The sequence below is a fragment of the Lucilia cuprina genome, chromosome 3 (assembly GCF_022045245.1).
Source record: "Lucilia cuprina isolate Lc7/37 chromosome 3, ASM2204524v1, whole genome shotgun sequence".
In the NCBI taxonomy this organism is placed as follows: Eukaryota; Metazoa; Arthropoda; class Insecta; order Diptera; family Calliphoridae; genus Lucilia; species Lucilia cuprina.
Window position 1 is genome coordinate 52,415,553 of NC_060951.1, and position 288,358 is coordinate 52,703,910.

General features: G+C 27.6%; 26 protein-coding genes and 1 non-coding gene across 51 annotated transcripts in view; 15 read left to right on the top strand and 12 right to left on the bottom strand.

The window, feature by feature from the left end:
- Positions 1–20,696: 20,696 nt before the first annotated feature.
- Positions 20,697–21,522, bottom strand: LOC124419008. Its single transcript, XM_046947106.1, has 3 exons — positions 21,499–21,522; positions 21,002–21,172; positions 20,697–20,837 (listed from the first exon to the last, which is right to left on the bottom strand). Exons 1-3 carry the CDS (start codon positions 21,520–21,522, stop codon positions 20,697–20,699), a joined length of 336 nt encoding a protein of 111 aa, XP_046803062.1.
- A 528-nt stretch (positions 21,523–22,050) lies between these two features.
- LOC111678181 lies at positions 22,051–44,671 on the bottom strand. Of its 3 annotated transcripts, none has more exons than XM_046946536.1 (4): positions 32,152–32,301; positions 31,615–32,018; positions 22,395–22,562; positions 22,051–22,332 (listed from the first exon to the last, which is right to left on the bottom strand). In XM_046946536.1, exons 2-4 carry the CDS (start codon positions 31,774–31,776, stop codon positions 22,066–22,068), a joined length of 597 nt encoding a protein of 198 aa, XP_046802492.1. In that variant the 5' UTR covers positions 31,777–32,018; positions 32,152–32,301; the 3' UTR covers positions 22,051–22,065. The 3 variants fall into 3 exon arrangements, with proteins under 3 accessions (XP_046802492.1, XP_046802491.1, XP_046802490.1); XM_046946535.1 differs by lacking the exons at positions 22,051–22,332; positions 22,395–22,562; positions 32,152–32,301 and adding exons at positions 24,060–24,984; positions 25,093–25,185; positions 44,470–44,671; XM_046946534.1 differs by lacking the exons at positions 22,051–22,332; positions 22,395–22,562 and adding exons at positions 24,060–24,984; positions 25,093–25,185 and having other exon boundaries at positions 32,152–32,300.
- A 5,927-nt stretch (positions 44,672–50,598) lies between these two features.
- On the top strand, positions 50,599–54,170 carry LOC111678211. Its single transcript, XM_023439481.2, has 8 exons — positions 50,599–51,401; positions 52,511–52,606; positions 52,776–52,979; positions 53,057–53,125; positions 53,195–53,260; positions 53,325–53,402; positions 53,473–53,532; positions 53,720–54,170. The coding sequence occupies exons 1-8, from the start codon at positions 50,688–50,690 to the stop codon at positions 54,044–54,046; spliced, it is 1,614 nt and encodes a 537-aa protein (XP_023295249.2). The 5' UTR covers positions 50,599–50,687; the 3' UTR covers positions 54,047–54,170.
- Positions 54,171–67,011: 12,841 nt separating this feature from the next.
- On the top strand, positions 67,012–95,971 carry LOC111678210. 3 transcript variants are annotated; one of them, XM_023439479.2, is made up of 7 exons: positions 67,029–67,240; positions 75,134–75,407; positions 86,747–86,854; positions 92,971–93,305; positions 93,441–93,576; positions 94,401–94,595; positions 94,669–95,971. In XM_023439479.2, the coding sequence occupies exons 2-7, from the start codon at positions 75,285–75,287 to the stop codon at positions 94,732–94,734; spliced, it is 963 nt and encodes a 320-aa protein (XP_023295247.2). In that variant the 5' UTR covers positions 67,029–67,240; positions 75,134–75,284; the 3' UTR covers positions 94,735–95,971. The 3 variants fall into 3 exon arrangements, 2 of the variants coding, with proteins under 2 accessions (XP_023295247.2, XP_023295248.2); XM_023439480.2 differs by having other exon boundaries at positions 67,030–67,240; positions 93,456–93,576; XR_002762585.2 differs by lacking the exons at positions 93,441–93,576; positions 94,401–94,595; positions 94,669–95,971 and adding an exon at positions 89,055–90,043 and having other exon boundaries at positions 67,012–67,240; positions 92,971–93,011.
- A 3,774-nt stretch (positions 95,972–99,745) lies between these two features.
- On the top strand, positions 99,746–102,122 carry LOC111678221 (transcription factor 15). 2 transcript variants are annotated; one of them, XM_046946538.1, is made up of 3 exons: positions 99,746–100,488; positions 100,546–100,685; positions 101,712–102,122. In XM_046946538.1, exons 1-3 carry the CDS (start codon positions 100,349–100,351, stop codon positions 101,834–101,836), a joined length of 405 nt encoding a protein of 134 aa, XP_046802494.1. In that variant the 5' UTR covers positions 99,746–100,348; the 3' UTR covers positions 101,837–102,122. The 2 variants fall into 2 exon arrangements, with proteins under 2 accessions (XP_046802494.1, XP_023295260.2); XM_023439492.2 differs by having other exon boundaries at positions 100,555–100,685.
- An 887-nt stretch (positions 102,123–103,009) lies between these two features.
- On the top strand, positions 103,010–106,143 carry LOC111678169 (T-complex protein 1 subunit beta). Its single transcript, XM_023439430.2, has 4 exons — positions 103,010–103,141; positions 103,864–104,553; positions 104,880–105,507; positions 105,577–106,143. Exons 1-4 carry the CDS (start codon positions 103,139–103,141, stop codon positions 105,861–105,863), a joined length of 1,608 nt encoding a protein of 535 aa, XP_023295198.1. The 5' UTR covers positions 103,010–103,138; the 3' UTR covers positions 105,864–106,143.
- A 4,801-nt stretch (positions 106,144–110,944) lies between these two features.
- Positions 110,945–123,292, bottom strand: LOC111678229 (probable phosphorylase b kinase regulatory subunit alpha). 9 transcript variants are annotated; one of them, XM_023439509.2, is made up of 13 exons: positions 123,115–123,291; positions 121,913–123,019; positions 121,391–121,567; positions 121,006–121,329; positions 119,794–119,941; positions 117,869–118,198; positions 117,539–117,790; positions 116,277–116,444; positions 115,830–115,880; positions 112,249–112,676; positions 111,912–112,179; positions 111,247–111,844; positions 110,945–111,180 (listed from the first exon to the last, which is right to left on the bottom strand). In XM_023439509.2, exons 2-13 carry the CDS (start codon positions 122,978–122,980, stop codon positions 111,075–111,077), a joined length of 3,918 nt encoding a protein of 1,305 aa, XP_023295277.1. In that variant the 5' UTR covers positions 122,981–123,019; positions 123,115–123,291; the 3' UTR covers positions 110,945–111,074. The 9 variants fall into 9 exon arrangements, with proteins under 9 accessions (XP_023295277.1, XP_046801727.1, XP_046801730.1 ...); XM_046945771.1 differs by having other exon boundaries at positions 121,913–123,042; XM_046945774.1 differs by having other exon boundaries at positions 116,277–116,381; positions 117,563–117,790; positions 121,913–123,292.
- A 286-nt stretch (positions 123,293–123,578) lies between these two features.
- Positions 123,579–126,755, bottom strand: LOC111678185 (mitosis initiation protein fs(1)Ya). 2 transcript variants are annotated; one of them, XM_023439451.2, is made up of 4 exons: positions 126,634–126,755; positions 125,760–126,571; positions 124,416–125,644; positions 123,579–123,865 (listed from the first exon to the last, which is right to left on the bottom strand). In XM_023439451.2, the coding sequence occupies exons 1-4, from the start codon at positions 126,649–126,651 to the stop codon at positions 123,648–123,650; spliced, it is 2,277 nt and encodes a 758-aa protein (XP_023295219.2). In that variant the 5' UTR covers positions 126,652–126,755; the 3' UTR covers positions 123,579–123,647. The 2 variants fall into 2 exon arrangements, with proteins under 2 accessions (XP_023295219.2, XP_046803459.1); XM_046947503.1 differs by having other exon boundaries at positions 123,708–123,865; positions 124,390–125,644.
- Positions 126,756–127,054: 299 nt separating this feature from the next.
- On the top strand, positions 127,055–129,714 carry LOC111678191 (zinc finger protein 184-like). Its single transcript, XM_023439456.2, has 3 exons — positions 127,055–128,523; positions 128,768–129,215; positions 129,288–129,714. The coding sequence occupies exons 1-3, from the start codon at positions 127,533–127,535 to the stop codon at positions 129,409–129,411; spliced, it is 1,563 nt and encodes a 520-aa protein (XP_023295224.2). The 5' UTR covers positions 127,055–127,532; the 3' UTR covers positions 129,412–129,714.
- Positions 129,715–129,804: 90 nt separating this feature from the next.
- Positions 129,805–141,318, bottom strand: LOC111678168 (putative ATP-dependent RNA helicase SoYb). Of its 2 annotated transcripts, XM_046945347.1 has the most exons (10): positions 141,158–141,318; positions 139,744–141,097; positions 137,072–137,197; positions 136,847–137,005; positions 136,766–136,781; positions 136,623–136,699; positions 136,137–136,534; positions 134,217–135,621; positions 132,220–133,662; positions 129,805–131,651 (listed from the first exon to the last, which is right to left on the bottom strand). In XM_046945347.1, exons 2-10 carry the CDS (start codon positions 141,082–141,084, stop codon positions 129,915–129,917), a joined length of 6,702 nt encoding a protein of 2,233 aa, XP_046801303.1. In that variant the 5' UTR covers positions 141,085–141,097; positions 141,158–141,318; the 3' UTR covers positions 129,805–129,914. The 2 variants fall into 2 exon arrangements, with proteins under 2 accessions (XP_046801303.1, XP_023295197.2); XM_023439429.2 differs by having other exon boundaries at positions 136,623–136,781.
- A 5,782-nt stretch (positions 141,319–147,100) lies between these two features.
- Positions 147,101–148,005, top strand: LOC111678195. Its single transcript, XM_023439460.2, has one exon. It carries the CDS (start codon positions 147,311–147,313, stop codon positions 147,914–147,916), a length of 606 nt encoding a protein of 201 aa, XP_023295228.2. The 5' UTR covers positions 147,101–147,310; the 3' UTR covers positions 147,917–148,005.
- Positions 147,953–148,474, bottom strand: LOC111678196. Its single transcript, XM_023439461.2, has 2 exons — positions 148,329–148,474; positions 147,953–148,261 (listed from the first exon to the last, which is right to left on the bottom strand). The coding sequence occupies exons 1-2, from the start codon at positions 148,434–148,436 to the stop codon at positions 148,031–148,033; spliced, it is 339 nt and encodes a 112-aa protein (XP_023295229.2). The 5' UTR covers positions 148,437–148,474; the 3' UTR covers positions 147,953–148,030.
- A 790-nt stretch (positions 148,475–149,264) lies between these two features.
- LOC111678207 (nuclear pore complex protein Nup153) lies at positions 149,265–161,225 on the top strand. 4 transcript variants are annotated; one of them, XM_023439476.2, is made up of 8 exons: positions 149,265–150,143; positions 151,006–151,425; positions 151,486–151,793; positions 151,875–156,549; positions 156,636–156,743; positions 157,103–157,183; positions 158,944–159,008; positions 159,359–159,533. In XM_023439476.2, the coding sequence occupies exons 1-8, from the start codon at positions 150,045–150,047 to the stop codon at positions 159,441–159,443; spliced, it is 5,841 nt and encodes a 1,946-aa protein (XP_023295244.2). In that variant the 5' UTR covers positions 149,265–150,044; the 3' UTR covers positions 159,444–159,533. The 4 variants fall into 4 exon arrangements, with proteins under 4 accessions (XP_023295244.2, XP_023295245.2, XP_046803567.1 ...); XM_023439477.2 differs by lacking the exon at positions 157,103–157,183; XM_046947611.1 differs by lacking the exon at positions 158,944–159,008 and having other exon boundaries at positions 149,266–150,143; positions 159,359–161,225.
- A 513-nt stretch (positions 161,226–161,738) lies between these two features.
- LOC111678212 (zinc finger protein 560-like) lies at positions 161,739–165,638 on the bottom strand. Its single transcript, XM_023439483.2, has 7 exons — positions 165,147–165,638; positions 165,024–165,084; positions 164,802–164,948; positions 164,459–164,741; positions 164,260–164,312; positions 163,226–163,778; positions 161,739–162,159 (listed from the first exon to the last, which is right to left on the bottom strand). The coding sequence occupies exons 1-7, from the start codon at positions 165,498–165,500 to the stop codon at positions 162,033–162,035; spliced, it is 1,578 nt and encodes a 525-aa protein (XP_023295251.2). The 5' UTR covers positions 165,501–165,638; the 3' UTR covers positions 161,739–162,032.
- A 933-nt stretch (positions 165,639–166,571) lies between these two features.
- On the top strand, positions 166,572–168,541 carry LOC111678183 (puff-specific protein Bx42). Its single transcript, XM_023439449.2, has one exon. It carries the CDS (start codon positions 166,707–166,709, stop codon positions 168,339–168,341), a length of 1,635 nt encoding a protein of 544 aa, XP_023295217.1. The 5' UTR covers positions 166,572–166,706; the 3' UTR covers positions 168,342–168,541.
- A 797-nt stretch (positions 168,542–169,338) lies between these two features.
- Positions 169,339–172,461, top strand: LOC111678175 (integrator complex subunit 4). Its single transcript, XM_023439437.2, has 2 exons — positions 169,339–171,398; positions 171,459–172,461. Exons 1-2 carry the CDS (start codon positions 169,446–169,448, stop codon positions 172,356–172,358), a joined length of 2,853 nt encoding a protein of 950 aa, XP_023295205.2. The 5' UTR covers positions 169,339–169,445; the 3' UTR covers positions 172,359–172,461.
- LOC111678193 (zinc finger protein 510-like) lies at positions 172,417–178,395 on the bottom strand. The gene is made up of 3 exons (XM_023439457.2): positions 177,390–178,395; positions 176,800–177,331; positions 172,417–172,573 (listed from the first exon to the last, which is right to left on the bottom strand). The coding sequence occupies exons 1-3, from the start codon at positions 178,312–178,314 to the stop codon at positions 172,519–172,521; spliced, it is 1,512 nt and encodes a 503-aa protein (XP_023295225.2). The 5' UTR covers positions 178,315–178,395; the 3' UTR covers positions 172,417–172,518.
- On the top strand, positions 172,820–172,891 carry Trnat-cgu. Its single transcript has one exon. It is a non-coding gene; the product is annotated as a tRNA-Thr (tRNA).
- A 1,862-nt stretch (positions 178,396–180,257) lies between the features above and the next one.
- Positions 180,258–195,267, bottom strand: LOC111678170. Its single transcript, XM_023439431.2, has 8 exons — positions 195,118–195,267; positions 194,743–194,833; positions 189,347–189,440; positions 189,125–189,228; positions 181,125–181,473; positions 180,945–181,065; positions 180,749–180,865; positions 180,258–180,680 (listed from the first exon to the last, which is right to left on the bottom strand). Exons 2-8 carry the CDS (start codon positions 194,824–194,826, stop codon positions 180,386–180,388), a joined length of 1,164 nt encoding a protein of 387 aa, XP_023295199.2. The 5' UTR covers positions 194,827–194,833; positions 195,118–195,267; the 3' UTR covers positions 180,258–180,385.
- Positions 195,268–200,305: 5,038 nt separating this feature from the next.
- On the top strand, positions 200,306–202,095 carry LOC111678213 (histidine-rich glycoprotein). The gene is made up of 2 exons (XM_023439484.2): positions 200,306–200,591; positions 200,661–202,095. Exons 1-2 carry the CDS (start codon positions 200,568–200,570, stop codon positions 202,089–202,091), a joined length of 1,455 nt encoding a protein of 484 aa, XP_023295252.2. The 5' UTR covers positions 200,306–200,567; the 3' UTR covers positions 202,092–202,095.
- A 1,455-nt stretch (positions 202,096–203,550) lies between these two features.
- Positions 203,551–204,901, bottom strand: LOC111678214 (gustatory receptor 8a-like; the record flags this gene model as incomplete). Its single annotated transcript, XM_023439485.2, has 5 exons — positions 203,551–203,619; positions 203,688–203,777; positions 203,860–203,928; positions 204,013–204,095; positions 204,505–204,901. Coding segments are annotated over 5 exons (708 nt in total), but the record flags the coding sequence as incomplete, so codon positions are not given.
- Positions 204,902–217,535: 12,634 nt separating this feature from the next.
- LOC111678215 (gustatory receptor 8a-like) lies at positions 217,536–219,293 on the top strand. The gene is given in 6 exon segments (XM_023439486.2): positions 217,536–218,557; positions 218,617–218,652; positions 218,655–218,689; positions 218,754–218,828; positions 218,976–219,065; positions 219,126–219,293. Coding segments are annotated over 6 exon segments (1,170 nt in total). The 5' UTR covers positions 217,536–217,710; the 3' UTR covers positions 219,213–219,293.
- An 878-nt stretch (positions 219,294–220,171) lies between these two features.
- LOC111678174 (protein GPR107) lies at positions 220,172–223,995 on the bottom strand. Its single transcript, XM_023439436.2, has 9 exons — positions 223,689–223,995; positions 223,506–223,616; positions 223,292–223,437; positions 222,061–222,580; positions 221,896–221,997; positions 221,637–221,770; positions 221,423–221,572; positions 221,060–221,177; positions 220,172–220,986 (listed from the first exon to the last, which is right to left on the bottom strand). Exons 1-9 carry the CDS (start codon positions 223,833–223,835, stop codon positions 220,408–220,410), a joined length of 2,007 nt encoding a protein of 668 aa, XP_023295204.2. The 5' UTR covers positions 223,836–223,995; the 3' UTR covers positions 220,172–220,407.
- Positions 223,996–226,129: 2,134 nt separating this feature from the next.
- LOC124419155 lies at positions 226,130–229,407 on the bottom strand. 3 transcript variants are annotated; one of them, XM_046947650.1, is made up of 2 exons: positions 229,236–229,389; positions 226,130–226,477 (listed from the first exon to the last, which is right to left on the bottom strand). In XM_046947650.1, exons 1-2 carry the CDS (start codon positions 229,297–229,299, stop codon positions 226,287–226,289), a joined length of 255 nt encoding a protein of 84 aa, XP_046803606.1. In that variant the 5' UTR covers positions 229,300–229,389; the 3' UTR covers positions 226,130–226,286. The 3 variants fall into 3 exon arrangements, with proteins under 3 accessions (XP_046803606.1, XP_046803607.1, XP_046803608.1); XM_046947651.1 differs by lacking the exon at positions 226,130–226,477 and adding an exon at positions 227,082–227,353 and having other exon boundaries at positions 229,236–229,407; XM_046947652.1 differs by lacking the exon at positions 226,130–226,477 and adding an exon at positions 227,417–227,911 and having other exon boundaries at positions 229,236–229,407.
- Positions 229,408–229,490: 83 nt separating this feature from the next.
- Positions 229,491–230,075, top strand: LOC111678222 (venom peptide CtAPI-like). 2 transcript variants are annotated; one of them, XM_023439493.2, is made up of 2 exons: positions 229,491–229,672; positions 229,727–230,075. In XM_023439493.2, the coding sequence occupies exons 1-2, from the start codon at positions 229,612–229,614 to the stop codon at positions 229,945–229,947; spliced, it is 282 nt and encodes a 93-aa protein (XP_023295261.2). In that variant the 5' UTR covers positions 229,491–229,611; the 3' UTR covers positions 229,948–230,075. The 2 variants fall into 2 exon arrangements, with proteins under 2 accessions (XP_023295261.2, XP_046803603.1); XM_046947647.1 differs by having other exon boundaries at positions 229,736–230,075.
- A 682-nt stretch (positions 230,076–230,757) lies between these two features.
- Positions 230,758–232,667, top strand: LOC124419154 (allergen Api m 6.03 / Api m 6.04-like). 2 transcript variants are annotated; one of them, XM_046947649.1, is made up of 3 exons: positions 230,758–231,648; positions 231,767–231,959; positions 232,035–232,667. In XM_046947649.1, exons 1-3 carry the CDS (start codon positions 231,573–231,575, stop codon positions 232,036–232,038), a joined length of 273 nt encoding a protein of 90 aa, XP_046803605.1. In that variant the 5' UTR covers positions 230,758–231,572; the 3' UTR covers positions 232,039–232,667. The 2 variants fall into 2 exon arrangements, with proteins under 2 accessions (XP_046803605.1, XP_046803604.1); XM_046947648.1 differs by having other exon boundaries at positions 231,767–232,667.
- Positions 232,668–265,576: 32,909 nt separating this feature from the next.
- Positions 265,577–288,358, top strand: part of LOC111678186 (frequenin-1) — a 79,092-nt gene continuing 56,310 nt past the window's right edge. The window contains exon 1 of one of the 3 annotated variants that reach the window (XM_046947644.1): positions 265,577–265,831. The gene's annotated coding sequence lies outside the window, so the exon portion shown is untranslated. Of the gene's footprint in view, positions 265,832–267,285; positions 267,500–270,622; positions 270,731–288,358 lie in introns of those variants that run through there. The other 2 variants (XM_046947645.1, XM_046947646.1) reach the window with 2 other exon arrangements.

Below are 288,358 nucleotides of genomic sequence, written 5' to 3' on the forward strand. Positions count from 1 at the left end.
ACTGGTTTTTATTTATAAACATATATGGAATTTTTTTATGTTGCGACAACTAAGAAACAAGACACCGCAGAACTCGACTTTATTGTTCAAAAGATATAAATAATCAACTTGATTAATTTGTATTCTTTAATAAACTAAAAAAAAACAAATTAAATATTAAACATTTGAAATCAAAACGTGAGACGTAAACATTAATTAATTTAATACACCTCTCACAAATAAATAAATTAATAAATATACATATTTGTATATATATTAATACTAGGCTCATCACATCAATTAAGTATGTCAAATGAATTTTTATTGAATTACAGTTGGTTATAGCCGATTGTAATATAACCCTGCATAAATGATTTTCAGAACATACACCTACAGAAATATGGGCAATTTTGTGTTAAGTGATTAAACTCAATTTTTTTCCTAAATTCCGAAATATTTTAAAAATTTGTTGACAAAAAATCGATTTTCTAGATTTCCTCATAAAGGATTTATGTCTACCTTAATTTAATTAATGCAGAATTTTATATTGTATTGTTGAGAAGTGTATAATTAATTGTGTTACAAAAATCTGCACAAACGAATAACACCCTCCACACTGTAGAAGGTTAGGATGTAAATATTCAAATAAATTTATAAAGCATGAATAAGGGAAATTTTGTGTCAAGTGACTCAACTTTAAAAATTGATGTCTTCCGATTTGAAGGTAAACTTGACAAAACACTCAAATGTTTAACTTACTTTTTTGGCCACTTTTGAGAATCGTACGTGAAATTGCAGTTATCCACACAAAAGCTCCAATTTTTTAAAATAGTTTTTGATTTAGAATTTTGTTTAATTTTCAAGAACTGGAAGAAATTTTTATTTAATTATTGACATTTTATTTTTGTTGTTGAATTTTATTTTACAGAGTTTCAATTTTTGGTATTGAAAATTCAAAAAAAATGTAAATTGTAATTTTTTTATAAAACTCTGTGTGTTCAGAATGCACCAACATATATACATTTTTGTTACCAACGCATATTTAGAGTTAGGTACTTTTTCACTAACACATGCTTAGAGTTATATACTGCTGTCAAAGAGTTGGACTACTTGGTATACTTTGATTTTTGGTAAAATATTGGAAAAATAAGTGACAAATATTAAAAAAAGTTGTATTCTTAACTTAAAAAATATTTTTTGACAGATATTTAACTCGCATTATGGGACTAAAAATCCTTTCAAAAAAATTGTTTAAGCTTTATTTTAAGCCAAAAATTGGCCCAATATGATTTGTTTTAATTAATTAATTAAAAACTGCTATCAAAACTCCTTTGGACCATTTTTGTTAGGACCAATAGGAGAAACGTTACACTCATTTGAATTAAACTTCGTATGTCCAACTTTGATCCCCTCTAAGTTCGACAGTTCTAACCGATAGTGCTGAAAATTTATGTCTGGCCTACTATTCAATAGTACTAATCTTAGTGCAAGCTTTGTAAAAATTGAATTTTTGAGTTAGTTCACTTGTCATGGAATTCCCCATATATATTTCTTTAAATTATAATAATATTGCATATTAAATTCATTTACATTATGCAAAATTAAATATTAATAATAAATTCCATTTTAAACAACAAAAGAATTCAGTGAATGATTGTAGATTATGACGTAAAACTAATATAGTAAAAAGGTATAACCCAGCAAAAACGTATATTAACAACTAGAGATGAAGCTAACATAAAAATGTTTGGTATCTATTAGGGTTATTAATTATTCGAAAACAAACTTACAATATTTTTCCCGATGATTCGATCGAATGACCAAAGTAATATGACGAGAATAATATAATTAAAATACACTAATGTATTGTTTCCAGCTAATTATTCCTTGTAACATAAATAAAATACAAGTACCATTTTTAATCAAAGTACTCGCATGTTATCTGGATACAACAAATTAATCAATCATCAATATTATTTTTTATTACATCCTTTACATTCGTGAGAAGGGATATGTATATAAGTTTGTCATTCAGTTTGAAATTCCCACAATACATATATCCTGGATTCTTATAGATAGCGGAGTTGATTCATTTTAGCCTGTTAAAATCATTTTTTTGAATACCCCAGATTCTGTTAGACATGCTTAAAAATAGAAAAATACTATAAAGAGGGCATTAAATCCAAAGGGGAAAGCTGTTATTTTTTGTCATCGCCGAAGAAAAAAAGTAGATATTGACCAAATTTTCTCCATTATTACTTGCCTACTTATACTGTAAGTAAGGATTTCGCTGGGATGCTTTGACTGAAAAATACGACAACATTATGACCTGTGTTGACGACGCCATCGGCGCCATCTAGTGGAAAACATAAAACTAATTAGAACAACTTTTATGGGCTCCTGATACTTATATTAAAAAATTCGCCTTCCTAGATGTTGTGGTTTTAGTATGTCCGTCATTCCGTCCGTCTGTCTGCATGTATGTCAATGTAAACGGTGTACGAACGCTACAGGAAGCATTTTTCAAGATAATTTTACAAAAGAAGATTTAATAGAGGGTAAATCCTCACATACATTTCGGCAGAAGACACTTTAAGATGTCATAGAGAAATTTATAAATTTAATGACACGATATCTTGGAAACTTCATTAGATCAAGTTTTTGAAGAATTAAATTGTTGGCCTGTGTAATTTAATTAAGATAAATTTATAACAAATCGTATTTATTGCATTGGTTTAAAATATAAGCAATTTAAAACTCAGTCAACATACTTTCTCTTGCTTTTAATTTTTTTCTAATCAGTAAAAATTTCGTAATCAAACGTAAACTTAATCATAGTAACAAATATTATGAAATTTTAATAAATTTCGCAGAGTACTTAAAAAATTTAAAAAAAATAATAAATAAATAAATAAATAAATAGAATAATACAGTAAATTAAATACATAATATGTATATATATCTTATATATAATTTCTGATGGTATTGTTAATTACAAAGATTCACTACAGCTTTGATAAAATAATCTCTTTTATATGGGGTAATCTTATTTCTGTTGTAATCTTTTCCTATTGAAGTTTTTAGTTTTTTAGATAGACAATTCTTTCGCTTTGAACATCTTTCGAATATTTTGCAAGGGCACTGTAGATTGTTGTCGAATATAGATCTTGCTCTGGTAAAGAAAACAATATTTTATTTAAATTACTTCAAAATCGATACCAAAAAAGCTCTCTAAGTAGTTAGTTTTGTTTTTAATACATTATCAGCGATGTCGACTTTAAAATATCAAAAAGCATCAAATAAAATATAAGTTTTGAGGATTACACTGCGGATTTGGAAAAACACCTGTATTTTACGGACAATACAAAATTTAATTTTGCTTCGATCGGACCTAACAAATTGGTAAATTTTTTTAAGGAAAAACATTACAAAAAAATTGTTTTATATTAAGTAAATCTAGAACTGATGAGATATAGATGCAGTTTAGATTAAAGCAAACCTTGGAACAAATAATGTTTACATTACATCAATTGCACAAAAACTGATTAATTTAAGGTCATGGAACAGACAATATATTAATATTTTGGGTAAAAATTTAAAAATAAAAAACACTAAAACGATGTACTAAAATCACTAAGTTGACAACACTGCATTTAATACAAAGCATTAGGGAGATAGAGAGCTCTTTTTTACTACTTTAACACTTACTCTCTAATATTCTCCAGCTTTTTGATATCTTTGGCGAGATCAACACTTTCCACTTGTTCTATTACCACAGATTCATATTTTTCCAATAAATTAAATGTAATCGGTAATTGTTGACTCTTACAAATAAATAGAAATAAACAAAATATAAAATATATGATTGACATTTTTTAAGTATTTCTTTTTTTGTTTTATTATTATCAGATGCCGCTAAATTATTCGTCTGCACCGATCAAGCTTTTTAAAAACACTACACATTATATAGTTTTGAGATATATAATTATGAGATATAAATAATAAGTACTCCACTATATGTATGTATATGTAGTGGTGACTCATTACTTCTTGCCATCAAAAATAGGTAGTTATCCGTTTTTTTTCTCAAACTAAAAATTTAAATGTAACAAATTATTGTAAACTATTTGTATTTCATATTTAAAACAATCCGTACACATTACTATATATACTATATACCCTACACCACTATAGTAGGGAGAGTATTATGCTTTTGTAACTTCCAGATATATTGGTTTGATACCGACTTTTATGCATGCTAATCGGCAAGGAATTACTCTTTGAGTCAATGTAAAGTCTATGTAAAGCTTATGCAACATCCTATTAAGCTATGCCCGTCCGTCTGTCTGTCAGTGTGTCCCTGTAAATATTGTACGCACACTACAAGTCGCAATTTTGAAGATAATTTGGCACATACTTTTTTTGGTTTAAGACATTGGAAATGGTCGAAATCGGTTCATTATTGTTTTATTATGTCAAAAAGTAAATAAAATAAAATTTTTAGAACCCTAAATGATACAACCGACTTTTCACAAAACGACTATAAGTTCAAAATTCACTTATAAACATTTATAACACGATTAAATTCAACAAAAATAACTTTAAAGTAGACATTAATTCCTCTACCAAAATTAATAAGGATATGGCCATATTTACTTTTAATCTCCTATTAGCCCTCTTGTAATAGTTATCTTTTTTGTCAACAATAAGTAAAACAAGTAAGAAATTATAGTCGGGCGATGCCGGCCATATAATACCCTACACCTTTTACTAAAATTAAATGTGATTCAGTTGTCATAATAAAGCATTTAATTTGAATTGTACCTTGACTCAGATTTACTTAGGAAGTTTATTGTTAAATAAAATTGTGGACATTTAAGTGAAATTTTGATGGGGTCTTTTCAAAGAGGCTAGTGTTATATGAGGCTTTATAATTATCGAATTCGTGAGAGTCATCAAGTCTAGTATAGAACTTGGTTTGGCAGCTTTTTGTCGAAATACCAGTATATTAAACATAATTATGAACTTAAAAGCCATATTCGGCGAGCTCAGTTGTATAGGGGCTAGGCAAAATAATAGACCGATGTTAAACATTTGCAATAGGTTTCGTCTACGGTACCATAGAAAATCATGTGCCATTGAATTATCTCCTAAATTGAGACCTGTAGATTGATTACAAGGTTTACAAGCCCTATTCGGGGGTTCAATTTTATGTGGGCTAGGTGAAATAATGGACCGATCTTAACCCTTTTCAATAGGCTTTGTCCATGGGACAATAGAAGATCATATACCAAATTTCCTGGAATTATCTTAAAAATTGCTACCTGGTTTTACATGGCGGGCGGACGGAAAGACAGACAGACAGACAGACGGACGGACATAACTAAATCTACTAAGAAAATTATTCTAAGCCAATTGGTACACTTTAAGGTAGGTAAAGGAGCAATATTATTGTGCGTTACAAACATCAGCACAAATCCAATATTCCGAAATTAAGGTAAAAAATAATTAAATACTTTATTATATAAAAAATAATCCACATTTTTAATATACTCACTGGTTTAGGGTATCATGGCAGACCATGCCTGATTTTTTAAGAAATTTATATTAAACTTGGTCATATGTATCCAGATGCCAAAAATTTCAAATCCAAATTTGAAGAATGTAAAAAGTACCAAGGAGTCCCCACTTACAGATTATTGTTCATTCTCAGTGAAATATAAAATGTTTTATTACAAAAACATTTCAGTATCAGTCAGTAATTAAATATGTATGTATACGCCAATAAACAGAAGAAGGACGTAATTAAAAAAAAGTGTGTCCAATATTTGTACAAATTTATTAATACGAATTTCAAAAAAGTACCAGATCCCCTTTTTAAGAGTATATAGAAATGCATTTAAAATTTTTCTATAACACTAACATTTATAAGATAATTAAAAAACTGTATTACCCGTTTTGCCCTTTTTACTCCCAAATTTTAAAATTTCCAAAAATCTCATCTTAGTGGATCTGCATCACCAATCGATGATGCGATGATGAATCAGTAATCTATCTATATAGATATCGATAGATTACAACAAATTGTGATGTAATCTGATGAGAAAAAATCGTGGTAATATTTTCTATTATATAACAGTTTTTTTGAGATTTGAGTTCATAAGAGAAACCATGTTAAATGATTCACACCCTCAGTTTTAGTTTATTTTTTAATAGGACATAGTAAAAGTCACTCATGAATGAATATAATAAAATTAGATTTACGAGAACTAGTTAGAGTAGCTAAAGCTTAACAAACTGGCTGATTGTTGATGAATGAGTTGATGTAAAAACGTCCTTTGTGGTTAATACTCAAGCGTGGGTATTTTCTTTCTTAAGAAAATGTTGTATTTTTAGTTCCACCAAAGTGTGATTTTATCCAAAAACTAAGAAACAGCTGCGTGAAGGGCTTGTTGTTATGTCGACTTACATATTACTTTCGATTACAACATTTCTTTTATATTTTTAGACAATCTTGTCACACAGATTTATAAGTGACATGAGTAATATATAGTGCACATTTCATAATTTCATAATATATCGTAACAATATTTCATCACATTTTTTATATAATTATATCGCTATTCTATCACTATTGTGAGGAGTATATTATGCGTTTGTGTTGATGTAACACCAAAAAAATATTTGTCCATCCACATTAAAGTAATTAATTAAGTTATGAGCCAATTGGCATAGAATCAATTTCTGAGTCGATTTAGCTATGTCCGTCCGTCTGTTCATCTGTCTATGCGCACTCTACAGGTCGCAATTTTCAATTTGTAATTTGATGAAATTTTAACAGGATTCATCCTTGACTCAAAAGGACGAATCCATTATTTCGTAATGATAAAGCCCCATACAAAGTTAGAAAATAACTTGATGGTCAAAATTCACATAAAAACACTAATATTATGATGATATTTTGTCAAAATTTATAAGGATATAACCATATTAAGCCCCTGCCCCCATTCATTTCTGAATTAAGGTAAAAATTAAATAAAATTTTTATTAATAAGAAATATTCTATTAATAATGAAAAAGTTTTTTTTAATTTTTGTCATTTGGGTCTAAAGAAGAAACTTCCGGTCATATGGAACAGAAAGAAACAGAAATTTAAATCAAAAACATTATGGGTGGAACCCTCATCATAAGGAATAGCATGAAGACATGATTGTTTTTAATTAACTAAATTATATATCAACAGATTCATCACAAAACGGAACATCAAAACTAATACTTGCTTAAGCTGAATTTTGTTTTTCAATACAATTTATAGTAAAATACCATTAAACTTTTGTTTTCACCTTTTCGGGTTTTTATATTTGTATGTTTTTTTATAAATCAGTCTTTTTTTAAATGTATATTTTATAAATAGAAAAATTAGTTAATTGTTGTTAAATATTTAAAAATGAAAAAATAGGTTACGAGTACATAGCACTCAAATGAAATAGTTAGTTTTTAAAATAAAATAATAATGATAAGTATGTTAGAAAAACTAAAAATTTAGTTTTCAAAAGCTGGATTACTTTAATGCTGTAAGCTGCATAAAGTAGTTTGCATTTTTTTTTTAATCCACATGTTGTACGGTCATGAACAGGTTGTTCTCTTTGAACAGCGTCCATTGATCAAACAAGGACAGTTTTTACGTACTTCCAGTGTATCTCGACCACTGTAATTATTAAACAAATTTTAATTTATAAAAACACAACTTAAACAAGTGTCCAATTTGTAAACGTTGTTATATTGTTGTAACAATATATTTTAGAAAAAATACTTGTATCATACAACAATACAACATTGGACAAATATTAATTAATTTTTATAAAGAACTTCACTTACATCCGTACTATCTCTTCGTGTAAATGGCTTATAGCCATGTTAAAACTGGAGGTTTTTTCTTCCACAGTTACAGATATTTGAGTATCCACATCCAATCTATTAATAATATGACGAGCTGCCAAGTTTGATATTTCACCCAATAGTAAAGTAACAATAACAATGATGTAAAACTTGAACATTTTATAGTTTTTTAATTATTTTTGTATTAATTTTTTAAGTTAAATGATTATTTAAATTGGATTTATTTGTATTTAATACCACACTTGATTACAGATACTGAGTGAAAGTGATCAGAACAATTAATTTTTATATTCATTACAAAAAAAATATCTTCTTATATATGTATGTTATTTCCTAGATCTGTAGTCTTTCCGTTTGTAGGTTTGTGGTTAATCTTTTTATTTTTATATCTAATAGATACACTACTATTCTTATTTTTTATAAATGAATAATAAAATGGCGCGCGTCGAATGATTTAGTTGGAATAATTGTTACATGTCTAAAATACCTTTAATAAATCTAAAATATGACTAACTAATAATAAAAATAATTACTTTTTTATGTATATCTCAAGACGTACATACTATTGACCAATTAACTGGTTTAGTAAGATCTTTAATGAATGAGTTAATAAAATTAGAATTACAATAAATTGTTCGACTGCATGATCAATATCCTTCGTGGTTAATACTCACGCGTAGGTGTTTTCGTTCTTAAAGAAAATTACACCACAACTAAGCATTAATTGCATGGAGGTCTTGTCACCTTTTCCACATATCGCTTTCGTTTAATTGTGGCTAGACATGGCGTCTATATGAGTAATAAGGGTCTCGCAATACTTCTAATTGATTCAAACTTTCTAATAATATTTTAGATTGTTTTATATTAAAAGATTTGTAATAAGAATATATTTCAGGTATTATTAATTATAAATTTAATAAAATTTAAATATATAACATTTTTTATCAATAAATATATTTATATACTAAAACAATATTGTTATCATGTATAATAAAAAAGTAATAAATATATTATCTTTACAACGATCAGAAAAACGAGCATAGACTAGATCATCTAGAACTACTATTATAAGGACTCCCGTTCCAGAAATCAATATAATTTTATTGACAGATAGTTTTTTATTTCTCTTAATTATTTCAAACAATCTTATTAAATATTTTCTTTACGGATCATATTGATCTGCAAATAATATATTTCTTGGGACATTATAAACACCTAAGACGATCCGTCTGTTTGACACATAAATCTTAATAGGCTGTCACTACTTTAATTATTTGCCTTATTTATTGCTTTGCAATTTCAATTACTTTGATAATTTTTTTTTTCTTTGGACCAACATTTACTAATGACCCTACTTGTGCGAAATTTTGTGTTGAAACTAGAGAAATAAGTTGTGGGAGGAAGGATATTTTCAAATTTTCTCTAATATTAAATCTGAATCAATAAATTAAACAATTGATTAAATAAGAACATATATAAAAACATAGAAAAATGTTAAATATACATATTCCATAAAGTATATGCTATTACAATATCTCCACTATAGTGAAGAGGTTATTATGAGTTTCTGATGATGTTTGTAACACTCAAACATATTGGTCCCATATCCACCTTAAAGTATACCAATCGGCTCAATATCACTTTCTGAGTTGATTTAGCTATGGCCGTCCGCCCTTCTGTTTGTGTGTCAGTAAAAATTATTTGTAACGAAGCACCCAGGATTAGTTAGCCTATTATAAATCTGTTTATGTGTTTTTTTTTACATAAACAGTAAACAAGAATCAAACTACCGATTTTGTTACCGGAAACATTACTCAAATCTTTGTTGCTACAATCTCGCTAGCAATATCGACCTTAGCTTAAGTCGTAATTTTCAAGATATTTGTCAGATATTCTTCTCTACGACTAAGGACGAACGATATTGCTAATGGTCCATTATTTCGCTTAGCGGCCATATAACCGTACCCCTCGAATAGCGCTTTTGGACTCATAATTGTGTTAAATGTTCTATTATGTTAACAGAAATTTTCAATACTTAGCTTAAGTCGTAATTTTCAAGATATTTGTCAGATATTCTTCTCTACGACTAAGGACGAACGATATTGCTAATGGTCCATTATTTCGCTTAGCGGCCATATAACTGTACCCCTCGAATAGCGCTTTTGGACTCATAATTGTGTTAAATGTTCTATTATGTTAACAGAAATTTTCAATACTTCATTTTAAAGAAGTTTAAATAACACAGCCGATTTTTGTAATGATCGGGCCTAATTTGACCCTAATATGGGGATTAAATTCCTTTCAGAAAATTACTTAAAGGTAAAAATTCACCAAATAACCCAAAATTTAATTTTAAACTGTTTATGTGTTTTTTAGATATACTGCGAGCAAGAATCAAACTACCGATTTGTTCTTGGAAACATTAATCAAATCTTTGTTGCTACAATCTCGCTAGTGTGTGATTGCAGTCCTTAGCTTAGAGACGTTAATGTATATAAAGAAGTACCGTAGCAGTAACATAGTTTGTTTTCACCATTTCTGGCTTTTATTTTTTTAGTATTGTTTTTTATAAATCAGTCTTTTTTTAATACATATATATTTTTATAATAAATTAATAATTAAATAAATAATGGTAATTTTTTTTTCCAAATATGTTACAATAAAAATTAGGTTACGAGTACACAGTACTCAAATAAAAAATTAGTTTTTTTAAATATATGTAAATTTTAAGTATGTAAAATAAACTATATATAATTTTATAAAAGGCTGCATTACTTAAATGCTGGAGCTGCATATAGTAATTTGCATTTTATGCGTATTCCTCTTCTCACGCATTATTATGACAAACAAGTTTTTCTCTTAGAACATCTTCCGTTAATCAAACAAGGACAGTTTGGTGGTACATTCATTATATCTCGATCACTGTAATAAATATATAAATTATTTATTATATTTACTTAAATCCAATATGTAATTCGTAGTCTGTGTTGTATTTGTTTCTAACAATGTTTTGCGTTTTTGACCATAATTTTGATGCTCTTATGCATTTTACTTACATTCTAACTATCTCTTGGTGTGATTGTCCAATTGTCAAATCAAAACTTGGTGTTTTTTCTAGCATAGTTACAGATGCTTTAGTATCCACTTCCAATGAATTTATAATATGACGAGCGGCCAACTGCTGAATCAGCAAAGTTGCAATGAAAATGATGCAGATTTTGAACATTTTTAAGATTTTGTTTTAAATATTCTTCACTTATATTATTTTATTGATTAATAATTTTCACGATTTTTTTTCGCGCAGACTTAATTTGTATTCACTATTAAAGATGGTTTAAGATAATGAGTAAAAGTGTGTTTTTTTCTATGCATTATATATACGATATATCTATATCTTAAAGTTCTTAGATCTGGGTTTATTTTTATATCCTCTAGACGTGAATTATTCTTCATGGATATGATTAATAAAATAAAGAGCACGTCAAATGATTAAAATTATTACAATTTTATGACACACTTTATTATAAGATTATTTAATGTTTAATACACCTTTAATAATAATTGTTGCAGTATTTATGTTGTTATTTATGTAAGTTTAGTTAAACGAAAAAAAATATTTGGAAGTAAAAAGAAAAACCCCCACTTTTTATGAATGAAACAAGTAAAAGACGAGAACCGCTTTTCTGTGGTTGCTAAACGACTGATAGTAAAAATTTACACAAAACCGACAGACATATTGTAGTCTTTGAAAATCTACACGTAAATATATAAAATGTATACAAATATTATTTTATAACTAAAATATTGCAAACATATCTTATCTTTTAGCAAATACAATAAATACGTTTATTTATTTTTAATTGGGGGGGAAATTAATTTAACATTATAATAACAAAACAAAAGGCTAATTTTGTTTAACAAAATAATTTATGAACTTGAATATTTTAATATAAGTATTTCTAATATTCCACATATGTTCATAATTTATGAAAATACACAAATAAGAAAAAATAAAAACAATTGACTTTTGACATTTACGGATGGGACCTTTCGGTTTTATATTAGTGAATAAATTAGCAAAAACTTGGTAACAACTTTCAATTGTAACCAATTACCTATTAATATATTCTGAAGTAGTCTAATAACGAGTTATTAATAACGAGTTATATAAATGCTTTCTATTTCATTAATAATCTTCTTCGTGATAGATATGTATAAAAGCTGTATATGTTTTTTCTTACAGTTTTCATTAAAGAATTTTGTGATCTAACTTGTAAACGATTGCGGTAAGCAGTTGTTAGTAAAGCATTTTCGAACGGCTGTGTGATATTGCTATTATGTTTTTAAATAAAACTATTAATAAGATCGAATGCATATAGCAAAATAATTAAATAACATTTATGTCGAAAAAAATACAATTTAAACAAATATAAATTGTAAAGTTCTTCGAAAAAGTGTTATGGGTATTTTTTTATTCGCTTGTGGGGTATTAAAGTTTAATTTCACTCTGTTGTGTTATATTTTATTTATTATGTAGATAACAAAAAAACCTAATAGTTTTGCTAAAGAAATTTAAATTTTACAAAGTACAGAACTGATTTATTACTTAGACAAACTAAAATCTCGGGGAACAGTCGTTTTAAGAATTTCATGAAGAAATGCCACACAATCCATACGTGTTAAAGTACTAAACACGAGAAAAATTAAAAATATTTTTTTCGAATGGTCCTCAGTTTCCTACCAGCAATTGAAAATCAGTATATTTTTTGAAAAATATTTATTTTAGATTTTTTGAAATGGATCTTAAAAATACCGTAAATTTAAGCTGAATACGGCAAAAATATTTTTAAAGTTTTTTTTAGAATATTTTTGGTCTATAATATGATTTTTTGAGAGTTGGAAAGGATTCGTCGTAATTTTAAAAAAAAACAAGTAAGAAGTTATGGTCGGCGAGGCCGACCATTTAATACCATAATATTATTTATTTTTAATAATAAAGTATTTAAGTTGAATTGTACCTTGCCTCAGATATACTAAAGCTATTTACTGTTTAATAAAACTGTGGATATTTAAGTAAAATGTTTATGGGGGCTTTTTAGAGGGGCTAGGGTCAAATGAGGCCCTATAATTATAAAGTTCATCAGGGATGAATATACCCTAGATACGAGTATATTAAACACAATTATGAACTTAAAAGCTCCATTTGGCGGGTCCAGTTCTATGGGTCCTAGGTCAAATAATGGACCGATGTTATCAATTTTCAATAGGCTTCATCTATAGTACCATAAAAGATCATGTGCCAAATTTCATTGAATTATCTCCAAAATTGCGACCTGTCGTTTGATTATAAGATTTATAAGCTCTATTCGGGGGTTCAGTTGTATGGGGGCTAGGTGAAATAATGAACCGATGTTAATCATTTTCAATAGGCTTCGTCTACGGTATAATAGAAGATCATTTGCCAAATTTCATTAAATTATCTCTAAAATTACGACCTGTAGTTTGAATACAAGGTTTACATGGACGGACGAACAGACAGAAGGGCATAGCTAAATCGACTCAGAAAATGATTCTGAGCCGATTGGTGGGTATAGGTCCAATATTATTGTGCGTTACAAACATCAGCACAAACCCAATATACCCTCCCCACTAAAGTGGTGTAGGGTATAATAAATTGGTTTAGTCCATTTCAGAATTTTTTGTTTTGTAAATGATTTCAGGAAAAAAATTTTGAACATATTTATGTTTTTTAGTTTTCTTGTGTTTAGTACATTAAAACGCATCGCATTAGAGAGGTGTATTTATATTTCTTTAGTAGATTTTCTGGACAATATATCCATTAAAAAATGTTCGTATTCATATACATATATAATGGCTTGTATTTACATAAGCACTTGCTTTTCACTAACAGCTACTATAAATAAGCGGTGGTATTATAATTAACACAGAGAACTAACGAACAAGAAGTCCTGGTTCGTAATTTTTGGGAGCATCTTTTGTTTTTTTTTTTTTGTTTTAATCAAAATAACTTGTTAAAAATGTGGATTACGTTTCAATAATAAAGCATTGTTTTTTACTGTAATTCCAAAATATTTTAACACTTTATTGACGAAAAAAAGAAAAAGTCAAGGGCATATTTTTATAAATTTTAGTACAAGATTTTAAAATAGTTTCTTGGGACAAAAGAAAAGTGCTTAATTTCATTAACCGACACATAAAGTGATTCTAAGCGGATTGGTATACGTAATGATGGGTGTAGTTACAATTTTGGATGTAACAAACATAAGCACAAACACATAGTACACTCCCCATTATAGTGGCTTCAAATAAGTTTTTTCGAATAAATTTTTATTTTGAACAACCATACAGTCCTGGGTTTCATATATGGTATTGAGTAAACACATTCATTCATAAAAAGAAACACTTTTACTTCTACTATTACGGCAATGTGGCAAAAGTGTGATCGTAATCGGAATATTGCAGTTTGTTAGTGTGAGTAATAGTATTTAGTCTAATTTCTACATTGACATTTATATTCTCTTGCCAGTTGATATGCAAGTGACAAGAGTACGATTGTGTTAGAGAAAATGTGTAAATGTATTTCTTTAACTTTCCCCTCAATTAAAAAATTTTAATAATGTTGATTTTGTTAACGATGTTTCATTTGATACCACCTAATCTCCATACAGAATGACTAAATTAATTTTCAGTTAATCCTAAAAATCTACCTGTTGGCGGGCAAATGTCACGTATGGTGGTACGAAATTGGAAAATTCTAGGAAATTTCCGGGAAAAAAGTTAAATTTCAGAAATGTTAAAAATTTTACTTTCTATTCGAATTGAGATTGAATTCCATCCCAATACCTAAAAGTTGCAAATAGAATATTTTGAAAAATGTTTTGTAGCATGTCATACAGTCGTGCTTAGTTATTTGTAATTGCGTACATATTTTAAATTACTTTGAATTTAAAAAAAAAATTATCAACTTTTTTTCTAAAATAATAATACACTTATCCCTCGTTTAAGAAAAATATCTTTTTTTCTTTTAAGGGAAAATCGTAGAAAGCTGAAAACTATAAAATTTATATTTCCCTTTCAACACGTGAAATGAGAAAATCGTGTAAAACAAGTAGTCTACAAAATGAGGGATAAGTGTAATTTGTTTATAGATACAAAACAAGTTCATACAGCTCGACTAGTTTAAGAGCTTTTTGTTATTAAATACAACTTCATTCTATAGACACGTCTTATTGAAAACACTATCGAAACGCTGTAGAAAACTGCTACTAAGTTTTTAAATAAAACAATTAAAAATATTTTAATACAAAAAAACAGTAGTTGAATTATTGAAAAACATTTAAGAAATATTTAAAAAAAAATGTAAATTAAAAAGTTCTCAAAAAAAGTGTTTGCGTTTTTTTTTTGCGTGTGAAAAATTAAATTTCACAAAAATGTTGTTATATTATATTTTTGTAATACTTTTAATAAATTATAATATTTTTGCTGAAGTTATTTCGGAAGTAAAATTATTAGAATATAAAGCAGAAATATTAGACAATTCAAAATTGTTTAATACAACTTATGTATCAAATCTAATGAGGAGGTTTGTTATATGGATTTCATTAGTTAAGAGTGCAAACGTGTTAATTTCAAATACAATTTTGCATAAAGAAAACCTTTTTATTTTACAAGTCCAATTGTGTAAAAATGGCTAAAAATAAAAAAATGGAAATAATATGTTTGCATACAAATTAATATGTATTGCTATTGAACTTAAACAAATGATCTAATATTTACTTGTAGTAAAAGAAGTATACCAAAAACACGATGTAATTGTCCCTATACATTTCTTAGAAGGTGTCCAAAAAAATGTCCCACTGATGAAACGACTCCATCAAATAGTTCTTAGTTCTTGCAAAAATTTATAGAAATATTTATTTATATTTATAAAAATAATTATTTAGTGATAAAACAAAAATTTATAAAAAAGATAAATGTGTATGATGATGATGAAGATTATGATGCACTTGTATAATTTCATAAATATGTATATATTAAAAGAGGTTCATGTACTGAACTCATTAAAACTTCTTACATATTTTAATTCGTTTCATTAGCGTAATGTTAACAAATTGTTTTATAAAACATATAATCTACTTATCATTCCAAAAACTTGTAAATAAGTGCAGCATACTTTTAGGAGGCAAATATAAATAACTTCATAACAATAAGGATATTAAAACTCATAAAAGAAATAGTCTAACATAGTAAAGGTCAAATGACATTTTAATAACTTTTAAGAAGATTAAAACTATATTTTAAACATTAAAGTAATTAGTAATTTTTATTGATTTAATTAAATTAAGTCAATAATTCTCTAAATGTATATAAAAAATAAAAAAATGTGATATTTAATAATAAATTAATTAAATATTTAACAACTACCAAAATATCTTTAAGTATTTTTTTCAAAGAAGAAATTAAATTGTTTTTCATTTACTATTTGTGTGTTATGTCCCAGCAAAAATCTTATTCAACAACAGTGACAACAACTACTTCTTTATAAGAGAAATTGGAAGTACTTCTTTAATTCCTTATTTGCAATGGAGTATGTCAACAACGTTTTAAAATAATAAAAGTTAAATTACTTATGAAGAAGTAGTGAAAATTCGAAAAATTCAGAAGAAGACAGAAATTGTATTATATTCTTAATTAAGATTATATTCGTATTATTTAAAGTGTTATTGGTCAAACTACGAGAATTAAAAGGGGAAATGATATTATAGTGTTTCAACCAAAAATTTAAATAATTTATTAATAAATCATATTCTTTTAATTTATAGCGAATAAAAATTCTCATAAAAGAATATAGTGTTGGTTGTAACAATGTTTAAGTACTTTATTACTCATTATTAACTAATTTAAAGAATTTTTTGCAAAAACAACATTTGATTAATAATTATTTACAGATTTTACACAAGTTTACGGATTACTTATCACTATAATAAATTTTAGACTTTTGCGCAACCGATTAATTTATAAAAACAAGATGTGTTTCCATCTGAAGCTCAAAATAGTGTTGAATAAAAATTTACACATTCTCCGGTCATATATAGAAATATGTAAAATATGTAACTCACTTTTGTTTTTTATCGAAATAGGTGACAAAATTGTAGTAGAAAAGAATTATTTAAAAAAGTTGTTTTGCATTTGGTTTAGTTCATTTTAGATATTTTTATATTATTTTTGGAGTTTATATGCTCCTTACAATAAACTTAATGTCGGGTCGGAAATTTAATACAAAATTTTTGATTATTTTTTCATCAATAAACTCAAAATTTCATACTTTAGCAGAAAATTTGTTTGAACATATTGCACATGTTATAGGGAACTATTTTCAAAGCTTCCTACCACCGACTGAAATTTCTGACTTCAGTATAATTTGTTAAAAAAAAATCATTTTTTTAAATGGGCGGGAAAATAATTAAATTTTTTTGAGTATTTTGGGTACACAAAGCTCAAATTTTCATTGGATTTGAGAGGTCTATTACTCTCGCTTTTTATAGAAATAGGTGGAAAAATTGTAGTAGAAAAAAGTATTTAAAAAAGTTAGTTTGGCATTTAGTTTAGTTCATTTTAGATTTTTTATATTATATTTGGAGTTTTAAACTCAAAATTTCGGAATTTAGCAGATCATTTTTTTGAACATATTGTACATGTTATAAGGAACTATTTTTAAAGAAAAATATATTTAATGTTATTCCTATATTTAGGGGACACCCTAAGAACATCATAATATAGAACCTATTCTGAGTATACCATATAGAATGAATCAAATTTAGTAGAGTGTCATAATAAATTTAGATCTAAATAATTCATCAAAGTTGAATAGACAACTAGGAAAGATCGTACGCAGAGATGATGGAAATCAAATGAAAAGGATTTTTTTTTAATTTTGCAATTTGATACGCAATTAGTATTGCAAATTCTATTGACGTCATTATATGTCACAATGATAAATTTTTTTATTGTAAAATCATTAAAAATTCTTGGAAAAAAATTAAATCCCAGTTTTGAAGAATTCAAAAGTGTGTATGAACTTATATGGACTAAGGCTTGAAATTGGAAAGAGATATTTAATAATGTTGCAAATTAGCTGTTTGAAAAACTCTACACTATTTAGTGGTTTTTGTTTGTGCAACATTTAATAAATGTTTTAATTAAAAATTTACTGTAATAATTTAATAACACGTGAAATAGTACACCCTACAAAAGTACACAGAAAAAATTAAACAAAAACTAATATTAGAATTTTTATATGCGAAAATTGATGACACAAAGTATATAGGGATTTTGAAATTTAAAATTTTACATAAAAGAGCCAAGAGCATAATAAACAATAATAACATTATATAATTATCATAAATTTAACTAAAAAAAACAAAATGGGGACTTTCCCTTTAATTTTTTTTTTACTAAAAATGGGAATTACCTTTATTATATTTAGGGTAGCTTATATTATAGTCGAACTTACTTGCATATACTTGCTTACACGTTCTTAATTGCTTTGAATTTATAATATAAATTATTTACTTTTTCACTAAAAACGGCTAACTTGTTTATTCATATCTATAAAATCAACACAACATGTTTAAAAACATTTAATTTTAAACAATAAACATCATTCTAATCGAGCGCTTATTGAGTCAGTATCAGAAATACTGTAAAATATTGCTACTAAATTGTTAAATAATATAATTACTATAATCTCAATATTAAGAAAAACAATAAAGAAGAAAATCTAATTCAATATAATCAATAATAAAAACATTTATAAAGAAAAAATTTAAAAAAATTAAAAACGTTAATTGTGTTTATAAATATTCAAAAGTTCGTAAAATTAAGTTTTCTTGTCGGTATTTTGTATTCGTGTGTGAGAGAATTAAAAATTTTGTTTGAGACAAAATGTTGTCATATCAAATTTATATTTTGCTTTTATTAAGTTGTATAATTTTTGCTGAAGAATTTCTGGAATATGCAGACAATGGATCAGATATACTGGACGACACAATAATTGTACCCATAACTTATACATCAAGGCTCATAAGGAGGTATGTAGATATGTATTTCTAGTGCGTAAATGTAATGAGTCCATTTTTGTAAATAACACAAAATAAGTAATAAACTAAAAATACCCTGAAGTCTTTTCAAATGTCTTTAAAACCAAAAGTAAAAAATAAAAATCAAAACACACATTGTGCCTCACTAAGAATGACAACCGATAAAATGTCTATAAGTGGATGATGACTCATATTTGAAAGAAATTTCAATTATAATTAAAGATTTCATTGAAAAATTTAAAATATTTTAATTAGTACTTTACTGGAATATGGTGTTTTTTATACCCTCATAAACTTTTAGAGGGTATACTAAAAGTTTATGAGTAAAAATGGAATTCGCACACAAAATATGTATTGATATTAAAAAAAACTCTTTATTTTTACTTGTAGTAAACGATACATAGGAAAATATGTACGTCCTAATTGTGCTTGTATGTTTCGAAGAAGATGTTCTGACAAATGTCCCAAATGACAATACACTAAACTGGGCAACTGATTTTTAAAGAAACGAAATGTGTTAAGCTATTTTGCATTTGTGTATTATTAATAACAATTAAGTGAAACATAAATGGATTTAACACATTTGCACAATATACTAACGAATTTGGAAAAAGGCAATTGTTGTCATAGATCTATATATTCCCCTACAGTAAACGATTTTTGAGAGCGGATAAAAATTGCTGTTGTATTTTTAAAGGGAAATGTTATGAAAATAGAAAATTGGATAACTAAATGTCTATTTTCATCAATATATGTAAAAGATATGAAATAGCAAAAAACTAAAGTCAAAAAATTAAATATTTTGCATTTAGTTTAAGTCTTTTTTTTAAGTCTGACTATTATGATAAAAAAAAACAATATAAGTTGTAATAATCCTACAATATTAGCTTTGTAAAGTATTATTTTTTAGATTGTAATTTTCTTATAATTAGACTTTATATATTTTTTATTTATAAAATTAAAGTTTATTATATAAAATTAAGATAAGCTAAGAATCTATACATCCACAAAGCTGTATGTACTTGCTTTAGTTAACTCCATTTTCTCAAATACAATTTAACTTGACATTTTATACTATAATTATTTAAAATTCTTCATTCATACATCAAGTCCATTATGAATAATTAAAAAAAAAATAAAAAAAACTAATTCATAGTATAGCGACTTTTTAACAAATGATTGCATAAAACATACAACCTACTAAGCACTATAAACCTAAACATATTATTGCAGCATACTCTGAGGATGTAAATATAAATACAAAATGACTGCATACCAACAAGGATTTTAAATCCCATAAAAGGAATTTTGTAATACAACGCTTATTAGTTAGTTAGTTACCCAACGCATGACATAATAATGATTAAACAACATTAAATAACTTTTAAGCAGATTAAATCATTACAAAACTAAATTACAGATTTAATATTAAAATAATTAGGAAAACAACCATAAAATCATCAAAACAATTATTTATTTATTTATTTATTTAAAATAAGTGTAAAGTATAACAAAAAACCCAATAAATATAAAAATGTATAAAAAATGAAAATTGTGCTATATATACGCAATTAAAAGTTTTAACTTTCAACCGTTAAATAATAAATTCATATGATAAATGTACATAAAAGTAAAGTAATGAAGAAAAATAAATAAATATTACTAAAAAAATAATCTCTTTTTTCCACGAAATAAAAATTAAATTTCATTTAAACTATCATTGGGTGCAATTGTAGTTGTGGTGGTAGTGGTGGGATTTTCAAAACCTTGCACCACCAAAGCATCACCAAAGACTGGCTTGAAGAATAAAACAAAACGGGCATAACGTCTGGCAGAATTCTGTTAAAATTTCAAATAAAAAGAAAGCAGTTAAATGTATGTTATATTAATTTAAAAATCATAACATAAACAAAAAAGTTTTCATTTAAAGCTTTCTGTTAATTTATAGCAAAAGCTTAGATTAGTCATACAAATAAAAGCTTTTTTGTTACACTGTTACTTGCCATAATAAGTCGTGATATAGATTTAGACACATTTGTTAGGGTAGCAAACGATTTGTTGAAAAGTTCATCGGGGAAATCTAATGAAACATTACCACGGTCAAATTCAGGTGTGTCTTCGGGATAGGGTTTTCCTCCTTTACCACCAGCGCGTTTTACACGTTTGTGTTCAAACTAAAAATAGAAATTTTGAGCGTTCATGTTAGGTTTTAGCTTTTTATTAAAATTATTTAAATAAACCAATAACCAGTTACCAATGTTAGTAATTCTTGTAGTTTTAGAAATTTTTGTTAATCACTCCTTAGATCAATTACGGTTTGTTATATTATTTTAAGCTTTTTGAATTAATTCAAATTATCAAAGTTTTTCACTAATCCATACTACATACAAACGTACAGAATATATAAACCAAACAAGAGACAATACTATAGTCCAAACTTTAGACTGGACTATATGCTAGACTATAGAGTAGACAATAGGCTATAAACTGTAGACTAGACATGGAATAGACATAGATAATACATAGATTAGACATAGGCTAGACAAAAACTAGACTATAGACTAGACTATAGACTAGACTATAGACTGGACTATAGACTAGACTATATACTATACTATAGACTAGACTATAGACTAGACTATAGACTAGACTATAGACTAGACTATAGACTAGACTATAGACTAGACTATAGACTAGACTATAGACTAGACTATAGACTAGACTATAGACTAGACTATAGACTAGACTATAGACATGGCTATACACTAGACTATATAAATATAAAGTAGAAATAGATCATCATTAAAAATTCCTAGCATTAAATGTTTTCTTAAATGTTGTTATAACATTCTTTCCATGAAGAAACCACCCTATTAAAAAATCTATATAAAACAAAGTTTTAATACAAAATTTGATTTACACATCGTTTATAAAAAAAATTATGAATAAGGCCTCAAATAAACAGTGTTATTAATTTTAAACTAGCTTTATTTTTTAACAAAAAAAGTCTTAATAACTAATTTAACAAAAAAAAAACAACAAATCAAAAAAAATCTTAAGTCTTCTTCTAAACTTCATTTGTGCCTTCATTCATATTAGAAACTAAAGGATTAATAGTTGTTTCATCCAATTCATCCATCAAAGTAGTTATTTCTGGACTTAATGTGGTCACCATGAAAGAACTATCTGTCTCACTTGAAGTTTCTGGCATCACAGTAGTTGTAGTTGTGGTCGAGTTAAGCAAAGCAAGTTCAGCGGTATCCTTTATAATTAATGCATCACCAAAAATTGGTTTGAGGAAATAAGCAAAGTAGGAAAAACGTCTACTGGAATTCTAAAAAATTATACTTATTATAATTTTGATGATCTAGAATTATTTTAATATTAATAACTTACTTTTATAAATTTACCCAAAATTTTCGAAGCATTTGAAGCCGTAGTAAAAGTATTAGTGAAAAGTCTGTCGGGTAATTCCAGCGATACACTAGTACGATCAAATATGGGTGTATCTGCAGGATACATTTTTAGCGTAGTGTTGGCAGGCTTGAAACTTTTCACTGCAATCTTTAAGGGAAAATTTTCACATAAGTATTTATTTCAAAATTCATGATAATATTAAGGATTACCAATTTTTCTTATTTACTTATAATTGATGGTGATTTTTTGATGATTTTTTTTTAGTTTAAAGCACAAGTCACTACTTCATTTTTTGCTTTATGAACTAAATGGAAATATTTTACACAAAATTATTTAAAACTAATTTGACAAAAGCACAAAAAAGCATGATCATTATGATGTTTTTTTATTTAAAAAAGCCACATATATTAAGCTCATGCAAATGATTTATATTTTAAATTGAGTTTTACAATTTAAAAAAATTATTTTTTTCGAGAATATTCGAGATATTCATATTTGAATTTGTAATAATAATTGCAACATTTAACATAAAATAATTTTAAAACTAGTTCAGAATGTATGATCATATGTTGGAAAAAAGACCACGAATATGAAGCTCATGCAAATGATGTTATTTTATAATTTTTTATTTTTGTTTCATTTTATTTATTTAAGTTTGCAAATCAAAGAACATGTTCCTTTTAATTTTATTCATGAATATTCCGAGATTTTGTTTTAAAAGTGTAGCATACAGTAAGGCATTTAAATGTAATAATAATTATATCGCAACTTATATAATGCTGAAAGGAAATTGACATGTTTTAGACCTTGTTTTTCTTTACTGTTTTAAGTTGTAGGAATGGCGCACAAAAGAGTTTTTTATTTAAACCGATTTTCAGAAATATTCCTAGAATTGCTTTTAACATATTATGAAGAAGTTTTAGACACTTAAAAGTGTTTACAATATTTAGGTTTTGGGTGGACGGACAACCAAATTAAAATATATATTTTTTATTAAAAAGCCAAATACGTAATTTATTTTATAGTAAAACTTTACTTAAAAATGATACTGACAATTTATTTTTAAGTTTGTCGAGAATAGAGTTTACTTTAAAATTGAATTCAAAAATTCATGTGACTTAAGACTAATCTTCGATAGGTGTGAATGAAGCTTTATATTGAAAGTATTCCAAAGACTTGCACAAAAATAATCATACTCTCAAAAAGCAGACAAACAAGTCAGAGATTTTATTACAATTTTTTACATCTTTCAGTAAGCAGTATATTTAAAATTTCAAAATCACTTAATATATTTAAAATTTATAAACTTTTTTTTTAAAAAAGTGATTTTTTTTTTAAATCTGATTTAAATTCCTCAGGAAATAGTTCTAATAAAGATATAGAATACAAATCTGAACTTATTTCACACATAACTACGTCACGTCAAAACATTGAACGATATGGACATTTGAGGCCATTTTTCATTTAACGTATGTAATTTCTAAATTGTTTAATAGAATTTTTAAATCTATCCCTTATATATAAAAAAAGAAAATTTATTTTTTTTTATAAAAAACAATTTCTTTCCAAAAATTGTCATCTTTATATTTTTGTTTTATTTATCAATTTACAAAACGAAAAATATTAAATTATAAGTATTACAATAAAAAAAAGAAATAGGACAAAGATTTTCGTGTTGAGATTTTTTAAAATAATGCAAATATTTACAATTGTATGCGAAGGAGTATAAAATTATTTATAATAGATATAGAAACATGTACAATAAAGTACGAAAATGTATGAAAACAATTTCAAAGAAAATCAACAATTTAACTAAAAAATAAACAATTCTATTTAACTCATAAACTAAAACACTTAGCATACTTTAAGGCAGCAATAAAAATAATATTTAAAGCATAACTTTAAGTAGCAAAGCTATTCAAGCTAAATCGAATTGTTTAAAAGTAGCAAGAAGGACATATATATTTCAAATATAAAATTTATGAATAATGTCAATATTTAAACAATATCTTTTATAAACATTAGTAGGTATAAAATATTAATGATTTTTTTGTGTATATGAAAAAATTTCTAAACTAAAACTATGAAAATCAACAAAAAATTTACAATGAATTTTGTAGTATTTCAATAGGTAGCTAACACCTGTTTACACCTGTGTTTAATTAATTTCTTAATAAAATTTTGTTAATAATGCTTAATAGCCAGCCTCATCAGAATCAGGAGCAGGTGTTGTACTGCCACCAGCACCAGCCGAAGAACCTTGTAAAATGGGTCCAGAGAAGCCCAAGAATTTCGATACTACATTGCCCAAACCAGCATTGGGATTATTACTATTGCCACCCGAAGAACTGCCACTGAAGGCGGTGATGGTAGTCAAAACACCAGTGGTCAAGTCGTTGGCAATATTACCAATAGAACGGATTTTGGGTGAAACAATGGCAGTGATTAAAGATTGGAAATCATTGATTGGTACTGGTTTTGGAATGTCCCATTGCTTGTTTTTCTCTACATTAGCACGATCCAATTGCTCGATCACTCTAGTTTTAGTATCTAAGAAATTGTCGATTTTCTAAAAGATACAAAGAGAGAAGAGATAGATAAAGAGAGAAAAACATACAAATTAGTTTGTTAAATTCGCAACGAATTTGAAAATGTTTAAAAAAGGATCTATACTCACGCCAAAGACGAAACCCAAGACAGCGTTTTTAGCCTCAAAGGTGGCATCGGGAAGTTTTCTTTTGTTACGTTCTAACTCATCACTAGGTACGGCCTAGAAAATATTCATTTTTTTTTTGTTAAGGGGATAAAGAAATATTATAATTTTTATTAATACATACTGATAAGAAAATTTCTTTTGTTTTATCATTTTAATGATATTCTAAAGAAACATAGATATTCCTTTCAAAATTAACATAACAAAAGTTGAAGAAAACTTTAGCATAAATAATTATATATTCCAGTACCAATAGAATACTATTTATCAAAATAAGAAAGCTAATTATGTGTGAGAATGCTTTCGATTTCTGGGGCCTTTCGGAATAAAGTTTTATATCATTTTTATATTGAAACCTCCATTTCCGAAAATTTCAATTAATTTTTTTAGACTTCGATTACTCACAAATTTATATATCTTAAAATAATTTAATTTAACATGTTTTTTTTAACACCAATTAAAAAAATTAGACAATTTTTGATGACGGGCAATTTTTTATATAAAATGTATTTATAAAAAAATTTCGATGATCGTTAATTTTTTATAGAATATTTTATGATCGTTACATTTTTAAAAGAAAATGTGGAATGATCAATAATGTTTATTAATCGATAAATTTGTATGGAAATGATCGATAAATTTGTATAAAAATTTTCAATTATCAATAAATTTTCATAGAAAATGTTCAATGATCGATACATTTTTTAAACAATACTAAGTGATCGATTAATGTTTATTGAAAATGTTGAATGAATATTGATCAATCAATTTTTATATAAAATTTTCAATGATGCATTTTTAAGGAAAATGTTCAATGATCCAAAAAAATTAAATAATATATTAGTAGAAACCATATTCTGTAGAAAATTATAGAAAAATTTCATTGATCGTTAAATATTTATAGAAAATTTTTCTACGATCCTCGTAATGTTTTTTATGAAATGTTCGTTATCGTTACATTTTTATTAAAAACTTTAATAGAGAATGTTTAACGTTCGATAAATTTGTATTTAAATGATCGATGAGTTTTATAGAAAATATTTAATAATCGATAATTTTTATAAGTTAAGTTATTAATTATATATTTTAGAAAATGTTCAAAGATCAATCAATTTTTATAGAAAATTGTCAATGATTGATCATTTAATATAAAAAATGCTCTATGATAATTTTCGATCAATGATCAATAAATTGTTATAAATTTCATTAATGATTTTTATAGAAAATATTCAAATATCTATAAATTTTTATAATTTTCGATACAAATTTTTAATCCATAACTTTTTATAGAAAATATTTGAAGATCGATAAATTTTTATAGCAAAATTTCAAATAAATGTTTAAATATAAGCTACTTGTAATCTAAAAAAGTCATGCTTGTTATACATTTAATTAACATTTTAATGTGAAAAAAAACTAAACTGAGGCAAACGCAATGATTTATACTGATTTTCATACATATTAAATATTAAATTGTATTTATCAATGGCTGTTAAACTTGACCTAATATCGCTGCAAGAATGTAATCTTAGTAAAACCAGTATTAAAAATGAAAAACAAAAATGTTTCAGATTAGATTAAAATACAAACAAATCAAGGCTTTTTTTGTTAAATGGTTTTTCAACAAGCAATATAGAACAGCAATTAAAGCAATTAACTTAAATATAAATATTTCATAAATAAATTAATTAAAAAGGTAAAAACTCATTCACAGCAAGCATGAATAATTCCCTCAGCAAAAAAAAAGACGTTGACATCATTCACTTTTACATCAACGACCTTGAGATAAAAACACACTAACACTCTCTCGTATTAAACAACCTAATAAATATAAGAAATTAATTTTATTAACAACAACAATTTCTTAGTAAACAAACTCCAAAATCTAGCGAAAGACAAAGTAAATACAACATAATGGGCCAAAAATTTTTTTGGAAAAAACACCATAACAAAAAAGCGATGAGTAAAATGTGATAACAAAACACAATAAATTATAAAACATAAACTCGAGTAGTGCGCTATACAAGCCGCACTTCAACGAAAACTAAAACAGACCTACGACAATACGTTTACGATTTAAAGTCATACACATATTGAGTATGATCAGTTTTTATTATTTTTATTAATTATATTATTTATAAAAAACAGGTGTATTAATTTATAATTAGGTTATAATTTATATATTTTTGTACTTTAGGGAATTTTTATTTAAAATTTTCGATGTTCGTTTTTTTATAAAATGTTTCGTTAAATGCTTATAAACATTTTTTGATAATCGTTAAATTTTAATAGAATATTTTCTATGTTCGATATATATATAAAATTTTTGGTGATCGGTAAATTTTTATATAAAAATTTCGGTGATGGTTAAATTTTTATAGAAAATTTTTCATGATCATTAAATTTTTATAAAAATTTTCAATATTCGTTCAATGTTTTAAAAAAATTTTCCAATAATCATAAAATTTTAACAGAATATTTTCGATGATCGATAATATGATTTTAGAATATTTTCGATGATCACTAAATATTAATGCAGAATTTTCGACGATCGTTAAATGTTCATAAACAATTTTTTGATGATCATGAAAATTTTGTAGAAAATTTTTATTTATCGTTAAATTTTTCAAAAGGATTATCAATTAACGTTTTATAAAAAAATTTTTGATAATCGTTACAATTTTATATAAAAATTGATCGCCAATTTTTTTATAGAAATTGATCGCCAATTTTTTTATAGAAATTATTCGATTATCGTTAAGTTTTAATAAAAAAAAATTCGATAATCGTTTAAATTTTATAGAAAAACTTTCATGATCGTTGAATTTTTACAGAAAATTGTAAATCAAAATTTGTTTATAGAATTTATTCGATGATTGTTCAATTTTACATAATATATTCGATGATCGTTATATTTTTATAGAAAAATTTGAATGATCGTAAAAGTTTTTTAAAAATTATTCGATAATCGTAAAATTTTAACAGGTATTATTCAATGTTCTTTTAATTTTCAAGAAAAATGTCGATGATCGTTAAATTTTTATAAAACATTTTAGATTGCCATTTTTATTTAAAAAATTTTGGTTATCATTAAATTTTAGTAAAAAAAAGTTAGATTTAAAGAAAAGTTTAGATGACCGTCAAATTTTCAAAGAAAATGTTAGATGATCGTTTAATATGTATAAAAAATTATCGATGATCGTTAAATGTTTGTAGAAAATATTAGTGACCCTTTAATTTATATAGAAACTTTTCGATGATCACTATTTTTTAAGAGACAATTATCGATGATCGTTAATGTTGTATCGATGATCCTCAAATTTTTATATACAATTTTTTAATTTTTTTTTTAGTTTTTATGCAATAATTTTAGAGGATTTTGCTGAATTAAGTATATATATATTAATCTATGGTAATCTTATTAGGTATCGGTTTCACGATCAATGGCTTTGTAGAATGAGTTCTTATTTAATTTATTTACAAAATGTTATTTAAATGAGACTATATTACAATGATAATTTAATTAAATGATTATTTACAGTGTTAAATGATGTATAAACAATGAACATATTAAGTATTTTACAAATTATACAAAGATAATAAATAATTAATTCCTAAAACATAATAACATTTTTGATGGTTTAAAAAATGTATGTCTTAAAAAATTTTAATGAAATATATACAAATGCATATCAATTATAATGAAATGACATTTACAAATTGACAGTTTAAAGTCAGCATGTCAAACAACTTGTTAGTGGTAATGACAATGTGGAGATAATATATTAATAATTGATTTTAAAATATTTCAAATATTTTAAAAACTAATCAAAAACTATTTAAAATTATTTAATGAATAGAAGTTATAATAAAAAATTAACTATTTATTTGACTACCCTTTTTCAAATCTCCTGCAGTGTGTCTACAACTGAAACTCATCTTAAAATTGAAATTTTACTTCTTTCTTCAGTTAAACAATTAATATGTTAACAAGTTTAAATAAATTATTAACACAAACTTATAAATATTTTATGCTTAATGTATTAAATACAAATAGTGTGGGGAGAAATATAAGTTATGCAATTTATAAAAGATTTTTATAACACAATTGTATAAAAAAAAACTATTCATAGCTAATAATACTTGAAAGAAAGCAAGTAATAATTTTAGACAGATGAGTAATTGATGTGTGAATTTGAAGTGATATTAATTCATGTATTTTTTTATTTTTACAACTATAATTTAAAATTCATGTCACATTTTCAAAAATGTTTAATGGTCGTTCTTTATAATAGTCTATTCGTTATAATATAAAAATCTATTGTTTAATTAGTATTCTGGTTTTTATATATATATGTATATTTTTTTTAATACCAAATAACATTGATATTGAAGGCGAATCAATAAATTTTTGAAGTATTTTTGTTTTTTTTTTTCAATTTAACTTGTTCTCTTGAAGTTTTTGTTTTTTATTTAGTTTTTATTATTTTAAGACTAGATTTCTAATATTAGTCTGAAGCAAAAAAAACGTGTTTGATTTCGTAATATTATTTTTTTAAGAATTCTTGAAAAAGATTTATTAAGCTGAAGTTAGTAAAGTTGGCTAGAATTACATTAAATTTTTTATATATAATAGAACATTTTGAATGATAATTATTTTTTTTATAATCAATAAGTTTCTTAAAAACAATCGATAAATTTTTAGAAAATTTTCGATTATGGACAAATAATTATAAATTATTATCGATCGCTACATTTTTACGGAAAATTTTCGAAGATCGGTAAGTTTTTACACAAAATTTTCGAGAATCGGTAAATACTTTAATACAAATTTCGATGAACGCAAAATTTTTATAGAAAAATTTCAAAGATTGTTTTATTTTTGTATAAATTATTCGAAGATCGGTAAATTTTAATAGAAAATTTTCAATGATTGATAAGTTTTTTTTTTATAAAAATTTCAAAGATCGATATACTTGTATATAAAATTTCGAACATCAATAAATTTGATGAAATATTGATGATCGTCAAAGTTTTCGATTATCGTAAAATTTTTATAGAAAATAGTCGATGATCGTTAAATTTTTGTTTGAATATATTCGATGATCGTTACTTGAATGATCAGTAAATTTATATAGAAAATTTTTAATTGTCGTTAAAATTTCGATGATTGTTAAATGTTTAAAGAAAATTTTCGTTAAATTTTAGTTAAATTTTTATATATTTGATGATCGGTAAAATTTATTTAATGATCGTTATATTTTTATAAACAATTTTGGATGATTAGTAAATTTTTACATAAAATTTTTAATTACCATTAAAAAAAGTTTTCGATGATGATCATTAAATTGTTATAAAAATTTTTAGTTGATCGTTAAATTTTTATAGAAAATTTTTGTAATCGGTAAATTTTTATTGAATATATTTGTCGATCTTTATATTTTTAAAACTTTTGCATGATCGGTAAATTTTTATTATATATATTTTATGATCGTTAAATTTTTAGTCAAAATTTTGAATGATTAGTAAATTTTTAAAAAACTTTCGATGATCGTTAAATATCTATAGAAAATATTCGATAAACGCTTAATATTTACAGAAAATTTTGTTGATGATCGTTAATTTTTTATCAAAAATAAAATTCGATAATCATTTTGTTAAACATTTGTGATAAAAAATTTTTAACAATCGATAAATTTTTTTAAATAAAATTTTTGGAAAACATTTTTTTTATAAAAAAATTTCCGTAATCAAAAATTAAAAAAAACTATACATTTTTGTAGAAGAAATTGCGCCATTTATAATCTTTTATATATATTTGATATTTAAAATGACCCAAATACCATGTCGGTTGTATTTATGCCGGTAGGTGAAATTGTTATAACAAATTTCCTTCTTTAATTAAGCTTAACATAATATAGGTTATGTTTTTTTATCAATATTTTGGCCTACTTCTTTTTTCACAGATTTTTAAATTTTAATTTAAGCTTTTCCTCTTTTTTCAAGTAAAATTTATAAAAACTTGAATTTTACACAGTAACCTAAAACTAAATATATATTAAATAATATACATTACTGATAAATTTGTTTTGTACTTTATAAAATTAGTCACATTTAAGCTGTTAAATTTAAAAGAGAAGTTTTTAAATAAAATGTTCCCATAAATTGACAAACATAAAAACCCAAAAAATTACAATAGTGTTAATTAAATTTTTTACAATTAAATTAACAAAGTGAAGGCAAACAAAAAAAATAAATTTAAATTAATCCATTAATCGAAATTGCAGGCTACAAAACATTCACTTTTTTATGATTTTAATTTAACCAACAAACAATAGCAAAGAAAAACGAAATTTTGCAAAAAGCAAAAAAATTAAGAAAAAACACAAAAAGTCACTGGCAAAGTTGCCAAACATGAAATTAAGACAACATACAATAGAAACAATGAAAAATTTAAAAATAAATAACGAAAATTTTTGTACATACCTCAGCATTAAGGGGATTCAAATCACTTTCATTGTCATCGAATTGTAGTGTTACTAGAGAATCATCATCGGCGGCGCGTATGTAGCGTCCTGGCATGGCCATGCACATGTGACATAAGCCCAATGCTACAACTAAACTTAAACTGCACTTGAGTGATTGCATTTTGATGGCTGTTACTGTTTTTTATTTTTGTTATTGTATTGTTATAGATATTTTCTGTACGTTACGTTTTGTTAGCGTACTTATTGTAAATAATAGTTAGATAGGCTCTTTGGTTGGCTCTTAAATTGTCGGTTTGTAAAAAAAAATATTTTACACACGAACACAAACAATTAAATATATATTTTGCAATTGCCTATAAATTTCACTTGAGGTAAAACTTTTTCTTCTTACTTAAGGAAAAACTGCAAAGAAATAAGAAAAATAATTGTTTTATTAATTCTGTTAAGAAAAATTTAAAATTTTTTAAGATATTTTTTTAAACCTCTAAAATCTTAAAGTTTAAAAATTTTTTTCTACGTTAAAAATGTAATTTACCAAATTTACAAACACGACACGCTAAAATTTGGCAGGAGCTACTTAGATGAGCGGTGGTAGCAAAAATTTACGTTATTACTACGTTCAGTAACTTTAAGCAAATGACTGCAGACATAAGTTTTGTCTGTGATTTAGCAGTGGCCAAAAATTGCGCTTACAACAACCCACTGCCAGGCGCACTACCACTACAATTACAAAACAATAACAACAATACACACACCTCTACCATTACAATAAATGGCAACAACAATAACAAACAACAGGCCATAAACGAAGCTCACCCCTTTGGGGGAGAGGGACTTATCACAGCTAAGAGTTTGTTAAACTTCCAGAAGCTCCCCTTATTTGATAGATATCAATGACAATAACAACAACAACAACCAAACATACAAAACCAACAACAAAATTATATTGGTCATATGCGCTTGCGCTTTTACACCATCAACACAAAGAGTGCTAAAGTAGTTTTTTGCTCATTGGTGCAAAAGAAATACAGCTTTTTAGACCACAACGAACTCTGTTCTTGAGTACAAAGAGCTAAACAAAAACAAAGCGACGAAGCATACAAAAAGCTCTCACTCTAAATTATTGTCATTGAAAGATCGATTGTTAAGCTGCAAAAGTGTTGGTATTAACACCACTCTCTTACCCAACACTAATACATTTACAATTATTAAAAAACACTCATTTTAAGCTTAAAGTGTTATTTATTTTCTTAACCATCAAAAAAACACTCAATAATTTAACAAAAACCATTAAGTTTTAAAACACAAACAAAAGCTTAATATTAAAAAAATTGCAATGTGAATGTGCAAATATTTATAAAACTCTTTGTAAAATTCAAAAAGACTTGATTTTTTGTGTTAACACAAAAACAAAATGAAAAGTCATAAAAAATTAATTTGCATAAATTTCAGACCTTTATGACCCCTTAGTCATAAAGTTCAGTTTTTTTTTTAATTTAATTAAAATAAATACAAAATACAATTTTAAACTCAAATATCTATAAATTTTCTTTTGAAATTTGTTAATTATTTACTTTATTTATGTTGTTTTTTTATTTTTTTTGCTAAACTAATTAAATTTAATTAAATAATTGTGTTCTCATTCAGATTTTTCAAATCGACTTTGTATTTTGCAATTTCATTTTAAACCAGTTTAGTAAAAAAAACAAACCTTCCATTAATAATGTATTGCACTTTAGTCATAAGAAATGTTAATTAATTAGTTTTTTTCTAAATAAATGTTTTAGCATATATTTGCAGTTCAGTTTTTGGATCATTTAAAGATCAAGGATTAATTAATATTTAAATAAATTAATATGCATATGTTACAAATAATAAAATTTCACATAAATGTAAAAGTGCAAAACAAAAGACTTAAGAAACAAACTTTATTTAAATTATTCAGTTTGAATGAAGTCAGTTAAGCAAATGAATTTGTATGAACTATAAGTTCAATTATTTTAAGGATGGCGTATCTAATATAGAAAAAACCTGTCCAAAACACCTATCCAATCGAAATCTCTGATCGATGACATAGGCAGTGGGTTGTAGGAGTCATTGAAATGCCCATTGCACACTCGTTTCCCACCTGGTATATTGCGTACCATATTTGAACCTATATTGGGAGAAATATGGGCTAATACAAAGAAAGTAACTCCGATCGGGATGATATATTTTTTGTAAATTTAGACAGGACCAATTTCCGTACATCAAACAATATTTGGCACATCGATGCTGGACGATGTTTAGGAAAAAGTTAGTTATGAAATGGATTTGTAAAAGTGTAGTTATATCAATTTTAGCTTATGCATCAATAATCCGGTGGACTTCATTAGACAAAAAGCGTAAAATCGAACTACTAAAGGGTGTTTAGCGAACACGCTTCTAAAATAGCAATTGGACATATTGGAAGGCTACACACAATCATCAGAAGTGTACAATCGCAAACCAAACACAAGTGGAACAAAGGAGCAAACACGCGTAGGAATCTATTACTACCCAGATAGAGAGATCTTCCAGGCAAAAGTCTCAGAAAAAACGGAGTGCTTAAATTGCAATAGTATAAATTCCCACATGACGAAACATTGCTAGGACGATATCAAGTGACACAGATGTTGAAGTGCATTACGTGAACACTTGCTGTGTTGGCCTTATTTTACGGTGGTACTTTTTCAACCACTGGTTGAATTATTGTGTATCTAAAATGTTAATGCCAATTTTTGTACAGGGGCATGTACAAACTTTTTCAGTTGATCATTGCTGATCCATTGCCTAACTTCATTGCTGATCCATTGCCTAACTATGCAGATTGGTTATTCTCTGTTCAGTCGTCTGTTCTGAAGAACGAATTCAACAAATTAGCCGAGGATTTTGTTCTTTTTCACAGAGAACACACTATGGTTATTCTGGCATGAACTGAATTTTCCTGGAACATAAGCGGATAAGAAAGAAAAATTCAATAGTATCACAAGTATAAGATACCTTTCATCCATGACCATTCAATCACATTTCTCAATAATTCGATACACAAAATCTTCCGACACACTCACTCTAGGTGTACGAGCAGGTAAGTTCCGTATTCCCCGTGTACCCCTAAGGGACCACTACAATAAACGGGTCTAGAGAAAATCCTACGCTCTGCCCGGTTCCCGTGAAATCAAAATATTTGCTTATCGGGTTTGACCCATATAAAATCATTACAATAAAAATACCGTTAATACATACGATCATAATCGGGCAGACAAGTTCTACTGATATCACTTTTTTCTGGGATTAAAATCACAATAGGATAGACTGTTTTTTTATTTTTGCCAAAATGCATTTTCATGAAAAAGAACTGACTTAACCTAACATTATTATTTCCAATTGAACTCTATCGTGCTTTCAACAAATAGACTAAATCGTCTTGGACCCAGAATATATGTACATACTTTTGTGAGTCAACCATCAATATTTCGATGTGTTGTTATTGACGGTGTTAATAAAAATACTGCAGTCATATTAAATACTTCTTCTAATTCAATAGGAAAGTTCATAGATCAAGTAAACTAGTTCATAGAGTAGTTAATATAATGGTCAATAGACTAGTTCAAAATTTAATATGTGTCACCTTTAGTTTTGATCTGAAGAAACATAGATTACTTCAGGGTCGAGAGATATAACACAGTAATAGTTAAGAATTTTTAATTTCAACATTAAGCTTTATTTATATTAATTCATTCCCTAACTTTTGGAATTTCATAGTTTTATTTCAATATCAAGTCGTTTGGATTTTTTATAGCTTGTTTTATATATACCGACGTTTATTTACAGTTCATTTTGATGAAGAGAAACAAAATAATTTTGTTTTATATTCTGTAAAACACACAATTTAACATAAAATTCTATCATATCACCATTATATATAAATTTAAATTGAAACATAACAATTTGCATAACAGTTAAATTAATATTTCAAATTCATATCAACCTAACATTAAACAGGCCTAAGGAATATTTTTATTTCAAAGAAAAAAATCTAAAAAATATATTTGCCTGTAAGGGGAAAAACAAAAGACTTAAGCAACAAACTCTTTATAAATACCTCAAAATCATTGATGAAAATTTGAGATTATTATAGCAAATTTAATATTTTAAGCAATAATGTAGCAAATAATTACCAAACTTTTTCTTGCAAATTAAAAAAAATATGAATATTAAGTAATATGTGTGAAATAATGAAAACTTTAATCTTTCATTAAACTGTTACTTTCCAATTATTGCATTATTTATTTTAATATTAAAAAAAGATTACAAATATTAAAAATTACTATATTTTATGCATTTATGGGTGTTTATATTTTTTTATAAACTATATAAAATTTTTTCTCGCAAAATAATACAATAAAAATCTTACAGCATCATCATGATGAACATTATTGTTATGAATATAAAGACCAAAATATTTAATAAAAAAGTATAAAATGGCCAAAAAACAAAAACAAAATTTAGGTTATGGATACTAAATTGATTAACATGGCATTAATAATGAACTTAAAACTTCAATACAACCACATCCAGAAATGCGAGTATATGCGTGTGTGTGTGTGAACTAAAAAACCCCTTTTTATTTACAAAAAACTAAAATCGAATTCGAAAGAAAAAAAGATGCGAAGACAACTAAAAGAAAAAAAACTAAAGCAAAAATACAAACATTCGAAAATTAAAACCTATAGACGACGTTCGAGTGAGTTAGTTTATGTTTGTTTTACTTTATTAATAAACCGGTAATAGTCTCAAGGTCGTTTGTTAAGCAAATGAGTTAATTCGACAGAGTGCGGCAATGAAATTGTAACAAACATGACGATAATGCTGATAATGTTGTGTTGACGATCATGATGTTGATGATGATGACGATGACAACGACAACGTTGAAAACTTTAATGATAAATATTAATGGATCAAACTTAAAGTATAGTAACAAATATGTAGTCAACACATTACATGATTTGCTGGGAATTATTTGGTTCAAATAAAGTAAATATCATACAGTGGCAACTAATGGCACAAGAATTTAATAATGGAGTTTTTTATTTTCTGTCATGCAGGGTCCATTCAATAGACAATAGACCAGACTAGACCAGACCAGACCAGACCAGACTAGACCAGACCAGACCAGACCAGACCAGACCAGACCAGACCAGACTAGACTAGACTAGACCAGACTAGCCCAGACTAGACCAGACTAGACCAGACTAGACCAGACTAGACCAGACTAGACCAGACTAGACCAGACTAGACCAGACTAGACCAGACTAGACCAGACTAGACCAGACTAGACCAGACTAGATCAGACTAGACCAGACTAGACCAGACTAGACCAGACTAGACCAGACTAGACCAGACTAGACCAGACTAGACCGGACTGGACAAGAATAGACTTGACTTGGGCTAGACTAGACTATATACTAAGCTATAGACTAAGGTATAGAATAAGCTATAGACAAGACTACAGACTAGGCAATAGACACGACTATAGACTAGACTATATACTAGATTATAGATCAGACTACAGACTAGATTATGATTAGACTATAGAAAAGACTATAGACTAGGCTATAGACTAGGCTATAAACTAGGCTATAGACTAGACTGTAGAATAGACTATAGACTAGACTATAGACCAGACTATTGACTAGACTGTATACTAGACTTTTTATTTATTATTGATTGATACCAATAAGTTCAATGGATTTCTCAAAAGTTCAGCTTTTAGTTTGAACTATATCTTTAAAATGATCACAAAAGTAATATTTCATCAAATTCGATATTATTTAATGTTTATAAATATTTTTAAGTGGCTACACTGCTATTCATGGAAAATAACCAAATAAAAATCAATATCATCATCATAATAATACAATATTCGGTAAATTTGTCCTAAAATTCAAAAGTTGTTAATAGATTTAAACATTCAAAATTAAAACTTTTGTAAATTTTAAAATCAATTAAACTACAAAACTACCTACACACCCTTCTAAGGCCTCATTATCAGCAACATCATAAATAACTAACATTTATAAACCAAAACTAAGATGAACTTTAAACATTTAAATATTATAAAAAAATAAATATTTTATGAGGCGAAGGCGTATATAAAAAACAAATCTTTGTAATATAAATACAGGTTGAGTGACCGATTACAAATAATTTGCTAGACATTCACTCAAACAAAATGATGCCAATTTCATTGATCAAAACTCCATTTCAAAATAATCAAATTTTATTTTATATAAAAATGATTTTGTGTAGATGATTGTATTGATTACAAAATTATTGCAAAAAAGCAATGCATTTATTTTGTTAAAACTAAAAATTTGGAAATTTTACTTATTCTTATAAATTGGTTAAATTTATTCCTTTAAAAAACTAAATCACTTTGCATACATGAATATTTTTCATATTTAACGTTTATTTATTGTTTATCTCAATTCATTCATTCATAAGGTCATTTCGTGGTCGAAAATGTTTTGTTTTGTATAGAGATGGGTCATTTATTAGAGGAATCTTACTACAAATTTCATCTATGATGATGACTTGACATTTGGGGAATTTTGAAGTTTAAAGTTATGGCTGTTTGCTAATTAATATTGTGGTTTGTGGGATTGGTAAATCGTTAGCAAAAAATCGTTTTGTTTGCTAGCGTTTTTTTTTTTTTGTCAGTAATGGGACATTTTTGGGTTAATATTTCAAAACGATTAATTAGTTGATTTTAAAAATTAAATATCAATTCTTTGGTAAAAAGGCTAAAGTACAAAAGTTGTTTTGAGGAGAACGCTTAAATGTTTTAAAATCCAATACACTATAATTAAAACATTAAAAAATGTCGATATTTTCAAAAGTTATGATCCAATAAATTTACACAATATAGACTAGAGTACGGAGATTTCAAAAATGCGAAAACATAATTGTTTCATATCTTGAGATCTGTACTTTTCTACAGAATTCTTTAAGCACTTTTGTGTTGAAACGTTTCTATGAGACACTGTTTTAAATACAAAAAAAAATGTGCTCAGTTTTCCATAAAGCAACTAAACTATCTTATATCTTCCATAAGCAATTTTTAGTGCAATTTGGCACCCAGTTGTTAAAGTAAGTAACTTTTCAAAGGAGTTAATTTTAGAAAACTGTGTCTCTGAAGCTATTTTTTTAAGTATAGTTAGTCAAATTCTTATAAAAATCTCTTTCTTAGTCGGTTTCTTTTACAAAAGTTTCTTTACAGTTTTTACAGAAATTTAATGTTAGGCGTATAAAAAAAATTTCTCTTAAAATAGTAGAAATTGGTTTAATGGTTTTGTATAGAAAATTATCTTTATACACTACACTTTTTTAGTGTGGAGGGTATATTGGGTTTGTGCTGGTTGCAACGTACAATAATATTGGTCCTTTGCTCATCTTAAAGTACACCATTTTCTGAGCCGATTTAGCTGTGTTCGTCTGTCCGTATGTCTGTCCGTCCGCCCATATAAACCTACAGGTCTCTATTTTGAAAAAAACAATAAAAACCAGAATAGGGCTTGTAAACCTTGTAATCAAACTACAGGTCGCACTCAATCTTCTATGGTACCATAGACAAAGCTTATTGAAAATGGTAAATATCGGTCCATTTCGCCTAGCCCCCATACAACTGAATCCACCAAATATGGCTTAAGTTCATAAATATGTTTAATATACTCGACAAAAAGATGCAAAACAAAGTTTTATACTAGTTTTGGAGACCCTCATGAATTTTATATTTTTTTGACCCTAGCCCCCAATAAAAACTCCCCTTCAAATTTGACTTAAATGTCCAAAATATTATAACATTTTACTTTTGTAACAGATGTAGAGTATTATATAGTCCGCCTTACCCTACTATAGTTTGTTTCAATATGTTTTTTTTTTTTAAGAAAAATATGTTTTATTGACAGTTTTCTATATAAAATAATTCTAGAAATTTCTACAAAAAATTAAACTCTTTTTAGGCCATCAAATACAAACATATTAAATATTAATCTAAACTTTAAATATTAATTAAAACAAATTATTTAATAAAAACAACATATCACGCAGCGAAATCGACGGGAGAACGAAAGACAAACATTGTTTATTATAATTTTAGTTTTTAATAATTATTACATATTAAAGCATCTTTTTTAATGACTAAATGGCCTTTAGGCTTTAAATGTTATTGAATTTGAAAAAAAAAGAATAATTTTATCATTATTCTAATTTACAATACTTTGGATGCGTGCGTTCGTTTGTGCATCATTGGCAACAGGTTAAAAGCCAAGTACGTTGCTTAAGTCTTTTGATTTAATAAAAAAAATGTTTGTTCTAAGACCATAAAACTTGTTTCAAAACGAACTAGTATATAAATTAAAAATAACTATTTGTAAATAATTTGTATTTTATCTAAATTAACATTGAATTATAAGAAGTTTTTATTGAAAATTAGCAACATTGTTGTGTTACACTGGAAATAATTGTTATAAAAAAATTAAAATAATATTATGATAAATTATAATTTTTTTCTGTAAAGTTTTTTCTCAGTTTACCTTTTCTTTTAACATTTAGCATTTATTAAACGAAAATTATTTTAGACAAGTCTTTAAAGAAAAAAATTGAAAATGTTTAATAAACATGTTGTTCTTTGAATGGTTTTAATTAAAAAAAATCAATTTAATAACACGCCTAGTTAATGTTTAAATAAAAATGTATTATGCTTCTTAGCTGGAACAAAAAGCTACAACAACAACGAATTCATAAAGTATTCACTTCACACGCTCCTGTGCACTTTAAAAATTTGTTTTAAAAATTCCATAAATTGTATTATTTATCTATTAACCTTAAGGTTTAGCACTTCTAATTGCAAAAACAAACATTGGACTTTAAAATCAGTTCGTTGTATTTTTAATGTTTCATTTTTATGATTTGTAACAATTAAAATACATTTAACTTAATTATAATTTTAACAAATTCTTATTAAATACAAAAATTTTTTTTATGCACTCAATAAATCTACATTTAGAACATAATTGTTTTGCTAGACATTTTCTGTTTGTAAAACATACTGAAAAAAAACGCAACAACTGAGATCTTACAAGTTCAGAGTTATAAAAAACATTTATTGTCTAAAGTTCTGTTTGTTTTTGCAGCTCTAAAATTTATTATCATTTTGGCATATCAATTGTTTACGACCTCATATTATTTTAATGGCATGAATGGTGCAATTAAATCAAATCGTGTTGAAGCTGTTTGTACGTGAGTTTAATGTAACAATTGTCGGTTTTTGAGAAAAATCATATACATAAATAGCAAACACAAAAACAATTAATTATAAAAATAATTTGTAAAAATAATATTAGCTTAAATTCAAGCGGTTTTAACAAACCATTTCATTTATTATATTCATTATATAGAAAACTGCTATAGAATGATTGTTTTTATAGAAAATTACTTTCACAAAAATCTAATTTATAAAAAATATATTTACAGAAAAAATTATCAGTAATTTATTTTCAATTAACGTGTTTTCCTATTTCTTTAATTTTTATTTAAACAAATTTTTATTAGTCTTAATTATCTCGTTGTTTGAAAACTAAGTGTAAAATTTTGATTAAGTTTTAATTTAATTCAATAAATTTTTTAATTGATTGAAAAATTTTTCTGGCCTTCTTTTCTATTTCAGTTTTTATTTTGAATTTTTGTGCTAGGAATTTATAATTCTTAAATAGTCAATAAAATTTTAGGCATATAATATTCAAGTTTCTTGACGATTTATGAAACACTTTATATTTTCAATAGTTACAATAACGTGATATATTTTGTAAATGCTAAACGCATTGCTAAAGCTCGGATATTCCTCCTTAATTGATTTTTAAAAATTCTCTACCAAACAATTTAATTCACTTGATTAATAAATTAATAAAAAATCAATTTTATATTTATTAAATATTTAATTCATACAATTAATGAATTAATCAATGTTAAATCTTTTCTCAATTATTGACATTAATTGTTGTAATTAATATGTTTTTCGAAAAAAAAATATTTTTTTTTACAATTTTGGTAAGGGATATCATCATTTTTGTTATAGGTGCAAAACATGCTTGATAAAATTATTTTGATAATTGAAACTTATTTTTATTTTTTTCTTTATTTATTTCATTTAAAATTTTAAATATTATTCTTTCTAAATTTCTATAGCAAAATGTCCTAATAAGTTACTTTTTTATAAAAAAAAGCATTGATCAGAGCTGTCTTCAAAAGACACTTTTTTATATGAAACTATCTGTAAGTCTTCTTCTATAAAAAATTGCCTTCATAAGACACAATTCTTTAGCAAACTGTCCTGATAAGTTAAATTAAAAAAAACTGCCCTACTAAAACACTTATTTGTAGAAAACTGTCTTGTCATACGAACGGCCTTCATATGATACAGAAAAATAAATTTCTTCAGAAAACTGCTAAAACTGCTCAAAAGTTCACATATTTATAATATACAGTGTTCAAAAGTAAAGTATCCAAAGTTAGACTATTGTAAAAAACTGACCTGATAACGCATATTTCGATAGAAAACTATACTATTCAGTAAAAAAATGCCTTATTAGATATATCCTTTAAAAAAAAACTTCTCTCTTAGGACATATTTCTATAAAAAAAATAGTCTTTTTATTTCTTTAGAAACTGCCAAGCTGAAACACATTTCTATAGATAACTGTTCAAAAAAATATATTTATATAAAACTAAGCTCATTACAAATCTTTTATAGGAAACTGGACTGAATTTTATTTACTGCACATAGGCCTCATTAAATATGATTCTTTAGAAAGCACATCTGATAAGAAACATTCTATAGAAAATAAAGTGCATCACATAAAAACTGCACATTCCTGAAAAGACTGCGATATAAAAACGCATTTCTATAAAAAAAAACTGTCTTAATAAGACCAAAATATCTAAAACTGCTCACATATGACAATTTCATAAAGAAAAATACAATAAATGTAGAAATTTGCCTATCGAAAGTAAAACATGAATGAAGTCATTCGGGCGTGAAACACTCCATATCGGTTTCAATAGTACGGTAAGCCGGGTTTGACTGGAATCAAGTGCAAAATGTTTGAATCAATCTCAGGCAATCAGCAAAGCACGTAAGTGTTGGTTTTAGTGCGTTTTAAGCCCCTTATGGGATCAAACGAAACTTAGAACTTGATTTAATCTTAAAATGAGTTTTAAATGATCCAAAATATGCCTGTTTTTTAGCATTTCAATTTAATAAATTTAATCCGTAAAATCTATTAAATTGAGCATTTAAAGCCTTAAATAGAAAGAAACTATTTCTTGAGGACATCCTTATTATGTATGTATCTCATTAAAAACATACATGAAACTTATTTTTTTTATAATTAACTGGAGATAATTTTTTTAATGCATTAATCCAATTAAAAAATTGACTTTTGTAACAATTTCACATACAAAACAATGGAACTTTAAAGTCATTTTAAAATGTGCTGTTGTCATGTCAAGGACATTACATTGCATTGCTTTTTAAAAGCAGTTTTTGTGCCCATAATAAACTGGTCACAAAACTGTCGACTTTTTTTTTTTTTTTTGATGCAAAACATATGCAATTATGCAAATGTAATTATTGTTAATTAAATTTAATAATTTTTATAGAATGTTTTTTATAGAATGTTTTTTAAATTTTTTTATTCAAAAGTAGAAGTTTTTATATTTTTATATAGAAAAGTGTCGTTTTGAAACAGTGAGTTTTCTATACTAATTTTCTATAGAATACTGTCTGATTTATAGAGTTTTTCTTATAAAATAGTTTCTTATTGAAACAATATTCAAGTATTTTTTTAAACAGTTTACTATAAGAAAGAGTTTTCTTCAAATAGTTTTCTATAGAAAATGTATTCATAAAACATTATACTTGAAACAGCTTTTGATAAAAAAAGAGTTTTCATGAGCTTCCTATATAAAAGTGTGTACTTTAAACAATTTCCTATAGAAAAGCCTCTTTTTGAAACAGTTATTCATAGAAAACTGTCTTCCTGAAATAATTTTCTATAAAAAAGTATATTTTTGAAATATATATATTCTATAGAAAAGTGTCTTCTAGAAACAGTTTTCTATAGAAAAGTGACTTTTTAAACGATTTATATAGGAAACAGTATTCATTTTTTCATATAGAATAGTGTTTTCCTGAAACTATAGATAAGTGTTTCCTAGAAATACTTATCTATAGAAAAGTGTATTCTTGAAAAAGTTTTCAATAGAAAAGTGTGTTCTTAAGTTCTGTTTTCTAAAGGAAATTCTTTTTTTTTTGAAACATTTTCCATATAGTATTTTCTTGAAACAGTTAACTATGGAATTATTTTATAAATATATTTCTATATAAAATTGTCTTATTGAAATAGTTTTCTATCTAAAAGTATCTTCTTGAAACAGTTTTCTATAGAAAAGAATCTTAATTAAACCATTTTGTATATAGAAAAGAGTATTCTCAAAAATATATATATTTTTTTGTTGCATTTGTGTGTCTCTGTTAGTAAAACTTATGTATAATTTTTTTTAAAATTATTCAATGTATAAGAATCTTTTAAAAATTCTGTGTGTTTGCTTGCATCAAATTATTTCTTAAAACCAAAGACTTAAGACACAAACGTGACATAATTAAAAGGAATATTTTTGATTTTGTGATTAATATTTCTAACAAACAAAAATAAATATGTAAATATTAAATTGTAATTAATAAAACACATTAAAATTAAGAAAAAAAATTTACCTTTTTTAATTTGTTAATTAAAAATGTCGGATAAAAATCATTTCATCGAAAAACAACACATAAAATTTATTGCAAAATTTCTTCATTAACAAATACACATTTGCACTTATAAAAAAAATTTGGTTTACGAAATTTATTTTTTTTAATAAAAACACTAAGTAATACTCAAATAAACACAAAGAGCAGAGCGTATTATAATCTTTTAACAAACTTTTTCGAGAACACCTTTTAAACAAATTAATGACGTATGAAGCACCAAATTTTATTTATTTTATATTTGTTTTTTTTTCGATTGCTTATAAGCTTTAAAAAAAGTGCGGGAAATAATTTACAACACTTTTTTTAATTAAAATTTTGTTAAGATTTATTTGTTTTTTTTTCTTAGATTTGTTATAGGTTTTTGTATGTTTTTATTTATTTACTTTACTTTCCAACTATTTCAAGTACATAACTTATGAAAGATCCACGCGTAACTGAAACTTTTAATATGTGAAATTATTTTTTACTCTTTTTTTTCTTCCCTCCGCACTCACAAAGTAATTTCAACACAAATATTTTAGGCAGAGTATTCATTTTTTAACAAACAAATGAAAATAAAAAAGAGTGTCATCGTAAAAAAAAAGAAAACAAAAATAATAATATGTATTAATTTTAAAAAAGAAAAAATACGCATTATTGTAACCAGTAGAAGTAAAACACATGCATGTTATTGAAAATGTAAAAGAAGAAATGTGGAACGAGTATTCAAAAGTGAATTGAATGCGTTCGTTATAAAATCGAGTTTTATTTATTGTTGTTGCAGTATTGAGTTGAGAGAGTGATAATAAGAAAACTTAAATTTCACTTTAACCCATTAGGGGGAAGTGAAGTATAATAAAAGTGTGTTGAGATAACAACTTTTTAACAGAAAGCGACATTTTTCTATGGAATTTACTCTTTTATAACCAACTGTTGGAATAATGACATATTCTCTTCACAAGACTGCTGTTGGAATTGTAAAATTTTGAAATTATAGTCAAATTTTAAAATTTTTTGTTCATTTTTGTTCAAATTCTAAAAAGAATTTTCGAATTTTTGACAAAAATTCTCATGAAATTTCAAATTTTATACAGAATTTTAATTTCTAATGAAATTTAAATTTTTTTATAAAATTGTAATTTTTTTATAAAATTTTAATTTTTTTATAAAATTTTAATTTCTAATGAAATTTCACATTTTAAACTAAATTATTTATTTTTAATAAAATTTTGAATTTCTAATCCAAGTTAGAATTTCTTATAAAATTTATAACATTATCTCAAGAAAATCAACAATAAAATTTTTTCTACAGAAAACTTTTTTTTTCTGTAGAAAGTTTAACATTTAACATTTTTCAATAGAAGCCCGCATAAAGAAAACATTTTCTATTGAAAACTTTTTAAAGAAATACTTCCCAGTGGAAAACATTTTGATGAAAACAGTTTTCTAATAAAAAATTTTTAAGAAAAATACACTTTTTTTAAGAAAACTTACAAAAACGCTTAAAGAAGATCTTTTGCGACAGAAAACTTTTTGAAAAAAATATTTTTTATAAAAAATTCTATAAAAAACTTTTTTAAAAACCCTTTTTTTAAAAATGAAGAACATTTTTTTTATAGAAAATTTGTTTAATTTTGTTAAAGAAGATTTTTCTAGAGAAAACTTTTTAATAATGACATTATTCTATAGAAAAAGTTTTAAAAAAGACACTATGATGTAGAAATTTCTTTAAAGATAATTCTTTTCAATAGAACTTTTTTTAAAGAAGACTTTGATTTAAAAATATGGACACTATTATATTTTTCTATAGAATTTGTTTTGAAACATACACATTTGTTTAAAAATACACTTTTGTATGGAAAATGTTTAAATGGGACACATTTCTATTTAAATTGTTAAAAAAAAATATTTTATTATAGAAAATTATTTCAAAATACACTTTTCCATATAAAACTTTTCTTTAAGAAATTGTTTAAAGAAAACGCTTTGCTATAGAAAACTTTTTTAAAAATAAACTTTTTATAGAAAAGTTTTGTAAACCACATTTCTATAAAAACTTTTTCCTAAAGAATTTTTTTCAAAAAAATTTTCAAAGAAATTTTTAGAGAATATTTTTAAAAAATACTCTTCATATAGTAACCGCTTATGGAAGCTATTTTCTTTACTATAGAAAACTCTATAATAAAAACTACTAGACATTTTTTTAAAAGGGGGTTTTTAGAAAACTTTAGAATATAGAATAATGTTTTTAAGAATAAAACAAATTCTTTATTAGAAAACTTTTTAAAGAACTTATTTTCTATAGAAAATTGTTTAAAAAAGTACTATTTTCTATAAAAAAGTGTTAAAAAACCATATGTATCTACAAGAAATTGAATACACTTGTCTATTGAAAATAAAGAAAAGATTCTATAGAATTTGTTTTGAAACAGAAATATTTCTATAGAAAACTGTTTTGACAATATATTTTTCTATAGAAAACTGTTTAAAAACACATACTCTTCTATAGAAACATTTTTTGAGAAGACACTTTAAGAAATCTTGTTCTATAGGACGCTTTTCTAAAGAAATATTTAAAAAATTTCTGCTATAAAAGGTTAATCCCAAGAATTTTCGCAACAAATTCCAATTACATTTTAATAAATTTCATATTTAAGAGTAAATTTTAAAATCAAAACTCTCTTAAAATAATTTTTAATAATCAAAAGAAAAACTAACCAAGAGTGAAAACATTAAACAAAAAAAAAGCTTTTCTTAAATAATTGTCAACCATGTATAGTAACTTCCGCCTTAAAAAACTACTGCTTACAAACATCTATATATATTTTTATGGTTTTTGATTTTTTCTTTAAGCATAAAGTTTAAGACAAAGCAAAATAAAAATAATTGAAAAAACAATTTGTTTAGTTTATTTTTCTTTTCTTTTACTATTTACAATTTTTTAGTTTTATTTTACTTTCGCTTTCATTGTTGCGGTTCGTGCTAACGATTACCACATACATACAATCTACCTCCCTACAAACAAACACTTAGTACTCATTTAACAGGCTTATTGAAATTTACAAAACATGAACATGTTGGTTAGATGAAAAAAACAGGCTTAAGTGTTTTATGTTTATGTTTTCTTATGATGAATTTGTTTTTTCTTTTGTTGTGAATCTTACGTGATTTAAGTTTAATTTGAGTTTTTTTAGTTATTTTTTGTTTAAGTGCTTGCAATTGGGATTGTTAAGATTTTTAGTGGTTTTCGTTTTATTTTGTTATTTTTTTATGTAGACTTTCGTCATAAAAAAAATCAGCAAATCATTTTGTTATATATTTTTTATGTAGAGTATGACACAAATACCTTCAAAAAAGTATTATCGTATCCATTTAAAAGTATTGTTTATATTTACAATATGTTTTTATTTTGTATTTAAATTAAAAGTTTAAAAGTTGTACACCGAGTTTTGACCTTCATTAAATATTGTGCTGCTTTTTTATTAAGGAAGTACTTAATAAACCCTTTGAGATTTTTATTTTTTAGAATAAAATGTACTTTTGAACTATTTGTGGTTTTAAAGTTTAATTAAATAATTTATTAACAACTTGCGATATCTTTGTTCAATAAAACATGAACATTAAAACAAAATGTGATAATAAAAATGCTTTTATACAAAAAATGTTCACTGTTTTCAAAACTTCCTGTCCAGTAGGTAGTTTAACTTTTTTTGCAACATTCCCATTTTTTAAGAAACTTTATGTGCTTTTTTAATTGAAATTAAATTGTTATATTTTTATTGAAAACTATAACATTTAAGAAAAAATCGAATACGCAAATATTTCAGCTACAGTTAAAATTTTAGCTAATATTCAAAATTTTTAAAAATTTTGAAATTTTTGATTAAATTTCAAAGGGAATTATATATTTATATTGATAGCCAAACAAATCTCTGAAAAAATGTTACAAATTCCAGTAAAATTCCAAATTTCATACATCGTTCTTATTTCGAAAACGCAACGTTCTGTTTAACAAACTAGTGTTGTCAATTTGTCACTCCGAAAGGATAACCCGCCAGTTGTAGATCGAAACTTCGTTCATGATTTGACTACGTCATGTATTATCTATTAATTTTTTTGTTTAATTAATAACGTCGTGTATTTTTACATTTTTATTATTGATTTGTGAAAGGATAAATACATACATACATAACGGATATTATTGAAAAATTATCAATCTTTGGTGTCTATTTGATACCAAGCGTGTACAATTTTTAAACGAGTTTTTCTCTCTGTGTATTAAAGTTCTAATTTAGTTCTTGTTCAGTTCTAGTTCAGTTTTAGTTCAGTTCTAGTTCAGTTCTAGTTCAGTTCTAGTTCAGTTCTAGTTCAGTTCTAGTTCAGTTCTAGTTCAGTTCTAGTTCAGTTCTAGTTCAGTTCTAGTTCAGTTCTAGTTCAGTTCTAGTTCAGTTCTAGTTCAGTTCTAGTTCAGTTCTAGTTCAGTTCTAGTTCAGTTCTAGTTCAGTTCTAGTTCAGTTCTAGTTCAGTTCTAGTTCAAATTGAGTTTTATTTTAGAAATGTTTTAATACATATAGTATAAGTTTTAGCATAGTTATACTCTACAAACCATGTTACGATAAGCTTTAAATTCACCTAACTATCACCTAATACTCATTTCATACTAAAATTACATTGTTTTCACATTATGAAGTTTAATAAAAACGGTTTCTTAAGTTTTAATAGTAAAAATTTTTAATTTCGACTCGTTACGCTTATGTAAGTTTTCAAGTGCATTTGTAATGGTTAAATCTCCCATAACATACGAGCCATTATGTTGATAACGATCGTGGTGAAGATGATCATAATACATATTGATGACATAACTTTATACATGATGGTAGGTAGATAGTGGTGCCTTTGTCTCAAATATGAATTACGAAGTAATAATTTACTTACTCACCTGTATTATGAGATGGTATTTAAAATAGTTTATGTTTGTGTTTTTTTACAACTCTAATTAAACACAGAAAACAATTAATTTAAACTTAAAAGAGCAGAAATAAGTAGCAACAAAATTAATTGTTTTACCATAAAAACTTTTGTCATCAAGATTTAAAAGGGCTTTTAAATTTTTTAATTAACACACGCAATAAAGGGCAATTTTATTTAGTTGCCATTACCATGGTTAATGTGGGCTTTTTACTACCTCACTGGATCTATATAAAATAAACAAAGAATTTTTAAAAAATTATTTCCGTTTAGTCTGATCTAAAATCTACTTTTCTGTAATTACTCTTGAAGCTTACAAAAAGGTTTCAATTTTAAGGCCGCATTGAAATAAATGACATTAGCATTGTTTATGATGTAGTTTTAGGAAATTAGTCTGCTGGTTTTAATTTAGTAATTGACAATATTTTATTTAATAGTACAAGCGTGAGAAATTACTTCTTTTTTAAGGGTTGGTTTATTGAAATATTTGGACCATAAATTGACAAAGTGTTTATTTGAGAAACGTGCAAAGATTATAAAGTTGATTACAAATTTTTATTAAAAATGAATTTTTACTGGAATACATAATACATAAATCAAATTTTTAATTTAGAACTAGAATATTGGAAATTTTTAATAAAAATTTTACAATATTTGTTCTTGATAATTGTTCGATTAAAAAATTCATAAACATTCAATTTTTATTTTTATTAAATGCAATTTTAACAAAATATTTAATTACTATATTAAATAACGGAAACAAACATTTAGATAAATATTTTTATTGTATATTTCCGCACTAAATAAAATTATATATATGAACAACTCTAAAAGACCAGACAATATCTTACATACATGTTTTTCTTTTACCAAGAAAATCAATCACCCTTAAAAAATATATAATACCAAAAGTAAAGCCAATGTTTTAAAAAACAATGTAATAGAAAAATACAATAACGTATTGCAATCAATAAAATGTATATCACTTAATATGTCATAAATGAGGTAATTGAACGCCAAATTAAACATAGAAAATCAAAACCCATAAAGTCTAAGCGACACGCCCACTACGCCCATAATCTAATGATGGAAAACAAACAATATACCATATATAAATGCAAAGGAAAATCCCAAAATGGAAATAGTAATAAACAGAAAACTCTTGCGGACGGTTTAAAAACAAATTGTTAAGTTCAATAAATTAAAAAGAAAAAAATAAAAACATATATAAAATGCGTAAACCTTGTATATCCTTAATATGGATATCTTTGTTAATAAGTGCTCATTTATGTCGTTCAGTGCCAGTGCAAAAAAACTCTAATCTAAGGGCTCAAATAAATCCGTATTATCTTAAGGCTATGGCGGCCTATAAAAAATTGGAACCGAAATTACCACGCGAAGAATTAAGAGCTATAACCACTATTGGTATTTTAAATGGTGCCAAACAGGCTGAACAACAAATGGAAAAAAATCTTATAGATGTGGTCAAAGATCTCTTGCTCAATACCAATATTAGTGATAAAAATGTAGTTTTACCTAAAATTGAAAAAATCGAAGACCAATTGAACAGAGATCAAAAGGCTTTAGATATTTTAACAAAATCTTTAGATATGGCTACCAAATCTAAGGATGCCAAAACTTTTAAACAAGAAATGTTGGATATTTTGAAAACTCTAAAAGATCCCACACTAGCAGATGATGTGTTAGGAAGTGGTGAAAGTGATGTGGGCAAAAGGGTGGCTCAGTTGAGGAAACAAATTCTAAAACAAGTTAATTTAATGAAAAATATTGTGGATGATAAAATCGACTTTACTTTGGAATACCTGATAGAGCATGCTGAGGACAATGGTCCTTTGGCTAAGGCCAGTAATAGAGTGTTGAAAAAGAGACAAACGGAAAAAGAGGAACCGGCACGTATAAGACAAATTAAGTCTTTGCTGACAGAGGTGATTATAATATAATGATTTAAAGTTAATAATAACGATATGCGTATACTATTAATGCATAATTGATCCTTTGATATCAACAACCACTAAGAAAGCTATCGAACTTTAATTCCAAAGGATCCACATTAATGGACTGAGAGTAAAATTGAAAGATATAAGTATTTTATTCTTCAAGAGTCAAATAAAAAATTATTTATATAAATATATTTATTTATATAAATAAATTTCTTCTTTGGCAATATTTCTTAAACATTTTTTTGGTGGAGGATTTTTCAATATTCCACTATATTTGAAAATATTATCCTTTCTGATAATAAAATAAAATATACCAAAAATTTTCAATCAATGCACTTGCAATAAAAAATGTTCAATATTTTTTTATATAACATTTTTTGCTTTACTGGAAAACAATAAAAATATCAAATATTTCTCTTTTATATACAGTTTAAACAAATTCTGTTTAAATATTTTCCATTTAAATTTTTCTAACGAATCAAACTTGAACTAAACTAGATCTAACTGAACTAGTACTGAACTAGAACTGAACTAGAACTGAACTAGAACTGAACTAGAACTGAACTAGAACTGAACTAGAACTGAACTAGAACTGAACTAGAACTGAACTAGAACTGAACTAGAACTGAACTAGAACTGAACTAGAACTGAACTAGAACTGAACTAGAACTGAACTAGAACTGAACTAGAACTGAACTAGAACTGAACTAGAACTGAACCAGAACTGAACTAGAACTGAACTAGAACTGAACTAGAATTGAACTAGAATTGAACTAGAACTGAACTAGAACTGAACTAGAACTGAACTAGAACTGAACAAGAACTGAACTAGAACTCAACTAGAACAAACAGTTTTATGGAAAGTGATAACAGAAAAAAAAGTAATAACTTACATCTAGTTATTTCAATATAATTCAAACATTTCAAAAACAAAAGACTTAAGCAACAAACAAAGTTTTATCCCATATTTATAATCATAACTTTATCTTTATATATTGGTTAACAAAAACAACTTAAGTAACAAATTTTACTTTTCTTTTCCTTGTATATTGGCATTTAAGTAACCAACTTTTTTTTGTATTGCTTTACCTTAGGATGATTTTCGCAACAATTTGGTTGAGGAACATAAATCAGACAACGAAGATGACTCCCTTGAAGATGACAATCTATTGCTGGAAGCAGCAGCCAATGTGAGTGTTAAAAAGGATTACAAAACTAAACGTGATTTATGTTGTAGCAATAGAAAGGACGGGGGTATACTAACTTAACTCTAATATAAAATTTACATTTTATTTTTTTTATTTTAACTTTTCATAAAATGAAACTTATATTTGAAATGCAATTTTTTGTCTAAGAAAGAATGTTATTGAAAGAAATACCAGCAAATCATCACAACAACAGGCAACCATTACTGTGATGGTGAACACAACAAATGCAGTAAATGGCAATGACATGAAGCCTGCCAAACAGGAAGATGGTTCACCTGAATTTTTAGATAATGATGATCAGCCGCCACCAACTGGTGGCGGCGGTCTGGTTGGCATTATAACCAGTTTAAGTGGAGTAAGTATGAGTGATGGGAGCAGAAAACAAATTAATTATTTTAAAGATGTAAACTTTTACATTCACTTTGACAATAGGGTGAAGGTGGTTCGGATATTGGTGCATTAATAGGTGCTCTAACAGGTGTTATATCGCAGATTTTTGGGGTGAGTTTATAAAAATAAAATACTAAATAATTTAATCTTAATATATATTTTTTTTGTTTTTGTTTTCAGCCTGGTGGTTTAGATATAGAAACTTTAATTAGTTCTGCTACTGCCTTGATATCAGGATTATTAGCAGTAAGTTTAATTTACTTTACTTTTAAAACTTGTCTTAGAAATATTAAAGTATTTATCTTCTCAGGGCGATAAAAACTTTGGCACTGTTTTGGGCATTTATGTGGGCACTGCCTTTGATGGTCTTTCGGGAGGAGGAGGTGCTGTAAGTTTTTTACATATAAATATTAAAGCACTAATATAATTTGTAATTGATTTCTTTTTTCTTTTTCCAGATCAATAATGGACAATTTATAGGCAACTTTTTGGGAACTGTTGTGGCTTCTTTGAGCGCAGTACTTATTAATTTTAGTTTTTTTTTTTCTTTTTAGTCTATTTGTTTCTTTCTTTACTAACCTGTGACAGTAAACTAATATTTTAATTGCAGTAAATTATTTTATACCCCCACCTTTCTTTCTTTTCAATTCAAAATTTTTGAATAAAAAAATTAAATTGTTAACATTTTCTATTTTTTTATTTAAGGATCCCGAAGAAGATGATGAACCACCCAAACCCTTCATATTTTTACAAAATCTTATAAGTAGTTTCGTGGAAGCAAAAAATCGTCCTCTTACTGAAGAAGAATCCTCCTCAGAACGTAAAGACAAAACCCCCACCTATAATAAAGGTGGCGGCTCTGATTCTTCGGCCTTTATAAAACAAATTGTTTCACATGTTGTGGGCAGTTTAGTAAGTGTAATATTAAATGCTTCTTTGGGAGCTTCGGGAGGTGCATCACATGCTTCTCATTCTTTGTTTGCTGGCAGTTCGGCGGGCCATAATCCAGCTCCAGCGGGTCTTAAAGGATAATGGTAGTATTAGTGAACTAAGTAGTAATTATTTAAATCTTAAAATATAAGTTTTTATACGTAAAATTTTTTAAACTCTTTTACTCTATGTTAAATAAATTGAAATTAATAAATTTATTTGTTTAAAAAAAGTTTTTCTTTGTTAATAGTTTTTAAAATATGACTTGGAGTTTAAGGATAAAACTAATTCCAATATTCAAATTATATATGTTATTTAAAAGACATTAGAGTGGAATTTAAATGAAAATTAAAAAACTTGTATAATAAATCTTTTTTCTTATATACAATTTGAGATGCATTATGAAAATGTTTAAACGAGTTTTTCATGAAATTAATTAATAATATAAAATTTAGCCTATTTCACCCAAACATTATAATACCCTACACTGCCAACTTAAAATTTTTTACTTGTTATGTTATAGTACTACGCAGCAACTTACATTTTAATGATCATTACATACCTGCCCTACAATGGAAAAGTATAACAATGACTTGATATATAGCATTTATTTTTTAGCCTTGACATATTGATTTCGAACTTTGTTTTCAACAGAATTGAAAATTATTTAGACACAAAGCTAATTACATAACTCCCTATTTATAAGCGATCATGTTAAGTACTTGGTTTTAGAACTGAACTAGAACTGAAGTAGAACTGAACTAGAACTGAACTAGAACTGAACTAGAACTAGAACTGAACTAGAACTGAACTAGAACTGAACTAGAACTGAACTAGAACTGAACTAGAACTGAACTAGAACTGAACTAGAACTGAACTAGAACTGAACTAGAACTGAACTAGAACTGAACTAGAACTGAACTAGGTCTAATCTGAAATAAACTGATTACAGTACACCTTTAAAATGCAGTAGTGTTTTGGATTCTCTACTGCCGATATTAGTAATATTTAAAGTTTCGAACAAATATAAATGCAAATCGTTAAGTTTAACTTACCAATAAACCACAAACCTATTCATATTCAAGTACATACCTGAAAATGAAAAGACAAATGTTAATTAAAAAAATGGAAATCATTTAAAATATAAAACTTTTAACAAAAACTCATATTATTTCCCAGCAACATATTATGAAAAAAATATATCCAATTATTCAATTGAATCTTAATGTAGTCAATAGGCGTGATTACAATTACATTTAATGTAATTGAAGCTTGACCAATTACAACTACAATTACTTGAATTATAATTGAAATTATTTTTAATTAACAGAACTTCAACTACAAATATTTTTAAAGGGGTGTTGCTGAATAACACATTACAGGTAATTTATTTTCTGAATAACTCTGTGTAATTGTTAACTCCCGAGTCTGATAGCCATCTTTAACTTTAGAAAAATTAAGATTTTATTGGGATATATTAAGAGCGGATAAATCTATTAACTCTTGAGAGATTTTTACTCTTTACAAAAAAAACTCATTTAAATTTTACAAGTGAACGACAGTAAATACGGGTTAAACATATGTAATTATTATTCATTATGAAACAGGGTTTTTGGAACATAGTAAAATTCACAAAAAAGCGTCGATACAAATACATTTTAATAAATATAAACATATTATTTAAAAACTAAAATAAAAAATTTTACAACTTAAAAAATTTAATCTTTTCAAAAACTGATTGAAAACTTAAAATCATTTTTTGCAAAATCAACCTACAAAGCAACACCTCTTGACCTGACACATACATTTAATATACAAAATGCACATCATCAAAATTTAAAAAATTATTATTAAAAACTACAACAATACACATTTCAAACTAAACTTTTAATACATAAAAACACCTGATAGACTTTGTTGCTTAATATTTTAAAAAACACAAAAAAATCTAGAGCAAAATCATAAAAGTTGAATGAACCCTAAAACTAAGAGCTCCGAAGTTTATATCCAACTGCAGACAATCACTTTGAAAGACTATGTATTTGGAATAAAATTAACAAAAATATGTATATGGCAAAATTAAAACTATTGTTGTTATAAAAACTTAAGTTAGTTACCAACTAATACTTGAGTATTAAAAACAAATTGTATGCAAATAATCAAATTATATATAAAATTTAAATAAAACTTAACTTTTATTTTGCAATTCATTCCTTTGGCACTCCTTGATATGACAATTTATTTAAGATGCTGCATTTAAGATCAAAATTTTGTTAATGGCTTTCGTGTTAATATTTATTTATTTAATTCAATGAGATCAATTTAAAAACACAAGTCATTAACTAGATCATTTAGGTGTTAACTAGATCATCTAGTTTTAAGATTTCAATACACTATTGATTAGACTTAAAAAGAGTCAATAGATTAGACTACAGACCACATCAAAGAAAAGATTAGATTAGACTATAGACTAGACTATAGACTAGACTATAGACTAGACTATAGACTAGACTATAGACTAGACTATAGACTAGACTATAGACTAGACTATAGACTAGACTATAGACTAGACTATAGACTAGACTATAGACTAGACTATAGACTAGACTATAGACTAGACTATAGACTAGACTATAGACTAGACTATAGACTAGACTATAGACTAGACTATAGACTAGACTATAGACTAGACTATAGACTAGACTATAGACTAGACTATAGACTAGACTATAGACTAGACTATAGACTAGAATATAGACCATAAAATGCGCAAGTCTGAGATAAGTATGATAATAGGTATTCTGAATGTTCACACAGTATTAGGGCACAGCTATATTAAATTGGACGTGAGAATTCTGACAAATGTAAAGCCTGTGTAGAGCATATATCACATGTTTGTCAAAGTTAGATTTAAATTTCTGGGAAGTTATATTATTCCAGATATAACATTCCTTATGAACATTGATTGGAAAATTCTTAGGAATTACGTCCAGTAAACTAAGTTTCTGAATATTAAAAGATAATACATTCAGTAAACACTATATATTTTACAAATAATATAACCAAGGTTTATTTCTTCAGATTTGATGCATTAGACATCCTACTATTAACCTTACCTATTGTTAAACTTATGATAATGTTTTCACATTTCTTTACGTGATATGATGTATGTGGTCAATAGATAATAGCCAAAATTGTTGTATCTAACCACACAATAATGATTAACCGAAAAAAAATTCAAAAAGATAGCAACGAAGAAACAAATACATAATAATAAAATATCAATGTTGAAATATTGACATATAAAATAAATGATGAAATAATAATTTGCAAAAATTTCACATGAATATAAAACAAAACTCCTAACAAAATGTTGGACTTTAAAATTAATTAGATTTGTTCAGGGTTTGATGTTTTTAAGCTTTCCTTTGAAAGTAGCAAGTCATGATAATAAAAAGTTAATTAAATACATATGTATTTATTTGAAAACCATGAAAGTCATAAAATCCTTGGTTAAAATGTCCAATATAGTCGTGGGAAAGTATAGTAAGCTGTTTGAAGTCAAATTAACAAACATGTTTCAAAATGTTGATAAATTTGTTTACTTAATAGAAATAACAGACGAATATCCTTGGGATTAAAATTATAAACAATTCTTCATAAATGAAAACAATAAAAGGAATTATAATTTAATTAAAATAATATTTAAACATAAATTTAGTTTAAGAAAAAAATATCGAAACAACACACGTATCTAACATGCTCTAATAATTTTCTAATAATTGTTTTAACCCATAATTGTTGTATAAATTTAAATTATTTTATTTAACTAAACTACTTACATAGTTATTAATAAAATATATTTTCATGATTAAACCTCTTGTGAAAAAAACCAACATAAGCTTTGCCTTTACATCATTAACATAGATCAAATGTTCATGTTTTTCTTAAATGAAAAACATGCAAAAAACAAGGTCTTTTTTAAGAGGGGGAGACAACAAGCCAGTAATTGTTAATATTGGAAAAGTTAATTTGACATATTAAATACCGGATTTAAGTAAGAGGTTTGATTTGTTCTTTATTTAAAAAATTAAAAACCTGTAGGCTTTTATTATATGTATATTGGAAAAACAATTCGTTCAAATAAGAATTAGTCATTGAACTAAAGACTTAAGACACGAACTGGAAAATTGTGCAAAACAAAAAAAAACGTAATAATCCAAAGACTTAAGACTTAAACTTGTTGCATGTATTAAACAAGAACTTGTCTTGAAAACAAGAAATAACTAAAAGAAACCAGTTAAATAGTAAACCTTTTTAACATTTTTGTAATTTAGTTAATTTTATTAAGCGCATTAGTCATGATCATCAAAATCAATCAAATCTCATCAAGCATAACATTTAAATTATTTGTAAAAATCATAATTTTAGCAATTTTCTAGAAAATATATCATCATATACTTATAAAAAGCAATTCTTAAGAAGTTATAAACTTCTTTAAAAGTTTAAAACTAAATGCAAAATAATTTTAAAATAATAATTATAGTCAAATGATCTATAATTAAATGTATGTAACTGTAAAATTATATATGATTTTGTGCTATTAAATAGGTGTAAGCGCCAACATATTGAACTTTTAACCACTTTAATAATAAGTTTACATAATTGTGTCTATTTTTTGCAATAAAATCAATAATAAAACTAGTTTTTTTAATAATAATCGTTGAGAAAAAATAAATAAACTCAGCTCAGTGGAGCCATTTAAAAGCATAATATTAAAATGAACCGAATTAATTGACTCAAGCAAACAATCGCTAAATTTTTATTTTTTTATTGAAAACTAAAAAACAACAATTACTTGCCCTGAAAGATTTCATAGATTTTTATTTTTTTAGTTTTATTTTAAATGATGAATAAATTTTCTAAATCAATTATTTTATTAATTGAATTGATAAAAATATTTAATAATATTATAATTATGTAGGTAAATTTAACAATTTTTGTTTAAAATTGTTATGTTTATAGAAAATCCCATAAAAATGATTCTATAAAAACGTTTTATATAGAAAATGTTCTTTCCAAAAGGTTTTTATTTTGAAAGTGTTTTTTATCAAACCTCTGCTTGGGAGTTTTAAATCAAAAACATTTTTATGAAAAGTTTATCATGGAATTTTTTTATGCTTTTTTCTTATAGAAAACTTTTTTAATGAAAAGTTTTCCACTAAAAATACTTTCCATAAAAAAGTAATCTTATAGAAATCTTTAAACATTTATATTTTTATATAAAGTGTTTGTATTGAAATTTTCTGGAATTGAATATGTATGAAATATGTTAATTATAACTCCCCTTGATTTATAAATTAAATAAATTTCTACTAAATCTGATATTCAACTTAAACAGCCGAACGTACTAAGACATGACCGTATTAGTAACGACATTATCCTATAAAATATAGACAGGACAATCATGGGCAGAATATGAAATACGTAGTACCTATTCTGAATTTATAAGGTCTTTAAGGACCACATAAGGTCGCGGACCTATAAGGAATGATTGGTCCGCGAACACTGTTCTAATGGACGTGATCACAAACTAAACTGATGGTTCAAAACTGGACCTTGTGATGTCGTTTCGACTTCCCAATACCTGCACGAAATTTCAGACAGATATATGTGTCACCGATACAGCCGCAAGAAGAATCCGGGAACTGGATCTCGAAAATTTCTTTTCTCTAGTTTTAACACTTACGCAAAGGGATATTCTCTCTCCCCTGGTGACCTTATCGGAATTGATAAATGAAGGAGCTTTGAGTGAGTCAGGTGGTCAAACTTGTAGAATATCCAAACTTACGTTAAATTGAATTAGGACACTCTCATCATTTAGTAATATATTATTACTGCTTTAAATACCGGGCTCTAAATGATTGGACACATGTCGGAACGTATGGACTCTTTGGTATTGTATAAGTTATTTGGTTGATAAAGTGAAATAGAATCCGTACAACACCTTCTATGTGTCTAATAAATATGATTAGATTTATTAGATGTACATCCTGGTTCTAACGAGGACCACAGAAACTACATAGTCAACGAAATTAGGGACTATTTCTCTTTATATATTATAAAAAAGAGATTTCTCACATAGAAAAGTTGATGATGCGAAACTAGAGTCCTTTTAAATGTCCTTAAAAAGGTCTTCATAGTTTAAAATTTCAAACGAATATTCATATGTTTCAATTAAATTCGTAATCAATTTTGGTTTTCATTATAATTATTGAACTTGAAATATAAAAAATTAGAATTTTCACATACAAACTTTCACCTTTTAAAACTGCAACCAAAATCCATGACCGCAAAATAATAACCCACTATTCATTAATTTTATAGCTATATTAAAGTCAATCATATCTAAAATAAATATTTAAATTTTTATCATTCATTTTCCTTAAAAATATGTAAATTTAAAAACATCTTTATAATTTAATTTATTTTAAATTTCCACATCAATGTGCAGTTTTTGGCCAAAAAAAAATTAAATGCAAACAAGTTTTTGACACCAACATTAATTACTACCACTAGTTTTAACTATAAAAACAAATCAATATTGCAAAATTACCAACTAAAACTGCATTTTATAGATCCCAAATAAAAAAAATTAATATTAAAAAATTCATTGATTAATATCAAAAATCCATTAGGCAACTTTTAAGTTAAAAACATACGCTGCATTTAACCAAAAAACACAAACGTTTAATACAGGTAGAAAACCAATAAAATTAAAAAAAAACTACTATGTCTTAAGGTGAAGGTTATTGTGACCAAAAACAAAAACTATGCAACTTTTTTATTTTGTTTTTATTTATATCTAAACTAAATTTATTTAACTAATCACAAAAAAACAAAATACTTAGTGTATTGAAGCTTGAATAAGCAAACAGTTTTTGAAGATTTAACAATTTCCTTTTGTCGTATGCATTTTGTTATTTGGATTATGCAGATTTCTTAGTCTTTTGCTTCTATTACATTTTGTCGTTTTTGCACAATTTGTCATAATTTATGCCACTTAAATCAAGTCATTTAAATAATCACACGAACAATCAAATCAAAACTTTTATATATGGTTTTTTGTCTGTGATGACTATTTTTACTATTATTATTTTTTATAAATTGATGTCTTTTTTACCATGATTGGTTGACTGTCTAAAGACTGTTGTCGTTGCTCATGGCGTATTTTTTTTACGTTTTGCAGCTTTTTGTACTTATTTTGCTTCTGTTTATGATTCCATTGGAAAAAAACAAAACAAAAGCGCAAAAAAATCTCAATCACCTTAAACTATTATTTTATATGCTCGTGTTATTATCATACATTCGAGTTTAATATAAAACATAAATTTTCGAATGTTTGACACATGTATAGCAGATGTTCTTAAACGTTTTAATTGAGATTTTTTAAAAGTCTTCAAAAGTATGCAAAATTATACAACTTTATGTGATGCATTAAATTTTGGCAAATTTTTATTTAATATGTTAATTTTGATAAAACCTTTAACCTTAATCATATTATCTGATAAATTTTAATAGTTTAAAAGTGTTTTAGTATCATAAACTGAAATTCAATAATATATGTATTTTAAATGAATGCTGCATCATTGAAAATTAAAAAAAAAAACAAACATTCGTTCAAAATTAAATTTTTAGAAAATATTCCATTAAAAGGGAATTTCTAGGAAAATTCCCAAAAAATAGAATTTTTAAAATTTTCCAAAAATTTCCAACAAAGAAAATTTGCTGTAAAACGAAATTTTTTAAAAAAATTCTTTAAATGAGGAATTTTGTAGATTTATAGTTCAAAAAATAGTTTTTCAAAATTTTTCTTATAAAAAGTAAATTGAATTTTATTACCGCCAAAATTTTGAAATATTTGAAAAATATTTTGACAAAAAAGTAAATTTCTGAAGAAGAGGTTATAGGAGTGCAAATATGTATACATTTAATAGAGGCACTTACGTCTACATTAAAGTTATTTACTCAGAATTTCATTGTGATATTAGAGTTTATAAGTGATTTTCGTCCTTCAGGTCATATATTTAAAAGAGACCTTTTATGGATTCCCAATCATTACGAAAATCGGTAGTATTATTTATCTTAAAAATAGCAACCTGTAGCATCCATACATGGTTTACATGGACACTTAAACGGGTCTTATAAACATAAGCACAAATCGCTAACCCTTTCACTATAAAACACTTAAAAACTGACTTTTTTGAATATTTATTGAAAATTTCCTTAAAAATTAATTTTTCTGTATGTCTAAAAGGAACTACTTTTAATGTCGAAACTTCAAGAATATCTATAAAAAGTCATATATCTCGGAAACTAGTAAAAGAAAGATTCTATTAGAGTTAGAATCTTTAAATTTAGCAGGAAAAATTTAACATCAATGTTAACATTGAATCGTTATGGGACCAATTGAGAATCCCTTTTTGTCAATTTTAAAGCATTTTTGCAATATTAAACTCCATCTAAACTTTAAACTAACAGATAGATACTAAAATCCAAACTTTAAACTAACAGACAGATACTAAAATCCATGGTTATTAAGGTAGCTGCAGTATTATTTTCTAAATAGTTGCAACCGGCTTAAAAGATAAATTGTATTAACAAAAAAAAAACTCAACTAAATCTATTGAGTAATAATATTACATACAAATTATTATGATTATAATGATGATAAACATACTTGCAAGTTACATGTTAAAAATGTTGGCTTGTGTTCAACCTGGCGTATACTTGATTTTATAAAAATATTAAAATCATAAGAACAGAGGAGGAACAAGTAAATACAAACACTGACAGCTTAAGAAAAGTCAAAAGATCATGACAAGAGGAGGAGAGCTTTTAAATTAACAAATATATTTTGTATATATTGTTTATTATTCCAAATCTTACATAGATAAGAACACAAACATGTAATAGCAACAAACAAAATCTAGTTTAAATTATGAGATTTTTTTTAAATATTAATAATAACAGGTTGGGTTTTGAAGTTTGATTCTAGTCAGTTTTTTGTAAGTATTTAAGAGTTTGGTTAATGTATGTGTATCCGTGTAATTGTGGCCTTAAAGCCAATAACCGTAAGACTGACGGAGTCTACAGCTGCTGCAAGCGAATGGATTTTTTTTTGTGTTTATTGCCAAAGTTGTAGTCCTTCAAAACAAATCTACAATTGATAGTTGTTTTGTGAAAATATATTCAAGATTTGTCTCAACTGCTCTACAAAAAAATATTTGAAGGTAAAACAAAATCAAACCAAAACGAAATTTGTTTTAAATAAATAACAACTAAGAAGAGAATACTGCATAAAATAAGTCTAAAAACTATAAACAAGACAAATTAAAGAAAAAACCTAAGTGGAAATAACAATTGTCATGATGATATTTAACTTCCGGTTATAAAATCATTTATTATTTGGTAGTTAAATTGTTTGGAGTTTCAAATCAGTTGTAATTAACAAATAATTATTTAAAATTTTTTTTATTGATATGATGTTTTTTATGATTTTAATTGTTTAATTTATTTGTAACTAATTATTATATTTAGCTGGTTTTTTTAAAAGGTTAACTTCATTTAGTTTATATTTTGTGCTTTTTTATTCTTCATAATTAAATCTATTTTAGTTTGATAAGTTGTTCTGTAAGGTTTTTCGTTTCGTTTTTTTTTTTTTTTTTATTTAATTAAAAGTGGTTCTTAAATATTTCGAAATTTATTTGTCTAGTTATTTTTGGTTTTACTTGAAATTTTTATTTTATGATTTCTGTTCAAACTTCCAGTTTGGCCATAAATTTCGTGTGTTTTTTTGGACAAACATAATTGTTTTCAAAATGTATTTCTTTTTTTAAAGATTATTTAAATCTTTAATAAACCGGAATTAAATCTAGTTGACGTTTAGAATTAATGGACAATTGATTGGTTTTTAATTATTATAATAACAGTTTCGTTAATTGTGTGACTACTTTTCTTTTTCTTAAACAATTTTTTAAAAAATGACAAAAAAACATTTAAAATTGTTTAACTTAGGGATAAAGCACTTAATTTAGATAATGTTGTTTTAGCAGTTATTATAACTGGAATGATTTATTATTTTTTAATTCTTACATTCTGAAATTTGTGGGTAAATAATTAAATATTGGCATATTACTTGATATTTGCAAGTTTTTCCACTTTTTCAGAAATTTTCCGTTAATGATGCTTCTCTTGTATATTTCGATCTTAAAATTCACTCATTTTAATAATTGGAAAATAATTATATCCAATTTTTTTTGATACAGATCTTTGTGAGCATTTAAACCAAAAATAGCAATCATAGAAAAGTACTCACACTCCTTGTTAAATTTCATGATAGGGTATATAAGATGTCAGTACAAATATTATTACAAGAAATCAAAAGTGTTCCCATTTTTAAATTTTCGTTCAATGAGAGTGATGTGTGTGTGCATAAAACCGAAAAATAGTAGTCATACTACGGAAAACTACCAAAAATCCTTTGTAGATTCTCATTTACTCCGGCCTTTACATGATTAATTTCACGTTTTCAAATTAAATATTACACAAAAAACAAGTAAGAAGCTATAGTCGGGCGATGCGGACCATATAATACCCTACACCTGTATGCGAATAAAATGTGATTTAGTTTTCATAATATAGCATTTAAATTGAATTGTACCTTGTCGCATTAAATTAAACGATGAAAATTTAAGTAAAATTTTAATGGAGGCTATAATTAAAAAGTTCATGAGGGGTCATCAAGGCTTTTTGTCGAAATACGAGTATATTAAAGCCCTATTTGGCGGGTTCAGTTTTATGGGGCTAGGTGAAATAATGAATATATGTTAACTATTTTCAATAGGCTTCATCTATGAAACAATAGAAAATCATGTGCCAAATATCATTGAATTATCTTCGAAATTGCGACCTATAATTTGATTACAAGGTAATCTCGAAGGTATATGGAGTCTTCAGAAAATTGATTTCAAAAAACATACAGACAGAGACAAACATACGGACATAGCTTAATAGACTCCGCTATCTATGTTATTCATCGGTGAAAATATTAAAATGACTAAGAAATGTCATTAGAGTTTAGTTCTTACAAATATCGTGGTAAACCGTGTGAAAAGCGGTATAAGTATTTATATAACACATTATTTGTATGACATTATTAAAGTACTTCTATGTAATCAGAATGATATGCAGTAGTCATTGAAAAGTATGCTAATAGGTAAGTAATAACAATTAAAAGTCATTACTAAATTTTTGCTGAGAATTTATCGAAGAGCTATAGAACAACCTTTTTTTATAAAAATTGTCTTATTTATAAAGAAAGACCCCTTTAAACTATAATTTTTAATTTTCGATTTAAAATAATTGATATCACAAGAAAAAAATATATAATAAGTAAAATCAGTTTTTACTAATAATTTATTATTCAAAGCATTAGAAATTGCATTCGAACCGATTTCAATAGAGAATTTTCACACTATTTAGTTTAATATAAAAAATATTTACTTACAAGAATTAAAAAAATATGTTATTGAAAACTTTATTACACAAGTTTTTGTCTTAAGTCTTTTGTTTTGTTTATTTACTTCTATAAAAAGTTAGTGTCTTAAATATTCTGCTGTCACTATTACATTTTTAACAAAATAAATTCATGTTTCTTAAGTCTTTTGTTTTTCTTTTCTTTGGCAAAACAAATTCTTTACTAAAATTTTTTATTTAACTTCTTTTGGCATAAAAATAACTTTAGTTGCAAAACTTGTAAAAACATATTTTAAGTCAGTAATTAATAACAAAGAATATGCATGTGGGATGAGTTTACAAAACAAAAATTTTTTTTAACAACTTTGTTTTGCAATCATCTTTATTTTTTCTTTTGTATGTTACTAAGTAAACTATAAAAATATTGAAATTATGTAAGAAATATTTAAATAGATTTTTTTGTTATTAAGAAAGCAAAAGATTTATTTTTTTTTAACCACAACATATGTTTTAAATTAAAGGCAATGAGTTGTATATAACAAATATATGGTTTGGTTTAAAGGAAAAACTTATTGCTAAAAGTAACAATGAAAATCCATGAAAAAAGGCGGAAAATATTGTAGTTGTAATTTTTTCTAAGCAACCGTTAGACAGTATTTAGACAACTTAGCAACAGGTCTTTTTAGCTACAATTTGGGGAATTATATTTTCTTGAAAGTTATTGTTGCTGGTGACTGACTTTACATTACTTAATACAATATGACGGTTAAGATATTGATGTTGATGAGGATGATGATGAGTTGGTGGCTGCTGCTACTGTTGTTGTGTGGTTTATTCAGTGAGTGTAATACAAATCAAGTTTTTTGTTTGTTTTTGTAATCTTCTTCGAATTTTGGTTATCAAAAAAAAAAAAATTAAACAAAAATCCAGTTTATTTATATTATGGGTGAGTTGGTTAGTTAGAGTGTTGTTTTTGTTGTGTGTATGTTTTATAGTATTTTGCGTAAAAACGGTGTCAGCAGTGTCAGTTAAACCAGAGTTGAAACTTGTGCTGTTGTTGTTTTTGTTTTCTGTGTTCGTGTGTTAAGTGCTGTTAATACTTTTTTTTTGTGGCTTGTGTGTGTTTGAGTGAATACCTTCAATAGTTTTGAGTGTAAGTGTTTTACTTTCAATTTCATTTTGAGTTTATTTTCAAAGCTTTGTAACTACAACACAAAAGAGTAAAGCTTAGCTAACAACACTCTGAGCTAGCTAGAGAGCTGTATTTAAAAATTAACATGTGTATTGTGTTAAAGCCTCCTTTTTATTACACTTACCCTCTACAAATATAAACATTAAAAAAAACCATACAAAAATGTACTATTTTTTTCATGTATTTTAGCAAACTCATACTCAGACACTTATCTGTATATACATATACATATTTATATTATTTTATTTCTATTTTTTGTAAGTATTTGTGAAATTTTAGTGTTTTTTAGACTCTTGTTGTTTTAAATCAAAAATTTATCTGCTTAAGCTTTAGTCTGTTGTGGTGTGATAAAAATACGTTAGTAATCAATTGCAACTCCAACAGCATAGACATTTCTCGTCTTTAAAGCGCGTCTAGTCGTTGTGTTTTTCTTAAATCCATAAACGTGTATATTTTTTTTAACCCCCCAAAAATTCAAACACCATAAAACGGAGGATACTCTATAAAGTGTATTAAATAAAAAACATTAACACCAACAACAAGTTTCTACGTTTCTACTAAAAAATGTATGTGTTTAATAGATTTGTATTGAAAATAAAAAACAAACATTATTTTAAAATATTTCTGAAAAATCTAACAGCAAGAAAACTTATGTTAAGAAAGAAAAAAATAAAGAAAAACTATAATAAAACTGCTAAATCATTAACCATTACGTTTAATGTGTTAAAAGATAAATCATAAAAAGCAACAACAAATAAAAAGCTTTAAAACATTTTGCAAAATTTAATGGAATAAAATATTGCATTTACTATTATATTATTATGAAAAATTATTAAAATTAAAAAAAAACAGTGTTGTGCGGTTTTTTGTTTAAAAAAAATAATAGGCATTGTGTAATTTTTTATATAAAAATCGGCCTAAAATTTAGGATTTTCTTACTAAGAAAATCTATAGCAGACAATTCAAATTTATACCGAGAAATTAGAGTTTAAGTTTCTTCAAGATATAAATTTTTTGTTTCTTCAATGAAAATCTTCTAAAGTTTTAAAACGATATTTGTAAATGTTAATATATTTTTAGCAAAAGCTTATTCAAGGGCTTAAGGCCTTACAAGACAAAATTAAAATATTCCTTTGTCCAGTTTTTCTAGAACAATTCGCAATAATTCAAAAATTTAATCATTTTAATTTAATTAGAAATGCTGTTTTTACTTCAATAAATCAAAACAAAAGTTTTACTAACTATATAATCTAATACGATTATGAAAAAAACTAACTTAATAAAATATGTATTTAGTTGCAACTAAATTCTTTCAGAACAGGTGAACAAAAGGAAATTCTAAATTTTTCAAGAATATTCCTGGAATTTGTTTACTTAATTCTTAACAAAATACTTAAACTTTTTGTATTTATAGAGGAATGACAAAATTCGTGATTTTCAAACACTTTAGTTATAGTTTTAAAGTTGAATATTTAAGATAATTTATATTCAAATATTTTCGCGAATATTCTAAATTTCTTAAGAATATTCCAGGAACTTGTTTACTTAATTCTTAATAAAATATTTGAACTTTTTGCATTTCTGGAGGAAAGACAAAATTTGCAATTTTTAAACACTTTAGTTCTAGTTTTTAAAGTTGACTTTTTAAGAAATTTTATAGTCAAAAATTTTCGCGATTATTTCAAGAACTAAATATTTGAACATTTAAATTCCTACTTTTACAATAACTTTTTAAAGAAATTTATCTTGAATTTATCGAGAATAATATTTATATGTCTTTAATATTCTGGAGAAAATGAAATTTTAATTTTCTCAAGAATATTCTTAGAACCTGTTTATTAATTCTTAATAAAACATTTAAACTTTTTTATCCTAATTCATAAACAGCATTTTATTTTATAAAAGGTTTATATAACAAATTTCCATACAAAACTTGATTTATAAACCGTTTATAAAATAAAAATTTGTTTATGATTATGGGGGTTTGTATTTAAAGAGGAATAACAAAAATTGGTAATTTGTAAATAGTTTAATTATTTTTTTAACTAAACAATCAGCTTTTAAAGAAATGTTTCTTCATTATATCAAGAATATTCCAAGAACTTTAATTACAGCATTATTGCGCGTTTATTATGTAATGATAAACTTGTAAAATTCTCACTTTTAGTAATAACATTTAAGGAAGTTCAAATTTCAATTACTTTAAGATCATTCTAAGAAATTAAATACAAATTTTTTATATTTTTCTATAGAGTAATGATCGATTTAAAATTTTATGAACCATTTATTTCCTGACCCCATTAACATTTCAAAGAAGTTTAAATTCTAAGTTTATCACGAATATTCCTAGAACTTATTCAGAAAAGTTGCCAGTTTCTATAAATCTATAGACTTATGAGAAATTTATAGAAGAGAATTTTTTAAGCTATTATTTTTGCAAAAGGAAAAAATTTTAATATTTTCATGAATATTCTTAGAACTTGATTTCAAAATTTGTAAACAAATTAACTAGTTGTCGAACTCTTAATTTTCACTTTTGATACGTACTTACGCACTATTTTCTTGAAGATTTCAAAATTCAAAATTTTTCGTGAATATTCAAAAAGACTTTTAAAAAAGTTTAAATTCTTAAATGTTCGGGAATATTTCAAGAACTTAACTCAAGCTTTTTTTCCAATTATAGCTTAAACATACACAGCACTTAATTTCGAATTCATGTAAAAAGTCAGCTTAGCACCTACTATTTTTATTTACATTTTTAGAAAGTCAACAAATCGCCTGATATTTTTAACTAGAAACAGCTAAACTTATATCAACAGAAAAATATTACAGTTTCAACTTTACAACTTTTGTTTTAATTTTTTTATTTTACATTAATTAACTTATTAACATTCTAATATTTAAATTGTTGCTAAAATCCGATTTACGTTTTTGTACCCATAAAAAATCTTACTAATTAGTATTTAAATGCAATTAAAAAAACTTCCATTAACACAAACATTGCCCTTTTGACAAAATGTTTCTCACTAAAACAATATTTATTGTAAAATCATTTAGAAAAATAAAAAAATAGTTGCAAATAAATATTGATTTAAACGAAGTTAAATAATTAGCATTTATAAATAATAGCAACCGCAAAAGTTAGTGGTCAATAACAAGATAACAAAAAATAGAAAGAAAACACGTGTCTGTAGCGGAGGTTATAGAGGAAATCGTTGATATTAGAATTACAATTTCAACGTTGGATGTTTTAAAAAAGAACAAGTTGACAAATACTGAATTTCATACTTTAGTGTTTTAAAGAAAATATATCAGATATCTTATAAATATTTGGAAAATTGAACAAATAAGAAATTTTAGTTAATTCGAGAATATTCCAAGAACTTATTTTGGCGCAAAAATATAGCATACTTTAAGGAACTTATAACAGTTATAATATTTAATATTACAAAAACTTAAAGGATTGTTTTCTAAATTATATATTTATCTTAATCAAAAATGATCACTTAATTGTCATTTGAAAGCATCTACATCGTAATTATTCGCATTCAAAATTAGAAAGCAAATTCTTAGAGATTTAGTACCTATTACATAGTACATAATTCCTAAAAATGTTTACAAAATGTTTGTTTAATTTTTCTAACGAAAACAAAAGATTTAAGAAATAAACTTGAAATATTTAGCAAATTTAAAGATTTTCACCAAAACTGCAATTTGAATAGATATTTTTAATAATAACTTAATTTTTTAGGAAAAAAAATATAATTTGCAAAAAAAGTTTGTCTTAAATCTTTTGTTTTCGAAAACCCCAAAATTCACCTATACGCTTAAAATTAAAATGCTCTATAATTTCCCACACCCAAAATTAAAATAAAAGTTATGAATATGTTAACATATGCCCAACATATTACGTGATTTATATTTTGTATTCACAACACAAAAACACCAAAAAAAACATGTTAAACCTCAAGTTAAAGGTGACTGCTTTACTTGCCATTTCATCTGTGCCAGAAGAGGTAATTTCTACTTCAGACCTATAAACCTAAAGCAAAACAAAAATATTAAGTAAAAGTAAACCAAACAAAAGCATAAAATAAGTAATTAAAACAAATAAATTAAAAGTACTTTTCTACACCAAACAAATAAAAAGAAACAAAAACGCAAAAACAAAACAATCACACACCACCCAACCAACTCGTTTAAAATGTAAGAAATACTCGTGATAAATGCAGAAAAAAAGCGCAAACACTACTACCACACTTTACCATTTACAGATGACATAATATCTCTTTCTATTTGTATTAAAAGAAATTCAAAAGATATAATAATATACTGAAAACAAAAAACTCCAAGAAACCACAACCAACCACACATTTAAAGCTTACAAACCAAATGATATATTGGCAAATCTAAAGAAATGAATTTATGTCTGCAAGTCATATGTTGACTGTTGGCTGGAACTATCTGTCTGTCTGTCCGTCCAACCATGCGTGTGTTTGTCTTTACGTCCGTTTTGTGATGCCGGTAACAAAGAAAATAAACAAAAACTACAAATATGTTTTTGTACATGAGTTTTTAGACGCATGGTCGACAGCAAGACGTTTAAATACACCTTTTTTTCTTCTCAATATTCCTCAACATTGTTTCTTGGGGTTTTTTTTTTTTTGTTTAATATTTTATTTTGGTAATTCATGCTTGCATTATAACCGCCAGCTTTAACCACTTTGCAATGTTTTGTTATTGAAGTGTTACCACATATTTATTGTTGCTGTTTTTGTTGTTTTTTGGAGTTAAAATTTACACTTGTTGTCTTTCACACAGTTTTTATTTTTTTTCTTAAATTTTATTACCGTATTTTATACCCAATTGGAAATTTGTTGATAGAAGATGTTAGGAATATAGTCAAGATTGTAATTCCTGTTATAGTTACAGATGTAATTCGATTTATATTCTATATTAAACAGAAGATTATAGAGCACTTTTTTGCAAACTATGGTCCAGAACTAGAGTCCAAACTACTGTCAAGTCTGTAGTCCTGTATAAAGTCTGTACTACAGTAAAAACTATACTTAACTATAACCCAGATAACAGTTTTGACTATAGTCTATACTACAGGTTTGAATTTAGTCTGGACAACAGTCTTTACTATTATCTGGACTCTTTAGTCTTGACTGTACTTAATAGTCTTGGCTATAGTCTGGACTCCATTGTCATGACTATAGTCTGGACTAAGGGTCTTGACTATTGTCTGTACTATATAGTCTTGACTATAGGCTTAACTACATTATCTTGATTATTGGCTGGACTACATAGTCTTGAATATAGTCTGGACTCTATAGTCTGAACTAGAGTCTTTATTATAGTCTGGACTATTCTGAACTACAGTATTGGTTTTAGTATCGACTATGTTACTGACAATATTCTGGACAACATTTTTGATCATAGTTTGGACAACATTTTGGACTATAGTCTGAACTACAGTATTGACTATAAACTGAACTAAAGTCTAGACAATAATCTCAATTATAGTGTAAACTATAGTCTCGATTATAGTCTTGACAATTGTCTAGATCAAGTCTTGAATATTGTCTAAACTAAAGTCTTGACTATAGTATGGATCACATTCTTGAGCATATTCCAAACTTTAGTTTTGACTATACACAACACTATAGTTATGATTATAGTCAGGACTGTTTCAGGATATAATGTTCACTATATTATTTACTATAGTCTGGAGTATAATCTTAACTTTTTTCTTAACTATAATTAAGATTGTAGTTTGGATTATAATCAAATCTAAGCTAATAGATAAACAAAGAACTGAAATATTATAAACTTTATTTTCTTTTCTTTTTTAATTTTTCCCACTGGGTTTATTTTATTCGAAGATTAACAAAAAACACGATTGCATTATTTAAAAACACAAAATCCCTCTGCTATTGAAGAAATCTATATAATAATAATAAAAAACATGATTATTTGTTTATTAACAAATTATTGCTAATAATCGAAAACAACAACCAACCACTACCATAAATAGACATAAAAGAAATAAAAAAGAATATAATAAGGTTAATAGATTTTATTGATTGTAATCAAATGATTTGTTCAAATTCATGTACAAAAGTTAAACGTAATATACAAAATTATCAAACAAAGACAACGGTAGACATCAGCAGATTTGCTGCAATCACAGCAAATCGATTGCAATAATAATAAGAAGAAACAACATGCATTTGAATAGAAATGTGTTTAGATAGAGAAACAATTATATTGTTTCGCATGTATTTTTATTTTCTGTTATTGACGTGCAGTTAAATTAAGAATTTTGTAATTTGTTCGAAAATATGTTTATTTTTTCAACAATATATAGAAATAATAAATTATTTAAATTTTTATATTGCTACTGATGCTGTTGTAAAGTTAACAATGTCAGAATTTAATAGCCAAATTATTATAGAAAAACTTAACTGACCTTTAAAGGCAGCCAATAAAAACGATTGTAATTCAATAGGCACAATTTAGATTTAAAAAGTATTCAACAGTTTTTGCAATATACAAATGTTTATAAAATTTATTTGTTAAATCTTTTTTAACAGGTACTATTAGATAGAATTTGTCTATAGCAAATTGTGCCTTTTAGTTCATGGTACATTTCTAGTTAAGATGTATAAATTAAAAATTATTTGAAAAAAAATTTACTGAAAAAGTACCAAATATTTTAAAAGTACCAACAGCCTTCTAGAACTTTGAGAGATTTAGAATAAATACTTTTTTTGTAAAAAAGTACTAAATTAGTTTAAAATAATCAGTTACCATTTATTAAATATGAATATTCGTTTAATAAATTGTACCAAAAAAGTACCAACATATTTATTTAAAAGAAGAGTTAGTTTTAACAATTTGGTACTTTTCATAAAATAGTTTTTCGCAAGCAAATTGTCGTTATGAAATATTTGCAAAATTAGCGGATTAAGTCTTCAAGGGGTTTATTTGGTATGTGGTACTTTTTTATTTTAAAGGTACCTTTTTGCATGTTTAAAATAAATGAACAAAACCCTTTGTAAATGTTACTTTAAGGGAATTAAATTGAATGCAAATATGTCGTAATGTTTTTTTTTAAGTCCTAAAAATGGGGACTTACGGGTCTTTTTGTTCACAATTATAGGACATAAAAGTACTTTGTTTATTATATTGGTACCTTTTCTTTTCCTACTATTAAAGAAGCTAATAATATAATAAAACTAGTAACCGAAAGAAGTACAAATCAAATCTTTTTTGGTTCTTTTTTTTCAAAATGGTAGACTTCGTAGTGCTTTTTAACGATTATTTAATTAAAAGCTAGAAATTGCTTAGAAGGATTGAAAGAGAGTAAAAAAGTACTTTAATTTATTTCTCAGTACTTTTCAATACTTTTCATTGAAAAACTTAAAAGAAAATGTCGTTTACAACATAAAATCAAACATACAGCGATAACAATAAAAATGTTTAAAAAATGTTAAAGCTATTAAAAGATTAAAAAAACGGCACATACGGACAATTGCCAAAAACCACAAATATGCATAATGAATCATTAGACCCCACACCATTTCCAATAGCAAAACAAAAAAAAACTGATTCATGCTTTAACTAAAAAAATGTTAAAGCAAAAAGACCTTAATAATAGCACGTACGAAACATTTAAATAATAAAAATATACAATAAATGAAAAAACATAAATATATGCATAAAAAATTAATTGTATTAAATATTACAAGTAAATACCCATACTCAAACAAACGTCTCAAATACATGCACATTCTTAGAATAATTGTTGCTGTTTCCAATAAATGTATTTATGCATATATTATGCGTCTATTGACTTTAAATATTAACATAATTTGGTGATTGCCATGAAATTTTGGTAAAACATAAAGAAAATACATTAATGATGTACAACTTAAGAGACGACCTTGGCCGATAATTTGTTGTTAAAGATAAATTATATATTTAAATGACGATTAATATATACATACATATGCAAGAGATTAAAGTAATAAAGAGGTACAAAAATCATCTTAAACAAATTGAATAATATTTAAATATTTAAAAAAAATACCAAAAAATAATAATGAAAATAAAAATAAAATGACAAACAGAAAAATATCTAAGAGCAAGGTCATTTGAAATGTTTTTATTGAATTAAACATGTATAGAAAGACCACTGAAAAAATGTCAAGTATTTTGTTTATGGTTAAAAAAATGAATACTAATAACTTTAAAATTCTTTAAAATATCGGTATTTGATGTTAAGTCTAAAGGTCCATAAGCAAATTTTTTTAATGTTAATGATTTAAAGGTTTTCTTGCTTGTTTTTATTTTTATAGATATTTAAATAAACGGAAGCGTTTCTATTTATTTAGTATTTTAAAAAACAAATGTTAATGAATATTTTTTATTTGTTTTTATTTTATTTACAGTTTAGTTTAGTCAACGTTTTGGTTTATTGTAAAAAACCTCATAAAAGTTGTTGGTTTATAAAACAGTTTTGTATAAAACAGTTTTATTTTGTTTTAAAGCAATACCCCTCTCCAAATACCCATAACACACATACACACTAACACAGCCAAAATGAGGCCATATTTAATAACATTTGCCTGTCTCTGCTCTGCCCTCGCTTTTGTAACAGCCGTACCAGTGCCTGCCTCCAATCAGGAACTAGATGTGCTACAGATTCCACTATCAAATGGAAAGGTAAGTTTTTCTTGAACAAACTATTAATTAATAATAAAAAAGAAAATTTGTCTATCAAAACCTAAAATTCAAACTTTAAACTTGTAGTTAAATTATATTTATACTTTGAAAATATTTTAAATATTTACAACAAACTATAATTCGACATGAGGATGTTATTGAAGTTAATGAGTTATATAAATATTTAGTCAAAACAAATAATAATGAAAAAATATATATTTTGCATAAAGTTGTTGCAAAACAACAACAACAATATGAATTAATGTTTAAACTTTCATGTGGTAAATAAACTAAAACAAAAGTTTATTTTTTCCAAAATGACCTCGGCAAGGTTAGTAAACTTTTAAATTTATTGCAACCAAAGAAAAACTGAAAAGTCCTTCAACTGTTACAACACGTTTCTAAAACTCAAACACACACATACATACTCTTCTACTTTACAAAAAATATCGTATGAATCATTTAAATTTCAACTTCCTTTTACAAAATGCAACTGGAAATATTTATTCAACGGTATTCAGGTCTTTGGGTTTGCATGGTTAATCAAAAAAAAAAAACACAGTTAAACCAGCAACAATAATAACAACTAAATATAATAATAAACAAACCAGTTCCTGGCTCAAAACACTCTTACACATACCAAGGAAGTTTTTTTTCGAAAAATAACATAACTTTTTTTATAAAAAATTTTTAAGAAAAAACTTTAAAAAAGCTAAAAAATTAAAAGAGAGAAAAATTGAAAGTAATTTTCCATTAATAAATAAGTATTACTGCACACAACAAAGGAAAAATAACAATAACAACAATATCTATAACAAAAAGCTTTTTTAAAGATATTAATAACTCTAGTAGTATTTGTTCGCAGCTTGTAGGTTTTTTCCACTATTTTTTTTTTGTTTTTTTTTTGTTTTAAATAAAAATACACTAAATTTTAGGCAGTTCAATTTACAGCAAAAAAATTGTTACAAATACTATTGAATTTTGTATTTATTTGCATTTAAATCGACCAAAAAAAAAACTAAAATCAAAACCGGCTTTTAGACTTAATTTATAAATGTACAAAGTAGTGATCGGTTTTTATAATCAACAGGTGACGAGAAGGATCTTTTGCTAATGTGAGCTAAATGCGAAAGTCTACAACATTTGTAAATACAAAAAAATATAAACAACTAGATCTCTTTATGTTGATCACTGATTTAAGGACTGGTATTGATAAATTTCATAAAAAAAAACACATCTAGTAATAGTTGTTTTACAGTTTTGTACCAACAAAATCCATTCGCTGGCACGTCCTGAAACCTATAAAATTCCAACAAATGACTCAAAGAGACGATGCAATTGAGAAGACATTTCGATCTCTATAAATAGAAGTTTTAAGCCTCCATCAAAGATAATTTTCAAGAGAAAATTAGAAAAAATCAAAAACAAAGTTAAGGAGCCGATGCAATTGAACATTTCGATTATGTAATATAGCCTTTACCTTTAGATATGAAAGATTGAGATAGTGAGATAGTATTTACTTTCTTTACTAACTACCGCTTAAATAAATGCCTAAATGTATACTACTTTTTAGGGAAACAAGAAAATAAATTCTTGGAAGATTCTAGAAAATACTAACACAAATATATTTAAGTATTTTTAAACCATTAATTTCTTCATTGTATTTCAATTAAAAGAAATAATATTTAGATATAATCCATTGTCAAAGAACATTTCTTTAATTTTTCTTTAATGAATGCCTAAATGTATACTACTTTTTAGGGGAACAAGAAAATAAATTCTTGGAATATTCTAGAAAATACTAACACAGATACATTTTAGTATTTTTAAACTCTCAATTTCTTCATTGCATTTCAATTAAAAGAAATAATATTTAGATAAAATCCATTGTCGAAGAAAAATTCTTTAAAATTCCTTTAGAATCGGGTACACAAAAAATGAAAATCTTATTAAGGACAAGTCGGTGTTAAATACTTATTTGAAAGAGAATTTTTTAGTTCAAATCTAGTAGTCTTAAAAATATTTTTAATAAAATTTAAGTGATATCAGTGCTAAGACAAACATTAATAGTATATTTTCATTATTTTTTCCCAAAAAAAAAAAAATTTAACGTCTTAGTTGCTGATTTTTTTATCTACGGTTTTTAAACTGAAAATCGTGTCTCTAATATTTTTCTAGCTAAAATTTTATCTACTAGTTTGCCATAGTATTTTTAACATTAATATATCTGTTTGTTGCTAACACGTTCCGCTGTCATTATTTAATTACAACATAGATATACATTGTGTTATTAGTTTCTGTGCGCCGGTATTCACTGGAGCCCCAAAAACCACCAGTGGAGACGCCAATCTGTCAGTTGTTTAATTGCTACTCATGTTGTTTTCATATTCTTAAAACAATTGCTGTCTTCAATGCAGTAGTATTAGTATTTGTATTAAAACCTTACTAATCTCTTTATTGTTTAACATTATTAGTTATTTGTTAAACAATTTATTAAAGTGTCTAACTAAAAAATGAAAAGTGGTTTAATAGAAAACTTGTTTAAAATTTTAAAATTATACTGAGAGACTTTATTTCAAGAATTTTTGTTTCTAATGATGATAGAAAATAGATTTCGATACTTTCATCAATATATCAAAAATGTTTCTTAAATTGTTAACAAAAGTAAAGCATACTTTTGGGTATTTAAAAAACAGCAGAAAGTTTGAAATAAGAATTCTTTAGTTCAAAATTCAAGGTGTAGAGAAATATATAAAGTCTTAGACTGTTCGTTCTTTTATCTTGTGCCTTAAATTATTCTTCAATTTAAAGAACTTTTGTTGTTAAATATAACTACCAAAAAGTATGCTTTCCTTTCTATTTATAATTTAAAGGACAATAAAACAGATTCATGAATATTCCTAGAATCTTTATTTTTGATCTTTGAATTAAGAACAAAATTAATTAACTTTCTGCAGTTTCTTTAAATACCCAAAAGTATGCTTCTCTTTTTTCATAATTTTCGCGAAGGAAATAGATTCTTAGAATATTCTTGAAAATATTAACATGATGAATTTTTAATGATTTTTTTCAAGGTTTTCTATTTTTAATCATTAAAAACGTTAGCTTAACTCTTCTTACCAATTTTATTATTTCTATAATCGAAATTACAGCACATTAAAAGGAAGTTAAGCTAACACCAAATAGTATTATCAAAACAGACCAATATTAATGTATCTCTCAAACGAGTTTCCAATCGCTTAAACAACAATTTAATATTTCTTCATTGCCTTTATTACACAAAATATTACTTTTTATTTGACTTCTAGTGACATATCCATCAAAATTTATTAACCCATTACACAAGTTGCCTTCCTAACCTATATTTATGAATAGCTTTCCGGTATTTATGAGACATTTTATTTAAACTAAAATCAACTACATTGTTACCATGGCAAACAATTAAAAAAAAAAAAAGATAAAAATTGCTTACATTGATTACAACTAGTTTAAAAAAAAAAACACAAATCACTTTTGACCAATTCACACAATAACTTAAAGACCCATATACATATTTCTGTAAAACCATCTGAAAACTGCAACCAACATTCACTGCAACAAGAAAAACTAGTCATTTGTTGTTAAGCTGCAGTTGTTGTATGAATGGATGAAGCAAACATCTAGAGTTAATAATCCTAGACACATAATTTCAGTTTTAACAAGTAATAATAATAATTTCATTACAAACACACTCATTTGGCAAAAAAAAAAAAAGATTACAAAATACCTGAGACCAAGCTTAAAATCTTTAAACTTTTTAATGAAATAGGCATAAATTTGCAATATTTAATGTATTACATTAATAAAAAAAGTCAATTGTCATTTTTAATTATTATTTGTTTTTTCGTGAAAAATGTGTATTTCGTTTTAATTATTTCAAAACCATGGGAATTTCCTATAGTAGAGCAAAAACAGAATTTCAATCTATAACAAATCTTGGAATATTAAAGAAAACCTAAACAAAACCTGAGAATTTTAAATGATTAAGTTATTAACAACAGCCTCCGCCCTCTCTTTTATTAAAAAAAAAAATAATATATTTATTTATACAAAAATACTATACAACGAGCCTAGTTCAATTACCACCAAAAGAAATAAATTGTTTTTCTTTTTTAACAGATATTAGATTGATTTTAGAACTTGAGTCGTAAAAAGGCTTTTTATAAACTTTATTTTAGTTTTTTTGAACTGGTTTGGTTTTTTAAATAAAAAAAAGTTATGTAAAGATTGAAATCTACTTGTAATATACGAAAACCCAACAAACATTTTACAGTACAAATTGAAAACGATTTCGTATCTAAGTTTTAAATACACTCTTAATTTCAATAACACTTTTTAGAAATTTAGTTTGTGTTAACTCCTAAAAATGTACTAGATTTATGAACTAGTTTTTTATTAAGAATTTGTTTAGTTTTCCTTAAAATATTAATATTTTCATTGCATAAATGCCCGAAATTATACTACAGTTTTCTTCATATTATGAGGTCTTTATAAAAGATTCTTGGAATATTCTTAAACAAACCAACTTAGAAAGTTTTAGAACAATTGTTTTATTAATAAATTATTAAAGTTCAAAAGAGATTTTAGAACAATTTTTGAACTTATCAATAGACTACTGGATTTTTTATAAATATCTAAAAGTATGCTATTATTAAACTTATATATAAAATATAAAGAAATAAATTCTTGGAATATTCTTGAAAATTATTAAATGCAAATTAAATGATACTGAACTTTTGGTTTTTTGGTTATTAATTGGGCGGTATAGAGATTATACAGTGCAGGTAGAGATTCATCATATGCTTCACAAGGTTTCACTCGACTGATGGAGTCTATTGCGATTTTTAATAATTCTTGCAATAGTAAAGGGGTTCTTGTCTATTCTGTTGTATCCCGATAAACTGATATTATCTGAGTTCTGGTAAATGATAGGCCCTATAATGTTGCCTAGTAGTATTTATTCGCATTAACATGGCATGCACTCTTTATTAAAAAATATAAACCAGTGAAAAAGTTAAGAATATAAATTTTAACTTCATTCCAGAATATTCCAGGAATTCGTTCTCATATTCTTTTAATTCTCGTGTAAAATGTAGCATACTTTTAGGCTTACATTAAAATTTCCTACAACAAATTTCTTTCAAAATATATCCATACATACACAGTATTATAAAGTTAAGAAGTTTAAAGCAACATATGAATATTTTTAGTACTTTGGAAACAAAGAAAATTAGATTTTTTCCAATTTACTGCCGATATCAGCCTCTGTCGATATCTGATTTAAAAACCCTCGTCGATTCATTTGTAATTATTAAAAAATGTATCTTATTTTTTTTTAATTGTTACATATGTTGATTTTTACTCATTTATTCTTATTAAACACGTGAAACTTGAATTTTTTATAATTGTAATAAATTTTCAAATAATTACAATAAAAAAAACACTCATCTCTATAAATTAACCATTAATAACTACTAATTATCAATAAAAAAATGCATAAAAATTAAAAATAAATAATATCTTATAATTAACTTAAAATCCGATAATTACTCCGTGAAATTAAACTAGACAAATAATCGTTTAATTGAGTAACCGATTAAGCAAATTAACATCACTAAAGTAGTAAGTATTTAATGCTTTATGTGGTTGAAATATCACTTTGACTACTTTAGCTTTAAAAACTTAAAGATATAAGTGTACATGCATGTCTTTACATACATATATATTCTGTTTAAAAAAAAGCAAGACTTATGTAATGCAATATACAACAGACACTCAAACAAACAGATATAGTATGGCATTCTACAAAACTTAAAAATTTTATACGCATTCATTTGTAGTTTAGTTTGCTGGTTTAACCATAATAAAAAAAATAAAAAAACACATTCATAAATTATTTTTGTTTGCAACAATTTTCATAGCCACATTTAATCATTTACTATATGTGAAGTCTAGCAAATTCGTTTGTATCTTAAAATTTTTTTTATTGTTGCAGTTTCGTTTAATTGTAATTGTTAAATTTTAGTTTTTCTTTTTATTTTCGACTGAATAATATTATAATTCTTGGTATGATGTGTTAATTATTGAATTATTAAAATTTTTGATTTGCATGTGAATAATTATGGAGATTGTTTTTTGGGTCGTTGTTAAATGCAGTTGACCGAAAAAATTATATGTTTTTGACTTTTTTGTTTGTTTAAATAAGAAAAAACACAATATTTGTTTAATATTTTTCTGAGAAAAATGTTTAAAATAATTTCGCTGATATTATGGTTTTAAGAAAAATCATTGAAATTCATTTTTGTTATATTTTAAGATATAAAACGGATGTATTCGTTTAAATTTAATTACAGCATATTAACCTCACGTCCAAAAAAAAAATGTAAAGTTTCTTATCCTCTATGGGCCTTATTCATAACAATTTATCAAAGGTTTATAAAACAATTTTTCATACAAATTCTGTTCTACAAACCAAGCACATAAGTCTAAAAGTATGCTATAGTTTACATGAATTAAAGAATGTGAGAACGAACTCTTGGAATATTCCTGAACGAAATAATAATGTAAACATATATTAGTATTCTATAGATATTATTATGAAACTCTCAACTCTTCATAATATTTTACACCCTACTTTATTCAGTAATCAATAGCAAAAAGTTTGCTGAAATAAATTTCATTTTTATTATATCAAATATTTGTTTAATTCAAATTAGACTTTTAGATGTCATTTCAATCAAAATAATTTTTTAATTCACCGCAAATATAATTGTATTTGATGTCTTGACATTTAAATTGTCAAGAAAGAAGTGTGTCACATTTCATAAACCATATAACCAGACATTTTAAACATTCATATGTTGCGTGTCACTTACACATTCAATTAAAATCAAATTATGACAATGTTGTGAAATATTAACACTTCACCTCTATAAATCATAATCATACAAAAAGATGTAGAAAATTATAGTTACATATAAAGAGGGTGGTTGAAAATTTATGAAAAAATTCAACAATCAATAGATTTTGTTGAATGATTTCAAATGCTCGAGGAAGTGTTGTTCGTGGATCCTCTGTACCTCAACAAAATCATGTATGAAAAATCTGACTTTCTAAGCAATTTCTCTACCAAATTAAGTGTAAATTATTATGGGCAAACTTCCATTATGCTTCATTTTTAAACGACTCTCAAACTGTTGCTGAGATTAAAATTTAAGAATAACCATAAATTTTGAAGCACCCTTTTAAATACATATAAAAAAATGAACAAACACAAAGCAAAAAAATGCACATCTATTAATTTAAATCATGTCATAATTACTTTACATGAACAACAAAATACAGCACGCGTCATTTGTCACGAAACTCCCACGATTCTAATGACAACAACAAAAAATCCAACACCAACACACAATAATAAACTATTGTTTAAATTTGGTAGTTAAACATGATTAACAACATAATTATCATTTAAATGTTAAATATTTACAGACAATGATAAACCGAAACGAAAATAAATATTTAAAAAAATTAAATAAAACTGACAGACAGCATCATAATGAATCTCTTTACAGAAGAGTTTTAACTTTTAGAAAAAAAAATAATTTAAATATTTAAAATTAAAAACAGTGAACATTAAACAACTTTAAAGAAGATTTTGAAAAGTTGTTGAATTTTAAAACAAGATGGATTGACTGGTTTAAAGTAATTTATTCGAAGAAAAAACTATTGTATAATAATAAAAACAAACTTTTAGAACGCAACAATATTATGGTCACAGTAAACGTAATTTACAATCATGTTATGTTTAATAAATTATATTACAAGCTTATGTTTTCTTTAAGTGTAGTTTTAAAAGTTTAGTAACATTTTGCTAAAACAAATTTTTTTCTGCAAATTTAATTTACTTATCTTATAAATTATATAATTTTCCTTTACAACTTAAATTATAGTAATAGAAATTTAACAACAAAAGTGAAAATGGCTAATATTGTTGCCAACTTTAAAACGTTTTTGTTTGAGCATAAAGAGCACCAGGAAGGAAATTGTATTTAAGTAACAAATTAACGTTTATTTTAAACAATATGGCACTCTTGTTTAACATAGCTTTTTAAACAAATTTTCTACAGTTTCTGCCACAAAACAAATACATAAATTCGCATTTAAATACAAATAAATAAGGAAACAGATCGAATTTACAAAAAAAAAAACCCAAACTGTCATGGATAAATTTTAAAACAACTTGATGGGCTGGCGTTTGCTTTCAGTAAATTTGAAATTAAAATTACTTTGTTTTATAATTTTTATTAAACCAATTTTGTTATTGTCTTTACTTAGGAGCGCGTAAGTTATTGTTTTATAATGACGTCAATGTTTAATTTAAATTAAGAATTTTGAAAAAAAAGTTACTTGTCAATTGCGTGTGTGAAACTGTTTTAGAATTTTTAATGTCAAAAATTAAGATATTTGCCTGAAATTTATTGTATTGTTTTAAATCGTTTTTAACTTTATTAACAATAGGGAATCATTATTTTAAATTATTTTTTTTAACATTATAATTTCTCATAATTTATTTATTCAAATCAGGTGTTAAGTCTAGGAAATATCAAGGAATTTTTTTGTTTTAATAATTGAAATATTTTTTAGCATAATTGCGCTACACCATTGGTAGAATATGTAGTTAAATAGAATTGTTCAAAATTTTCCATTTTGAGATTAAAGACTAGATCTCAGTTTGAATTATAGTCTTAACTATTCTCTAACTATAAACCATATTATAGTCTGATCTACTTAATTATGGACTATAGACTACACTATAGTCTGAACAAAATACCAGCGTCTGTTGAGTGGACTAGAATCTGGACTATAAACTAGAATAAAGTATAAACTATAGTCTAAAATCTGAAATTTAGTGTAGATTAGACTAGAGTCTAGATTAAAGTCTAGACTACATTTTGAATGTCTAGTGTGTTGACTGGACTATAGACCAGACTAAAGTCTAAACTATAGACTATGTTATAGTCTGGACTACATACTAATCGACAGTAGACTAGACGAAATTCTGATATATACACAATATTAAACTAGAGTTTGGATTAAAGACCAGACTAAAGTCTGAACTGTAGACAGGACTATGTTCTATAAAACAATCTATACAATAGACAAGACTAAAGTCTAGACTAGACTACAGTGTGAACTGTAGACTGTATTATTGAACTAGACTGTAGAGGCGTGACTAGACTATGGACTGGACTACAGTCTGAACTATTGGACATTGTCTAGGCTCAAGTATAGACTCTAATCTAGAATCTTGTCTAGTCTCTAGTCTGAACTCTGATTATATAGCATAGTAGCCTTTGCTATATAATCTGGATTATAGATTATACTGTAGAGACTTGACTATAGTCTGAACTACTGATTATTATCTAGACTCTGTTCTAGACTATAGACTGGGCCCATTAGTCTAGACTATAGTCCAGGCTATATAATCTGTATTGTAGATTATATTGTAGAGACATAATTATAGTCTAACAATAGACCCTAGTTTAAACTTTAGTCTATATTAGATTATAATCTGAACTATGACTAGACTATAGGCTGGGTCATAAAAAAGACTATAGTATGGCTCAGACTATAGTCAATTCTATAGACTAGTTCCGAATAAATCTATTTGACTGTGATAATGGCTGTTGCCTTAACTGCACCTCTGGACTGCAGACTAGACTCTAGACTAGTGACATTCTTTTAATTGTCAATTAATTTTGATGAAAATTCTACGCCATTTGGATAACCAATTAAACAAATTGAACAATTTTAAATAAGATGACTTCAGTTTATTTAGATTAAGGCCATTTAAAAAAAATAAATTGTATTCAATCTCTACTAAAACAAATGTCTTAAAAACAATTAAACATTATTATTACTTATTACAGAAATTAACATGAACTACTATTAATTACTTAAGTACCACAAATAACATTGTAAGCTAAACAATAACAACTAAAACAAATTAAAAAACAATTGGCCAATAATTTAAAACATTTACGAGTAAAAGCAAATTATATTTGTATAAATAAACGTGTATCAATCGATTAATTATTCGTATTTTTCTTGTATAGTGTTTTTTTATTGCTGTACAAAAAATTATTTATTTGTACAAACCACAGATACTTGATTTAATATGTGTATGACCTTAACCGACATAAGTAGCCATAAGTACTTTGGAATATACACGAAAATAATAATAATAATAATAATAAAAAATAATAATAAAGAAAAAAATATAATTGAATGGCATTTGATTTAAAATAACCAATTTATTTATTAATATACGTTGGACGCTCTCTCGTTGCTTAAACAAATGAAACATAAAATATTTTATTTATTTTACTTGATATTAACATAAATTCATGGAATAGTTTTTTTTTTGTTTAAATTTTTTACTTAAATCTGTTATTGTTGTTTATTTCAAGAAGCTTTAGAAATGTTGATTAGTTAATTAAATGTTGTTGTGGGTTTTAGAGCGATGAGTAAAACGTTTTATATTTGAACAAAAAATAAAACAAATCTATATGGTCATCATTAAAACTGTTATCTGTCACTTGGAGTATGTTTAGTGATTTGTTAATGTCAAAAGATGATTTTTAAAAGATTTATAGGAATTATTTTTTATTAAATAAAGTAAAGATTAACACATTTTATTTAATTTTTTTTTTTTAATTTTGTCATTCTCTTATTTACAATTTGCCACCATTTCTATGTCATTTTCTTTCGTTATAAAATGTAAGCAACATTTAAAATTTACTAACCCCCCGATTCATTCAAAAAGCCTTATCCGACAATTATAAAATTAAAATTAAAATGCAGCAAAACAAAAACTATTGTTTAAAGTGAAGGAAGCTAAACAATGTTAGAAAAATCAATCATTTAACTTGATAATTTTTTATAGTAATTGTAGGTGTAAAATTGCTTTTGAAACAAATTAACAAGCGTTTGCATAATAAATAATAAACAGCATCCCAAACATGAAACAAATTGTTAATACTTTAGTACAAATTATACAATTCACTTTAAACTTTTAAAATACAAAAAATATATATATAAAAAAGGTGATTTAAGGTTTTTGACTTAAACAATAGGCAAAAATTGCAATTACGTGTAAAACTAAATAAACTTTCACTTTTTGTTACAGTATTACAAAAAAAGGAAAAAAAAACAATAAAAATTATAAATAATTATTAACCCTTAAAAATTAATCCAAATATTAAATCTTAATTTTTTTTCTTTTTTTATCTTTCAAGGAATTGGATGTTTTAACATTGGGCTCCCGAGACCAAGAACAATTAATAGCAGAACGTAATAAAAGAACAATAGGTTTATTACGTGATCTGTTTCCCGATATAACTAAGGTATGATTGAAATATTTAACATTCGTATTTTTGCGTTTTTTGTTTAGTCTGTTATAAAAAAAAGAAAGATGATAAGAAAAAATAACACTAGACTTTTTGTTAAGAATACACAATTAATTGTTTATTTGATTACCTATTCATTTTTTTTTAATTTTATATTAACTATATATGTAAATATATAAAATAATATTTAATAGTTTAGCTATGCATAAATAATCTAACTCAAGAAAGAAAACAACATATACATACAAAAGTAGGTGTGTTCTTATAGTAAGGATATCTATCTATCACACTGAATAGTTTTAATGACAACTACTCATGTCAGTAATTTTTGTAAATTAAATTGAAATAACTGACGGCGTTTTTTCTGTTCAACAAGTTAATGAATGAATTTTAAATTTTTTATAAATGCTTTTTGCAATAGCAATTAGACCAGGAAATAAATCGTTTTGTTAATAATATCTTAAAACAATTGGGTCCCATTGTCTTGGGTACTGTTTTAAATCCCTTAAACGATCATCCACGTTTACCCCTTAACGAAGCTGATGTAGATGATGAGTTGGATGTAAATGCCAATAATGGAACATTGTCAAATGAGTTTACAGTTTACGAACCGGATGGAGATTTTGAAAGATCACAGGAGAAGCTAGAGGATAAAAGTGGAAAGGAGAAAACAGAAAAATAATATTATATGACAATATTAAAAGAATATTTTAATTGACATTCCTAAAATATATCTCTACAGAATTGGCATTATATTGGAAAAATGAAAAATAATTGGCATCACCTTTTTATGTGTAAAATAAATTGGCAACATTGGTAACAAACAAAGAAAAAATTGGCAATATATAATAGAAGGGTAACTGACAAAAGCTCTTAGTTGGAAAAAAGAGCTTTTTAGAAAAAAAAAAAGAGTCGTATACAATATGAAGGCAATACCTTTTCCCACTTTTAAGAAAATTTTTAAATTTTCATGTCATTGAGATCAATTGATATTTAAACTTTAAATCGCATTTCAAAGCAATTCAATATACTCGCACTACTACATATACCACAATTAAGTCATTACTTAAATTTGTTTCAATCCAATCTGTGAAAGCTTAATAGGTTAAATTGATAGAGCTTATGGCGACAAGTTTGAGCTTGTTAAAAAACGATATCAGTTTGCTAGATTCGGAAAGCGATTACTTCTTGAATTTGATCAGATCTAAAAGATTTAAAGTGAACAATGATTAAAAGGTGATCGCGATTATTACCGACAAGTTAAGAAGTTTATGAATAGAGGTGCAAGTAATCACCATCTTATCTAAAAAATTCAAACTGATCAACAATTCAAAGATGATGGCGATCATACCTCTTGAGCCATCATTAGAAGTCTTTGAAGTTAGAACCACCAAATTTACCAATTACTTCAAATTGTTTAACATTTATATTTGATTCCATCTGCAAAAGCTTAAAACCCAATAATTTTTTGGATCGATCATTATCATAGCTTTTTAAGCACAACGGTTAAAACAGTTGGGTTATTAAAGAATAATTAATAGCAATAAGTTCACAATTACAAGATTTGGATTTGATCTGTCCTAAAGAACTCAAAGTGATCAATGTTTCTAAGGCGATCATAATCATGTTCCCTGAACCAGCATTACCAAAGCAAACTTCACAATTATCAGTAATTTAAAGCTGTATTGTGATTAACTTAACATTTTCAGTTTAAAACAGAATAATGTATTGCCTTTTTAGAACAAAAATCTTCTATTTGGCCTAAAATTAAAGCAAATTATTTCATTTAAAAAAACTTGCAAATAAATCACTTGTTACTAATTTCAACAAAACATAAATGTCCTTCCTCAAAAAAACAAGAAAGAAAAAACAAACAAAATAAAAGCACAAAATTTTCCTAAAAAGCAAAAACCACAACAAAATTTTACTAATTAATGGAAATTTTATATAAAAGCCCAAAATAACAATATGGAGGAATAGGTTAAAAGATTCCAAAATGCATGCATGGAATTTTATATAGAATATAAAATAAAAAACATAACGCCCATAATTGTCACTCTCTCTGTTTATGTTACACTCACAATTGCAGATTGCATAAATTTTACACACACAAATTTTTTTGATTTTTTTTCCTTTGAAACAATAAAAACCAAAAAATTGTGTTTTTTCCCATAAAACTATGTTTTTTTCGAAATAGCAAATTGATGGTATAGTAAATCGTATTATAGCTCAAGTAATACGAGTAGCTGGACCCGATGTTTTGCGTTCTGTATTGGGTAGTAATCGTAATATGACACCCCGGCCTAATTTGGCAGCCGATTTCGATGATGATGACGATGATGAAGATGATGTAAATAAAATAGATAATGATAGTAAAGCGACTACGACAACATCTGCAGGTGGTGATAATACTAGGGTACAAATTGACTTACCAACATTTCCACCAGAAACTGCACAAGCCGATGCCACAAATAAAGTGAGTTCGAGCAGTTTCGACAGCAGCTCAAATCCAACCTCAACCTTAACTACTCCTACCACAACTTCAACAACTAGCAGTACTACCACTCCTTCTACTACCTCTTCCTCGACCACTACGACCACCACCTTAGCTCCTTCTACCACTACTACTACCACCACCTCTACGACAACTGAAAGTCCCATTTTAATTATTGCGCCTATTACTACCACCACCACTCCTATTCCCACTACTAGTACAACTTCAACAACCACTTCTACTCCCAAACCCGATATTACCCTTAATGTACCCAATTCAATAACCTCATCAATGGTGAATTCATTAACAACTTCTCTACAAAATGAAATCAATTCAAATACCGAAACGAGAGCTGTTAATGAATCGCAATTGATAGCTATTGTTGAAAGTTTAAATCGTTTATTAAATTCTACAAATTATTTTGTTGCCACCAGAGATAATTTCTCCAACTCATCACAACCAACAGCAACAACTTCAACTATAACAGCAGATTCAACAACAACACCAAAAATTACCAAATTATTACCAGTCAATAATTAAAATACAACTCTGTAATTATTCGACCAAAAAATAAAAAAAACAAAACGAAGCTGACCTTCAAAAACACAACGCTTTATCAAACAAACAATTCTACGCTCTAATCATTTCTGGAATTATGAAAAAAATTTATCATTTTGAGTTCATCTGGCATCGTTAGTAGTTTTTATTATTTTTATTTTTTACTGAATGGTAGTTAATGAATTGTGTATTTTGTTTCTTTTTGGCACTTAAACTCATCATTTTGAACTCATTTCAGCAAAAAGTAAATTTTAATTAATTTGTTTTCCATTTTTAGTATGTATTTGCAAAAACTGTAGTTTAGTTTTTACAAAAACTCATTGCAACAATTCATCATTTTTCTTTTAACTTTATTTTAAACAAAGTTTTAATTTTTTTTTTTATTTTATTTGTTTTTATTTACAAAAGGCATGAGAGTTTCAGTATTAAAAAGTATTTGCTGGGACTATTCTGAATTTATTTAAAAACGAATAGGGTCATAATTATTTTGTTATTGTTGATTATTTGGATGGAAACAACGCATAAGCATAAAGAGAGTATTTAGCTATGACTGTTTGATATTAAGGCTAAAAACGTAGCATACTTTTAGGCGTCTTTAAATTATTGTTTAAGATTTTGAAACAATTTTAGTATTAATTAATTTCAAAACCTTTTTGCCAAATCTTTAATTATTATTTCACTGATTTGTGTCAGGATTTTTATAGAGAATTAAAATTAATTGACTTTGATTCAGAACTAAAATTGATTTATGTTGATTCATTTCTTAATATTTAGATAAACTAGTTCTTTATAATTTAAATCATTTATCGTTTAAAATTTTAAACTAATTATATATCCGACTAAAATATTTATTTTACTACATGGATGTCAATATAATTAATTTCGCATTTGAAAGCTTTAATAAATCACTTTTACACTACCCGAAGAACGATTTAAGCAATATTAAAAATTTTGTTTTTAGATTTAGAAAATTCATTTTACTTAAATATATCTTAATATTAAGAACTAGGAATCACTATTTGTTTCCACAAATCCAAACGTTTCCACAAAATTGGCCATTTCTTTTAGCACATCCTATAATCATTTACACAAGACACTTCCCAAACAAACTGAAAACAAAATGTCATTAAAATTTTTATCACACAATTGTTGTTGTAGCAAATCGATGAACAAGCTAATATGATTATATCAAAACTTTTACGCGCCTTGGGACCTACTATATTACGTACTGCCGTACAAGGTAATACCGCCAATAGAGCAAGAGCTTCATTTGATGCTGATTTCGATGATGATGATGACAATAGCAGCAGCAGCAGTACAGGTAGTAGCTCATCATCTAGCAGTGGTACAAGAGTATCCATAGAATTGCCCACATTTGAGCCAGAAGATGATGATAACAATGAGGTAGATAGTGGTGATAAGACTACAACTACCACAAGTACAACTACAGAATCCACAAAATGTGAGTGGAATGGCAACAGAAATGAAAATGTTTGCTACAACAACGCTTAAAAACTGAATAAGCTATACTTTTTAAAAAATATATACAATAATGTAAAAAGTGTTGCCATTTTTAATTATAAATTAATATGTCAATGCATTTTAAATTATTGTAGATTTTTTATTAAGTGTTAGCGCTTATTTTTTGTTTCTTCACAATTGGTTTTTAATAATTTTTTTCTTTTTTTATTGGAATTTTTTAAACAGAATTTTTTTAATTACACACTCTGAAAATAATTGGCAGTAAACAAGCAACATCAAAAAAAAAACACAACTTTTTTCAAACACCACAACAATTACAACAACATATAAAATAAAATTTAAAAAAAAACTACAAAATTTTTCTTTTCCGTTTAACGAGTCTATAACTCAATTTCCTCTAACACTATCTCTCTATGTTGTCACCTGTTAAATAATAAAAATTTGCTCACCTTTTTGTTAAAGCTCTTAGTTTTTTAAGTATAGTTTTGTTTTTGTAGGGAATTATTATTTTTCACTTTGTAGCTTTTACTACTACTACTACTTTTGTAAAATTATATAATTTATGTTTATAGTTCCTTTTTAAAACAAAATGGCTTTTAATTATAAGGAAAATTCTAGACAAAAAAATAACCATTTGAATGATCATGATTTCTCATGCTTTTTGTTTTCTCTTTTCTCTTTTTTTTCTTTTTCATGCGCATACTACATAAAAAAAAATCTCAAAAAATCAACTTGTGAAATAACTCTTTAAATCTCAAAAAAATCGTTTAAATCAAAACTGAAAATCCATCAACCACAAATGCAAAAAATTTATAAATAAAACACAATCAAATTAATAAATTGATAAAAAAATGTATACAAAATACATCATTATGCACGTGCATTCATTTTAATAATGTAATTAAAATGTTGATATTGAAAAACTAATAATAATATAATTTGTTTAAAATTTATTTTTTGGTTTTGAAAATTCATATAATGAAAACAAAATTGCCACACTTTTTTTTGTAATTTCACATTTATATGCATTTTGTAATGTACACATATGAACACTGACTGTATCACCACAATGTCATTTATTACACTTGTTATATATGCACAAAATATCCTGATCGTTTCTATCTATCTCTCTCCCCTCATTAATCTCTTTATCATTATCATTACCTCTCCTATCTCCTACACATTCCCATATAACTATTTTGAAAACTATCTATTCCCTCCTTTGTATGTGCCTCTCCCTGTCTATCTCTCTCTTACTAATACCTTTTGCACGCTATTATAACAAAAACAAAACAACAAATAACCCTCCCCCACCAAACAACTGGCAAAATCCTTCCAAACTATATATATACATATATAAATGTAAAATGGCAACCTTGGTTTTATTCCCATTAATTAATAAAATAAAATAAACGGTACTATTACGCGTTCGCGTTTGAAAAACACAATTACCAAAAAAAATGAAATAATTAATGCACGAAATTATTTTTTCAAAATCAATACGAATCTTGTATAACGTTTTAATTTGTTAAAATTCGCTGCATGAATGAATAATGTCGATTTAATTCGCATACAAAAGAATGGTGCCACTGATACACAAATTGATTTATCGGCCATTAACAAACAATTGGAAGAAACCATACGTGTTGCCAGACAAGTCAAAGAAGCTGAAGCCGCCGCACAAGCTGTAGCTGCTCTCCAACAACAACAACAACAACCTGCTCAACTTCCCATTCCATCGCCCAAGATTGAAGAGACCATACAATTGAGTTTCAACAATGAATTGAATAACATCGATAAGCCCAAATCGATTAGTAATGAATTACAATTGAGCGATTCCAAGTCACCTGCCATCGATGAATTGACTTTGGATTCAAATGAAGATTCTGCCGATTTGGACGATAGAAACAAGAGGTATTTATTTGAGTTTTTAGATTAAGTTGTTGTATACACATGTACATTTGCAAATTGGCTTTAAATGCATTCAGAAACACTTTTCAAAATTTGGGTAACACAACATTATTCTTTCCGACAAATTTTCTTATTTAGCAATATTTTCAAAAGGTTTTTGCAATTCGGCGGTGCCGGTTTAGCTGGCGGTGCTAGCGGTGGCTCAAGTGCCGGTGGTGCTGGAGGTGCAGGCGGCGCTGGAGGTTCCGGTAACTTCTTATTCGATATTGTTAGAGTAAGTACTATAGATTTTTGGATGGGTGAAGTACGATGTTAAACTCTGTTCCACTATAACCAAGAGTTAAATAGGAAATTAAGTCAGAATTATATCACGTTAAAATCGAGTTTACCTATAGCAACCGATGGTTAAAATGAATTCGTAGAGACTATAGTTAAAATCTTTTACTGTACAATAACCGAACGACAAATTAAAAATCATGGAGCTTCAATTTAGACTTATATGAGCTAGAGATCGAGGATTGGAGTTACATCTGAAATATGATTCTGTATCATTACACTAACTGCTGTTCATAACGAATTTGTAAATCTTCGAATTTGTAATAATCTAAGAATTATTTTTGTTAGTTTGGATATCTGGAATTCGACTCTGATCAAAGATTACGGTCTGCTTTCTAAGAATAAGCGACTCTATGAGCCTAATTTACGATACGTTCGTGTTTCTGATGATCGAGCTTTGGAACAAGTTTTTCTTCTCTTTCAGTGTTTATGAAATTCTGCTGATCGAGCTTTGGAACTTGTTTGTACTATTGTAGTGTTTACAAAATCCTAATCCAATTTAAACATTCAAACTCTTGCTTACAAGCAAGAGTTTGAATGTTTTCCTCCCAACATTCCAAAATTAAATTTCTCTTCAATCCAAGCAGATGTTTGTGTATTTAATTTCTCTTAGGTTTTTCAAATCTATCAATCCACAAAAATTTTCATGATTTAACATTTGGTCTCTCGTACAATTCCAACTTTTCCAAATACTCTCTAAATTAAAATTATTGCGCTTCAAAACTCATTAATATTTCTTTTTCTTCCTCTCCAATTTTAAAGCTTTTCTCTGGTAGCGTGCAAACTCAAGCAGGTGATGAAGCAGCCAACAGTGTAAGCAGTTCCTCAGACAGTGATTCCGATAGCGATAGCAATCGTTCAAATGATGGTTACACGGAAGGTATTCCCGGCCCTGTAACCAGATTAGTCGTTTTAGCTAACAGAGGTTTGGCCAATTTGGTACAAGATTTGATTTTGGTAAGTTTCATATATAAAACTTCAGAATTTAATTAAACATACTAATTCTTTCTCCCTCTATTTATTTCCTTAGCGTGTGGCTGCCACAAGTGAGAAATTCGTTAACTTCAAGGCCAAACTCATTACTGCTCTCATTTAAATCTTCAGCTTTGTTCACACTTACTTCTTTTACTATCAACAGTTGTTTCATTTCAAAATTAGTCAAATTTATCTACTATTTTTATACTCTACAAAACAACGAAATTCTTAATTTACTTTACAACAAAAAAAACTTTTTTTAGTTTAATTTATTTTTTGCAAAAAAAACACGAAGAACAAGATAAAATTAGTTAAACAAAAAAACTTAATTCACACAAAACTTTATTTCACACTATTCATCACTATTTTTTTTTAATTTTATTTATTAAAAAAACAAAACAAACTACGAACAAAATTTAACCAATTTGTTTAAATGGAAATTTTAAAAACTATTACTAACAGTAGATAGTTAAACAAACAAAAACAAAAAAAAAACGATCGTAGCCTATATTTTGTAGTATGCTGCTTGTAAATATGAAATGCCTTTTTAATTATTTTTGTAGTATTGTTTTTATAATTTTTTTCCTATTTTTGTAAAAGTTTCCTTATGTATTTTTTCTTTAAACAAAACAAATATGACTGTGGTGTTTTATAAACTATTATTATACTATTAAATTGTTCCCAGTTTGTAAACGTAAAGAAAAAAATCAAAATCCTTCATTAAAGTAAAATCGAAAAAAGTAGAATTTTGTAGTTAAACACATTTAGTATTCAGTAGCAGTTAAATATCATTGTATACTTCAAAACATTTTACATTTACACTGTAAAAAATTTGTAGTTAAAACAGAAATCTGCTTAAACTTTGAAGTTGTTGTTAAACATTTTATAAAATCCTAATATTTACTGTTAATTCTTTTTAAAGAGAAAACTAAAGAAAATAATTGCCCATTTAAAGAAAAAATCTTAAGTTAATTTTTTTGATATTATGTTGGAATTGTTTTTTTTTAATTTTTTTGATAAGTGTAAGTCATTTTTTATTTTATTAGTTTTTAAGTTGTGTTAAAAATGTATCCTTAATTTCTCTCAGAAATATATACCAAGTTAATTAGTTTCCGATTTAAATAATTTTAAAGTTTTAAAACTTTGGTATGGAATTTTTAATTAATTTACTCTTTGTCTATTCTAAGTAAAATATTAATTGTAATCGCATATTTTTTTATCTGTGTATAACACCATCCCTCTTTTTCAAATCTTTTTTATCTGTTTTTGTAATTACTCTTATTGTCTGTCTCTTATTAATTTTTAAGTGTTGTAAATAAAAATAAATAAAATATAGTTAAAAATAAATAAAAAAAAAACATATTAAAAGAAGTGTTTATTTTCGAAGTGGCATTTTAGGGTAATTAAGGAAGTGGTTTTTACACCATGTGTCAAAATATTTACTTCTGGTTTCTGTGTGTTTTCAAATTACTCCAATTACTCATTCTTTATAACAAATGTATTATCGCATAACTATATAACAAACAATACTACTTTTGCTAGTCTTTTATTAAATCGCCGGTAGATCCTTAAATAAGCCTCAAATCGACAAAATAATGTAAATCTGTGATCACTTTTATTTCTCACCAAAAATAAATTTTTATATAAAAAGAAGTATTTTTTTGTAAAAAGAAGTGTTTATTTTCGAAGTGGCATTTTTGGGTAATAAGGGAAGTGGTTTTTACACCATGTGTCAAATTATTTACTTATGGTTTCTGTGTGTTTTCAAATTACTCTAATTATTTATTCATTATAACAAATCTTTTATCATATAACTACATAACAAACAATACAACTTTTACTTCTCTTCCAATAACGGCTGTAGATCAAATCGACAAAACTATCAAAATCTGTGATAACTTATATTTCTCACCGAAAATTAGATTTGTATATGGGGAAACTAAAATCGGATGTACTTAGATCCATATATAAGGTTCAAATCAACAAAACAATGAAAATCTGTGATCACTTTTATTTCTCATCGAAAATTTGATTTTTATATGGGAAAACTAAAATCAGATGTATATTCTTATATACTTAAGCCTCATATCGACAAAGCAATAAAAATCTGTGAAAAATAATAATAATAAAGAAAAATAAAATCGGCCGTAGATCCTTACATAATCCTCAAATAGACAAAACAATGAAAATCTGTTATCACTTATACATCGAAATTCGATTTTCCTATAGGAAGACTAAAATCGGCTGTAGATCCTTAAATAAGGCTCAAATCGACAAAACAATGAAAATCTGTGATCATTTATATTTCTTATCCAAATATGGATTTTTCTATGTGAAAACTAAAATCGGCTGTATATCCTTAAATAAGCCTCAAATCGACAAACCAATGAAAATCTGTGATTTTTATATGGGAAAACTATAATCAGATGTATATTCTTAAATAAGCCTCAAATCGACAAAACAATGAAATCCGTGATCACTTTTATTTCTCTTCGAAAATTCAATTTTTTTATGGAAAAACTAAAATCGGCTGTAGATCCTTAAATAAGCCTCAAATCGACAAAAGAATCAAAATCTGTGATTACTTTCATTTCTCATCAAAATTTCGATTTTTATATTGGAAAACTAAAATTGGCTGTAGATTCTTAAATAAGGCTCAAATCGACAAAATAATAAAAATTTGTGATCACATTTATTTCTCACCGAAAATTCGATTTTTATATTGGAAAACTAAAATCGGCGGTAGATTCTTAAATAAGGCTCAAACGACAAAGCAATAAAAATCTGTAATCACTTTTATTTCTCACCGAAAATTCTATTTTTTATGGAGAAACTAAAATCGGCTGTAGATCCTTAAATAAGGCTCAAATCGACAAAATAAAAAAATCTGTAATCACTTATATTTCTCATCGAAATTTCGATTTTTTTTTGGGAAAACTAAAATCGGCTGTAAATCCTTAAATAACCCTCAAATCGACAAAATCACTTATATATCTCATCGAAAATTCGATTTTTATATGGAAAAACTAAAATCCTTAAATGAGCCTCAAATCGACAAAACAATGAAAATCCGGGATTACTTTTATTTCTCAGCGAAAATTCGATTTTTATATGGGAAAACTAAAATGGGCTGTAGATTCTTAAATGAGCGTCAAATCGACAAAACAATGCAAATCTATGATCACTTTTATTTCTCATCGAAAATTCCATTTTTATATAGAAAAACTAAAATGGGCTGTAGATCCTTAGTTAAACCTCAATCGACAAAACAATGAAAATCTGTGATCACTTTTATTTCTCATCGAAAATTTGATTTCAATATAAAAAAAACTAAAATCGGCTGTAGATCCTTAAATAAGCCTTTAATCGAAAACGCAATAAAATTCTGTGATCACTTACATATATTTCTCATCGAAAATTCGATTTTTCAATGGGAAAACTAAAATCAGTTGTAGATCCTTAAATAAGCCTCAAATCGACAAAACAATGAAAATATGTGATCACTTTTATTTCTCATCGAAAATTCGATTTTTATATGGAAAAACTAAAATGCGCTGTAGATCCTTAAATCAGCCTCAAATCGATAAAACCATGAAAATCTGTGATCACTTATATATCTCATCGAAAATTCTATTTTTATATGGAAAAACTAAAATGCGCTGTAGATCCTTAAATGAGCCTCAAATCGACAAAACAATGAAAATCTGTGATCACTTTTATTTCTCATCGAAAATTCGATTTTAATATGAAAAAACTAAAATGGGCTGTAGATTCTTAAATAAGCCTTAAATCGACAAAACAATGAAAATCCGGGATTACTTTTATTTCTCAGCGAAAATTCGATTTTTACATGGGAAAACTAAAATGCGCTGTAGATCCTTAAATAAGGCTCAAATCGACAAAACAATGAAAATCCGGGATTACTTTTATTTCTCAGCGAAAATTTGATTTTTATATGGGAAAACTAAAATGGGCTGTAGATTCTTAAATAAGGCTCAAATCGACAAAACAATGAAAATCTATGATCACTTTTATTTCTCACCGAAAATTCGATCTTTTATGGAGAAACTAAAATCGGCAGTAGATCCTTAAATAAGGCTCAAATCGACAAAATAAAAAAAATCTGTAATCACTTTTATTTCTCACCGAAAATGCGATTTTTATATTGGAAAACTAAAATTAGCTGTAGATTCTTAAATAAGGCTCAAATCGACAAAGCATAATAATCTGTGATAACTTATATTTCTCATTGAAAATTCGATGTTTATATGGGAAAACTAAAATCGGCTCTAGATCCTTAAATAAGCCTCAAATCGAAAAAAAACCATAAAAATTTGTGATCAGTTTTATTTCTTACTAAAAATTATATTTTTATATGGAAAAACTAAAATCAGCTGTAGATCCTTAAATAAGCCTCAAATCGACAAAACAATGAAAATCTCTGAACACTTTTATTTCTCACCGATTATTAGTTTTTATATGAGAAAACTTAAATCCGCTTTAGTTCATTAAATAATAATCATATCGACAAAACAATGAGAATCTCTGACCACTTTAACTTCTCACCAAAAATCGATATTTTCACAACAATGATTTAATAAGAAAAATTACAAATACTTAAGTTTAATTTAAGAAAATATAAAATTCATTTTAATTAATTTATCTTTAAGAAGATCAGCTATTTTAATTAAATAAATCTTTGGCGCTACCCAGCAAACATACAGACATTGACTGAAATGAATTGTTTAAAATACTACGTTATGTTTAAGATTTTTGTTTTAGATATATTTATATATCACTGTTATTCTGTTAAAATTAAAAAAATTAAACCAAAATAGATATAAAGTGATCAACTCTCTGAACCATCAAACTATACCTAAACCACACTTCAAAATTGACCACCCAAAAAAGTGTCAAGAAATAATATACCCCCCATTGATTAAAAACAACAAAACCATTTATATGTCGTACCAAATAACCATTATGTACTTAGTACAAACATACATACATACATACATACATACATACATACATACATACATACATACATACATACATACATACATACATACATACATACATACATACATACATACATACATACATACATACATACATACATACATACATACATACATACATAACTAATGTTTGAAACACTATCCATTGGTACGAGTATCCGCAAACTACATACAATGGGTATGATCATCCCATAACAACAAAAATTCCCATTGCTCATACATTGTACTCTTCATAAGTGTTTATGGACAATTTGTCGTCATTAATGACTTAATTCATTTTGCAGTATTTTTTTCAAGTAGTCGTTTAGAGTGTGGATGCCACAAATAAAAACAAATAATTAAAACATTTGATACATTTGAGTAGAAAACAAAACAGTAGCCCGAGTACAAAAAAAACACAAACAATAAAATCTTATATGACCATCTTCTACTCAATTCATAACATCCCAAACCAAACCGCACTTGTTCTACAATATTTACTCTAAATGAAATAATTATTTAAAATAAAATACAAAAATTCTGAAACGATCAAAATGAACAATATAAGTGTAGCTGAGAACAATGTAATATTTTCAGTCTTGTGGGAGAAAGCCAACCAACTACTAGTTACAAGGAGAAAAGAATTAAACAAAAAACTATTTAATAATTAAAACGAAATGAAAAAAAATATATAAATAAATTAACAAAAAATTTCTATTAATTAAATATTAACAAATGGAATTCTATACAAATTTCTCTCAAATGGAAATGTGTACAAATAGTCGCATTAGTCCCTCAGAATCAGATTCTTCAAATAGTACAGCTGCTAAGCCCCGACATGTGGTCAATGCTCGTGAACGTTGTCGTACCCAGAGGTATGTCTATAATATTTTGCCAATTTTTTTGTTTTACATAAATAATAAATTGAATAGTTTTTCCAGTGTTAATTCGGCTTTCAATACTTTACGCACTTTAATACCCACCGAACCATATGATCGAAAATTATCTAAAATTGAGATATTGCGATTGGCTAAAAGTTACATAGCTCATTTGGATGCTGTTATTGTGACAGGTATGTAAATACTTAGCTCTTCTTAAACAAAAAATTGTGCAATATAAATTATCATAGAAGTATGCAACTAAGCAACTAAATAAAATTCAAAAGGAAGATATCAGGTCAGAATAGATTGACAAAACATGATGTATAATACATCAAGTCCAAAGAAACATGACATTATAGTATCTGTTATGTGCTTTTTTCATGGAAATGTTTGTTGGTAAAAAACAAAAACCCTATAGCGCAACCCAGCATTAAAACCTTCCAAAGAAGCAAAAAAAAGTACTGAAAAAGACCTGCAGAAGTGATAATTTTAACACAGGCTTGTCATAGAAGTAATTTATTTTTCTTTGTTTCCAAATTCACTACTTTTAAAGCCATTCTCAAGAAGTGATTTTTATGTACATTTTTGGAAGTGAAATTGTAGTACAACCAATTTAATTTAAATAATATATACATTAAAAAATGTAATATGTAGATACTCATAAAAATTTAAGATCGAAAACAGTCCCTCGTTTCGACCTGTTATATACAAGATTATCACAAATTTTTAGACAAGACCTTGAAGTATATATTTTCGTTTCTTCGGAAGTCATTAAACATCACTTCCACTTAGTGCTACTTATGAAATTGTTATTCTTTTGGAAGTACTTCGATTTATTTTTGCTGGAAATCTATGACCCATTCTAGTCCTTTAATAAGCCAAAACAATAATAGTCTACAGTTCCTTAATGTGCCTCAAATCGAGAAAGGAATGATAATTTTTTAATTTCTATTCAAAGTCAATTCAAATTCGAAAACTGTAGTATTTTAAACAAGAGAAAGAAATTAAAATCTCTGGCCACTTTTAATTCTCATCTAAAATGTCAGAGAAATAAAATCATGTTAAAAGTTTGCAACTAGTCTTAGATAATAATCTCCTTACGATGCAAAAACAAATTGATATAATTTTAGATCACATAGATCGCTTTAATTCAAAAATCATTAAAAAATCTATTTATTGTAGAAAATTTGTTAATTTATTCTTTTATTTATTTTTAGGTAATAATGAAAAGCCCTGCAGTATTTACTCGCGAGAAACACATCACCTGTGCAATAATGAAAGAATAACCGAAAGCAGAACTGCTATATGTACTTTTTGTGCCAATAATTTTAACAAAAGTTAAAATAATTTATTTTTTTAATTAGTGTATAATGATAAAAAATTATTTATTTAGTAAATAATATTTATCTAACTCAAATGTAACGCATTAAAATTATTTTTATAACATAAGCACCCTGTTGTTCTTCCACAAATACAACTCTGTAATATAACACATTAATTAAACATTGTTGTCTAACCAAAAAAAATATGAAAAATCGCCAAAGATATAATTTGTAAAGTTTTTCAATCATTGTAACCGTATAAAAAATTAATTAATTATATTCTAAAGATAAATAGAATTTCTTAATTTTCTCCAATTTTATAGAATTATCCGTAATTATCACAATTTATAATAATAAGAACTATTTATTATATACATATTTTTATAAATTTGTAAATTCTCCTTTTTTTGAAAAATCAAACAATTTTAAAAATATTAAAAAATAAATAAATCAAACATTAATATTACAAAACCATTTTTGTTATAGAAAATCGATACCTTTACGATCCACTTTTGATAAGTCGTTATAATGACTACCTTAAAGAATTACGAGAATATTATTCAAGAACTTTAATTTTAAAGCATTTTAGCTGATTAACAAAAATTTATAATCTCGTACATATATTTTTATAAAAAAAAATCTAAAGATCTCAAATATCTACAAGTGAAGTGAGAGGACTAGGGTTCTATAGTTGAAACGAAAACTCCACTTTTCGACTTTTTGCATTATATGAAAAGTCGACATTTCGACTTTTTGCATTTTATGAAAAGTCGACTTTCTACTTTTTGCATTTAGTTCGATTTTCGACTTTTTTCATTTAATTAAAAGTAGATTTTTCGACTTTTAATATTTTATAAATAGTCGTCTTTCGACTTTTTCCGACTTTTTTCGACTCTTTCCGACTTTTCGACTTTTCAACTTTTATTTGCAAAGTCGACTTTTCGACTTTTTTCATAGACGATAGTCGAGTTATCGACTTTTTTGGAACAAAATAGTCGACTTCGACTTTTCGACTTTTTTCGACAAAAAGTCTATTGTTCGATTATTCGAAAGTCGGACTAGAGAGGACTGGATTTATATAAAATAAATCCCTTAATATCGTTATAAAAAAACACAGCTCATAACCTAGCCGGCTTATGGCCGATTTTAAAACGGCGCCACCATTAGTGTTTGTCGGCGTAGGCCTTTTTGATGAATAACACAAAATACAACCCTGTACAACAAACTCATGTCATTCGCCATTTTCATTTTTTTCCATACTGCGGGTGTTTTCTTAGGCTGTGAACAGAAAACATAATAGTGAATTAAATTTTTCAATAAAAATGGTAAATTATTGCAATATTTTTTAAAATTATTAATAAAAACTATGAGTTTACATGACAATGAATATTTAGATAAATAAAGATAATAAATTTAAGTGATATTTGTGGAGATAAAACGTAACAAAATTGCCGGGTGTTGAATAGCAAAAAAAATTTAAAGAATGAAGAAAAACGATGTGTATTGAGAAGCACAATGACCGCATCATTAAATTAACAATTAGCGGCGGGGTAAAATGAATGAGTGTCTCACTCACATACAAGCTGTGTAATAGTGGATGAAAAAAGAAGAAAAGAAAAAATGCACGTGAGGTTTTTATTCCAGATTATTCTAAAATGCAATAAAAATTCAAGGAAATTCTTAAAGTTTTATGGATATTATAAAGCTAAATTAAGGAAAAATGTTAAAATTAAAAATCTTGGGTTGAAATTTATAGAATACTTTAGTTTTTTTGTTCGGCATGAGACATAAAACAGCGTGTTTAAAGATGAATCATACTCTTGGCTTATTAAAGTTAATATTTACTCTTTTTTTGTGTGAAGCAAACAAGGATTTTTTACGTTTAAAAGAGAAATTTAATTGAAAAGAGAATTTTTGGCAAAAATAAGTAAGGTTATGTTAAAAAGCGGTCGTATTCCTGTTTTTAACGCCTTCCTACAATGACTTGAGTTACCAGATGTTTGAGATATCTAATAGCGATTTTTTATTTTTTTTATGAAAATTATAGGAGATGTCATTAAATCCTGTACGTGTTCTCAAAAATGAGGCACAAGAAGAAAAAGCCGAGATGGCTCGTCTGTCTTCTTTCATAGGAGCCATTGCTATTGGAGATTTGGTTAAGAGTACCTTGGGCCCTAAAGGTATGGACAAGATCTTGGTGTCCCATGGTCGTGAAGCTGGTAAAGTCAGTATAACCAATGATGGTGCCACTATTTTGCGTTCTGTTGGTGTTGACAATCCTGCAGCCAAAATTTTAGTCGACATGTCCCGCGTCCAAGACGAAGAAGTCGGTGATGGTACCACTTCTGTCACAGTTTTAGCTGCTGAACTTTTGCGTGAAGCCGAAAAACTCATTGACCAAAAACTTCATCCACAAATTATTATTGCTGGTTGGCGTATGGCCACCAAGGTTGCTCGTGAAGCTCTTGTCCAATCTTCTCAAGACAACTCGGCCAATGATGCTAAATTTAAGGAAGATCTTTTGAATATAGCCCGCACAACATTGTCCTCCAAGATTTTACATCAACACAAAGACTTCTTTGCTAATTTAGCAGTAGATGCTGTTTTGCGCTTGAAGGGCTCTGGTGAATTACATGCCATTCAAATTATTAAGAAGAGCGGTGGTACTTTGGATGATTCATTTTTGGATGAAGGTTTCTTGCTGGACAAAAAACCTGGTGTACATCAACCACAAAGAGTAAGTTTTTTTTATATATTTTAAAGGAATTAAATATTTTTTTTAGTTTAGATATCACAAAAATTCTGTACATTATCGGACCGTCAAATTGGTTGTGAAATATGTTTTTATATTAATATTTCATATCACAGCCATTTTGACGAGTTTGATGGTGTATTAAAAAAGCATCAAAATGTTTCGAGAATTATTCGCTAATAGTTTTAATAACTATTTAATACATAATCATAGATTGCGAAAAATGTGTTGTGAAGTGTTTAAAGTGCATTAAGTTGTTTTCCAATTTTCATTAGTAAATCTAATGAGTTTAATATTAATTTGCTTTTTAGATTGAAAACGCTAAAATTCTCATTGCCAACACCCCTATGGATACTGACAAAATCAAAGTTTTCGGCAGTACCATTAAGGTCGATAGCTTAGCTAAAATTGCTGACTTGGAATTGGCCGAAAAAGAGAAAATGAAGGATAAAGTACAAAAGATCTTAAATCACAATTGTAATGTATTCATCAATCGTCAGTTGATCTACAATTACCCCGAACAATTGTTTGCCGATGCTGGTGTTATGGCTATTGAACATGCCGATTTTGATGGCATTGAACGTTTGGCTTTGGTCACCGGTGGTGAAATTGTATCTACTTTTGAAAATCCCGCATTGGTTAAATTGGGTGAATGCGATCTAATTGAACAAGTTATGATTGGTGAGGACACTCTTTTGCGTTTCAGTGGTGTTAAAATGGGTGAAGCTTGCAGCATTGTTATTCGTGGTGCTACACAACAAATTTTGGATGAAGCTGATCGTTCATTGCATGATGCTTTGTGCGTTTTGGCTGCCACAGTTAAAGAATCACGTATTATTTATGGTGGTGGTTCCTCAGAAGCATTGATGGCCAATGCAGTATTGAAAAAGGCTGCTGAAACAGCTGGCAAGGAAGCCATAGCCATGGAAGCCTTTGCACGTAAGTATTAAAGCTAAAATTTAATATACATCAAAATTTCTAATTTTGTATCTTACTTTTTTATGAAAGGTGCTCTTTTGGCTTTACCCACTGCCATTGCCGACAATGCTGGCTACGATTCCGCCCAATTGGTTTCTGAATTGAGAGCTGCTCATGCCCAAGGCAAAACCACAGCTGGTCTTGATATGGAAAAGGGCAAAGTGGGTGATATGAAAGAATTAGGCATTACAGAATCATTTGCCGTCAAACGACAAGTCCTTTTGTCTGCCTCTGAGGCCGCCGAAATGATTTTGCGTGTTGATAACATTATTAAGTGTGCACCCAGAAGACGTGTACCCGATCGTGGCTACTGTTAAGCTAATTCTTTTACTTATCATCATCCCTTTGCATAATAACTCATGATGTTCTCTACATTTTATAAACTACTTAATTTAATCAATCACTATTTTTGTTAGAAAAACAAACCAACCAACTAACATTTATTTAGTTAACATCCTCCAGCTGATGATCCTCCTGTTATAAATTCTTCATGTTTAATTGTATTATCTTTTGATTAATTTAATGTTCTTTTTGTTTTAAATCTCTTTCTATTAATCATTTTTGGCAAATAAAGTCAGCTTAGCTTAGACTTTTAAAGCATTTTGTTTTGAAATGGAGTATATTAAAAATATCGTTTAATTTAATAAATGCTTGAAAATGTGTCTTTAATTCTAAGAACATTTATAAAAAAAATCAATAAAACCAAATCAGTTTTTGTATTTAAAAATGCAATAAACAGAAAAAATCACTTACATTAATTTTTTCAGAACAAAATTTACTATTAAAATTTGAAAATTCTATTAATACACAAAAAAATACTAAACATTTTTTAATTGTTTTATTTTAAGATAAATTGGTTTTTGGTAGGGGTTTTTTTCTTCAGAGAAAGAAAAACTAAAGGTTTTTGTAAGAACACTTAGTTTTTAAAAAGTGGGATCAAAGTTTGTTTGTAATTATGGTTCCCCTTAAATTTGATCAAGCAAAACCTCACAACGAAATACGTCGGAACTTTAAGAATGTTAAACAAAATCGAAAAAATAAAGGACAACAAAATATAGGAAAGATCTCCTGTTTTTAAGTAGCATATATCTGACTTACCTTAACAAATCGCTGCAAACTGGTCTTTTGATGAATCAAAATCCAAACATTTAAGAATATGGTATAAAACAAAAAATTGGAATATCGCGTAATTTTAGATAACGTCGGAAGACTTTATAAACCTGCCGGTAAAGTAAACTATGCTGCTAGTAGTTTTTGTCACTCCTCACTAGGACATTTAGAGTAAAATTCCGAACCGACACTTTCTGCGGCGATAAACAAATATAATACCGACGAGACAGACGTTTCAATCGAATTAGCACTACAACTTCACAAATAAATTACGTACCGAAAGATTAATTATAACACCTAAAACGGAAGAGACATATGGGACCCCGAAGACCATCAAACAAATTCCGAACCGATATCTACTCCCGGCAACATGTAGACAAGACACCAAAGGGTATCATCATAAAAGGAAAAACACATGAGGAGCACCGAAGGTCATCAAATTTTCACAACAACTTTGCAAAGATATTTGGTATCAATTTTCAGACGGATGCCTGCTCCGGCAGCTCTTACGACACAATTACGGATCACCCCGAAAACCGAACGAAACAATTGAGACACCCAAAGGCATTACTTTGGTATTGCAACTTTTTTCCATATTTACACTTATTTTTCTTAAACTTTTGATTTATATTTTTATAACATAACACTTTTACTTCATTTATAAACACTTTTTTTTAATGATTTTCTTATTTTTTAATAGATTATTAACAATAGGATGCATGCAGATGCAATCCTTATCAAACTGCATAATGCAGACATTTCTAAGACACATTTTAATGATTTTTTTTATTTTAACTCAATAAACTTTGCTATTGACTTTTTTTATAAACTTTTTTAATAATATTAACATTTTTTAACACTTTTTCTCAATTTTTCCTAAATTCACTTAATTTTTTTTCTCTACACCATTAAGTTGACCGCGTCACTAAATGCAGTTAAAAAAATAACAACAACAAAATAAGCTTAAATGTCAAACATTGAGGACAGTTAAGGAAAAAAACAAAGAAAAAAATTAGTTTGCAGTTTTTTAACGGTTTGTACGTTTTGAATTAAAATTCTTATTGTTAAAGAGAACGTGTTGTCGTGTACAGATACATAAATTTATTATCAGAAATCCGGTAATTAAAAAATCCTTACAAATGTGTTTTTTGACTTCACACCCGGAGCTAAATTATAGAAATCATATCCAAATTATTAAGAACATAACGGGTCATATAAATTGTGTTACTATATAAGTGATGCGATTTGAAAACAAATATTTGACCGAATATTGAGTTTCATATAGGTATAAAGAAGTGCGAAATTATAGTCAGATATAACACAATTAACTTAGGAGATAATTCCAAGTCGATCGGTATAATTTTATTACATTTTATATTTATACCCAGTACCACCATAATATGGAGAGTATTATGCGTTTGTGTCGCACAAAAATATGAGTTCTACACCCACCTTACAGTATGCCGATCAACCCAGTTTCTGTGTATATTGAGACATTTTGGTACTACCGATGTGCTGGATTTTTTTTGGATACTTTGATGGTACGTGTTTTTTACTCTATTATTTATACCTATTTCTGAATTTCTTTAGAAATCGTCATAGTTAAGTTTTATTTATAACATAAATTGTCGATTTTTATATGATCGGCTGTCAATTGACCCTGAGTCTCCACAAAAACTCTATGCGCCAAGAATTGACTTATAACCATTAGTATCACGAAAAAATTCAAAATATTTTTTTTTTTATATATCGTCACCTAAAACTCAAACGGCCCTATCTAACATTTTTAAAATTTTACAGGAGAAACAATAAACTATTTAAATGGAAAAGTTTGTTTCTATCAACGCAATTTATTTGTAGTAAATAAACATATTTGTCCAATTCACAATCGATGTCGTATCGTTGTAGCCTTGTATGTATGTCAAAAAATTTTTCAAATACAATTTTTTGAATTGTATTTGAATGATATATTTTGAAGCAAATATATCATTAATGTATTATTTTTGAATTTAAATGAAATATCCCTGTAGGATTTTGTGAGTCAGCTAAAAATCAAGTTAACATTTTGCTAATATATTATGACTAGTTTCAAAGTAACTCAAAAATGATCGAGGAAATAAACAAACATTTCAATAAAATTTCAAATAAAAATAAAATAGAAACTCATAACAAATTTGTCAAACAATTTGTATTGAAAAATTTAAATTATGAAAATGAAAATTTGTTTTAACAATGAAAAATGAATTTATTATTAAAAAATTAACATTTCAGGAATATAAGGCATATATGGTGTATATAGATAGGGAATGTTGCTGCTATTGATTGCATTATAATCAGTAATAATTAGTAAGTAAAAAATTGTATAAAAATATAGAAAAATTGCTAACTCCTCATTAGATAACTTCTGGTTAGCTGAAACTGATATATTGTGAGTGAGTACTGACTCGTTCCTATGACATTACATTGAAAAACTGAATAGTATTTTATAAGTAAAATAGTTAGCTTTTGAGTCACCTTAACTCAAAATCCTACTGGGATATTGTCACCAAGAGAAATTATAATAAACATTTCAGAAAAATTTTATAATTTAGTAACTAAATAATTTTGTTTGATTATGTATTTAATTTCGATAAGGGTAGCGAAGCACAGAAACTCAGTTTCCTGAAAGTAATTTCTAAGAATCTTCCAATCAGTGTATGTCAGGAATGTTATTTCTGGAATAACATCACTTCCAAGATACCTGGATCTAACTTTGACGAATGCCTGGCAGTGGCAAAGAAAGTGCTCCTAAGTATCACTGTCCTCTCCACAGGTCCTACATACGGCTGAATCCGCACGTCCAATTTTACATAAATGTGCTCGTAATCATGTGTGTCCACTATCATACTAACTTCAGACTTGCTCATTTTGAGGAGATTTTTCGTCTTGCTCTCATCAGGGTCACCCCCTAGGATTTTCGTCGAATGGTTTTGCGTTTGTCAGGTTAACTGCCTCCTTTAAAGCTATTACACTCGCTCTCACTCGTTACCGACTACTCCCGAGTGGGCTGGTACCCATATGATGTGAACCTTACCTCTGGGAGAGTATTCAGTTAAAGCTTTCATACAATCCAATACGGTCTTAGATTTAGTTCTAAATCCTGATATCGCCATAATTTCCTTCCGGCTGTCGGTAAATATATTAAGCGCATTCCATTATTACTCGTACTTCTGCCTGGAAGCTTGTGTTATGTCTTTACATATGAGATTTATTTTGGATTAAAACGTTTCTTATTTTCTTCATATACATATTGGGCGGATATAAATTAAAAATATCAAATGCATTAAATTGTAATATGTCTGTTTCCGCCAGTTTTGTAAGTTTTAATTTTGCAACTTAATGTAAAAACCTGCTACCCAGACTAGTATTGTAACAGACATATTAAGAAGTTTCTGGGAAGCAAAAATTTAGTTAAAATAGATAATGATGCTGCCATATAGTTTAAATAAAAGGGTGTTGTCTGAAATAAATCGGAAATGTTGCCAATAATATTGTAACTTCTGGTAATAATGGCGGATATAGTTTATATGTAGTATAAAATTGTGTTTTAGAGATTTAAATATGCAAATTGAAAAGATGTAGTAAAATAAAAATAAAAAATAAACAGAAACGGATGTTGAGGACGAAATCAATCAGAGCAAGTAAACAGGTTTTTTCAAAGCATTATGTATTCTTTTCGGGTTGCCATATGCTTTTTTAACAAAAGAAGTTTAACAAATATAAAAACCGGAAATTTGTATTGAAAATAAGCGGAAATTAAATCTTAAAATTTGATATTAACTAAAAACGTACATATTGAAAAGCAAGCACGTTTTTAAATACTTGCTCTTTATTAATATTCAAAAAGAGACACATAAATATGTACACATATTGAATCAATATTATTGATTATGGAAAAAAGGTGGATATAAACGTTTCCTTTCTTACAAACAATTTTGGAAATATTATTTTTTTATAGAGACTCATAAATTTTTATCTCAAGATATACGTAGATGACTGAAAAGAAATTCTGTTTCGAATAAAACATTATATATTACAATTTTCTATGCATTTTATTATTTTGTTCTAAGAAAACAAATAAAATAAAATAAAATATAATATGTATGTATGTAAATAAAATATATGTAGGTATGGATTATTTTTAAATTATTCCACTTAATTACAAAATAAATTCATAAAATTCAACAAAATTTCGAGTAAAATTTCTTAATAAATTGTTACAAAAACAAAAAATAAAACTAAACATTAATAATTAAACAACTAAAACACTTTTTTATTGTAATGTGTATTGTAATGGTTAAATAGCAAACTTAAAATTCAGCAAAATTAAAGCATGAGATGAAACTCATTCGAAAAAGAACGTATACGTTATAAAATGATTAGGAAATGGCGCATTCCATTTCACCGTGTTTGGGAAGACAATCCAAGACCAAAGCAACAGCACGTGCCATATAAGTCATAGTGCCATAACTGCCACTGGGAGCACTAAAATAAGAAAATAAAAATATTTAAGATCTAAGCAAAAAAATGTATTAACACTGATATACCCACCTATCGTACAAATGTTGACAAATATATGCAGCACCACCACACAACAACATACCAGAGGCAGCCTGATGTTGTTCTTTACCATCTTTGGATTTGGCACAGCAGAGAGTAGCATCACCCTGAACCTTACGTTGATCTTCCAAAAACAATTGATTGGCTTTATGCACCAAATGTTCGACATATATAATACCACCCAAATTTGGTACCATATTATGTTCGGTTACCAGAGTCAAAACCATTAAAGCCTCCACCACCAATTGACGATATTCTGGTTGGGGAATTTGATTTAAGGCTGTCTCAACTTCCAAGGCAAACTTTAACTCGCCAGGAGTCATTTCTTGAGTTAAACTCTGTTGTAGAATACGACCTTCTATGGCCAAACCTTGACATTTTTCCAAAACTGACCAGACACGCGAATAGAAATCACGTGGTACACGATTAAGAGCACCATCTAGACGACGTCTACGTAACCATTGTCCCTGTCTATCGTCAATGCTGGCGATTAGGGCATCTTCACCCTCCGGATCACCCAAACCAATTTGACTCTTCTTGCTAACACGACTGGATTTACAGCTAACAATGGATAGATTACCACGAGCCACTAAAATATTTATAAAAAACAGCAGTTAAAGGAGTAATAATATTTTAAATAATATAATGAAACATACCACTGCTTACAGCAAATTCTTTGCCACTTAGAATATGATATAAAAGATTTTTCATTTCAAACGGTGACAAATTCAACAAATGTTCCGAGGCCGCTTCACCATCGCAATTCAAAGTACGTGATAACTCTTTAGCCATAACTTGGATAATAAGACCAACTCTAAGACGTAACATTTCATGGAACAACTGTGGTTCGGTGCGTATAAACATGGCCAAATAAACCATTAATTCTTGTGTCAACATAGCGGTACTTTCATCATCACCATAAGCCTTTAAAATACGAAAATAAATTACAATTTAAAACTAAATAAAATTAAACATCACATTTCAAATACAAACATCATGTATCAACTGCCTTAAATCAGCTTCGGGCAAGGGAGCCGTTATGGTAAACTCATTATTCGGTGGCATGCCCACGGTCACTTGTTTCTGACGTACCAACAAATCGGTAACTGCTTTGGCTAAATCCTCCACTCGCTTACCCAACATACCGGCGGTATGACGTACCAAACCCCAGAGTTTTTGCTGACAAGCCTTTTCGTATAAGCCCTTGAGTAAATCGCGTACAGTAACGACACGTCCCTCTTCCAGCATGCCTTCAGAGTGAGAGGAATTAATAACATTGACATTGTTGGTATTATTAAAAGATGCTGGCTCATCATGGGGCACCACCAACAGTGCAGATGGTGGTAATGGAGGCTTCGAAGCAGTACTTTTAAAAGCTAACTCATCGTATGTTGATTCCTCCACAAGGGTTGGATCAATTACTTTTGATTTTGTTTTTTTTAATATTTTATTTCCAAAAAAGCATTAACACATATTTACATGCAAGATGTGTGTGTGTGTTTTATTATTTTAATAATGAAAGATGATTATTTTTAAGGTGCAATTTTGTAAGCATTAACATTAGCAGCAAATAGCCAATTTTGTTTAGATATAGATTAAGTTAAGATGATTTATGTATGAGTATGAGAGAGTTACATTTAAACCAAAACGACCAAACATATTTTTTTTCATATAGAGTTTATAGAAAAAGAAGAGAAAATTAAATAGAGAAATGTTAAAATAGTTGAAAATTTTGTAAAGTATTTGTTTTTTAATTTTACAAGAGTTTTAAGAATTTTTTTAAAGCTGGTGTAGGGTGTCCAATGTGTATTATATATATTAAGTGTTGGGAGTTTTATGTTTATAAACATCACCGCTCGATAAACAATTAAATGATCATATAAATGTGTACAATGGTGCTCAGTTAATTGGATCAACTTATACTCACAAATAATAATTTTTGGATAATAGTAAATTACTTCTTTTTTATAGGTTTTCTTTTTTAATAATTTTTAAATTTTATCTTTTTATATAGAAAATTTTCTCGTTTTTTTTTAATATTCTCTTTCACATAGAAATTATTGGAAATTTATTTTCTTTATTTCATACTTTTTTTATATTGTTATACAAACATTTTAAAACGTTTCCTTTTATTAAAGTATATTTTTGAAATGTTCCCATTTTTTTAAAAGAAAATTTACGAAAATTTTTAATTTTTCCTTTTTTAAAATAAATGTGTTTTTTTCTAAATTTATGAAACAATTTTTTTTTATTAAAAAAATTGTGAAAAATTTTCATTCGAAAAGAAGTTGTTTTATAGGAAATTTTGAAAATTTGAACTTTATAAAAATATTGCTAAATTTTTTTATGGAAAAATTTCGATAAAAATTAAAAATATTTTTCAATAAATAATATTTTTAGCAATATCAATTGTGAGGGCAAGGATTTTTATGCAAATGCATGTTTATAGTCAGGAAATCAAAATAACTTTGAACTATTTTCCTTTCACTCAAATTTGATTGCTACAAAATGATATCCTTTATATAAATCCTCTTTCAGATAATCCAAAAAATTATTTAAATATAACTGAGATTAGGCAAAATTCCACATAAATGCGCTAATATTTAAATAAAATAACATTTCAAATATATACGTAATTGATGTATATTTTCATGTTTCGTTTTAGGAAAATAAAAAAATAGAAATAAACAAGTCAGATTTCTATATTCGGCTGTGCCGAATCTTATATACCCTTCACCAAGTATGTTTTAAATTACAGTTTTTTTTTATCTTGTATCTCTGCACACATGTCACACATAACATACACACAAACAAATATAAAATGTAGCAGAAAGAAATATTAACCGTTGTACTGTACTACCACCGTTAAACTGTATTACCACCCTCAAACAAATATGAGCTGTATTACCAACATATTACTGCTTTATCTTCCTCTTGTTGTTTTTATGCTTTTATTTATAATTTGTTGAGGAAATTTTCAGAGGTAGTCTCAGATTTTTACCCATATCTCAGTTATTTATGGACCGATTTGATGATTTTGCAATAGGAAACTTCTCGGAAGCATGTCTGATAGAATTTTTTGAAGATTTGGATCTCGAAGATATCTGGATTCTTAGAAAATTGATTTCAACAGACAGACGGACATGGCTTAATTGACTCCGCTATCTTTAAGGATCCAGAATATATATATACTTTATAGGGACGGAAAATTATATTATAGAAATTACAAACGGAATGACAAACTTATATATACCCTTCTCACGATGGTGAAGGGTATAAAAATAAATATATTTAGTGCATATTATAGCGCACATTTTGCATTTTTTTATTGCATGAAAATCCTTGCTTTGTTAATTATATATGATTAATATTGATTTGTATAGAAAGATTTTTTTTTAAAATTTGTCTTGCTTTATGCTATCTGATCACCATTGTATTGATATAGGAAACAAATAGTTTTAGAATTGGACGTTAATAATGCAACACTGTGTCCACATGTTTTTGTACAGAACATATTTTAATGAAATCAGGAACATAAAAACCTTTATTTACAATTACTGAGTTAATATTAAAATGTTGTAATTAACACTTATTTTTTTCTTATATAAACAAGTAACAAGTCTGTTAATCTATTGATCCTTATTATACAAACATCTCTTGTTTACTCAGTATAACATAGATTTTGAGAAAACTATAATGGAAACAAGATTTGTAGCCAAATTTGTTGGCTGAATTAGATTCGCCTTGTCTGAATTACAGGCAGCAAGGTAAATTCAATAGCGAGTTACGACATAGTCAGATAAATTAGAATTTTGCTAGAAATTTTTTAATCCAATAATGATTGCGACGATCAACCAATTAATTATAATGTAATAAAATATTAAATGTATTGTGTGCAAATAAATTCTAGAGATGATAAAAGTATTTTGATATATTATTATAAGAAACCAAACTAAAAAAGTGTATAAATAATAAAAAAAAGTAAAAGTATTACTAAAAATCATATAAAATACCCAATTACACACATAATAATTAAAAGAGAACATTACTTGCACTAGAAAATAAATAAAATACAAGACACCAAATAATGTAAATAATCACATCCTCGTTTTTAAGTCTTGCCAAATAACAAGCCTTGCTAGGATGGTTTTTATAACATGATTGATTAAATTTTTTTTTAAATAATCAGAATAATCAGTATTCACTTTCTAATATGTTTTAAATATTGTCCATTTTGAATTTTATATTTTTGCAATAGGATTTTCATTTTGCATATTTTCTTTAGTATTTCATTCTTATTATAAAAATATAGCAAAAAAAAGCATTTCTATATGATAAACTTTAACAAGAGTTTATCATTTCACAAGATTTAAAAATGAAGACGTGATTATTGTAAATATTTTTATAATTATATTAAAAAAAAGCCCCATAATATGTATGTTGTAGTAGAATATAAAGAAACAAATTACAAGTGTCTTTGCATTGGTAGGAGGATTATAGATTTATTTAAAAAAAAATTTTGGTGGTGGGTCAACAACATAACAACAAATTTTGGACATTAAACTTGAACTTACCAGAAGAGGAGGAAGAGGACGATGATGATTTTTGTTTAAGTCCTAAGCCGGCTAATGATTGGTAATAATCGAAAAATAAATTCACAAGGACATTATAGAAAAAATAAATTTTTTTGAATAACAAAATATAACAAAATTTTGAAATTCGAAAATGAGGAAAATGATGATGTTGACAAATTATGAAGGAGAAAAGTAATGAAAACATAAAGTGAATAATAATTATTATATGATGCGATTGTAAAAAGACATTGGACAATTGGACATAGGGAGAAACATAGGAAGTTTTTAAAGACATGTGATGGGTGGGTGGTGGTGCGTGTTCGTTTTGTATAAATGTATATAATTAAATAAAATTGTATTAAGTGTTTATTGTATGTTAGATTTAAATAACTTGTATTAAGAATAATATAAAAAATTGTTTACATATTTATAATAACTTCAACTTACCTGTATTGAAATCTAATCCTTGGGTATCAACTAAATATTGTAAGATATCACCTTGTTCTTCTAAATTTTCCGTTTCTCTTAGCATGGCTATTAACTCTTCCACTTCTGTATCGGCAAAATTTGTATCCGTACGATGGCGTTGCACAAGAATTTTAGGAACATTGTTGACTATTTTAGCATATTTGTTATAGACAAGTTTATTTTTTTTTTCACAACATTTACACACAAGTCGAAATAATAAAACATTTTCAACAAATATTTAATGTGCATAAATTCATACATACAAATTTTGTTTAATGGCAAATATATATGAAAATAAAAGAAAAATTAAATCAAATATAATAAACTGAAAAAAAAGAAAGAACTAAAAGAATAAAATGGTATGTAAACGTACCCTACAGCACACTAAAATAATGATGTAGCAGCGACTTATTAATCAATTATTATAATATATTAACTATTTTAAAAAAGTTATACATATATGTTTATAAGAAATAACTAAAATAGTTTATAGAAATTAATGAGCACATACAAATATACAGACAAGCATACCGACAATAATTAAGCAAAATTCTCTTATTTAATTTTTTTTAATTTTTCTTTTAATATAGAATTTTTGAAAAATTCTGTTTTATAGAGACTTTTAGAAAAATTCTCTTTTTATAGATACTTTTCGAAATAATATCTTTTTTAGAGAATTTTCGAAAAATTTTCTTTATATAGAGGATTTTAGAAAAATTCTCTTTTCATAGAAAATATAATTTTTCTAAATTCTGTTTTTATAGAGACTTTTCGAAATAATGTCCTTTTTAGAGAATTTTCGAAAATTTTTCTTTTTATAGAGAATTTTCAAAAAATTATCTTTTCATAGAGACTTTTCGATATATTCTCTGTTTTTAGAAAATTTTCGAAAAATTCTCTTTTTATAGAGAATTTTCGAAAAATTCTCTTTTCATAGAAAATTTACGAAAAATTCTCTTTTCATAGAAAATTTCGAAAAATTCTCTTTTTTACTAAAGTTTAAAAGTAAATTTTTTTAATTAAATAGTTTTATAAAATGAAAAATAATCGTGTTGTTTTATAACGAAAAACGATTAGGAAATATTGAAAATTATAAAATTATTCTTTTTTACAATTTCTTTAAAAACTACAAATTCGTTTTTTGTTACTGAACATGCTAAATTTTAAAGTAAAATCATTAACTGAAATAGTGATGTAGGGTAAGAAAAATGATAATCAAGAATTACAACAACAACACTCACTTTCTTGTTGTCTAGCAAACTCACTGCGTTTTTCAATGGCTGAACGACTATGATTGATATCAATTGGATAAATATTCTCACGTATCAACACCTCCGAACGATTTTGATTCGTATTAGTAGAACTTCCCTCAGGTGTGATGGTGAATGAATTTAATGGGGTCTGTTGATTAGCCTGTAACCAAGGTGGTGGTACAATCGATGATAAACGTCTTTCGGTCAAAGGTGTAGGACCCTCCATACCCAAGTTATCAGCTGCAAGCAAAAACAAACAATAATAATAAGGATTGCTAAAGGAAAACATATTCAAAAAAATTTAATCATATTACTTACAATCTACGTTAATAGATCTAGTTTTCTTAATAGCTCCTTTGCAGGACATGCGTCGTCTTAAATGTCGGGGACGCAGTTGACCACCTCTTAGGTTCATAGTATTACGATGACTAAATGAACGCAATAAATGTTCATCCAAATATGTCTGTACATCGGGATGTAAACGATCGGGATAACCATCTTCGGTACTTCCCAAAAAGCTTAAATCAGTTATAGCCGATGTATTCAGGAAGTCCTTAAGATTGCCCAACATAACACGAGTACCATTAATATAACCCGATTTTAGTTTACGCATTGTTTGTATCATGGCCAAGGGTATTCTATCTTGATCTAATAATGTTAGAAAAATTATTTTTATTAATATTTTTTACTTTAAGCAAACATTTAGCATAAACCACGAGCTCAATGTTAGATATAAAACAAATTGTTAGTAACAGTTCTAATTAAAATCTAACTACATATCTACAAAGTCTTTTCTCTTTAAGTTTAATGGGATTTTAGATTAATAACAACTTTTTTTAATGTTTAGGTTAATAATTCGAAATTAAGTTTATGATAATTTCGAACTTTTTTGGAAAATTATTGAAAACTGTTAAAATGATCTATAAATCATGAAGATTTTTAAATATTTGTAAACAATTTCTAGCATTTTCGAAATTTCTCTTTTAAGAATTTTTTGAAGTATTTTCAATGTAGTTTCACAATAGAAGTCTTTTTGAGATGTATTCGAAAATTCGTATTTAGATACATGTGCTCGAAGACTTTTTAAAGCTGTTAAAATGTGTTATTTGTAGACAAATTCTTAAATTTTCGAAATTGCAAACTTAAACATTTTCCGTCAAACAAAGTTTTTTCAAATTAGATTTTATTTGGAAATTCTGTTTTAAAATCCCTTTATAAGATATAAATTTTGTTTGTGAATAAGGTGTTTTGAACATATATAAGCCTTCGAATTTTGAAAATTCAATATTTTTCGAAATTGCAAACTTTAACATTTTCCACTTTATTCACAAATAAAGTTTTTATAAATTAGATTTTGTTTGAAAATCTTGTTTTATAATCCATAATATAAAAGTTTTGTTTGTGAATAAGGTGTTTTGAAAATAATATTAATATAAGCCTTCTAATTTTTAAAAATGCAAACTTTACTTTAATATTTTTTCAGCTTTTTAAATGAACGCCTATTTAAAGAAACTCAGAGAATTTTCCTATTTTTAATACGAAATATTTTCAAGCACTTTCGAGTTAAAATTAAATATTTCATAAAGTTTTTTAATATACACATTTTAATTCTTTTTATGACTTCATTATTTGTGGTTGATTAATATTACAATTAATTTAAACTCGAAAATTCAATAAAGACTAAATTTAGTGTAATACCAAACTAAAAAAAAATATTTGTTCAATTCACAATCGATTTCGTATCGTTGTAAGTCAAAAAAATTTTGGAAAAAAAAACAAATCAAAATTTACGACATACTACGATACAACCCTACAACACCGATTATGAATTGGACAATTGTAATTAAAGTTTACAAACTAATCACGGTGATAATTAATTGAAACTATGTTAATAATTTATTAGTCACAATAAATTCTTTTAAACGCCAAAAAAATCAAAATATTAGTTACATTTTCTTTAAGATAAAACGTAGGACAAAAAAAAAGAAAAATTAAATAAAACAAAATTTTTAAGCATGCAGGACAACATACCAAATAGCGTAGTTTAAATAATATATATTTTTAAAAACAAAACTGCAACAAAAAATATTTTTTAAAAAAGCTTAACAAAAATAAAATGATTAAATTTGCTATATAAATTTTATTTTGTGTTATGATTGTATGTTTGATTTTGATATAAAAAAAAAAAATATTTATGTATTTTATTTATTGCTTTTATTTAAAGACTATTATGGGGTAATTACCTAGCATATAGTGTGTTGCCATTAAAGTTATTGTGGGTCTTCCTAACATATGACGCCAATTATTTGTTAGGAAAGCTAAATTGGTGGTGAAATTACTTGCAAGCAAGTCAGGATCACGTGTGGTGTAATATTCTTCATAATCGATATGCTAATTAAATTAATTTGAAAACAATTTTTATATTATGTATGTAAAATGATTTGTAATGTTTGTTTTTTTGATTTTTCTTTTATCTTTATCGTCTTCTATACAATACTACTCAAATCAGTGATAATGATATTTAAAATTCTATTGGTGAGCATAATAAAACTTAAGGTAATAAAAAAGAAAAAAAATAAAATAATAAAATTGCAAAAATATCACAGGTTTTTAAATATAGTAACAGAGGTATAAACACAAATTTAAGAATAAATAAAAAACTACAACTGTTAAAAGGAATATACAAAAAACAAAAGCAAGTTTCTCTATAACCAATTTGAAATCTATTAATAATAATACAGAAGAAATTAAACAAGATTTTTCAATTAAATAGATCTTTCTTTAAATGTGATGTATGTATAATAAAACGGAAATAACAAGAATAAATAATATGCTTATAAAATAAAATATCTTGCTTAATTACTCTGTCATGTAATGCTCAAACAAATGTTCACCTTTTCCAATTCCTTTAAATATTAATGAACAATAAATTTAAAATTTTATTTCTACTGCCAATTAAACAAAATAACATAAAGGTACCATAACCAACAATAAACCTATAAAAACTTGCTTTTGATTGAGAAATAAAAACATTCAAATTAGACAGAAATAATTAAAAGGAAAAAAATGCATCATCATCCCTTGCAATTAAAATTGAAATAATAATAAAAATAACTGATAATGCTGTAAACAAAAACAAATATTTAAGAAAAAAACTCAAATTAAATTTTAAAAACAGACCTAAATGAATTTTCTTCAAAACTAAAGTAACCAAGGGACGTCCAAGCAAATCCCAAGCGGACTTAAGAAAATTAATTTCGCCCTTTAAAATATCAATCATTAACTCATTGTCGGAGGCAATATAAAAACGTGATAGGTCGACAAACTAATGTTGGATATTAAAGAAATAAAATTAAAATAAATTAAATAAAATATTCTAAAAGAAAATTACAAATATATTTTATACCTAAAATAAAACTAAACTAAGAACATATATGAAGAATTCTTTAACTTACCTGTGGCGTAAAAGCAAATATTCTATCTTTTAACGAATACAATTTACTCGTACTTAATATACCCACATCACGAGACTTACGACCAGTCAAACCCAATTTACGATTTCTACCCAAATACGTATACAAATGACTTAAAACACGAGCTGGTTGAACTTCAATTGGTGCCACCTCAGCTATGGTTTGTACATGCAAATCATATTCAGCCAATTTATCACGTATTTCATTATCTTCAGCAATTATAACAACCTGTACGACAACATCTGGCTTTTTCTGAGCACCCAAACGACGATTGAGGGGATCTAATTCACCCACCGCTAGAAAGCCCTAAAATAACAAATATATCTCTTTATTCATTCATATGTTTCAAATGTGTTTTTAAACTTGCCTCTTGTAATAATCTGCCTAAAATGAATAGAGATTGACCCCACAAAAATGGACAGCGTCCTACAACTTCTCTTGGTTGTGATCCTGGCATTTGATATTCTTGTGGTACAGTATCATGTGTTACCGCATAACTCTCGGGTATTAAAAGTATACCATCATCTCCACGAACCATTATTTGCTGGAAAAAAAATTGTATTGTCAAATAAGCTACAAGGAACATAATTTTAAAGTCGACAGATTATACTTTCAGAACACAAAACACAAAATTTTTTCAAATGTCTCTGTTTAACTCGATTGAAACAAACTTTAATTGAAATAAATTTTACAACACAAAATAAACTTAAAGTTCCAATGTTTGTCTAAAAAGTCCTATTAATAATTTTTGTCACACCGTCTGACTCATTCAATTCATTAATGCCACTTTAAATATTTTTTGTAAATGATTAAGTTTAAAATAAGTGAACGCTTCTAAAACTGACAATTCCTAACTTAAACTAATAAAATTTAAAACTTCCTTACTCACCTCCAAACGATCTGCATACTCTTTAACGGCCAACTTATCAGATTGAAATGCATGGAACAATATCAAATAACAATAAAATAATGGCCATTCACATTCAATATTCTCAAACATACGCAATTCCCATCTTTCGTAGTACAAACGTGTGGGATCCTCTTTGGGTGTACGATAGCCATCACGTAGGAAACGTTTACAACCGTATTTACCTTGTAAACGATGTAAGATGGCATCTTTGGTATTACGTATCAATTGTGGGTCGTCGACAGCAAAGGCTGGAAATCCAATAACACATAAAAGTCCCGAATCAAGTTCTTTACTATTGGATTCACGCGGTAACATTGATTGTAGAACAGCTTGACACTTGTGTGCCTCATCAGCCAATACATGTATAACACTAGCGGGACCACCGCGAGCACCAAATAGATCTAATTCGTTCATGGCCTCAAGAGCAGCCTTAGCCATACCAATGGAACTGGCATTTAGTTCTGGTTCACCATGATTTGTTTTGTCTCCACGTTCCCAGATGCCATAATCGGGAATACAGTAGGCCGATTCAATATAGAAGACTAAATTTTGTATAAATGATACTTCATCTAAGGAGAAAACAATTTGAAGACCCGATGCTGTCATTTGTGCCAAAATTAAAAGATACAATGACACCGCATCGATTTGTAAATGGCCCCATTCAGCATCACCCACAACAGGTTGTCCGTTTTTGCTAGAGTACTTTGCATGTAGAGAATCCAATGGATTTTGAGTTATTTTAAACTTTTCCACTTTATCCTTTTGATTCATCATGGCCATTAAGAGACCACGCATTAATTTAACACAACTTTGTTCTAGTTCATAGCATTTGGCACGATCTTCATCCTGATCCGCTATCTTTTTGTAGGCCATCGACAGACCCCATACTGCTAATATGCAATATACATTATCTCTGATCCAGGCATGCGAATTAATATTGGATGCTGGAAATAAACCCGTTACGGGCTCCTGGTGGCTCATAATCAAGCGATGAACAATACGTTGGTAATAGTCCAGGCGTACGCCTGAATTGCTGCGTGAACGCATCTTTTGTTGTTTTTCAATTCGACGGACAAAGTGGAAATACTATATATGTGAAAAAAATGTTTCTACTCAAATTAGCTTTTTTATCTCAGCATAAATTGCAATTGGCTTTTCACTAAACGAGACACAAAACTTACATAATTTCACAATTTTTCTCAAAATTTATTTTTATTTTTACTGATGTTGATTTTTTATCTTCAACGCGTTTCTATAGCATAATTTTTGCTAAATTACACTTCCACACAATATTTTATTTTATTAAATTCGATATTTTGGAAGAATTTTCAAATATTTTCACAAATTTTCAATTTTTTTTTCACACAAACTAAACAATGTAAAATTTTTACAATAAATTTTCTTTTGTAAATGGAAAATGTCACGTCAATGTCAAATTAATCGCTGCATTCAAACAGCTGATTGTCATTATATTGTTTTATTTTTTGTTTACATCAAACAAAGAATTGAGGCAAAAGCAAATTCGACAATTACTAAACAAAATGCAAGAAAAATGTAAACAAACATTGTTGTATTTAGAAAACGACGGTTGTAAATTTGGAAATGTTTAACCCTATAATGTACAATAAATAAAAAAGTCGAAAACTAATTTCACAAAAAAATTTATTTAAAACATGTTAAACATTAAAATAAATTAAATACATAGATTATCATATTAACTATTTAAACGCATGCGATCTATTGGTCGGCGTCCCTGAATACGGAAACGTTTTGATGAAGTATTAAACTCAGAGGTAGGAGAAGTAGATTCCGAATTATTCAATTGTGCTAAATATGCTGAAGTCGATTGATTATCTGTGGTATAGGTTCGTTTACGTTTTAGGGTACTCAACTCATTTTCGTCTACTAATGGCTTGGGCCGAACCAAAGAACCTAAAATTAAAAAACAAATTAAAATTTATCACGGTGTGACAAAAAATGTGAATGTACTCTCCACGTGAGCAAGCTCGGTTTGTAGGTCTAGTATGTAGTTCACAACACCATATTTAGAATTTTTAATATACGTTCTCCGAAAAACAGGAGTTTATTCTAAAAAAGTCTTAATAAAATTTCTTAATAAAGTGTAAGTGAAAAATTAACTTAAAGTTGCAATAAATGGGATAAACATAAATAATTGGATTTAGTTTCTAATAACTCATATATTCATAAAGTAGAATGATTAAATGAGTTTTCTTTCTTATGTCCTATAAAATTTAAATATCCGTTTCTTAGAGATAACTCCATATTTTCGGCGTATATTAAAAAATGTAAACATAGTGTGATCTACTTAACTAGATCTACAAACTGCACTTGGTCAAATGTCTAATAATACTTTGCTACTTTCAAATATATTTATAGGAAAATGTGCCTGTTTTACGATTTTTTATAAATATATTTAATTGATTGAATATAATTACGAAAGGTATAAAATTGTATAGTATACCAGCTATGGAGGCACATCTTTTGATTATTGAATTGGAATTAGCATCAACCAATACACACGAATCATTTTTGGGTGAATCCTTTGTATTTGATCCTTTACGTGAGGGTAAACGCATAACTGAAGTCATTAAGGACCATAAACCACTAGACTGTTGAGGTTCAGTTGATTTTTTTACTTCACATTCAGATTTTTGTAACAATTTTTCGGGTTCTTCCGGCAAAAAAACCTCATCATCTTCAACATCAACGCAATCAACATCATCATCATCGAAGTCATGCGTTATGTTTTCTATACGACTGAAAGCTGTGCTATGGGCACATTCTTTTATAGAAGGCCTTCGTAGCGGTGAGAAACGTCCACTCAAATTTTGTTTTACCATAAGTTTGCGCTGTTTAATTTCGGCCGATTCATTTTCATGATATTTATGTGCTGGTGATGAGTTGGGTGTGAAAAATACATCATTTGGTGAATTTTGAGATTCAACCGAGTCACGTGACTCTATTTTAGGAGTTTCAAATTTGATTATCTTTTTGTGTATAACAGCGCCCGGAATACGAGTTATTGGCGTTAGGGGTGGCAATGCAGTGTGTCGTACGTTTCCTGCATCGAATGATTGTAACTGTTGAATTTGTTCGGTAGTGGCGGTGATAATTTCAACGCTGCTGCATGATTTGAATACAGAACCTCCTGTGCTATTTGATGTTCCAGCGGCAGAATGATAAGATGAGTTTGTCGAACTAGCATAGGGTTTCACAGAATTCATACTACCATTCGAACTAGCTGCCGAGGTTGAAGATGAAACACTGGACAAATGTTCCGTGCGCGTTATAACAATGGACTCGGTTGTAAGTTTTTGGGCCGATAGTAAAATTTTACGTCTTAAATTGGGTAAATCATTACGTTGCTTTGGCTGATTATAAGTTGTTTGTTGTTCTAAAGATTCCTCACTTTCAGTTTGTCTACGTCGGACAGCCGGCGACAAACGTAAATCTAAGGCAGGTGGTTGTGGAGATTGTTCGTCGTTAACCTCAGGTGATGATGTGTTATCAAACATCTTTTTACGATGAAAGGCATTCGAACCTCGAAGAGCTGTGGACGCAGGCAGTCCATGTTCTGCAAATGCTTTTTGAATACTTTTAGACATAACCTGTCGCAAGGGGGTGACCGCAGACATTCTAGGACGTGATCCTGCAACTTTCATATAACGGTTCATAGGTTCAACGGCTTGACTTTAAAAAAAAGAAAGTTAATTACAGAGGAGAAAACTTCACAAAGTGAAAATTAAATTTTGCAAATTTCTATATGGTTTCCATAAGTTTCATTAAAATTTTTGTTTTTTAATACCTGCTTGGTTGAGGAAAAGCTGGACTATCCGATTCCAAGCTACTGTTATATTGTATACTTGACATATGACCACCGCCAGTTGCATTAAATGTTTGCTCTTTTGGCTTAGCAAATACCATTTCCAGATGAACAGGCGTCGAAGAACACCGTATAACTTTGCCCTTCACTGCCGAGGCAACTCCCATACTACGCCTGATTGAGGAATTACTTATAGATGATATATTCTTTATCGACGAAACACTATCACTTATAAATTCTTCATGGGTTAATTTACTTTTGGCTTTCCAACGCATATTTATTACCGATATAGGTGTCAAATGGCTTTCATTAAAATCATGACGTCTCATAGGAGAATTTTGTGATGCGATGCAATGTGGCATTGTGGATTTAGTAACAGTGACTTTAGATGCTTCATCCGTGTAACAAGTTTGATTTGAATTAATTGATTCCTGACACACAGCGCTAGGATGTATACATTTTGAAAATTCTTTAAGATCATCAACTTTATTATAGATTTTAAAGCATTTCTGGCAACGCAATGGCAAGTGTTTTAATTCTATATGTTCGAGTATTTCATTATGCAATTCTGGCTGTAAGGGTAAGGGTCGTTTTTCGCAAATGGGGCAAAATAGATAAATTGTTTCATAAGCTGTTGCGGTATCATTTACAACTGCGGAACCTCCTTCATGAACACAACCGTTCGCAGTTGGATTCTCAATAGGTTTGCGAATTATTATAGCATGATTTTTTATTTCATGTTTGTGACGACATTCAGCACAACAAAAAACACCTTGACAAACTTTACAAATAACCTAACGATCATATTATTAACTTTAATATTAAAATTTTATTTAAATTTGTTATTATTACTTACATCATCAGGTATACGCATGATTATTTCTTTTTTAAAATCATTAAGTTTTTTAAAATTAAAAAAACACACTGGGATTAAAAAACAGAATTACAAAAATATTAAACAAAAACAACTATAACGGTAAAAAAATCAAAGATGTAATGATCTGCAAAAGGGATGGAAAGTAGTAATCAAATGTACAAAGTTATTTAAAGTACTTCAATAGTACTATTTTTCACATACATACCATATGTACATTTTAAATTATGTAAAGTATTGAAACAATTAAAATTTAAAAAAAAAACATGTCAGATTTTAATAATATAATTTCCAATTTTCATTATTCGAGCAGTTTATCGACAAATGTTATCGTTCGTATAAATTCTCTAATAAATACATATCTTAAACTTCAAACGACACACCAATAATCGCTAAAGTGTTAAGGCACAATCTCTATAAGGTTAATGGCACAAAATTCTGCAGTCAAATTTTTAACATATTTAATCATTTAAAAATATTTTTAAAATTAAAATAAAGACATAATTGTTTACTAAATTTTATTTACAAATAAAGTCGTTCTGGCAATGCTTTTTTCTTTTATTTAATACAAGCACGGCGGCAGCTATCGAACAGCTGTTTAATGCTTACTAATATCCAGTGACATACAACTGTCAATCCTACTTTTAATTGTTGTTGTTTGTATATAAAACAACCAAAAGGCTTTGACAGATCTTTTACATTTCTACACAAACAAATTGCCTCTTGTTTTTGTACATCTGTTTTGATCAAGCTTCTGCCCCCTCTTATAATTAGTCGTATAGTGTACATCTATTTTATTATTTTTATAGGCGAAATTACATTAATTTCGACCATACATTTTTTAAATATTGTGTAGCTGTTAGAATTTTTTTGTAATAAATATGGATGTATTTGATAATTGTCGTATTTGTTTACATGAAATTAATCATGAGCCAATAAAAATGACACGGCTCATATTGAGATTTCTCGAAAAATGTTTACAATTAACAAATGTTACAAAACCAAATCGGCAAGACAGGGTAAAACAAAATCTGTGCGCACCGTGTTTTAATCGAATATCCGAATTCCAAGATTTTCATGAACAGTGCAAAGATTCCGATGAATTTTGGAAAACACAATTCGAGGATTTGAAAGACGCTGCCCTCGACAATAAGGAATTAAAATTTGAACAAAGTGTATTGGTGCCGTTGGTGGATGATAGTAATAATTCCTTAGAGGCTGATACCACAGTAACCACAACCGGAATAAAGCAGGCTACATATAGCCAGCCAAACGAAACTGTAGAAGAAGAGCAACAGGAAACAGTACATTCACTACAAGCCGACATAGAGCAGGATCTTCAGATATACCAGGAAAAAGAAAACAATACCTTACCACCAGCTTCCCCTATAAACGTACAAGATGATGAGACAACTCAAATAGAGAATTTCAATGGTATCGATTTGACTAACTGGCCCGATGACACAAATGACGCTGAAGACAATGCTGATGATAGTGAAATTAAAATTATTGGACCTAGTGAATGTGATGATGAAGAAGATATTGACGACTACGAAGAGGGCAACACAAAAGATGTTAATGAAGAAGTTATCGAATATGAGTATCAGGTGGAGGAGGATGAAGAAGTGGAAATTGAAGAAATTCCAACTATTGATGAATCAGCTGCTACGGAATCATTTGGAGTGGATTATCGCTCATTTTCTTATGAAAAAGTAGAAACCGAAAACTCCAGTGAAAGTACTATTATCCATGAAACAATTGAAGAGACTATGGAAGAACATACCGAAACTACAACACAAAATGCGTTCTTTATGACAACAACTATTGATGAAAGTGGAAAAGTTAAAATGTCTTATAAATGTCAGCATTGTGGTAAGTTAAGATCTTGACGATATTAAAAAATAATTATTAAATTTAATACCTAATTAATCGTCTCAAAAGGTGATTTTGAGCCGATTGGTAATAATCAATAATATTAAAAATATATTTAAGTTTGATAAGAGTGGAAACTTTAAAAATCAAAGATGTTTTTAATTCATAAAATTCTAAATTTAAAGAACGATATTTTTGTAGTTATTCAATGAATATTACCGATACATTATATTTTTTTTTTCAGATAAAACTTTCAATCGTGTTTATGATATTGAATCTCACTATAATATACACAACGGTGTTAAACCCTACACCTGTAATGTTTGTGGCAAATCATTTCGACAGAAAAATATTCTAACCACTCACCAAGCTTTACATTTTGGCAAAAAAGTTGAATGTGCCGAATGTGGTAAGAAATTTGCCCGCCGATCACAGCTTATATTACACTATAGAATGCATCGTGATGAAAAGCCATTTGTATGCAATTTCGATGGTTGTCAAGCGGCATTCCGGCAAAGAAAGCAATTAATTGATCACTCATTCATTCATACGGGAGAGAAGAATTTTCAATGTGCTACATGTACGAAATGCTTTCATACGAGAAAACGTCTACAGGATCATATATATAAGGTTCATTCACAGCATCGTTATCGTTGTGATTCATGTGAAAAGGCCTTTTTGAAACCACACATGTAAGTTATAACTTTAAAACTTTAGCTTTCTATTACATTTTTTAAAAATATAAAATTATTTTCCTTTTGAAGGCTTAAACATCATATGATAACTGCTCATAATGTAGAAGTAGATGATGTGTCACATCTCAAAACATTAGTTGAAGATTTAAAACCAACCTCTAAAAGATCTACGAGAAATACCATTATAAATTAAATGTACATGCAAACATTCATAGATAAATGTGCTTTAATCGATGTGTCTGTCTGTCGATTTTGTAATGTTTAGTGTCATTGTTTAAGTAAAAAAATACATAATTCTAATGTATGTACATACAAATATAATATTTAAAATTAATTTAATTTATGCTTAATAAATTATTGAAAAGAAAATCTAAAATTATTGTATAAATTCCATAGTAAATAATAGCCACCTGATTGTTGAAATTGACATTTCTAAGTTTCCAATTATGTATCATACGGAATCGAAACTCAAAATCATATATTAATTGAAATTCAAATAAACACATTTTATTTCTGATTTAATTAAAGCATTTCCTTTGTAAGTTTTATGCATGTTAAAAAAAAAAAAATTTTCATATTTCATTGGTCTTTAAAAAATAAAATTCATAAAAAATTAACACATAACAAATAATTCATATCATTAGTTAATATTAGGTATTATAATACTTATAAAACTTATATTGCTAGTCTTAAAAATTAAAGTGCAGAAAATGGATCGCAGTCATCATCATTGCCTGCAATAGGATTGTATGTTTGGTAAAGTTCACGTTCACTGTCCTCATCGGAATTATAATTATCAATTTGTTGTGCCTCAAAGTTTAATTCATTGTCTAAAATGGTGTGTAGTCGCTGTTGAGGCATTATGTATTCCATTTCAATCGAATCGAAAGCATTAAAGTTGTATTTTAACCAAGAATATTTTGTAGTCTCTTTTAATAATCTCGGCCATTTTTCGTAGACAATTTTCTTCAATCGTATAACAACATTAAGGCCTTTTATTTCATGAGAAACACTTTGCGGCTCGATTGAACCTAGAAGATTTAAATTTAAAACAGATTTTTCTGTTTGTATCTCTGCCACAAATAGGATATTTTTTGCGGAAACTTCTAATAAATAGTCTATAATATCAGGAGCATAAATTGATATAAAGATCATGCAATCGTTTTCATACCACGTAGTTAGGGGACGTTTATGTAAAGCAGTTAAGGGGGGTGGTTTGTTATACGTTGTTACTTGTTCTTTGGAACAATTGGAAATATCAGTTGAACTTAAAGAAATAGAAGATTTTATACTGCTATTTGAAAAGCTAGTACAATGGCCCTGTTCATCGATTTCACTATCCGATGAGAGTAATTTTGGTTTTTGGTTTAAATCTTTGGTAATTGTTATTTCCTCACAATTATTACAAATATTTTCATTTTGATCACTTTTCGTATTCAATTGTTTGTCGCTTTGTTTATTAAACTCAATAGATTTAATATTTGTGGTTGTTTTCTGTATATCTTCCATCACGTCATCAAGATCAATATCAAAGACATCTTTTTTAATAAAATCCATTAGTTGTTCAAACGTTAAGACTTCATCCTTCTTATATGTTTTGCCAACATCTATTATTTCTTCTATTTTGTCAGACTTATCTTCCATGCCGATTTCATATTCCAGGAAATTTTTTGTTTCTTCATCGTATACGGTAATACCATTATCCACTAAAGTTTTATTAAACAATAAAGCTGATTTAAAATCATTTTCTTGCTCGCACTCATACAACAAAATTTTATAAGAATTTATAGGCAAGTTATGTAAATTGGAGGCCTCCTTTTCATTTGCTTCATTTTCCAAAACAGCACAAGCATACAAATAGTCTTTCGTTACTTGATATCTTTTATTAAAACGATCCCATTTAATTCCAACTAAAGTACAATGTACAGCTTGATAGGGAGTAAAGGTAACAATTTCCTCAGTTGTTTCATACAGAAAATCATTATACAATTCGTCTGTTTTGGCATTTGTAAAGCAGGCATAATCACATAGGAAAAATCTATATAAGCGTTGCTCTTTTCTTTCACCAAACACTCCGTAGACTTTAGCTCTTACATAAAGATTATTGTATTTTACTATACAATTGTGTAATGGATCGAAATCGTATACTATATTTTCTGTATTATTTGCCGATTTAATATTGTCTACATGTTCGTTAATTACTTTGCTAAGCTCATCAAATAGAAACATGGAATTTTTATCAATAATTTGTAAAAAAATATTTTCCCAATTGCCATTTTCCCCTTCATCGCCAATTTCAACTTTTACGATTTCATTGAAAGGTAACTGGCACCAAGTTTCCTTTGTAAGTGGTAGATGGTTAACTTGAGATTGCTTGTCTTCGTTTTGTTTTGTAGTTTTATGTGAATTATTGGCGTTAAGTGGTACATAAACCTGGGATAGTTAAAAAGATCGACAAAAAAAAACTTAGTTTAAGATAAATTGCGACAAATTTATTAAAATTCTTAATATAGAAAGTAATCTACTCAACTAGATCAAAAAATATGATCACATATGTATTAATTTTTAACTTTTTTAGTTACCGGTTTGTTAGGACTCAATATTTTGAGATAGAAATCGTCAAAAACGATTTGAATACGGAAAACCATTTGGAATAAAAACTATCAGTCATGCAAGTACTTTAACAGATCAAATTAGGAATTTATAGAAAAAGACTAGTTTTAGTCGGTTCAAAGAACTACAGCTGGTTCTTAATTTTCGTTTAAAAATCGTTTTTTGGTGCGGAATAAAAATGATCAGAGATTTTTTCAATTTAAGTCTTATTTGAGGATTTTCAGACGTTTTTAATTTTACCATATAAAAATCGATTTTTGGTGAGAAATAAAAGTGATCACAAATTTTCATTGTTTTCTCGATTTGAGACTTATTTAATGAACTACCCTTGAAAACTTGTAAGAAATTTTCAAGATGTATTCACTATTATTAATTAAATTAAGCTTACCTCATCTCGTTGATCAATGCCATTCTCCAACTGATCATCCCAATCTTCATGTTTCGCACTTTTTTTAGTATTACCAACACTCTGTCTCTCGGTTTTGGGTTCTAAACCAGTTTCAGCCGATTCCATACTACTATTAGTGGCTTCATCATTTGAGGAGGAAAATTTAATTAAATTAATGCTTTCATTTTTACACGATTGAAAATCGAGATCAGAATCACAATTATCGATGACTTCAGCTATTTCAGGGGCATTGAGTAAGCCAAACTCCTCAGCCAGATCGCGTACATGCTTACGTTCACCATTGTATAGAATACCAAAATTTTTACCAACTAATGACTTTTTCAAATGAACCACCTGACAATAGGCATCAATACCAGTCAACTTTTCCATAACCACCACATTCTTTACCCAAATAGTATTGGCTAGAGCAAAATCGATGCTGGCCTGAACAACATAATTCGATTTAATATCCTCCATTATCCATTTTTGTACTTGTTTTGTAGTTTTCGAGTCCCATGTTCGTTCATTATCAAATGGTACAATATTCATTAAACGAACATCGACAGCTTGAGGGGGAAAATCTTTGAATTTGTCATCACACACAAAGATTTCATTACATTTAACAGAACTTATAATATTGCCATCATCAATCAGGCGTAGAGTTACTTTTAAATTAGATTGAACAACATTTGTACTCTTTTGCTGGAAAATAGGAGCTTCTAATATACGAGCCCTGCGAAAGTTTTCCGCATACTGATATATGCACAAATCATTAAGGTGTGGAGGCCAGTGTAAAAAGAGATTATTGTCATTACGATAATGCATATTAAGTTGTATACTGAAGGTTAAAGCCTCACTGGAACGACGTACCTCTAACCACTTCGTAGTATTGGGAAGTTTATGGTGTAACAGACGTACTGCATAGTAGGTTGGTGAAAAAACTTTTAAAACGTGTATACGAATTTCACCTTCGCAGGGTATACCATCGCTTTTGATGACTACATCAAAACGTGTTAACTCATGACGACTATCACAGCGAGCCTCATCACATTCACCAAACTCTAAAAGTTGTGGACATAATAGTGAACCCTTAAATATTCTTTGCTCTTCACGCATTATCAAGACTCGCTTTGAAACGGCTAAAATTTCTTCGTGCACAATTTGATTGTGTTTACGCATAAAATCTACGAGCCGCGGTAATTGTAAGCTATTATTTTCATCTAATAGTATTATGGAATGTGGACAGTTTTTATTCGCCTTGGCCACTGATATTTGTTCAAAATTCTGGCTAACGTAATTGTTGTAGGTACGCGCTAAAGCTGAAAATCTTGTTGTAAATTGAGTCCAAGACGTGGGCATGGAATAGTGTATGAGATTATTAACATTCTGTATTTTCAGTTCATAAAAACGAGCATCGGTACATACTAGAATTTGAGATGAAATCTGCAAAGAATCGTTTACAAAATATTTTCTAAAAAAATACTTCGAAATCTTCTAAACATACATGTTTAAATTTAGAAAGCCTTTATTAAAAAACCTATATTGACATTTTATAAATCAAAATTATATGTATTTGTTTATTCCTTATTCTATGTTCCTCTATATTATTTTTCTTTTGAAGGGAATCAGAATTGAATCTTGGGCCTTTGAATGATTGATATTGTATACCTTGCCATTTTAAACTAAAATATGATTTTAGCCGCTTTAATACGAATTAATTTTAAGTTCGAAATTTCAAATATATTATTAGATAAGTCCATTCAGCTATATTTACAATTTGAAATAAGCTAGTTTTCCATGAAATTGTTTTAAAATTTGTCTGAAATTAAGTGTTATTAAAAAGGTTTTGAGAGAAATAATGGGATGGGAAGATATAAGCCAACGATATGTTTGAATTGAAATGATTTAGAATTGTTTTTCATAAAAAATTCGGAAATTATACCTATTAGGCTTTAAAATGTTCCTACAATTTTCAACGATACTTATAAATATCTTACCTTCTTTTTCCATTCATCAATGGTAATACGTTCGTTTTCTGTCGAACGACTATAAAATGCAATACAGTGTTGGCCACAATCTTGCAAAAACTTTATAACACTTTGAACTTCTTCATCTTCATTGCATATTATCAATGTACGATTGTCACAACCTTGTGTCGATTCTGATATTTTTCTTAAATATTTTAATATTGTATCATTTTTTTCCACACTAGATTTTAATTTTACCGAAAGTGTAGCATGACCATAGACTGCAGCTTCTAGAAAGTCGCCGATTAAAAGTAAAGGTTGATTTGATTTTCGTATTAATTTAACCATGGGACGATCCCAATCGCGTGAGGTAACTATTAGCTGTGGAGTCAATTTTTCAAATTTCGATTTTTTTACCATTTTAAATATAATACGAATAGCATTCTGGAAATCTTCTTGAGATCTAGACAGCATTATATCCATGTCATCGATCACAATGTGTTGTAAACGTTCAGCATCGAATAGTGGTTCTTGTTCGTTTTCATGCAACAAGCGCAAAATACTAGAGGGTGTGGCAACTAATATACCGCAGCCATTGAGTAGTTGAATTTTTGTTTCAATTAAATTACGCATACCATATGAAGGTATACAAGTAGGAGCTTCATTTCTTAAACCACTCATTAGGCGACGACAGTAATTGTTAACCGTTTCAACATGTTTCAGAGATGCAACCAAAATTATGGCCACTGGTCCATATGAAGGTTTAACTAGATCTGCCCGGCAACAAAGCAAACTACATAGAGGTGGCAAATAAGACCATGTTTTACCTGATCTTGATGGATTCACTATGAACAATGAGTTACTGCGCAATACATGGGACCAGGCATATACCTGTATACGATAGACTTTATTAACGCGCATTTGTCGCATTTCTTCGTGAATTTCTGGCAGAAATGGTGCCTCCGTTATATTTTCTATCGGTGTGAGTTGTATGCTAGAATGGGCCAAAACCAAATGATCAATAAATTTAGTTTGTATTTTACGTTCACCTTCTATAATGGGCAAGTTGGCGCTATGTTTGACATCCATTAATGCTTCATAATTGAAGACTTCTTTATACACTTTTTCCTTACGTATTTTATCTAGAGACGAAGATGATCGTGAACTAGCATTATTAGTGTCACCTTTGCTTTTGACAATATTCGGTATATTGCTGTCATTATCAGAAACATTTGATGAATTACTAGTTAGTAAGGACTTTTGAGAGTTGGAGCTTGAATTGAGAAGTTTCAAATCAAGTATATTTTTATTTCCCATTTCCTTTTCAATGTTATGTTCTTGCAAAATTTTATCGATTTTTGACAGTTGAGATGTGGGAGATTTTAGTTGTCTTCTTTTGCGCAGTTTTTGACTAGGAACAGTAGAGTTAGTAGAGCTGTAATTTGTAATAAAATTTTGCAATTTTATTGCGAACAAAGTATTTACTAGTTTTTTTTTTCTCTAGGTTGAAACATAGCAAATGTAGTCTATGTTAAAACGTTTTAGGAATCATTTATGTATTTTAAAACTGGATCAAGTCTTTGTTAAATTAAAAATTTCATTTAGCAATAATCGTATAAAAATTTAATTAAACAAAAATTTTGAATTTTTTTTTTTTTTGGTAAAACTTGATTCAATTTTAAAATAGAAAAAATGTAAATTATTTATTTTTTTAATATATATTAGTTAAACCTTAGACTTGATCCATATTTAATTAACAAATGAAACCACACAGTTTTAACAATAAAATTTAAAGTTTTATTTGTAAAATAAAAAAAAAATTCATTCGTATAATAAAAGTAACAAAAAATAATAATTATAATACTCATTTAATGAGAGAAATTCATTTTAAAATGAATTAGAAATCGTAAATAATAAGACATAAAGAGAAATATTTCAGAAAACACTTACGTTGAAACGTCACTCGACAAATAAATGTCTGATTTTAACCCCTTAATTAAAGATTCTTCATTGGATAAATTATCCCGTTGCTGTTGTTGGAAACATCTCATGTTATGCGAGTCCAGCTCAGTGTTGTTATCAGTAGATGTTTTTTTAATTAATGGGTTATTTTGGGCTAATCGTTTAGGTGGTTTCATTTGAAAAAAATCCGAAGAAGAAAAGCTTTGATCGTTTGTATTATTGGAAAGTAATTCATCTGTCGATGAAGATTTTTCGTGTGGTACACAATCGTATCTCGTAGATTTTTTACGATGCCAATGATTTTCTTCATCCCTATAGTTTTGTAAACGTGTTATATCGTAACCAGCTGGTACCATAGTAAGACTGTCATAACCCGATTGAGAAAGCTGAAAATATTAAAAAAAATATATAAAATAGAATAATATTTAAATTTAAATTATTATTTATTTAAATTACTTTTTCATAAACATTTACCTTTAATTTATCTTTTTCTGTTTTTGTTGAAGTTGTATCAAATGAATATGTTTCATTAAGCTTCACAATTTGTTCATCTGATTTTGAAATGGTTTTTGGTTTTAGTTGAAAGTCTAAATTTTTAAATAGTGAAATATCAATACCTTCTTCTTGTTTCATCTAAAAATTTTTAATTGTATATAATTAAGTAAATATTTTTATATTTATTTTAAACAATTAATTACCTTAGATTGCGTACTATTTGTAGATAATTGTGATACAGTTGGAGTGTTTATTTGACTGCCCTCATTAGAAGATGCAAACGTTGAAGATCCAAACTTCTTACGCATTGCTATTAACTGTTTAGCTCTTATGTTTTTTACTGATATTTCACTTTTATTATCCTGTAAACAAAATATTTAGTTTTTTTTTACATATTACACTATTATTTATTTATTTATTTTACTAACCTGTAAATTATCGGTTGTAGTATTGTTACTTGTTGATAGAGTTAATGATTGTTCAAGTAATTGATATGAATAACTATCGGATGTTTTAGGTTGACTTATTGATGAAATGGTTGTTTCATTGTGATTCTGTTAAACACAAAATAAAGAAATTTAAATTATTAGTCTAGTTTATAGTTTAATTTTTTTCTAGCCGATAGATTAATTTATTATTTCCTAGAAGAAACAAAAATTGTTAACATTAAAATTTTTACCAAAAAGCCAAGTTTCACAAAATATTAAAATTTTTACGAAACAAATTTAAATTTTTAGAAAAAATTCACATTTTTACCAAAAATTCACATTTTTTACAAAAATTCACATTTTTATCAAAAATTTAAATTTTCAGAAAAAATTCACAACTTTATCAAAAATTTAAATTTTCAGAAAAAATTCACATTTTTACCAAAAAAATGCACAATTAGAATATAAACTCATATTTTTCCATTTTTCGGAATATTATCTGTATTGTATCAATTTTATTAATAACGCTTTTAATCTTTTATATCAACAAGTAAGAAGGTGATAGTCTGGCATTTGGTTTCAATATTTTTTTATTTCATAATTTTTTACCTTTTGTGGAATTGATGTTTAGTGACTTCCGAAGAACCGAAAAAATTCTATTTTTTCTTTGCTGAATATATATTTTTGTTTTTACTTGTTTGTGAAAATTGAAAATTGTCCCTAAATTGTTAAAATTTTATATGTTTGCAAACTGGCTCTATTTTTTACACGATTTTATATAGGTTAATTTAAAATTTCATTAAAATTACGAGTAGCGACGAGTAATATTATTACTGCTCTACTTGTTATAAAAAATTTAGAAAATTTGTCTATGTTTGATCTTCCATATTAGATTCAGTTTGTTTAATTTTGTAAATTTTTTTTTTTTTTTTATTAATTCTTCATTTACATAACCGAGCCCTTAGGGCCTTATATGGCTAATTAAAGCTACTAGCTTTATAAAAACTACAAAACAGCAAAAAAAAATATATAATATAAACATTTGCAAAGTTTTAAATAGTACAATTAAAATAAAATAATATTCAATGAGATCTATAAATGTTAAGTAAGATCAAAAATAAGTAAGTAACATATAAATACATACATATGTACACAAAAATGAATGCTGGCATACATGTATTCAGGTCCAAAAAAAATATAGAAACAACATTTTAAGGTGCCTATTCTGCCTGTTCCAATAATTTCAATTTGAATTGATTTAGCGTAAATGAAAATTTTCTTAAGTCTCTAGGCAACGCGTTCCAAATTTTAGAGATTCTAATTTGAAAAGATTTCTGGAGACAATTTAAGTGCCTTATAGGAAATATAATTTGGGTATTTCTGGTTGAATGAGAAAACTGAAATTTGTCAACAATGTAAATAGGATACCCTCTAACAATTGATTTGTAAAAAAATAATAATAACCTAATATCAATAAAATAATCAAAAGATGAACCAAGGTAATTAAGGGTATGTTGTGTTACATGATCCTGTATTTTCAGACCAAAAATGTAACGTATAATCCTATTGAAGATTTGTTTATATTTCCTAAGCATCTGAGCTCCTGTACCCGTAAATATTTCAGAACAATACATTATATGGGGCATTAAGATAGCCGAAGCGACCCGTTTTCTTATTGAACAAGGCAAATTAAAATTTATAGAATACAATCTTCTTAAGAGAAACGATATTCGAGAAGACAGATAATTGATATGTGGAGAAAAATTTAATAAGTTATCAACAACAAGACCTAAACATTTTATCTTATTAACGAATACAACAGGTGAATTATTAATCATAACATTCATTCTATTAGTATCAAATCCAAACCCCATTAATTTAGTTTTACTAGGGTTAACAAGGAAACTATTTTCTGATGCCCATGATGCAACAACATGAAGTATATAATTAATACCCTCATTTAATACATCAACAAATTCATTATCAGAATAACAAACAAATTGGACATCATCAGCATATACAAAAGGCAGACAAGAAACACCACTGAACTTGAGCAAAAGGTCATTAATAAAAATCATAAAAAAAAGTGGCCCAATAACGGATCCTTGTGGGACACCACTAGTTATTCGTCGAGTGTGGGAAAGCGAAGTTCCAATTGAAATATACTGTTGTCTATCATGTAGGTAAGATTTAATTAAATTACAAGCTTGAGAGGAGAATTCAAAATTCTGACACAACTTAATAAGTAATCTAGAATGTATTACCCTATCAAAAGCTTTAGAAAAATCTACCGAAATTAATACAACAAATTTTAATTCGTGTTCGTAATCAGTGACTAAAGAACTACAAAATGTGTTAATTCAAAATTCCATTAAGAAAGTGTTTAAAATTGTTGATAACTATTTTGGATCCGATATTTAAAGTTTTGATTTTTTTCTCACAAAATCATAATTAGAGACCCTATAAAGCTTGTATGTCATGCTCTAATCATGATCAAAAATAAATTTCTCTGGGCCTGGGTACATCAGCACAATCCAAATATACCATTCCTACTAACGTGGTTTAAAAAATCTGATCTTTTTATTCTTCAATCCAACTTAACATAAACTGAGATTGTTATCTCAGAATTTAATTTTCCAATAATAAATACAATGTTAATAAAAAAAACCTACCTTTTGTCTACGATCCGAAGACGTTTCATTTGTTTTATCCTTTTCGGCACGAGCAGCTTTTCTACGCAATTCTATTAACTTTTGTTGGCGCAATTTAACACTGGAAACCACTGAGGATGCTGTTGAGTCCAAATCTATTAAAGGTTTCGAATTGTGTTTTTCTTCTCTCGCCGCCTCTGTAAATTGTGCAAGTTTTTGTAGACGTGAGGAAACATTTGTTGAACCAGAACGGGAACCTGAATATGAAGGTTGTGGGTTTTCGTTTGGCCAATTTACGTCAAACATCACATTTTCGATTTCAAATGATCTCGGAAGAGCTGTTGGTGGCATATCTTTTTCCGTTGAATACTTTTGTTGTTTGATTTTTGTTAACATTCCTGCTTTACCGATATAATTAATTTCCTGATTATTTGCCACTGAGACGGAATCATCAAATGCAATATCGTCTATAATATCCTCAGATATTTCACAGCTAGACTCGAATAATTCGGAAACTGCTTCAATTTTCTTGCGCTCATTTCGTTCTTGCCAGTCCTCTACTTTACGTTTGGCATTCTCATCGACCAGAGTGGCATTCATTTGTTTGGAATGTTCAATATAATTGTGTTTTATATTATTGAATTTCATTTTAGTATTACGATCATTCGAGAGCCAAGGTGCAATTTTAATAGTCTTAAATTTAGAACATGTTTCTTTGAAAATCAAATCATTCTCTTCAATAGCATTTGTTGTTTTTAGTAAATAGTCGCGTGCATTGATTTCCACACCCTTGTGGTTCAAAATTCTCAATTCACCCCAGACATGGTTATCGTTCGTTTGAAAGTGTTTGACGAAACTTATTGAGTTGGCATCGGTCAAGAGCTTTTCCAGCATGTTGCAGGTTTTTTGTAACCACTTGTCTTTTTTAATCATTACTAAATTGCCTTCCATGTCATCGTATTCCTGCTCGGCCGGATAAATATTTGCAATGCCGCCAACATGTATGTGACCTATGTCAACTTGCAAATTACTCGGCAACATTCGTAAATGTTCTTTTTTCGTAAGCAACGGAAATCCATAATCCAAAGCCCAAACTATATACTCCTCTTGCTGAAACTCGGCTTTCTGTAATATCTCTGCCCGTATGTATTTATTCCAGGCGATAAAGTTGACCGCCACTTTATCCCCAATTTGGGGACGCAAGAAATTATCACATGATGGCTTATTCTTATAAAGTTCTACTAAACTCTGTTCAAAAGTGCTTAGCACGTGGAATTGTTCATCAGGAGAACCAATCGCTTTATACCAAAACAAGTGAGGATTTATGAAATGCGTCACAGTGATACAATGATCATTGTCCATTTTAGCACGAAAACTAAATATTTGAAGTTTTTTTAATAAAACTATAATTAAAAATACATTACAACAAATTTACCTTTAAAATTTAGAAAATAATTAAGAATTTTCCATTTGCAGAATATCGAATTGCAAGCCTATTTTCCTTCTTGTTATCAGTTGTTAACGGAGAGTTTAAAAAATCCTATAAGAATATTTATCCCAATTGAATGACGCAAGGCGAATTCACATAAGGTGGTCACAGTTCTGCAACAATAACATTTTACGATCTCTATGAAGAAAACAAACTTTTTAACAAACTTTTTTCAACTTTATCAAACTTTTTTCAGAGTTGCATGGAAAGGTACTTTTTTGTGTATACACGTGGATAAGTAAATAAAAAAATATAAACAAAGAAGAAAATACATAAAAAACGTAAACAAAAAGATAACAAACCATAACAAACTCATTGATATATTTGTGAAATATTTAAATATCCAAATAAAAATTAAAATCCTGTTTGAGCACTAAATCTGAAATGTGTTATTAATAGTGAATCGAAAAACGAATCAATCTAAGTATTAAGTGTTCTTCAAAGTACTTTCTATGAAATGCTGTGATGTAACAAACTCTGAAGATTTTACAAATTTAACAAAGGTGTTTATGCTTAAAAAATTAAAAATGTTCGTTGAGCAGGAAAACTATAATATGTGATCGATAGGGTATTAATAGACAAATCGAACCGTATAAAGATGTTTTTCCTGAGTACTTGCTATTAGCCGGTATACCGTAACAAACTTTGACAAATTTGCAAAATTTAATGAAAAAGTTTTTGTACTCAAAAATTTTTAAATATTCGTTGAGCAGCAAAACCATAATACGTCATCGATAAAGGATCAATAGACAAATCGAACCGTATATAGATTTTTTTCCTGAGTACTTGTCATAAGACGGTATAACGTAACAAACTTTGGCAAATAGGCAAATTTAATGAAAAAGTTTTTATACTAAAAAATTTTTAAATATTCGTTGAGCAGCAAAACCATAATACGTCATCGATAAAGGATCAATAGACAAATCGAACCGTATATAGATTTTTTTCCTAAATACTTGCCATAAGACGGTATAACGTAACAAACTTTGGCAAATTGGCAAATTTAATGAAAAAGTTTTTATACTAAAAAATTTTTAAATATTCGTTGAGCAGCAAAACCAAAATATGGCATCGATAGGGGATCAATAGACAAATCGAACCATATATAGATTTTTTTCCTGAGTACTTGCCATAAGACGGTATAACGTAACAAACTTTGACAAATTTGCAAAATTTAATGAAAAAGTTTTTATACTCAAAAATTTTAAAATATTCGTTGAGCAGCAAAACCAAAATATGGCATCGATAGGGGATCAATAGACAAATCGAACCGTATATAAATTTTTTTCCTGAGTACTTGTCATAAGACGGTATAACGTAACAAACTTTGACAAATTTTCAAAATTTAATGAAAAAGTTTTTATACCCAAAAATTTTAAAACATTCGTTGAGCAGCAAAACCAAAATATGTCATCGATAGGGGATCAATAGACAAATCGAACCGTATATAGATTTTTTTCCTAAATACTTGCCATAAGACGGTATAACGTAACAAACTTTGGCAAATAGGCAAATTTAATGAAAAAGTTTTTATACTAAAAAATTTTTAAATATTCGTTGAGCAGCAAAACTAAAATATGTCATCAATAGGGGATCAATAGACAAATCGAACCATGTATAGATTTTATCCCCGAGTACTTTCCATTAGCCGGTGTACCGTAACAAACTTAGAAAAATTCGCAAATTTGATGAAAAAGTTGTTATAGTAATAAATTTTAAAATATTCGTTGAGCAGCAAAACTACAACATGTGATCGATAGGGAATCAATAGACAAATCGAACCATGTATAGATTTTATCCCTGAGTACTTTCCATTAGCCGGTGTACCGTAACAAACTTTGAAAAATTTGCAAACTAAGTGAAAAAGTTTTTATACTAAGAAATTTTAAAATATTTGTTGAGCAGCAAAACTAAAATATGTGATCGATAGCGGATCAATAGACAAATCGAACCGTATGTAAATTTTTTTCCTGAGTACTTGCCATAAGACGGTATAATGTAACAAACTTTTGAAAATTGGCAAATTTAATGAAAAAGTTTTTATACTAAAATTTTTTTAAATATTCGTTGAGCAGCAAAACTAAACTATGTCATCTTATGGCAAGTACTCAGGAACAAAATTTATATACGGTTCGATTTGTTTATTAATACCCTTTCGATTACATATTATAGTTTTGCTGCTCAACGAATATTTTAAAATTTTGTACTACAACAACTTTTTCATTAAATTTGTGAATTTTTCAAATTTTTTTACATTATACCGTCTTATGGCAAGTACTCTGGAAAAAATCTATATACAGTTCGATTTGCCTATTGATCCCTTATCGATGACATATTTTAGTATTGTGGCTCAACAAATATTTTAAAATTTTTTGGTATAAAAAGTTTTTCATTAAGTTTGCAAATTTTTCAAAGTTTGTTACGGTACACCGGCTAATGGAAAGTACTCGGGGATAAAATCTATATACGGTTCGATTTGTCTATTGATTTCCTATCGATCACATATTGTACTTTTGCTGCTCAACGAGTATTTTAAAATTTTGTACTATAACAACTTTTTCATCAAATATGGGAATTTTTCCAAGTTTGTTACAGTACACCGGCTAATGGAAAGTACTCGGGGATAAAATCTATACACAGTTCGATTTGTATATTGATCCCCTATTGATGACATATTTTAGTTTTGCTGCTCAACGAATATTTAAAAAATTTTTAGTCTAAAAACTTTTTCATTAAATTTTGCAATTTGCCAATTTTCTAAAGTTTGTTACGTTATACCGTCTTATGGAAAGTACTCAGGGATAAAATCTATATACGAATCAATTTGTCTATTGATTCCCTGTCGATGACATATTTTGGTTTTGCTGCTCAACAAATATTTTAAAATTTTTGAGTATAAAAACTTTTTCATTAAATTTGCCAATTTGCCAAAGTTTGTTACGTTATACCGTCTTATGGCAAGTACTCAGGAAAAAAATCTATATACGGTTCGATTTGTCTATTGATCCCCTATCGATGCCATATTTTGGTTTTGCTGCTCAACGAATATTTAAAAAAAAATTTAGTATAAAAACTTTTTCATTAAATTTGGCAATTTGACAATTTTCCAAAGTTTGTTACGTTATACCGCCTTATGGCAAGTACTCAGGGAAAAAATCTATATACGGTTCGATTTGTCTATTGATCCTCTATCGATGACATATTTTGGTTTTGCTGCTCAACGAATATTTAAAAATTTTTTAGTATAAAAACTTTTTCATTAAATTTTGAAAATTTGTCAAAGTTTGTTACGTTATACCGTCTTATGGCAAGTACTCAGGTAAAAAATCTATATATGGTTCGATTTGTCTATTGATCCCCTATCGATGCCATATTTTGGTTTTGCTGCTCAACGAATATTTAAAAATTTTTTAGTATAAAAACTTTTTCATTAAATTTGGCAATTTGCCAATTTTCCAAAGTTTGTTACGTTATACCGTCTGATGGGAAGTACTCAGGAAAAAAAATATATACGGTTCGATTTGTCTATTGATCCTCTATCGATGACATATTTTGCTTTTGCTGCTCAACGAATATTTTAAAATTTTTGAGTATAAAAACTTTTTCATTAAATTTTGAAAATTTGTCAAAGTTTGTTACGTTATACCGTCTTATGGCAAGTACTCAGGAAAAAAATCTATATACGGTTCGATTTGTCTATTGATCCTTTATCGATGACATATTATGGTTTTGCTGCTCAACGAATATTTAAAAATTTTTGAGTATAAAAACTTTTTCATTAAATTTTGCAAATTTGTCAAAGTTTGTTACGGTATACCGGCTAATAGCAAGTACTCAGGAAAATAATCTATATATGGTTTGATTTGTCTATTGATCCCCTATCGATGGCATATTTTGGTTTTGCTGCTCAACGAATATTTTAAAATTTTTGAGTATAAAAACTTTTTCATTAAATTTTGCAAATTTGTCAATGTTTGTTACGTTATACCGTCTTATGGCAAGTACTCAGGAAAAAAATCTATATATGGTTCGATTTGTCTATTGATCCCCTATCGATGCCATATTTTGGTTTTGCTGCTCAACGAATATTTAAAAATTTTTTAGTATAAAAACTTTTTCATTAAATTTGCCAATTTGCCAAAGTTTGTTACGTTATACCGGCTAATAGCAAGTACTCAGGAAAATAATCTATATATTGTTTGATTTGTCTATTGATCCCCTATCGATGCCATATTTTGGTTTTGCTGCTCAACGAATATTTTAAAATTTTTGAGTATAAAAACTTTTTCATTAAATTTTGCAAATTTGTCAAAGTTTGTTACGTTATACCGTTTTATGGCAAGTACTCAGGAAAAAATCTATATACGGTTCGATTTGTCTATTGATCCCCTATCGATGCCATATTTTGGTTTTGCTGCTCAACGAATATTTAAAAAAAATTTAGTATAAAAACTTTTTCATTAAATTTGGCAATTTGCCAATTTTCAAAAGTTTGTTACGTTATACCGTCTGATGGCAAGTACTCAGGAAAAAAAATCTATATACGGTTCGATTGTCTATTGATCCTCTATCGATGACATATTTTGGTTTTGCTGCTCAACGAATATATTAAAATTTTTGGGTATAAAAACTTTTTCATTAAATTTTGAAAATTTGTCAAAGTTTGTTACGTTATACCGTCTTATGACAAGTACTCAGGAAAAAAATCTATATACGGTTCGATTTGTCTATTGATCCTTTATCGATGACGTATTATGGTTTTGCTGCTCAACGAATATTTAAAAATTTTTGAGTACAAAAACTTTTTCATTAAATTTTGCAAATTTGTCAAAGTTTGTTACGGTATACCGGCTAATAGCAAGTACTCAGGAAAAACATCTTTATACGGTTCGATTTGTCTATTAATACCCTATCGATCACATATTATAGTTTTCCTGCTCAACGAACATTTTTAATTTTCTAAGCATAAACACCTTTGTTAAATTTGTAAAATCTTCAAAGTTTGTTACATCACAGCATTTCATAGAAAGTACTTTGAAGAACACTTAATACTTAGAATGATTCGTTTTTCGATTCGCTATTAATAACACATTTCAGATTTAGTGCTCAAAGAGGATTTTAATGTTTATTTGGATATTTAAATATTTCACAAATATATCAATGAGTTTGTTATGGTTTGTTATCTTTTTGTTTACGTTTTTTATGTATTTTCTTCTTTGTTTATATTTTTTATGTTCTTATCCACGTGTATACACAAAAAAGTACTTTCCGTGCAACTCTGAAAAAAGTTTGCCAAAAATCCCCCTGTTTGTTTTCTTCTTGTACGTCATTTTACGTGTATTTTGTTTTTGCATTCGGTACGCTTTGATCAAGGTACATTAATAATAAGGTATAAGAGATACAAGCCGAGTCAATTCAAATTGGCGACGGCTAGCCGCCGGTAATATTTTTCAAGGTGCCGACACCATTTGTCTTAAATGAATCCGTTAACATAAGTTAGAATCGCCCAGATATTTCAGAAAGTTTCTTTTCTTTCTAAATATATCTTTTTATACCCATCACCTTCTAGAGACGGATATAGATGCAACTAAAATTAGTTTAATTTGATTATTTTGTTGAAGCAACTATCAGCTTGAATTAATTTTTTTAAACTAATTTGAACGGAATTGCTACTAACATAAATTTTTGCAGATGAATCGAAAAGACTTGCCACTTCATACTATGAAATAATGCTAAGTTGTTATAATCAAAGTAAATTAATAGTTATAAAATTTCTGACTACGCTCTTGAGTCGACGACGGCGCGGTCTGAAAAATATTTACGGCGGCCTACCCCGTTATTTTTAGTTGCCTCGGCTTTAATCTCTGCCTTCTACCATTGTGTACTGAATACAAGGAGACATCACTAGCCCAGCTGATCATTGTTTACATTTTTTTAAATATACATGTATACAGGCTTAAACCGTACAGTTGTCAAATTTCATATAAAAAAAATTGACAATCGTGCGGTTGCTCTCAAATGCTAGTATCTTGTTAAGTATACCGTGCCTACTACATTCAGAACAAAAAAAAATAAATTTTAAAACAAAGTAATATTAAAATGGAAATTTTCTATAATATCTGTAGGTCATGTAATATAGAAAAATTAAAACTAGTAAATATACACAACAGTAAACAGACATCTATAATGGAAATGTTAGAATATTGTTTACAGAAAACTATAACAAATGAACCGAATTTTCCCCAATTTATATGCTATGACTGCATTAAACAATTAGAAATTTCGTATCGATTTATAAAAAGATTTCATTTATCAGAAAGGGAGTTTGAAGAAACATACGAACGTCTACAGAAAATTGATATGAAAGCAAACATTGATAGTCCAAAAGAAGCTTCTATTGAGGAGACACATGATGAGGAGGTCGAAGAAAAATCTGTGCCTGTAGTACCTGAAGATTCAATTGAAACTGTAGATAAATTCATAAATAATTCATCCGACGTTTACTTGCCGTTGAAAGAGAAGAAACCAGTTCAGCGATTAAGTGATTTCACTGCTTCAACAAATTCCCCAAATAACGAGGTTCCATCAGCGCACGTTACATCCCCGGCTATAATATGTTCCCTATGCAGTAAATTATTCTTCACATCCAAGGCTTTGCATTTACATTTAAAACTTAGTCACAAACAAAAAACAGCTAATTCTTAATGGACACAATAAGCATTTTATAACATATTATAAACATTCGATTTAATTTTTTATATTTAATAAATTTTACTATATTTTTTAAACACCTATAACATCATATTTTCTTTACACGTTTCAATCCTTGTGCACTTTTGCTGCTCTAGGATCATCGGGACGCATGACTACATAGCCCAATTTATAGCGACGATTATCACCATCGTGTCCGTAATAGTTAACTAAGCCAATACCAGCTAAACCTAAGCCAATAATGGCTAATACGGAGCCACCGACAATATCGGGAATTTCATTCCAGGCTCTTTTAATTAGGCCAACTGATCCACGGGCGGCAGGAGCAGACATTTTAAACTGTTAGAAAAAATATAAACTGCGTTAAGAAATTTAATATTTTTGCCAAAAAAGAATAAAAATTTACCGAAAAATGCAATATTACACAACACGAGCCGAAAGAAATATTTACACCAGCTGTTAACAGAACAGCGCCGAACAATATATCATAAGCTGAGCATGGCCGTCGGTTCATTTTGTAAACTCCGGCGTCAAAAAGTTGTTTGATTTTGTGTGTGAGAGATATTTTTCTTTCTCCCATACACAAAAATCAAAAGTTTCCTAGGTGCCGGTCCACACTGGGAAACTTTTGATTTTTGTGTGTGAGAGAAAGAGAAAGAAATATCAACCATCTCGTTCTCTCAGACACAAAATCAAAAGTTTCTTAACAAAATTTTCCCAGTGCGAACCAGGTATTTCCGAGTACGAGAAACTCCGTACCGCTAGAGAGATGAATGATATTATTTCTCTTACTCTCTCACGCAAAATCAAAAGTTTCCTAGTGTGAACCAGGCATACAAAGTCAAAATTTTCCCACTATTTTCAAACTTTACTTTTTGTCGAAAAAAGTGGCAGTTTAATATGTAAACATTTTAAGAATTATAAAAAGTCGGAAAATCGTTTTTTCATGTATAGAAAAATTTGAATATTCGAAAAGTTGTAATTTGCTTCAACTAAAGAACCCTTATTATATATTCTATTTAAATTTCATTTTTTTATAACCAGTAAAATAATATACATATAATAAAATATAATAATTTTTTAAATAAATTATGCAAAATAAATTAAAAAAATAATATATATAAATAAATATCAAAACCTGTCAATTATATCTAACTTTTAAATTAGTTCGTTAAATATTTAAAATTTATAAAAAAGAAAATGAAAATATATTCAATATAATCTAAAATGATTTCAAACTATTTATAGAATGGCGCCATCTTGTGTAAATCTTATTTTCTATCTAAATTAAATACACCAAATTGCAACACTGTTGTATAAAATACAACCCTAACCTCTAGTCCGCCATTTCTTCACTACGATGAAGAAAAAAAGTGTGCTCGTCGTTCACGCGTTTCTTTACTCGTTTATTCGTGCTTCATAGAAAAACTAAATTTTCACAGATTATAACTATAGTTTTAACAAAAATTCATTGTTTAACGCAGAGTTTTAATAGTTATAATGAAAATTTAAAGGTGATCAGTGTAAAAATAAAAAAATTCACAACGAAATAGCCAAGTAAAAAACTATTCACTACGTTCAGAAGGCAAGAAAAAAGTTGAAATCTAAGTCGTCGAATAAAAAGAAAAAAAATTGCGAAAGCGAAATAGTGATGAGAAAAGAAATTCGTTTGTAATTGGCGGCTGCATGTGTTAAAGTGAGATAGATTTATATATAATCGTGCATATGCGTGTGTTGAGAACCCAGAGTTCAAACGACAAAGAAGTAGTAGATGAAAAAATCAAAAGTTGTGTGTTCGAAGCACCCGCGATTCTCGAGGCTAACGAGTTGATATTTGGCATTTTTTATAATTACTAAAAACTGTAATTCTTTTTAAAAACACTACTAAATAATTCAGTGCTTAATACTTTAAGTATAACGCCATCAAATACTTTTAAAAGTGAGAACCAAAAAAATTTAAGAAGCAGAAGACGCCAAGCTCTAGGGGGTGCGTGCATGCATGCGTCAATAACAACCTCGTTGCGGTGTATGGGAATTAAAAGAGGTGCTTGTGTTTAAATTTCAACACAAGCGTTAGTTTGCAACATTTTACAAATACTATATTTATCACTAGCAGTGTAAAATGTCGGAGTATGCAAATGATGAAAGTAGTAGTCCTCCACGACATGGAAGTGGCGATGCAAATCTACATAACATTAGTATGGAAGATGCTGCTAACAACGTAAGTAGGCAATCAAAACTTTACTACTTATACCTAAATACATTTTTTAGAATTTTAAACTGTTAGTACTTGGTCTAATCATTCCTTATATAAATATGCACATACATATTTTGCTATTGTATATCTATCTGTCTACATACAACAATATGCATTTATATAAAGGCCAGCAACAAGGTTGTAGTCAGGTTGTTGTTTTTGTAGGGATGCCATATACTACATTAATTTTGTTTACATACAAATTACATGCAACATACTCTATAGTTTTTTAAAAATTTCTTTATATTACGTGTATTATGTTCTATGTAAACCTATCTTTATGAATGGTGCCTGCATATAGTCTTGTCAATTTTATGAAAAAGAATTACATTTTTTGCATTCAGTGCAAATTATAATGTTTTCCCACTATGTACATATGGTTGAAATCTCGGTCTGGATCATGGAGCATACTACTCTCCTAAAACTGTAAAAGCCAACCCTTTTAGACTTTATAGATATAGGCTTTAATCTTCTTTTAATAAATTCTTCAGAAGTGGCCTTTTCTAATGTCTTTTTTTCATCAAATAAAACATTAACCGCTGCACGATTCTAGTACGGAAGTTCGTAAAATAAATTTGGACATTTGCTAGACATGCGAATGAAAAATCTAATATAAAAATAAAGTAATCCTCTTGTTGATTGGAGAATTGCTTATATGGAACTTCGAATCATTTAACAAGATTCAAGGCCAAAAACGAAATGAAGACAAATGTTTCATTATTAATAAAAAAACATAAATTTTCACTAGTTTATTACCTGTTCACTGCAAATAAAACTAATTATCATATATAAATTTATTATATATCGTCAAAAATTACATTTACAGTCAATTATTGGAAAAGTAAAGTCGAGAGTTTCGAGCATATTACCCAATCGTTTCTCCAAATGGTTTTCACCGTCTGCAAAGCTACAAAATGATTCATTAAATGGTAGTATTTGTGGTTCAAATACAAATACTTTGCAAACACGCCGTAGGCGTCGCATTGAAATCGAAGAAGAAGATAATTACGAGGATGAGGAGGATGTACAACGTCCTAGAGAATATGAAGAAAATAATCATCGTTTATACGTTAAGCAGTCGCATAATCGTGATCGTGAAATTGAAGTCGATGATGAGAATGATGACGATGATGATAGCCAAAATAGTGATGATGAATATAATAGCAACAATTCAAATAAACAAACAAGGCGAGATTTAAATGTTGAAAGGCAACCGCCAGCAAAAAGATCTCGTCTAAATATTGATGTAAGTGTCTCATAATAGTTATTTAAACAAATTCAATTTAAGCAATAATTTATGTTACAGGTTCGTGATAGTCCATTAATCACACGGCATCAACCACTTTTATCATCTACACCAGCTGTGGGTAGCTCTTATTTGCGTAATTCTGGAAGCACAACTTCAGCTTCAAGGTCGTCTTATCAACGCTATACAAATTTGAATCTTTATGGGAACCAAAGCAAGAAGGAACCAGCTTTCAACTTTGGCCAACAAAAGGACTCAAAACCATTAAATACCGATATCATTGATTTGATATCAAATCCTTCTTATGAACATGATGATAAACTAGCAGAAGCTTCTAATACATACGGTGGTAGTCGTTCTGGAATAAGGTAATGTTTTTCTTTTGAAAACACTATAAACTATTCACTTTATAAACTATTTTATTCAACTATTCTTTTTCTTTACTTTAGTTCCCGTAAAAGTTTAAATATCCCATCTTCTGCCTCGACTTTAACTAGTGTAGAACGTGTTTATGCAACTGTGGCTCATCTTAAACGTCAGCCTTTGTCAACAGCTAAAGCAGATTTATCGGCCACTCATACAGTGGGTATACCACCTAGGCGTACTTCTACTACTATACACGAAGTAGAAGATCAAGAGTCAGAAGATCAAGATAAAGTCCAAAGTAGTGATGGTACCGAGAAACGTGAGGAGCTATTGGAATCCAATGCTAATACTTGCAATGGGGGTTCTAATAACTTTACCGTCAATAAAAGACAAAAACTAATAAATGGTACGGGTTTGAAGGCTGCAACATTGCCCGAATCAAATGAAGCTATTTTAATTGATTCCGCTTCAGAAAGCGGCGAAAGTGCAATGGATGTAATGAAGACGAATTCATCTAATAAACAACAACGGAAGACTGGTCTTTTTAACATGTCAGCTGCTGGAGCTACAAATACTCGTAACAGTAGTCGTACTTCTTCATTTGGAAATGGTTTAAATTTCTATTCTCACCTTGAGGGACGAAAATCCTTATTCAGCGGCCCCAATCATGGCATTTCAAATCCATTAAATAACTCTACATTATCATTAACATCACTTAATCGCCGTCAATTCAACGCCTCAATATATGGCAGTACATCTGCTTTGAGTGATAGTCGTTTGTTAAATACGTTTTCTCCATTTTACAAGGGAAAAACTACATACGGGGGAGCAGCAGCTTATAACAAATATACAGCTGGTGCAGGCGCCAGTTCAGTGCGTATAACACCTACATTAATAAGGCCAACATCAAGTCTCTCCACATTATCATCGAATACTTCAATAGGTAACAATGTTAACACTCAAATTGGGGACAATTCAACAATATCGTCGACTGCCAAACGTATATTGGATTTGATTAATGATTTTGCCACACCCTTAAGTGAAGCTAAAAAGATGGCAAGTAGTCTGAAAAGTAATCCAAACCTACAGATACCACCACAAGCCAAAGGTCGCTTAAATGAAAGTGATTTAAATGCTTCGAGAGCTATGCGCTTGTCGCAAGTACGAACACCTTATACTAGACCGGCTGTAATACTACAGCCCTCAGGAAATGCTAGCGGAAGAGGTACAGCGGGCGGTCTTATGCCACCCATTAAGGAACTCCAAGTACCAACAATGTCTCAATTGTTGCAAATGAAGAAAATTCAAAATACTACCGAAAAAGCGAGAAAAATTGCTCAAAACTCTGTAGTAAACAGTGGAACGTCCGAGTACACTTTACCTGAACTGGCAACCACAAAGACAAATACCAACAACGACCAGGACCAACAAAAGCATACCAACAAAATAAGAAACAAAGTGACAAATTCAATGAGACCATCAGCAGCAACAAAGGATTTGCAAGATGAAGAGCCACCCCCACCTGTAAATTTACCTAATATAGCATTTCCACTTATGCAATCTGTGCCCAAAATTGATATACAATTGAATAAACCATCTGTTACTAGCAACAACAACCTTGAGTGTAAAACTTCAAATGCAGCAAGAACTGAATCATCTAAAATAAACTCATTTGTATTTAATAATACACCTACAAAAACCGCAACACAAACATCTGCTTCAATAGACAGCAAAAAAATACCACCTGTTCCAACTCAATCACTGAACACAATCTCTTCAACGCATAAAACTACCACGAACACTTTTAAATTTTCTGAACCTTTACAAATTGTTGGCGTCTCAACACCAACTCAGAGTGTAACTAAAAATGACATTGATAAATATAAATTTAGTCCCCCACTAGATGTCGTCGTAACACCAACATCCACATCCGTAAAACAACACAATCCCCAACCAAAACAGCCTCAACTTAAAGAGGGATCTTGTTTAGATGCTCTTAGTAAACCTTTCACCTTGCCACCGACAACACCTAAAACAAATATGCCAGATCAAACTTCTTCAATAAACGGATCTCTAAATGCATCTTCTGGCTTTGGTAATCAATTTAAAAAATCGTCTAATGAATGGGAATGTGACGCTTGTATGATTTGCAACAAGTCAGATGCTAATAAATGTGTGGCTTGCGAAACTCCACGCACGCAAAAGTCCTCAACAAATCAGCAACCAACAAATACACCATTGTCTTTTACTGCATCAATTACATCCACATTTGGCCAACAATTTAAGAAATCCTCAAATGAATGGGAATGTGATGCATGTATGATACGCAATAAGCAGGACGCCACAAAGTGTGTGGCCTGTGAAACACCACGTAAAGGAGCAGCACAGCAGTCCACCACAGCATTACCAGCAATTAAAAATTCATTTGGTGATGCTTTTAAACCAAAATCTGGCACATGGGAATGCGAAACATGTATGATTTCTAATAAAAATGAGGCGAATGAATGCATAGCTTGTCAAACTAAAAAGCCAGGAGCTACGGGAACAACCTCTACCACTACAGCAGCTCCAGCAACACAATTTAAATTTGGTTTTAGCTCTGCCACTGGCACCGGTATTGCAAATGCTAACTCAAATGCGGATGTTGGTTTCAAAACATTGGCAGCTCAGCAAAAAGCTTCTAAATGGGAGTGTGATGCTTGTATGACTCGCAATGATGCTAATCGCACAAAATGTGCTTGTTGTGAGCAACCTAAGCCAGGAGCAACAAGCGAACCAACCAATTCGTCATCAACTAAATTTCAGTTTGGAGCTACTGCAGCATCCAAATTTAGTTTTGGTTTTGGTACTGGAGCCAATGTACCTAAAGAAGACGACTTAAGAAAAGGTTTGGCTAGTAAAACAGAAGATAGTGTAAAAACAACATCTGTGCCGGCTCAAGGAGGATTCCAATTCGGAATTAAACCAATATCTAGCACCACGAGTGAAAGTAAAAATGATGAAACAGATGCCAACACAAAAATTACAGGCTTTAAATTTGGTGCTGGCCCAGCATCTACGACTGTTGTTACAAAGGTAAGCGAAACATCAGCTGTTTCGTCCGCTCCAACCGGTTTTGTATTTGGCTCGAAGCCATTAACAACAACAACAACAGCAACAACTAAGTCAACACCAGCATTGTCTTCCGATACCGCTGCTAGCACACCAAGTGTAAAATTCACTTTGCCTCCTACCACCACCAACACAACTGTAAGTAATAATGACAAGCCAACGGGCGTGGCAGCACCAACGTTTGGTTTCGGCGCCAGTACAGCCTCTTCAACAACTGGGGGTTTTTCATTTGGCACCAAAATAGAGACCGTAAAGCCAACTGCTACCGTAAGCGAGGAAAAGAAATCTTTAGAGAGTTTTGCTTTTAAAGCTCCAACAACAATATCGGCCACACCTCCAAAAAGCTCAGGTTTTGTTTTTGGTTCGTCAACAATTAATAGTAGTTTAACAGTTGCAGCAACTACTGTCAGTAGTTCCATAACCACTACGACATCAACATCAGCAACAACAACCACATCTTCAACTATAACAGCTGCTGTAAAGCCAATGTTTACTTTTGGCTCGTCTTCAGCAACTACACCAGCTGCAAATACGCAAGCTACAACAGGTTTTGGTGGCTTCAATTTTGGAAGCAATTCAGCAAGCAATGCAGCAGCGACAACCACGACAGCGAATACGTTATTTGCAGCTGTTACTTCCACGTCAACCATATCTACAACTGCGAACTTAACATCAACAACATCCTTGTCAACATCGTCAACGACAACTACTACACCTGCCTCAACAAATATATTTGGTTCATTTGGTGGAGGAGGGGGTACATCTAATGCCTCTGCAACTCCAATATTTGGTTCCTATATCAATCCTCCTGCCAATAATAACTTAACTACTGTAAGTTCCTCAACCAATAACTCAACCTCGGCAAATACTCCACAATTCGGAACTTTTGGATCTAAAACCACATCTAATGTATTTGGGTCGTTTGGCGGAGCAGGTGGTAACAATAGTACATTGGTAAAGCCAAAAGAAACAAAACCAACACTACCAGTATTTGGTAATGTTGCGCCAACCAGCACATCTCAATCATCACAGTCAAATTCAGGTGGTTTTGTGTTCGGTTCTAATGCGATGAACAATTCTGCAGCAGCAACAACCGCATCAGCAGGTTCAGTTACAAGTACTAGCACAACATGGCCTAAAAACAGTTTTGTATTTGGTTCAGCCGCAAACAATACACCTTCAACAAACTCTGCTGTTGCACCCAACACAAACGAAAATAAAGAAGTTGCTAAACCTTCTGTATTCGGTTCATTTGGTTCATCTAGCACTAGTACCACTAATCAGCAGCAAACATCGTCTATTTTTGGGGTCCCCGCAACAGCTTCAAATGCAGCAGCATCGGGACCAACAAACTCAAGTACAAATCTATTTGGCTCTAATTCAGCACCAGCTGCGACCAGTATATTTGGAGCTAATTCAAGTGGTAATGCCGCAACACCAACCCCAGCATTTGGTTCATCGCCATTCGGCGGTGCTGCTTCTTCAACAAGCGCAACACCAACCTTTGGAAGTACAGCAGCTTCGGGTCCCACTACATTTGGAGGTTTTGGGGCAGCAACTAACAATACTACAACAAATACCACTGAAGTTAAAAAACCAGAGGCTGCTTTTAATTTTGGTGCAGCACCAGCAACACAAAGTACTAGTGTAAGCAAATTTTTTGTATCGGATTATCTAAATTTGTTAATATGTGATATCTAATCTATTTATATATTTTATTTTAATAATTTTAGGGTGGTTTTAATTTTGGTTCATCAGCGTCTACAACAAAGCCAGCATTCAATTTTGGCGGTACAACAACTACACAACAGCCTACGTTTAATTTTACCGGAACAGCGGAGGTATGTTAAATCCTTTTCTTTTAAATGCTAACTTTGTAATATTAACGAATTAGTAAACTATTCTATACATTCTATATATAATATAAAAACATATTTATACTTAGTAGTTATGAAGTAGTAATATTTAAAAAAAATTGATTTTCTTTTCTTCTCTTTTTTCTTGTTTCATTTTAAACTTGTTTCTTTCTTTATTTTTTACTACTTGTATAATAACGTTGTTGCGTATAAATCTTTGAAATAATTGTAATCGTATCATCTATCTATCGTCCAATGTATCGTTCTTACGTCCACTGTTAAACTTTGATTATTAACATAAAACAACAAATGTTATTTGGGATTTTCTATAAAAAATATCACAGTCTCAAAATTCAACGAAACCTTTTCAATTTGGCGCAACTCCATCAGCACCAGTTTTCAATTTTAATCGTGGTGCTTTAGAGGTAAAGTAAACAATACACTCACAAAAAAAAAAACACACACACACACTAAACGTGAAAAAACATAATTTTTCATTTTCAATTATTTTAAATTTCGTTATTGTTTAAATGCATTTTAATTTTGAAATAATCTAATATAAAAAATACGATGTTTAAGTTTAATAACTGCAATCAGCATGTAAAAATTGTGCATTCTGTATTTTGTTTATTATTTACATATGTATCTCTAATACACACATTTCATTTTTACTAACCACCTTTAACACCTCACCTTTTTATAGGAAGAATTCTTTAATCCAGTTTTTAAGGTAAATAGCAAATGCTTATTTTTATTAACGGAGATTTTCTTTATTAGAGATTTTTTTACGTTTAGTTTTTCATTTGAAAAACCTAGTCCTTCAGGGCCTTATATGGCAAATTATGGAATCTATGACAAATATACTAGTCTAATAGAAATTATAAAAGTTTGGTAAATTAAAAGAACAAAATTCATGAAACTGTTTACCATCAATACAATTTCCTTGAATATATTATTTATGTCAAACTAAACATGCAAACGTAGCATATCTTGTAAAAATGCTAAAGTTTGCAGAATTTCATAAACTAAAGAACGATCACTAACGTACATACACTGAAAATAATCCATGCCTAATATACACGAAAAATGTTGTACATTGTACGAAATGCTTCGTGGTTTCGCACCACGAAATTATTTCGTAATATATACGAAATTGTACGAAATATTTTAGTATAATGCAAAATATTCTTGAAAAAATGTATTTACATAAATTGAAAAAAGGAAATTTTGAATAAATATGGTAAAATTTACGAAATATTAATTTATTCAAACATTTTTGTTCATTATAAAATAAATTTTCTAATTTTAGTTCAAAATTATTCTCCACACGAATTTTAATTTTTTTTATGAAAATAATTCGAGAATAATATTATACTTTTTCTTAAATTTTATAAAAATGTTATAGTTTTATTTAATCATAATATAATTAATATCATTATGTTTAATTTCGCTAGAATTTAAGAAAAAAATATTACGAAAGGTTTTCGTATTTTCATAAAAATAGAAAAGGGTTGTATTAAATAATATTTCGTATTATACACGAAATTTTTGTAAATATTAGGAAAATAGACGTTATGAATTTTTTTTCGTAAAGTTGAGCATGGATTATTTTCAGTGTACAAATGAAATTAATTTGCTTCTAAAAATATTCCACAATTTAAATTACTCTTTGTAAGTGTCGACTTCTAGCATTAACTAATGTATTCATTACTAAAAATAAATAATAAATAGTTCATTCTGTGAAGAAAACTTGTTAATTTTGAACAACTATTTTTTTGTAAACTAAAAATCTTAAAAAAGTTGCTAAAAATAGCGAAATATAAACAAATTTTCATAAATAATTATTAGTAAGGTTTTTTAAAAATATATTCTGGAAGGAACAATTTATTTTTATAAAATAATTCAGTTTTTTTTTCTCATGAAAAATTGTTGAATATAGGCTGACAATATAAATCCTTAAGAAGCCAATTAAACAAAGACCTTTACGTATAAATGTAGGCTAGGTTATTGAAATAAATTAATAAATAATTAACTGAGTTTTCATAAAACAATATAGTATTTGGGTTAAAGAATCTACTCCCTCCGTGTGAATTATTTTTCATTAATACATTTTGTAACACAAATGCTCCAAATTAAAAAAAAATAATTAAATTAAAAAACAAAATTTTTGAAATTTTTTTTACAGGGCACGCCGAATGCACCTTTCCAATTTAATGCAGGTGCCGCGCCTGTAACAAGTAATATATTCGCGTAAGTACAAATTATTAATGAAAACAAAAAATAATTAGCTTTAGCAAACAATAAAAGGAAGGATGCATACTTTCGGCTAGATCATAAAACTAATAAATTGTAAATTATATATAATAATTTAATTTAAATAAGATAATGCAAAAAATTTGCATGATTTCAAAAAATCATTAACGAAATCTTATTTATAATTCATGTGTATGATAATAATAATAATAATATTTTTTTGTTTTTGTTTGTTTTGTGATCTGTGTTTGCTAATGTATACATATATTATTTCACATCCTTTCCTTTGAAATATTACAAACAGTTAATGAAAAAAAATTTAAAATTAATTCCTTTTTCTTAAATAGGCCAGCGCCAACGCCAGGAGCCCAAACCGCACAGCAAGCAAAACGGAAAATACGTGCACCGATAAGACGAGTAACACAACGGTAGAGAACATTATAAAAGCTAACGCTAACAGCAGCGTGGACCGATCACAACAAAATAAACATGAACAGACAGGACTATGCTTAAGACAGAACATAATTAGCAGCCGTATTAATAAGAAAGAGCTAAAACTTCAATGCCAACAACAAAAACAACAACTAGACGACATAATCTTCAGCAAGACATTATTTAATAAAGAAACAGACGACGCCTCAAGACGTGAAAGCAGCTGCAGCGGCTTAAATACTGCAGATGTTGCCAGCAACAGACAACTATTGCAAACAAATAGATTTTCAAAAGATGTTAGCCGCAAAACGCCAGAAGATCCCATGAATAGTTTAAAACAAAAGAATAAAATTCTTTTAAACAAATACAAACTCATTCGAAAACCATCATCAATTGCAACGGCATCAGCATCCGCTGCGGCAAAGGGAAAAGAAGGCACTACAAAAGAGTTAATAGTCCATAGTGGTGGTAATGGTGGTGGTGGTGGACTACAGCAAACAAAAACTAAACGTGTAGTTAAAATGAGAACTACTGTGTCTCCGATAAAATTAAATTATTATCGAAAAATTAATAACGCTTCAATTAATGAAACTCACAAAGGAGCAGTAAAAGCAGAAGAAAAAATTAAGCACATTTTCAAAAATAAGTTACTGACCTCGTCAGTAACAGGTACTACTTCTCCAACACAATCAAATTGTTCGTCTGTTTTATTTAAAAGTCCTCGACGTAAAGTCCATATGATTGTAAGTGATAACACTTCGAAACCAAAAAAATTCCAGGAAACTAAAAGCCGTTATTCTTTGGTGATTAACAAACCTAATACGTCTGTATATACAAATCCTAAAAATTCTTCTAAAACAACAGCTACTTTTCCTAAAACTACTACCACTGAAGAACCTTCATCATGAACATAATCTACGCAACATGTTGCTGGCAACAAAGTCGTACTATACACAACATCTACAACTTAATGACAACTTTAAAACGCTACAGAGTTTATATACATAAAATGTGACAACCAACAACAAGAAAAATTTAATACAAAATATGCAGAAAAAATTTTAAATAAAATAATTAAAAACCCTAGTAATACAAAACAGAAATAAAATAATTTTTAAGGTCTTATCTACAATATCAAACTCAACTAGAACAGCATCTCTTAAACAAAAAACTTTAAAAGAGAGGAGAGGGGAAGAGAGAAAAAAGGTTCAAGTAGAAATGCAACTACACAACAACATGATCCTTTAAAAATTTCCCGATCATTGAAAAAAACGGGAATATTCTAAAGAATTTTATCATGTGCCTCGGACATTTTTTCTTTTTTTATTCTTAACCAAAGCTTGTACTAAATGTCAAGTTGTTATTGTATTTTTATTGTTTTTTTTAGTTGATGCTTCATTTGTGTGTTAGTTTTGTAGCTAAATATTTTTGGCCATAAAACTAAATTTATTTTTATTATATATTCACACAACAAAAAATACAGAAAGAAGAATTAATATAAAATATAATTCAATTGTTTCTATTTAATTTGTTTATTATAAAATTAAAAAAACGTTATTTTTTCTATTTTATTATTTGATTGTTTATGATTATATGGTAATTTATAATTTGCTTTATTCCGATTCCTTTCTCTCCTCTCCCAACGACTCCTTTTGCATTTCGTACCAGCTTATTGGCCAAGAGATTATAAAATCCCTAAAATCATTTGTTTTCACTTTAAGTAAATACATATATTTTGTTATAAAAATCATATTTTTATTAAAAATCAAATTAAACAAAAAACTATATATATTTTTTAACAACTTTCTTATTAAAAATATGAATAAAATAAACATTTTAATTTGTTAACAACTATGTACTACACACTATTATTGTTTGCCAACATAAATTCATTTTATTTTGTTGTTCATTTAACTAATTTAAAACAAAAACAATTATTTTTCAAAACAACATTAAAAATGCTTTAGTGTCTGTCACCACACAAACAAGGCTCTGCTTATAGTTATACCTGTGAGGCATTTGTTGGTGATCAACTTTTTATTAAAGAAAATACGTTTTTTTATTTAGGATAAACATTAGCATTTTGTTTTTCCTTTATTATTAAAACGCCTTCTTATACATTATTTTCTTAAATTATTAGTTTAGTTAAAAAATTATTAATATATTATTTTTTAATATTAATTTTGTTCTAATTTCTTTATTTTTTTTGTGTATAATCTGAAATATAAGAGATTTTTAATTTTTTTTATTACTGTCTTGATATATAGAAACAAAAATACATACATATTTATGGCATACATGAAAAAATTATATAAAAAAACTGAAAAAAATTACAATTAAATTTATGTAAATAAGTAAATATATTGCAAAAAAAAAAAAAAAAATATTGATAATCCTAAATAAAAGTTGTTTTTCAATGAAGCAAAAACACGGAGTTTTAACCAAGTGAGTAATATTGTTTTAATATTTAAGGATAACTACAAAATTATTTCTTTTGCAAAAAGTTATATATTGGTAGTATATTAAAAATAGATTGAAGATTACATTTGGATATTAATAAGGCACATATTGGATAGTTTAAGTAGAACTTTAAGTCTGATTAGGCCAGTCCCAATTATTTAATTGGTCATCAGGCGGTGCATTTGTAATGACTGTCATTTGTTGAAAACTGCTAATGGATGATGATTCAGTTTCTTGCGTCTTAAGGGTGGTAGGACTAAAAAAAAATTAGATAAAATTTGTTCAATTTAATTCCGTGATTTTGTTGAAATTCTATTTTTGTACAAAATCGTTTTTTTTTAAATTAATTTAAAATTTAACAATGATAATAATATACATACCCAGGAAAAATAGAACTTGTTCTAAAAACTACTAGTTCTAGAACGAGTAAAAACAGAACCACTTCAGATTTTTAAACAACAGCCTTGGAACTAGTAGTGTCGCCATTACTTCTGGAACCCGTTCTTTAGAATATTGTTGTGGTTCTTAAATACTTCTAAATAGCTTTTAAGGAACTAGTTCTTTGAAACTAGTTATACATTGCTACTACACTAGTTCAATGGAACGCATACTACTTCCGAAACAACTTCTTGGAATCAATTGGAAAAAAATGTCAAAAAATTAAAAACGCGTTCAAATGTATATTTTTGCATTCCACTGAACTACAAGATATAAAAGAGCCCACTAATTCAATGGTACCGAGAGAAGCGAAAGTTGCTTATAACGTATGTATATCCTTACAGAAAATATTTTAAAAGATTAGAGGTGCGGAAGAATTATAATGAATTGTATATGTAAGTTTTGTAAATAACATTGGTACAATAGTAAAAATTCCTCAACAGTTTCTAAAAATTGCTCCTTATCTTGATAATTTGAAACAAAAACGCTAAAAAAGAAATATTTGTTTATACGTTCTCTACAGCTTTCCTAGAACTAGTTCCGAGGTTGATAAATTCAAACAAAAATCATTGATTAAAGAACTAGTTCCAGAAGCGTTCCAAAGACTCCATAACACTTCCTCAGAACCAGTTCCGAAGATGACAATTTCGAACAAAAATCATTGGTCTCAACGCCAAACTAGAACAAGTTCAGACTAAAATCATGTGTTCTAGAACTAGTTGTAGAACTAATACAATTTTTCCTGGGTACATATGTTTATTATCCAATCAGTTTAGATTTGTATATTTTATCTCTATATCATGGCAAACTATTTATAAACATTTACAGTTCTGAATGAAAATGGTTTGGTAATAAAATCATAATTCTATAGCCTATGAACTTACTTTAAATGCGAGGAACAAGTTGGTTCTTCTATGACGACAAAATCATCTTTTAGTAAATTTTTATTATCATTCCCCTCCGTTTGCTGTTTAACTTCATTACTGACCACATCCTTTGTACTTTTCTTTTTAGATTTTTTATCTCCCGAATTATGATTGTCACCATAATGTTGTTGATTCATATGTTTATTTAGATTGGATTGTCGTGTAAAACGACTTGAACACATTTGACAAGCGAATGGCTTATCCCCACTATGACTTAACAGATGTGTATTTAGGTCAGTTTGTCGGGCGTATTTTTTATCACAATACGGACAGGGTATAGTTTTATCCATATGATTGAGTTTCATGTGTGTTGCCATTGATGAGTGTTGTATGAAACGTTTGCCGCATATATCACAACCGTACGGCCGTTCCCCGGTATGACGACGCATATGACTTTTTAGTGTTGTTGGTCGTAGGAAACGATCACCACAGAACTTACACTCATACGGACGTTCTCCTGTATGGGCGCGCATATGATGTTTAAGGGCATATATCGTTGAATAAGCTTTAGCTATTTGAAAAGACAATAATAAGATATAAGTTAGTAAGAGAAGTTTGATGACAATTTTGGAAAAGAATGGAACTAAAGAATAAACAGTAGAGCTATAATATTCACTATTTTCAAATGTGATTTCTATTTTTTTTTTCAAATATTAGCAGCTACATATGTAAAAATATTTTAAAATAGAAAAAATCTCTTCAATTGCTTCTGAAATTTTGTAACAGCACTCACTTGTAGTGAATTTCAGTTAAAATTCTATAAAAAGAATTTTTTTAATTGAAAATTTTTATAATAAATTCACACATTTTTTCAATATTTTTAAATAGTTTGGAAATACTGATTTTTCAAATTTAATTTAGTTAGTTAGTTTGAAAGGAGAATCCGAAGAAATACACCTAGGCCTCTATCGGGCCTGTTGTGCGCTTAATTTAAGTTTGTTTATTTAATTTATAAAGACCATTTGAAATTAAATTAAATAATTTTGACTTACGGCACATTGTACATAAATAGTCCTTTTCGCCGGTATGCATTACCATATGATATCTGAAATGATTTTTTAAGGGAATTATTTCGACTTTCCTTTGAATAACAACTTCGAAATTAGAACTACTTCAACAGACACATATGCAAATTGTAATAATAACTTACAACTTCCACAAATCTATTTAAATAATAAAATTATTGTTTACCTTAATTTAGAAGCAGATATCATTTGTTTACCACAAACTTCACAAGGAAACATTTTCTTTGGTTTTGGCAATTTCGTCTTAGCACTCTGTTCATTGGTATTTTCTTCATCATCATCTGAAATATCAGTATTCTTTAAGATTTTCTTCTTATTTTTTATATATTTGCCAACTATTAATGAAGATTTAGTAATCGTTTTTCCCTTAGGTAAATGTACATCCATATGAGCTTCAAGACCAATATTGGTGAAATAAGCCTTGTTGCAGATTTTACATTTTAAACGACCTACAAAACAAAAATCGTCTTTTAGCAAAATAATTAAACGCAAGTTTCATATAAACGAACCTGTGGGAAAAATTTGTGATTCTACTGACTTGAAAAAATCGCCTTCAACTTTATCATTACTACTGCTGCTGTCACTATGATAAGGGGAGTTAAGAGTGCTGTTATTGTGCTGGTGGTGGGGATCTTCAACAGTATTATCAACGTTATCTTGAGATAAAAGAAACACACAATAAAAGTTTAACATTAAAAATAGAAATAAAGATATAAAAATAAAAAATTTACCTAATAAAGTACGATAATATTCATCTTTATTCTTATCTTCAATAATTTCAGATTTATTGTCCTAAAAAAAGCTAAAATATTAAAATTCCTTAATAATTTTGGAAAATTTCATTGTTTTTTTACATTATCAAAAGTATCTTCATTGTCTGTAGCATTTTCTAAAGGATCTTTAATCGTAACATCATCATCATGACAATAAACTTTATTATCTCGTTTTAAAATGTTTAATTTCTTATCACTTGACAAGACCCGTTGTAAAAATTCATAAGTTTGTTGTAAATCTTGAGCACACTCTTTGCAGATCCTTTGGGGAAATCCATCATTTAGTTTTACTTGAAGATGTGTGCAAAAATTAAAAATATCCACAAAATTGCGATCATCTGATGAGAAATAACATTGTTTATTCATTTCAAAATAAGATTCCTCCAATGATTCTCTTAGACATGCCCTACAACTTGTGGATGTAAAAGACGACATCGTAAAAAGTAAGAACTATTAAAATTAAATAAACGGCTTTTTATCCGTGCGTTTTATGTGTTTTAAAGTATTTGCAAACTGAAAGATACTTTTTCAACTAAATACTATTAACGTAAGGTGGAGCTATTCCAACAGCTGATAAGTGTTATTATTTGATTAGTACACAAGGCTGTCAACGTTCGTTCTTGTTGCATTTTTATTTTTAAAAATGTCCGTTAAAAAACTTTATTATATTTAAAAATCTACAAGCAATTTAATAACTTATTATAAAAAATAAAAATATCAAACATTTTAAATTACAAAAATTTTATTTTTTAAACGTTTTTAAACTTATTAGAGATAATTAATATATTGATAAAAATGAAATTTTGTGCTAGATATATTTTTTGAAAAATTAATGTTTTTTTTTAATAATTGTTTAAAAATCATTATATATTTCTCAAAAACCATATTTTTAATAACAATGCGTTCTATCGACAAAAGCAGTGTACACTAAACAGGTATATGCAATCGAACAGCTGATAATTTTTTTGTTTTCTTATTTGCATACCTTCTCTGTCAAAATATGTTTTTGTTTATTTGAAACAAAATAAAATTTTAATAATAAAAAAATTTAAAATGTTTAGTTTGTAAAAAAATAATATTGTTTGCACAAAAAATACATTTCAACCATCTTCCGCATTGCGCCCTTTCTGAGGTCCGCTGTCTTTAGCCAAAATTCATCCGTTTAGAATAGAACTTTAATTGCACAAATCAGGGCATTCCAGATATCAACTATCCCCCGTATTGCGCACGTTGAGAAGGCTGTTGTCTTTAGCCACACTTTGGTAGCCACAACACAACTTTATTGGCACAAATCAGGCCAATTCAGATATCAACAATCTTTAGTATTGCACCCGTTTTCGCCCACTTTCGTTTGCCAAACTTTTGTAGCTAAGTGTACCCTGGACAAAAGTAGTTGAGCTCTACAAAATATAGCACATTCATTTATCAACACTGTTTTATGTTTCATTTAGTTTCGTTTCATTCCCTCTTATCAACATTACAAACTTTGTTGACAATATTTTTTAACAAACGTCAATTCTCCATTTTTCTTTTTCACTAGTTATTGTGTGTAATTTTAATATTTTTGATTAACAATCGTGTTTTATTAAAAAATACATAGAAAGATTAGCAAAATAACAAGTAATTACAACTTTTCGCAATATGTCTTTGTCTAGTCTGTTACCTACACCCACAAATGCGGTGTGGGATCGTGAAGATGAAAGACGCGTGGCTGCTAAAGGTGCACCAAAAATAGGTGCCTTAGTATCAGCTAAAATAGCTGCACCTCCTTATGGCCAACGCAAGGATTGGGTACCACGAACAGAAGCCGATTTCGGCGATGGTGGTGCGTTTCCTGAAATACATGTAGCTCAATATCCTTTGGGTATGGGAGCTCCGGCAAATTTGGGTAAAAAATCCAATGCTTTGGCCGTACGTTTGGATGAAAAGGGAAAAATAAAATATGATGCCATAGCACGTCAAGGACATGGTAAAGATAAAATTGTTTATTCATCCATTTCCCAATTATTGCCTGCAGAGGTTTTATCAGAGGATGCAGAGGAACTGCAAAGGCCAGATGCCGAGACAATAGCTGATACTACTGAAGAGACAAGAAGAGCATTGGAAAAGTTGACTAGTCAAAAAATAGCAGCTGCTATGCCTGTCAGACATGCCGAAAAGGGTGCTCCAGCACAGTATATTCGCTACACGCCTTCACAACAAGGTGATGCTTTTAATTCGGGTGCCAAACAGCGTATTATACGTATGGTGGAAGCGCAAGTAGATCCCATGGAACCACCTAAATTTCGTATTAATAAGAAAATACCTAGAGGACCACCTTCACCTCCAGCACCGGTGTTACATTCGCCTTCGCGTAAAGTAACCGTCAAAGAACAAAAAGAGTGGAAAATTCCTCCTTGTATATCGAATTGGAAAAATGCTAAAGGTTATACAATTCCTCTAGATAAACGATTAGCAGCCGATGGTAGAGGTTTGCAGCAAGTTCATATTAATGAAAAATTCGCAAAAATGTCTGAAGCTTTATATATAGCCGATCGTAAGGCTCGAGAAGCCGTTGAAGCTAGGGCTCAATTAGAGAAAAAATTGGCACAGAAAGAAAAGGAAAAGAAGGAGGACATGTTGCGAATGATGGCCCAGAGAGCTCGAGAAGAACGTGCTGGTATACGTAATCCCACGGAGGAGGCACCCGGTACTAGTGCTGAGGCCAGAGAACGTAATGAATTACGGGCAGAACGACATCGTGAGAGACAGCGCGATCGCAACTTGGCAAGGGCAGCCCCTGACAAGCGTTCCAAATTACAAAAAGAGCGCGAGCGTGATATTTCAGAACAAATTGCCCTCGGCATGCCTGCAAAGTCAGCGGGCACCGGTGAGGCCCTTTTCGATCAACGTCTTTTCAATACCACTAAAGGTATGGATTCCGGTTATGGCGATGATGAAGCTTACAATGTATATGACAAGCCATGGCGTGATGCCAACTCCTTGGGCAATCATTTGTATAGACCAAGCAAACAAGCTGACAACGACGCCTATGGAGCCGACTTAGATCGTATTGTAAATACTCAACGGTTTGTACCCGACAAAGAATTTTCGGGTACATCGAGAGCTGGTGGCAGTGGTGCACCTTCACGTAGTGGTCCCGTTCAATTTGAAAAAGAAGAGGATCCCTTCGGTCTCGATCAGTTCTTGAACATGGCTAAGAAAGCTCCTAAAAGAGGTGAAGATAAAAGTGATCGTTCTGGTGGTAGTTCGGATAAAAAACGAAGAAAAGATTAGGACCGTTTCCAATATACATACACACAAACAAACTACTATTTGACTTATAGTTCTTTTTATCTATTAGTTAAGAATATTTTCAACATTTCCTTTAAATACTAAGGGATTTTGTTAAATAACAAAACTTTGGTTACAAAATGCATTGTAATTATTTTTAGGTTTATAAAGAATGACGACAGATAATTTTGTCCTACTAAAAAGTGAAGTGTGTTTTTATTTTGTATTTATATATGTACATTATATTGGAGAAAACTTGTATCGATTATAAAAACCGATTCCTTATTGAATTTTTATTCCAACGGTAAATGCGTTTTGAAAACTTGTAAAAAATGAACGAATATCTCTTGAACTAAGTATTAATACCAAGGTTGGCAACCGTTTCGAAACGGTGATGAGGTATCGGTATCGGTATTTTTACTTATTTCTGTATTGATATTTTAGCGTTATCGGTAGTTTGGCTTATTTCGGTATCGGTATTTTAGCGATAACAGTAGTTGTGCTGAAAAGGTATTTTAGCGGTAACGATAGCTTAGCGATAACCGTTGCCAACCTTGATTAACCCCAGGTGATGTATGTATATTGCACGAAGTCATCTAAACGCAACTTAACTCAAAAACAGCTAAAATTTCATTAAGATATTCGCCTAGTCGTAAATAATGTCTGATTTGGGGACGATCATGCTTATAGTGTAAAAACGAATTATATTTTCAATTTGATTTTTTTGATAATCATAACAATTTTTGTTTTGGAAGTATGAAATAAAAATCTAACGACTTCTCTCATAGTGTGTAGGCGGCCTAACTCCTTATAACTGTTTCCAATACTTTTGATTTATAATTTGTTCAGGGCTCCAACTTCCTATATAAAAGTATATGTCGAAGGTCGATTTTTCCGACTTTTCATACAAAAGTCGAAAAGTCGACTTTATGTTTCACACTAATGCTACCATATATTTAATGCACCAAAAAAACAGTATGGTATCACTGCAATCAGCTGTTGAAATAAACTAAAATTCCATTTTTTCTTTAATGCCGCTTGTGAAAAAATCGTATTTTACAAAATAAATAATATTAATTAATTAATTTAAAATTAAAATCAACCAATATGGCGAGTACATCGGTAGCGGTTAAACGCCCGCTATCGGTAACAGAAACTGTAGAATGTATCCAACAGCCTCCACATAAGAAAATTCGTATACAAACCACAAGCAAAAATGTATCGGCAACCAACAAACTCCAGCAAGCCATAAACTTATTGGGAACAATTTCACCACAAAACAACAAAGAGCTTCTGGAATTATTAGTAAAAATTGCCGATGAATTAGTGCTTGATGATTGTGAAATTTCCGAATTCCATGAGGCCATCAACAAGTTGATTGATATATTTCGCCAAGAACGTGATGGCGATACAACGGTTCGGGTAATGATACTGGGTTTGCTGGCTGACTTTGCAGAAGTACGTGTCGCAGAGGTGGTTAATGCCTTGATTGATGAAATCATAGGTGTATTAAAATATGAAAAATCGCAAAAGGTGATAGCCCAAGGTCTTTGCAGTCTTCATAAGATTGGTGCCAAGAACTTGAAGCATTTACCCACAATGCATATTACCAAAATGGCTCATTTTGCGCAACAACAGTTGTGCTCGGAATCACATCAAACCCAAAAGAATGCCTTGATGGTATTGTCAGCATTTGTAGCCTTAACAGATGCTAAAAAGGGAGTCATCGACACCATAGGACACTATGCCGACTCTCAGGATTCGGGTGTAAGGGCACAAAGTTTAAGATCTATTCTCTGTTTGGGCGTTAGGGGAGCAGTGTTATCTCCATCCCTATACAAACGTGCTGTAGCGGCAATGCAAGACGACTACGAATGTGTTCGTCAACAGGCTTTACAGTTGGTCTTTCAATTGGGTGTTAACCACCCTGACCATATGATATCGTGTGGCACGGAGGATGAGGAGGAAATGCGTCTAGTAGATGCGGCTTTTAGTAAAGTGTGCGCTGCATTGTGTGATTTATGTATACAGATACGTGTACAAGCCGCCGAACATTTGGGTGACATGACGATGGTGAGTTCAGAATTTCTACATCAAACCTTGGACAAAAAACTTATGAGCAATTTGAGACGTAAGAAAACTGCCCATGAAAGGGGTGCACAATTGGTTGCCTCTGGTGAATGGTCTTCGGGAAAACGTTGGGCTGATGATGCACCTCAAGAACAATTGGATACCAATACAATTTCCCTCATAGCTAGTGGTGCTTGTGGAGCTCTCGTCCATGGCTTGGAGGATGAATTTCTAGAAGTGCGCATTGCCACAGTAGATTCTATGTGCAAATTGGCTTTAAAACATCCTGATTTTGCCGTAACTTGTTTAGATTTTTTGGTCGATATGTTTAATGATGAAATTGAGGAAGTGCGTCTCAAGGCCATCTACAGTTTGACCGCCATAGCTAAGCATATTGTTCTGCGTGAAGATCAATTGGAAATTATGTTATCTTCTTTAGAAGATTTCTCAGTAGAAGTACGTGAGGGCTTGCATTTGATGTTGGGTGCTTGTCGTGTTTCTACACAAGCCTGTCTTCTAATGGTGGTGCAAAAATTATTAGATGTCCTCTCGAAATATCCCCAGGATAAGCTATCAGCCTTTGGTTGCATGCGGAAAGTGGGACAAAAGCATCCCAATCTTTGCTTAGCAGTTACGTCGCATCTTCTGCAGGATCATCCCTTTTTCGACAGTGCTGAAAGGGATGTCGAAGATCCCGCCTATTTGTGTATTTTAATTTTGTTATTTAATGCGGCTGCAAATTTGGTACCCATTATAAGTCTATTTCCTGATGTGACCCTAAAACATTACGCATATTTGCGTGATGCTATGCCGAGCTTAGTGCCCCAGCTGCCTATAGAAGGTGCCTCCATGAAAAAGCCCATGGATGATTTAAACGGTTCAAATAATTCACGGGAGTATTTAGAAACCATATTGGCTCATATAAATGATATATTTTCAATAGCCCGGGATCGGGTACCTCTTTTGAAAACGGCCCAAGACAATTTGAAGGTAAGTGAGAAAAGTTGCAATCATGAAGAAAGAAACTAATTTGTCAATTCTTATTTGCAGCGCCTGGGTGAAATTGATCCCGAAATGTTGGGCACCGCTAATTTTTTGGAAACATTCTTAGCTGCTCAAATACAAATTGAACAATTGCAAAGTTGCACCACTTCACAGTATAGTAGAGCTCCGCTAAAAGAATCTCTGGCTCAATTGGTGCGCAATTGTCTAAAACTTCAGCATATATTTTCGGGACTTACTTACAGCGATATGTTGCTGGTTAAACAAATCTGCTTAAGGGCCAGTGCTCTTCATTTGGTTCTGGTAGTGCGTGATAGGTCTCAAAGTGCCTTGGGACCTTGTCAAATGTTATTACAAACCGCCTCTGACATCAGTAATTTCTTGGATGAAAAACAGGATTCCCAGCCGGATTCCTTAACAACCCTACTACTCAATCAGTTGTCTAGTATTGTCGATCCCAAGCCGGGAAAAGTATTTCGAGAAATTTTGCCTCTCGTGCAAAAACCTTCGGCTGTAAGCATGCCTCCGGCTAATGTCAACATAAAGATGTGTATGGCCAATATATTGGAACCATGTCCGCAAATGTCACAGGATAATGTTATAAAAGTAACGGCAGGTCTTATTGCTGCTCTACCGTTTGTAGCTGAAATCGATAATCTACAAGAGTCTCAAAAACAAGATATGCGCATAAAAATTAAATATCCCGATCAGCATTTGCACACAGTTGTTCCAAAGTTGTCGGATTTTAAGAAAATAATGACCGAACAGGGTGCTCATGAAACGAATGTACGTTTAAGAACTACCATACTGCTCTCTCATTCCGTATGGACTGAAGCCTCTTCTGTGGAAATAACACTTTGTTTGGCAGTGCGACCCGGCACAGAATTGGACTTGTGTAAACCAGCAAAAATATTATTTGCACCGAAACCAGTAAGGAGGGGAATTTAAGAAAAAAACACAATATTATCAAATAGTCTAAGCCTTTAATTAATATTACTTACTACTAATAAAAATACATTTTTTCATATTAATGTAAATAAAATTTTTAATAAAAACTAAAGATTGCATACAATTTTTACTTTTTCTAATATTCCACTTGGTTTTTTTTTTACATTTGATTTTTATTGTAACCGGGATGCTTGGATTTTAGATGATAATATAATCTGAAATAAAAAAAGGATGGATGAATGAATACAAATTGAAAATGCGTTTTTTAATTAAATAAATATTTTTTAAGAAAGAAACGTACTATTCTAATTTAAATTCAAGAGTTGCCGTATCTGTTTTCTTATAAATAATGTGGCAATTCTGCATGTTGCATATGAAATTTAACACCCCTGTTTTAAATTGTTATGAAGTGGTAACTTCTCTTAATCTTATATAAATACTCTGGCACAACAGGCCTCAGAGCCCTTTTAGCTCAGTGGTAGAGCACTGGTCTCGTAAACCAGGGGTCGTGAGTTCAAACCTCACAGAGGGCAAAAGGTACTTTTTTTTATTCTTTTTAACTAAAATTTTAGATAATATATATTTATTATTATTAATAATGTAATTTTATAAACAAATAAATATAATAAACGTAAAAACAAAACAAACATAAAACACAAAAAATCGTAATTTTTTTATTTTATTTTTTTGTGTGTTCGCGCATTTTTTTCTTTTCTTCCAAAACAACCCACACACACAAACACACTCAAATCCAAAACAAAAAACAAAAAAAGAACAACCACACCAACATATAAAAAAACAAACAAACAAACAAACCCACACACACACATACAAAAAAGACCATCCCAACCAACAACAAACACACACACACATTTTTGAACAACCAAAAAAATTAAAATGGCGACACGGCAGGGCAAAAATTTCGCGATACGTTTCTTTATTTTTTTATAATTCCCATATTCTTTTTTTTCAAAAGTTACGATATATATAGTACGTCGAATGTTTACTGGAAACAAGAAATAAGTTGTAGACAGACACAGACGGAGAGAGTGTGAGTGTGTGTGCGTGCATAGTGATGGAGACGAGTGAGTGTGACGGAATGTGGAGCGGGGGTGAGAGAGAGAGGAGGGAAAGAAGAACAACAGGAGGGGAGGTGGATGATGAAAGAGAAGACAGAGAAGAAAACGATGAGGGGGAAGGGAGATAGATAAAAAGTGGGTGAGGAAAAGGATCGTACACAAAAAAGGAGTGGTGGACGGGGCGGGCAGATCGGACGGACCTCCCTCCACCCCCCGGAAAATTTTGGGTTTTCGGGAGGCTAATAAAATTTTTTTGGCGGCAAAAGACGAAAAAAAGGTGTGGTGAGTTTTGAAATTCGTGGTGAGTTTCGAAATAGTGGTGAGTTTCGAAATAGTGGTGAGTTTCGAAATCGTGGTGAGAAAAAGAAATTCACCACAAAAACCGTTATCTCAAATGAAAAGCTTTTAAAGCTCTTAAAGCTTTTTTGTAAAGCTCTAAAGCTCTTAGATAAGCTTAAAGCTTCTTAAAAAGCTCTTTTTAAACTTTTTGTAAAGCTTTTTTGCAAAGCTCATAAAGCTTTTTTAAAAGCGCTAAAGCTTTTTAAGCTCTTTTTTTAAAATTTTCTTCGTTTTTTCATTTATTCACAATAGTTGATTTTATTTTTTGTTGGTAGGATATTTTATTTGGCAAGTGTGTGTGTAAAAGTGTATGTATCGTACGTGATAACATATTTTTTTTATATCCTACACCATTATAGTGAGGAGAGTATTTGCGTTTGTGTTGATGTTTGTAACACCCAAAAATATTGGTCCTAGACCCACCTTAAAGTATACCAATCGCCTTAGAATCACTTTCTGAGTCGATTTAGCTATGTCCGTCTGTACGTCCGTCTGTCTGTGTGTCCATGTAAATTACGCTACAGGATGCAATTTTCAAACTAATTTGATGAAATTTGGCACATACTCTTTTTTTGGTTCAAGGACGAACGCTATTGAAAATGGTTGATGAAATTGGTCCATTATTTCTCATAGCCATCATACAACAGACCCCGAATCGGGCCTTTAGGCTCATAATTACGTTAAATGTTCTATTATATCAACAAAAATCTGCAAAACTTAGTTTTATAGAACGATTAATGACACTACTAATTTTTATAGTGATGGACCCTACCTAGCCTTTATTCAAACTCCCTTCAGAAAATGTCTTGAAGGTCAAAATTCACTTATAATTTCTAATAAAACGATTAAAGGTAGACGTGAATTCCTCTACCAAAATTTATAAGGATAGGACCATATTTACCATTACTCCCATGAGCCCTCTTGTAGAAAATCTCTTTTCTTTGTCAATAAATAATACGTAAAAATATTATATATATTATATAATATAAATATAAATGCTTTATTTTTCAAAAATATACACTTTTTAAAAAAAAATTAAAAAATGGGTCCATTTTAAAAAAAAAAAAAAGTCAGCAAAGTTTTTGATTTTGCAAAAAAAATCAAAAATTTTAAATCTTGGGTTACAAAATATTTTTTTGATAGATAGATATCCCACTAAGCGACCATATATATAAGGTCGCTTAGAAAAGACTTATGTGCTGTTTCTAGATACCGAGCGAGTAGTTTGAGTACAAATTTTACTTGTATTTTGTTATTGTAACAAAAACAAAATAAGTAAAATTTTAACTCAAACCTACTCACACGTTATCTAGAAACAACATATAAGTTTTCTTAAAAAAATAATAAAAATAATAAAAAGGGCCCATTTTAGAAAAAAAAAGTCAAAAATGTTTTATTAAACTTTTTTAATTTTTTTCGAAAGATTGCATAAATAGCTAAACTATTTGGGACACATTTTGCTAAGAACAATAGGTAATAAGTTACATGGATGAGAAAAAACACCTGAATGGGCAAAATGTCAAATTTTGACCGCCTCTAACTTAGAAAGTTCACGAGCGATCTTGTTGAAAAAATTGTATCTGAATTACTATCCAATAGAACTAACTATGGTGCAAATTTCATCGCGATCGGGAGACATCGATTTCAAAAGTTGGTTCACTTGACGTGAAATGGCACCATATGTATTTTGAAAATCCTTAATTTTTTTACACGCACGCATACATACAAATTACTAAATATCGCTAAGCGATATAAAAATATAAAGAAAATGAATGGCGTTTGTAATGTCAGTAAATCTTCGAATTGTAGTAAATAGATTTAAATCTTGGGATTTTTTTATTTAAGACATGAATTCGACATTTTCTCTGTTGTTTTTTTTATATGACAAAAATATGAACGAAATTTAATCTTGTGCTCAAAAACATCAAAGGGGATTAACATCAGATTAAATAAACTGATTATTAATTATTAGCATTTCATTAAAAACTCAAAAATCCGCTCTAAGGGTTTTTCTGAAATTATACATTGAATGAATGGAACTAGGGTCAAATGATGTCGAATCGTTATGAAAATCGGCATAATGTTTAGGGCGCCTATATATTTTAGAATTAAAAAATATAAAAGTCTTCATCTTTGGTTTGATACAAAAGATTGAGAATATCTGCAGTCTTGGTTTACTTTTTCATGGAATTGTCCATATGTATTTATTAGAGCTGTGAATAAATTCATGTTCAATCATTCTAATATGAAGAATTCAAACGAATTGGAAATGTATTGATTGCAAATAATTTTAATCCACTTTAACAAATAATAAAATTTATTTGAATTGGAAATCAATTTCTTTACTTTCTTTATATTCATTTTATTTCATTATAATTGGAAATGAGTTTGTTTGCAATTAATTCGTTACTAAAACTAACTATTTTGTAAATTATTTTGTAGATAATCTAATTTTTTTTTAAAACAACGGGAGCCAAATGACACTCTTATAATATGTTGAAATCATGCATGTTTCTTCATAAACCTAAATCGAACCAGTCATCACTTGCACCTTCTGTCCAGCAAAAAGTTACATGACAGGGATTTTTGGTTTATCAGAGGAGTAAGTAGTAATGAGGAACTGGTTTGATTTAGGTGAAACGTACATGATTTATTAGCGTGTCATTGGCGATAATTTAGAATAATAAAACTAATGTAAATGCGATGATTAGAAAACAATGTATCTATCAGTGGTTCTACTATTTGTTTTGTGTGAATTTTTGGAAGATATATGAAATATTTTTGAGTAAAATATCATAAATAAGGAAAATTATCAAACTAATAAATAGTAATAATCAAAATTAGTTCTTAAAACACATATCATTTGGTTAATCTAATAATCTAAATGATTTTTTTAATTAATAATTATATTTTTGAACAACGGAATTATTTGAGTTTAAAAGTTCACTTTGCACGACCACACAATTTTTTTTTTTTGGATAAAAACAAACCGAAAGAGAAAATTATTTTAAACTTATACTTACCCTTTTTGTTTTGCAAAATCCAAATCACATATTTTACAATTGTATAATGACACCGTTGTACAGTGGGCTTCACGCATATGAGTATTCAAGGACGGCTTCTTAGTGTACATTTTACCGCATATAGTGCATTGAAAGCGTACACCCAAATGTGAGCTAGATATGTGACGATCTAAATGGGACTTTTGCATATAGGAGCTCGGACATTCGGTACATTGATATGGACGTATGTTATTGTGTTGACGCATATGGATATTAAGATGAGCTGTTCGACTAAAACGTCGATGACAGAGAGTACATTCAAATGGTTTACCCGTATGCAATGTCATGTGAGTCTTTAAGATTGATTTCTGTTGGAATGTTTTACCACAAATTTCGCACTTAAAAGGCCGTAAATTGGTGTGAATATATAGATGAGCCTTTAGATTGGCGCGAGTAGAAAATGTCTTGTCGCAATATTCGCAAGAAAATTTACGTTCCGTTCCATGAGTCTTCATATGTTCACGATAATCATAGAGGGACTTAAGATGTGTACCTAAAGAGAAATTAGACAATAATATACAAACCACTTTAACATATAATTTTATACTAACCGCATATTTCACACTGGCAATCCTCTGATTGATTATGCAGTTTACGATGTTGTTCCAATTTCTCTTCTGTCAAATACTTGCGTCCACAATCAGCACACTGCCATTTTCTACTTTCAACCAAGGGATCCAACATTATTGTCTGAACTTGAGCTGTTTCTAATGGTAATTGAAGTCTTGAAATTTCTACGATCGGTATATTCTTTTGTGATTCTAAATTTATTGCATCAATATCATCGCTAGTATTATTTGATTGTATTTTATCGCTTTCTATTATTTGAGCATTATTAATATCATCGACTAGAGATTTATTCATTTCAATTTCATTATCATGTTCTACATGATCACTGTTGTAGTCTTCTTCTATTATTTCTTCAGATTCCTCTTCCTCTTTATCAAAATTTAGATAGTTTTCCATACAACTATCATTCTTATTGTATAGTTCAAATAAAATATCAGTATCTTCAACTTCTTCCTCGTCGTCCTCCTGTTGTTGTGTTTTGGCATCACTTTCATAACGTTCTTCATCATCTTCGTATTCATCTTCAGTGGTAATAACTTCTTCTTCCAATTCTGGTTTAATTGCTGGCAATGATGCATTTATTTCGCCTTTATTATTGGGCTCTTGCTGAAATCTCTCCAATAATTCAGATTTTATTTCTTGCTCTTGGGATTCTTGTAAAACTTTTCTTAATTCCAAGTCAGTTTTTTCGGCTTTCAATCGAAATTCATAAAATTCTTTTAATTTTTCCAAACACGTCAAACACACCACTTGAGGCAAAGCATCTTGTTGTTGGGCATTCAATTGAAAACATTTATTATATATTTCCAATAGCTTGTGTTCCATTCGACCATAAACAGGTACTACACTATCAAGCGTAAAGAATTCTCCTTGTTGTATTTTACATATTCGACAAGTTATTTTCATTTTTTATTAACTTTTTTCACTAATTTTTTTAACCAATTTTTTGCACTTCAATTGAAAAACCAATAACAATAATAAACATGTTTTTGTTTACGTTTTTTTTTTGTTTGTGACAAGCAGCTGTCTTGTAAGTTTAAAGTTGCCAGATGGTTGGAGTAATCTCAATTATTATTATAATATAAAAATTACAATTTTTTCTGTTATTTTTGTATGTTTAAATAACAAATTATTTCAAAAGTTAATATTATAATTTGTGATTAATTGATTTGTTTAGAATAAAAATTTACCATATTAAGGAGATAGAAAATTGTATGCATTTTTATGCATAATATGGCAACTATAGTTTTATTCTTATTGTGAATTGTTTTTTTATTTGTGTGTTTCTGTTTATTACGGGGTTAATTTGTTTTAACTAAAAATCGTTTTATTTCTACCTTTAATGAATCAATTTTAAAAAGTTTACCGTTTCGTGTTTTAAAATATCGTATTAAAATAAAAAAACAATTATTTAGTGTATTAATACGTATTATTTTTGATTCATTGTTCTTTTCTTTAGTTTGACATATTTCCCGCTCTTTAGTTTTACGTGTTCGTGATAAAGTTTTGTATATCGTGTTAAAAATGTATCATAAAATATTAATTATAACAAAAATAAAATATTGCAATTATTTAAAATGTTTTAATGATAAAAATATGTAAATTCTAGTTTTGTAAAATCGTGCTATTTGTGTGTTAATGTGTGTACCTATTGAAATAAAGCCGCCCGGTCTGCAAAATTTGTGACATTTTGTTCCGAAAAAAAAGAAATTTGTGCAAATTATAAAAAAGTGTTTGCTGAAATATAAATTTTGCCGAATCTCTATATTTTACATTAAACTCACTTGAATGTAAGTACATATTGGAAAACCACAATTATTTAGTGATTTAAAAATTAAAATACAGCAGTCTTACAGTTCAAGGGTTTGGGAGCTTAGGACAGGTTGCATATTACAATCTTTGAGAAATAAATAGCAAATTTAGTTCATTCCAGTATTTAGCCCTGGTGTTAAAATGAATATAAAGGTTTTTGTTATTTTCAATAAAACGTATGTTTTTTCCAGCATAAAGTGCACGTACCATTTCATTTTTCATTATACCCTACACCACTATAGTGGGGAGGGTATTATACGTTTGTGCTGATGTTTGTAACATACCAAAATATTTGTGCAATACCCACCTTAAAGTATACCGATCGATTCAGAATAAAATTTTGAGTCGATTAAGACATGCCCGTCCGTCCGTCTGTCCGGCTGCCTGGCCATGTAAACCTTGTGCGCAAGGTACAGGCCGCAATTTTCAAGATAATTTGATGAAATTTGGACCAAGCTTGTTTTTTGGAAAAGGGACGAAGCCTACGGTTGAAATCGGTCCTATATTTCAAATAGCCCCCATACGACTGTACCTCCCGATTTGAACTTTTTATGCCATAATTACGTCAAATGTTCTACTATCTCTCTAAAAATTGGCACAAATAAGTTTTATATAAGTATAAATGACACTGCAGATTTTCGTAAGGATCGGCCCTTATTTGACCCTAGCCCCCATACAAACTCCCATACAAAACATGTCTTAAACGTCTAAAATTGACTTGTAACCATTTGTATCGCAATGAAACTCAACAAAACTAACTGTTATTTAAAAATATATCCTTTTCCCAAATTTACCGAGGATCGGCCCAAATTTGACCCATATAAAGCCTCATTTAGAAATTTTAGTTTTTTTATCAATAAATTGTTTAAATATTTTGGAATTATGGTAATATTCAACATAAAAGTTTCTTTATAAAAAATAAAAATTTTAAAAATATACTCATGGTGTAGGGTATTATTGGTCGGCCATGCCCGACTATACTTTCCTACTTGTTTTTTAATAAAACAACTTTTGGACTAAACATTTAAATATATTAATTTTAATAATTAAAATATTAATTTTAATAATACTCTTTTTAAACTCTACAATAATGTTTTAAAATGTAATTTCATAAACAGAATAGAAACTAAAAATATGTATTTATTCATTTGGAATTTGCTAAAACTTATTTCAATATTAATGGCAATACAACATGTGGCTCATTAGTACGTGGATTGTCCGAATATAAAGCCACAGTTTTTTCATTCAAATCGAAAACACCCACACAAATAGTTTTAACCAATTGTTCGAGTGTTCCATCTTCACGGAAAACGCAGTGTTCACCACCACTGCAATCGCCCAACATTTCCACAATGTCACTTTTAGTTTGAGGTGGTTTATAAGTACTAAATGTATGCATGCGTGAGACACTAGAATCGACTTGCAATTGATTAGCCTGTTCAATATCCATGCGTTCATATCTAAACAAATAAAAAAAATATTTATTAAAAATTATTTTAGAAAATTATATAGTTTGGGAATAAATTACTGGTTGGTATGATAGTTGTGTTCGCCTTTCTCGATTTTCTTAATATCCAAACGAGATTCTTTAGCATCACCTAAAACTGGAGCCATTTCAATATTGTAGCACAATTTGGAAGGATCGCTAAAATTAAAAAAAAAATATATTTAATAATAAATAAAATTTAAGTCACAAAAATAAATATTTAAAAATATTTACTTACTTAAGGAAAGTAATATTAATGGAACAGCCATCAGCAGCACCTATACCAGCGTCTTTTAAAATATCCAAAGCTTGATCAAAGTTTTCAGCGCTTAACAAGGCTCTGGTAAGGAAGTGACGTGCTGAAAGTTAATATTTATTAAAAAAATTATATCAACCAATACAAATTGTTTATACTTACGTATTTTGCCACTTCTTAAGATTTCAGCCGATAGAGTGTTAATTGAAAATACCAAACCATGATGATTGTAATTCATTGTATAACCAGGTAAATGACCAGCATAACATAAGGACATAAAACGTTCTTCCTTGACATTATATTTACCCTGTGGTGTATCATTTATGATGTGAGCAACCACAAAATAATAATGATTAAGTGTTTCTGTTAAAGCATCTTCGGTATGAGCTAAAATGCGTTCATTTTCACCATTCAAAATAATTGTTGAGCATCCAGTAGGCTGTTTTTTATCTACAGCATTTAGATATTTAAGGCTTTGTGGTAGAATTTCATCCATATGCAAGAGGAATAACTGAAATAAGATTTTAAAAAGAAATTTCAAGAATTATAATTGATCTTTAAAATATATATATTTTTATATGGAATGTGTTAGTTCGCTTAGGAATTGAATGAATATAATGTTTAACTTATATTCGAATTATTACTTATATACACTGAAAATAATCCATGCTAAACTTTACGAAAAAAAATTTCGTAACTTCTATTTTCGTAATATTTACAAAAATTTCGTGTATATTATTTAATAAAACCCTTTTCTATTTTTACGAAAGTACGAAAACCTTTCGTAATATTTTTTTCATAAATTTTAGCGAAATTAAACAAAATGATATTAATTATATTATGATTAAATATAACTACAACATTTATGTAAAATTTAATAAAAAGTATAATATTATTCTCGAATTATTTTTATAAAAAAAAATTGAAAATTCGTGTGGAGAATAATTTTGAACTAAAATTAGAAAATTTATTTTAAAATGAATAAATATGTTTGAATAAATTAATATTTCGTAAATTTTACCATATTTATTCAAAATTTCCTTTTTTCAATTTATGTAAATTAATTTTTTCAAGAATATTTTGCATTATACTAAAATATTTCGTACAATTTCGTATATATTACGAAAGAATTTCGTGGTGCGAAACAACGAACGATTCGTACAATGTACGACATTTTTCGTATATATTAGGCATGGATTTTTTTCAGTGTAGAATTCAAAATTAATTTTAATTGAATATTTCTTATAAGTAATATTAAGACTCAGTTTTTTTATTTATTTTTAAAAATATATTATTTATATACAAAATAATTGTAACGGTATAGCAAAGACAACACGCTAATAATTATTTCAATTAAATTTTGTTTTATAAATCAATATAAAAATGTTTTAGTTGTAAAATTAAAAAAATTAAAGGTAAAAATTAGGTGTTTATTTGTTAACCATTAATCACATGAATTATAAAATAAAAAGTTAATATAGTATTTACTATAGCATTAACATTGAAAATAAAAATACAATGTTAATGGTAATTTTCTTTTAGTACTGTTACAATAAAAACAAAAATGAAATTGGCTTAATGTGCTATAGCTTTTAAGGTGACCATGCTATTAATATCTCAGGAAAAATTTTATAAGTTCTACAACTAGTTCTAGAACACATGATTTTAGCCTGAACTCGTTCTAGTTTGGCGTTGAGAACAATGATTTTTGTTCGAAATTGTCACCTTCGGAACTGGTTCTGAAGAAGCGTTATGGAGTCGACACCCGTTCTTTCGAACGCTTTTGGAAGCAGTTCATTAATCAATGATTTCTTTTTGAATTTGTCAACCTTGGAACTAGTTCCATTAAAGCTTTATAGAACATATAAACAAATTTTTATTTTATAGCGTTTTTGTTTGAAATTTAATATAATTCTTCCGCACCTCTAATATTTTTTGTAAGGATATACGTTACAAGCAGATAACTTTCCCTTCGCTCGGTACCATTCAGTTAGGGATCTCTTTCATATCTTAAAGTTCAGTTGAATGCAAAAATAAACATCTGAACGCGTTTTCTATTACGTTATAAATTTTAAATTTTTTGACATTTTTTTTTTAAATTTTAAATTTTTTGACTTTTTTTTTCAATTGATTCCAAGAAGTTATTTCGGAACTATTATGCGTTCCATTGAAATAGTGTAGTAGCAATATATAACTAGTTTTAAAGAACTACTTAGTTCCATGAAAACTATTTAGAAGTATTTAAGAACCACAACAATATTCTAAGGAACGGGTTTCAGAAGTAATGGCGACACTACTAGTTCCAAGGATGTTGTTTAAGAATCTGAAGTGGTTCTGCTGTCACTCGTTCTAGAACTAGTAGTTTTTAGAACAAGTTTATAAATTTTTCTGGGTATTATTAAATGTTTAACATTAATTAATTAATTTTAAGAAAATGTTTGAATCAAATAGAATTTATGTTTGTCTTTGATTACAAAGACATTTTTTTCAAAAAATATGTGTCGATCAGGGCAGAGACGAAATCGTCAAATGACTTTTTGTACTATAATTAATATTAAATTTTAAAAAATGAATGTTAGCATTGGCGCCAAACATTTGCCTAAAACATTACACGATTAAAATTACCTCATTATAAAAATGCAAAAAAAGAAAAAAAAAATATTGTACATGCAATGTTACGTTTCTAATCCATGCTTAATTTGTATTCTTAAAAGTGAATCGAATAGTCTTGTTATACAATATATGGATAGATAACCGGCAATGGCTGTCAAAATAAAAGACATAATAGTTGGCAAAATGCAACTAATTGAATTTCTTTTCAATAGTCATGTTTTTCTTAGTGTCGAATTGCATTTTTTTACATAAACTGCAATTTGTTTGGCTTCTTTCTGCATTGAAAATGGTTTTTATGTGCATGTTGTTTTTAGGGGGTTTTCATTTGGTGGTTTTCGTTTGGATTATGTGGCCTTAGTTTAAGACTTTAAAAACCACTATTAAAATCAATAATTTGTTTGTTTTTAGTTCACAATTAAATTGTTTAATATTTTTATCGACAACTAGTTAATCATATGGTAGATTAATTTTTAATAGCCCACCAATTGGTTTTTAAATAGATATTTATTCTAAATAAATTTGTTAACACGCAATTTTGACAATAAACTAGCACTAAGTATAAGTATTAAGTGTTGTATTCAGTCTATTTAAGCACGATCATTTTTATGGCCTTCATCACTGCCACGTTTGGTGTTCATTTCGTTCTTTGTTTTATTTTTTCTGTACAAAAATTCTAAAGATCAGTTTTTGTCATTCCTTTATTTAAATGGCCATGATATTGTTTTTTTTGGTTTTTATATTTACTTTTTTTCTGATCTGTTATAATTTGGCTTGTTACCACAAGTGCATTATAATTGTCTAATTAAATTCCAAATAAAATACAATTCTTGTTTTTATACTTAAATCTAAAGTGCAAATTTTATTTAATTTACCGTTTAATGAACGATTTTTTTTAACTATAGTTTTTGTTCATTAATTGGCATTGAAAACATAATATAATAAAGTGCATTTGTAATTAATTAACTACACATGTGTTCGCACTTATGCATATCATTGATATTTAATAGAAACAAAAATGCAAGTTAATTCTTTAGCTATTTATGTGGTTTTATATTTATATTAGATCTGCTTTTAAAAATATTTATATTTTAAACTATAGGTTTGGCTATATATAGTACATACAGATATAGACTAGATTTTAGTTCTGACTGTAGTTCAGGCTACATATTACTTTATATAGTATATACTCTACTGTCCAAACTGTTGACCAGACTATTACCCAGACTATGGATCAAACTATAGTCCAGACTATAGACTAGGCTATATTCAAGAAGGCAAGCCGATTATAGTTCAGACTATAGGATAGAGTGGACTATTGTACGAACTATTATTGTCCAGAATATAGGGTAGACTATATAACAGACTTTAGACTATATGCTACATGCATAGAACATACTATAATCCGGAATAAAGAGTAGACTAGAGTCCAGACTAAAAAATATAGTTTAGACTATAGAAAAGACTAGAATATAGAATGAAAAGTAGACTAATTAATATACTTTATTTAAAATCATAAGCTATCTAGTAAAATATTTTAAAAATTTTGGTAATGAGTGTTATAGGTAATGTAGTTATTTCATATATTACTTGGTAATGAGTTGTCTTTATCAAAACATAAATTATTTTTTTTTGAATAGAATTGTAGTCAATTGTCTATAGCGTATGTCTAATAAGGAATTAATTAGTGTTTCTAACCGTAGTCGATTTTGGAAGTGTTTTTTTTCAAGAAATGTTGATATTTAATTTTGTGCGGAAAAGATTCCAAATAGAATGATAAAATTACTCAATGAGTAAGAAAATAGACTAGCAAACATAAAAAATAACAGTAAAACCAGTGTTAAATTCGGAAAAGTGGGGTAAGCAGATTTGTAACCAGTTATTTTTTGGTCATTGTCGAACAAAAATAAGTACTTATTCACACAAAAAATAACTACTTACACTTTTCTTCAATATTACTTGCCTATTTACTGGGTAAGTAAAGGATTTTGCTTGGAATACTTTAGTACTTCCTTTGTAATAGACTAGAAGTTCAGATCATAGACATATAGTCCTGACTATAAAATAATGTTTTCTATCTAAAAAAATTGATTTATTGATGCTTTATTCAAAGGTGAATTCTTTACAAAAAGGTAATCTTTTTTATTTAAAAATGAGTAATATCGGTTAAATATTAATTGTAAATAATCATTCTATAATATATACATATATATTTTTGGGGCAGGTCTAATAAACATAAAATGTAAAGAATATGCAAATGTATAACAGCTTTAAATAATTAATTATATTTAATATTTTTTAATCTTCAACAATGTATTATAATTTACAAAAGATCGCGTAAATAGTTACAAAAATTTACGTTTAATTTCCTCACTACATTGGTCTAATTTAGACTTCATTTTAATGTTGTTGTTTCAAAAACTTTACCTAATAGAGGTCTATCGGTTAAAGGGTTCAAAGTTCAACAATATTATGAAATTGTATTCAAAATTTGAATCTGTTAATATTCTAATTTATTTAAATTTCTAATTTATTTAAATTTCGAAAACGTTTTGACGTTTGAAAACGCATTTCTTTTCTAAACTAAATTTGCAGGTGTTCTTTAATTAATTATCTAGTTAGAAAATTTACCAAACAACCTACGCAAAAATTTTTTTAATTTTAAATCGCTTATGCAATTTTATAAAATTTTACATTGGTTACAAATATGTTAGAACAACATGATTAATTAAATTTAATAAGCAGAGATATTTAAAACGGTACTTTTTTTAATTTTTAAAGAATTTGAAAAATATTTGATCAAAATTTGGTTTTGAAAAGGGGATTTTTTGGGCAATTTAAATTCAGCCTTTTGGTGTTTTTGGTTTTAATCAAATAATTTTTGATTTTAAACCTTGGGCGAAATGAAATTGTAAAGGTGAAAAAATGTTACTAAAAACATAAAATAACTAGTTCTAGAACTAATGCAAAGTGAACTAACACAGGTTCTTGGTTAATAAGCTTGAAACTAGTGATGTCGTCTTAATTTTGTTCTCTGAAGAATTCTTGTGTTGTTAAAGTATTTGTAAAGATTTTTCTAGGAAACAGTTTTAGATTGGAATTAAAAATTAAATCGTGAGTGTTATTGGAATTCTGGGAATAAATTTTTTTACATAAAGATGTCATTGCAATTATCCCAAAAATTCCATGCTTATCAATAAATCAATCAAAATGCATTTTTTGTCGATAAAATTATCTATAATAAAACTATATTTTTTTTATAATTATCACCCACTTTTTTTTATCACTTATACTTTTAATAGCTCAATAATCAACGCTTTCGTGATGCTCGTTTATTAATCAATTTTATTGATGACATGTTTGAACAAATAATTAATTAAATGCAATTACTTTGTAATTCTGTTGATTTTATATTTTAAAATGTTTTTGTTTTTTTTTTTTTTTGTAATTGCATTTACGTTTGAGTTAATAACATATTATGAGTTAATTGTAAATATTAAATAAATAAAAAACAACAATAATTAAAATTGTAGGTGGTTAATCTTGGTAATTGTTGTGATTTTTTGTTAAAACATTTTGTTTTGACACGTTTTTTTTCAGCAACTATTATTTATGTAATACTAATATTAGAATTATGACGATTGTCATGAAAAAAATAAACAAATATTTAGAAAGAAAAAGTGATGTAAGACGGAAGTGAAAAAAAGAAATTCGTTAAACTAGTTTTATTGCAGTACATTTGCATAAATATTTAAAAAAGCCGCTATACTTATATTTCAAATATTTTTTTATGCTAAATAGGTTTTTTAAAATTATTAATGTTTTGTTAAATTGCTTTAAAATTTAATTAATTTATCTTAATGACAATTTTATACACACATAATTGCGTCTAAACCAGTTAACTTGGAATTAATTAGTTATTCTAAAATCTTAGTAGTAGTTTATTTTAAAAAATTGTAGCAGAGGAAATAATTTTAAAAGCCGATTTATTAATTTATACTTATTTAAGGAAACAAATATGTACATATGTATGTTTTTTGATATCACATATACATGGTAAATAGAGCTAATTTTAAACTCATATGAAAGGGAATTGTGTCTTATCAGTTGTCCAAAAAGACATCAATAATTCAAACTTAATTTTGAATAAAGAAACTTGTGGGAATTCACTCTAAAGAGCGGTTCTTAAACTAGTTACATGTAATCAGTTCCAAATTGTTACTTGCATTGTACATTTGTGAATAACGATGATTGTATGAAAAATACCTTCCAATCGATGTATATTAAAGTACTAAATACAAGGAAAATTTAAAAAAAACCTCAATCTCTACCAGCGATTGAAAATCCTGATCACTGTATAATTTAGGAAAAAGGAAATATTTTGTTCCTAATTGTTATCCTCACAAGTAGTTCTAGTTCTATATTTTTTGTAAATAAATTAAATGTAAATAAATTAAATTTTGAATGTTTTTTTTAGCTAACTGGTATCTGGTAAATTATGTCAAATTGCCACTGATATCTTAATCATTGATATATGTATTAAATTATCATCGTTGCAAGTAGTTCTAGGAACGCTTCGCGTACAAAGCTAACGATTTGTATAGTTTGAATTTTGGAACAAATGATTTTTTTCGAATTCATCAACTTCGAAACTAGTTCTATGGAAACATTATCAAATCAAGATTTATTCTTATCGGTTCTGTTGGAAATATACGCCCTCGGTACTAGTTATACGAAAGCTTTATAGAACTATTAAACCTGCTTTGGAACAGTATTGGAATTAGTTATTATTTCAATGATTTTTTATTAAAACTCGTTTTGAGAAAATGTTAAAGAAATGTTTATTTTTTATTTCTCAAGAACGATGTTATTAGTTTCTCAACTTTGGAACTGTGAAAGCATTATAGATTAAAAGATTTTTATTTGAAATTCACATCCAGGAAGCTAGTTTTAAATTCCATTAAGGAATTTTTAGCCTTTATTTTAAACTATTTCTAGAACGTATAAAATTGCAAGCAAATATTTTAGTTTGACGATTTTTGTCGAATTTTTAAAAAATTCTTTAAAAGTATAGTAATGTTTAGAGTTCATAAAGAGTTTTTTTAATCGAATCTATTTCTAAGAAAACTTAAGAAAAATAGTGTTAAAAAACCGTTAAGAAAAATTTTAACATTATAACAATATTGCAAACAATAGCACATATCTAGAGTTAATAGAAACTTCGCTAGTTCCAAGTAAAGTGTATCTGTCCGCACTTGTTTTAGAACTAGTTGTATAGTATACAATCTAATTTTTCCTAAGTCTTGGTTAAAAAACTATATTGTCTCTTTTATCCCCTAAAAGATCAAAGGTCAATAACACTGCGAGTTAGTAGCGAATTTAAACTTTAAGTTTTTGCAATAATTCAGTTAGAAATTGTAAGACATTTGCATTATATTTAAATAAAAAAAACTATAATTATAAATGCAACTTTCGTAGCATTTAAGTGATAGTTAAATTCTTATTTATATATAAATTTACGTGATATTTTTAAAATTAAAATTTTAACTTACCTTGTGGAATTCTACTTGGGCACCATCTGCCACACCTTCTAATTCTCTGATATATTGAGGGAATGAGTTCTTAACACTTTCTAAAGTTTCATTATAAGCATTCTCTGAAAGAGACACAATAAATTAAGCAAAATTTAAAGCAAAATTTTTTATATAAACAATATAATATATTATTTCATTTAATGTTTAAATAATAGCTTAAATTAACATATTTATACTTACTTCCTTTTTCGGTAGCGTACAAAGGTAAATAAACTTCAAGTAATGGAGACGATAAGAGCAAAAAGTTTTTAATCATTGATGAAAATGTACGACCCTAGAAATAGACAAAAAGTGATTGTTAAGAGAGGTTTTGCATTTTTTAATACAAATACATAATTGTTCTTAAAAAATTGTTTTAAGAACTGACCACCCGTTGTGTTTTGTTTTTTTTTCTGTAGTAAAATTATTTTTTACTTTTTAATTTAACAATTATTTATATTTTTTACTGCAAAATACTTTGATAAATCCGTCACAATTTATTGTGTTATTTGTTGTTGCTAATTTTTATTCTCCTAACCACTAAAGTGGTGTACCAATCGGCTCAGAATCACTTTTTGAGTTGATTGAACTATGAACGTTCATCCGTCTGTCCGTGTGTGTTCATGTAAACTTTGTGCACACGCTACAGGTCGCAGTATTCAAGATAATAATCATGTAGTCGGCCATGCCCAACAGTACATTTTTACTTGTTATTTATGTAATATGTATAAATCAGTCTTGGAGGTGATGATTACATTTTATCAATTACAATTTTTTATATTTCAATTAATTGTAATTATTATTGACAAAATTTCAATTACAATTAATATTAATTGTAAATTATATTCCCTATAATTATATGGGAAAAGTTTAATTGCAATTATAAGTAACTACAATCTGTTTTTAGTCAAATGCATATTACAAGTAATTGTAATTGGAAAAACTTCAATTAAAAATATAGATAATTACTATTGGTTATCTTTCAATTACACATTACATGTAATTGTAATTGAACATTTAATGAATTACATTATGTAATCACAATGTTCGTGAGAAGGGTTTGCATGATTTCTATAATTAAGTTTGTGTGAAATAAAGATTCCACGGTATTAAAATCTTTGGGATTTTTGTAAAAGTAAACAAATTTACAAAATTAAAAAAAGAAATTCTTATAAAATAGAAACTTTAAATATATTTTTTTATTCTAAATTAAAAAATACAGTTTCTTAGTTTAATTTGAATAATTTAATATCTATAAAAATAAGACTTTATTGAATTGCATAATTAACAATTAATTTATTCATAAGAAAACTCATTCAATAATTCTATTATTTATTAATACCATTTACATACATATTTCTTTATTCGATTTTTCAATGTAAAACATTTTTTATTAATTAATTAAATATATGATAAATTTCTTTTTAGAAAAGTAAGATAATTTTTAAATTATTCAATAAAAAAATTACTATTTAAATAAAGAATTCTGTAAGTAATTAAAATTTTATAGCATGTTCACATTAAAGCTTCTATTAATATATCAAATTTAATTTGATTGTAATTTATAGACATTTTCTTTTTGGAAATTAAATTTTTCATCTCAAATTTCGAAAATATTTTAGAAAATAATTTTCAATAAAAATCTAAAAAATTCTTTAAAAATAGGAAAAAGAATTGTAGAATTTGTTTTAAACTAGTTCTAGATTAGAATTCTATTTTGAGAATATATATATTCTGAGAATATCAATATATATTATCTGAGAATCAGTTACAAATGAGAGAAATTTTGAGAATATATATTTTCAGAGAATATCAATATATATTATCTGAGAATCAGTTACAAATGAGATAATTTCAAAAAGATATACTCGATTTAAGAGTTGATTCTTATAGTCAGTAGATTAGCAAGTCCACTAATTCAAAGGCAATAGGTAATTTAATTCCTTATAGGAAAAATTTTGTCCAGGGAAATATAAACTTTCGAATAGTAGTGGAAATTTGTTAACTCTCAGATATAAAAAGAGTTAAAGAGGTTGGATAAAATGTGCAAATAGATAAAATGGTTCCAAAATATTCGTTTTTTTGTATAAAAAGTAGAAAGACAATTGTTTTGAATCGAAACTTATAGCAATTTGTGATCGAATTAGATTCTCCATAAAATAAAGCGATTCAAATTTTGTACGATTCTTAAAGTGTTTAACAGATTATTTTCAACATACCTAAACGATTATTATAATGGTCATAGTTCTCCAAATGGGCTCGAATAACACTTATTGTACTAAACACGAGAAAAATAAGAAATATATTTTTTGGAATGATCCTCAGTTCTCTACCAGCAATTGAAAATCCTAACCTTAGTGTAATTTTGGAAAAATTAAATATTTTAGATTTTTTCGAAATTTGTTTTAAAATTTCCTTAATAAATTTCCGTGATAGCTTTAAATTACGAAAGTTTTGACACCCAATTCGAAAAAAAAACATTTTTTTTGAAAGTATTATACTAAGATCAAGATTTTCAATTGCTGAGAATCTTTTCAAAAGAATATTTTTTTTAATTTTCTCGTGTTTAAAGGTTTTAAAGGCATTCCTCCCAAAAAGTGGTCTACGGGACACCCTAGAATACATGCCTAATTCATTTCTTTTTCAAATAATAGTTATCAACACAATTTTAATATTAAATCCTTAGTTACCTTTTATTTAAATTTTAACCATTCAGAAAGCAGATTTTATAGAAATCGCCTAGATAGTAAACCTACAGCTTTATAATGATATTTAAATTTATATTTTAAAGTTATTTAAGATACAAATTAATTTTCATTTTAAAATATTAGTTCAACTTTTTTTTTGTAATAAACTCTACTATTTGGTGGTTATTCAATATGTCTTAAAATCCACGAGTTAAGAGTAAGTCCGTCTTAATAATTTATGAGTTTTAGTTTTCGACAAGTTCACATTGTTGTTGTTGTTGCTTTTAAATATTTATTAGATTTTAATACAATTTTGAAGTTCACGATCATTATGTTTTGTTTTACGTTTTAGCTAATTTAGCTGTTGTTGTTAATTTAAATTTGTTTATAAATATTTAAGTTGTTGTTTAACGGTAAACGTATCTTGTTGATTTTTTTAAGTTAATTAACAAATTTGTTTCGTTTTTTGTCCGCCCCTCTCCAATACTTATTCTTATAAACTAACTTTTAAAGTATTTAGACGCTTGATCAGTTGTTGATAACATTTAATTGTTTAGGCATTTTTTTTTGGATTGATTTTTTAATTTATTATTTGTTATTTGTTTAAGAAAGATAAAGTTTTTGTTTTAAAATTTTGATTCAAAATTTATTAAACATTGTTGCTGTTTGATTACATATTTGTGTAATCTTTAAGATTACAATCTGTTTGTTTTATTTAAATGATAACATTGTTTGACAGGTACTTGTAAATATTAGTGGCATTTGTCAAGTACTACATGTTTATTTGTTGATTACTTATTTTGAATTGTAAAATAATCTTTGAAAATAGTAGATAATTTAAAGTTAAAATAAGTTGAAAATATTTCTGTAAAGTTAAAAAAATGTTAGAAAAATCTTTAGTTTTGAAAACACCAGCCAAAACAGAACTTCCAAAGAAGCAAAATAGATGTAGAATTTACTCCATGGAAGTACTGAAGAAGACCTAAAGAAGTGATGATTTTAACACAAGCTTGTCAAAGAAGAGTTGTTTTTTTTTATTTGACCAAAAATTTACTACATCTGAAGTCATTATCAGGAAGTAATTTGTATGTTCTTTTTTTGAAAGTAATTAGAATGTGAAATTGTAGTATTATTAAATACAACATAAATAAATAAATTACACGCATTTATCAATTAACTCTAAAATAAAATGAGTTTAATTCAAAAAATTTCAATACAAAAAATATATCTTTAAATTTAAAGAAAATTGGATTCTTTTCGCTTCTCTGGGAGTCAATAAACATATGTAAACAAATTCACTAAGTGCTTATTTTAAAGTGGTAATAAATGTTATTCTTTTGGAAGTACTTCTGGAAGAGTTTCAATGACGGTATCTAGGAGTGTATAAGACTGTAAAAAATATCAATTGCTTCCTATTATTTTATTCGTCTTACTTTTTCACTTTTAACTTTTTTATCTTTGATAAACAATTTTATTTAAATATTTTGTCATAAAGTTTTTGTTTTATATAATTTATGTTATTCATAAAAAAATTAACGTATCTATTGTCTGTACGCCCTTAAAAATTATAAATTTAAATTTTCAATACAGTTTTAATATATTATAACTAAACAAGCCCCTTTTAATTTTGTATTCAAATTGCAAATAATAAATATTATATCGATTTAATTTCGTTGTAATCAAAATGTTTATATCGAAATGCTAAAGACGTTTTAATACCTTAACCTTAGATTTTTAGTGAAAATTGTTTAAATAAGTTTATGTTATTGATTAGTTAGTTGTCTGTAAAAATGTAGTTTGTTTTACAAATTATCATTTTTGTTATCAGCAATATATTGTGTAACTAATATTGTTTTAATATGAAGCGTAATTTGTGCTAAATCAAATCAGTTTATTAAATATTTTCTGCTTAATAATAAATTAATTTAGATTTTAGTTAAAAATTTTCTATAGAATTGATATTGTTGACATATTTTAGGAAATATACATAGACTGCAACTGTTTTGTCTTTAGAATGTGTGGGTTTTAGAATCAAAGACATTAATCTCTACTTTTTGTCATGAGCCAACTGGTAACAGTTATTAAATGCTTAAAATTCACTTTTAACCAATCATATATATGTCGAAATATACCGAATAAAATAAACTTATGCTCAAAATGAAAAAAAAAAACATTTTTATTAAAAAGAAAAAGAAAAGTGGAGATAAATGACTTTTTTCTATATATTTGATATATAGTTTGAATCCTTATGGAGTCACATATCCAAACTTACATTGAAAAGTGATGTTTGTTGACTCCAAAGAAGCGAAAAGAATCCGAATTTTTTTGAATTTAATCAATTTTATTTTGGAGTTTGATAAATGAGTGTAATTTATTTATTTATTTTAATATTAGTTTTCAGAAAAAAACAATTTTTTTCGTTTGTGTAAAATAAACTAATTTCGAAAAGGATATGTCAAGCCCAGAGGTTGGTAGTTCTTTTACCACCAAAAGTATTGGTTAAGGAGCGCACATTAGGCCAATCTTCAAACATTTTTCAAACACACGTTCAAATATTTTAAAAGAGATCTTGAAAAGATATTAACAATTTTCCACGAACTTAAGTTTTCCTGTGATGAATTTCGAACATTATTTTAATGTAATAAAAAATCACATCTACAATATTTTCTTTCAAATTTTTAAGAACTGAATTACATAAATTCATTGTAAATACTCAGGTAACACGCTCAACTGTCATTTAAAATTAAAAATAAATATCCTTGATATTTTCATAATTTAAATGTTAAATTATAAAAAACTAAAAATTATAAAAAATTCTAACAAAACACGAACTACAAATAAATTTTCACCGACATATGTACATACGTGGTCCTTGAGTACATATGTATAAATAAATTAAATACAACTTACCATATCGAAACCCACATCATAGTGAGTACCGCGAGTGTAGAGTACAGGAATAGCCTGACGACGAGGAATATTTTTAGCGCTCATATTCTAACTTTAATAGAAATGATGAAACAAAACAAATGCAAGTTAATAATTAAACAATTTAACAATAATTTAACATTTAACTAAAAAAATCTTATCACTTTAGTATTGCTGATTTTTTTGGTTTTACTTTCAAGCACTTTCTCGTAAATGTTAATAACAATGTAAATAAAATATAAAAATTTTAACCGGCAACAATAAAAGTGATAAGTCTTAAAATTGTTTTAATTTTATATTATATTTTTTATTTAATTTTATATACATATTTGTATTTGTATTTTAATTTTTGTTTACTTTTTATTTATATAGATGTTTTTTTTGTATAACAGAATTTTTGCCGTTATATATTTAAAAAAGTTCCAAAACACTCGACAGTAGTTCTCAAACTAATTGGTTTAAAAATTCTGGCCTGCTAAGTTACTTCGGTTTTTCTGTTTATATAGATTTTTTATTTCGTTCGTCTGTTTGTATTTATTTCTATTACATGTAGTAGGAGCCGAATTGCTTGTGTTCTAAACTGAAAAAAGTGCTGGTAACTGCTTTAAACCAAAACATTTTGTTTATAAGTAGGAACAAAACAGAAAAATGTTCTCAAGTTGAATTAAAAAAAAATAATATTGTTGCTGTTATTAAGCTGTTATAATTCGTAACATACATTCATTCGTAATAAAATAATCAAACAGAAACCTTAATACACGCTGTTAACAAAGACTCAGAGAACAGTGACGAACAAAATTAGAAAACAGTTCAGAACGAATATCAATTCATTGTTTCTAGTCTATAGTCTAGTTTTTAGTATAGTCTATAGTCTAGACTGTAGTCTAGTCTATAGTCTAGTCTATAGTCTAGTCTATAGTCTAGTCTATAGTCTAGTCTATAGTCTAGTCTATAGTCTAGTCTATAGTCTAGTCTATAGTCTAGTCTATAGTCTAGTCTATAGTCTAGTCTATAGTCTAGTCTATAGTCTAGTCTATAGTCTAGTCTATAGTCTAGTCTATAGTCTAGTCTATAGTCTAGTCTGTTGACTAATCTATAGTCTAGTCTATAGTCTAGTCTATAGTCTAGTTTGTAGTGTCTAATACTATCTATATTCCTTTTTTATAGTCTAGTCTTTAGTTTAATCTATAATATAGTCTACAACAAGCTCGGACTCGGAGGGAAAAAAGAGAAATTTACAAACCGACAAATTCTTTAAAGAATAAAAAAAAAATTGGAAAAAAAAGAAAAGAAATTCCCTTTAAACGCTCAAGCTGAATCCGCGTCTACTCTACAGTGTAGTTTATAGTCTTGTCCAAAGTCTAGTCTTTAGTATTTTCTAAAGTCGACTCTAAAGACTATTTTTTATATTCGAGATTGGTGAATCTGATACCAATACTTTCGATAGCCAAATTTCAAAATCTTTAACCTCTTTTGCTCTCCACTGTAACTACACATACAAACTTTTAAATTCAAATATAAATGTATTGTCGTGCACTTATAGGAATACTCACTTGTACGATTACGTTACGATTTCTTCTTTGTTATTTTTTTTTCTAATTCGTATTTGAATTTGGTTCGTCTTGGCTAAAATATTTATTGGGGAGAGTTTTATATTCTATTCTTTTTTTGTTACCAGGTAATATTTGATATTGATAAAAATTTAGTTTTTTCTTGTTAATAATTTTTTCTACAGTTATGGAAAGAACAAATGATTTTCTAATTAAAAAAAATAAATAAAATCAATAATTATATTTTACTCCATTTCAGTTATCTTTCAAGAGGGTTTACTTCGAGTAAAAACATTTAATTTATTCATAACAGTAAATTAGTGATATTTTTGGTTCATTAAGATTTAACTTTAGATCCTCGTGTTTTAAAGACGAGGAATAAGCAATATATGTATAACTCGTTGCTAAGAACTTCCCCATGTTCCTAGTTTAGTAAAAGCAGTTTTAATTTCTTTACGTTCCACTCCTCGTCGACTTGTGTAACTCTTATTCAAGTTTCATTTATTAGTATATTAATATTTAATTAATCAATCATATCAAAATCCACAATGTTGTAGTGTGTAAAATTTTGTATTTTCTTAAAATACAAATTTTAAATTGGATTGTTGTTAGCATTTAGTTGTTTGTCGTTAAAGCTGCCTATTTAATCTAGTACTTCCCCTTGAAACAAAATTTATTCCAAATGTTCCTAATTATAAAGATTTGTTTGTTTATTTCTATAAAATGACCCTTATATACTTAGATATGTACATTTATTTTTAATTAGTTGCATAGATCACAATTTTTTAAATGGCGTTAACTTGCTATGTTTTGTGTGGTCAATTAATTAAAAATTTGAATCATCATTTTTTTTTAAATTTAATTTGTATAACTGCATTTTAAATATGTTTATAATGTACATTTTGTTTCAGAGAAAAAAATCAATAATTTGTTGTTATTAGCAACGTATTACACTAAAAAAATTCTAAAAAAATTTTAGATTTGTGTTCATTTTATTTAACTCTAAAATGAAAACAAATAAGAAAGTCATCCATGGTCGATCTTATGATACCTTATACTACTTATATGTGGTTATTTTTTAATATTAGAGATAGGGTTAACCATAGGCAGATTACATTTGAAGTAGGGCTATATGTTTAGTTATTTATCTCATTTGCTAAATGAGAATCTTTATGGGGACCAAAATGTGTCCTGATCACGAAGGAACCATTTAGGCTTATATAAAGTTAGTTGTACTGAATTCAATACGCTTAATCTTAATCAGATGGACAAATATGGTTAACAGACTTAGAAAATGATTAGATTGTTAAACTTTAAGGTAGGTCTAAGATCAATATTTTTATGCATAACAAACATTTCATAATACCGCTATGTTGGTGTAGCGTATAAAAACATATAGAAAACGTCATAAAGTCTAGACTATAAACATCTGTTAGTGTGATACTATAGGTCTTCATTTGAATACCCTATAAATGGAGGTGTAATATACTATGCAGTGTACATAGTTGGAGACAAATAATTTAGATTTGAGCCATGTTTTAATTAAAAGTTTTTTTTTAATTACAATTTATAATTTTGATTTGATTGGAATCTTGTGTAATAAGCTGAAATTTCGTGATGTATTTAATGAGCGAGCTCATATAGGGGAAAAATGTACTGACATTTTAATTTGATTTTTTCAACATTTCTAAAACTAAAAAGAGGAATTTTCATTCTACCATGATTCATGCAAAATTTGGTGTATTCTAGGTGAAGTTAGAAGACTTTGGTTACGAAAAACATAACATATACATATAGAATGGTAAAACCTATTTTTTGCATAAGTTCTTAATACATGACTCCAAGCGATTTTGGGAGAAATCGAGATTATTTATTAAAAGATAATATTTCGAAAATTTAAGTTTTTTGGTTTAACTTCAAACATTTTTAGTTTTATGGATAGATCCATAGATCCATATTTTTGTAAAAATTTCTCAAATTTAAATTACCACATTTTGTAATCGATTTTCGAAAATTTCACTATTTTGTAAAATTTTGTAAAATTTCATTATTTACAAGAGAATTTTAAAATTTCAGTTATTTTCGTTTAATTTCGAAAATTTCATTTTATAATTCAAAATTCGAAAATATTAATATTTATCGTAGACTCTCGAAATTTTCATGATTTTTAATTGAATTTCGAAAATGTCAAGTTTTGTAGTTAAAATTTTACTATTTGTGAATTTTGAAGATTTTAATATTTAAAGTTCAACTGAAAAAATTTTACTATTTTTTATCGAATTTCGAAACTTTTTTAGTTTAATTTGAAATTTAGAAAATTTTACTATTTATATGGAATATTTATAATTTACCATTTACATATTTTACATAGTTTTTGTAGACGAATTTTGGGAGAAATTATTTTCTTATTTTGGATTTTAAATATCGATGTTGAATTTTACAATTGTAATTAATTTAAACATATTTATTTAAACATTTATATGTTCATTTTTAAGGTATTATAATAAATTTGGAATTACCATGATTAATTTTGTCATCTCAGGGGATTCGGAAATTCCCTTTATTCAAAAATGTCATTAACGTGTTTTCAGAATTGGTCTCCCTAATGTCTCAGTATGTTTTTAAAATTTACATTCCTATTATAAAATAAAAATAAATATTTATTGTATTGTTTAATTTCGTTTTTATTTTTATCGCAACTTGTCTGTGTATTTTTATCTCACATAATCTAATTATCGAAAGCTTTTTGTCTCACTTTTCAAAAGATTTCAACTTTTGCTTTTCATATACGAGATCAACTTAATTTAATAATTAATTTATTTGTTATTTATTTAAATTACAAATTGTTAACATACAAAATTATATAATACTTATAAAAACGATGATAATAGAGCGTATCTGAGAGCAGTGGAGAGAGCATGAGATATGAAATTTAGAAAACATGTGGCGGTTTTTAAAAGAATTGCTGTTAACTTTAGCTTACGTTAACAGAGCTGAAATGTATTACAGTGGGTTTATTAGAAAAATAATTGGTCTTAAATATTGAATGTTTAAAAGTCATTAAAACACCTATAGCATCAGAAGAAACTATAACCTACACTCTGTCCACTCATAGCAAAAAGTTTATATTTCCTTTACAATACAGACAAGGTCAATTAATATTAGATGGAAGCCACTCCTCTTTATCCATCCAATATTTGTAAAACAGTAAAACACAGACGACAAACTACTTACCGATTTATGTAAAATTTGTAAGGTCAATTCTTAAAAGTATCCAGAGTTTACTCTCGATTTTGTCACGCCCCTAAGCTACGTCCACTTTTTTAAACAGTAAATCTAAAAAAAAGTAAATATAACTTGATATAATGTCATTTGTTTTACGAAAAATATAAAATAGATTATAGGTCTTTAAAAAGGCACCTAATAGCTGAAAATATTGAAAAATATACTTGATAATTTACTGGGAAATTTCCTTTCTGTCAAAAGTTAGCAATTGTAACATTTAAAAAATCTCACAAGCTGGCATAATTTTCTGCAAAGTAAATTTATGTATTTGGTTTATTTTTTTTTCTTATCGCAAAATTTATTACCGCCACTGTTTTAACATAATTGATTTCTGTTACTTAAAAAAAACTAATAATCTAAACAAAGCTTAAAAAATACCAACTCATGTAGTAGGTAAATTTATATAAAAATAAACATTAAACAAATTTGTATGCTTTCAAAAAAACTTTCCTACACGTAGCATCATCATTATTTCAAATGATTTCCAAATAATGGCATAAAAAAAATTAACAAAAGATTTGTTAACCATAGACAACTCTTTGCCACATACCACCACTAACTGAGTGCTGGTTGAAAAGCACTAATGAGATAATAGTCGAAACAATAGCGTTGATCGTTTTAAATTTAAATGAGCAAAATATTTAACCGTTACACTTGTTCGCCCATACTCACGCTGATTAAAGCAGTATTTGGCATTAGGGTAAAATGGAAAAAATGTTTTGGTAGGTCAGTTTTAATTGCCAAAACAAAATTCAATAGAGAGCTGGAATCATAAAAAAGAGAAATTAATAAGGAGAGCTGAAAAGAGAGAGCGTTAAGACTATATATATTATTAACAAACTTAAAGTATGGTTTAAACAAATTTTTAACATGAACTTGACATCTAGTGTCGTCCGCAAGTAAAAAAGTGTGATCTTTTAAAACCGGAATTTTTTTACCAATAAGGATATATAATAATACCACAACAATAATATGGATATAAGCAAAATTATAACAGTTAGTATAACAAGTTAAAAAAAAGAAAAAAAAAATTTAATAATGTTTAAAAATTTGTGTTTGTCGTAGATTTGTGCTTTTTGCACCATTTTCGGAATGGAATTTGTGTTAAGTTCACCCACATTTGGTAGTGAACATGTGCATATTAAGGTTCATATACCCCATGAACACTCCAGTGGAAAAGGGATAGTAAAATCTAAACATCCAGTAATACATCATGTTCCTAAACATCATGTTAAACATAAAATTATACATCACTATCATCAAATACCCGTGAAAACAGTTGTGGTAAAAGAAAAGGCTCCCTTGTTGGAAAATCATTATCTTGCAGAATTGGATAGACCCCATAATCATGAACATTCATATCAACATGATCACAGTCCTAAACATATAGAGGAAACCTATGTAATAAAAGAACAACATAAATATATTAAACCAGTTAAAGAAGTTAATACTGTTAAAGTTGAAGAGGAATATGAGCAGCATCAACCTCATCATGAATATGGTCAAAATCACATAGAAACTATTAAATTAATAGAAAGTGACCAAAATCATCATTATCATGAAGATCATGGTCACCATCATCAGCATCAACCTCATCATGAATATGGTCACAATCATATAGAAACCATTAAATTAGTAGAAAGTGCCCAAGATCATCATTATCATGAAGGTCACAATCATCATGTTAAGTTTGTAGAGGAAAAGCCGCAATATCATTATCAGCACAAAGAAATGCCGGGAAATTATGATTATCGTTCACCCAAAGAAGAAGTAATAAAAGTTATACAGGCTCCCAAGTATATACATAGCCACTACGTCCATGAACCGCAGGTTAAGGAGGTCGTGGAGGAAGAGGAAGTTATAGAAACAAAATCGCCCGCTCCTAAAGGTTATTATAAAAATCATGATATTGAAGATCATTTACTGCCTGATATCATTGAAGAATCACTAGAAATTTTCGAAACTAAAAAAGCTAAAAACCACAATTATGAAAATAATAATTATAAAACTCACTACGGCTATCAGCAGTCAAAAGGAGAAGTCATCTCGAAACCTTATTATCATTATCAAAAGGTACCAGCAACAAATTACCATTATAGTCCTAAAGAACATGATGAAGAACAAATTGTATATGAAAAACCCAGCAGTCATTATCATTATACACAACATACACAATCCGCAGCTCCTGAATCCTCTCATCACTATACCACACATTCTGGTGATTATGAAGAGGACTCACATCATGACAGTCAACATAAATATGTAACAGATTATGAAAAATATTTACCTTCTTCTGAAACACCTCAAGATTTTAATGTGCCCCATAAAGAGTATCAAAAACAAAATACTCTTTATGAAGATTTCAATACTAAAGATGATTATTCCAATGATGGACATGCTGCCAATCCAGCAGAAACTTATACCGGTCATGATAGTTATAGTGCCGGTCATGTCCAGGGTTTGGGTAGTGGTGGCTACCGTAATCATATGCCATAGTAACTCAACGATTTTACTAGTGTTGTAAGAAATAGTACAAAAAGTTATTACTTTAAGTATTTATTAATAAAAGATTATTTATTAAAATATAATAATATTTCGAAAATTTAAGTTTTTTGGTTTACCTTAAAAAATTTTTAGTTTTATGGATAGATCCATAAAACAATATTTTTGTAAAAATTTCTTAAATTTAAATTTCACTATTTTTAGTAAATATTGTAAAATTTCATTATTTACAAGAGAATTTTAAAATTTCATTTTTATTTTCGTTTAATTTCGAAAATTTCATTTTATAATTCAAAATTCGAAAATATTAATATTTATACTAGAATCTCGAAGTTTTCATCATTTTTAATTGAATTTCGAAAATGTCAAGTTTTGTAGTAAAATTTCGAAAACCGCAATATTTTTAGTTAAAATTTTAAAAATTTTACTATTTATGAATTTAGAAGATTTTAATATTTAAAGTTCAACTTCAAAAATTTTACTATTTTTAATCGAATTTTGAAACTTTTTTAGTTTAATTTGAAATTTTGAAAAGTTTACTATTTATATGGAATATTGATAATTTCACTATTTACATATTTTACATAGTGGAATTTCAAAAACTCTACGTTTTTGTAGTCAAATTTTGAAAACTTCAATATTTTTAGTTAAAATTATGAAAATTTTACTACGTATTTATGAATTTTGAAGATTTGAAGTTTAACCTCGAAAATTTTATTTTTAATCGTTTTTCGAAAATAAATCATTAATTAGTCGAATTTTCAAAAACTACATTATTTTTAGTTCAATTTAAAATTAAAAAAAATTGTACAATTTATATGGAATTTCGCTAATTTCGCAATTTGTAATCTAATTTCAAAAATTTATTTTTATTTAATTGAATTTCGATCGAAACTTTAACATAAGTTAATTTCAATTTGAAAATTTTACTATTTTTGATTGAAACTCAAAAATTTCGCTTTGTTTTTTTTATATTCAAATTTCAAAATTTTAAAATTTTTTTATTTTTAGTCAAATTTCGAAATTTTATTAAAAATGTTTATCGGTTTCGACCTAAAATTAGTACCCATTTCTATGGAATTTATTAACCAAAAGTTGCCATAAATTGGAACTCACAACAGGCCTGTTAGCGGCCTATCTGATCCCCCTAACTTATCTGAGTTATACTGCGCTGAGTTGCTTTTTAAGAATGTACAGCCGATTTATTAGGTTTCCCATATAATCGATTTTTGATATAAAATATATATTAGAAGAGAAATAAAAGTGATTACGGATTTTTAATATTTTTTGATTTTCGATCTTGTTGCCAAATTTGGAACATCGAATGATCCAGCCATGGCAACTTTTTTAAAACAGTTAAAAGATAAAATTTTTACGCAACGTTTTATTATAAATTACTTTTTACTACAAATTAAACAGTCAAACATTTAGTAATATTTTACTAAATACATAATTACAGGTTTTTAAATTTCGGCATAAATTCGATGTAAAATATCATGTAAGTGGTAATAGAGCCTAAAATCTAATTACAAAAAGAAAAGAAAATATTGATTAATGGAAATGAATTTTGCAAGCCACAACACAACTTACGCCACTAACAATATAACAATCGACTGTAAAACAACCAAAAGCATCGATAACTATTTGCTGGTGTCTTAATTGTAATGAAAAATTTTGTATCTAAAAGAAAACATTTATATATGTAACCACATTAAATGTCCATATCATTAGATAACTCTTAAATTAATAAATATTTTTATACCTTATATGAAAGTTTAAGATTTTCAACACGATGACGTAGACTATGCAATGAATGTGGTATTAATTTAGCCTATAAAAAAAACACATTTATTTTAAACGTTAAATATTTAGTTATTTATTGGTTAATGATTTTTAAACCACAGTTCAAACTTACTGCATTCATACATTCTTTCGAAATGATTAGAGTCAAGAAAACATTAAAAGCTGTTGGTATTATTAGTGAATATTCAGCAAATTCTGTAAATAAAAATTTTATTTTTATGGTCAATAATAATGATGTAGTTTCATTACAATGTTAAGTTCAATTACAAAGTCACTGTTAAAAATGTCAAGTTTGAAATTTTTGCATGTGCAAATTTAGTTGATTTTGATTAATGTTCTGAACATTTGCCAACAAAAAGAGTTGTTTTTTTAAGTGAGTTAATTTATTAAAAATACCAGTTATTATTAGTATAAAAATTTAAATTTGAAAAATTTAAAAAAAAAGTTTTTTAAGAAAAATATTAAAATAGAGACTTAACAGTGAGGAAATTACCATTCGATCTTAGTTTGTTTCAATTATTTCGATTTTAATGTCAAATACAAACTGAGGTCGATTTCCTGGATTCATTACATATTTTTTAGTTATTTTTTTCCACAATCTTACCATAAACTTCTTCCTTATTATAAATCACCCAATATGTCCAATAACTATCTGATAATATTTTAACATACGATTTAATTAATAAAACCAATAATGAAATGGAACACGATTTCTTAAATAACTCCATCATTGTATAGATATCTTGATATTTTCGCATAAATATCGACAATTCATTATATATCATTTCTTCAAGAAAACTTAGCTTTATACTTTTTGTTGTTACAACCAATTCTAAAATTTCCTTATTCAATTGCAATATTTCCGTCATTATTATATACAAATTCATTGTTATTTGCATTAAGCGAAAACTACAAATCATAACACTTGGTGTGTATGTGGAAAAAAATGATAACCATTCTTCCTTTTTTTCACCAATTTCCAACATATAATTTATATTGATTGCAAATAAAACAATACAATATAATAGAAATAATCGAAAAAATCTATTATAAATTTTAAATTCCATCTTAGTTTGTCTGCCATCGGTCCATTGTTGGTGCAATGCTGAGTAAACACGAAAGAATTCCGTTGACGATTCGTGTGTCATTATAATTTCAATTAGAATTATTATATGACTTAAACCATATGTGGATACTTTTAGGAAATCATTAAATAAACCGAAATTATCATCAATATAGAAAAGTTTTCGATAATAAAATAATATTAAGAAATATATTATAGAAAATATAATAATGTTAAGGAAACACCATTTTAAATGCCATACATTTTTATAACGACTATTAGTTTTTTCGTCATTTAAAGTTGATAAACCAAAAATTTTTAAAAAATTTATTAGGATTTTAAATGGTTTATTTAAAATTATTTGTGTTTCTTTGTCTTTAATAAAAGTAGTTTCAAATTCTTCCATTTTTATTTTATTAAAATCTACTATGCGTTCTATTTTATAGCAAATACAATAACTGTCCATGCCTTGAACTAATGCTAGAAATATGTTTCTTATAATTTTAATTTCAACGCATTGTCAATTAAGAAGAAAACTCATTACAAATAAAATTAAAATTACCTGCAATTCCACAATTAATAATAATTAAAACAGGGATGGAAAACTCAATACTATTGTGATTTTTTAACACTTTTTGACAGTTTACTATTCAATAGGCCAATCCTTAGATAAGTGCATAAATAAAGTCAGTAAAGTAGTTAATAAATATGCTAGTTAGTAGTTTGGTCAGTAGAGTAATCCAAGGGCTAGTTAATATACTTATATATAGAATCGTTTATGGACTAGTCCATAAACTATTCAATAGACTACTTAGTACACTTGTAAATAGGCTAGTTAATGGACTAATCAATAGGCCAGCCAATAGAGTAGTCCATAGAATAGTCAAACGGCTAGTCCAAAGACTAGTCGGTAAACTAGTCCATAAACTAGTCAAATGACATAAACTAGTCAGTTACTAGTCTAATCCTAGACTATGGAATATTAACAAGAATACTTAGTAAGTTAGTCCATAAACTAGTCAACTAACAGTCTATAAACTAATCAACAGATAGTCCATATAGTCAAAAGGCTAGTCCAAAGACTAGTCGGTAAACTAGTATATAAACTAGTCAACTGACAGTCCATAAACTAGTCAGTCACTAGTCTAATCCTAGACTATGGAATATTAACAATAATACTTAGTATGTTAGTCCACAAACTAGTCAACTACACAGAGAAAACAGATTCGTTGTGATAGCCGAATTTGTTTCCAATCGAATTCAGTCGGTTCTAACAACTATCCCAAAATTCGATTGTAATTATTGTATAATTCGGTTAGTATTACTGAATATATGGTGTACACAAAAATTTTTAATTATTATTTGGTAATCTGGATTGAAATTATTGGTATTAGCAACTGAAATATTTTTTATAGAAAAACAATTTGTGGATTATGTGTATTTGAAAATATATTTATTTTGTGTAAAGTATTTACAATAAAATATAAATATGTATAAACTTACAAAGCGTATAAATATAAAATAACTTCTCCCCTTTTGCTTTGAGATTTTCATGGTAATAAATAGGGATTTTGCTCTTGATTCTGCTCAACATTTTCAAAGGAACACTATCTTTCCACGCCTTTCCGCTGCTGTAAAATTATTAAAAATTATAGAAAAGTAACACAAAATAGATTATAAGATATAAAATACACCAAACATTACCTTTTTTTATCCAAATTTCTGCATTAACTTATCCTCAAATGTAATTAGGTTTTTTATATTATAAATTCGTTTTATTTTATTTATTTTTGTATAAGTACGTCAACTATAATTACCAATTAATCGGTTCTGAACATCGAATTTGGTTCCTTTAACCGTAATTAAATTTTAAATAATTACTTCAATTGATAATTGGTTGCAGTGCTCAATATTTTTTACTTTCTACTGTTTTTCGGTTGTAGCGACTAATATTTGATGTTCTTACGTTTTAATCCTAAATAAAAGTCGGCTGCATTTACTGAATTGCCAAATGAATTTAATAACCGATACAATTCAGTTCAAATTATTGATTTAGAAATTGTTAAAACCACAATTCGATTAGTATTATTGTTTTTTAATACTGAATATAGAAAATCAGTTAAGTATACAGTTTTTCAATAACAGCGATACAATTTTAATTAGTTTAACTAAATATTTATCATGGTAACCGATTTCCCATCGATCTGTTTTCTGTGTGTAACAGTCTATAAACTAATCAACTGATAGTCCATACACTAGCCTATTGCAATAGTCAATGGTCTAGTCAATAGACCAGTTAAAAGGCTAATCCACAGACTAGTCAAAAGTCTACTTCATAGACGATTCATTAAAGAAATTCGTGTTATTGTAAGTGTTTTTTTATATATATCTTACCATATACATCATCTTTATTGTATATCACCCAATAAGTCCAATAACTATCCGATATAATTTTAACATACGATTTAATAAATATAACCAATAAAGATATTGAACACGTTTTCTTAAATAACTCCATCATCGTATAAATCTCTTGATATTTTCTCATAAATACTGACAATTCATTATATATCACTTCTTCAAGAAAATTTAACTTTAGACTTTTTGTTGTTGGAACCAATTTTAAAATTTCCTTATTCAATTGCAATATTTCGATCATTATCATATACAAATACATTGTACTCTGCAAAAGGCGAATTCGACAAATAGTAACGCTCGGCATATAGGCGATAAAAAATCGTAACCACTGTTTTTTATGATGGATTTCAACGATATAGTTTATTTCCACCACAAACACAACAATCCAATAAAATAAAAGTAATAAGAAAAAACGTTTGTAAATTTTTAATTCCTTTTTAGTTTGCCGGCCATCGGTCCATTGTTGGTGTAATGTAGAATAGATGCGAAAAAATTCATTTGTCATCTTGTGCGTCTTTATTGTTTCAATTAGTGTTATTAGATGACTTATGCCGACGGTAGTTACTTTAACAAAATCATTAAATTGTCCAAAATTATCACCAATATAGAATAGTTCGCGATGGTAATATAGTATTAGAATATGTAAGATTGTAAATAAAATAAGATTTAGAAAACACCATTTAAAATGCCACAAATTTTTATAACGATTGGTAATTCTCTTGTTAGTTAAAATTAATAATCCCAAGAAATGGGATATTTTTATGAGAATTATAAATGGTGTATTTAAAATTACTGGTGTTTTCTTGTCTTTACTAAAACTATTTGCCAATTCTGACATTTTATTTTATTATTTACAATTATCCGTTTTTATGTATTTGTATAGTTAAGTATTTGTGCAATGACAGACAATGACTTGGTCTAAAAGTGTTATAATTTCTATGTTGATTTTGTATGTATTAAAAAAGTCGGCAATAATAAATTTTGAAATCCCTTTTTCTGTTCAAATATTTTTTAAAAACTCAACGTTACACAGGTCAGATATTAAAAGTATACTTTTCAAGAGGATTTAGCTGCCTAGAATCCGATTTTGGCATTAGGTTTCCGTGATATGGATATGTTTGAGATACATATGTTATAACTGGGTATCTTATTCGAAATTCCAACCTCTCGGTTCTTAAATTAATGTTTAACTTCTATTATATCTTTAACGCACAAAACTAAACCGCTGGATTTTTTATGGATATGATTTTACTTGTTTTCGAAAGATATCACAGGATATTATCCTTTTTAGCCATTACATGCCAAAAAGGATAATATCCTGCGATATCTTTTCTTTGGAAATAACTATTTACTGTAGTTGCGAACTCAAAATAAGACTAACCCCCATTATCACAATGTCTGGTTATTTTTTATCTTAAGTTTAGATTGACAGTTTTCATAAAAACTTAATTTAATCGGCAGAATAACGATAACTGGAGGTGAAGTTAATGGGGCTGATTAGAAAAACCCATAAAATCTTGGGACACCGATCCCACCTAAAGCCTGACAAAAAAGATTGACAAAAACTTTATTTTAACTAACAACGGCTGGTTTGCAATTAAGACCAAACGAATCAAGTGGTAATTAGGGGAAAACCGATTATCTCAACATAATGTAATGGCAATTCTGCCTCCGAGTGAACTCGCTTACAAGCGTCCAACCCACGCAAACTAATCTTCCGAGCAAGGTGACGGTACGTCCTTTGTACTGTAGCAAACCAAAATTTCTGGTGGGAAACGAACCCACAACCCCCAGACTGAAAAGCTAGCCTACCGGGGCATGCGACACATTATTTTATAAATTTTCTAGTCAAAAATTCTAGAAACCTTTTTAAACTTCAGGTTAAGATTTCTCATGAAGAGATAAAGGTATTACACAGGACAGATTGAGCTTTCAAATGTCTAAACAAATATTACTAAAAATTTATGTTTTTCAAACTTTTGAATAATTTATCTCAAAAACCAATCCTTTAGAAAAGTTAACTTTGAAGTCTGGGCAGGTTAAAAAATTAAATGTTTTGCTTAAGTATTTAAAATTTATATAAACTTTAGAAAATCCCAATTTTGAATATGATCTTTAAATTGTGTGGATTAGTTTAAATAAAAACATTTACTTAATAACTCAAACGTTACTATAAACTGTTAATATACCTTAATTAAAGTAGAGAAACAAAGTGTTAATGCATTTAAAATTTAATTTAACCCATATTAGGTAAACGAAATGCAGATTTTTATCATATATACATATTTGATTAATTAACATGCCACATGCTTTAGAGCAAGTCAGGAGCGGTCGTGAGTTATTTATTTTACTATTTAAAACAAAACATTTAAAGTTAAACAAATAAAACTTTACGCCAACAGGTAAAAACTACTTAAAATGCATTTCAAGTTCCCCGAAATGACAATTCTAAATGGTGGTCATATCGTCAGTTAAAATCCTGTTAAAACTTATGCACGTTTTTAACTTTGTTTGCATTTATTTTGTTTCGTTAATTGAATTTTATTTTCTGCAAAGAAAGCTTTTTAAAATACACCTTAATTTCTGTCGGTCGATTTTGTTGTAGTAGGTATTTGAAGTGACTGTTGTGAGTAACTAACGTTTCAAACACCAAGCCCAAGGGTGATTGACCGCATTCATTATGTTCATAATTAAGTGATTTGATTTGTCATTTTTCTACAGCAATTTTATAAATTATTAAACATTAGAACAATACAAGTTCTTTCTAATATTATCTATCAATCAAAATATATATTTAATTTAATTTTTATACATCTACATATGTACATTTTAATATATTTTAAACATTTAGAGTTAACTTGATTATTTATTAATTTTATTACACGATTTTGAAAAAAAATGTAAAACTTGTCACAGTCTAAATATGGTGTAAAATCGTTTTGAACATAAGTTTATATTTCTTTTTATGATTAGTTAGTTAGTAGATTATAAATTTATATCTTTCTCAATGTTAAGTTCACATTCTTATTCCATGTACATACTTTGACTGATTTCTGTCAAACTTTAATTTATTCAATCCAATAGTTAAGTCTATTTGGCTTTTTTTTAAGTTTGGTCACATTTTCAAATACTTAACAAATACAAATATTTCTTAACAATCTTAACTTATAAGTGGGGAAATATTTATTATTTTTTGGAATCATTTCAATTCGTTTTGATCTGATAATTACCAAAAAAGTGTGGACAATGTTGTTTGGGTCTGATTACGTTATCATAAGTAAAGTCGTCAAATCATAAACTATCTCAATTTTTATTTTAATGAATAATTTTATATTTTCATAGATTTATGTTAAAATTTAATTAAAACAATCAACTTTTGATTATGAGAATTTCAGATTTCTTTTAAATTTATTTTGTTTAGTAATGTTATCGATCTTAAACATTTGACATTAATCATAACTATTAAGTGGGGAAATATTTGAAGATTTTTATTTGTGTTTATCTTTATACACATTTTGGTATAAACATTAATATTTAATAAAATAAAAAAATTCTAGGCACAGTGGATCGCTACTTTAAAACTTGAAGACACGTTTGGGTTTCAACCTTAACTTGAACTGAACTAGAACAGAACTAGAACTGAACTAGAACTGAACTAGAACAGAACTAGAACTGAACTAGAACTGAACTAGAACTGAACTAGAACTGAACTAGAACTGAACTAGAACTGAACTAGAACTGAACTAGAACTGAACTAGAACTGAACTAGAACTGAACTAGAACTGAACTAGAACTGAATTAAAACTATACTGAACTAGAAAAAATTAAATAAAAATTATAATCCAATTTGGTGACGTTGGGTCCAGAGTTGTCCTTAGTCCAAAAACACCAGCTACTTTAATTTCTTCAAAATTTTAACCTAACCCCTTTTTAACCCTATGTTCTAAATAATGTATAAGAATGATAATACCTCCGTCACTGCGTATATTTAAACTATACAAAACTCTTCACACTGAATTGACCAAACAACTCAACAACAGTTATTTAATTTTCATCAAACTAAAAATGTCAAAATTTCTCTTAAATCATTTTTATATTTTTACAATAATTGGTTATTGTACCATAACCTTAAACGATAACCTTAGATATAAAATCAAAATAGAACGTTATCTTATTTTATGGTCCTGGTTACTTTTAATATGTTTCAATATCATTACTATAATAGCGATATTTAGTCCAGATGAATTTCTTTATCGTGGTGATGCTTTTGGATACTTCAATGATACACTTAAAGTTATATTTTCTGATATTGCGGTAACATGTTCCTATTTGGAGGCTATTTTCAGACGTAAACCATTAAGAGAATTTTGGAAAATATATGTAAGTTTGCGCAAAAAATCGCCCGAAGATGATATAAATATTTTCGATATCAAGTTGTTATGGCAAAATGGTCGCTTTATTATAATATTCTATGGCGTTGTAATTTGCGAAGCTTTGGCCATGTTTGTATTCATTGTATGGCAGTATAAATCCCGTCATTTAATTTTATTTTGGAGTATATTTTCCCCATTAGCCTATGCGACCTATATACGTAATATGCAGTTTATATTCTATATAGAATTGATACGTTTGGAATTGGTGAAACTTCAATATGATTTAAATTTAATGGTTGATTATTCAAGATTCGTAGCTTACGGTTGTGGGTTTAAGGGCTTCGAAGAGTTTTTACGTCGAAAATTGGTCGAGAAACAAAAACAATATCAAATGATTTACGAAATGTTTGAAAATTTTCAAAACACTTTTGGATTGTCGATTGTAGCTGTACTTTCTATGATTTATGTACGCATATTAGTGGATTCATATTTTGCTTATTATTCAGTTTATAATAATTGGAATAAATTAGGTAATCATATACATATATTGGGGGATAATTTCAACTGATATTTTGAAATTTTATATTATTTCCTTTTTGTAGAAGTTACTTTGTTATGCCCTTCGCTTTTGGAAATAAATGCATTTTTAATAACCTCAAAAAATTGTATGGACGTGGTGAGTTATGTGTAGTCTTTTTTATAGAGTTTCGTTATAATTTAAATTATTTGAGTTAAATATCAAATTTGTATTCCTTAAAGCTTTTTCTTTCGAATTGAAATACGAAGTATTTATTAACCATTTAATATTAATAATAACTATAGAATAATATTTTTTTATGTAATTACAGATAAAATTTATCACCTTTAACCTGCACAGTATTATCAGCCAATTTAATAATACAAATTCAGTAATAAGCACACAGGTAAGTACATATTTTTAAATAAATTTAAGTATAAAATTAAATTTGAAGTTCTAATGATCGGAATGATTACCTAAAATAATACTTACAAAAGATCTATAAGGTTAATAATTTTTTGAAACCAGATATCAATTAAAATAAGAAAGTATATTGTTCGTAAATCGATTAGTAAAACTCCACTTTCAATCTGAAGTGTTGATCTAATTACCTACCATCAAAAAAGATGATTTGTAACACATCGAAATTTTGGTCATAGATCCACAAAAGTATATTTTGGGCATGTCCGTCCGTCCGTCCGTCCGTCTGTCTGTTGAAAGCAGGATAGAGTCCGAATGGAAAGAGCTAGAGGGTTGATATTTCACATAAATATTTCTTATAGGTAAGGTTTGTTTAGTATTGAAAATTGGCAATATCGGTAAACGTTTTCGGATAGCCCCCATACAAGAGGCCCCTCAAAAAACAGCATCTTTAACAGTCATAACTTGTTTAAAAATACAAATATTGCGATGAAATTTGACATAAGTAAGTTTCTTATTCTCCAAAATCACAAAATCACTGTAAGATTTTATGAGGATCGGTTCATAACTGACCCTACCACCCATATAAGGTCCCCTTCAGAAAATGACTTTAACGCTCATTACTGGCTTAAAATACTAGTAAATAGATGAAATTCAACATAAGTAAGATTCATACGAGTCAAAAATTTAGAAAATTACTTTAACGCTTATAACTGGCCTAAAAATACGAGTATATAGATGAAATTCGACATAAGAAAGTTTCATTCGCGTAAAACGAGGTTTGATAGTGGGTATATAAGATTCGACATAGTCGATTATAACACTCTTACTTGTTAAAAAGAAATTATTTTCGCATTAATCTGTTAATATTTCAGTCTGAAAGATATCTGTCAAACCCATAATCACGATATTCAGTATGGTTAAATACGGATTTATCGTTTTCTGAAGGGGAGTTTGTGTGGATGCTAGAGTCGGTAGTGTCATTTAAAGTTCTATAAAACAAAGTTATGTTATATTTGTTAACAAACTTGAACATTTAACCTACCAAAATAGGACCAAAGGCCCTATTCATGGTGTATAATGGTTAGGCGAAATAATTGACCGATTTCAACCATTTTCAATAGCGTTCGTTCTTGGACTAAAAGAAGAGATAGAAATTTCATTAAATTATTTTGAAAATTGCTACCTGTAGCGTGCGCACAAGATTTTCATGATTGTATGAGGGCAGACAGACCGACGGACAGACTGGCTAAACCGAAAAAGATAGTGGTTCTGAGCAGATTGTTATATTTTAAGGTGGTATGACCAATAATTTTGGGTGTTATAATCCCATAGTACCCTCCCCACTATAGTGGTGTATTGTATAAGGAGGGTAAATTCGATGACATAAGCCAGAGGAGATTCAACAAATATATTACACTTTAATTTATTATTCAAATTTCGGACGTTAAAATCAATTATAAAAACATTACGACGTACTAGGATACAACTGTACAACACCGATTGTGAATTGTACAATTATTTCGTATCTATTAGTTTATACATATGAAAGCCCTACATTAGGTCAAGTTCGAGAGAATAATTTGGGACTTTTTGAGCAAATCAATGAAGTTTTAACTACATTGTTTGAGCTTTTGTCTGACATGAAACTTTTTGAAAAAAAAGATTATTCTCTTTTTAAACTGGTACATTTTGAATTTTCAAAATTATTGAATATATTAACATTAAACTAAACATGCAGGGATATGAATGAATGATAATCTGTAAGAGAAGACTTTTGGTTATAATTTGTTCTACTTTTTAAAACTTTTAACAATCTAAATTTTGTTTTAATTTTACTGCAACTAAAGTATTGATGCTTTTAGGGTATGTTAGTCAATTATAAAACGGTTTAAGTTAAAAGTTTTGGAACAAAAATTTATGGACTTATTTCTTACTTTAAACAAATTTCAGTATGAATTGTCTTTTTATATATCTACATATCTGAGCAATTAATCCTAATTGCTCTCTAGTACTCATCGTCGTATTTTAGTAAAACATATTAAAACTGTCTGTAACAATTAATTGCATTTACTTATATATATTAAATCATCTAAGAGGCACTAAAAGTAACTAACACATAACGTAAGAAATGTTAGTCATTAATGAACAACGTCAACATGAAAGTTTGCCTATCGAAAATTTTACGGATACATTTAAAAATTTTCAAAATAATGGGTTTTTGTAATTTATCACTTAATGAAAATTTCAAACCCAATATCAACATAGAACGTTGTCTCACTTTGTGGTCTTTAATTTTACTTGTGTCATATAATATTATGGCTTTTATAGCCCTGACAAGTGATGATGTATATCTTTTTACTTCTGATAAATTCGGCTATTTTAATGATGTATTAAAATTTCTTGTTGCCGATATTGCGGTAACTGTTTCGTATTTGGAAACGATTTTTAAACGATCTGAATTTTATAAATTTTGGACTATTTATAATTGTTTACAAAGGAAGACAAATGATGAATGGAAATTGCGTAAAATATTTCGTTTTTTTGCAGTACTTTATACATTCATTATATTGGAGGCAGTCATTTTGATTTTATTCTTTAACTTTCAAACTATGACACGACATTTGACTATGTTTTGGAGTGCCTTTTTGCCTTTTATCTATGCTGTACATTTACGTAATATGCAATTTATATTTTATATTGAACTAATACGTTTGGAATTAGTAAAACTAAAGGAGGACTTAAGCTTATTGGTTGACTATTCTCGTTTTATGGCCTATGGTTGTGGTTTTAGGGGATTCGGGGAATTTTTACGTAAACAATTACTAGACAAGCAAAAAAACTATCAAATGATTTATGAAATGTTTGAACATTTTCAAAATGGTTTTGGTTTTTCTATAACGGCGGTTCTTTTAATGATTTATGTTCGTGTTTTGGTTGATGCATATTTTGCTTACTATACGATCTTTCGCGATTGGAATAGATTTGGTAGGTGAAAGTTTTCTTTTCTGAATGGTTGTCAATTATTTAGTTATGTTATTGAAATTTTCAGAAATTATGCCTTTAATACCAGCCTGTTTACAAATTCCGGCATTTTTAATAACTTCAAAAAATTGCATGGATGTGGTGAGTTGTTTTTAGTGGAGGGTTTGCTAATAACAATTTTATTTTGTTGCGCATATTTTTTAGGTTAAACTCATCACTTTTAATTTGCATAGTATTATAAGTCAGTTTAAAAATGAAACTGGCATCATTAGTACACAGGTAAGAGAATATTTATTTAAGATGACTTGAATTAGTTAATTAGCCTGCTACTAGACTAAAAGTTAGTCTAGAATATTTTATTTTACTATACTACACCATTTCAAGTTTAAATTGAGAAAATCCAAACTAATATTGTGAAACAACAAAATGAATTTCAGAAATCCACTTTAATATTGAGACATACAAAATTAAATCAAATTGAAATTTGAATTTTCAACCTAATATTGAGAAACAACCAATTGATATTGAGAAGTCGAAATTAATATTGAGATAATACGAATTGAAATTGACAAAATACAAAATGATATTAGGAAAACCTAATTTTGTATTGAAAGTTTTAATATATTAAATCCATTTTATAAGAAAAATATTTTCAAATAATTTCATACAAATTTTAAATTTATTTATTTATTTATTTATTTATTTATTTATTCAAACAAAGTAATATAAAAGCCTTAATAGGCTCATTATCATTTATTAATTTCTCAATTTCGATTTGTAATTTCTTAATATAATGTTTGGATTCTGAATTTCAATTTGTTTTTTCTCGATATGAGTTTGCATTCCTTAATTTAATTTTATTATTTCTCAATATTGGTTTGGATTTCTCAATTTAAATATAGTCTAAAATAAAAAAACATTGACTACTGCCCATAGTCTAGTCCAAAAATTTGACAAGGCCATAGACCATAGACCATTCCATATACTGCACAAGGGAATAGTCTCTAAGCTATTGAATAAATTAATCTGAAGATTGTATAGTATACTAGTCCATTGACTACTCAATAGACCAAAAATTTGACAAGACCATAGGCCATTCCATATACTGCACAAGGGAATGGTCTGTAGGCTATTCAATAAATTAATCTGAAGATTGTATAATATACTAGTCCATTGACTATTCAATAGACTAGTTCATATAAATACGTCATAAACAAGAGTATAGTTATGACTCAATCGAATTGTCCTTAGACTAGTTAATACATTATGCAAACACTAGTCAATGGGCTAGTTGATAGATTAATTCATATGCTAATCTATGAACTAGTTTAAAATGTAGATAACTAGTCAGTAGAACAGTGCATAGACTTTTCAGAAAACTATTTGATAGCCTAGTGGTTCAAAGTCCAGCCAGTATGATAATATACTAGTACAAAACTAGGTAATCAATAGTCTACATCATAGACTAGTCCGTAGAACAATACATAGACTAAGCAAAAGACTATCCTAGTGAATATACCAGTCAGTAAGTTAGTTCACAGACTAATTAATTCACAAACTATTCACTTGTGCAAAGGGTGTTTTATAGACTACTCAATAGGTTAGTTTAAAGGCTAGTCTATATATACTAGTTAATAGACTAGTTCCTATATAAATTCATAAAAATTTCAATAGACTAGTTAATATAACATAGACTAGCAAATAGTAGATAGAATAGTTAAAAGACTTGTCCATAGACAAATTAAAAGACTGGTTCATAGACTAAGTTATAGGCTACTTAATAGAGAAGTTAAAATCGTAAATATTGATTAGATTGCTATATTAACTTTTACTTTTTTACTTCTCATCACATCATGGAAATAATATTGCAATATGTACTTTAATTACAAATTGTAACTGTCAATGTTAATTAATTATAATTGCTACAAAACATTAATATTTAATTAAAAGTCAATAAAATTAACACTCAAAGTCGTATCGGATAAAAATCATCTAAATAATGTGAAAATTGCAATAACCAGTAACTGTGTAACCATGAATTCTCGCATACCAAATATTTTACGGATACATATGAGAATTTTCAGAATTGTTGGTTTTTGTGGACTCTCAATGAATGATGATTTTAAGCGTAAAATAAATGTAGAACGTTGGCTAACATTGTGGTCTTTTATGCTGTTGATTATTTTCAATATAGTGACTCTTGTAACGTTTCTCGGTGATGATGATTATCTTTTTACCAATGATCTATTTGGCTATTTTAATGATATTCTAAAAGTGGTATTCGCCGATATAGCTGTAACAATAGCATATTTGGAAGCGATCTTTAAACGTGAACATTATCATAAATTTTGGTTAATTTATGATCGTTTACAAACAGAGTTAGAAAGTAAGGGGAAATCTTTATATCTTAAAGACTTGTGGAAAAATCGACGCTTTTTGGTTATTTTCTATACGATAATTATTATGGAAACTGTGGCTATAATTTGGTTTGTCAACTTCCAAACAACGACACGTCATGTGTTATTGTTTTGTATAATTTTCACACCCTTTACCTATGCTGTACATTTACGTAATATGCAATTTATATTCTATATCGAAATAATACGTTTGGAATTGGTGAAATTGCAGGAGGATTTAAATTTATTGGTCGATTATTCTCGTTTTATGGCCTACGGTTGTACCTTTAGGGGATTCGAAGAGTTTTTGCGTAAAAAATTACTAGACAAGCAAAAAACATATCAAATGATTTTTGAAATGTTTGAACATTTTCAAAATGGTTTTGGTTTTTCCATAATTGCAGTGATATTAATGATATATGTTCATGTTTTAGTGGATGCATATTTTGCTTACTATGCAATCTATAGTCATTTTGATACAACTGGTATGTTTTCGAATCTGAGAGAAAGTAAAGAGTTATATTTTATATGTTGTAAATTTCAGAAATAATTTTGTTTATACCGGCCTGTTTTCAAATTCCGTTTTTTTAATAACTTCAAAAAATTGTATGGATGTGGTGAGTTTAGGACGAGAGAATCCATACTTCATAATTATACTTTTAATTTAAAAAATATTTCTAGGTTAAACTTATCACTTTTAATTTACACAGTATTGTAAGTCAGTTTGAAAATCATAGTAGTATTGTTAGTACTCAGGTAAGGAGTTTTTAAATTGATATTTAAAAACAATAAACCAAATATTCTTAAATTTCAAAGTTTTCATGAATATTTTAAGAAGTCGAAATATTAAAATCATATTTTTTATATACAAATAAAATTTGATAATTTTTATTTATGTTTTAGTTGCAAAATTTCTCTTTGCAAATTCTTCATCAACGCATCTGTATCAATGGTATTGGTATTACTCGCATGGATGGCTATATGTTGACCAGGGTAGGTTTTTTTAATTTTTTGATAATTTTGGAACTCCACACATTCTTCCTTCTTCTTTAGGCCATTGGCTCGATAACCACTTATATGATTTTCTTTATACAATTTATGCCCAAATTTACCAACTTTCAAGATGACAAGAAAAATTAAAACTAAAATTTTTATATGTATATGTATGTGTATGTGTGTTTTTTCTTCATTCTTTTATTAATTATTAATTAAGCTCATCTATTAAAAAAGGATGTTTCTTTATGTCTTAATAATATCTAATTGTAAAAAAATTATGATTTCTTTGTTGTTTTATTTAAGCTTTATATATTGAGAGTTTCATTTAACTTTTGTGGAATTTTTCTTTTTGTTTTAAAAAATTATAATATACAATACAGAAATTTAGAATTGTGTTGTGTTTGAATTGTAATAAATTAAATTTATTGCAAAATGATTTAAGATTCTGTTTAGTTGTTGTTTGTAATGCAAACAATCTTACATGATATGAAATCAATTTTTAAAATTCTTTTGGAATGGTTTTCTTACAAACACCGAAAGACTTTGTTTAAAATTAAAAAAAAAGCAAAAAAAAAAAATTGCTTCTTAAGACTTCAAAAGTTTTCTTTAAAAAAATAATAAAATTACATTTATGAAAAATCGTTCTGTTATTTCAAAAGGATTCTCCATTACAGGAGTATTTTAAGTAAATGCTGATTCGAACTGTGGTTCGAAATTTCAAACATAACTTAAAAAGGTTTTACATTGTAACTTCACTCAAATTACTTTAAAACTCATAAATGTTTTGAAATTATTTAATTTTTAAGTTCAAATTTGTAAAAACGTAAGAAATTGTCTATGAAATTTTTAAAATTCTTGCAATATTGAGAATAGCTTAAACAATTTTTATCCGGCATTTTTTTATATTGTTTTTACCGAAAAACTTTTGTAAATCATTGGCACTATTGAAGTATATGTATGTATTTGTAATGATTATAAAAAATAATAACATTTAAGACTTTTGCGAAATTCTATTTAAAATATTTTGTTCAAAATTAAATATTTTATTGCTTTTATAAAGTTTAAAGTACATACTAAAAATCTATAGTTGTTATTTTTTTTTACTGAAAGTAATACAAAAGAAAAAACTCCTTTTTAATATAAGTTTTTTTTTAGTTATCTTTTTGTTTCAGTCAAGACTTAATAGAAAATGTGTATGTATGTTTATGTGTATGTCTCTGTTTAAGAGGAGCAAATTCCTAAACCATAAATTTTTAATATAATAAATCGTTTATAGTTTTTCTTTCTTTTGCAAACATATTTTGTTTCACTTTTTAAATACTTTTCTACTACATAAATTCTAATCATATTCATGTGATGATTCTCGTTTCGAAATTAAATTCTCTTTTTCCTCATCATTACCCTCAATAATGGTGGTATTCGACACAGCATTACGATTTTGTGCCTTAGTACGATGTATATTATGTGTGAGACCCGATTCGGTTAAAACTTCAACCTCATCGCCGTCATCATCATCATCGTCTACGGCAAAGTAAGGATGTGATGATGTTGGACGGAATTTGTAGCCCGTCAAGACAAAGAAAACATATGTGGCCATTTCACGGAACATTTCATCCAACCAGGCATATTGAAAGGCCACCGTCATTTTAAGCAAATAAACAATAATACGTGTAAAGTAGATATAACAGACGATCATTATGTAAAATTGGCGGAATAATTTTAATTTACGTAAATTAATGGCAGCTTTGCCATCGGTGGCTGAGGCTTCATGTAAATGACGTATCGACCAGACAATCGGGAATAATATGGCACCACAACATAGGAGATCAACAAATATGAATATATTATGCCAGGTTCGGTATTCAGCATCACTTTCCTCAGATTCTTCGATAATAATTTCGGCAACATTTGCTAGAACCTTTAAGTAGTTTGAAGGAGAAAATATTTTAAATTTAAATTTTAAATTACTTGTGCTTGTTTATTGTTCTTACCTGTAATGGTATTACAACCATAAAGATTTTCTTATCTTTATCGGATAGTATATGTTTGATAAATGTCCAACCGGTGCCAATTAAAACGATGGTTATAAATAGAACAGCTCCCTTAAGTCTAGGAAATGTTGAAAAAGTAAAATATATTTTTACGATTATTGTAAAACAACAGGAATAATTAATTGGATTAAATATGACGAAAAAATTGTGTTGAAAATCGTCGAAAACGTGAGAAATTGATTTTAAACTTTTGAACTAGTCAATTTAAAAAATTTGGTCCAATCGTTCAAAAAATGGTAAGAAAACTTAACGACAATGATTTTCGAAAAAAAACTCGTCGAGTTTCTAATTTTTCATACTTACAAATGAGCAATATAATATAAAATGGCCCATGCTTCGACATGTTCTCCTCTGGTTTCAATAAAATGATAATTTATTGAATGAAACATTAATGACAATGATTTTAAAAATACTAAAACCGCCATTATATAGTGAATTTTGTAAACTGTATGTCTGCAATAAAATAATTATTAATATACAAAGCTTATTACAAATCGTACAAAATTTTCAAACTTACTTGCTCTTTTTTAAGATAAATACCCAAAATAGACCGGACAAAAAGAATAATAAAGACATCATTAAATATAAAGCGGGTAAAGGCATTTCTCCAGCTGACAAATAGTTGCCATTATTATTTTCTTCAATATCGACCTGAAAACGAAACAAAATTGCATATAAACATAAAATTAAATAGCGAACATTATTTTTGTTTATTTTCGTTAAATCATAAAAATACTTAAATTTATTATGTAAACATTTTCGTTTTTATTACTTACCACAAATGAAACTTCTTTATCGAAACCATGATAGTTCTCACAATTATGGAAATATAAATTATAAAGACCTTCTTCACGCAATGAACCCACAAACATAGAAAACTATAAAAAAAGTAAAAGAAATTGCATGAAAAACTCCAGATAATTTGTGTTTTTAATACATACCGACATATTATAATAATTTACACCATCCACATTTGTCCGTGTCAAGGGCAGAATCAAATTTTTACAAAATGGATTTTGTACATTTTCTTTTGAGGAATAATCTTGAGCTTGTTGCATTACAGCAGCTGGCATGGTAGGTGGGTTTAAAGACTTCTCAGATGATTCAACTTTCTTTTCACCGCTTCCTTGAGTTTTTTCTTCTACTACAGGATTTTCTCCTATAACATGTTCTTCTTTGACTTTTTTGGCAGCTGCTGTTGGTTTGGAGGGGACTGCGGGTGCTTCGTACGAATCATCGTCATCCATTAGTTGTTCTTCATTGAGTAAAACTGGTGGCATATTGTCGCCATTGGCTTCACCTTCGTGTGGTGCAACATCACGTCTACGACGAGGTCCTAAAACCAGCCTATTTTGAGTTGTATGTACTTTTGATTGTCGTTTGCCACGATACATGGGAAACATTGAGCTGTCCTTGTAGATGTGTTGATTACGCCATTCGGGTGAGCATTTAACATGGACTCTGTAATAAATAAAAAAAATTGTTTGATTATTGATATTAAAAGTGTAATATGTAATTATTCTTGTGTGGAAAGTTGTTAAAAAAGTTTATTTTGGAAAAGCATGAGGTAGGTTATCGTCGCAATTATTTACAAATATCTTGGGAGCGATATTATTCCAGATATAACATCTCTTAGAAACACCGATCTGAAACTCTTTAAAGAACTACTTTTAAGAGTCTCAATTTCTCATGATTTCGCTTAACATGTTTTCTGCCAGACTTTCATTGAAATTTGATCCAGGTATCCAGGGATCGATGTTATACCAGAAATTTCAACCCTTTAGAATATACGTGTAAAGTCGGGTTGACTATCCGTGGTCGTTGTTCATTGAACTCCAAGTCGTTCCAGTTCGAAGAACCGATTGTCGTGGGAACGTACTGGGTTAAGATCTTACTGATTTGGATAACCAGAGCTAAGAGTAGGGAATAATGTTTAGCTATATATACGTGAAATTTCAGGTGTCGCTGCTATAACAACCCTTTAGAACATCTGAACTGAACAAAGTTTAAGAAACTAAGTTTCTTATGATTTATATATTTCCTTACTACGTTTTACAATGAAAACGATTGTACAACATAGCATTCGTCTTAATTGCGTCAAATTTATTTGAACGTAATGAAGCCTTACAAGATATCTTTAAGAGTCTTCTGATATTAATATGTCTAACTTACTGTAAATTCTTTAAATCGAATAAAAAGAATAAAATTGGACCACTTCTTTGCAAACTCCAAGATTCTTCCAATAAACATTTATTTTGATGAGAATCCAAATAAGGATTCATTTGATCGATGGTAGTCTTGTCCAAAGACAAACCCAACTGAAATAACAAGAAACAAAGTTAATAAAGGAATAAAATTGACATTATAATTTTATATCATAACAAACCTTTTCATTACCCGTTTCCGATGACAACACCAATTTGCTAAGATTAACATTTAAATGGCCATTGGTATAGAAACCAAATGTTGACAAGGCAATATAAGGACGATCATCGGTCTAAATTTTTTTTGTTAATTTCATAGAATTATTCTATTTCTTTTTTCAATTTCTGTCACCAATACTACTTACTCGAACTTCTAAATGATGTTTACGTGCCTCCACTAGATGGTCGCGTAGAAAAGCCGCAATTATTAAAAAGACAAATATTGATTTGGCCAACGTCATTGGCTTCCTTATAAGAGTTGTTTTTGTTAACATTTTATTTATTTTTGTCATCTTTACGATGACAATTTTTGATTAGAAGTTCTCTTTGTTTTTATATTTTAATGGTTATGTTGAAGAGTTTTTTTGCGGAGTTCTATTTTTAAATTATTTATTTTACTAACAAAACAAATTGAATAAATAAAATTATTTTCTTTTTTAAGCTAGTAAAAAAAACTTCACTTATTCATTTTTTACACACAGCTGGTTTAATTGTCAAACAAGAGAAACATGATGGAATGAAACATATGAAATGTCAAATTGTGACAGAGATGGTACTAGCAGATGGATGTTTGTTATTAGGGCTCTATAGTTGAAACGAAAAGTCCACTTTTCGACTTTTTGCATTTTATGAAAAGTCGACTTTTCCCGACTTCTTTCTATTTTCGACTTTTTCCGACTTTTCGACTTTCCGACTTTTTTCAACTTTTTCCGAATTTTCGACTTTTTTTGACTTTTCGACTTTTTTCGACTCTTTCCGACTTTTTTCGACTTTTATTTACAAAGTCGACTTTTCGACCTTTTTCATAGACGATAGTCGAGTTATCGACTTTTTTGGAACAAAATAGTCGACTTCGACTTTTTTCGACAAAAAGTCGATTGTTCGATTGTTCGATTATTCGAAACCCTATTTTTTATGTGGGTAAAAAGGCGGATAAATTGTTAAAGAATAGAAATTGTGATTGGTAGTTTAAATAGCTTAAGTCGAAAATTTACTGACTGTATTACTATTTTTCTAAGAAATATATTGAAAATAAAAACTAAATTTTTAGTTTTATTGTTATTTTCAATATATTTGTATAAATAAAAATGTTCTTTCCATTTAGGAACCCGGCAGTAAGTAAAGCGATATAAAAATTTACAGCCGATTATATATATACCCTACACCTTTACAGTAGGAGCGGTATTAATTTTTTATAATTTTAAATTAATTTTTAAAAGAAATATTTTAAATTTAAATGGTCTCTGATTTTAGCAAATTGATTGAGGAAAATTAGAAGAACTTGCAGGTTTTTGCAACATTTATCCGGTAATTGAATTGTAACAATTTTTTTGAAGGAACTACAGCTGGTTCTTTATATAAAGAAGATTTTTTGATGGAAAATTGAATGATGACTGGTTTTCGCCAATTTCTAAGTTAAGAATTTACTGGTTTTTGATATACAATTAATTTTTTATTCGCAAATTTATTCTTTGTGCTCTTTAATAATTGGATCAGTATTTATGGAATTATGACTGATTTATGTTTGATGGAGAATTTTAATCAGAGATCTGGAGAAGTGATCAAAGATCTTATTATATAAACAAATTTGGAAAGAAATATAAAACCTGTAATGGCTTTGTTTGTATATAAAACAGATTTTCGGTAATTTTTTTCTTATGGATCGGCTTTTATGGATCACAGCTGATCGTATTAAAATCGATTTTCGATAAAAAATTCAAGTAGCGATTAGGGTTCACGCACATTAAAAAACAACCCGACGAAAAATAAAACAAACCGTAACAAACCGTTTGTTGTGGTGAGTTATTTTTGTTTACAAAAATATTAGGGTTTTATAGTTGAAACGAAAAGTCGACTTTTTGTATTTAGTTAAAAGTCGACTTTTCGACTTTTTGCATTTAGTTAAAAGTCGAATTTTCGACTTTTTGCATTATATGAAAAGTGGATTTTTCGACTTTATGTATTTTATAAATAGTCGACTTTTCGTCTTTTCGACTTTTTTCGATCTTTTCGATTTTTCCCCTTTTTTCGACTTTTTTTGACTTTTTTCAACTTTTCCCCTTTTTTCGACTTCTTCTGACTTTTTTTCGACTTTTTGACTTTTCCAGACTTTTGGACTTTTTTTGACACCAAAATCGACTTTTCGACTTTTTCACAGACGATAATCGAATTATCGACTTTTTTGGAACAAAATAGTCGACTTCGACTTTTTTCGACAAAAAGTCGATTGTTCGATTATTCGAAAGTCGACTTATAGAACCCTAGTAGCGATTTTCAGAAACGATTATAGGTTTTTCATATAGAAAATCGATTTCTGGTGGAAAATTGTGAAAGTAAGTGATTGCGATTTTTTGTTATTTTCTTGATTAGAGCGTTTTTTAAGTATATACAACTGATTAACATAAATTACTTTATTGAATATGTGTTACGGATCCGAGTTGGAGAACAACTCTCGCGTCATCACCATTAATTTTTTAAGGACATCCAGGCTTGCGTACTTTAAATTCAATTAATTTAAACGCTCGTTCCCTGCATCTTATATGGAGATACATATCGATTAGAAAATTTTTCCTTAAACCAACGTGAGTTACCCTGGCGTTTTGCTTACTTGAGCTTTGCCATTTAATTCAAAAATAAAAAAGACTTTTTATAGGTTTTTACATAAGTTCCCTTAATAGGAATGGGATGTCATTTCTTAAGACTAATTACATGATTCATTACTTAATAATTAAATAACTTCATTTTTAAGCATATAATAGTTGATGACATCTATCACCAAAGCGACAACAAGTTGGATGACAGAGATATTGTTTTTCGACCCGCCTGGCTGTATGGCAAACTATATTAGGTCTCCCACCTCTTGGATAACACATACGTTGACATACCCTTTGACCCGGACGCAAAACTACACTATACATGCGGCAACCTAATTGTGCTGTAAAGAGAAAATAAATTTATAATTAATATATTCAGATAAATTTAAATATGTGTAATCAAAATATTAGATTATTAATGATCAGTTTCTCTATTAATGCTTCCTAATAACGAAAATAAAATGCGTGTTTTGATAACAATATTTTTCAAATTCTGTTTATTTAATTCCTGAACTATAAAAAATAGTTCAGTTGTTACCTCTTTAGTTTCCGTATGAAAGGTCTATAAAACAAAATTGCCATACGAAATTTAATTTATAAATCGTTTATAAAATAAAAATTTGTTTATGAATATGGGGGTTAGTAAATAAGAGTTTAATTGGAAATTTTTTATTAAAAATCAATTTTATATAAAAAAAAATTGGTTTATTCGGGAATCACAGTTGCCTCCGGTAGGTTAGTGGTTAGTGTTCTAGTCTGGTAGCCCGGAGTTTCGAATCCCATCTGAGGCACTGGCTAGGGAACTCATAATAGGCTTGATAGAGGCCTATGTGTATTTCTTCGGATTTGATGTATATATGTACATCCGCCTTTCAAACTAACTAACTAACTATTAGGGAATCACAAGAAAATATGGAGATTTTTCAGAAAATTCTAAGAAATAAGTAGTTTAATAACTAAAATAACGTTTATTGAATAATATATAATTTGAAACTTGTCGAATCAAAAAAATATCATTTTACAATTGTACTTTATCTAAATACTTCCTGAAGGTCTGCACGTATTACTAACACGACAACAATTTGGAGGACAAAGTGATATACGTTCACCAAATCTTGAAGTATGACACCTTATTTGAGGTGAGCGCAAACATAGACGTTGACATACTCTCTGACCCCGACGTATATAAGTTGTATACATTCGACATTCTCGTTGGGCTGCACATAAATCATAAGAATAATAAAAATAATTAATTAAAGTTAAAATATATTTAAGTCGGGAATGGAACATGTAATGAATGATTAAATATCATTCGCCTAATTGAGAAGAATTAGATCCAAAAGTATAACAATTAAAATACGATTAGAATGCTATCTTAATCTTTCATTTGGGATATTTAAGATATTTTTAACTAAAAATAAATTTGAAAAAATAAGTGCGTTACACAAACCCATAAATACGCATAATACCCTACACACTATGGTGTAGGATATAAAAAATCAGAGTTAGTAAAAATTTTGAAAAATATAATTGAAATGTAGTTTATTGATTAATTTATAATTTCAAAACCGTCCCTTTATATATTTGCTTTATTTAAACAATTAATGGGGGTCTGCATGTATTGCGCACACGACAACAATCTGAAGGACAAAGAAACATTCGTTCGCCAAATCTAGAAGTATAACATCTTATTTGAGGTGAAGGCAAACATAAACGTTGACATACTCTCTGACCCCGACGTATAAAAGTTCTATACATGCGACATTCTTGTTGAGCTACACATATATGGTAAAAGTAAAAAAGATTTCGTAAAAAATTAAAATATATATTTACTTTTAAATATAAGTTTTCAAATGGGAAAGAATTAAGATTCGCATTGGATAAGAAATTAAATTATAACATAATTCACTTTATATGTCTATATCTTATATAATTTAAATTAAAAACAAGTAAGAGTGCTATATTCGGCTTTGCCGAATTTTATATACCCTTCACCATAGTGTATTTTAAACATTTTTAATAAATTTTAAATTTTTTCCCGACTACATTATTATTACATCAAAAGCTAAACAAAAAGAACAACAACAGCGCCCAACGAAACGAAAAAACAAAATACACAAGGCATCTAAAGTTTAGATTCTAAACCAACAGACATCTAAACATACATAACGAAAAACACAGAAAAAAAAACAAAATAACCAACGCAATGACGCCAACAGCATCTAAACATACAAAAAAATATACAGCTGAATAAACCCAAATACATCTACACACACACGTGTACATCTTTTTCTAATATACAGTGTTGTTGTTGCTTTTTTAAGAAAGCATGAAAAAAATATGACATTTTTTGATGAAATTTTCAGAAGTTGTCTCGGATTTTTGCTCATATCTCCGTTATTTACCGACCGATTTTGCTGATTTTAAATAGCGATCTTCTCGAAAGCATGTCTAATAGAATTATTGAAGATTCGGATCTCGCCGATATCTGGGGTCCTCTATAAACTGATTTCAACAGACAGACGACTCCGCCTATAAGGATCCAGAATATATATACTTTATAGGGTCGGAAAATTATATTATAGAAATTACAAACGGAATGACAAACTTATATATACACTTCTCACGAAGGTTTATACCCTTCACCTTCGTGAGAAGGGTATATATAAGTTGGTCATTCCGTTTGTAATTTCTATAATATAAAGTATATATATTCTGGATCCTTATAGATAGCGGAGTCGTCTGTCTGTCTGTTGAAATCAGTTTTTAGAGGACCCCAGATATCGGCGAGATCCGAATCTTCAATAATTTTATTAGACATGCTTTCGAGAAGATCGCTATTTAAAATCAGCAACTAAGTCCATCTTTAAATTTTTCATTTGTAAATTACATATCTAATGAGAACTGTATGTGATCACAGGTTTTTGATCTGAAAAATTTACAGTTTCTGTTGGAAAAATTTCCAATTGTAACGATATTATAGGAATGATGTTTCTATATCTTTATAATTTAGAGTGTCGATTCGATTTCTGATCACCATTTTTTATAATAAAAAATATTTTTTTTATTATTCAAAACTTATTTAAAATAAACGCTTACCCGTAACAGTAGTAAAACATAAAACGAATGCTAGGACGCAGAAATACAGTGACTTTGTCTTCATGATAATTAATTCGAAAGATTAAAAGTGTTTTATTATGAAAAGAACTAAGTCACATCAAGTATTTATAGTACATTCACAGTCGTACACAAGATTTACTATATATTTACTTATCCAAATACACACAACCATTATTTCTTATCGTCAATTAAGTTTTTTCGTTTTGTCTTAAAACAATGCAAAATCCATTTCATTTTCTATAAAAATTTTTATTTTGTCCACAACAACCGATTTATTGTCTCGACGGTTAAAAACAATTGTATAAATATTATATAAAAATTTCAATACCGGTTTATTTGTAATAAATAAATAAATATGATAAAATATTGTGTAATAATATTTTGGTGTTTTGCTATTTCCCTAGTAATTGTTCAGGGTAAAAGAAATTTCGAATAATTGATTTATTTTATTTAATTGTTATTGTTTTAAGAAATTTCAGCTGATGAAACATGTCCGCGTGGTAAAAATGAAATATTTCTTACATTGGGTCCCAATTGTGATCGTGAATGTGCTAATTTGAATAAACCTTGTGCAAAAGAAGGTGAACCACATCGTACAGGTTGCTTTTGTCGCAATGGATTTGCCCGAGATGATGAGGGAATTTGTGTACCGATTGTGTTTTGTTCCAGAATAAATTCAAATCAATTGTAGTTTTAAATGTACAACAGACAAAAAGGGAAACAATATTATTATCTTTAAATACAAGTTATAATTGTTTAAATTAAAAACAAATCAACAATAATATATGGTCAGGCAAGGCCGACAATATGATATAAAAATGAGATTTTCTAAGAAAGGGGTTAATATGAACCTATGTGTTATAAATTTTGGTAAAAATATTAACGTCTAAATTTTGGTAAAAAGATTAACGTCTAAATTTTTATCATCAACTAATTTTCAGAAGTGGACTTTGTGTGGAAGTTACAATCTAATGAGGCTCGATTTAGAGCGTTATCGAAATCCTTTGAAGACACTTTTTCATCAAAAATGATCGATATACGTCAAAATAAATTGTGTGGTGAAGTTATATAAAAAGTTGCACATTTGTGCGAGGAAGGGTTAAAAGGTCCAATTCGGGTGTTACCGTTCTATGGGCCTAGACAAAATAAGGGACACAGGCAGAAAGACATAGCTAATTCGAGTCAAAAAGTGATATAGAGCCGATTGATATACTTTAAGGAGCAATATTCATTTGGACCAAGCATGTTTTTTGGCATAGCGACGAAGCCTATTAAAAATGGTTGAAATCGGTCCATTATTTCACCTAGCCCCCATATCATAATTACGTCAAATATACTATTATCTCTCTAAAAATTGGCACAAATAAGTATTATATAAATATAAATGACACTGCAGATTTTTGTAATGATCGGCCCTTATTTGACCCTAGCCCCCATACAAACCAATTCAAAAAATGTCTTAAACGTCTAAAATTGACTTGTAACCATTTATATCGCATTGAAACTCAACAAAACAAACTGTTAAAAGTTTCTTTATGAAATATAAAAATTTTAAAAATATACTCATGATGTAGGGTATTATATGGTCGGCCAAGCCCGACTATACTTTCCTACTTGTTTTAGATGTTAAAATCATTAGCAAAAGTGCATAATACCCACTTTAGTGATGTAGGGTATAAAAAGAATGTATAGTCATACATAGCCGACAACTTGTTTTCCAAAAAGGGGTTATTTTTATCAGTTGTTTCTTGTTTCTACCATTTTTCAAGGGCTTCTTCCTTGGGTCATATGTGTCAAATTTCATCAAACTATCTTGAAAATTTACGACCTGTAGTGTGTGCATTCAGAGACAGACAGACATACAGACAGACATAGAAATTGATTCTGTGCGGATTTGCTATACTCTTAAGTGGTGTTGGACCATTATTTTTGGATATACTATAGTAGTGTAGGGTATAATTATAACTCTCAAACAATAAACTAAAAATAAAACTTTATGTAAAAATTTCACAACTTTTTAAATCGTCTCCATCCTTAATAATTTTGACCTTTTTTTTTAAATGTACCTTTAGTAGGATCCCTGTGATTTCGAAGAGGTCTACTCAGTGTTCCTTTTCAATCACCTAAATGTATATTGTATTAATTAAAATAAATACAAAAAATATACAATATTGTCACAACAATAAGCTATTTTAATTATTGCACATTTGATGCTATAAAACACCTGCTTATATTAAAAATATTTTTATTTATTAAAATAAAGTAAAACCATTTAATTCGTATTACACTTCAATAAGAAAAAAAACTCGAAACAAAATGAATATATATTTGCATTTAATATTCATATTTTATTTATTACTAAATTCCATAATTACAATACAGACACAGGCTGGTAGGCAATATTCATTGTTTCTTCTCATCATTTATAATTTATTTATAAAATCCTTTTTTAATACGTATAATCTACAATCCTGAAATACTTACGCTATTGCTGTCGTTGTTATTATAAGCTCAATGTCCTGCTAATGAATTATACTATACTGATCCCTCACCTATGTGTGATGTTAATTGTCAGAATTTACAACGTCGTTGTCCTATAACATCAATACGTCCAGTGGCTGGTTGTTATTGTCGACCAAATTATGCTCGTAATTTACAACAAAGATGTATACCGCGTCAGCTGTGTGGTGGAGTTTTAAAAAAGTTATTATTTTAAATTTATGAAGTGTTTAATTTAAAATTTGTTTGGGTTTCTTTATTGTTTTTTTTATTTTTTAGTTAAAAAATTGTGATAGTAATGAAATACCGATTTCGCCTAATTTGACTAATTGTGAAAAGATATGTCCGATTGTATCTGTTGTTTTACGTACGTCCGTTTGTTATCACATCATGGAAAGGCGTTGCATATGTGCTGCACAATATTGTCGCAATCAACGTGCTCAATGTGTTCGAAATTTTAAAATAAATTTTTTAAATATATATAATTTTTAATGAAAAACTAAATTTTTGTTGCAGATATCTCTATTGGAAAAGTTAAATATTTGAAATGTTTAGAATTGAAAGAATCAAATTTTTCTGACAAGTTTTTCTACTTCCTAAAAAATATAAATACAATGTATATTATGTTTAAATGGAAGATACGTTTAAAGTTATTTTTATTTAAATTTCCGTTAATTATTTCGTTTTAGATTGTGGCCCTAATGAATCACGCATTATTTTATTGTCTGGTTGTGAAAAGATTTGTCGTACTTCTCCGACTGGTTTGCGGGTGTCAATTTGTTATCGAATTCACGAAAGACGTTGCGTTTGTTCTATAGACTTCTGCCGCAATCGACGTAATCAATGTGTAAAAAATATTTAAAAAAATTTTATATTAAAAATAAAAATTTACATGTTTTATTTTAAATATTAGCCGAATCTTATTTATTCTTTACCATACTGTTAATGAAAGGTAAATTTTATAACATTTTAATCAATTTCAAAATTTTCCACTCTACCATTACTTTGACAATAACAACAACGAAAATACTAATAAAATACGCAAAGCTATACGCTTTTCCAATAAGTATGTTGTTGTTGAAATTTCTTTTTTTTGACGAAATTTTCAAAAAAACTGAATTCAACTAACATACAGAAAAACATTTCTAATTCAACTCCGCTGTCATTAAGGACTCGGAATTTATATACTTTATAGGGTCGGAAAATTATATTACAGAAACTACAAACTTAAGGTACCTCTACTTTTTTGGGCTCTACTTATCCAACTAGATTTTATGGGTGGTAAGGCTAATTATGGAGCAATTTACCAGAAATTCGGGAAATAGGATTTTGTTATAAAAAACATAATTATATACAATTTTTTAATTCTCTTAAGTAAATAAAACAAATATTTTACGATCGAAATTCACCACATCCTTTCAAATGATATGAATCTTTATGCTTCATATATGAATCCATACTCTTTATTAGCTGGGACTTTATTATTCCAAAAAAATATATAATTTATTCACTCTTGCTTCACACACTGCCCCTCCGCATCACGACAAAGACCCGTAGTACATATACATTTTCTCATATCAGCATGATAACATTTTCTAATGGGTTTATCATCATCATTTATTAAACACATATGTTCACAAGGCTCCCTTATTGATGCGAGTTGTTGATGAGGTAAACAAATTTCTGTAAAAATTTAAATCTATAAGTTGTAAATATTCAATATTTTCAAACTAACCTTCTGCTAAAATATAATGATATAATAAAGAAATTATAAATATTTTGAAAATTGTTAGCATTTTTTTAAAGCGTATTTTGTTAAATAAGTTGTGCTTAGATTGACTTTGTTTGACTTAATAATAACTATTTAGAGTAGTTATTAACAGGTGTGAAGAAAAGCATATAAATAAAAAAAAATTTTTAGCATAAATAATTATATTAGTTTCATTTGAGAAATAATTATAAAAAATGTTTAGTTATCTAAGTCCCAGTTCACACACGAAAACTTTTGTTGAGAAACTTTTTTCTCAATTCTGTTTAAAAGTTACCTTAATGTCATACAAGAAGCTGCGTACCTAGAGATAGATGATTGATATTTTGTCTCTTTCTTTTTTACACAAAATCAATAGTTTTCTTGTATGAAACAACTCTAAGACAAGGCTCTACGATCGTTGTTTCACATTTCAAAAAAAAAAGTTATAAGAAACTTTAATTATATTGTCAATATTTGCGATAACATTGTGGTTTTATCATTATTTTATTTGACCAAATTTGTGTCCCTGGGGGACTTTTGTATTTGACATCTTATTATAAAGTAACTTGTGTTTTGTTTTCAATCCCGTATATTTTTCATTGTAATTTATAAGAAATAATTACGTTTCTGAAAAAACACGTTTCTTTAAAACAATGAAACCAAAATATCCCAACAAAAACTTACATTGAAAAGTATAATGTTAAAATAATTTTATTTACGCAATAGCATGTTAAGTAATTGATTACATTAAAAACAAGTATTTATAAGTCTTGCTTGTAAATAGGGTGTTAGGTAAGTTCTTATTACGAATGCCTGCGAATAAGAAGTTAAGTAATAAGTTTTGTTTTTAGGTCTACTACGTGTACTATAAATAAAAAACAACACCTGAAATCAAAGTTAAAGAGTATGTACTTACCTATATAAGTTTTTGTAAGTTATTACTAAGTAATGCAGACGGTATGTAGTAGTCATTTAAAATAAAGTTTTTTAGTAAGTTCATGTTTTTGCTGGGATTAAAAATATATAAATAAATATGCTAAAGAAAGACAGACAGACAAACATATAGATAAGCAGACATACATCGCTTAATTAACTTCGCTACTTATTAGTATTCAGAGTTCAGATTCAAAATAGAATGTTTCGGAATGTTGTTCCCATTTTTACAATTTTTTAAATAAGTTTTGATGAATTAATAGGCAGCCGGACGGATAAAGTAAAACCGAATCAGAAACTATTTTAATTGTTGAATGCTCTGTTTATAGATTTACTTCAATCAACAATCAATAACAACAGCAAGAAAGCATAATGCCCTTCTTTTCCTTAATGATGTAGGGTATAAAAATTGTTTCTTAACAAAAGCTATATGTATCCCCAGATAAAACTTTATACAATATTTTAAATATTTTCATATAAAATATAATTTTAAATTAATGCAATTGACACATGGCGTGATTTTGGGGTTTTTGTTTTTAAACTTGTATTTCCTTTTTTATTACCAAAATTGTAAGATATCTCTTTCAAACTCAAAGGACTTATTTTGGCCTCCCATGGTTTCTTCTTATACATACAAGTTTAAATATATACTTGCATATGTGTCTAAAATAAAAAAAAACTTTTGTTTAAGATTGTGAATTTTCATGTTTGAATACTTTTTATTTCCGCTTTATAAAGAAAACCAACAATATAAAAACAAAACGTTAAAATGTTTTATTTTTTTTTGGCACGCATTTTATTATTTTTGTACTCATTTAAAAAACATACAAAAATACTTAAATAAAAATGTTTGTCTTAAGTTTATCTTCAGTTTGTTCGTTGTTGGGTTTTGTTTGCTTTTTATTGGCAAATTTTTACAAAAAAAAAAAAAAAAAAAAAAAAAACACATCATTTGCACTGTGAAAGTCAAGGTTTTTCTGTTAGATTTCCTTGGTTTAGGTTATTGGATCGGTTGTATGTAATATATACAAAAATATTGAATACATTTACTTAAAATTTGCTTAGAAATGGATGCGTATGTATTCATTCTCTTTTTTTTTGAATTGAAGATTTGTTTGTTTTGCATGTTAAAAAAATATCGAATAAATTTCATAAATCATTGAAATGAAAAGTTCCTGTAGTATTTTTCTTGGTTGGACAAATACTGCATTATCATTTTTTTGGTTGATTTCTTTTCAAAATATAAATATTTCACGCAGCGTATGAGTGTTTTTTATATACTGGATAGAATGCGAACATTACTCATACGCACTGCGTGAGAATGATTTGCATAAAAAACATTGCAGTAATTTTTTTTAGTATTAAAATAAGTGATTTTATAATTCAGTAATACCAAACATGGGTACCGAACAGTTTGAGAATTATTTTTTTGTGAATAATTTAAAATTATATGGTTATTTATTAGATTTTTATGTAAAAGATTAATAATTCTTTAATAATATTTAATCTTTCCTTAGCCGAATTCAATTTCATATAACGTAAATTTTTTTCAGTTCTAGTTCAGTTTAATTCAGTTCTAGTTCAGTTCAATTAGCTCTTTTCAGTGAAAATCTGTCATCGTTATTATTTGCTCATAATTTTTTTTCGGCACCATCCTAATATGGATAATCTGACTAATATAAATGAACGTAATGACAAAACGAAAACAACAACAATAAGGTAAGAAACCTTATTATTGTTATCTTACCCTCTTGCCCACCCATCTTAAATTTCATTGACTTTTGTTGTTGTAAATATCAACACAACTAAATATGTAACAACAACAATGGTAACATTAACAATAAAATCTTTTCATTGAATATAAGTAGCTCTTGTAAATGAACGCAGTTCTTATTGTATTCTCTTCAAGAGAGTATTCCCCCCATTTATTTACAGGTATGTATTTATGTTTGTACACACACACACAAAGTCACCTTGAGTTTTAAATGATTTATTTATTTTTAAGTCCTTCGCTATTGTCACCCTGTTAAGAAACATAAAAGCTACTTGCTGCTGGTATCTAGAGTAATGTGGTAGTGAGATGAGTGTAAACAAAAACGTAAGTGATAGTACTGGTAGTGGCATCAAAAGATTGGGTAATAATGATGTTGAATTCATCAGGGCTTAACATTTTCCACTTCTTTACAAGTAGTATGTACTATAATTTATATTTTATTTTTTTGATTTTGTTTTCTTGGTTGCCTCCTTTTAGCACAATTTATAATTTTTTAACAGGAGTTAATTATTCATGTTTGCTTTCACGATTTTTTTTTTGCTTTTCTCAACTTTGCCAAAATTAAAAAGTAAGTGACAAGAAATGCAAACAATTTTTCTTTCCTTTTTTTTAATAGGGAACTTTAACCCCAAGAAGTTAAAATAATTTAAGCAGTTTTTTTTTTATATACCGTATTTTTATTTTGAAGAGTTTTCTAATTCTCTTTATATAAATAAATGAGTGTATTATATCACAATAAAAAATTCATTCACAATTATTGTAAAGATTGCATATTGTATGTATGAATAATATTTGGTTTACGTTGAAAATAAATATTACTCATACTCATTGGAATACATTAAAAAATCATGTACTGAAAATGCTAATAGAAGATTTAGATACTTATGTCCATAGAAATGTTATGTAGTATAAATCTGAGAATATTTCAAGTTGAAATGCAGAATAGAGGTGAAAATAATTTTTCTTGTAGTTCTTTTAAAGTTATGTTTAAGTTCTGTTCTAGTGCGGTTCTAGATCAGTTCTAGTTCAGTTCTAATTCAGTTCTAGTTCAGTTCTAGTTCAGTTCTAGTTCAGTTCTATTTCAGTTCTAGTTCAGTTCTAGTTCAGTTCTAGTTCAGTTCTAGTTCAGTTCTAGTTCAGTTCTAGTTCAGTTCTAGTTCAGTTCTAGTTCAGTTCTAGTTCAGTTCTAGTTCAGTTCTAGTTCAGTTCTAGTTCAGTTCTAGTTCAGTTCTAGTTCAGTTCTAGTTTAGTTCTAGTTTAGTTCTAGTTCTAGTTCAGTTCTAGTTCAGTTCTAGTTCAGTTCTAGTTCAGTTCTAGTTCAGTTCTAGTTCAGTTCTAGTTCAGTTCTAGTTCAGTTCTAGTTCAGTTCTAGTTCAGTTCTAGTTCAGTTCTAGTTCAGTTCTAGTTCAGTTCTAGTTCAGTTCTAGTTCAGTTCTAGTTCAGTTCTAGTTCAGTTCTAGTTCAGTTCTAGTTCAGTTCTAGTTCAGTTCTAGTTCAGTTCTAGTTCAGTTCTAGTTCAGTTCTAGTTCAGTTCTAGTTCAGTTCTAGTTCAGTTCTAGTTCAGTTCTAGTTCAGTTCTAGTTCAGTTCTAGTTCAGTTCTAGTTCAGTTCTAGTTCAGTTCTAGTTCAGTTCTAGTTCAGTTCTAGTTCAGTTCTAGTTCAGTTCTAGTTCAGTTCTAGTTCAGTTCTAGTTCAGTTTCTAGTTCAGTTCTAGTTCAGTTCTAGTTCAGTTCTAGTTCAGTTCTAGTTCAGTTCTAGTTCAGTTCTAGTTCAGTTCTAGTTCAGTTCTAGTTCAGTTCTAGTTCAGTTCTAGTTCAGTTCTAGTTCAGTTCTAGTTCAGTTCTAGTTCAGTTCTAGTTCAGTTCTAGTTCAGTTCTAGTTCAGTTCTAGTTCAGTTCTAGTTCAGTTCTAGTTCAGTTCTAGTTCAGTTCTAGTTCAGTTCTAGTTCAGTTCTAGTTCAGTTCTAGTTCAGTTCTAGTTCAGTTCTAGTTCAGTTCTAGTTCAGTTCTAGTTCAGTTCTAGTTCAGTTCTAGTTCAGTTCTAGTTCAGTTCTAGTTCAGTTCTAGTTCAGTTCTAGTTCAGTTCTAGTTCAGTTCTAGTTCAGTTCTAGTTCAGTTCTAGTTCAGTTCTAGTTCAGTTCTAGTTCAGTTCTAGTTCAGTTCTAGTTCAGTTCTAGTTCAGTTCTAGTTCAGTTCTAGTTTAGTTCTAGTTCTAGTTCAGCTCTAGTTCAGTTCTAGTTCAGTTCTAGTTCAGTTCTAGTTCAGTTCTAGTTCAGTTCTAGTTCAGTTCTAGTTCAGTTCTAGTTCAGTTCTAGTTCAGTTCTAGTTCAGTTCTAGTTCAGTTCTAGTTCAGTTCTAGTTCAGTTCTAGTTCAGTTCTAGTTTAGTTCTAGTTCTAGTTCAGTTCTAGTTCTGTTCTAGTTCTGTTCTAGTTCTGTTCTAGTTCTGTTCTAGTTCTGTTCTAGTTCTGTTCTAGTTCTGTTCTAGTTCTGTTCTAGTTCTGTTCTAGTTCTGTTCTAGTTCTGTTCTAGTTCTGTTCTAGTTCTGTTCTAGTTCTGTTCTAGTTCTGTTCTAGTTCTGTTCTATTCTAGTTCTATTCTAGTTCTGTTCTGTTCTAGTTCTGTTCTAGTTCTGTTCTAGTTCTGTTCTAGTTCTGTTCTAGTTCTGTTCTAGTTCTAGTTCTGTTCTAGTTCTGTTCTAGTTCTGTTCTAGTTCTGTTCTAGTTCTGTTCTATTCTAGTTCTGTTCTAGTTCTATTCTAGTTCTATTCTAGTTCTGTTCTAGTTCTGTTCTAGTTCTGTTCTAGTTCTGTTCTAGTTCTGTTCTAGTTCTGTTCTAGTTCTGTTCTAGTTCTGTTCTAGTTCTGTTCTAGTTCTGTTCTAGTTTCTTTCTAGTTCTGTTCTAGTTCTGTTCTAGTTCTGTTCTAGTTCTGTTCTAGTTCTGTTCTAGTTCTGTTCTAGTTCTGTTCTAGTTCTGTTCTAGTTCTGTTCTAGTTCTGTTCTAGTTCTGTTCTAGTTCTGTTCTAGTTCTGTTCTAGTTCTGTTCTAGTTCTGTTCTAGTTCTGTTCTAGTTCTGTTCTAGTTCTGTTCTAGTTCTGTTCTAGTTCTGTTCTAGTTCTGTTCTAGTCTGTTCTAGTTCTGTTCTAGTTCTGTTCTAGTTCTGTTCTAGTTCTGTTCTAGTTCTGTTCTAGTTCTGTTTTAGTTCTGTTCTAGTTCTGTTCTAGTTCTGTTCTAGTTCTGTTCTAGTTCTGTTCTAGTTCTGTTCTAGTTCTGTTCTAGTTCTGTTCTAGTTCTGTTCTAGTTCTGTTCTAGTTCTGTTCTAGTTCTGTTTAGTTCTGTTCTTGTTCTGTTCTAGTTCTGTTCTAGTTCTGTTCAAGTTCTGTTCTAGTTCTGTTCTAGTTCTGTTCTAGTTCTGTTCTAGTTCTGTTCTAGTTCTGTTCTAGTTCTGTTCTAGTTGTTCTAGTTCTGTTCTAGTTCTGTTCTAGTTCTGTTCTAGTTCTGTTCTAGTTCTGTTCTAGTTCTGTTCTAGTTCTGTTCTAGTTCTGTTCTAGTTCTGTTCTAGTTCTGTTCTAGTTCTGTTCTAGTTCTGTTCTAGTTCTGTTCTAGTTCTGTTCTAGTTCTGTTCTAGTTCTGTTCTAGTTCTGTTCTAGTTCTGTTCTAGTTCTGTTCTAGTTCTGTTCTAGTTCTGTTCTAGTTCTGTTCTAGTTTCTGTTCTAGTTCTGTTCTAGTTCTGTTCTAGTTCTGTTCTAGTTCTGTTCTAGTTCTGTTCTAGTTCTGTTCTAGTTCTGTTCTAGTTCTGTTCTAGTTCTGTTCTAGTTCTGTTCTAGTTCTGTTTTTCTGTTCTAGTTCTGTTCTAGTTCTGTTCTAGTTCTGTTCTAGTTCTGTTCTAGTTCTGTTCTAGTTCTGTTCTAGTTCTGTTCTAGTTCTGTTCTAGTTCTGTTCTAGTTCTGTTCTAGTTCTGTTCTAGTTCTGTTCTAGTTCTGTTCTAGTTCTGTTCTAGTTCTGTTCTAGTTCTGTTCTAGTTCTGTTCTAGTTCTGTTCTAGTTCTGTTCTAGTTCTGTTCTAGTTCTGTTCTAGTTCTGTTCTAGTTCTGTTCTAGTTCTGTTCTAGTTCTGTTCTAGTTCTGTTCTAGTTCTGTTCTAGTTCTGTTCTAGTTCTGTTCTAGTTCTGTTCTAGTTCTGTTTCTAGTTCTGTTCTAGTTCTGTTCTAGTTCTGTTCCAGTTCTGTTCTAGTTCTGTTCTAGTTCTGTTCTAGTTCTGTTCTAGTTCTGTTCTAGTTCTGTTCTAGTTCTGTTCTAGTTCTGTTCTAGTTCTGTTCTAGTTATGTTCTAGTTCTGTTCTAGTTCTGTTCTTATTCTGTTCTAGTTCTGTTCTAGTTCTGTTCTAGTTCTGTTCTAATTCTGTTCTAGTTCTGTTCTAGTTCTGTTCTAATTCTGTTCTAGTTCTGTTCTAATTCTGTTCTAGTTCTGTTCTAGTTCTGTTCTAGTTCTGTTCTAGTTCTGTTCTAGTTCTGTTCTAGTTCTGTTCTAGTTCTGTTCTAGTTCTGTTCTAGTTCTGTTCTAGTTCTGTTCTAGTTCTGTTCTAGTTCTGTTCTAGTTCTGTTCTAGTTCTGTTCTAGTTCTGTTCTAGTTCTGTTCTAGTTCTGTTCTAGTTCTGTTCTAGTTCTGTTCTAGTTCTGTTCTAGTTCTGTTCTAGTTCTGTTCTAGTTCTGTTCTAGTTCTGTTCTAGTTCTGTTCTAGTTCTGTTCTAGTCTGTTCTAGTTCTGTTCTAGTTCTGTTCTAGTTCTGTTCTAGTTCTGTTCTAGTTCTGTTCTAGTTCTGTTCTAGTTCTGTTCTAGTTCTGTTCTAGTTCTATTCTAGTTTTGTTCTAGTTCTGTTCTAGTTCTGTTCTAGTTCTGTTCTAGTTCTGTTCTAGTTCTGTTCTGGTTCTGTTCTAGTTCTGTTCTAGTTCTGTTCTAGTTCTGTTCTAGTTCTGTTCTAGTTCTGTTCTAGTTCTGTTTTAGTTCTGTTCTAGTTCTGTTCTAGTTCTGTTCTAGTTCTGTTCTAGTTCTGTTCTAGTTCTGTTCTAGTTCTGTTCTAGTTCTGTTCTAGTTCTGTTCTAGTTCTGTTCTAGTTCTGTTCTAGTTCTGTTCTAGTTCTGTTCTAGTTCTGTTCTCGTTCTGTTCTAGTTCTGTTCTAGTTCTGTTCTAGTTCTGTTCTAGTTCTGTTCCAGTTCTGTTCTAGTTCTGTTCTAGTTCTGTTCTAGTTCTGTTCTAGTTCTGTTCTAGTTCTGTTCTAGTTCTGTTCTAGTTCTGTTCTAGTTCTGTTCTAGTTCTGTTCTAGTTCTGTTCTAGTTCTGTTCTAGTTCTGTTCTAGTTCTGTTCTAGTTCTGTTCTAGTTCTGTTCTAGTTCTGATCTAGTACTGTTCTAGTTCTGTTCTTTTCTAGTTCTGTTCTAGTTCTGTTCTTTTCTAGTTCTGTTCTAGTTCTGTTCTAGTTCTGTTCTAGTTCTGTTCTAGTTCTGTTTCTTTTGTTCTAGTTCTGTTCTAGTTCTGTTCTAGTTCTGTTCTAGTTCTGTTCTAGTTCTGTTCTAGTTCTGTTCTAGTTCTGTTCTAGTTCTGTTCTAGTTCTGTTCTAGTTCTGTTCTAGTTCTGTTCTAGTTCTGTTCTAGTTCTGTTCTAGTTCTGTTCTAGTTCTGTTCTAGTTCTGTTCTAGTTCTGTTCTAGTTCTGTTCTAGTTCTGTTCTAGTTCTGTTCTAGTTCTGTTCTAGTTCTGTTCTAGTTCTGTTCTAGTTCTGTTCTAGTTCTGTTTAGTTCTGTTCTAGTTCTGTTCTAGTTCTGTTCTAGTTCTGTTCTAGTTCTGTTCTAGTTCTGTTCTAGTTCTGTTCTAGTTCTGTTCTAGTTCTGTTCTAGTTCTGTTCTAGTTCTGTTCTAGTTCTGTTCTAGTTCTGTTCTAGTTCTGTTCTAGTTCTGTTCTAGTTCTGTTCTAGTTCTGTTCTAGTTCTAGTTCTGTTCTAGTTCTGTTCTAGTTCTGTTCTTGTTCTGTTCTAGTTCTGTTCTAGTTCTGTTTTAGTTCTGTTCTAGTTCTGTTCTAGTTCTGCTCTATTTCTTTTCTAGTTCTCCTTCGAGTTCTATTCTAGTTTTGTATAATTACTGAAATTTCATTTCTAATAAACATGATATCAAAAATGGTTTTCTTATTTGTGTTTTCTTTTTTCTTGTATTGAAATAAAATAAATAATTCTATTGACAAATCAATTGCGTAAAAATTTAATAAAGATAAAATTTTAAATTTAATACTAAATGTTAAAAAATACATAAACGAGTCAACAAAATGGCAATATATCAGTATTATAAAATGTTTTGACAATAATTTTTGACAATGACATATTTTTGTAAAAAAATAAAAAAACACTTTTTTAATACTCTAGGGAACTTTATATACCAGCAAATTCAATATCTCACATATGTACAGTTGTGTCCGTACTGTTATCTAAGTAAGTAAGCATATATATAAAAATGATGACTTGTTTCATTTTTTAACAAAACAAAAACTTAATTTTTTTCTCGCAACGTACAATTACAAAGTTAATGGAAATTTATATACATTTTATTTTATTCTCTTCACTAACCTAAAGGAAAATGGCAATTTATCATCACTAGAATGTTATTCTCATACTTATTTAGTTAAAAATGAACATATCTAGTGTTAAGTAGGAAAAAGAGTGTTATTATTGGGTAATATTTTGAAAAAAAAATTTAAAACTCATTTTTTGTTGAGACAAAGTAGAAATTGTCATAGTGGGAAGAAAAAAATGTCAATTTTTTTTGGACATGTCTGTTACATTATCTTTATACTTTAAAACCCTCTGAGGTACGTATAACACTAACTATCCTTTACATTATTACAAGTTAAACGAAACAAGATATTAAGACACAAGTTGTGTTATCAAAACTGTTGCTACAAAATGAAAAATGATGTTTTCTGTGACAAAATAAAAAACTTGGACTTTAACACATAACCTGCAATATTATCGCTTTATTAAAAATTCAATTATAATATTTTAATAAAAAAAATTAATAATGAGATATAAAATAATGTCTTTCAAACAAAAAAGCTTTCAAAAAAAGAAAAGTAGCCCAAAAGAGCTATATTTATAAACTTCTGGTAAATTGTTTAGATCTTTAAGTGTTTGTTATAAAATAGACTACATACCCTACGTTTAAGCTTTAATAGCAAAAAGCAAAAAACAAAAAATAGAAAAGTATCTCCACCAATTGTATAGAATTTTTATGAGCCTACAACAATAAAATTTCAATTTTATTCAAACAAATCACTTTTGTTTAATACAAATCAAGAGAAAAAAATAAAGCAAGCAGAACGGAATGAACAAATGAATGAATTGTAAGTCTTGAGTCATAAAAAACCTTCTTAGCAAAAAACATACAAGAAATATACATAAATACGAAAATGAAGACAAAGTGTATATATATGAAAAAACCAAGAAATTCAGCAAACCAGAACATTTGAACACAACAATCAATAAAACAGACCACGTCAGCATTCTAATAAAAAAGGATTTTCATGTTTTAATACAGATAACAAATTTTTATATAAATCCAAACAACCAATGTACTGATAATTTAAAAGAAAAAACACGAACAAAAATAATGGTAACTTGTGTATGTTTTCTTATATTTATGTATATCTTTTGTTCGCAGAAATAAAGAAAAAACCTAAATAAAATATAAGATTAGAAATTATGATGTAAGGGAATTACGACTTTCTTTACAGAGGAGTATTAAAAGTTATTTTTTTTTTTTGTTTTTCTATTAATATTACTTGCCAATTTAGACCTTCTGCAAAGAACTGAACTAGAACTGAACTAAAACTGAACTAGAACTGAACTAGAACTGAACTAGAACTGAACTAGAACTGAACTAGAACTGAACTAGAACTGAACTAGAACTGAACTAGAACTGAACTAGAACTGAACTAGAACTGAACTAGAACTGAACTAGAACTGAACTAGAACTGAACTAGAACTGAACTAGAACTGAACTAGAACTGAACTAGAACTGAACTAGAATTGAACTAGAACTGAACTGGAAGATGTCTAATATGTAAGCAATGTTATCGAAAGTCCAAAAAAAAAACAAATCTTTTTTCAAATCTTTAAAATGTTAAAGGTCAGTGATATAAAATTTTTCGCAGTTTCAGAAATGTCAACATTTTTTATTTATCTATGAATTTACAATAATGATGAGTTAGTTACAGTTCAAAAGTATAATATGATTAATCATCGTACTTAATTTAATTCTATAAATCCCAATGTCTCCAGAAAGTACACAACTTTAATATTACTCTCAACTCTTCCACTAAGTGATTATTCTTTATAGCATTTCTGTCCAGAAGAAATTCTGATTGAAAGATTATTGTTGTTTTTTTTTTAACTATTTGTCTCCACTTCAACGTACTTTTTTACTATTCATAACAGCACAAAAAAAATTGTCCACCGTAATAAAAAATTGTTAGTCCCAATGAAATTATCAATTTGAACTATTTGGCACGCTACAAAAGCAAAAAATTAAAAAAATTCTTCTTTTGAAAGAGAAAAAATAAAAACAGCGATATAACCGCCAAATCAAAATAAACCCAGATGAAGGTTAAACTAACGATTTCGAGGAAAAAATCCACAAAGATGAAGGACAAACTGCCAACAAACGAGAAGAAAGTTTTTGTATTGTCAAAAGCCCTATTGCCCTGCTAACCCCTCTCAATTACCTAAACTTGTTATTGATAGACAAACTGAACTGAAAAGTAAACTAAAATCAAAGATAATAACTCATCAACTATGTCGTCATAAAAACGTGACATCAATTTCATTGTCAGCGGGTGGTTAAAATGGTAAAATAGTTTATTTGAATTTATTAAGTTTCTTTCGTTTACTCACATTTTTCCTCTCCATCTCTCTCCACCTAAGACACAATGTCAGACAGTCTGTCTGTTTAACAGTCCTTTTCAGGAAGAGGCAAGACAGCAGCTTCCATTGGATAAACACAAACAGAACAAAAGTTTGCAATAAAACAATATAAAAAATAATAAAAAAATAAATATCGATTGTTATTCTTTTAAGTTGGCAACAGTTCGTTTTCTTGTCCAAAAATTGATTCTCATAAATTTTGATAAATTTGTAGAAAATTTTATAAATAAAATACATACATACATGTGTACTTTTGTACATATTTTTGTTGTTTTTACAGCAATAACAGCAGACACTAAATATTAAGATCTAAATCATGGTTAAATTGATATGGTTTTATTGTGTTTTGTTAAAAAAAATTTATTTAGAAATTATCTTTAGGCCTTTTTTGTTTATCTGTTAAGTGAGGTTGATATAAATTTGTTATAGCAAGTTAATATTCTGAAGAAAATCTTTGACTGTATCAGGTTGCATTGTAATTGACAGACTAATCAATATAAAATGCTACTCAGATTTTTGTAAGAAATATCGGGAATTCGGTGAAATGTTCTAGTTCTAATTCATTTCAAGTTTAGTTTTAGTTTAATTATAGTTTAGTTGTGGTTTAGTTCTAGTTAAGTTCTAGTTTAGTTTTATTCCAGTTCTAGTTCAGTTCTAGTTCAGTTCTAGTTTAGTTCTAGTTCAGTTCTAGTTCAGTTCTAGTTCAGTTCTAGTTCAGTTCTAGTTCAGTTCAAGTTCAGTTCTAGTTCAGTTCTAGTTCAGTTCTAGTTCAGTTCTACTACTATTCTAGTGTTCTATCGCTTGACACACACTCTTAATTTATATTTTCTTAACATATTGATATTGTTATTTCAATTTGAATTATTCGCTGGGTTCATTGCACCCTTTTCGACTAATTAGTTCCTTGCAGATTTCTATTTTGAACCCAATATCAAAATATTTTTTATCATAAACTTGTCATTTTCTTTTTCGTTTTCTTTTTAGGGATGAAACATTATAATTCTACAGCTAAATACTAGACATTAATTAACGTCAGGCAATTAATCAGTCTGGTTAGAAAATTAATGAAGAAATATGGTCTTAAACTTAACACATATAAACATAAATCTTAAATTAATAATATTTATTTCTAAAATACATAAAATCTAATAAATATTGTTGAAAATAAGTAATAATAATACAAATACATATATTCTTATTTACAAAACATGTAGAAAGGACCTTGAACTTAACATTTTTAAATATATTACTACAAGAACTACTTAATTTTTCTTTGTTTAAGCCATTAAAAGTTCAAATATTAAACATGTGCTTTAGTGCAGAAACCAATAAATTTATTCGTAGAAAAACTTTTACTTATTTAAATACAAAAAACTATAGACAAAAATAAAGAAACAATTTTCTTTTAAAGTTTTGGTTACAAATTTTATTAACCCCACTTAGTATTTTTCTAGGCATTTGCTTAAGAAAATAAGAATTTTATAGATATAGGTGTAGGAGAACTTATGTGTGTGTGTCGTTAAACTTTACTCAATCCTTTTGTGTTGAATTTTTCAAGTTAACAAATATAATATATAGAGAGTAACATATTGTGCAGTAGATTTTTTATTTCATTGTAATATTGAAAATTTTTAAAAAAATTTAATTTGTTGAAAATATTCTGTAAAAAGAAAGGAAGTATTAAAAATCAACTTAAATTTTCTATAAAAATAAATTTTTTTCTAACATGAAAAAGTTTTTGAAAATTGTTTATAAAAATAAAATTTATAGAAAATTTCATCGAAAACTTTCTACAAAAATAACAAAAATTTCTTCAAAAATAAAACTTTTCAAAAATTTTCTATAAAAATACATTTAAATTTTCAATGTAATAAAAAATTTCAGTTGTTAAATTTATAAAAAGAAAACAAATCAAAAATTTTCAAAAAACAACAAAGGAAAATTTTTCTATTAAACTAATTCAAAATTTTCTAAAAAAAATAGAATTTAATAAAATTTATTGAAAACTTTCTATAAAAAGTAAATTTGTCGTATTTTTATGAAAAATAAAATAAATAATTCATTGGATTTTTAGTTAGTTATGTAGTTAATTAGTTAGTTAGTTAGTTAGTTAGTTAGTTAGTTAGTTAGTTAGTTAGTTAGTTAGTTAGTTAGTTAGTTAGTTAGTTAGTTAGTTAGTAGTTAGTTAGTTAGTTAGTTTGCTTGTTTGCTCCTTAACCAATGCTACAGGCGGAAATCGAACCCGCCGAATTCAAGTCAGCCACAAATTCTATATATTCTTTAATGCAGGCGCGGATCCTGCCCAAGCGTTTGGAAGGAAAGTTTGTTTTTTTAATTATTTTCTTTTTGCCTTTTCCTCATTCTCCTACTTATAAAAGTATATATTTAAGCCTTTATTTGTTTCTAAGACGATCTAGCCATATCCGTCCATCTTATGCAAACGTTAAACTTTTCACCAAATTTTATGAGGATCGGTCTATAATTGGCCTTATTCCCCATATAAGGTTCCTTTCTAAAAATGCCTTTAATGTTTATTACTGGCTTAGAAAAGCGAGTACAGAGATGAAATTTGATATAAACAAGTTTTGTATGGGCCAATATGGATCTTTTATTACCTTTCCCTCCAGAAAACCACTTTACCGATCAATTCTAGTTTAAAATAAAAATGCTATTCAACATAAACAAGTTTTGTAAGAATCAAAATCTTTCTACCAAATTTTGTGAGGATCAGTCAATAATTGACCTTACCTCTTCAAAAAACTAATTTACTTCTTTCGGTTCGATTTCGGCATCGATTCATAATTTCAAAATTAATCTACAATGAAGCAATTCTTCGCTATGGTCGAATATAACACTCTTATTAGTTATAATTTGTATGAAAAAATTTCGTTTTCACCCCCGTAGATCCCCACCTGCTTTTATGATATTAATACGTTATTAACAACAATTCTACCTTAAAATGCAAAAAAAGAAATGAAAACATTTAATACAGGTATAAACAGTAAATACTTACTGTCTTATAAAGTTAATTTGGTGATAATGGTTATTGTGTTTGTTTTAGTAAAACCCTTCGCTAATCACTACAGTGGGCCTTGGGCCAATGAAAGATTTGTTAATTAAAAACTATAACATAATTTTGCAAGAAAGAAATCCGTTTTAATTAAAAAAAGTAATAAAAATCAACTACATTCTAGGCAGATGTTTGAAATATGCTACAGCTTTAATGTTAAATTAATTTTTATGCTAAAAAAGCAAACGCCACTAGAATATAAAAAACCTCTAAAAGTGTTTCAATATCTGTGACATTTATGCAAATTGTCATTAAAGATTTTTATTTTTTTTGTATTTTTTAGCTTTTGACAATTGTTACCGCAACAATAGTTCTCTTTCCTACGCTGTGCTTTTGGTTAAAATTCAATAAAAAAAATTTAAAACAAATTTTTTCTTTCAATTGCCAACTTAACAAGCAGTTTTTTTGCTTTGTATAAAAAGGGTGGCAACAGAAATGAAATGAAAAATTTATGTAAAATCCCATTATTATGCAGTAAAATGCAATTTAACTACACTTAATGTTTACTCAGTAAATTTCACTTTTTTCCTTCGCAAAAAGCTAAATGCAGTAAAAAATGGAAACAATTGAGAGAATATAATTATACTCTACATACACCACTTTAGTGGGGAGGGTATATTGGGTTTGTGCTAATGTTTGTAACGCACAATAACATTGGTCCTATACCCACCTTAAAGTATACTATGATTTTCTAAGCTGATTTAGCTATGTATGTCTGTTGTTTCGTCCGACCGTCTGCTTGTCTATCTGGCTGTCCGTCTGTCCATGCAATTTTGAAGATAATTAAATAAAATTTGGTAGATTATCTTCTATCAAGGACGTAGCCTACTGAACTAACCCCCGAATAGGGCTTTCGAGTTAATAATTATGTTAAATATCTCTGCAAAAAGCTGCAAAACCAAGTTCTATACAAGGCTTGATGACCTTCAAAGGGGCTGGGTCAAATGAGACCCCTTCAAAATTTTACCTTAATGTCCACAATTTAATTCAACAATAAATGGCTTAAGTATACATATGTGAGGCAAGGTACTATTCAACTTAAATGCTTTATTATGAAAATGAAATCACATTCTATTTTTGTAACAAGTGTAGGGTATTATGTTCTCCGCCTCGCCCGACTATAACTTCTTACTTGTTTTTTTTTACTTAAATTCTATTTTACATATTTCATACATTTAAGCATACATATACACATATAAATGGAATTTTTATCTATAGATTTAAGCATTTTGTATGTTTTAAAAGATTTGAATATTTGCATTGTTGGCATTTGGACAAAAGTCTTTAGATTTCTTTTAAAAAACATACATTTTATAATTTTTTTAAGGCAAAGAAACAGTAAAGCTTTTAGGAAAGGATTTCGTGAAAGTATGAAGAAGTAAAAGTTTAATATATAAATTAATATGTCTTCAATTTTATAATACTTTTTTTTTATTTTCTACTTGTTTCATTTTCTATTGTATTTAATGTTAAAATTTTAAGTAATTTGTTACTTTATATTTTCTTTCCTACTTTTGTCCTTTTTGTTTTAAAACAACCTGTTTACAATTTAGATTTTTCATGCTGGTATACAAAAGTTATGAAAACATATAACTTCAATCTCTTGTTTATACACACTTTTGTACGTATTTAAAACATGTGTATCATATTCTTATCTACAGATTTAAAATTATATTTGTTGAATTCACAATCGATGTTGTAGCCTTGTATTTCAACAAGTGCTACAATACTCATAACAATGTTGTTGGTATTTTCTATGCAAAAGCTCTATACAACTCATACGACAATTTTTCATATGGTTTTTGAATGTTGTAAGAAAGTATTACATATTTTAGCATATAAACAAAAATTCAACCAATTTTGGCATAAATACGATAAAGTTGTAACACAGAAATCTCAAACAAACAGTAATAAAAAATTAAAAGAATTTTAAATTTAAAAAATAATTTTATTAGTTTCGCTTTAAATATTGATTTTTTTGACCTTTGACATTGTTATGACATAAACTTATGACTTACTACAAAGATCTGATCACAATCAATGTTACTACACTTTAGTAGGTACAATTTACAACTTGATTGTGAATTGAACAAATGCTTTATCAAAATCCAAGACTGCAGTTGTCATACATTTAATTTTGTACAATACTTAGGGTTTCAATATCAAAATAATTTTCGAAGATTACGAAAATTGGATACAAATAAAAAATAGATTAATAGCAACCTTTCGATTTAAAGAAATTTTTCAATAAATTTTCTTTTTATAAAAATTTTTAAATAAATTTCCCTTTTACAGAAAATCTTATAAACATTTTATATTTAATAAAACTTGTAACAATTTTAAAAATTTGCATAAATTTTGTTTTTATAGAAAATTTAAATTAATTTTCTATTTATAGAAAATTTTATATTAACTTTTATAGAAAATTAAAAAGAATTTCTTTTAAAAAATTTACGATAAATTTTCTTATTGTAGAAAATTAACGACACATTTTCTTTTAGTAGAAAATTTAAGAAGAATAGATTTTGTTTTTATAGAAAATTTTTAATAAATTGTACATTTTTATAGAAAAATTATTAATATTTTTGTTTATGTATAAAAATTGTCAATAAGCTTAATAAATTAATTATTTTTATAGGAACATTTTAGAAAACTTTTTTCTTTAGAAAATTTTCAATAAATTTGTTTATTATAAAAATTTTAATTTTTTTTTTTTGTAGATAATTTTTAATAAATCATATATTTTATAGATTTCTTTTTATAAATTTTCTATAATTTTTTCCTTATTATCCTTTTATATAATTTTTTCTTTTTATAAAGATATTGTTAATAAATTTTTCTTTTTATAGAAAAATTTTAAGAAATTAATAATACATTATTATTTTCTATAAAATTTTCCTTTTTATAGAAAAATGTTCAATAAATTGATTCTTTTTATAGAAAAATTTATCTTTTTTTGTTTTCTTTTTATAGAAAAATTTTATAGAATTTTTTATAGAAAAATTTTCAATAAATTTTCTTTTTAGAAAAGATTTTTCAACAATGTTTCTGTTTAGAGAAAAATTTTAATAATATCCTTTTTAGAGAAAATTTTCAATATTTTCTTTTTATAGAACATTTTCAACAATTTACCATATAAATTTCAATTAATTTTCTCTTATTTTTAAACAAGTAAAATTTCTTAACTTTTTAAAGCAATATGTTTGATATATTTTCTCTTTAATAGAAAATTTTCTATGAATTGTATTATAGAACAATTTTATATTTTTTGGAAATTCTTTTGAATATATATAAAAATCCCTAAGTCTAAAATTGAAAAACTCTACCTGTATCAAAGTACATTAAGGATATAACAAATTTTAGCCAAAATTTTTGCATATCACCACGTGATTGCTAATGTTAACACAAATTTCTTAAATAAACTAACATTTATCTCATTTTTACCCATTTTATCCCCTAAACGTTTGAGTTTCTGAAACTCCTTTCGTAATGGATATATTTGTACATTGCCAAAGAAACCTAGTACCAAAAATTCATGATTCTAGCTTCAAAAGAGATGGGATATGCTATGACAATTTCTCCCTAATGTACATACATATACATATTCCATTATTAGAAACAAGTAAAATATCTAAAATGTTTCGTTTTGATTGCTTTTGTTGCTCTTGATTAAAAATGTTCACAAGTCAAAGTAAATAAATAAGAAATTACAAATTGTCTCATAAATATTGAAAATTTTACCCTTTTTGTGTTAAGGGTACAAATATTTACAAATCATGTTTATTTTTTTAATTACAAATATTATTTGGGCTATTTTAAAATTCTATTGATTTTATATTTTTAAGATTTTCTTAAAAAAATGGTTCTTCAGTTAACTATGCCTTAAAGTTTTAATAAGAGTTAAATCAAATTAAATGAAAAATTTTCTATATTTTAAAAATTTAAAATGTACTTAGTAAACTGGTAAACTCTTTAAATAACTTTCGATTTATTTTTTTACAAATGTATGGCTACAGGCACATAAAAAATTTTCCATCAGTTTTGGTAGTGATAGCGTCACTATTTTCGCTCATTCATTATTATTGGTTTGTACTTGGTAGAAATTGTTTTACAAAAAATAAAAAATATTTATAACCAAAAAAAAGTTTCACTATTCTCTACAATTATGTATTTGTGTACTTGAAAACTACTGGGTTGTTATTCATATTGACAGACTAATGATGTTTTTTTTTTAAATTGTGTGTTGTTCTATACATATTGAATTGTGTTCTGTTGGTATGTTTTTAGGTTTTGTTGTTCAATTGTTTACACAAGTTAAACATTCATACTGGTAGAGTAAATTCACAAAATATCTACAAGTATTTAGTTGTTGTTCTTTTCAAAATATTCGACAGAATTTAAAAGTTGTTTTTTTCTGTTTCCTTTTAATTGAGGGGAAAAACATTTGTTGTTCGTATTGGTTTTTAATGAATTGAAAACAATCGATAAAAAGTTTTTCAAAAAAGTTTATAAAATTTATGAAAAATTATTCTTATTGCTAAATATTTTAAATTAAATTTAATGCATTTTTATGTAATTCAAATGCTGAAATTTATTTATGAAATTAGAGGAATAGTTTGGTGCATTTTATGCTATTGTTTTGTGATACGGTTTTGCATCATAAGGGTAACTATTTCGAGTTCCCTTACTTTTAAAGCTATTACATTTGTTCTTTCGTTGCCAACTATTCCGAATGTTCTGGTACCCCGTATAATGTAAACCTTATCTTTAGGAAAGTATTTGATTTTCAATTCAATACGGTCTAAGACTTAACTTTATAATATACTATCGCCTTCTTGTTTAGCCCTTTTTATTCTACTCCAATTTATTGTTTGGACTTATGTGTGAAAGTTATTGTTTTGATTAGCTAAACATTAGTATATTTTTGGCTAGAACACCAAGCCCACTTTATTTCGCAATTTAAAGCCTTACATGTAGAATAAGATTCCTACGTTTATTTGTTCTAAGATTACGCTTGGACAATACATTCTGTCTGGAATCAGATTTTCAAAGTATCCGTCATATTGTATATTTCATAGGCAATCGGACATGTTCGATGATTGCTTATAGCCTTCCAATCTGTCCAGTATACACTGATGACGTGTCCTATACTTTTAGCCAATTTCTTCTGTATGTTTCAATGTGTGAAATTTCAAGCAACGTTTCTAGAGCCTTTGACATGTTTACACCACTTAACTTTACACATTTTGATGCCTTGTTGATCCTACGATGTGCCTTGTTGTTCCTACCTTTTATGTGTTATCTCCATCCTAATTTCCAGCTTAGTTAGTTAGTTAGTCAGTTAGTTAGTTAGTTAGTTAGTTAGTTAGTTAGTTAGTTAGTTAGTTAGTTAGTTAGTTAGTTAGTTAGTTAGTTAGCTAGTTAGTTAGTTAGCTAGTTAGTTAGTTAGCTAATTAGCTAGTTAGCAAGTAAGCTAGTTAGTTAGTTGGTTAGCTAGCTAGTTAGTTAGTTAGTTAGTTAGTTAGTTAGTTAGTTAGTTAGGTAGTTAGTTAGTTAGTTAGTTAGTTAGTTAGTTAGTTAGTTAGTTAGTTAGTTAGTTAGCTAGTTAGTTAGTTAGTTAGCTAGTTAGCTAGTTAGCTATTGAGCTAGCTAGCAAGTTAGTTAGCTAATTAGCTAGCAAGCAAGTTAGTTAGTTAGTTAGCTAGCTAGTTCGTTAGCTAGTTAGCTAATTAGCTAGTTAGCAAGTTAGTTAGTTAGTTAGTTAGTTAGTTAGTTAGTTAGTTAGTCAGTTAGTTAGTTAGTTAGTTAGTTAGTTAGTTAGTTAGTTAATTAGCTAGTTAGCTAATTAGCTAGTTAGCAAGTTAGTTAGTTAGTTAGTTTAATTCTCATTCCTTAACTTTACCATTTTATTTGAAACACTTTCCGCTTCCGTCATTTCTTATTTTACTCATTCATTTACTACTTTTTAATTAGTGTATTGTTTCCAAATATATTTTATGTTATTTTTCTTGGCTCTTGTATTTAGTAAATGCGGCGTCAACATTTTTTTTTATCAAATTTAATTGTTATTAAAAAATTAAAACTTTCTTTTCTTATAATTCTATATATGAAGAACATTTCAATGATTCTATTCTTCAGCTGTGTTGTTTGGTTTCCGGAAAGTAACAATAGTGAAAAATACGAAAGTTTCACTTTAAATTTTACTAAATGTTACGTTTTTTTTTTGCATGTATCTTCTCCAACTTATAGAGTAACCAAAATAAGTTTTCATTGTTGCCTTTTTGGTGATTTTTATTATATTTTTTAGTTTTTTCTTGTTGCAAATTTTATCCATAAAAAAGAACCCCTAAAACTTATAGTGTATATTAAACCAAGTGGAAACCATTGCAAAAATATTGTATAGTAAAAAATGAAAGTAAAGTTTTTCTTTGTAGTTTTTTTGCTAACATTGACTAAAAACTTTACGAAGGGTTTCTTTCTATAGAAAAGTTTTAGCATTTTCTCTTTTAAAAAAAAGACTAAAGTTATACTGTAAACTAGCCTAAATGCTTTGTAAAGAAAACAAAGTAATAGTATTTACTTTAGTGATTTAAGGGTTACAAATTTTTTTATACATATTTTCTCCTATATAATATAAGAGCAGGAAGAGTAAAGGAAAATTATGTGTAGCTATTGTTGTCTTAATATTATACATGTAGTTTTATTACGTTATGATTTTAATAAGCCAAGGGATAATATATTACAAATCTTTGTTGAAACATTTCCCGAAAATGTGTTATGATTATGTCTTAGTCAGCAGATTTTTTATTTTTAAATTGTTATATATTTAGGGGTTGTTAATATATTTTATTCTGATTTTACTGTCAATTATAAGTGAGACAATGTTTATAGATTTTTTTTAGAGAAATTGACAAAAAATCATGTATATAAATCATAACTGGAATAGTATTGTAAGAGTTTTACTAATATTGATTTATTTTTTAAATTCAACTTACTAAATTACTAAAATTATAATTAAAATATTTAATTTATTTTTCCATATTAGCTTAGTTTTAGCAATTGCACTTTAGCAGATGCTACCAAATACTCAACACTTTAACACTTCTAAGTCAAGAAAACTTAAGAAAGTTCTTAAAAAATAAAAATATTAAAGTGTAAACTTAAAACACACACAAAAGGTAGAAAATAAGTGATCATCGTTCTCTGTTATTGTTGTATATTTTTCGTAATAATGTGAAATTTGAAAATGTTTGCTTTGCTCCTCTATAGTTCAGCTGCTGTTACAAAAAAAACAGCAGGCTAAGGAAACGGAAGTGAGAAAATTTAAAAAAGTACTTATATGTAACTATGTAACAAAATGTATGTAGAATGTAAGTGCAACTAAAAATGTTTGCTCCTCTAACAGTTTAAATTAAAGTTTTTTCGATAAAGGCAAAATTAACAAAAAAAAAAAAAGAAAAAAATAGTATGATCGCATATTGTGACCTAAATGTTGGATCAAAAAAAAAAAAAAAAAAAAAAAAAATGGAAAAAATACTATAAATTGTGCTCACACAATTTTCCAAAGTGTAAATTATATTTTTCGTAAAAAGGCAGAATAAAGGACCAAAATTGTCAACTGAGTTTGTATTTGAAGTGTAGAAGCGACAAAATAAATGGAACTTTTGTAATGGCAAATGTATAAAAAATGGGGAAAAGGGAATTTTCTGCTAAAATAAAGTCTTGTTAACACGACTTGTAACTTCTCTGCAAAATCGACTACATATTCAAGATTTTTGAGATTTATTTTATAGAAAATTTTATACATAAATGGATACATTTTCTTGGGAATTTTTGATAAATTATCTAATTATATTAAATATTTAATAAATTTAATAAATTTGATAAATTTTCTTTTTATTGTAAATTTTGGATAAAATTTTCTTTCATTGGTAATTTTTGATAAATTTTCTTTTTTTAGAAAATTTTTGATAAATTTTATTTTTATAGAAAATTTTCTTTTAATAAAAAATTGTAAAAAAAATTTTTAATAAATTTACTTTTTACAGACAAAATATCAATTAATTTTCTTTCTTAGAAAATATTAAAATTTTTTGGATAAATTTTTCATTTATTGGTTATTCTTGATAAATTTTCTTTTTATAGAAAATTTTTGATAAATTTTATTTTTATAGAAAATTTTCTTTTAATAAAAAATTGTGAAAAAATTTTAGATAAATTTACTTTTTACAAAAAAATATCGATTAATTTTCTTTGTTAGAAAACTTTAAAAACTTTTTTATAGAATATTTTCAAAAGATTTTCTTTTTATAAGAAATTTTATTTTTTTAGAAAATTTTCTATAAATTATATTTTTAAAGAAAATTTTTGGAAAGTTTTCAATAAATATTATTTTTAAAATTTTTGATATTTTTTTATATTAAAGATTTTTGATAAATTTTATTTATATTAAAAATTTTTGATAAATTTTATTTTTATAAAAAATTTTTCATAAAATTTATTCTTATAAAATTTTTTTGATAAATTGTCCTTTTATAGAAAATTTTCGATAAATTTTTCATTTATAAAAAATTTTCTAAAAATTTTTATTTTTATAAAAATTTTTTCTTTTTTTAGAGAATTTTCGATAGAAACTTTTTGATAATTATTTTTATAGAAAATGTTCGATAAATTTTAATTTTAAAAAATTTTTGATTAATTTTCTTTTATAGGAAATTATCGACAAATTTTCTTTAATAGGAAGTTTAAGATAAATTTCCTTTTACAGGAAATTTTAATAAAAATTTTGAAATTTGTGGATAAAAATTTGAAAACTTTTGAAAAAATTCTTTTTTTTTTTAGCAAATTTCAAAAATTGTTTTTGTTTTTAAAAAATTTTGACAAATTTTTGAAATGCCAAATTCTATTAACTGAAAATTAGCTAAATGTCTCATTGTTTGCAACTCTAGTTTACTGTGTCGCAAACATTATGATAAACTTATTTGTTTATATTTTATTCATAGTTTCATAAGTGTGCAAAAATGCCATTAGAAAAATAATTGAAAATTAAATTAAGAAAACTTTTTCTCAATTAGTATTGATTTTTTCATCGTTACTAGTGTTAACGAAAGTTTGACTACAATCATATATAATATATTTATAGAGAACTTATCAGACTTTTTCACTTAAGTTTGCAGTTAATAATTTAATTTATCATTACGTTAGTATGTGGTAAGTTCTCAACTAAATAGACAATGTAAATGTTTGAAGTCATTATTTTAGTAATAATTGGAATGAACAAGAAAAAAAGGTGATTACACATACAATACATGTGGTAAATTTATCGATTTATTATTAGTTGTAAAATCTATGCCATTTTCCAAAATGTTGTAGTATAAAAATATTTTATTAAGTTTTAAATCTATTACTTTACTCTTTACTCAATAAAAATTTTTCACGGTTCAGTTTTTATCATTTTGTCAAGTACTCAAATTGTAAAAAAAGAACAAAATTTATTTTATTTCCTCAATCAAAATTTCCATTTGCTTTGCAGCACTTCTTCAATATACTATTGTTTTAACAACAAACTTTTCTTTTATTGATTTTCATGGTTTTAGTCCTATAATTCGGCTCAACAACGATTGTGATAGTTGAATCTCAAGTCAATGGAAAAACCCAATAAGAAAAACTAAATCATCACTCATGCATAAGATTGTTGTAATACAATACATACATATTCAATTAGTATGGCCCATTGTATGATAATATCTTCTTAAATATTAAGTATGGAATACACGAAACCCAATACTGGGGTAGAAAAAATATTCTTTAAGAATTAAATTCGTTTTCTTGTTGTTTCTTGCTTCCAGGAATTTTATTTTATTACTTACAAGTGTTAAGTATGATATTTTAAAAATTTATCTTAGTTGAATTTTTTTTAAGAATTCTTAAGTGTTTCAAGTGTTTTTTCTTGGTGTTATAGATATATTGAATTTATAAAATCACTCATACGCTCTGTTGGTCATTGGGAAGGTGATCTATAACTTACAATAAATTTGTTCTATTACCGTAATTCGTATATGTTTTAATAATATATTAATAAAAAGTATCTATATTTTCTTAAGGAGGAGTTAAGAATTAATATGGCCCTATCCTTATAAATGCGATTTGAATGAACAAGTGAAATTCTTTTAATGTAGAATTTCATACTTGAATTTTGACCTTCAAGTCATATTTGGAAGGGTTAAATGAATAGTAATAGTTACGAATATTGACATTATAATAAGGACTTATGCAAAACAAAGTTTTGCCCATTTTTGGAGAGCTACAGAAACATTAAACATATTTATGAGCTCAAAAACCCTTTCGAGGGGTATAGGCGAAATATTCATCGGATATGTGCAGATTTCATTTCATTTAATTCTTTAAGAAAATCTTGAAAATTTCGACCTGTTCGCACAAGGTTTTCATGGACAAACAGATATAGCTCATTTGACTTTTGGGTGTTACAATTATCAGTACAAACGTACTTCCCACTATAGAAGTATAAGGTATAAAAATACCAATTTAGTACTTTTTAGTATCCGCTTTTGGTACTTTTTGAAAAAAAAAATCATTGTTTTTTGTGAACACAGATATTGCAATTTTTTGGAATAAAATATTTGTTTCTTCAATAGGGAGAAAAAAGTACTGAAAGAGGAAACTTTTGCACAAAAGACTATTTTTTGAGACTTTATCATATATGAAATAAAATTCATGTAGACCACGGAGTAAATTAAACATTTTTTTCTTAACTTTTAAGATTTAAAAAAAAAATAAAATATACCTTTATGAAAAACTAAAGCGAAACACATCAAAATATTCCTTGAGAGAATAAAATTTGCTTGATAAAATGTTATAAATATGCTATAAAAGTCAAATCATGCTAAATTATGATCTTATGGGTAAAATATGCAAAAATATGCTCTAACAAATCGATGCCAAAATTCTTAAATTATTCTAAAACGTGTAAATATCTTATCCATGAGTCCATACGACGCACGACAAAATATATGCATTTGCATATTTTGGATTACCTAGAAACATGAATCTAAGGAACCAGGAACGTGAGTGAATTTATTTGTTGGTACTTTTTCCTATTTCAACTAGAATTTTTTTGAATTTTCTAAAATGTTCAACTTTGAAATATGAAACTTAACAAAAGATATCGTTTGGTACCTTTTCCTACTTCAATTGATACTTTTGGGGTTTTCGAAAATATTGAATATACATATAAACATAAAATTAAACATACAGTGTCCTGATTGAATGAAAATTAATATTTGTTCGAAAAGTATTTAAATTTTCAACAACATTAAATATGTATATCGTATACAAAAGCTATAAATATAATAATGGTTATAATAATGACTTTTCAATTTTTATATATTGTTTTAAAGTAATTTATTTTCTTAAAGTTTTATCTCATGTCTAAGATTATAATCATTATTTACGTCCTAAGGGATTTAAACCAAAAAAAAAAAAATATATATATATTTTACTATTTAAATGATGATATGCGTTAAGCTTTGCATAAATTTTATGCTAAATGCTTTTTAATTTTTTCTCCTTAAACACATACAAAGACAAAAGGCCTGATATTGTATTCTAATTTATTTTCTTAAAAAAAAATATGCTTAGAATTTCTATTATAAACTTTTATTTTAAACGTGTTGCAAATTTTTACCCTAATCACTAGCAAAAATTTTCCTTTTTTAACTTCTTTAAAAACCATATAATGGTTTTATTCCTTTAAAAGCTTAGTCAATAACAATTTCTCTTTTACTTTTGGTTTTTGAGTAAAATTTTATGTAATTTTAATCACCGTTTTGTTAAGTCACTTGTGGTTTGGCATTTTTTTCTCTTTCCCTCTATTGTTTTCTTCATTTTCCAAATTACTATGCGTCCATAGTTACTTTTGACTTTAGTAAACTTTATTGTTGAGTGCTGGTCGAGCCACTAGGGATGTATAAATTTCAAAAACCTACTAAAGGCTAAGCCCTTTTTACACATGGATACATAGACATTTACATTAGCAAATATACATTTACACCTACATACATATGTAAATATGTTTTCATATACATATTTTAGTTTATGTGTAGCCATTTGTATGGTATGTGTTTTTTTGTAGGCAATTTTCCATTGTTTTAAAATATTTTAGCAAAAATGTTTTTAATTACCTTAACTGACATCATCAACAGCATTACCTACACAGTTGACTAATGATTTAGAAATTGTAAAATTTTAACAACAATGTGGGTAATTAAATATTTAATAATGATTTTAAGAGGAGTAAAATAATTGGATATAAATGCACAATAGAATGAACGCAGGAAATTGGCACAGACAGTTGGTTAATAGTATTGAAAACAAAAAATTTTTTATTTTTTTGTTTTAAATTTGGACACGTTAAAGTTTATTGTGTTATAATGTGTAGTTTCTTTATCTTAAGAAGTTTAAAATTATAAACAACAATAATTTTCACTCATACAGATTTTTAAACAATTAAAAATCTGCATGTACAATTTTTTGTTTTAAAATTTTGTAAAAGTCAATTTTTAAACATATTCGTTCAATTAGGACATTGTGTGTTTAATTTTATGTTTATATATTCAATATTCTAGAAAATCCATAAAGTTAATGAACGTAATAGAAAATACTATATTTTAAATTTTCATTCAATCAAGTCCCTGCCAGCTTTATGTTTCTAGCATTATAATAAAAAATCATTATAATAAAAAACTCAAAAATACCAATTGAAAAACGAAAAAGTACGAAAAATTACCCTTTTATAGGTTTTAATTTATTTCGGGAAATACATGTTTAATTTTATGTTCCTAAATTTTCTTTTTAGTTCTAGTCATAGAACAAAAAAGTACTAACTCCTAAAGATTTGCATTAACTTATGGTTCATAAATTTAAATTTCATGTTTCCAGTTTCAATATTACAAAAAACTCAAAAGGTTCCGGTTAAAGAACGAAAAAGTACTAGAAAATACTTTATTTTAAAATTGTATTTACTCAAGTCCCAGACAGCTTAGTTTTATGTTTCTAGATTCATTATAATCGAACAAATGCCCTCTTTTATAGGTTTAATTATTTTGGATATACATGCTTAATTTATAGATACTAAGTTCTCTTTTATAGATAATAAAAACTCAAAAGGAAAGAACAAAAAACTACAACAAATTCCCTTTTTAGGTTCTCATTAACTCCTGCCTCCACATGATTCATTTAATGTTTCTACCCAGCAAAATCTTTATTTACTCGGTAAGTAGGCAAGTAATGTTGGAGAAAAGTTGGTTCGACGAACTAGTCTATTCTCTCACTAAATGCTACTTTAAAAAGTCATTTTGTTATTCTATCTAAAATGGTTTCTACACAAGTGTAAATATCAATATTTCTTAAAAAAAAAACTTCTAATATCGACTAGGGTTAGAACCACAAACTAATTCTTTGTACAGATCCTATTAAAAAAATTATTGAATGATGATTAACGATAATATTACCTAAAATACTCATTACAAAAATTTAATAATTTTCTGTTTCTATATATATTTAATAATTAGTTTGAAGCCCTCTTTTCAGATTCTTAACATACATAACAACAAGAATACAATAACAAAATTCTAACAATAACGTCATAACAATAGAGCTTATATAGAAATGAATTTGCTATTAGCACAAAAAGCAATAAAAACAACAAAAAAAAACTTAATAACAAACAACAACAAACAAGATCTACAAAACAAATTAAAAAAAACATCACACTATGACGTAGAAACAACAAGAGATGCCAATAATATACATAGAATTTAGAAAACCGACTCCCCATAAACAAACAACAACATTATGTGATAATGTCAAAACCAAAGAGAAACATTTTCTCATAACAAACATACACGCATACATTTGCACGCAATACAGAAAAAAAGAATCACAACAACAAAAACTAAGGGACAAATGTATAACAAAACTGCAGAAAAATAAATGCAACAACATGAAAATTTTAAATGTGTTTCTATATATAATTTATAATTTATTAATAAATTTACATAATAAAATATTTTTAAAACTTACCCTGGCTTCATTCTTCATTCAATTGTTGTTGATTTTACTATAAGAGACAAACAACTGATTTTTTCGCTTAAACTTAACAAAATAACACTTTTCTTTAATATTATGGAATTTCTCCATTCATTTAATATTACAACACTTAATAATTTAATAAAACACTAATTTAAACTAATTATTGCAACGAAAATTAAAATGTTCACTCTCACCCATCATTTTTATACACTTTTTACTTCTATTCGGTTCGATTGTTAAAATACATCCACTTGGCTTGATATTTAAAATAAAACTGAAGTCTAGAAAGAAGTTAATAACGATGGAAAGGGAAATATTAAAATAACTACCATACAAATTTTAATATGATCATCCTTAAAGTATGATGTAGATTTAATTTGTTTCCATTCGTTTCGTTTGTTAAGATAAACTTAAAGCAAAAAAGAAGTTAATACAAAAGGAAAGGGAAATATTAATATAGCAACAGTGCAAATTTTAATATGATCATCCTCAAGATATGCTGTATAGTTTAATTGAACTGTACAACACTAACACATTATTATATTTTCTGCACTTATAGTGCTATTGAATCATCAGTATTATTTTAAGGATAATAATATTAAAATTGCACATAAAAGTTTTTCATAATTAACATAAAAAATTGATTTTATTTAATATCTACAGCATATCTTTAGGCCAATCATATTAAAATTCGCAATTTGTTGCTGTTTAAATATTTCCCTTTCCTTCATTATTAATTTCTTACTAGACTTCAGTTTTAGTTTAACTATCAAGCGGAGTGGAAGTTAAGAGTAAATAAATATTATGTGAGGGTGTGCAAATTTTAGTTTTTTGTTGCAATAATTAATGCTGATGGTTTCTGCAAAACTGAGTTTTAATAAAATTTTATTAAAATTATAAATAAATTAAAAACAGAAATGTAAAAATAATTATGACAAGTTCCGTTGTTTCAAAAATAGTTTCATGCATTTTTTTTTGATTTTTAGGTTTGTTGTTGCTATTTTTTTAAATTCAATAAATGTTGCGTGATTTTGCATGTTTAGGAAATATGTATGTATGTGAGTTTGTTAAGACCAAATGTTTCTCTTTATTTTTTACGTTATCGCATAACGCTTTTGTTTGTTTCAAGAGAGTCGATTTTCTAAATTTTATATTATTGTTGATTTTGTTAGTAAGTACAGCTCTTGTTGTTTCTACGTTGTTTCTACGTCTGATGATTTTTTTGAAGTTGTTATTTAGTTGTTTTTAAGATTTTTTTCAGTTAACTATATATTTTTAATGTGTTTTTTGTTATGGTGTTTGTTGTTGTCCAGGTTGTTGTATGTGCTAATAACAAATTTATTTCTCTATAAACATGTCTAGTTATGACGTCATTTCAATTCAAGTGTAATTCAATGTTATCGTCCTTAAAGTAGACTATAACTTGTGATCAATTAGATTAACCATTGCAAACAAAAAAAAACATTTTATTGCATAATATTATACAATTAGATTAAATCCATAGCATATCTTTAGAATGATCATATTAAAATTTGCATTTTGGTTATTTTAATAGAAATTTCCCTTTCCTTATAATTAACTTCTTTCTGGACTTTAGTTTTACTTTAACAATCGAACCGAGTGGATGTAAAGCGTGAATAAAACAACGGGCGCGAGTGAAAATTTTAGTTTTTGTTGCAATAAGTAATTAAAATTAGAGTTTTATTAAGTTATTAAGTGTCTTAATATTAAGTAAATGTAAAAAGTCCCTAATATTAAAGAAAAGTGTTAATAAGTGTTAGTTAAAAAAAGAAAAGAAGTTAAATGAAGGGTGCTGCAAAAGTGAGTTTTAATAAAATTCTTTTAAAATTATTTATAATTTGAAGATAGGAATGAAATAATATTTCGTTGTTTCAATAAAAGTTTTTTAATTTAAATTTCTAATGCATTTTATAATAATTTTCATGTGGTTGTTGAATTCTTTTTTTGATTTTCTGCAATTTTGTTATACATACAAAATTTGTTCCTTAGTTTTGTTGTTGCGATTCATTTTTTCTATATTGCGTTTACATGTTTTGCAAATATGTATGAATGTATGTTTGTGTGTATGCTTGTTATGAGAATATGTTTCTCTTTGGTTTTGACGTCATCATATAATGTTGTTGTTTGTTGTGGAGAGGCGGTTTTCTAAATTTGATATTATTGTTGTTTTTTAAGCAAGAGCATCTCTTGTTAATGTCATCCTGTGCTGATATTTTTATGTTGTTGGTTGTTGTTTGTAATTATCGTTTATCGTTTTTTTGTGTTTGTCCATGTGTTGCTACATTTGATCTGTTTTTTGTTGTTACCGGCAAATATATATGTATATCTATATATGTTTTAATCTTGTTATGACGTCATTGTAGGAGTGTTGTTGTTTTTGTTTTTTTTCAGGAATAATTGCTTTTGGTTTTGTTCATTTATGATGTTTAAATTCTGGAAAAGAGGTTTAAAAATTGTAACAAATGTTGTTTTTTATAATAAATATACGAATTTGATGTACGTATTTCTTAAAGTAAATTATTGATCATTTCCTTAAGAAAACTTTTGATAAATTAAAAAAAAATTAGTTTAAAAGAAAATTTATTTTTTTTTACAGAAATTATTTTTGTAATTGTAAATATTCCTTAAAAATTTTCGCTGAAGTTTCGTTTTTAAACAAACATTAGAAAATTTACATTTTTAAGAAATTTTGATAAATTTTGCTCTATAGAGAAAATATTTAATAAATCTTATTATATTTTTGATAATATTGATATTTATAGAAATTTTTTATGTTTTTAAAGAAAATGCTTCTTTTAGTTGAGTAGCAATATTAAATCCTTAAAGAATTACATAACATTATAAATTTGAGCAGAAACCCTATGATAGGTGTTGAATTACCTCTCTTAAAATAATTGCCTACAAAGCTTTTCTTCTATTGGTTTTTTCTTTTTGAATTAAAAAAGCAAAACCAGAAAAAAGTTATCAAAGAGGAACAGGAAAAGCTTTGAGTGCAATTTTAAAATAATTATCCCTAAAATAGACTATAACTTGCGATTAATTAGCATCACCATTACAACAAAGCATTATATTGCGTAATATAATACAATTAAATTAAATCTATAGCATATCTTATGCATGAACATATAAAAATAAGCATTTTGGTCATTTTGATACAAATTTCCCTTTCCCTTTTATTAACTTCTTACTGGACTTTAGTTTTACTTTAACAATCGAACCGAGTGGATGTAAAGCGATAATAAAAACGACGGGCGCGAGTGAAAATTTTAGTTTTTATTTTAATAAATTATTAAAATTAATGTTTTATTAAGTTATTAAGTGTCTTAATATTAAGTAAATGTAAAAAATCCCTAATATTAAAGAAAAGTGTTAATAAGTGTTAGTTAAAAAAAGAAAAGAAGTTGTTTGTTCCTTATAACAAAAGAAACAACAACAAGAACAATTGAATGAAGGTTGCTGCAAAAGTGAGTTTTAATAAAATTCTTTTAAAATTATTTATAATTTGAAGATAGGAATGAAATAATATTTCGTTGTTTCAATAAAAGTTTTTTAATTTAAATTTTTAATGCATTTTATAATCATTTTCATGTGGTTGTTGCATTCTTTTTTTGTATTTCTGCAATTTTGTTATACATACAAAATTTGTTCCTTAGTTTTGTTGTTGCGATTCTTTTTTTGCGTTTACATCTTTTGCAAATATGTATGAATGTTTGTTTGTGAGTATGATTGCTATGAGAAATGTTTCTCTTTGGTTTCGACGTCATCATATAATGTTGTTGTTTGTTTTGGAGAGGCGGTTTTCTAAATTTGATATTAATGTTGTAAGCAAGAGCATCTCTTGTTGTTGTTGTCATCTTGTTCTGATTTCTTTAAGTTGTTGATTGTTGTTTGTATTTTTTTTCGATTTTCATCATCGTTTCTTTGTGTTTGTCCATGTGTTGCTACATTTGATGTGTTTTTTGCTGTTACCGGCAAATATATGTATTTCTATATACATATGTATATGTATAAAAGCTTTAATCTTGTTATGACGTCATTGTAGGAGTGTGGTTGTTTTTGTTTTTTGTCATGAATAATTGCTTTTGGCTTTGTTCATTTATGATGTTTTAATTCTGGAAAAGAGTTTTAAAAATTATACAAAAATTGTAACGAATTTTTCCCTTAATATGAACAAATGTTGTTATTTAAAATATAAGTATATACGAAATTGATGTACGTATTTCTTAAAGTAAATTATTGATCATTTCCTAAGGAAAACTTTTGATAAATTTAAAAAAAATTAGTTTAAAAGAAAACTTAAATAATTTTTTTTACAAAAAATATTTTTGTAATATTAAATATTCCTTAGAAATTTTCGCTGAAGTTTTGTTTTATAAACAAATATTAGAAAATTTACTTTTTTAGGAAATTTTTGATAAATTTTGTTTTATAGAGAAAATATTTAATAAATCTTATATAATTTATAATTTTTATGAAATTGATATTTATAGAAAATTGTATATGTGTATAGCAATATTAAATCCTTAAAGAATAAAATAACATTAAAAATTTGAGCAGAAACCCTATGATAGGTGTTGAATTACTTCTCTTAAAATAATTTCCTACAAAGCTTTTCTTCTATTGGTTTTTTCTTTTTGAATTAAAAAAGCAAAACCAGAAAAAAGTTATCAAAGAGGAACAGGAAAAGCTTTTGAGTGCAGTTTTAAAATAATTATCCCTAAAATAGACTATAACTTGCGATCAATTAGCATCACCATTGCAACGAAGCATTATATTGCGTAATACAATACAATTAAATTAAATCTATAGCATATCTTAAAGATGATCACATATACACAATTCCCTTTCCTTGTAAATTAACTTCTTTCTGAACTTTAGTTTTATTTTAACAATCGAACCGAGTGGATGTAAACGAGAATAAAAACGACGGGCGCGAGTGAAAATTTTATTTTAGGTGCAATAATTAATTAAAATTAGTGTTTTATAAAGTGTCTTAATATTAAATAAATGTAAAAAGTCCCTAATAATAAAGAAAAGTGTTAATAAGTGTTAGTTTAAAAAAAGAAAAGAAGTTGCTTGTCCCTTATAACAAAAGCAACAACAAGAACAATTAAATGAAGGGTGCTACAAAAGTGAGTTTTAATAAAATTATATTGAAATTATTTATAAATTAAAGTAAGAAATTTAATAATATTTCATTGTTTTAATAATAGTTTTTTTAATTTCAATTTCTAATGAATTTTATAAAAATTTTCATGTGGTTGTTGCATTTTTTTCATTTTTCTGCAATTTTGTTATACATACAAAATTTGTTCCATAGTGTTGTTGTTGCGATTCTTTTTTTCTACAGTCCGTGATTTTACATGTTTTGCAAATATGTACGAATGTAGGTTTGTGTGTATGTTTGTTATGAGAAATGTTTCTCTTTGGTTTCGATGTCATCATATAATGTTGTTGTTTGTTTACGGAGAGGCGGGTTTCTAAATTTGTTCTTATTGTTGTTTTTATAAGCAAGAGCATCTCTCGTTGTTGTTGTCATCTTATGCTGTTTTTTTTAAGTTGTTGATTGTTGTTGCTTGTAAATTTTTTTAGTCATTTTTATTATCGTTTTTTGGTGTTTGTTCATGTGTTGCTTCATTTGATGTGTTTTTTGTTGTTACAGGTAAATATATGTATTTCTACATATATAAGCTTTAATCTCTTTATGACGTCATTGTAATAGTGTTGTTGTTTTTATGTTTTGTCAGGAATAACTACTTTTAGTTTGGTTAATTTATGATGTTTTAATTCTGGAAAAGAGGTTTGTAACGAATTTTGTATTTAATATGAACAAATGTTGTTATTTAAGAAATTTAAAAAAAATGATGTACGTATTTCCTTAAGTAAATTATTTATCATTTCTTCAAGCAAATTTTTGATAAATTTTGAAAAAAATTAGTTTAAAAGAAAATTTCAGATAATTTTAAATAAATTTTGTTCTATAGGGAAAATATTTAATAAATTTTATTAATCTGTTGATGAAATTGATATTAATAGAAAATTTTATATGTTTCTATCTAAAATTCGTTTAGTTTAGTTTATTTGATTAGCAATATTAAATTCATAATGAATTACTTAACATTAAAACTTTGAGCAGAAACCTTAAGATAGTTGTTGATAAACTTCTCTTATAATAATTTCCTATAGAGCTTTTCTTATATTGGGTTTTTTTCTTTTTGAATTAAAAAGGGAAAAACAGAAAAGGTTATCAAAGAGGAACAGGAAAAGCTTTTAAGTGTATTTTTAAAATGATCATCCCTAAAATAGACTATAACTTGAGATCAATTAGCATCACCACTGCAACGAAGTATTATATTGCGTAATATAATACAATTAAATTAAATCTATAGCATATTTTAAGGATGAGCATATAAAAAAATTGCATTTTGGTTATTTTTATACAAATTTCCCTTTCCTTATTAATTAACATCTTTCTGGACTTTAGTTTTATTTTAACAATCGAACCGAGTGGATGTAAAGCGTGAATAAAAACGACTGGCGCGAGTGAAAATTTGTTGCGATAATTAACTAAAATTTGTGTTTTATTAAGTTAATAAGTGTCTTAACAAAAAATAAATAAAAAGAGTTCTTAATATTAAAGAATATATTAAATTTAAGAAAAGTATTAATTAGTGTTAGTTTAAAAAAAGAAAAGAAGTTGCTTGTCTCTTATAATAAAAGAAACAACAACAAGAACAATTGAATGATGGGTGCTGCAAAAGTGAGTTTTAATAAAATTCTATTAAAATTATTTATAATTTGAAGATAGGAATGAAATAATATTTCGTAGTTTCAATAAAAGTTTTTTTAATTTCAATTTTAATTTCTAAAGAATTTTATACAAATTTTCATGTCGTTGTTGCATTTTTTTCATTTTTCTGCAATTTTGTTATACATACAAAATTTGTTCCATAGTGTTGTTGTTGCGATTCTTTTTTTCCATATTGCGTTAACATCTTTTGCAAATATGTATGAATGTATGTTTGTGTGTATGTTTGTTATGAGAACTGTTTCTCTTTGGTTTCGACGTCATCATATAATTTTGTTGGTTGTTTTGGAGAAGCGGTTTTCTAAATTTGATATTATTGTTGTTTTTATAAGCAAAAGCATCTCTCGTTGTTGTTGTCATCTTGTGCTGATTTTTTTAAGTTGTTGATTGTAGTTGTTTGTACATTTTTTTGCGATTTTTATTATCGTTTTTTGGTGTTTATTCATGTGTTGCTATATTTGATGTGTTTTTTGTTATTAGCGGTAAATTTATGTATTTCTACTTACATACATATGTATATAAGATTTAATCTTTTTATGACGTCATTGTAATAGTGTTGTTTTTTTTGTTTTGTCAGGAATAATTGCTTTAGTTTGATGTTTTAATTCTTGAAAAGAGGTTTAAAGATTATACAAAAATTGTAACGAATTTTGTATGTAAAATGAACAAATGTTGTTATTTAAAAAATATAAAAAAATGATGTACGTATTTCTTAAAGTAAATTATTGATAATTTCTTCAAGCAAATTTTTGATAAATTCTAGAAAAAATTAGTTTAAAAGAAAATTTCAGAAAATTTTATATAAACTTTGTTCTGTAGGGAACATATTTAATAAATCTTATTAATTTGTTGATGAAATTGATATTTATAGAAAATTGAATAGGTATGTTTTTATATAAAATTCGTTTAGTTCAGTTGATTAGCAATATTAAATCCTTAAAGAATTAGATAACATTAAAACTTTGAGCAGAAAACCTATGATAGGTGTTGAATTACTTCTCTTAAAATAATTTCCTACAAAGCTTTTCTTCTATTATTTTTTTTCTTTTTGAATTAAAAAACGAGAAACAGAAAAAAGTTATTAAAGAGGAACAGGAAAAGCTTTTAAGTACACTTTTAAAATTATTATCCCCTAAAATAGACTATAACTTGCGATCAATTAACATCACCATTGCAAAGAAGCATTATATTGCGTAATATGATACAAGTAGATTAAATCTATAGCATATCTTAAAGATGATCATATATACACAATTCCCTTTCCTTGTAGATTAACTTCTTTCTGAACTTTAGTTTTATTTTAACAATCGAACCGAGTAGATGTAAAACGGGAATAAAAACGACGGGCGCGAGTGAAAATTTTATTTTAGGTGCAATAATTAATTCAAATTAGTGTTTTATTAAGTTGTAAAGTGTAAATAATTAAATAAATGTAAAAATTCCCTAATAATAAAGAAAAATATTAATAAGTGTTAGTTTAAAATGAGAAAAGAAGTTTCTTGTCCCTTATAACAAAAGCAACAACAAGAACAATTGAATGAAGGGTGCTACAAAAGTGAGTTTTAATAAAATTATATTGAAATTATTTATAAATTAAAGTAAGAAATTTAATAATATTTCGTAGTTTTAATAATAGTTTTTTTTAATTTCAATTTCTAATGAATTTTATAAAAATTTTCATGTGGTTGTTGCATTTTTTATTTTTTCTGCAATTTTGTTATACATAAAAAATTTGTTCCATAGTTTTGTTGTTGCGATTCTTTTTTTCTACAGTGTGTGTTTTTACATGTTTTGCAAATATGTACGAATGTAGCTTTGTGTGTATGTTTGTCATGAGAAATATTTCTCTTTGGTTTCAACGTCATCATATAATGTTGTTGTTTGTTTACGGAGAGGCGGGTTTCTAAATTTTTTATTATTGTTGTTATTAGCAAGTGCATCTCTTGTTGTTGTTTCCATGTATCGTATGATGATTTTTTAAGTTGTTGTTTAGTTCTTGATTGTTGTTGTTTTGAGTTTTTTTTAGCGAACACCATTATAGTTCTTGTTATTGTCCATGTGTTGCTACATTTGATGTGTTTTTGTTGTTTCTGGAAAATATATTTCTATATGTATAAGCTTTAATCTTGTTATGACGTCATCGTAAGAGTGTTGTTGTTTTTGTTTTTTGCCAGGAATAATTGCTTTTGGTTTTGTTCATTTATAATGTATTAATTCTGGGAAAGGGTTTTAAAAATTTAAATATTATTTAATATGAACAAACGTTGTTATTTAAAAATATAAAATATTTGTTGTACATAATTCTTACGGTAAATAATTGATTATTTCGTTAAGCAAATTTTTGCTAATTTTTAGAAAAATTTAGTTTAAATTCAAAAATTAATTTTGTACAAAAATTATTTGAACATTATATTCTAATAGAAAATATTCTTTAAAAATTTTCGCTGAAGTTTCGTTAAAAAAATTATTGAAAATCCATAATGAATTACTTCAGATTAAAGATTTGAGCAGAAAGAAATGATAGGTGTTGATTTACTTCTCTTAAAATAATTTCCTACAGAGCTTTTCTTCTATTGGGTATTTTTCTTTTGAAATAAAAAAAGGAAAAACAGAAAAAAGTTATCAAAGAGGAAAAGGAAAAGCTTTTAAGTGCACTTTTAAAATGATCATCCCTAAAATAGACAATAACTTGCGATCAATTAGCATCACCATTGAAACGAAGCATTATATTGCGTAATATAATACATTTAAATTAAATCTATAGCATATTTTAAGGATGAGCATATAAAAATTGCATTTTGGTTATTTTAATACAAATTTCCCTTTCCTTATTTACTAACTTCTTTCTGGACTTTAGTTTTATTTTAACAATCGAACCGAGTGGATGTAAAGCGTGAATAAAAACGACGGGCGCGAGTGAAAATTTTAGTTTTTGTTGAAATAATTAATTAAAATTAGTGTTTTATTAAGTGTTTTAATATGAAATTAATGTTGAAGTTCCATAATGTTAATGAAAAGTATTAATAAGTGTTAGTTAAAAAAAGAAAAGAAGTTACTTGTCCATTATAAAAAAGAAACAACAAAAACAAATGAATGAAGGTTGCTGCAAAAGTGAGTTTTATTAAAATTAAAGTTATGCAAATTAAAGTTATATATTAAATAATATTTCGTTATTTGAATAACAGTTCTTTTAATTTAAATTTTTAATTCATTTTATAATAATTTTCATGTGGTTGTTGCATTTTTTTCATTTTTCTGCAATTTTGTTATACACACAAAATTTGTTCTTTGTTTTGTTGTTGCGATTCTTTTTTTCTATATTGCGTGATTTTACATGTTTTGCAAATATGTATGTATGTGTAAATTTGTTATGAGAATATGTTTCTCTTTGGTTTCTACGTCATCATATGATGTTGTTGTTTGTTTACGGAGAGGCGATTTTTTAATTTGGATATTATTGTTGTTTTTATTAGCAAGTACATCTCTTGTTGTTGTTTCTATGTCACTGTGTGCAGATTTTTTGAAGTTGTTATTTAGTTCTTGATTGTTGTTGTTTTAAAGTTTTTTTTTTTTCAGCGAACTTCATTATCGTTTTTTGTGTTTGTCCATCTGTTGCTACATTTGATGTGTTTTTTGTGTTACTGGTAAATATATATTATTATATAAGCTTTAATCTTGTTATGACATCATTGTAATAGTGTTGTTGTTTTTATGTTTTGTCAGGAATTATTGCTTTTGGTTTTGTTCATTTATAATGTTTTAATTCTGGACAAGATGTTTAAAGATTATATAGAAATTGCAATTGTATTTTTTATAGAAAATGTTTTTGTACAAAAATTATTTAAAAGTTTTTATTCCAATAGAAAATTTCGTTTCATAAACAAATAAAAAAAATAACTTTTATAGGATTTTTTTAAATAAATTGTGTTCTGTATGAGAAAAATTTAATATATCTTCCTTAGCTTTCACTGAATTTATCGAAAATTTTATTTATTTGTATAGACAATGCTTTTTTAATTGATTAGCAATATTAAATCCTAATTAATTACGTAACATTACAAATTTGAGCAGAAACCCTATGATACGTGTTGATTAACTTCTTTTAAAATAATTCCCTTAAAAGCTTTACTTCGAGTGGGATTTTTTCTTTTTAAATTAAAAAAGGAAAATCAGAAGAAAAGTTATCAAAGAGGAACAGGAAAAGCTTTCAAGTGTATTTTTAATATTATCGCTCTTAAAATAGACTATAACTTGCGATCAGTTAGCATAACCATTGCAAAAAACCATTATACTGCGTAATATTTATAATACAATTAGATTAAATCTATAGTATATCTTAATGAAGAAGAAATTAAAATTTCCCTTTCCTTATTAATTAACTTCTTTCTGAACTTTAGTTTTATTTTAACAATCGAATCGAGTGGATGTAAAACGTAAATAAAAACTACGGGCAACAACAAAACGAAGGAACATACAAAATTTATTCCTTCGTTTTGATGTTGCGATTCTTTTTATTTCAAAATTTAACAAATGTTGCATGATTTTCATGTATGTAGTTGTAGTCAAATATGTATGTTTGTTATGAGCAAATGTTTCTCTTTGGTTTCGACGTCATCATATAATGTTGTAGTTGGTTTATGGTGAGTCGGTTTTCAAAATTTGATATTGTTGTTGTTTTTGTTAGCAACTGCATTTCTGGTTGTTTCAACGTCATGATGTTCTTTGAAGTTGTTTTTTTTTTTAATTCTTGTTTGTTGTTTTTGGCTTGTCCATCTGTTGCTACATTTGGTGTTTACAGTTTTGCTGTAATTTTCTTTTGTTTCAGGCTGTTGTTCTAAATAGCAATTTAATTTTTTTAAGCTTTAAATTTGGATAATCATCATTGTTGATGTATTGTTGTTTTGGTTAATTTTGTATGTTTTCTTAGAAATAATTGTTTTTTTTTTTCATTCTATTTATATGATGGTGAGAAGTTATTTTAAGAAAAGGTATGCTGGCTAACCTATTTCGCATACAATTATTTTAAATAATTACAAAAAGATTCGTTTTTAAATAGTAGTTTGTAAAACTAAAAGTTTTACCTTGTAATGTTTTAATAAGAAAGCGTAAAAATCATCGCTGGTTTTTAAAAAGATAGAATTTTGAAAAACGAATTTCAAAAGCTGAAAATTTTCAAAGTTTTGTAATTTTAAGACTTAAATATAATAGAGAGATGTTATTAAAAGGAACATGAACTCAATATATAATTTGTTTTAATAAAGTTTTCAATTTCCTGTTTCCTTGCTGTCATTTTTCTTATTATATTAAAATTTTACAAAATATATAAAATTTCTAATTTTTTAAGATTTAATAAATTTTCTTTATAAAAAAAAAAATTATAAAAAATTTCTATAAAAAGAAAATTTTATGAAATTTGTATATAAAAAGAAAATTTAATAAAATTTTTTTAACATTTTCTACAAAAAAGAAAATTTAACAAAAATTTTCTTTTAAAATAAAGTTTAACGAAACTTTTTTGTAAAAAAATTAAAGATTTCTGTAAACGAAAATTAAATGAACTTTTTTATTAAAATAAAATTTAACAAAGTTTCAATAAACATTTTTCTATAAAATGAATATTTAATAAAAATTTTCTATAAAATAAAAATTTAATGAAAATTTTTCTATAAAATGCAAGAATTTCGTACAAAAAGGAACATTTTACAAAAATTTTTATAAAAGAAAATTTGACGAATATATTCAGTAAATAGACAATTTACCGGAAATTTTCTTTAAAAAATTAAGTGATAATTTTCTAAATAAAGTCAATGTATGGATAATTTTCTATAAAAAGTATCGTTTAACAAGATAATTATATGAAAATAAATTCTTACGAAAATTTTCTATAAAAGGAAAATTTATTTAAATTTAATTTAAAAATTTATAAATAATTTTCTTTAATAAGTACAAACTTATTTAATTTTACGAAAATTTGTGAAACATTTTTTATTAAAAAAAATATACATATTTCGAAATCTTTTTTCATTAAAAATTTTTTTTTTTGAAAATTTTCTATAGATATTAGTTGTAAAATATTTTAAGTGTTACACCATTATAATAACTGCCTATACATATATGTACATGGGTGTGCATTTGTAAATATGTATTTGTTGTATTTAATTGTTGTATTTTTTCACTTTTATTCAAGTTGAAATTTAACGATGCAATCTGTTTTCAATAAACAACTCGTCATCGTCACCATTACTATCAACATGATTGTGTTTATGCATCAATTTCATTTACTGTAACTTGCAACAGCATACTTGTTGTTATTGTCTTCGTTTACATGCATATTCTCTATCCTGTAACTGATTTCAACAAAATGCAAGAGTTGTTAAAGTTTCAAGTATTGTAAATTTTTTACGAGCTCTGTTGTTGTGTGAGTACATAAAATCGAGAGCTTTATACTTAGAAATAATAAAAGAAAGTAAATTGTTCTTAAACTCAATATTTGCAAGGATTTTTTTACTTGAACAGTTGCAACGTATTTATGTGCTTTGTTGTTGTATTTTGTTTTCTTAAATCAATGTTTTTCAATTGTTAAAAATATATTTTCTTTTTTTAACTGTCTGTAATGAGAATATGTATGTACAATTTACATATTTACATACAATTGTTGCTATTTAAATGATTGAAAATATTAACTTTTTTAATTGACTTTAAAAGTGTAATTAAAATTTTGACTTTTTGCTGTCCTCTTACCTTAAATTTACAAAGTAATGCCACATAATTTAAAAGTCCATTAAATTCTCTGACAAACCACATTTATGTAAATATTTTAATGAAAACCACATAAAACATAATGTTATTATGTATTAATGAACTTAATCATTTTCATGGTGAAACAACAAACCCGCAACTATTTAAATCTTTATAAAACCTTAAGCAAAATAATGTTGATGATCGTAATGAAATAGGGAGGAGGACGGCTGTGTAAGGATTCTCTTACGCCCAAAAAATAAAATTAAACAAATGGGCTAAGAGACAAACAACATGACTTTACCACATTTTGCTAATTAAGTTAGTTATTGTTTTAAACTAATTGTTATTTGTACATTAAATAGAATAGGCCGAAACCCTCAATAGGCTATTGCGGGAAAACCACAAACGCTGGAAAATTTATTATCGTTATCGGAAGGAAAATATTTTTAAATTATGCAGTCATTGATAGAGGGCGTGTTATATTTTAAATAAACACCATTTATGGTCATTCTTTATTTTGAAGGAAATGAACGTTGAGTTTTAGTTGAATATTTTACTCAAAGTAAGAAAAGTTAATAATTTTTATTTGTTTACTTCTACCTGTACATTGTTGAAAAATAGCAATTTTCCAGATTTTATTCCAGACTATTGTCTACTGAAGTCTAGACTAAAGTCTATAATATTGTCCAAATTATGTTCCAGACGGTCGTTTAGACTGTATTGATTGTAGTCAAGCCTATAGGCTAGACTGAACGTGAGACAACAGTCCAAACTATGTTCTAGACGATAGTTCAGACTATATTACAGACTGTAGTCCAGACTGCAGTGCAGTTCATAGACAAAACTATTGTCAAGATTGTAATCCACTTTAATCCAGATTAAAGTCCGACTGTAGCCCAGACTATAGACAAGACTATGTTCTTAACTAAAGATCGGCCTTTTGTTCTGGACTACAGTCCTTACTTTAGTGTAAATTGTAGTCCAGTTCTGAAAAATTTCGGTTCTTGTCCAGATTACTGATAAGATTATATATGATAGTCAAGTCCAGAATATAGATCTTATCGCAGGCTATATTTTAGATATAATCAAGGATTCCTTATTGTAGTACAGGTCGTACTCAGTATTATGGACTTGGCATTTCGAATTGTATACTGTCTAGAGTACAGTCCTCAATAAAGTATAGACAATAGTATAGATTACATTAAGGTAATAATTCTAGCATAGATTTTAGTCTAGGCTACAGGTCAAGTTCTTTTCCAAATTATATGTAGATTAGAAGTTGTAAAAGCTATAGTCCAGATTATTGTTCAGATATAGACCGGACTATACAAATATCGCTGTAGTTTAGAACATAGTCCAGACTATAGTTCAGAATATATTCCAGACTACAGATCAGAATATTCTATTGACTAGTATAAATTGTAGTTCAACCTAAAGTAATAAATCATAGTCTAGCCTGTAGTCAAAGAAGTGCCCAGGTTATATTTCAGATTGTAGCAGATGTGCTTTAATATAGACTATATTTTATGTTATAGTCCAGACCATAATCTAAGTCAGACTATAGTCTCGCTGTGGGGAAGACTATAGTCTGAACTATAGATAATATCCTAGACAATAGTTAAAGATTAGGACAACTATATTAGATTCTATGGTCTTAAATGTACTTCAGTGTACCGGTAAAAATTTAGCAAGGTCCTCACAATGCAGTTGTCAAAAACATCAACATAGAATACATAGTATTTTAATCAAAGCATTTTTATTCCTAATTAAAACAAATGAAAAATTAATTTCAAATATTTATTTTTTTCCATCCCGATTTATTTAATCTAACTTAAACACATCTTTATTCTCAACATCAATTCGTTGGGTCAATCGTTTTAATCCGTTTAACTCCAACTGCCGGTATGATAGCGTCAAATTGATGTTCTAATCTACTTAAATGTAAATGTGTCCTTTCTCCTACTGCTGCTGCTGTTATGGTCAGTATATTGTAATTTTTCATTGTGAGCCTAAGGCACACTTCATTCACGTTTAACATTTATTCATTTCGAAAGCATTTCACAACTCAACGGATAACATGACAAAAACCATCTCAACTCAGGCAACAACCATACCGCAATAGAAGTGAGAGACTAGACAGACAGGTCCTTGTATGTTTTTGTGGTTTATCTATGATTACATAAGTACATTGAGTAGGTTTATATGTGTGTGTGTGTTTGTGATTGAGTGAGCATGAGTTAATGGGCACAAACTTGTCTTGGCATTTCTTTAGGCTATATATTCATTTGTACAAAATAAATGAAGAAATATTTTACTTAAATTATCAACTAACTTGATTTTGGCACAATTTTAAGGACATAATCCTTAACTTAAGAAGGTGTATTTCTTGGACATTCATGCAGCATTTGTTTAGGACACTCGTCTGTTGTGATAAATTTGTTATTGCTGCAAAAGTGTTAATATTAAATGTTATTAGCAGATTTTATTTATTTATTTTTTCTTAACGAATTTTGTTCAATTTTTTTTCTTATATTCTTTATTTCTAATAAATTGTGTTATAAATATTTATAGAATTATATTTATACATACATATATCTTTGGTAATAAATTAATTTAATAAATTTTCTTTACGTTTTTTTTTTCTTCTATTATATTTAATCTTATTAGAGGCAGGTAATTCTTTTATTCCAGCTTTTGTTGTGGGGAAATAACATAAATTATGAAGAGTTATTAAGTTATTAAATTGTAGAAATGTGTAATTGTTTCTTAAGAGATAAATAAGATAATAAATTGCCAGGGAATAAATTGTATATATTTAAGTAATACCGTAATAAGTATTTTTAGGGATGTTTAAGAAAAGCAAATAGATAAAAAGAGAATCTTTCATTATGGACATTCTTTTATGACAATAATAATGTTTTAAATTAATCAACTAATTAATGGGTTTTCTTTTTAAAGCTTATTAAAAAGTTGTAAAGTTTACACTTTACAACTATTGCAATTCTTTAAAAAATCTTTAGATCTAAAAACAACTTAACATAGTGACTTAATTACAGTAGACTGGTCAATAACTCTGGGGGTTTTGGGTTCGATTACAACACAGTTTGTTTTACTTTTAGTATTTTTCGATCTAATCGTTTAATAAAATTAGAATATTATTTTGAATTTTGTTGTAATATAAGTAAATAAAATTTTAAATTCCCGTAAAGTTGTTAATATACTTAGGTTTGTTTAAGAAAAATCCTAATAATCTTTTAATTTCCTTAATTTTTTGTGTCTTTTTTAAAAATTACAATTTACTCATTTTTTCTTTATGTAATTTTTTACATTTATCCATTGTTGATGATATCTTCTTTATTAAGAACCATTTAATCCCTTATTACAATTGTAATACCAGCTATTTAGCTCTTAAAGGAACAAATTTATTATACAATTTTTTTTTAAAAATATCGTTTCATTAACAACTTAATAAAAACTAAAACAATATATATAAAGTAAAGCATCAATTTAAAATGTTTGCCTTTATCCTTTTGCTGTTTCTAAGAGTTTTTAAAATTACTTTTCTTTTTTTTCGAAAAGGCTCTCATCTACATTTGTTTCTTTATTTATTGTTTATTTATACTTTTTAAAAACACTAATCAAACTTGTAAGAAGTACAATTTATAAAATCAAAATAATATTAAATGTTTAAAACGGAAGGAATGAAAGAAACACGAACAAAATCAAACTTTATTATTTGCCCTCTAAACACACGCGTTTACAAACACAAACAAACTCTTATACATATATAGAATAACAATTGAAGTTCGAAATTAGATTTTGCATGTACACGCACATTTGCACAAAATACTTACAGAATTCCTAAACCCGATAGTTCTGAAAGTGATAATGTAGACCTTTTAAATGTCATAGTTATTTAACACTTATCCCTTGTTGTTCTTTTTTAAACACTTTCTATAATCTAGTGTGAGGTAATAGTGTTGACAAGTAATCTAGATTGTAATCCATTAATAACAATAATTTAAATTTTCATTTTCAAAACTCTGGTTTGAAAATATTAACCAGAACTACTTGTAAAATTTTACAAACGATGGCAACAATATACAGACTTGTGCTAAACAAGATAACGTTTTAGCAAACAAAAAAATACTCGTAAAACATTAGACCAAGAATTCTATTTAAACATTTATGTGTGTTTGTTTTTGTTTGTTTCTTGCTTGCTGTTGTTAAATAGTAAATGGTTGTGCCTTTTTTAGTTGCTTTTGTTTTCATTATTTGAATGTCATTAGCATAAAAGCCTAATTTGGTTACACTGTGTACTCCCAGTCGTTAATAGCTGACTTTCATTGCACTGTGGTGCCAAAAATAAAATATTTTAAATAATATTTTTTTTTAGTCTGGGTACTACTTAGTGTCGAATGTAGTTTTGTCTAACTATATATTCTGTAGTGTAGACTATAGTTTGGTGTATAGTATTCTACATTCTGCTCTGTAGCCTTGTCTATAGTCTCGATTTAAGCTTTAACTATAGTATTTTCTATATTATCTATGTTATAGTCTGTTCGACTAGAGTATGGTTCATAGCCTAGACAAGTTATTTTATGTTTTACACTCTCGATTATAACTTGGACTATAGCCCTGACTATAGTCTGGTTTATAGTCTAGTAAATTCCATAATAACTATTATAGTCTGCTCTGTAGTTAGGTCTATAGTCCCGACTGTAGCTTTGACTATAGTAAGTTATATAGTCTCGATTAAAGTTTTAACAATAGCCTCGACTGTAATCTGGTATATTGTCTTGAATGTATTCTGGTATATAAATATCGACTATTCTATAACATCGACTATAGTCTGTTCTAAAACCTCGACTATATTTTTGTTTATAGTCTCGAATATAGTTTTTTCTATAACCTTGACTATAGTCCGACACATAGCCTTGACTATGGTCTTATTGTGGTCTACAGTACCACAGTCTAGTCTATAGCCTGAATATAGTTAGGACTACTGTCTTAGAGTGTAGATTGGTTTATAGTATTGAATGTAGTTTTGACTATGTTCTATAGTTTCTGATCTATAATCCTGTACTATAGTCTATTATATAGTATCAAATGTTTTTTGACCTATAAACATCGACTGTTCTGTAGCATCAGCTGTAGTCTAATATATATAGTCTGGTGTCTAGCTTATTTTATAGTCTAAATTATAGTCTGGTCAATTACTTCTATTGTAATCTGGTCTTTAGTCTCGACTAAACTCTTGGATATAGTCTGGTCAATGGTCTTAACTATAGTCTGATTTACTGTCTTGACTATAGTCTGTTCTATATCCTCCACTAAATTCTTCTCTATAGCCTAGACTATAATCTAGTCTGAGAACCTCAACTATAGTCAGTCAGTAGTCCTCGACTATATACTTGACTATAGCCTTTGCTATATCTTTGACTTTAGCCATGATTGCAGTCTTCACTATAGTCCGGACAGTAATCTCGACTGTAGTCTATAGCCAACATTGAGATTTTAACGTTATGTTTTATTTACCTAATTTGTTCATAAGAATCCCACTGTGCAGTCTATGTAAATGTACTCCAAAATGTATATAGTGGCTGTAAGGTTGAGTATGATTGTTATTTAGGTCCTAGATTGAAAAGTTTTTATGTTTGTATGTATATCTCAAAATGTAAGTGTATTCTAGTGTATCTATGTTTATGCTTTTTATCACTTTGTTAAGTTGAAAACTTCTTTGTAAGATATAAAAGAACTGAAAATATTGTTGTGGGCTTTTGAAGCAGTGGCGGCACAAGCATAATATTTTGCTGATCAATTTTTTCAATCAAACACAGTAAAATTATTAAAGTAATTCATGGTAATTTAAGACACATTTAAAAAAGCTAAAAAAACCAATATTAAACTTTAAAATTATTAGATAATTTTTCTTAGAATTTTTTTAAATATTATTTCTGAGCTGCATATGCTATAAGCAGATTGGTGTACCCACTGTTCTAACAATAGGTAAGAGAAGCTTTTTGCATTCTATAATTAGAAGTTGGCGTTAAAAAGTCTATAAGTCTGAGTCGAAAAAAAATTATAATAAAAAAATTGTGCAAACCCACGCATTTTTCCACACATACATAAAGAAATAAAAATCTTTAAGAAAAGAAGAAAAACTCAACAATGAGCAACCATTTATTCAACAAATACAGAAAAAAATATTAAAATATATCTTTCTACATCCTTTGTTTAGATACTTTTCTTTTACAACAAACAAAGCACAAAATTGTATGAAAAAAAAACTAAATGCAAGAATTTCTAGAAGATCTTCAAACTTTCGTTTGTGCGAATTTTTATGTGAATTGAATACATGATAATAGAGAATTGTGTCTTTAATATCCTTTACATTTACAAATGTATAAATACTCATAAAAACGACATATTCATGTTTACGCTTGTTCTATAACGTATACATAGAACAATGTATCTGTAAACAACCTACACTAACCCTGAAATTGTCTATAAAAAGTGTTTTTTTACAACAATAGTTTTTTTTCTATGGTTTTGTTATATTTTTGGTGTGTTTGTTTTGTTTTTGATTCCGTGGAACCTTGCTCCTAACCTTGTGTTTTAGTCGTATTATAGTTGTATTGTTTAACATACTTTAAATGGGAATGTCAGAGGAGGACTACATTCAAAGATTTTTCACGTGATAATGAAGTTGGAAATGTAGAGAAATTTTGTGAGATTGGCGTAAATTTTCAACAGATAGGCAGACAAACGTACGGAAATGATCGTCTTAGAATTAATTAAGGACCCAGAATATATATACTCTTGTGGGTCTATGTGTTATTTTTTAATGATTGGTATAGGAAAGGAAAATTAAAAGAGAACGTTTTAAATATTAAAAAAATTTAAATGACTAATATTTTCAAAATAAAAAAGATTTTACAAAAAGAGAACATATAAAAAATTTTCTAAAAATGCATTTTCGAACATTTTCTAAAAGAAGAATTTTAGAAGCCTAAAAATTATTTTATCGATTTTTTTAAAAAAATATAACATTTGTTAAAAAATTTTTGAATTTTTGGAGAAAAATTTTTAGAAAAAATTTAATAAAATTTTAAAAAGATAAGACATTTTTAAAAGTTTTCTACAAAGAGAACAAAATTTTTAATAAATTTTTTTTAAATTTCCTATTTATCTACAATTATCTTTAAAAATTTAATTTTTTCAAAAATTATCTGTGAAAAGAAAATAATTCGAAAATTTTCCTGAAATTAATTTTTATACCCTCCACCACCATCAGTGGTGATAGAGGGTATATATAACTTTGTCATTCCGTGTGTAACACCAAGAAATATTCATCTGAGACCCAACAAAGTATATATATTCTGGGTCCTTATCAAATTCTGAGTCGATCTAGCTATGTCCGTCTGTCCGTCTGTCTGTGTAAAACACGCTCACGATAAAACGAAGCAATAGAATTTAACCAAATTTACCCAAAATGTTCTTCGTTTTCCTAAGTTGTTTGGTATTGAAAATGGGCAAAATCGGTTCACATCGGGAAAAGTTATGAATCAAAATTTGAAACAACCTCGAAAAAAATAGGCATTTTTTACACATTCTGATGTAATTTTCTCGAAAATTATGCAAGATAATTCCATAAAAATTGGCATACATTCGTTTCCACACAAGAGCTTAATTTTTGCGTAAAATCGTTAGAATCGGTCCACAATTTCATATACCTCCCATACAAAAGTACAAATTCCCGGAAATTTAGTTTTTTGTTAATAACTTCCGTCGTAATGTCGATATTTTCACAAAATTTTAGAAATTGAAATTTTTTGACAATAGAATTTATCTAGAGGAAAACTTTTTTTGGTGGGTCCATAATTGGTCATAGCTCCCATACAAGGTCCCCACCCGAAAATCACTTAAACGTGCACAACTCATTACTAAATTAAGATATCGATATAAAATTTGGTATAAGTATTGCTTTTATATACAGAAATATTACAATGAAAGCTTTTTTGGATCGGTCCATAATTGGTTATAGCTCCCATACAAGGTCCCCTCCCGAAAATAGTTAAACCCGCATAACTCATTACTAAATTAAGATATCGTTATAAAATTTGGTACAAGTATTGCTCTTATATACAGAAATATTACAATGAAAGATTTTTTGGATCGGTTCATATTTGGTTATAGCTCCCATACAAGGTCCCCTCCCGAAAATCACTTAAACGCGCATAACTCTTTATTAAATCAAGATATCGATATAAAATTTGGTACAAGTATTGCTTTTATATACATAAACATTACAATAAAATATTTTTTGGATCGGTCCATATTTGGTCATAGCTCCCATAGAAGGTCCCCTCCCGAAAATTACTTAAACGCGCATAACTCATTACTAAATTAAGATATCGATATAAAATTTGGTACAAATAATGATCTTATATACAGAAATATTACAATGAAAGTTTTTTTTGGATCGGTCCATAATTGGTCATAGCTCCCATACGAGGTCCCCTCCCGAAAATCACTTAAACGCACATAACCCATTACTAAACTAAGATATCGATATAAAATTTGGTACCAGTATTGCTCTTATATACAAATATAATACAATTGAAGATTTTTTTTCGATCGGTCCATATTTGGTCATAGCTCCCATACAAGGTCCCCTCCCGAAAATCACTTAAACGCACATAACCCATTACTTAATTAAGATATCGATATAAAATTTGGTACAAGTATTGCTCTTATATACAGAAATATTAAAATTAAATCTTTTTTGGATCGGTCCATAATTGGTCATAGCTCCCATACAAGGTCCCCTCCCGAAAATCACTTAAACGCGCATAACTCATTACTAAATTAAGATATAGACATAAAAATTGGTACAAGTATTGCTCTTATACACAGAAATATTACAATGAAAGATTTTTTGGATCGGTCCATAATTGGTCATAGCTTCCATATAAGGCCCCCTCCCGAAATCACTTAAACGCGCATTACTCATTACTAAATTAAGATATCGATATAAAATTTGGTACAAATATTGATCTTATATACAGAAATATAACTATGAAAGTTTTTTGGATCGGTCCATAATTGGTCATAGCTCCCATACAAGGTTCCCTTCCGAAAATCATAAAAAACTCACATAACTCATAACCAAATATTGATATTCATACATTTATCAAAAATATTGCTCTTATATACATAAATTCACTATAAAATTGTTATACGATCGGTCCATATTTGGTCATAGCTCTCATACTAGGTCCAGAAAATCACTTAGAATCACAATATTTATTACCAAGTAATGATATAGATACAGAATTCTGAAATTTTGTCTTTATATACATAATTGGACATAGCTCCCATACAAAGTCCTTTTACGAAAATCTCTTAAACGCACATTACTTATTACCAAATTAAGCTATTGATACATTATTTGACAAAAATATTAGTTTTGTATACTTCTATTTCTCGTATATTAGGGGCAGGTCCCTAAAAGCGCTTTAACCGTATTTAAAGAGCATTATCAATTTGTGTTGAACAATATTTTGTGTAGAACATAATAATATATGTATTTGTATTTTGAAAATCTCTAAATCTTTCATATACATTCATACAAATTACACGCAAATTGTTAAATTTATAATGTTCAATAAATCTTGGTATTGTAATAGATTTAACTTTTTGGATTTTTTCTATTAAAGACATGAGAAAACTTATTTTTACAAATATTTGATCAATTAGAAAATTAGTAACATAAAAGTAGCTGGTGGAGGGTATTTAAGATTCGGCACAGCCGAATATAGCACTCTAACTTGTTTTCGTTATAATAATGAACATGATTTGAACAGTAATATTTTATGTTAATTGCCACTAAATGTCCAATGAAAATGTTTCCATTGTTTTGATGCAATATTTATGTTGATAACATAATTAAGTATCAATTGAAAACATCAAATCTGGAAATGTACACCAGAATGAATTTATGTTAAATCATATAATATGTTTATGTATAAATAGTATGTAGTTACTGTTGACTTCAAAGGCCCAATAGTTCAGAGGGGGTGTCCCGAACTGCTTATTTAACAAAGCACTTAAGGTTATCCATAGCCAACAGCTACCCTAGCTATGTAACATGTTCATGTCCTACAAGCAAGTCAATCGTCACTACATATATTACAAACAGGCAGATACCAAACTAGTCTAAAGTTGCCAATGCATGGTAATGAAAATTTTTAAGTGTTGGCTCTATAGCAGCGAATCGCAATGAGCCATCAAAAGAGCACTCCTGTACTCTTTTGTTACGCGTCCCAGCAGTTCGACGGGACAGTCCCGAATTGACCACTTTATTTTTACAAATATTTGATCAATTAGAAAATTAGTAACATAAAAGTAGCTGGTGGAGGGTATTTAAGATTCGGCACAGCCGAATATAGCACTCTAACTTGTTTTTTCAAAATTTTCTCTAAAAGTGAATTTTTTTAATATTCTCTATAAAAATAAAATTTTACGAATATTTTTTATAAAAAATATTTTTCGTAAATTTCCTATAAAAAAATGAAATTTTCAACATTTTCTATAAAAAGGAAAATATTAAAAAAATTTTCTTTAAAAAGAGCATTTAAAAAATGTTTATAGAAAATTTTAAAAAATATTCTACAAAAAAAAAAAAACAGAATTTATCGAAAAAAATTTCCATAAAATGATCGTTTTTCGTATTAAATGGTATAAAAAGTGATATTTTTACAAAAGTTTTCAATAAAAATTTAATTTTTCGATTTTTTTCCAGAAAAGAGAAATTTTCTATATTATGGGCCCATGATTGTTCCTATTTGTTCAAGTTCAATATTTTCTACATTGTTGTTTACGTTTTATCTTTATCACTGGGGTTTTTCATGTATACATGTTTTCTTTCTGTTCGAAGGATTTTTTATTGCACTTTTTCAATATTTTAGTGCTTTTTATTTTCGGCTTTTTTCCGTCATTGAAGGTATGAGTTAATTTACGCAAGTGTGTATAGTTGTGTGAAATAAAAAATATCCTGTATAATGTATAACCATAGACATTATATTTGAGTGAGTGTGTGTGTTTTGATTATACGAATATTTTGGGCATTTTCTTATTTTCTAGTTTACCAATATTAGCTTTTGGCTATTTGTTCTATGTTTTTTCCTTTCTATTTATCCAAAAACTTACATTTTATTTGAAGGAGAAAAAATCCAAATTGTTATTGGGTAATTTCAAACTTTTTTGTTTTCTTGTAAATTATTTTGTTGCTATTATTGTTGTTGCTGTTGGTTTTTTGTTATGGTTAATATAGTAATTGCTTATTTCCAATTTTCAAGCAAACTGCTAACAAATAAGTAAAAATAAAAAAGAAAACTTTACACAACAATAGGTGTACGAAAATAGTTTTGTTGTAGCCATTTTTACGATTTTTCCTTGAGAAAACAATTAAGGATTTTTGGTTTTTCTATTTTTCTTTTTTTCACTTTCCATATCTATAAGATTAAGGCTTTTTTTGTTTGCTCTTGACCTTTTTTTCTTTGCGTTCATATGCTTTTTCCCTAGAAGGATGATGACTTTATGTCATGATCTTTTTATGTTTCTATAAGATTTTTCCCGTAACCCTTCTTTAACAGGCTTTTGTTATATTATTTAAGGTACTGTGTTGTGCTTTTATTTCGATTGTATTGTAATGTGTATTTAAAAGATTTCTTAAAAATATGTGTCTTCTGTCTGTAAAGATTATTTTTTATAAGGGGGATTTATTGTCAGAAAGTGTTTATGTGTGTGTGTGTATTGGCATTATATACAAACTAAAGATAGTTTTTTTTCTAACTAAAGAACCTAAACATTTTCAGGGGTATTTATCTATTGTTTGCTGTTTTTTTTTGCTTTCTTAAACTGAAGATGTTTTTTAGGACAACTTTAAATGGCCTTTTTAAGGCACAAGGTTAATTTATAAAACTGAAAATGGTTTATGTCATAGTAAGCAAAGATATCAAAATAATGTCAAGAAATGTTTAAAATTTAAAAAAGATTTTAGTGCTAAATTACATAAAGATGAAAAATATTTTTTTTAACAAAAGAGCTATTATAGAGGTTTTTACAAAAAAATTATGTAAATATGTGAAAATATTTTTAATATGGCGGTTTATTTGATCTTTTTTATATTAAGTAAGATATAAAGACTAGACATAATGTCCATTCAATAGTCTAAACTATGGTATAGTATAGAATAGTATGCATCAGGCTTGGGGAGTAATGGTTGCATTTTCTTTACCAATTACAATTACTTTTAATTGTAATTGTAATGGAAGTTTTACTAATTACAATTACTTGTTATTATAATAGAAAAGATTTAAAATACAATTGCTTGTAATTGTGAATTTTGATCCATATAATGTGTAATAAGTGATAA

Excerpts from the sequence above, each read along its gene's own strand:
- LOC124419008 (XM_046947106.1), bottom strand. The coding sequence starts at position 21,522 with ATGTATTATCTATGTCTATTCCAT. Across the intron at positions 21,173-21,498 it reads ATTATCTATGTCTATTCCAT|TTTGAACACAAACGTGTAAA; the intron begins GTCTAGTCTACA and ends TTCTATTTTTAG. Across the intron at positions 20,838-21,001 it reads CTATATCACGACTTATTATG|AATTCTGCCAGACGTTATGC; the intron begins GCAAGTAACAGT and ends AAATTTTAACAG.
- LOC111678181 (XM_046946535.1), bottom strand. The coding sequence starts at position 31,776 with ATGCAATCACTCAAGTGCAGTTTAAGTTTAGTTGTAGCATTGGGCTTA. Across the intron at positions 25,186-31,614 it reads TGAATCCCCTTAATGCTGAG|GCCGTACCTAGTGATGAGTT; the intron begins GTATGTACAAAA and ends AATATTTTCTAG. Across the intron at positions 24,985-25,092 it reads TCTTGGGTTTCGTCTTTGGC|AAAATCGACAATTTCTTAGA; the intron begins GTGAGTATAGAT and ends TGTATCTTTTAG.
- LOC111678211 (XM_023439481.2), top strand. The coding sequence starts at position 50,688 with ATGCGTAAACCTTGTATATCCTTAATATGGATATCTTTGTTAATAAGT. Across the intron at positions 52,980-53,056 it reads TTATAACCAGTTTAAGTGGA|GGTGAAGGTGGTTCGGATAT; the intron begins GTAAGTATGAGT and ends CTTTGACAATAG. Across the intron at positions 53,261-53,324 it reads TGATATCAGGATTATTAGCA|GGCGATAAAAACTTTGGCAC; the intron begins GTAAGTTTAATT and ends TTATCTTCTCAG.
- LOC111678210 (XM_023439479.2), top strand. The coding sequence starts at position 75,285 with ATGAGGCCATATTTAATAACATTTGCCTGTCTCTGCTCTGCCCTCGCT. Across the intron at positions 75,408-86,746 it reads TTCCACTATCAAATGGAAAG|GAATTGGATGTTTTAACATT; the intron begins GTAAGTTTTTCT and ends TTATCTTTCAAG. Across the intron at positions 94,596-94,668 it reads TGGTACAAGATTTGATTTTG|CGTGTGGCTGCCACAAGTGA; the intron begins GTAAGTTTCATA and ends TTATTTCCTTAG.
- LOC111678221 (XM_046946538.1), top strand. The coding sequence starts at position 100,349 with ATGGAATTCTATACAAATTTCTCTCAAATGGAAATGTGTACAAATAGT. Across the intron at positions 100,489-100,545 it reads GAACGTTGTCGTACCCAGAG|TTTTTCCAGTGTTAATTCGG; the intron begins GTATGTCTATAA and ends TAAATTGAATAG. Across the intron at positions 100,686-101,711 it reads GGATGCTGTTATTGTGACAG|GTAATAATGAAAAGCCCTGC; the intron begins GTATGTAAATAC and ends ATTTATTTTTAG.
- LOC111678169 (XM_023439430.2), top strand. Across the intron at positions 104,554-104,879 it reads GTGTACATCAACCACAAAGA|ATTGAAAACGCTAAAATTCT; the intron begins GTAAGTTTTTTT and ends TTTGCTTTTTAG. Across the intron at positions 105,508-105,576 it reads AGCCATGGAAGCCTTTGCAC|GTGCTCTTTTGGCTTTACCC; the intron begins GTAAGTATTAAA and ends TTTTTATGAAAG.
- LOC111678229 (XM_023439509.2), bottom strand. The coding sequence starts at position 122,980 with ATGCGTTCACGCAGCAATTCAGGCGTACGCCTGGACTATTACCAACGT. Across the intron at positions 121,330-121,390 it reads TAGGCAGATTATTACAAGAG|GGCTTTCTAGCGGTGGGTGA; the intron begins GCAAGTTTAAAA and ends TTGTTATTTTAG. Across the intron at positions 117,791-117,868 it reads TAGATCTATTAACGTAGATT|CTGATAACTTGGGTATGGAG; the intron begins GTAAGTAATATG and ends TTTTGCTTGCAG.
- LOC111678185 (XM_023439451.2), bottom strand. Across the intron at positions 125,645-125,759 it reads GCTTTTCCTCAACCAAGCAG|TCAAGCCGTTGAACCTATGA; the intron begins GTATTAAAAAAC and ends TTTTTTTTAAAG. Across the intron at positions 123,866-124,415 it reads AAGATGTGCCTCCATAGCTG|GTTCTTTGGTTCGGCCCAAG; the intron begins GTATACTATACA and ends TTTTAATTTTAG.
- LOC111678191 (XM_023439456.2), top strand. The coding sequence starts at position 127,533 with ATGGATGTATTTGATAATTGTCGTATTTGTTTACATGAAATTAATCAT. Across the intron at positions 128,524-128,767 it reads TTATAAATGTCAGCATTGTG|ATAAAACTTTCAATCGTGTT; the intron begins GTAAGTTAAGAT and ends TTTTTTTTTCAG. Across the intron at positions 129,216-129,287 it reads GCCTTTTTGAAACCACACAT|GCTTAAACATCATATGATAA; the intron begins GTAAGTTATAAC and ends TTCCTTTTGAAG.
- LOC111678168 (XM_023439429.2), bottom strand. The coding sequence starts at position 141,084 with ATGGACAATGATCATTGTATCACTGTGACGCATTTCATAAATCCTCAC. Across the intron at positions 137,198-139,743 it reads CTTCGGATCGTAGACAAAAG|AATCACAATGAAACAACCAT; the intron begins GTAGGTTTTTTT and ends TGTGTTTAACAG. Across the intron at positions 137,006-137,071 it reads CTACAACCGATAATTTACAG|GATAATAAAAGTGAAATATC; the intron begins GTTAGTAAAATA and ends TTTTGTTTACAG.
- LOC111678195 (XM_023439460.2), top strand. The coding sequence starts at position 147,311 with ATGGAAATTTTCTATAATATCTGTAGGTCATGTAATATAGAAAAATTA.
- LOC111678196 (XM_023439461.2), bottom strand. The coding sequence starts at position 148,436 with ATGAACCGACGGCCATGCTCAGCTTATGATATATTGTTCGGCGCTGTT. Across the intron at positions 148,262-148,328 it reads GTGTAATATTGCATTTTTCG|TTTAAAATGTCTGCTCCTGC; the intron begins GTAAATTTTTAT and ends TTTTTCTAACAG.
- LOC111678207 (XM_046947611.1), top strand. The coding sequence starts at position 150,045 with ATGTCGGAGTATGCAAATGATGAAAGTAGTAGTCCTCCACGACATGGA. Across the intron at positions 151,426-151,485 it reads GATCTCGTCTAAATATTGAT|GTTCGTGATAGTCCATTAAT; the intron begins GTAAGTGTCTCA and ends TTTATGTTACAG. Across the intron at positions 151,794-151,874 it reads GGTAGTCGTTCTGGAATAAG|TTCCCGTAAAAGTTTAAATA; the intron begins GTAATGTTTTTC and ends TCTTTACTTTAG.
- LOC111678212 (XM_023439483.2), bottom strand. The coding sequence starts at position 165,500 with ATGTCGTCTTTTACATCCACAAGTTGTAGGGCATGTCTAAGAGAATCA. Across the intron at positions 164,742-164,801 it reads ATCACAAATTTTTCCCACAG|GTCGTTTAAAATGTAAAATC; the intron begins GTTCGTTTATAT and ends TTTGTTTTGTAG. Across the intron at positions 164,313-164,458 it reads ATATCTGCTTCTAAATTAAG|ATATCATATGGTAATGCATA; the intron begins GTAAACAATAAT and ends AAATCATTTCAG.
- LOC111678183 (XM_023439449.2), top strand. The coding sequence starts at position 166,707 with ATGTCTTTGTCTAGTCTGTTACCTACACCCACAAATGCGGTGTGGGAT.
- LOC111678175 (XM_023439437.2), top strand. The coding sequence starts at position 169,446 with ATGGCGAGTACATCGGTAGCGGTTAAACGCCCGCTATCGGTAACAGAA. Across the intron at positions 171,399-171,458 it reads CGGCCCAAGACAATTTGAAG|CGCCTGGGTGAAATTGATCC; the intron begins GTAAGTGAGAAA and ends TCTTATTTGCAG.
- LOC111678193 (XM_023439457.2), bottom strand. The coding sequence starts at position 178,314 with ATGAAAATAACTTGTCGAATATGTAAAATACAACAAGGAGAATTCTTT. Across the intron at positions 177,332-177,389 it reads TTGCCAGTGTGAAATATGCG|GTACACATCTTAAGTCCCTC; the intron begins GTTAGTATAAAA and ends ATTTCTCTTTAG. Across the intron at positions 172,574-176,799 it reads GATTTTGCAAAACAAAAAGG|ATTATATTATCATCTAAAAT; the intron begins GTAAGTATAAGT and ends TTTTTATTTCAG.
- LOC111678170 (XM_023439431.2), bottom strand. The coding sequence starts at position 194,826 with ATGAGCGCTAAAAATATTCCTCGTCGTCAGGCTATTCCTGTACTCTAC. Across the intron at positions 189,441-194,742 it reads ATGATGTGGGTTTCGATATG|GGTCGTACATTTTCATCAAT; the intron begins GTAAGTTGTATT and ends GTCTATTTCTAG. Across the intron at positions 180,866-180,944 it reads ATTAATATTACTTTCCTTAA|CGATCCTTCCAAATTGTGCT; the intron begins GTAAGTAAATAT and ends TTTTAATTTTAG.
- LOC111678213 (XM_023439484.2), top strand. The coding sequence starts at position 200,568 with ATGGATATAAGCAAAATTATAACA. Across the intron at positions 200,592-200,660 it reads ATATAAGCAAAATTATAACA|ATTTGTGCTTTTTGCACCAT; the intron begins GTTAGTATAACA and ends TGTTTGTCGTAG.
- LOC111678174 (XM_023439436.2), bottom strand. The coding sequence starts at position 223,835 with ATGACAAAAATAAATAAAATGTTAACAAAAACAACTCTTATAAGGAAG. Across the intron at positions 221,998-222,060 it reads TAAATTATTATAATATGTCG|TTTTCTATGTTTGTGGGTTC; the intron begins GTATGTATTAAA and ends CTTTTTTTATAG. Across the intron at positions 221,771-221,895 it reads ATAAAGAAGTTTCATTTGTG|GTCGATATTGAAGAAAATAA; the intron begins GTAAGTAATAAA and ends TTTCGTTTTCAG.
- LOC124419155 (XM_046947650.1), bottom strand. The coding sequence starts at position 229,299 with ATGAAGACAAAGTCACTGTATTTCTGCGTCCTAGCATTCGTTTTATGT. Across the intron at positions 226,478-229,235 it reads ATGTTTTACTACTGTTACGG|CACAATTAGGTTGCCGCATG; the intron begins GTAAGCGTTTAT and ends TTCTCTTTACAG.
- LOC111678222 (XM_023439493.2), top strand. The coding sequence starts at position 229,612 with ATGATAAAATATTGTGTAATAATATTTTGGTGTTTTGCTATTTCCCTA. Across the intron at positions 229,673-229,726 it reads TTCCCTAGTAATTGTTCAGG|AAATTTCAGCTGATGAAACA; the intron begins GTAAAAGAAATT and ends TATTGTTTTAAG.
- LOC124419154 (XM_046947648.1), top strand. The coding sequence starts at position 231,573 with ATGAATATATATTTGCATTTAATATTCATATTTTATTTATTACTAAAT. Across the intron at positions 231,649-231,766 it reads TACAATACAGACACAGGCTG|CTCAATGTCCTGCTAATGAA; the intron begins GTAGGCAATATT and ends TGTTATTATAAG.